The sequence below is a fragment of the Gossypium hirsutum genome, chromosome D06 (assembly GCF_007990345.1).
Source record: "Gossypium hirsutum isolate 1008001.06 chromosome D06, Gossypium_hirsutum_v2.1, whole genome shotgun sequence".
Taxonomy (NCBI): Eukaryota; Viridiplantae; Streptophyta; class Magnoliopsida; order Malvales; family Malvaceae; genus Gossypium; species Gossypium hirsutum.
Window position 1 is genome coordinate 64,445,100 of NC_053442.1, and position 248,413 is coordinate 64,693,512.

At 35.2% G+C, this 248,413-nt stretch overlaps 15 protein-coding genes, 3 long non-coding RNA genes, 1 other non-coding gene and 1 pseudogene across 33 annotated transcripts; 8 read left to right on the plus strand and 12 right to left on the minus strand.

Annotated features, from left to right (window-relative positions):
* Positions 1-19,057: 19,057 nt before the first annotated feature.
* Positions 19,058-82,892, minus strand: LOC107923512 (receptor like protein 21). Of its 10 annotated transcripts, none has more exons than XM_041096213.1 (12): positions 82,364-82,892; positions 81,985-82,143; positions 81,742-81,897; positions 81,272-81,352; positions 81,038-81,190; positions 24,704-24,778; positions 24,318-24,461; positions 24,144-24,194; positions 23,828-23,965; positions 23,089-23,154; positions 22,429-22,572; positions 19,058-21,751 (listed from the first exon to the last, which is right to left on the minus strand). In XM_041096213.1, the coding sequence occupies exons 1-12, from the start codon at positions 82,725-82,727 to the stop codon at positions 19,185-19,187; spliced, it is 4,098 nt and encodes a 1,365-aa protein (XP_040952147.1). In that variant the 5' UTR covers positions 82,728-82,892; the 3' UTR covers positions 19,058-19,184. The 10 variants fall into 10 exon arrangements, with proteins under 10 accessions (XP_040952147.1, XP_040952145.1, XP_040952146.1 ...); XM_041096211.1 differs by having other exon boundaries at positions 22,429-22,575; XM_041096212.1 differs by having other exon boundaries at positions 23,089-23,157.
* LOC107924627 (uncharacterized) lies at positions 29,099-35,196 on the plus strand. The gene is made up of 3 exons (XR_001691815.2): positions 29,099-29,227; positions 35,051-35,108; positions 35,175-35,196. It is a non-coding gene; the product is annotated as an uncharacterized lncRNA (long non-coding RNA).
* On the plus strand, positions 42,014-44,177 carry LOC107924628 (uncharacterized). Its single transcript, XR_005915165.1, has 3 exons — positions 42,014-42,081; positions 42,563-42,648; positions 43,943-44,177. It is a non-coding gene; the product is annotated as an uncharacterized lncRNA (long non-coding RNA).
* On the plus strand, positions 48,673-50,993 carry LOC121218656 (uncharacterized). Its single transcript, XR_005915164.1, has 3 exons — positions 48,673-48,967; positions 49,449-49,534; positions 50,839-50,993. It is a non-coding gene; the product is annotated as an uncharacterized lncRNA (long non-coding RNA).
* An 8,950-nt stretch (positions 82,893-91,842) lies between the features above and the next one.
* LOC121218447 (uncharacterized mitochondrial protein AtMg00810-like) lies at positions 91,843-93,254 on the minus strand. The gene is made up of 3 exons (XM_041095636.1): positions 92,986-93,254; positions 92,076-92,873; positions 91,843-92,032 (listed from the first exon to the last, which is right to left on the minus strand). Exons 1-3 carry the CDS (start codon positions 93,252-93,254, stop codon positions 91,843-91,845), a joined length of 1,257 nt encoding a protein of 418 aa, XP_040951570.1.
* Positions 93,255-107,997: 14,743 nt separating this feature from the next.
* LOC107923510 (receptor like protein 23-like) lies at positions 107,998-108,513 on the minus strand. The gene has a single exon (XM_016853707.1). The coding sequence runs from the start codon at positions 108,511-108,513 to the stop codon at positions 107,998-108,000; it is 516 nt and encodes a 171-aa protein (XP_016709196.1).
* A 27-nt stretch (positions 108,514-108,540) lies between these two features.
* LOC107923509 (receptor-like protein 56) lies at positions 108,541-113,467 on the minus strand. The gene is made up of 2 exons (XM_016853705.1): positions 113,326-113,467; positions 108,541-109,412 (listed from the first exon to the last, which is right to left on the minus strand). The coding sequence occupies exons 1-2, from the start codon at positions 113,465-113,467 to the stop codon at positions 108,541-108,543; spliced, it is 1,014 nt and encodes a 337-aa protein (XP_016709194.1).
* Positions 113,468-126,169: 12,702 nt separating this feature from the next.
* On the minus strand, positions 126,170-127,242 carry LOC107923744 (putative receptor-like protein 8). The gene is made up of 2 exons (XM_016853910.2): positions 126,804-127,242; positions 126,170-126,567 (listed from the first exon to the last, which is right to left on the minus strand). Exons 1-2 carry the CDS (start codon positions 127,225-127,227, stop codon positions 126,392-126,394), a joined length of 600 nt encoding a protein of 199 aa, XP_016709399.1. The 5' UTR covers positions 127,228-127,242; the 3' UTR covers positions 126,170-126,391.
* Positions 127,243-139,827: 12,585 nt separating this feature from the next.
* Positions 139,828-142,053, minus strand: LOC107923221 (uncharacterized). Its single transcript, XM_016853436.2, has 3 exons — positions 141,321-142,053; positions 140,978-141,050; positions 139,828-140,571 (listed from the first exon to the last, which is right to left on the minus strand). The coding sequence occupies exons 1-3, from the start codon at positions 141,924-141,926 to the stop codon at positions 140,534-140,536; spliced, it is 717 nt and encodes a 238-aa protein (XP_016708925.1). The 5' UTR covers positions 141,927-142,053; the 3' UTR covers positions 139,828-140,533.
* On the minus strand, positions 140,004-140,154 carry LOC121218760 (U4 spliceosomal RNA). The gene has a single exon (XR_005915237.1). It is a non-coding gene; the product is annotated as a U4 spliceosomal RNA (small nuclear RNA).
* Positions 142,054-145,129: 3,076 nt separating the features above from the next.
* LOC107922888 (probable disease resistance protein At1g52660) lies at positions 145,130-148,248 on the plus strand. Of its 2 annotated transcripts, none has more exons than XM_016853092.2 (2): positions 145,130-145,488; positions 145,845-148,248. In XM_016853092.2, exon 2 carries the CDS (start codon positions 145,852-145,854, stop codon positions 147,004-147,006), a length of 1,155 nt encoding a protein of 384 aa, XP_016708581.1. In that variant the 5' UTR covers positions 145,130-145,488; positions 145,845-145,851; the 3' UTR covers positions 147,007-148,248. The 2 variants fall into 2 exon arrangements, with proteins under 2 accessions (XP_016708581.1, XP_016708582.1); XM_016853093.2 differs by having other exon boundaries at positions 145,151-145,488; positions 145,848-148,248.
* Positions 147,009-148,313, plus strand: LOC107923508 (probable disease resistance protein At1g12290). The gene has a single exon (XM_016853704.1). It carries the CDS (start codon positions 147,009-147,011, stop codon positions 148,311-148,313), a length of 1,305 nt encoding a protein of 434 aa, XP_016709193.1.
* A 2,951-nt stretch (positions 148,314-151,264) lies between these two features.
* On the plus strand, positions 151,265-152,012 carry LOC107923507 (disease resistance protein SUMM2-like). The gene is made up of 2 exons (XM_016853703.1): positions 151,265-151,503; positions 151,634-152,012. The coding sequence occupies exons 1-2, from the start codon at positions 151,265-151,267 to the stop codon at positions 152,010-152,012; spliced, it is 618 nt and encodes a 205-aa protein (XP_016709192.1).
* A 3,562-nt stretch (positions 152,013-155,574) lies between these two features.
* On the minus strand, positions 155,575-156,558 carry LOC107923505 (uncharacterized). The gene has a single exon (XM_016853702.1). The coding sequence runs from the start codon at positions 156,556-156,558 to the stop codon at positions 155,575-155,577; it is 984 nt and encodes a 327-aa protein (XP_016709191.1).
* A 15,025-nt stretch (positions 156,559-171,583) lies between these two features.
* Positions 171,584-172,102, plus strand: LOC107923504 (putative disease resistance protein At4g10780). Its single transcript, XM_016853701.1, has one exon. The coding sequence runs from the start codon at positions 171,584-171,586 to the stop codon at positions 172,100-172,102; it is 519 nt and encodes a 172-aa protein (XP_016709190.1).
* Positions 172,103-190,852: 18,750 nt separating this feature from the next.
* LOC121218449 (uncharacterized) lies at positions 190,853-193,354 on the minus strand. Its single transcript, XM_041095638.1, has 2 exons — positions 192,949-193,354; positions 190,853-190,968 (listed from the first exon to the last, which is right to left on the minus strand). Exons 1-2 carry the CDS (start codon positions 193,352-193,354, stop codon positions 190,853-190,855), a joined length of 522 nt encoding a protein of 173 aa, XP_040951572.1.
* A 12,952-nt stretch (positions 193,355-206,306) lies between these two features.
* LOC107922868 (peroxisome biogenesis protein 2) lies at positions 206,307-210,548 on the minus strand. 2 transcript variants are annotated; one of them, XM_016853072.2, is made up of 8 exons: positions 210,249-210,548; positions 209,005-209,121; positions 208,747-208,900; positions 208,083-208,219; positions 207,872-207,972; positions 207,438-207,555; positions 206,797-206,963; positions 206,307-206,611 (listed from the first exon to the last, which is right to left on the minus strand). In XM_016853072.2, exons 1-8 carry the CDS (start codon positions 210,360-210,362, stop codon positions 206,482-206,484), a joined length of 1,038 nt encoding a protein of 345 aa, XP_016708561.1. In that variant the 5' UTR covers positions 210,363-210,548; the 3' UTR covers positions 206,307-206,481. The 2 variants fall into 2 exon arrangements, with proteins under 2 accessions (XP_016708561.1, XP_016708562.1); XM_016853073.2 differs by lacking the exon at positions 210,249-210,548 and adding an exon at positions 209,906-209,933.
* Positions 210,549-211,748: 1,200 nt separating this feature from the next.
* Positions 211,749-217,455, minus strand: LOC107924373 (regulator of nonsense transcripts UPF3). 4 transcript variants are annotated; one of them, XM_016854789.2, is made up of 13 exons: positions 217,202-217,455; positions 216,477-216,583; positions 216,170-216,265; positions 215,933-216,031; positions 215,750-215,829; positions 215,308-215,400; positions 214,584-214,698; positions 213,624-213,724; positions 213,207-213,441; positions 212,955-213,101; positions 212,548-212,662; positions 212,400-212,456; positions 211,749-212,310 (listed from the first exon to the last, which is right to left on the minus strand). In XM_016854789.2, the coding sequence occupies exons 1-13, from the start codon at positions 217,339-217,341 to the stop codon at positions 212,247-212,249; spliced, it is 1,449 nt and encodes a 482-aa protein (XP_016710278.1). In that variant the 5' UTR covers positions 217,342-217,455; the 3' UTR covers positions 211,749-212,246. The 4 variants fall into 4 exon arrangements, with proteins under 4 accessions (XP_016710278.1, XP_016710276.1, XP_040952156.1 ...); XM_041096222.1 differs by having other exon boundaries at positions 212,275-212,310; positions 212,548-212,654; positions 217,202-217,454; XM_016854787.2 differs by having other exon boundaries at positions 212,955-213,441; positions 217,202-217,454.
* Positions 217,456-222,120: 4,665 nt separating this feature from the next.
* LOC107922913 (protein MODIFIED TRANSPORT TO THE VACUOLE 1) lies at positions 222,121-227,368 on the plus strand. The gene is made up of 5 exons (XM_016853121.2): positions 222,121-222,633; positions 223,125-223,871; positions 224,130-224,282; positions 225,070-226,011; positions 226,734-227,368. Exons 1-5 carry the CDS (start codon positions 222,427-222,429, stop codon positions 226,773-226,775), a joined length of 2,091 nt encoding a protein of 696 aa, XP_016708610.1. The 5' UTR covers positions 222,121-222,426; the 3' UTR covers positions 226,776-227,368.
* Positions 227,369-230,978: 3,610 nt separating this feature from the next.
* LOC107923503 (probable disease resistance protein At5g63020) lies at positions 230,979-233,385 on the minus strand (annotated as a pseudogene).
* Positions 233,386-248,413: the final 15,028 nt, after the last annotated feature.

Below are 248,413 nucleotides of genomic sequence, written 5' to 3' on the forward strand. Positions count from 1 at the left end.
GTCAGAGTCGGACAGGGGCCGAGAATTAGCTTGGCTTCTTAGAAAGGTTAAGGCTTTGAGCGTGAGGGCAAAAGCCGTATATGTAGTCTATTTTATGTAAAGAAGCTCTTTATCTAGTAAAGTTTTCTAATGAAGTTGAATTAGAATCAGTGCCTCTTTTTCTTTGCATTCTTTTCATGCATTGCATCACATCATATGCATTAATGACCATTAAAAAAAACCCTAATTGAATAAAATCATTTCAGTTAACCTGGAAAACCAACAAAGTTACGGCACCCGAGCTAAGGCAAAAATTATGGACCAAAGGTTGGAGAAGCTAGAGCGACTTCAGAAAGAAATGCAAGACCAGTTGCAGGCGCAAATGAAAGAGTAGAAGATCCGTGACATGGTGCAAGATGGAGGAAGATCTGGTGGTAATGACGCTTATTGAGGGTATGGTAGTCTGTGTTGTTATGGAGAAACATGGTGAACCACTTTCCCTCCAGGTTTCACGCCTCCACATGCGCAAGTACGACCGAGCACATTCGCGGAGACCCTCTGTGTCGGTTAGACCCCAGCAGTTTCAAGGCGATGCTTCAATCCCAACGAATTTTCAACCCGGAGCGGGCTTTATCCTGGTAATAGCCCGAATAATATTGCAGTCCCAGATCTAGACGAGATGGTTGAAAAGGACAAGGCGAAGGAGGAATTTCCAAAACAATTTGAGGAGAAATGGAAATGGATAGAAGAGAAGTTTAGGGCAATAGAAAGCATCGAAAGCTATGGAACAGATGCAAAGGATCTGAGCTTGGTTCCGGACTTGGTGCTCCCTTACAAATTTAAGATGCCGGAATTCGAGAAATACAACGGGACTAGTTGCCCAGGATCCCATATTACTATGTTTGTAGAAGAATGACGGGGCATATTAATAATGATCAATTATTAATACATGCTTTCAGGAAAGTCTTACGGGAGCGGCGTCAAAGTGGTACAATCAGCTGAGCCGAGCTAAATTGCTACTTGGAGGGATTTAGCACAGGCTTTCTTGAGACAATACAATCATGTCTCAGAAATGATGCCTGATAGGATAACTCTGCAAAATTTAGAGAAAAAATCGAACGAAAGCTTCAGACAATATGCGCAGAGGTGGCGAGAGGTGCCGGTTCAGGTGCAACCACCGCTTTTGGAAAAGGAGATGACGACGCTTTTATTAATACTTTGAAAGCCCCGTTCATCACTCACATGTTAGGAAGCGCTTCAAGAAATTTCTCAGATATAATCATGAATGGTGAAATGATTGAGCATGCCATTAAAAGTGGAAAAATAGATGGAGGAGAAATAATAGGAGGGCACCTCGAGGAAAAGAGAAAATGAAGTGAATAATGTGAATACTTATGGTAGGTCAATTACCGTGAATCAGCCAAAGAAAGTGGTTGCTAATCAACAGGGATCATCAAGACAAGAGTCGGGAGCTAGGCAAACTACTGAAAAGCCCCAATTCACGCCAATCCCGATGTCATACAAGGAGTTGTATCAGACTTTATTCGATGCACATGTTGTCGCTCCTCGTTACTTGAGTCCTCTACAACCCCGTATCCAAAATGGTATGATACGAACGCGCAATGTGATTATCATGCTGGAATTTCTGGGCACTCGATAGAAAATTGTACTGCCTTCAAGAAGGTAGTAGAAGGACTTATCAATTTAGGTGTTGTCAAACTTGACGACTCACCTAACGCAAAGAATCCGTTACCTAATCACGCAGATAAGGGGGTGAATATGGTTAGCGAAGGTACGGGAGAAGAAGTCAAGACTGACATTGCTGAAGTAAAAACTCCATTGAAATGGGTCTGGAAAGAATGGCGAAAAGAGTTGGTTATTTCAGATTCTGAGAAGGGCAGAGATGGGAAATTATGTGAATTTCACCATAAAGCAGGGCACGAAATCCAAGAATGTGAAGGATTTAAGGCTTTGTTCAAAGCATGATGGATAACAAGAGATGAGGTTTTAGAAGATGTGAAAGAAATGAGGAGCATATGCGCGACAGAGTTGGGAACAAAGGCTCCAAAAATAAATCATCCTGTGGTCATTATCTCCTGCCCTAAGGGTAATGAGGTTAGGGCTCAGGTAACGCGAAATTGTAATCCAGAAACCATCAAATTTCTCTTATAGGGATAACAAAATGGTGCCGTGGAATTACGGGTGTAATGTGACCGTTTTGGGAAAAGAAGCAGAAAGAAATCAGGAAACAGTTTTTTACACGCGCAAGGGAAAAAGATATGACGCTCAAGCAGAGTCGTCCAGGGAAGAGAATTGGAAGAAAGAACAGAGGAAAGGGAAAGCAGTAGAAGTTGAGCCATTGGTAAATGAACCAATAAAGAAGAGGAGGCAAAGGAGTTTTTGAAGTTTTTGAAACACAGCGAATACAGTGTTGTGGAGCAACTGCACAAACAGCCAGCCCGCATTTCGGTATTAGCTTTACTCTTAAACTCAGAAGTACATCGGAATGCACTCTTAAAGGTGCTAAACGAAACATATGTGGCTGACGATATTTCGGTAAACAAGTTGGATCGGTTGATCAACAATATTGGTGCTGACAATTTTATCTTCTTCAATGATGATGAAATACCATCCGGAGGAAGAGGTTCTACTAAGGCCCTCCACGTTACTGTCCGATGCAAAGGGTACACACTCCCGGGGCCTTGGTTGATAATGGATCTGCACTAAATGTATTGCCTTTGTCCACTCTTAGTCGATTACCAATAGACAGTTCGCACATGAAAGCATGCCAGAGCATAGTAAGGGCATTTGATGGAACAAAAAAGGAGGTTATGGGGAGAATTGAGGTGCCATTAAGGATTGGCCCAGTCACTTATGAGGTGGATTTCTTGGTAATGGATATTAAACCCTCCTACAACTGTCTATTGGGGAGACCGTGGATACACTCAGCAGGGGCAGTACCTTCATCATTACATCAGAAGGTGAAGTTGGTATCGGAGGATCGGTTGGTAACGATAGATGCAGAGGAGGATATTATCGCAATGATGACTAGCGATGCACCTTATGTGGACATCAACGACGAGGCACTAGAATGTTCTTTTCGGTCGTTAGAATTCGTGAACGCGATGTTTATTGCGGAGGGAAATAGAATGCCAATACCGAAAATATCCAGGACCACTGAGATGGGATTGCGGTTGATGGTAGGAAGAGGAGCCTTACCCGGGAAAGGATTGGGAAAATATCTTCAGGGAAGGATTGAGGCACCAATGCCGAAGGAAAAGTTTGATAGATTTGGTTTAGGGTACAAGCCAGACATGAAGCAGAAGAAGAGAGAAATAGAGAAGAGACAAGAGAGAAGAAGGGCGCGTTTGAATGGACATGAAGCTAAGTGTGAGCCTTTAACCTTTCCCCACATATCTGCATCTTTTGTGTCGGGAGGATTTATCCATTCTGAATGTGGAGTGTCCGATAGCGGCATGGGAGGAATGTTGGAAAATGTTTATACCAACGCCATAGAAGCAACGGAAAGGAGGGCTTTGTTGGAAATCTGCCCTTATGAGCCTGGAAGCGAGCTAAACAATTGGACTGCTGAAGAAATCCCTGTAGTCTTTAGGGCTTATTCAGAGTAATGCTCAAAACATTCCTGTTGTTTGTTGGCCTAGAAACGATATGAAATCTTTTGTGAAATAGGCATTGGGCCTAAATATCATTATTTTAATGAAATACGTATCTACGTTCATCTCAACCAGTCATTTTTTTCTTTTATATTTTTCATTCGGTTGATTGTCTTACAAATAATTCTTTCATTTGCAATTCTTTTGCACAAACATATTCGTAAATTTATATTCCTGGTATATTCTTTGACATGCTCTCATAGGTCTTCAGATATCAATGACATGAGTGACGCTGCCTCAAACGCGGAGCCTATTTTTGAGCAAGAAGTGTGTTCAGAGGAATCCTGCGACTTTGAAAATGACAAGATTATGATGCATCTCCGGACTTGTTAAGAATGGTGGAACAAGAGGATAAGCATATCCTACCTCATAGGGAATCATTAGAAATAGTGAGCCTAGAGGATGGAAAGGAGGTGAAGATTGGAACTGAAATCACCGCAAAGACAAGGCAAGACCTCATTAATTTGCTCCTAGAATTCAAGGATGTTTTCGCGTGGTCGTACCAAGATATGCCTGGGCTAAGTACTAACATTGTGGTGCATCGTCTGCCCATAAAGGAGGATTGTAAACCCGTTCAACAGAAGCTCAGGAGAATGAGACCTGACATTGTGTTGAAAATAAGAGAAGAAGTCAAAAGACAATTCGACGCTGGTTTCTTACAAGAGGTCAAGTATTCGGATTGGGTAGCCAACATCGTCCCTGTTCCCAAAAAGATGGAAAGGTACGAATGTGTGTGGATTATAGGGATTTGAACAAGGCTAGTCCAAAGGACAACTTTCCACTGCCTCACATTGATACTTTGGTAGATAACACCGCAGGCTATTCATTGTTTTCTTTCATGGACGGTTTCTCTGGATACAATCAGATAAAGATGCATCCTGGAGACATGAGAAAAACCACATTCATTACCTTATGGGGAACATTCTGTTACAAGGTAATGCCCTTCGGATTGAAGAATGCGGGAGCAACGTATCAAAGAGCTATGGTGACTTTGTTTCACGACATGATGCACAAGGAGATCGAAGTCTATGTTGACGATATGATCGCGAAGTCTAGAACGGAAGAAGAGCATGTTCAGGTCTTGAAAAGGTTATTTTTGAGATTAAAGAAATTCCAGCTCAAGCTTAACCCGGCCAAATGCACGTTTGGAGCCAGATCAGGGAAGTTATTAGGCTTCATAGTTAGCAAAAAGGGGATCGAGGTTGACCCAGACAAAGTAAAAGCAATACGAGATTTACCTCCCCCGCGCACTCAGAAGGAGGTTCGAGGTTTCCTAGGGAGGCTGAATTACATTGCTCGGTTCATCTCACAACTGACAGAGAAATGTGATCCAGTATTCCGGCTCTTAAAGAAACATAATCCGGGTGAATGGGATGAAGAGTGTCAGAATGCTTTCGATAAGATAAAGCAGTACTTGGCTAATACCCCAGTCTTATCACCTCCAAGTCCAGATAGGCCATTGATATTGTATCTAACAGTGTTGGAGAATTCCATGGGATGCGTATTGGGCCAACATGATGAAACGGGAAAGAAAGAAAGGGCAATATACTACCTCAGTAAGAAATTTACCGATTGCGAAATGAGGTACTCATCAATTGAGAAGTTGTGTTGTGCTCTAATCTGGGCGACCCGAAGACTGAGGCAGTATATGTTGTATCACACGACTTGGCTGATTTCAAAGTTAGATCCTTTAAAGTATATGATGGAATCGACTGCTTTGAACGGGAGAATGGCTAGATGGCAGATCTTGCTCTCAGAATTTGATATAGTATATGTCAGTCAGAAGGCCATAAAAGGAAGTGCAATAGCCGATTTCCTAGCTAGTAGAGCCTTGGAGGACTATGAATCTTTGAACTTCGATTTTCCAAACGAGGACTTGATGTATGTGGCAAATACTGAAGAAAATCCTCAAATGGATCATGTATGGAAGCTAAATTTTGATGGAGCTTCAAATGCTACGGGTAATGGAGTTGGGGCGGTTTTGGTATCCCCAAGTGGAGATCATTATCCTGTTGCTAGCAAGTTGGACTTCGATTGTACAAATAACATGGCAGAATATGAAGCATGTATTATGGGCATTCGTGCAGCCATTGAACGGAACATCAAAGTATTGAGAGTATACGGGGATTCAGCGTTGGTGATATACCAACTCAAAGGGGAGTGGGAGACTAGAGATCCTAAGCTAATCGGTTATAGAAAACTAGTTCTTGAATTGGCTGAGGAGTTTGACGATATCACCTTCTATTACCTCCCACGGGAGGAAAACCAAATGGCTGATGCATTAGCTACTCTAGCTTCGATGATTCAGGTGAATAGACTTGAGGCAATGAGGCCTGTTCAGATGAGTATCTCTGAGACCCCGGCTAATTGCTGCAATATTGAGGAGGAAGGAAAAGATGATTGTCCTTGGTATCAGAGTATCCTACAATATGTGAAGAATCGGGAATACCCTGATCAAGCGACAGAGAATGACAAAAGGACTCTGAGAAAGATAGCCATTGAATATGTCTTAGATGGAGAAGTGTTATATAAAAGAAGGAAGGATCAAGTACTATTAAGATGTGTGGATGCTGTGGAAGCCAAGAAAATTTTGGAAGAAGTCCATGAGGGTATTTGTGGGACGCACGCCAGTGGTTTCACGATGGCCAGACAGATCATGAGATTTGGGTACTATTGGCCCACCATGGAAGGAGATTGTATTGATCATGCCAGGAAGTGCCACAAATGCCAGATTTACGGAGACAAAATACACGCGCCCCCTTCACCTCTTCACGTCATGACCTCTCCTTGGCCGTTTTCCATGTGGGGTATGGATGTTATTGGGCCAATATCACCAAAGGCTTCTAATGGGCATCGCTTCATCTTCGTAGTAATTGATTACTTTACCAAGTGGGTGGAGGCTGCTTCATATGCAAATGCCACGAAAGCAGTAGTTAGCAAATTCTTGAAGAAGGAGATTATTTGTCGATATGGAATGCCTGAGAGGATCATATCTGACAATGCGATGAACTTGAATAATAGCACAATAGCTGAAGTTTGTGGCAAATTTAAAATCAAGCATCATAACTCATCACCGTATCGTCCCAAAATGAATGGTGCAGTGGAGGCTGCCAATAAAAACATTAAAAGGATTGTGGGGAAAATGACTGAAACCTACAAGGATTGGCATGAGAAATTATCATTTGCTCTCCTTGCCTATCGAACATCTGTTAGAACTTCTACTGGGGCAACGCCTTTTTCTCTGGTTTATGGAATGGAAGCAGTATTACCCATTGAAGTTGAAATCCCTTCTCTACGGGTGTTATCTGAGCTACAGTTGGATGAAGCCGATTGGATCCAATCTCGGTACGATCAGTTGAACCTAATAGAGGAAAAGAGGCTAAGGGCTATTCACCATGGGCAAATGTACCAGAAACGAATGATGCGAGCCTATAATAAAAAGGTTCGCCCCCGAGAATTTCGTGAAGGGGACTTAGTACTAAAAAAGATTCTTCCTATGCAAAAGGATTTTAGAGGAAAATGGATGCCAAATTGGGAAGGCCCTTATGTTGTAAAGAAGGCATTTTCCGGTGGAGCTTTGATCCTCTGCGAGATGGATGGCAAAAGTTCACCAAATCCTGTAAACGCAGACTCCGTCAAGAAATACTTCACTTGAAAAAAAGGGGAACCAAAGTGAAACCCGAGAAGGGCGCTTTGCTTCCTAAAAAAAAAAAAAAAAAAAAAAGGGACTTTGGAGAGGCTAAGGTGAAAACCCGTAAAGGGCACTTTGAGACCAAGGAGGGCTTGAGTCGAAAACCCGAAAAGGGCGACTCAAGTATTGGGCAGGATTGGAACATCAGGACTTGAGCGGATCAAATTTTGATCGGGGGGGATATGATGATCTTCCTTTACTTGAACCAACAAGAAAGGATATGCAACGTCTTGAAGCATTGACAGAGTATTGCAGATCTCCTGAACACCTGACAAACTCAGAAGGGTCTTCGGAAAGTTTGTACAGAGAAACTCAATCTGCGATAACTGGGGCACCTAGTTCTTATGTGTATTCTTGAAAATACATTCTTTCTTCCCTTCTTTTTGTAAAAATACACATTCTCAATACACTTCTTTGTTACCTTTCTTCCGCCATCTTTGATGTTTTATTTGGGTTATGATCAGAACCAACTTTATTCTTTATCCATTGTTATGACCTTTTCGCAAACATGTTGCATTGGAATAATGATTAATGGACTAATAAAACGTTCACAAAGGAAGTTTTGCATATTACGCTGAAAAGTTCTAAATAATATAGGAACCTGAAACAGGACTATTGTTTAGAACACGCCAATTTTAAAGGTGGGAAATATCTAAAAAGGAAGAGTCTAAGTTAAAGACTACCTTTTCAGATTTTGTTGTCTAAACATTGATTGAACAAAATGACAAGATGTCGTGTCGGTGGCAAAGCTTCAATGAACCAAAAAACGATGTTTACCAGACAAGAAGAAAAGGTCTTCTAGGGGAAGAAAATTTTGCATTTGTGCATGAGCATTTGGTATGACACATTGGGGATGAGGTAAAGGACCAAAGAGTTTCGTTCAATGTCAGTGAATTGCGATAGGAGGAGATTGAGAAAAGCCATACCTTTCCACCCTTGGGTTACAATGGGAGATTGATGGTACAAATTTTATGTCCCAGTGGATTGAACTTTGACGTGCACAGTGGGGGGCAATCAGATTAAGTGTTTCTTCGGATATGCTAACCGAGCAAGAAGGCGGTGTAGCGCGTCAGTGATAAAGCCTTAATAAGCTTTTGTGTGATGATAACCTAAGCATTAAGGAATCGTTTTCATGACATTTTGCATGTCATTCAGCATTTGTTTCATTTTGATAATGTCATCTTAATCATTAAGCATAATTAGGGTCATTATAAAAGGTCTTATTCCCCTGAGATTACGGTGGAACAGACCAAAGAACTGCAGATCTTATCTCCCTGAGATTACAGCGGAGCAGATTGAATATAGTAATCCTATTTCCCTGAAGTTACAATGGAGCGGATTAAAGGATCTTATCTCTCTGAAGTTACAGTAGAGCAGATCGCACCAGGTCTTATTTCCCTGAGATTACAGTGGAACAGACTAAAATTTCAGATCTTATCTCCCTGAGGTTACAGTGGAGCAGATCGAGGCCAGAAATCCTATCTCCCTGAAGTTACAGTGGAGCGGATTAAAATAAAGGATCTTATCTCCCTGAGATTACAGCGGAGCAGATCGAAGACACTATCCTATTTCCCTGAAGTTACAGTGGAGCGGATTAAAATAAAGGATCTTATCTCTCTGAGGTTACAGCAGAGTAGATCGCATCAGGTCTTATTTCCCTGAAGATGCAGTGGAATAGAATAAAACCACAAATCTCGTCCCCATAAAGTTGCTGCAAAAGAAGATTGAAGCTACAAGTCAGATCTCCCTGAAGTGCAGTAGATCGAAGCAACAAGACACAGTGGACTAGAGTGAAGCTGCTAGAAGAAAAGCACCACGACGAGTCCAAAACAGGCGACCGGGCAAAATTGGCCTTTCTTGGTCTTTGCTCTATTCTCGTTACACGACAATGAGCAAAGAGGGGCAGCTGTTGCAGGCCCATTTACCCGGTGGCCCGCTACCCAAAACCAACCCGAATAAAACACCCAAGGCCCACCTAAACCTAACCCGGAGCCCAAAACAAAACCCAACTGGCCCAACCCCCTCAAAGCTAAGCTAGGGTTTCAGAAAAGAAACCCTAGCGCCGCATCTATGGTCTTTAGACCTTCGGCCTTCTGGCGCCATCGCCGTACCCCGCACCCTCGACCCTCTACGCCACCATCATTTGTCGCGTCCCATCCGCACCTACTAGCTTCATCAACACCTGCAACACAAAGCAACAGAGGACACAAAAACGCAAAAATAGAAAACAACAGCAGATAAAAAAATACATTTAGATTGTAATATTTTTTGTTTTATCTTGGGTATAAAAGGCCCTTTTCTGGAATCTAAAAAAGGAGAAAGAGGTGCATATTGTATCAAAAAACAGGAAATCAATAAAAAAGAAAGGTGATTTTCGAAAAGCTCACTGGTTTCTTCCGTTTTTCTTTTTCTTTTTTTGGGTTTTCTTTTCGGTTTTGATTTTGATTCATCTTAGAAAAAGAACAAAAAAAAAACAAAGTTTAAAAGGGAGGGAGATTACCTGGTGGTCGCGATCTTGGCCCTCCTCGTCGCCATCGGAGAACGGGCTAAGGTCGAGGGCCGTTTGAACGCCATCATTGTTTAAGAAACGGCGCCGATGAAGCCTTCTTCTCCTCCTGGTAAGTTGGAGTTGAATAGGCGAAGGCGAGGGGGGGGCTCTCGAGTGGCCTGTTGTCGGAACGGCGCAGAGGAGAGAGCATTTGGCTCTCTGTTTTCTTTGTTTCTTTTTTTGTTAAAGGACGAGTGTGGGCTACCAGATTAGGTTTTGGGGGGGGCTATTGTATGGTGTGAAACGACGCCGTTTGGAGTCTGATCAGTAACTCCAAAACGGCGCCGTATGGAGCTCTGACCCGCGCGTTTTTGACTCCTGGGATAATTCCTGCCTTGGTCCCTCAGCATTTCTTATCTTTTAATGCGGTCTTCTTTTTATATTTGCAATTTTGGCATCGATTTCTGCTTCTGTTTCAGTTCGGTCCCTGGACTATGCGCATTGACTTCGTTGGAACTGTGTCGTTTAATCGACAAGGGTTATTTCCCATCCAGTCCTCCGCTTTTTCTATGCGCATTCAGAATAGTCCCTCCGCTTTAATTTATTTATGTTTTGACCCCGAATTTCGTTTAGATCTTTAGTTTAGTCCTTTTATTTTTTTATATATTTTCTCAATAAATTTATTATTATTATTATTATTATCATTATTATTATTATTTCTTCCTATTTATTTTTATTTATTTTATTTAAACCCTTTGGGTGCGTATATATATATGCATATATTTGTATGACATACATGCATTATTCTTATAATATACATATACTTATATATTTTCATACATTTTATAACTTATGTACATATCTATAGATCTATATACATGTTTTCATTCTTATAAATATATACATACTTATATATAATCTTTATAGTTTAAAATATACTTTTTATATATTTTTAAAATCCACATACATACACCTTTTCAATATATTTTCAACATGTATATAAATTAACGTATTCATTTGTATACATATGTATATTTTCATATTTTAAAACTTTAATTTGTACATATATATTTTTTTTCTTTTACTTTACAATATGTATACACTTACTTTTTATATGTATTTCTTTATTTTCGTATTCCATTAGTTTTATACATCTACATATATGTACATGTTTTTATATATACGTATATTAATTTATTTTATTAAAATATACTTTATATATTTTATTAATTCATATATACACATATTTTAGCTCATGTCTATATATATCTTTTTATACCTAATTGTATTTGCTATTTATTTATTTCATTTTTGTCATTATTTTGAATGGATGATTTAAATTTATTCGTTTTTTTATATTGTGTTATTTTGTATGTTATAAATTTGATCGTTCAAATTAATTGCTATTGTTTGCATCGTTTTTATATTTTCATGTTCATTATGATCTTGCTATGCATAAATAATGTAATTTGCTTTCACTATGATTTTGTGCTTTATTTTTACTCGATATAACAAAATTTATTTTTTCAAAAATAGCATTTCGTGTTTGGAATTGAGAAAATCGTGCCCTAACTTACTGGGTTTCGTTTTTCTCGATAAATCTAAATGCACGAATCTTTTTAAGCTCAAATTTTAAATGATCCCGGGATCTTAAAAAGAGTCGCGTCCTAACTTACTGGTCGTGATCTCATTTTAAATCCGAGATGGCTAAAATATCTTTTAAATAAGCATTTTTTATTCGCGTATCGGGAATTTGAGACATTGTATTCTAACTTACTGGATATGATTCTCTTTCTCGATTAACGTGAAATATACTTCTTTTTCCAAAACTTTAATGCTAGGATCGCATTTTTTTTAATTCTTTCAAGTTCTCAATTTTCGACATCAAGACATTAGATAATCAACTAGGTACCAATTTCTGGGCGTTACGAGGGTGCTAACCCTTCCTCGCACGTAACCGACTCCCGAACCCGTTTCCTAAATTTCGTAGACCAAAACCGTTGTTTTAATAAGATCAAATTATTTATTAAAAACAACCTATTTCCAAGGTGACCCAATCACACCCCAAAAAGGATTGGTGGCGACTCCCGTTTTTTTCGTTTTCATCAAAACCCAAGTCGACCCCGTTTTCATCAAAAATGGTGTCAACAAAACTGATTAAATATTAATTAATTATTTAAACTCTTTTTTTAATATGTTATGTTTTTGTTCATTATAAAATTTGAATTTATGAAAATATATGAGAACCTTAAATTTATTCGCAAGTTATTTTATGGATAATTCATTTTAAATTAATTTTAAAAGTGAATATTCAAATCAACCCTTGTGTCGGTCAATAATGTTGAGTATGAGTTAGGTGGTTTACCCAGGCCAAGCAGGATTTATTGACCTCAAATCAATATGAAATCAAATTAAATAATAAAAAACTTAATTTAATTATAAAAATATTAATATTATATAAAAATAATATGTGAAGCATAAAATCAGATTATGAAATTAGGTGAGGCTGGCCCAACTTCACGATTAGACATGCAAACTTTGTGCTTTCTACGCTACAAGAAATAGGAAGAACCCCTCATGCTTAAATGGTTTACTTTTTGTGCTTTATATACTACTAGTAAAATAAAATGGGAACAAACGTTGAAGAATGAGAAAAATGGGCGACTCCAGAGTCCAGAGGCATGGGCATCAACTCATGCTGCTTGAATGGGAGAATAGAAATGGGAGCAACAAATGTTTGGGTTTTATTTATTAAGGTTTTGGACTTTGAGTTTGATCATGCTTGGGTTTGACTAAACAACTATATGACTATATGACTAAACAACTCAAGCCTTCTGCGAAATATTCCTCATGTTTCACTCCGTCTATGGATTTGAATAAGTTGAAGCGATCTAATGATCGAAGAAAAAGGCAATCTCAAAATCATGACGTTATAAGTTCAGAAACTTATGTGTGGAGAGTCTAGAGAAATTAAATTGAAACGACTTGTATGACATACATTAGTTCCCTCTTGAATTGTTGGAACTATCTTCCCTGTAATGAGTTCTGTTAATTTGTCTTTTGCTGCTTTCTCTTGAATGCAGGCTAACTCTTTTGGATTTTCACATTCCTAGCTCGTAGCATTAACTGATTCGGATTAGGGATTTTTCTGAAACCTTCTCTGCCTTCAGGTCAAATAGAAACTTAGTCCTGCAGCATACAAAGATTTTGTGGGTTATACGAAGGAAATAGTCCAAAGTGGTAAAAGATTGGTAATCCTCTGCAATGCATTGTGGAGTTATTTTCAGGACCTGAGAGGCTTCCTCTTCTTGAAAGGTATGCATCTACTCCAAAATAGTATTAAATTTGAAGACTGTGAGCAATTACGTTACTTTGTCAGTAAGGCATTGTGAAAAATAATTTAGTTGGCTTAACCATGTATACATTGAGCAGACACTTTCTGACACTCATCCAGTTAATGCCATATTGTGCGGTTTTAGGTTTCATTGGAAGCGTGGCAAAATTAATTTCCTATTCTCAGCTTGAGTTAATTATTTATAAAGCTAAGCCCAACATTGTCTCAAATATGTTAGAGCCTTAAAGGCTACAAGTGCCATCAGAGGTCTTATCTGCAACACTAGCAAAGAAACAAATTGCCACTATTCTTTAGCCTGTCATTCATTTCTGTTGGAAACGTGATGGGCCGAAAATTTACTTTTTATTACACACTCAATATATTACAATACGAAGATTACAAATATTTTCTCAATGACTAGATAGTCTAGCTGCTGCTAGATTTTAACTCACTCAAGGTTTGCTAACCTTCTCACTCTCACTCACGTTGCTTCTCTTATTTCTTTTTTCTTCTCATTTTTCTTCATTACAACACAAGTTCAAGCCTCTATTTATAGGCTGATAAAGTGACAACAAATGTGGCTATTAATCCACTTAATTTCCAGCCACAAAACATCTCAATAATGGAGCACTTTGTATGGCTAAAATTTCAGCACTTTGCATGGCACAAAATTGCTCCACGTCTCATGCTTCTAGATTATGCTTGGAGTGGGTTTGATTTCTAACACTCCCCCTCAAACCCAACTTTCATACCGAGCTTCTCTTTGAATTTGTTGAATGTCTCCACTTTCAACGGCTTTGTGAAAATATCTGCCAGTTGATCTTCTGTCCTGCAATGGACCAACTCCACGTTTTTGTTTTTCACTTGCTCTCGGATAAAATGATACTTCGTATCGATGTGCTTGCTTCGGCTGTGCGACACCGGATTCTTGGCAAGTGATATAGCGGATTTGTTGTCAACGTAGATGGTAATTGGACCTTCATTTGAAACACCTATTTCTCCCAAAATATTCTTCAACCACATTGCTTGGCATGTACAAGTTGCTGCGGCCATATACTCTGCTTCACATGTTGAGAGAGCAATTGTTTGTTGCTTCTTTGACGACCATGAAAAAACTGCGGAACTGATGTGGAATGCATATCCGGAAGTGCTTTTCCGATCATCCAAGTCTCCCCCATAATCGCTATCTGAGTAGCCAACTAATTTTGAATTTTGTGAGTGGGTATAGAATAAACCATGGTTCATCGTACCTTTGATATATCTCAAAATTCTTTTTGCGGCAATTAAGTGGTCTTGCTTCGGCTTCTCCATGAATCTGCTCACCAATCCTACTGCATATGTAATATCTGGTCGTGTGATTGTCAAATACCTTAAACTTCCAACGAGACTTTTAAACAACGTCGGATTTATCGACTCCCTTGTCGAATCAACACTTAGCTTCATCCCTGGATCAGCTGGCGTGACTACTGGCTTGCAATCCTTCATTTTGAACTTGTTCAAAATCTGCTCCGCATACTTCTTTTGAGAGACAAAAATTCCATCTTGCATTTGTTTCACCTCGACTCCAAGAAAGTATGACATCTCACCAATATCTGTCATTTCAAATTCTTTAGTCATAGCTTTCTTGAAATCATCAGACATACCTGGATTGTTTCCGGTGAAGATCATGTCATCCACATATAGGCATACGATCATGATATCTCCATATCCATTCTTCTTTGTGTACAGGGTGTGCTCGTGCGGGCTTTTGATGAATCCATTTCTTCGGAAGTACTCGTCGATCCTTGTGTTCCATGCTCTTGGGGCTTGCTTCAATCCATACAAAGCTTTCTTCAATCGGTAGACTTTGTCCTCCTTTCCTTGTATGCTATATCCAGGTGGTTGTTCTATGTAGACTTCCTCCTCCAAGTAGCCATTCAGGAATGCAGACTTGACGTCCATCTGATAGATTTTCCATTTGTATTGTGCTGCGACCGCTATGAGAAGCCTAATTGTGTCTATTCTTGCGACTGGAGCAAATATTTCATCATAGTCCACTCCTTGTCTTTGCTTGTAGCCTTTGGCGACTAGTCTTGCCTTGTATTTCTCTACTTTTCCTTCTTTGTTGGTCTTCGTCTTGTACACCCACTTGACACCAATCGGGCTATGTCCTTCTGGCAGACTTGTTAGCTCCCACGTGTCATTCCTTCTTATTGCAGCAATCTCCTCGTCCATGGCCTTCTTCCATTTATTGTCTTCAATTGCTTCTTCGTATGTCACTGGATCACATTCTGTCATTAGACAGAATAGTGAATAATCGAACTGCGTCTCTACAGGTTCCGTAGAATTGTAGATGTCGTTGAGACTCCGTGTTCTTGTGGGTGCTTCATCTGAGCTGCTGCTTCCGCTGCTGCTGGTTGGTGACGAAGGGGCTGTTGTACCAGGACTTTGATCATCGCCTTGTTCTTCTTGGTTGATGACATCATTGTTGTCTTCGTTGAAAAATAATCCTTCCACTTTCTTTTCTTCTTCACTCCATCTCCAGTAATCCGCTTCATCGAACTCGACATCTCTTGAGATAATCAATTTCTTAGTAAGAGGATTATAAAGTCTGTAGGCCTTACTTCTTTTGTCATAGCCTATAAAGATACACTTCTCTCCTCTATCGTCAAGCTTTTTCCTCTGTTGCTCAGGAACGTGTGCATATGCAATGCATCCAAAAATTTTGAGGTGTCCAACTCTTGGCTTGTGATCGCTCCATGCTTCTTCTGGTGTCTTGTGTCTTACACTTTTTGTTGGACATTGATTCAACAGATAAACTGCGCATTCAACGGCTTCAGCCCAGAAAGTTCTCGGAAGGTGTTTACCTTTTATCATGCTTCTTGCCATATCCAGAATTGTCCGATTCTTCCTTTCTGCAACTCCGTTTTGTTGTGGAGTGCGTCTGGCTGTTAACTGATGAATGATTCCATGATCCTTGCAGAAACTTTCATAAAGCTTTGCAGTATACTCGCCTCCTCTATCGGATCTGAGTATCTTCAAATATCGACCACTCTGTTTTTCCACCATTGCTTTGAACTCCTTGAATTTTTCTAGGGCTTCCGATTTTGCTTTGAGAAAATAAACCCAACATTTTCTGCTATAATCATCAATAAAAGTTAGGTAGTACCTGTTTCCACCGAGTGATTCAATGTCGTACGGACCAGATATGTCGGTGTGTACAATTTCCAATGGTCTTCTAGCTCTTCGAGATTTTCCTACTTCAAATTTCTGCCTATGCTGCTTTCCTTTGACACAGGCTTCACACAGTTGATCTGGATGATTAATACTTGGTAATCCATTCACCATATTTGTCTTCGACAACAGCTTCAAGCCAGAAAATCTGAGATGTCCGTACCTTAAGTGCCACAACCATGATTCATTCTTCAGATCCGTCTTCATGCATTTTACTTCTCCAGACTCGATGTCGAGGGTGAAAAGACGATTTCGCGTCATATCAACTCGAACAACTAATTCTCCACTTTTGTTCCTGATGGCGAGTGAGCGGTCTTTCATATGAACTTCATATCCTTTTTCTAGGAGTTGACCAAGACTGATCAGGTTGCTCTTCAAAGCTGGTACGTAGTAAACGTCTGAGATGTACTTCTTCTCTCCATTCCTTTGTGTTATAACAACCTTGCCCTTTCCTTTGATTTCTGCATGTGAGTTGTCTCCAAAAGTTATTTTTCCATGAACTGTTTCATCTAATTCTGTGAACAGCTCCTTTCTTCCACACATGTGGTTGCTTGCACCGTTGTCGAGATACCACACACTTCTCTTGCGATCTTCATTTTCTCCGTAAGTGAGAAAGACACTTGATTCCACTTTTTCGTTGCCTTCTGCTGCGACTGCTACATGGTTTCTTTCATCCACTTTGTGTGTTGATCTGCACTCGTAACTGAAATGTCCATACTTGTTACAGTTGTAGCATTGTACCTGAGATTTATTTTCTTGAAATCTGCCTCGGCCACGACCTCTAGATCCACGTCCACGGTTGGATGTTTGATAATCTTTATTTTCTTGATATCTCCCATATGATTGATTTCCACGTCCTCGTGATCCTCTTCCTCCTCTGTTTCCACCACGGTAGCCTCCACGGTATCCTCTGCGGTTTCCTCTTCCTTGGTTAAAGTTATTACTTGTTTCTCCGTCGTCAACGGACAACTTGCTATGCAAGGCTTGATCAAGATTTTCACTATCTTCATTTAGCTTCATCTTTTGCTCATGGGCTTGCAGAGAACCCACAAGTTCTTCGAGCGACATCTTTGACAAATCTTTTGATTCTTCGATGGCAACGACTACGTACTCGAATTTGCGTGTGAGTGACCGTAGAATTTTCTCCATCACTCTTACCTCGTCAAGAGTTTCTCCATTTCGTTTCATTTCATTTACCACCGATTTTACACGATTGGCATAGTCATCGATATTCTCGGAGCTCTTCATTTTTAACATTTCAAATTCAGCTCTAAGTGACTGAAGGCGTACCTTTTTAGCTTTTTCTACACCTTGAAATGATTTTTGCAAAATCTCCCATGCATTCTTCGCGTTCTTCACATCTAATATTTTCTCGAAGGTTGATTCATCCATACCTTGAAAGATACTATTCAAGGCCTTTTGATCCTTCTTTCGTGCTTCTCGTAACGCCTTCTTAGCGTCATTTGATAAAGCTACTTCTGTAGCGGCATCTCCGGGCTCGATGTATCCTTTTTCAATGATCTCCCAACAATCTTGTGAACCGAGCAAAGCCTTCATTCGAATGCTCCAATTTCCATAATTTGTCTTCGTCAATTGTGGAACTTGTAGCTAAATTACGTCGCCCATATCGACTTGTTAGATGAACACCAAAGGTACTCCGAACTGGACACGAACCGGACACGAACCGAACTCCGAACCAAGCTCCGAACAGTAGCTCTGATGCCACTTGTTGGAAACGTGATGGGCCGAAAATTTACTTTTTATTACACACTCAATATATTACAATACGAAGATTACAAATATTTTCTCAATGACTAGATAGTCTAGCTGCTGCTAGATTTTAACTCACTCAAGGTTTGCTAACCTTCTCACTCTCACTCACGTTGCTTCTCTTATTTCTTTTTTCTTCTCATTTTTCTTCATTACAACACAAGTTCAAGCCTCTATTTATAGGCTGATAAAGTGACAACAAATGTGGCTATTAATCCACTTAATTTCCAGCCACAAAACATCTCAATAATGGAGCACTTTGTATGGCTAAAATTTCAGCACTTTGCATGGCACAAAATTGCTCCACGTCTCATGCTTCTAGATTATGCTTGGAGTGGGTTTGATTTCTAACAATTTCCATCCCCCTTTTCAGCTTGCAAATATTATCGATTATTTTTACTGGATCTTACCCTCTGTTGTCATCTGTTACAGATTCAAGGGTCACGTGCCTGTGAGATATCGTTCTTTGTATGAGCAGTACCTCAAAACAAGTAAAAGAAATACTGAAAATCAGAGGAACTAAACTTATCTGGTCAAAACAGTAATTATACGCTGCTGTTTGCCAATGTGATCGGTTAGAAGTGAAAGATTGAGACTTGGGCAGCATTGTACTTTCTAATTCTAGATCAAACAATCTTTGAAGAAATATTATAGAAACATTATGGAAGGTTTGTATGTAGTATACTGCAACTTGGCACAGCGTTTGGAAGCTTTTGGATGTGTAACCAAGCAGCCAAGTTGCTCATTTGTGTGTGGAGGAAAGAAACTTATTCAACATGAAGGTGGTGTTACACATAGCAAACAATATTTCCATAATTATTTGTTGCTACTACTGAGATTATGAAGGACTAGACCTAGTGACAGCTAACATTTTGTACAAATTGAAATTAAACCAACTAAAATAGCAGTGAAACTAAGAATATAGCTTGTGGGAGTTTTTATTCAGTTCCAAAAGAGCACTTTAAATCTACGTCTTAAAACAGTTGCTACATATAAACATGGCATTGCAATCGACAAATTTCACAACAAAATTTTCTACATGTTTCCACTACAAAAATTTATGGGGAAATTATCTACCACAAAATAGTAGCAAGAATCAACGGCCATTTGTATATAGTAAAACCATGCTTGCCTCCAATAAGGATTTATGAACAGCACAGCTGTGATACACAATAGCACCACCACGTAACATGCGAAGAAGCTTGCATAGAAGGCATCCATATCAATGAAACCATGGTCTTCTTTGTTGCCAACCAAAGCCTTCGGTGTCAATGGTGTTGCGACCGGTGAACAATTCTTTCCCACCAATGACCCACAAAGAAAAGGATTCCCAACATAGCAGCTTTCATCAAATGTTCCCAATTGTCTTATCCTTTCAGGTGTTTTTCCAGATAAATTGTTGTATGACACATTGAAGTATTGCAAGAAATGTAACCCCCCAAACTCGACAGGAATGTTCCCTGTTAAATTGTTGTAGGAAAGATCTAGACTTTCTAGGTCCTTTAGGTTAGAAAACACTTGTGGGATCGGTCCGGTCAAGCTATTGTGAGAAAGGTTCAATGTAAAAAGCTTCATAATGTTTCTTGTTTCAAAACTAATCTCACCGGTAAGCTTGTTGCTGGAGAGATCAATTCCAGACATGTATTGAAGCATTCTTCTCTTGTAATTGTAGGATCTGCTCTTTACTGTGTATTCTATTGAAACTTCAATGGACATCGAGCTATTTATGTCGTCAAGAGAACTACGAAGCCAAATATTTTGCTCAATTGCATAGTTCAGCGCAGAAACTTTTAAACAATAAGGAATACCACCAGAGAGATTGTTTTGAGAAAGATCAATCAAGCTTAAACGATCCAACTTGCATAATTGAATTGGAATTTCACCCTCAAAGTGGTTTCTCCTTAAGAGAAGATAACTTAATTCAGAAAGATTGCTAACCCAATTTGGAATGTTACCCTTCAAGTGGTTGTAGCTAAGATCCAATGTTACCAACAAACAGCTATCATGAAAAGCATTTGGTAACGCCCCTTGTAGCTTATTTTTAAATAAATGGACTTCCCTCACCGATCCCGGCTTGAAGCAAGATGGTAGAGTCCCAGATAAACTGTTCATGGAAAGGTCCAAAAATTGAAGTTTGAGATTGAGACTACAAATTGCCCTTGGTATTAAACCTTCAAGTTGATTATCTGCCATGGCAACTTGTTTCAAATTCGAAGCAGATCCCCTCCATTGTGGCAACCTACCAAAGAGTTGGTTCCTGCTCACATCCAATGCTGCCAGCTCTGACATATTCCAAATCCAACTTGGGACTTCACCATAGATAGAGTTATTGCTAAGATCTAGTATATACAAGTAAGAGCAGTTAGCTAAGACATTTGGGATCATCCCAGTGAAGTTATTTCCATTTAATTCGAGCTCCAACAAGCTCGTTAGATTAAAATTTCCTGAGAAAATTGATCCTTGTAATTTGTTATTTGATAATCCAAGGAATTGTAATGAAGAGCAGCCCATAGCCATGTGCTCAGGTATCTCTCCAGATAATTGGTTGTTTGATAAGTCCAAAATTTGTAAGGAACTCGTATCACCAAATGAAGAGGGAATGCTGCCATTGAAATAATTCTTTGACATGTTCAAATAAACCAAAAATGGTAGGTGTGCTCCAATTCTTGCTGGGATGTTGCCACCGAAGGCATTGTTGGAGATATTCAAATATGATAAAGTAGAATGCACACGCGATGTCACTTGAAAAGGCCCTGATAGAGAGCAATTCACGAGATTCAGGGTCACTAGCATCGTGTTGTTTTCCAACAACCAAAATGGAAATCGATCCACCTTGAAATATATGTTTGAGAGGTCGACATGCTGCAACTCACTTTGATGGTACAAGAATTTTGGAAATGACCCAACACTTCCACAACAAGATAAGCTGATGGAACTCAATCGGAACCTTGGAGCCGAAGAATGCGACATCTCATGATCATCAGCATGTATGGTGTTGTTATCTGCATGGAAGTACTTGAGTTTTGAAAGGTTGAAAAAGGGTCTTAATGAGCTTGGGATGTGAAATTTATTGTTTGAAACATCCAACAATTGGAGGGATGTTAGACTTTCAAGGGCAGATATATTTCCAGATAACTGATTAAAAGAGAGGTCCAAAGATGCAAGCAATGTTAGGCTCTGAATGGCAGATATATTTCCAGAAAATTGATTAAAAGAGAGGTCCAAAGATGCAAGCAATGTTAGGCTCTGAATGGCAGATGTAGTTCCAGAGAACTTATTAGAAGAGAGGTCCAAAGATTCAAGCAATGTTAGGCTCTGAATGGCAAGTATATTTCCAGAGAACTGATTAGAAGAGAGGTCCAAAGATGCAAGCAATGTTAGGCTCTGAATGGCAGATATATTTCCAGAGAACTGATTAGAAGAGATGTCCAAAGATTCAAGCAATGTTAAGCTCTGAAGGGCAGATATATTTCCGGAAAACTGATTGTAAGAGAGAGATAACATTTTAAGGGAGGTGAGGTTGGAGAAACACATGGGTAAGCTACCCTTTAGATTACAGCCATTGATACCCAACTCTTGGAGATTTGTGGATTCACAGACATCTGCAAAAGTAGTAGTATATATGTATATATTTAAGGAGTTTACAAATAGGTACAAATCTAAATAATAAATAAAATATGTTGAATTAATTAGAATAATAATCAATTCAATATAAAATATTCAAGAGTGAAAATTAGAAAATCTACACGTGATGGGATTCGAATCTAGGCATTCAAGATGCTAAGCCTTAATTCTTTGCCTTTAGTGTGTTTAACCATTTTTTTTGGTCCATAAGGTTTGTAGAATTTAAAGTTTTAGCCTTTCTAGTTGTGAAATTATAAATTTAAAGACTAATTGGTGTATTGTTAATAAATTTCTATTAAATTTGAATATATGCATTTTAATATTCAAAAAAATAGTAGTTAAATTTTTTTATTTATATATAAAATCAAAATTATATAGTGGATTTGAATATCCTTCCTTTATGGCTTTATGTGAATAAGTAAAGCAAATTCACATGTATCTATCCACATCCATTTTGAATCTGAATATTATCTGAATTTATAGCATTCGAATATAAAAGAAGCATATCAAATTTATAGATATATGAATCTATAATCCGAATTACCACATCTAAGAAAAATTATATTTCAAAATTCAAAAAGCAGCATATTTATATGTATTAAATCTAGAAATATATAAAACTAAAATGATGAGTAACTGAAAATAGAATATCTACCATGCATAGGTGGACTGTTGTTACCATCAATATCAGAGGCGGTCAATTTTTTAAGAGAAATGAGTGGTCCAAAAACTTGAATAAAGTTTGAAGGTAAAGATGAATAAGACAACTCCAACTCTTCCAATCTTCTCAAATTTAGGCCTTCTGTTCAATAACATTAACTGCAAGTTATATTTTTTTAAAAAAATGTAAAACTATGAAGAAAATAAGGATTTGAAATTATGAGTTTCGTTCTGTTCTTTTATTTTACATAAATTGAGATGTTAGCTTTTTCTGTTTTAATTTGTCAAAATTTGGTTAACTGAATTTTGTAAATTAAGAAGCTAGTCTAGTTATTGGTAATAATATATATTCTCATCTTTACATCCTTTTATAATTGTTTTTTGAAAATAGATCCTGCAGAATGCATTAGTTTGACGGAAAATTACAACGTTGAAAAAACAATTTCCTAAAAAAACTTAAACGTCACCTTAGCATCCTTTCATAAATTAAAACTACTAAATTAATTAATCAAGATTTTTTCTTAAATCTAGAAAATGGATTTAAAACAAAAATTTGACCTTACCAGTGTATATTGTTAAGGACAAATTGAAATAAAAAATGACTTAAAATCAAATAAATATTATCATAAGAGGGAAATTGAAAGAATGAAATTACCTTGTCGAGTGAGGTTTTTGTTGACGTTACAGTACAACAACTTTAAACGCTTCAATGAAGTAAAGTCTGCTGTAACAGAGGCTTTCAATATCAAATATGTGTCAGAGAGAGAAAGGCAAATATGTTAGAGAAATATCCCAACAAAATATATACCATCAAATTATGTCTTGTACTCTTTGCACATTTAAAAATTAGTCTCTCTACTCTTAATCTCGAAAATTTAATCTCTCTCTTCATTTGATTTAATAATTGAAATCCAACTGATAACATCATCAAAGGATTTTCGTTAAATTGGATTACATGGCTTTTTTAATATGAAATATTTACTCACGTGGCTAATTGCATTTTGCAGATTATAACATTGTTTGCAAATGCTTAAAATGTGTAATAATTTGATCGAACAAAAAAAAATTTACATGAGTGGAAGGCCAAATAAACAAAAATAAATGTTGAATCTAGTATCGTAGATTTTCGATTTCGAATATAGAATTGTAAGGTTCTTAGCTTTGTTTCAAAGAAAGGAGAGTGAATACCGGTATTTTTTATTTTTCTGACATAATGTGCCCTTAAATTGGCAATATGAGCAAAATTTTCTGCTTTAAAAATATCACTCAATCCAAATTAATAGAATAAAAAATAGAGTAATTAAATTTAAAAAATGCGAAGAGTATAAGGACTGCATGCATAATTAGACCTACACGTATAAATTAATTGTTTGTAAGAAAACATCAAAACTTACTATTGCGGGAATAAGAAGCCATTGTGGTTTCATTAATATTAAATCCATCCAAAGAAAGAGTGTTCAAAGTGGGGAAGAAGCCCAATGATTGTAATGAGAAGCTACAACCTGCATCTGCATCTGCCTCTGTATATGCATCTGCATGTCAAACAATGCTTTATTTCATTAGAATATGTGTAATTAGCAAGTCAGGGCAAATAAAACAAATCTTTATTTCTGTTTCCTCTTCTTCATATCTATCCCCAAAGTAGAGTTTAACATTACATGATTTCTTTTCTTCTTCTTTTTTCTCTCAAATTTTTAATTTTTGCATTACCTATATAGCTGGCCATAGTCAGCTCTTCCAATTTGCCAAAACCATATAAATCTGAGGAGAATCAGAAATTGAAAAATAGTTTAGTTCAAATAAAGCTTATGAATTTATATTACTCATTCAATACTTCTTTTTTCTTCCTAAAAAGAAGAGGATGGGGAGAAGGGTGATTTTTACCTTTCATATCTATTAATCCATTGCATTGAGAGATACCTATGCTCAAAGTCTTTAGATTGGGAAGTGTAGCAAGAGATGCCAATATACTATTGTTGAAACCATTATTACTCAAATCAAGATGTTTCAAATTCATCAGCCTTAGTCCTGCACCATTATCAAGTAACAACATTTTTAGTTATTTTATTCCATATGATATTTAATTTTTAAAATTTTGACACGTGACTCTTTTTTAATATTTTATTATATCTCTATAGAACACTTGTTAACCCAATGGCTTTACTTATGGAGTCTAAAATCCCTAAGTTTATAATAAATTTAACAATACCAAAATTTTTAAAAAAATAGATTTAATGTTAAATTGAGAATTTTAAAAAAATCATAAATACCTTGAGATGGAATAAATCCATTCACTTCATTATAGTCTAAGATCAACTCCTCTAAATTGCTGAGAGCATTTAAATCTGAAGATAACGTTAGAAAGGAAACTAAAAATAAGTTTATTTTGTTTAGCATGTGAAAACTAATAGCATATTAATTTAAATATTTAAAGCATTCATAATGGGAACTATTCGTTTAGTCTACTATATTATTTGTGTTAGATTTTGAACAAAGTTATTTTCAATTCCCACTTAATCTCTTTTATTATGTTAATAATATATTATTCTTTTGTAAATGTGAAAGCGAGGTTTTCGATTAAGTTTTGGCCTAACTTGAATGAGTTTATTCAGTTCAACTTATGAAATATCTATTGTCAATGGTAAATATTTGGTTAAGTGTTCAAATAGAGATGAAACCTTTTATGAGTTGCATATGAATCAAAACTTTAAAAGTAGTTAAGTAAAAGTTAAGTCTGCGTCATACAAGAGAGAAACCTTACACAATGACCAAATAAGAGTTGAACCTTTTCAATTGTGCTCAAATAAGGATTTTTCAAATATCATATAATATATTTGAATTTTTTTTCTTTTCAAATAATATCTTATTAAACCATGTGTGTTTTATTCTAAACACGTTAGCATTCATCTAATAATTTTTACTTTCAAAAGGGCATGATTTTTTTACCGTTTTGAAAGGTAATTAGGTGCTTGCATATAAATATTAACAATTTATTTAATATATGTCTAATTAATTGGAAAATGGATGAAAAGCATTTAATTGTGAAAGGAAAATTACAAATAAAACTAATAACAAATCATATAAAATCAAAAGATATCATATTCTTACCTTTTGTATATATTGCCCCCTCCAATTGGTTACCAGATAAATCCAATGACTTTAAATTCGAGAGCTCAACAAGGGATGAGAATACACTATTGTTAAAGAGATTACCATTTAAACTAAGTACCTCAAGTTTGTTGAACTTCATTCCTTCTTTTTCTAAAAAGAAAAAAAAAGTTAATGTAATTTCATCTTAAAAAAGATAATATGTTGGAACAACGATTAATAAAGCCAAGTGATTTACCATGGAATAGTGACCCAAGGCTCTTAATTTCATTTCCCCCTAAATATAGCTCCTTCAAGTTCATCCAATTATTATTGCTTTCTGTTCATATCCAATGAAAATATATGTTAGTTAGTCAAGTTATTTAAAAAGGGATATATAACATTTAGTCACTGAATTTTGTAATTTTCTCCAACTTGGTCCTTGAACTGTTTTTTGTCCACATTAGTCTTGGAATTTAACATCTTTCCATAGCTTTGGTCCATGAGATGATGCTGCACTATGAGATTGTGTCATGTCATCACCTAAATTCTTGAAAAATTGCTAAATTCCAGGACTAATGTCTACCAAAAAAGTTTATAGACTAAGTTAGAAAAAATTACTAAATTCAAGGACTAAATGTAGCTTTACCCTTATAAAAACAACTAACTAATAAGATTTCTATTTTTTTTAATCAAATTAAGCATGATATCCAAAAAGGAAACATGCCTTGTATATCAAGGGTTCTTTTTAGTTCGCAATACTCCAAACGCAATGATTTTAAAGAGGCAAAACCATCTAGTTGTGATAGGATGTTATTTCCTAAACGGTTGAAAGATAAATCCAAAGTTTCCAAATTGTTCAACTTTGATAGCATCTCAATACCTGCCAACAATAATATTAAAAAAAGGGACAAAACTACTTTAAACTTGGATCAGCTCTGCATCATATATAATTAAATATTAACTTTACCATTGGTAGGATTTGATCTTGTGAATACATTTCCAGCTAGATTTAAAGACTTAAGCGAGGAAAGTTCACTTAAGGATGCTAAAATGCTATTGTTGAAATGATTGTTACTCAAGTCAAGATTCTCCAACTTGTCCAATTTCGATGACAGCCTTTCGAAACCTACAAGGAATAAGGAAATATAGTAAATTAGCAATATCGGGGGACAGGGTCTTGGCTCCAAAAAATATGGTAAATTTTCAGTTTAGTCCTTACCAAAACTGTAAATTGATGCAATAATAAAATTTCATTTCAACGATGAACAAGTAGTTGAAATGATTTTTTTGACATACAAAATAATAAAAAGAAATAAATGTTCGTAATAAAGTTGAAAGGTAATAAACCTTGATTGGCAACACAGCCGGTTATGAAATTCCCCCTTAAAAAAATACTCTGTAATTTCTCAAAAGGAAGAAACAAAGAGGCATTAAGATACCAATCTATCTCCATGTTACTGGAATAATTAAGGAAAAGATGGGTGACTCGTCTAGTTATTGGGTTGCATTCAACCCTTTCCCACTCACAACAATTTGATGAACTCTCTTTTTCATATATATTATTGATTAGATCTTGAAACTTATAATCAATGAACTCAAAGAAAGGTTTGAGTTGGAAGAGAGCAAATCTTTCTTCCTCTAAGCAACCATCACACAGCCCAGAACCTAACGATAACACTACAAGAACCATGGCTAACCATTTCGACTCCATCTCACCACTTTATGCTTTTGTAGCCAATGCAGCAACCCCTTTATATGCTAAAAGAAAAAGGAAGAAGGCTTCATGCTTCCAAGAAATTCATTCACAATCGCTTAAATTGTTTACTTTGTTTTTCAACTTTATCATTGATATTTTCATGGAACCCTCTCATTTCTCTCTTTTTTCCACATTAAAGATACACATGTTAATGCATATGGCTAATAAGGTGTACAGTCAGTCAATCCCGTGTGGACCACTATCTTTTCTTTGCTTTCTTTTCGTACACAGCACAGACTCCTCCAAATTCAGGTGCCATTGTTTCTCGTCTTTCATCATCCTAAATGCATTTGCTTTGCTGATTTATTGTGATAAAATAAGTTTTATTATCAGGAGAAAACCATTAAAAAATTAATGTATTATTAAAAAGATTAAATAAGACCAAATAGGAATTATAGTTAACAATCATTGTTTAATACAAACATAATAATTATTTTTTCATTTAGAATTCAACACCAAACAAAATAATATACCTTTGTTAAAACAATGAATGATGTTTTTAAATAGTAAATGTTAACTTTGTTTAAATTTGGCTTTATATAATTTTTCAATAATATAGCGACTAAATTAATCCATTTAATAGTAGAAGGATTAATTTGATTTGATCGCTATAACAGACAGAGGGACCTACCAAGTACATTCATCCTTTTCTATATATATGATTTGATTATAGTAGATGTCCCAAAACTATGATCCATGTTTTAAATTAGACTTCAAATTTCAAGATACTCTAATTAAGTCAATAGATTATCAATACTTCCATCAATCTGGGCATCATAAAGGGAAGTAAATACTAACTTAGATATGAGATGGATCATATTTAAAATATATGAATCAAATTTTAATGACAACTTTGATATAACATGTTAAAAAGAAAAAAAAGAAGAGCTCTCTTAAATTTTAATGACATTATTTTATATGGAAGACCTTATTCATACAACATTCAACATAATTGTTAAATATATACACAATGAAATATATACACAATGAAATATACTAATATTCAAGATTCAAATTGCATATATATTCAAAAGCAAATATTGAAAATTTCTTAATAGATGACGATACACGTACCCTTTTCCTTGGTAGTGTAGTTATAATACAAGAAGCATAGTCAACCATTTTGACTCCATCTTAGCACTTTATGCCCTCATGCTTCCAAGATACTCATTCCGTAAGGGGGTATTAGAATGAGGAATTTTATTTTTATCAAAGTTTTTAAAAATTTAAAAGGGAATTTACTTGTTTAGATAAAAAATTTAAAATTTATAACTAATTTCAAGAAAGGATTTTAATAGCTCAAATTTCCTTTTCAAATTTCATCTAAAGAAGTGGTTTTTCAAAATATATTATAATTTTATTTCATTTAATAAACATGGTTCCAGTATATGATAAATACTACAACTTCAAAAAATTAATAGATTTTTAACAATTTTATTTTATTAAAAATATTTATAAATTTTACAAATAGTTTTATATTAATAATGAATATTATTTATTTTTAGTGTAATTATTCTTTAATTCATAAAAAAAATCCAATAACTCATTTTTGTTAAAACAATTATTCATGTTATCAATAATTCTTTAATTCGTAAAAATCCTCAATTAAATTTAGTAATAACACAGTCTATTTTTTATTATGCAAAGAATAATTAGATTTCTAAATGTTATCCGACGTGAGTACCTGGACCTACAGGCACAATCACCCAGGGAAGGATGTAAGGTGATGACTGATGCAGATATTTCTCGGGTAAAGATGTTTTTGAAACTTAATTAAATGCTTTTCATTTTCAAGTAAACAGTTTCCATGCTAATTTCATCAGATGATTAAGTTGTTCTCTGGAGAAGAGTGGTACAATCAACAAGCATCAAGAGCTGTAAATCAGTCAGTCGGACGAGTTATCCGTCACCGTCATGATTATGGAGCAATTATCTTTTGTGATGAAAGGTATTTGCTTTCTATTGCCTTTCCTTGTGATCTTTCATCTGAGTATTCTCCAAGTAGTAAATGCTTGAAACTGTTATATTAACAGTTTCTGTTCGATGTGTTCCCTTCAACTCTCTTTCGGAGACATATTATATCTAGTATTGCTTTTCTCTTCCCCTACTGAGGGGTTAAAACTGTTACTCTGGTGCTTATTAATACATTGATTTAACTAATTAAAAGCCCCAGTTGTTAAATTTAGCATTTAGTGGTAAACTTGGATGTACTACCTTAGTTTACATTATCATCTGGACCTGACCAAGCATGAAGCGAAAAGTTTTCTCAGTTTGGAAGAATAAGACCTAAGCTGTAAACTTGGGAAGTTGAAGGCTCACAAGCGATTTTGTTGGTGTCAAGAGGCAACAGCAAGCTGATTTCTGCTTGCTTGGACAGCAAGTGTCGAGCCTTGCTGAAGAAACAAACTCGAAAAGAAACAGAAATAAAGCTTGCAAGTGGAAAAACAGAAAAACGAGAGAGAGTTTGAATAAAAAACAAGCTGAAAGTTTTTCATTAACTACAAAATAAGGCATTATACCATTACATATATTAGTTAACTTGTCAAATAAACAAGTAATCACCTAATCAATTACCTAACACCACTAATATGCATTGAAACTTACAAGATTAGCTTGCACACATAGCGTTGCTGATATTTCAGTCAATCAACATCAAAAATACACCAAAGCATTCACCTACTTAGTTCAATATGAACTAGATTACAAAATGATTAAAATATAACTAAAACAACAAGTAGTTCAGTAACTTGAAGCTTCAGCTGCTGCACACCATGGCTCGATTGCGTGCTGCCATTTCTTCTTGCATGGCCACCTTTGCATGTCGTGCATGGCCACCTTTGCATGGGAACTAAACTCAACACTCCTCTTTAGTTTCCATGCTAGTGACACCTAATTCCCTTCTCAACTTAACAAATTTGGACACATTGAGTGCCTTTGTAAAGATATAAGCTATTTGTTCTTCTGAATTGCAATGAATCAGCTCGATTTCATGAGCTTGCTCCATCTCCCTTATAACATGTAGCTTGATGTTAAAGTGTTTTCTTCTACCATGGAAGACAGGATTCTTTGCAATTGCAACAGCAGATTTGTTGTCACAGTAGATCTCTGTTGCTCCTTCTTGAATTTGGTTTAAATCGGCCAAGATTTTTCTAAGCCATATTGCTTGATTCACAGCAGATGCAGCAGCAACATATTCAGCTTCTGCTGTTGATTGTGCCACCAGACTCTGCTTCTTAGAGCTCCAGCAAAACATGCCTGAGCCAAGGCTAAATGCATATCCAGATGTGCTCTTCATGTCATCGCATGATCCAGCCCAATCACTATCGACATAGCCTATTAACTTCATGTCTTCAGCTCTCTTGAACATCACACCATGGTTAATGGTGCCTTTGATATACCTCAGCACTCGTTTAGCTGCTTGAAAGTGCTGATTGTTGCAGCAATTCATGTATCTGGACAGTACACAAACTGCAAACATAATATCGGGCCTTGTTGCAGTCAAATACAGTAGACTACCAATGAGACTCTTGTACATAGTCTCACAAACTGGTTCACCAGTATCCTGTCTCGATAGTTTCATTCCAACAGCCATTGGTGTGCTTGTTGGCTTGCAATTCTTTATAGAGAACTTGTTTAAGACTTTCATAGCAAAGGAACTCTGGCTAAGAAAGATTCCATTTGCTGTTTGCTTCACTTCCATTCCTAGGAAGTAGTTCATTCTGCCTAGATCAGACATCTCAAACATCTTCTTCATTTTCCTCTTGAAATCATCCTGCATGTACTTGTCTCCTCCAGTTACCAACAAATCATCAACATAGAGTGACAGAATAAGCTGAGTCTCAGCTTGATTTTTCTTCACATACAAAGTTGGTTCACTGGCACTTCTCTCGAACTCCAAACTGAGCAAGTAGGAATCAATTCGAGCATACCAGGCTCGAGGAGCCTGCTTCAGGCCATACAAGGCCTTCTTCAGCCTGTACACCATGTGTTCTTTGCCAGTGACCACAAACCCTTGAGGTTGCTCGATGTAGATCTCTTCTTCTAGGAAACCATTGAGAAATGCAGACTTTACATCAAGCTGATGAATCGTCCATTGATTTTGAGCAGCCAAGGCAACTATCATTCTGACTGTGTCAAGTCTGGCTACTGGTGCAAAGGTCTCCAAGTAGTCCAGACCATACCTTTGGCTAAAACCTTTAACAACAAGCCTGGCCTTCAGTTTGTTCAAACTACCATCTGTATTTTGTTTTGCACGATAGACCCATTTCACTCCAAAGGTCTTCTTTCCAGCTGGCTTATCAACCAGCTCCCATGTTTGATTCTTTTGAATCATATTGATTTCATCAAGCATAGCTTGTTTCCAGCTTTCATCTGCCTCAGCCTCTTCAAAACTGTTAGGTTCTGCTATAGCAACCTGTACCCTTTCATAAATCTCACCTAGGGGCCTTGTGCCTCTCACAGGCACATCATCAACATCCATTTCAGGACCAAGTTGCTCGAGTTCAGCTTGATCAAACACTAGGTCTTCTAAAGTAGTTTCTGGTTCACTCTTTTCCCAATTCCAGCAAGCTTTTTCATCAAAGATGACATCTCTTCTCACCTGGACTTTGCTTGTCAAGGGATCCAGAACCCTGTAGCCCTTCTTGACTGAGCTACAGCCTACTAGGATGCCAGGTTGAGCTCTCTTTGACAGCTTGTCCCTCTTTGCTGCTGGTATTTGTGCATAGCACAGGCAACTAAATACCTTCAGATGTGCCAATGAAGGTTTGAAGCCAAACCATGCCTCGAAAGGTGTTTTGGAAGTAAGAGCTTTGGTAGAAAGCCTATTCTAAAGGTAAACAGCAGTGTTTACTGCCTCAGCCCACATGGTCTTGGGCAGTTTCTTCTCAAACAGTAAGCATCTTGCCATATCCATTAGGCTTCTGTTCTTCCTTTCAGATACCCCATTCTGCTGAGGTGTGTACACATTTGTTAGCTGGTGTTTGATGCCAACATCATTGCAAATGGCTTGAAACTGAGCTGAAGTGTACTCAGTGCCATTGTCTAACCTTACTGACTTTAGCTTGCAACCTGTTTCAGTTTCAACTGCAGTCTTGAACTTCATAAACACTTGAGCTACCTCAGACTTATACTTCATGAAGAAAATTCAGCAATATCTTGAAAAATCATCAATAAAAATGATAAAGTACCTATTTTTGCTGAGTGACTCAGTCCTCATTGGACCACACACATCAGAGTGCGCCAGTTGCAACCTCTCAGTGGCTCTCCATGCTGAGTTTGTAGGAAATGGTAGTCTTGGCTGTTTCCCAATTTGGCAAACTTCACACACATCATCATGCTCTACTGAGTTGGTGAAATTTTCTACCAAGCCTTCTTTGGTCATTCGATCCATTGATCTGAAGTTGGCATGCCCGAGCCTTTGGTGCCAAAGCTTGGAATCATCAACAGAGGCAGTGTATGCTGACTTTGAGTCATTTGGCCAGTGGACCTCAAAGCATTTATCAGTCATTGTGACTGTCATAAGGCTTGATCCACTTGGATCAGCTATGTGGCACTGCTTGTCCTTGAACACAACAGAATAGCCTTTCTCAAGCAACTGAGCTATACTGAGAAGGTTTCTGTCAATTTCAGGTACCAGCAAGACATTTGAGATGACTTTGTTGCCTGTAGGAGTACATACCAGCACCTCTCCTCTTCCTTCAGCCCTTATGAACTGACCATTTCCAACATTGACCTTGGTTTTGCAACTTCTGTCCAAGGTTTTAAACAAGGAGGCATCTGGTGACATGTGGTTAGTACAACCACTATCCAATAACCAGCCTTTTGAACATTTCTTCTCAGCAGCTAAGCAAGAAACAGCAAAGACATGCTCTTCTTGGTCACTATTGTCCTCAGCTACTCGAGCTTCAACCTTTGGTTGTTGAAATTGATTCTGCCTCGGCTTGGTTTTGTTCTTGCAAACTCTTTCAACATGGCCTTTCTTCTTGCAGTGTTAACATACTGCATCTGGCCTGAACCAGCATCTGTCTTCTGGATGACCTGGCCTCTTGCAATGTCTGCAGGGCTGGTCATTGCTCCTTGCAGCATCAGGCTTAAGCTTACTTTTCCAAGGCTTTTTGCCTCTTTGAGCATTGGTGCTTGAGACTTCTCTTGCTTTGGCTTGAAATGCACCTTCCTGGTGATCTTTAGCTCTGCTAGCTCTCCTTTGTTCCTGAGCATAGAAAGTGTTAATTAGCTCAGTCAAAGAGATGCTAGCAAGATCTCTTGAGTCCTCTAAGGAGGATATCTTTGCCTCATATCTCTCAGGCAAAGTGGAGAGGACTTTCTCCACTATTCTTGCCTCATCAAAGTGCTCACCAAGGAGCCTTATACTGTTAACCACTGCCATGATTCTATCTGCATATTGCTTCACTGTTTCTTCTTCCTTCATCTTCAAATTCTCGAAATCCCTTCTCAAATTCAACAGCTGTTGTTGCCTCATCCTCTCAGTGCCTTGAAACTCCTCCTTGAGCTTGTCCCAGGCCTATTTTGGAGTCTCACAGGCCATAATCCTTGTGAAAATCACATCTGACACTGAGTTCTGGATGCAAGACATTGCCTTATGCCTCTTGGTTCTCTCATCAGCATGCTGCCTGATTTGAGCCACTGTTGGATTGGCTCTTAGTGGCTCTGGTTCAACATCTGAGTTGACCACCTCCCACAGATCAAAAGCCTGCATGTAGGTTTTCATTTTGACCACCTATATGTGGTAGCCTTCTCCATTGAAGACTTGAGGTGCAGCTGGTGAAAAGCTTGATGAAGCTATGGATTTGTGTAACAGATCCCTTAAAAAATAAGCTCTAGATACCAATTGTTGGTGTCAAGAGGCAACAGCAAGCTGGTTTCTGCTTGCTTGGACAGCAAGTGTCAAGCCTTGCTGAAGAAACAAACTCGAAAAGAAATAGAAATAAAGCTTGCAAGTGGAAAAATAGAAAAACGAGAGAGAGTTTGAATGAAAAACAAGCTGAAAGTTTTTCATTAACTACAAAATAAGGCATTATACCATTACATATATTAGTTAACTTGTCAAATAAACAAATAATCACCTAATCAATTACCTAACACCACTAATATGCATTGAAACTTACAAGATTAGCTTGCACACATAGCATTGCTGATATTTCAGTCAATCAACATAAAAAATACACCAAAGCATTCACCTACTTAGTTCAATATGAACTAGATTACAAAATGATTAAAATATAACTAAAACAACAAGTAGTTCAGTAACTTGAAGCTTCAGCTGCTGCACACCATGGCTTGATTGCATGCTGCCATTTCTTCTTGCATGGCCACCTTTGCATGGGAACTAAACTCAACAGATTTGTTTGTGTGAACCCATCCATCCATTTTTTTTTGTGAATTATTCATGGAGTTGTTGTATGTAATGTTGGTTACGCCTCATCTTCTTATCCCTTGTTTTCTGTAACATAATATGTATATCACTTCTAAGTTAACACCAGCAGCTTATGTATATTAACGTTTTATGTTTTTTTTTCACGTTCTTTTAACTAGTTTGCTATTTTTTATAATGTTGATTGATTGTTTGTTTGAGTTTGATGTGTGTGTTTACATATGTTGTTATAATCCATTCAACTAGGAACTGTATGGTTGAGGTTTTCAGAAAATTTCAACTGTAAAATGCATTTCCCTAAAACTTGTTCTCCTTAACTTGGTCAACTTATTGTGCAATTTCCTTCTATGGTTACTTTATCTTCTGAGATCTTTACAGGTTTGCTCAATCAAGTCGTCAGTCTCAAATATCAGTTTGGATACAGCCTCATATTAAGGTATACTTCTACAAAATGAAGCAACCCTTTATTAGAAGGACTGCTTATTCCTCTTTACTTTTGCAGTGTTATTCCAAATTTGGGGATGTTGTTTTTACACTGACTCGTTTCTTCCGAGATGGAGGCAGCCGTACTCCTGCAAAGCCAGAACTAGCAGACCAGAAAAGCCAGAACTAGCAGACTAGAAAACCCTTGGTTAAGTGTCCTTTAATGATGTTACTGTTGTCATGTTTCTTTGATTTGTATCTCTTGATCTTAAAATGTCCAAAACTATTGATGGAGCTGTTTTAAACCTAGTTTCTTTTTAGTTTTGAAGATCTGAAGTCTGAAGTTTTTGCTCTAGTTATCAACTGCAATTTTCTATTCAATTTTTATTGGTGGGGAAGTTGACCTTTGAATTGAATGCAATGCCTTGCTGTTATAAGTGCATGGCTCTTTACCCTCTTCTGATTACAACATTTTTGATCATTTTGTCACCAAGATTACCTTCATGAAATCATCCATGTTTCTTAATTTCATGCAGATCCAAGTCGAAGTTCTACAAAACCAGTTCCCGATGAGATAAAAACTGCTCAGGCTCTGGACGAATCTTACACGGAAAAGCTCCATGTTTTGGTATCTATTATTTTCTATGAATAACGTCATCATTTTTATAAACTTCTGTTTCATGTTTTTCCTTCATATGAGTTGTATCTTAATAACAAGTGTTTGCAGTCTACTTCAATGGATCTACCTCACTCCAAACTCAAACTATCTTACCTCACTCCAAACACAAACTATCTTCTCTTTTAGATGTTAAAAGCAGCAACAACTTGAGCCATCTCAGAGTATTCCTCCTGCCAATCTTTCATGTTTCACTCAGTGTATGGATTTGAAAAAATTGAAGCGATCAAGTGGTCCAATGAGCAAAGAAAAAAAGTTGTTAATTACTGGGAGGGGAAAAATGCAATATCAAAATCATGATGTTATTGGTTTGACTGGTCATCTTCCATAAGATAAACAACAAAGTAGAGAGCAACAACTATGTTCTATGAAGAAACGCAAAGCACTACTTATAGAGCATGATAAAAGTTCCAACGTTAATGCATCAGATGCCCAAAGATCAGTGCCAAGAGACCTTCCTTTCACAGTAAGTTCAGTAAAGTGCAACAATCTTTCTGGTACTACAAATATGTTGAATGCTGATGGTACTCAATTAGAACCTTGGAGCCGAAGAATGCGACATTTCATGATCATCAGCATGTATGGTGTTGTTATCTGCATAGAGGTACTTGAGTTTTGAAAGGTTGAACAAAGGTCTTAATGAGCTTGGGATGTGAAATTTATTGTTTGAAACAGCCAACACTTGGAGGGATGTTAAACTTTCAAGGGCAGATATATTTCCAGAGAACTGATTAGAGGATAGGTGCAAAGTTTCAAGCAATGTTAGGCTCTGAACGGCAGATATATTTCTAGAAAACTGATTAAAAGAGAGGTCCAAATATGCAAGCAATGTTAGGCTCTGAATGGCAGATATATTTCCAGAGAACTGATTAGAAGAGAGGTCCAAAGATTCAAGCAATTTTAGGCTCTTAAGGATAGATATATTTTCGGAAAACTGATTGTGAGAGAGAGAGAACTTTTTAAGGGAGGTGAGGTTGGAGAAACACATGGGTAAGCTACCCTTTAGATTACAGCCATGGATGTCCAACTGTTGGAGATTTGTGAATTCACAGACATCTGCAAAAGCAGTAGTATTATATGTATATATTTAAGGAGTTTAAAAATAGGTAAAAATCTAAATAATAAATAAAATATGTTGAATTAATTAGAATAATAATCAATTCAATATAAAATATTCAAGAGTGAAAATTAAAATATATTCAAATCTAAATCAAAATAAATTTAGATAAAACTCATACATAATGGGCTTTAAACTTACAATTATTTAGGAGAGAATCTACACGTGATGGGATTCGAATTTAGGCATTCAAGATGCTATGCCCTAATTCTTTGCCTTTAGCGTGTTTAACTTTTTTTCTCTGGTCCATATGGTTTGTAGAATTTAAAATTTTAGCCTTTCTACTTGTGAAATTTGAAATTTAAAGATTAATTGGTGTATTGTTAATAAATTTCTATTAAATTTGAATATATGCATTTTAATATTCAAAGTTCTGATTCAAAAATATAGAAGTAGTTAATTCTTTTTATTTATATATAAAATCAATTTTATAAAGTGGATTTGAATATCCTTCCTTTATGGCTTTATGTGAATAAGCAAAGCAAATTCACATGTATCTATCCACATTCATTTTGAATCTGAATATTATCTGAATTTATAGCATTCGAATATAAAAGAAGCATATCAAATTTATAGATATCTGAATCTATAATCCTAATTACCACATCTAAGAGAAATTCTATTTCAAAATTCAAAAAGTAACACATTTATATATATTAAATCTAGAGATGTATAAAACTAAAATGATGAGTAACTGAAAATAGAATATTTACCATGCATAGGTGGAGTGTTGGTACCACCAATACCAATGGTGATCAATTTTTTAAGAGAAGTGAGTGGTCAAAAAACTTGAATAAAGTTTGAGGGTAAAGATGAATCAAACAACTCCAACTCTTCCAAACTTTTCAAATTTAGGCCTTCTGTTCAATAACATTAATTACAAGTTATATTTTGAAAAAAAAATATGGGAAACAAAGTATATTTATAAAACTATGAAGAAAATAAGGATTTGAAATTATGAGTTTCATTCTTTTATTTTACATAAATTGAGATGTTAGCTTTGTTTCAAAGAAAGGAGAGTGAATGCAGATATATATTTTTTATTTTTCTGAAATAATATACCCTTAAATTGGCAATATGAGCAAAATTTTTTGCTTTAAAAATATCACATAATCCAAATTAATACAATTAAAAATAGAGTAATTAAATTTAAAAAATGTGAAGAGTATAAGGACTGTATGCATAATTAGACCTACATGTATAAATTAATTCATAATATTTAGTTTGTAAGAAAACATCAAAACTTACTATTGTGGGAATAAGATGATAGCATAGTAAGGACATGTTGTTTGATTGTGAAATTGTACTGCAAAACCATAGGTAGAAGGCATTTATAACCATTGATTTCAGACAAACCAACATCACAAAGAATGTGTGGTTGTATGTCTGGTGAATTGGTTGAAGAGTGATGTGGGTACTGTACAAGCCCATTTTGCCCGGGACCCATTAACCCTCAGCCCAAATTAAAACCCTAAGCCCAAATAACCAGCCCAAACTAAAAAAAACATTTCAGCAAAATAAACCCTAGCCCACAAAAAAAAAACTAAACACATTTCAGCCAAGAAAAAAAAAACCTAGGTGCGCCGCACCTAGGTCTTCAAGCCTCTACTCTTGGCCGCCTCCGCCGGCCTAGTCGCACGCCTCTACCGTCGCCTGCACCAACACGTCAGAACACCTGCAAAATAGCAATAAACATGCAACAACAAGTAGCCAAATAGCAAAACGACAAAAATAGAAGTTTAGGGGTTGTAAAAATCGGCTATATAGTCCGAACAAAAATATTGTAATGGTCGGCTTCTCTTCTCCGGGCAATTTCACGAACTAGAGAAATAAAAAGCAAGACTAAGGTTTTTTTCTTTTTTTTTTCAGATCCGTTGTTCTATTTATTTTATTTTATCTTATATTTAAAAAAACAAAAATAAAATAAAGAGGAAGGAGAATACCTGGGGTCGCCTGAAGAGCCCTTCGCCTGCCATTTCGGTCGTTGAAATCGGGACGTGGGGAAGGGACGCTGAGTTTTCTCCTTTCAACCTTGAAGCCTAAGGATTTCGGCCTTCAAGCGCTTCAAAAATGGCCCAAGAGGGCGACCCTTGCGCTGTTCCGATCACCAACGACGGTGGGGGGCACGGCGGCGCGGTGAAGGCCTAGAAGCCCAACGGCCGGATGGGGGTTCGAGAGAGGGGGAGAAAAAAAGAGAAATTAGTTTTTTTTAAGTTTTTAGCAAAAATGAAATTTCAGAAAACAATTAGTTTAAATAACATAAAGCAAAACGGCGCCGTTTTCCCCCTCCTACCCGCGCGTCGACCTGACCCGCAACCCAGGGTCCGCGTGTTTTTGTGCGGGTGGGTTATTTGCAACTCTGGCCCTTCCATGTTCGTGCCCTTTTCAATTTTCTCCCTTTTCTGTTTATTTTCACTTTTTTAATTCAGTCCCGCAATTTTGTTTGAATTCCAATCGGGTCCTTAACCCACTGGCGCACTGAAAAGGGACACGTGTTCAGATTTGGGTATTTTGAGCATTTGGTCCTTGGCCTTCCCGCGTCCTGCACTTTCAGTCCTTATTTATTTACTTATTTATAATTTTACTTTTAAATTTTCCTTTTATTACGATTTAATCCTTTTTTGCATTTTATATATTTTCTTTATATTTTAGTTCATCTTTATATATGTATGTCTATGACTAATATGTTATTATCATTATTAGTTATATTCCCATTTATACTCATTTATGAAGATTTTAAATATATTTGTCTTATTATTGTTATATTATTATTATAATTACTTATATATATACACGCATATATAGTTAAGATTTATACTCTTTTATTATTCTATTAGTAATATTAATAATATTATTATTGTCCTACTTTATACCTTTTTTTACTTCAAGTTTTGTTATATAAATATATATATATACACTCACATAGTCTTTGTATTTTTAATTTTTTTAAATATGTAATACATACATACATATTTTTTTATAACTTAAAACTATATACATATGTATATTCTTTTTTTTTATATTTTATAGTCTCAAAATATATGTATACATACATTTTAAAGTTATTATAAGTTGTCTCATTTCAATTTTATATACACTCATTTTATACATACATATACATTTATATATCTTTTATAATTGTATGATTTTGTTAATTTTGTTCACTCTTTTATTTACATGTCTATCATTGTTTTCTTACTTTAGTTTCTTGTTATTTTGCTCGTATAATTGTTTTTATTGTTTATTATTTTTGCTTGTATCATTTTATTTACATTGTTATCATTATTATTTTGCATCCATTTTTACTCGGATTTATCCAAAAACGTAAAATTTCAAAATAAAAATAACACTCGATACTTGAGATCTTCGAGAGAATCGAGCCCTAACGTATTAGGTTTCGATTTTCTTTGTTGAATTTAAATAATCAAGATTATTCTTTTAAAAATGAATAAAAGCTCAATATCGGGATTTCAATACGTTGTGTCCTAACGCATTGGATATGACATGTTGTTTTCTCGATACGAGGATTTTTTTAATAATAAATGCAATATTTCGTATTTAGAAATTCGAGAAGTCGTGCCCTAACTTACTGGGTTTCGATTTTTTCTCGCGTTAACCTAAATAACCGAATATCCTTTTAAAATTGAAATAAATGAGGTTTAAACCAAAAAATAAAAGGCAAGCTTACTCTCAAAATACGAGATGTTGGGTCCTAACTTATTGGATGTGACATCTTGTTACTTCGAGATAAGGAAGCATTTTCCATTTTTATTTATTCGAGTAATTTTAAAATAACGCAATATAAAGAGGGATCGTATTTTTAAATTCTTTTCGAGTCTTTAATTTTCGACACCAATACATTAAGTAATCAACTAGGTACCAATTTCTGGGCGTTACGAGGGTGCTAATCCTTCCTCGTACGTAACCGACTCCCAAACCCGTTTTCTGAAATTTGTAGACCAAACTCGTTGTTTTAATAAAATTAAATTGTTTATTAAAAACAACCGCTTTTAAAGGTGACCCGATCACACCTCATCAAAAAAAGATTGGTGGCGACTCCTACTTTCGTTTTCATTTTCAAACCCAAGTTGACCCCGTTTTCATCCAAAAAATGGTGTCAACAGCTTGGCGACTCCACTGGGGACAAACACGAGAGTCAAGCCACGAGTTGATTACTTTTTGTCTTTTTGTCAAAAATCAAAAACTTAGTTTAAATATACTATCCTTTTGTTGCATTTTTTTTCATCTTTATTACGATCTTCATCATTGTGATTCATAATCGATGTGTCAGTTTAAGTTCAGATTTATTTCTGCGCATTGCATTGCATGACCGTTGGTCACACCCTTTAAGTGGGAGCGAGAAGCTACGCCTTCATGAGGTTTTCACCTCCGCATGGGATAGTGAATCGCTTCCGGGATACATTTGTACCTATGTCTTCGTGAGATTTTCATCTCCGCATGGCCATAGGGAAATGTATCCCCTTGAACTGAACTAAACTCGGTTTATAATAGCCTATAATGGGTGAAGATCGAGGAATTTGCTGGTTTGGGTACCCTTACTTTAGAGCCAAACCTCATGTAGTGAACCTTAGGAGCCCACCCTAGGTAGAACCACTTCGAACCCCTAGTATTCACCCAGATAGGTATTCTATTTATTCTTGCTTGCTCTTGCTTTGTACTAACTTGTTTTCTTTTGTTTTGGTTATGATTGTAACAACCCAATTTTGACCCTAATCGGACAGAGTGGTTTCGGGACCACAAATCTGAGTCAAAAAAATATTTTAATAGTATTTAGAGAGTTTATTATGTGTGAATTTGATTGTGTGAAATTTCCATGTTTAAATTTTATCGTTTGAATGACCGATTAAAGAAAATGACTTAATCGTGTAAAATTAAAAATTTAAGGGGGTCAATTTTAAAAGCACCTAATTGTTTTTGTCTTTTAAAAATGGGGGATTTAAATGACAATTGGGCCATTTAGATGATAGTGGGTGGCAATGGTCAACATTGCCCTTGTATTATATGTTTTATAATTAAATTAAATAAGGTTAAAATAGTAAACTAAAAATATATGTTATTATATGTTAAATAAAACAAAAAGAAAATAAATTCATCATCATCTTCCTACTGCCGAATTTGAAACAAGAGAAAAAAAATCTAGTTAGGTTCGGCCATTAATGAGCTCAAATTAAGGTTAGTTCTTTGTTCGGTTTTTGATAATTTTTACGTTTTTGAGATCGTTGCTTTGAATACTACCCGACCCATGCTTGAATTTCTGATTTTGATGAATATTTTAAGTTATGCCATTGATGAATATTTGTGTTTTGTGATGTTTGATGATGAATAATGAAGGATATGTTTTAGATTAACACGTTTTGTCTTGGAATTTTTGATGAATTTGAGTATTTAAGGCTAAATTGTGAAAATAAATTTTTGAGGGACTAAAATACGAAATAAATGAAATGCATGGACTTGTATGAGTATAATAAAGATTAGGCCTAAGCATGGTATAGTCAAATTTTGAATGTTTTGTGTAATTTGTGTTTTATCCGATAGGGATTAAATTGTAAAAAGTGTAAATGTTAGGGGCAAAATGGTAATTTACCCATTTATGTGTTTTTGGATTAAATTGAATATAATTATATTTAAACTACCTTATTTTGAATATAATTAGATCAAGAACCGAAGAAATCAGAGTTGGATTGGGGAAAAACTAAAGTTGTCGAGTAATCGTTTGGTTTCGACTTTTCACCGTACGAGGTAAGTCTAATAGCAATTTAAATGTTATTAAATTGGAATTTATATATCTATCATACATTTAGTAAGCTGGAACTAAAAGTATATAAATTGAATAAAACTTGGTGATTTTTCTATGTGATAGCCGAACATAGAAATTGATTTTGGGAGGTTGATATTAATGGTATAAATTACATGTATATTAGCTAAAGTATGCTTTAAGTTCAATGATATGAAACTAATAGTAGAATTTACATGGATATGTAGTTCGAATGTAAGATTTAATTTCTTGAGTTGAATTTAAAGTTATGAATTATATATATAAAGTTTGAATGTATGATACAAGTTCTTTGATTCTTTGAGTTGAACTTAATATTATGAATTATATATATATGCACATATGGTTCGAATATATATATTTAAAGTTCTTGAGCTGTATTTAATGTATGAATTTTATATACATATGTGGTTCAAATATAGGTTACAAAGTTCTTGAGCTGAATTTAATGTATGAATTTTACTTACATATGTGGTTCGAATATAGGTTACAAATTCTTTGAGCTGAATTTTAATGTTGTAAATTATACATATGTGGTTCGAATGTTTGTTTGCTATGAAGAATTGAATATAATTCAATTCTTACGGAGATACGGTTATTGAGTAAGACTTATGTAAACATAAAGAATTATACGAAAGATCATCTTTGTATATGAGATTTTCAGGCTTAATGCCTAGCAGGCTTGATGCCGGTGAATTATTTTAGACTTTATGTCTAGCAAGCTTGATGCCGGTGAATTAATTCAGACTTTATGTCTAGCAGGCTTTGTGCCGGTGAAATGAATCGGGCTTTGTGCCTAGCAGGCTTTATGCCGGTGTTTTATATAGGGCTCTATGTTTTATAAATTTTATATGAGCAATAGTAAAAGCAAATAAATGTGTTAAGAAAGTTAAATTATTCAGGTATGTGTTAGCCATTTGCTTAATTGCTGATAAGGTAAGTTGATTATTTTAATTTGATAATAGTTTCAAATGAAATATAGAGTATGAGTTAACCATTTGAGTATAAGCATGTTTTAGCATAATGATTTATTGAATATTCGGCTTTGCTAAATATTTATGTGTATTTGGCCATATGGTTTGTTTATATGAAAATACAATGTGATTTTTATTAAAGTGTTATATGGTACAAAATATTATGATATTTGGTTTATTTTAACTTAATGATGGAATAAGTATTAATATATATAAATGAATTTTTGCTTATGACTTACTAAGCTTTAAATAGCTTACTGTGTGTATGTTGTTCTTCGTTTTATAGATTTTGGAAGTTGGTTACGAGCTCGGGGATCGTCAGAGAAGATTATCACACTATCGACTCCTCTCGGTATTTTGTAAATTTTGAATTCGATCTTATGGCATGTATAGCGTAGATGAAATACTTGAATTTAGATTATGTAATATTAAGCCATGCGAAAATGGCTTAATTTTCTTGTTTGTGTTCGGTTTTGGGCTGAATTATGGTTTAAGCATACTTTAATCATGGATTAGTATTTTATGGTTAGTATTTATATGGTAATATATATATGTGCATGGTGGTTTCATTCAAGTGTTTCGGTAATTATGTGGTTGAAGTAAGTAAGTTTGTTATATTCATTAAGATAAATAATGTTAAGTTAAGTGTCTAGGTTACGTATTATATATGAAATATATATGATTTGGTTGGATTTAGTAGTTAAGTGAATATAGGAGATGATTTATAAATTGAAGTATGCTTGTACATGTTGGTGATTAATTACGTTTGGCTTATTGATAGAGTAAACGAATGTATATATATTCAAATGTGTATTGATTAGGATTTATGGCTTAGTATATATATAATGGATTAATTTATTTATAAAAAAATTGAGTCGGGTTTTGATCGGTAATGCCTCGTAACACTAATCCGGCGACGGACACGAGTCGGGGTGTTACATTTGATTGGTATCAGAGCTACGGTTTAGTCGGTTCTAGGACTAACGTAGTGTGTGTGAGTTTAGCTATACATGCCATATTTAACCTGCGATAGTGTGATATCTCCCGACTCTGACGAAAATTGTTTTGATGAGACAGATATGTTTCCAACCGAGCTAATTTTGATAGTACAGAAGTAAATACTCAAATGTTTGAGTGAAAATGTGTTGATGATGAGTTGTGACTCATGAAGGTATGAATAAGGATATAAGATATTTTGTTGTTGATAAATGTTGTAATGATATGAGTATATGAGTTGTGATATGTGGCCTACGATTGCTATATGAATGCTTTGATTGTGAATTTGTGATTTGAGTTGGCATATGGACTATGTGTTGAGGAAAAATGTGATTATAAGCAAATGTTTATTAAATGTTTCGAGAATGTGAAATTATTAATAAATTGGCTATTTGTAATAGTATGTGTTATGTGCATTTATGTCCGAGTTAAATTTGAGGTTTTACTACCCTCACCCCTTATCAGTAAAATGTTACAATGAAATCTGTAAGATTTGGATCGAATAAGCTCACAAGTGTGGAGTTACAGAGGTTTGTGTTTGAAAGATTACTAATGTGGTCGAATAAAAGAATGGGTCAGCAAATTGAGATAGTGCTATAAGAGATATTGAATCGTTTTAATGGCCATTCGTATTATGCAAAGTCACTGTTAACTAAGAAGTTGAATTTGATGAAATAAAAGTATTCAGGTATGATATATATAGAAAGGTATTAATTGAAAGTTCTTTTGAATTGATTTTTGTTATTGATGGGATAATATGGACTTAATGATGATAAAATTAAACAGTTGAATAATGTTTGAATTGTATTGATGGCTGAGCGCAGTGGTTATAGTCGGACAGTTACTATGATTTCTTCTTAGCATTCTATGTGTACATTTATCCCCAGAAGTATATGTTACTGTTTAATTTAAGAAGGAATTCTTATCGTATAAGAACATTAGTTAAACATACTAATAGACGAAAGTATCGTAGGTTTGTTTGGGTTATGTTCGACATTGCTCTGTCTTTCTCTGGTATTTATTCCATTGTGTGGATATGAAAGTCGACGATAAAATCTGTATGAGGCTAATATTCTGTTTCTACTAGATAATGTTCTGTTGAATATACATGAAGATTATATTGCTTCTGATACTGTAGATCTCAGTACTTATGTGTGACATTGTTCTTTCTGGAAATTTTCTAGGATATCATCGGAATTGTTATCATTTTATATGGGTTGTAATTTTCAGATATCATGTGTAGCTTCATATGTTGAAATTCCGCTATCCCAGTTTTTTTTTATGAATCTATGTGATTATCTGTAAGAGATATCCATTTGATGAAAATGGTTATATCTATTATAATTATAATTTCTGTTTTGAAATATGGGAGTACTGCAGTACCATTATCAGAGTGATAGAAGTTGGGTTTCTGCATTGGTTACTGTTTAAACCATATTTGATTTTCTTCTGTGTTCAAATGCTTTATTAACAGCCGGGATAATATCTACTTATAGGGTTGAGACATCGTTTTCATTAAGGCCCAATGATTTCTATTTGATAAAGGTGACTTTTGTATAATTCAGAACTTCGATGATTAATATATGAGACAGCTTAAACTCTTTTCAAGTTCTCGTGAAAGGTTTGACATCGGCAAAAGTGAAAATGATAGAAGATCAAGATCAAATCTGTAAAATGATATGTTTGGGGCTATCCTTTTAACGAGAAGAAAAGATTTCTTTGAAAATTTTGATTCAGCGGTTTAATCTGATTTGAATTATTTGATTGAAAAGATAATTGGGTTATATGTGTTTGAATCTATCCACCGGACTAGAAATAAACTTTGAACGTATATATGTGAATTTAGGGATAGTCTGAAAGAAGAATTTGTATTCTTGAAGATTTGATACAAAATTATATCTATCAGAATGATTCTATCTGGGAAAATATTGTGGTAAATTAAAGTTAGTTCGATTGTTGAAGTTTTCCTTTTGCACAAAGATATTGTCAACCGAAACATCAATATTGGTTTAGCCTAGGTTGAATAAAAAGTTTACGATTCTCAGTCATATGTCAATGAATGGTTTGAAGTGTGTTCTAATAAAAGATTGTACAGAGATATCTTATGATTCCATATAGTTAAAGCTTCATGAAAAGAGTTATGTGACATATTTGATGACTTAGAAAGATCTGAATTTGAGACAACGTCGATGGTTAGAGTTGTTAAAAGACTACGACCTTGTAATTGACTATTATCCAGGAAAGGCTAATGTTGTTGCTGATACTTTAAGTCAAAAATCGTTGTTTGCTTTGCGAGAAATGAATGTGCCTATGACTATGTCCAATGATGGTTTAATAATAGCTGAATTAAAAGCTAGACCGTTATTTGTTCAACAAATTTGTGATGCTCAGAAAGTTGATAATGATTTGTTAGCAAAACGAGCTCAATATGAATTGAATGGTGTAACAGAGTTTCGAGTTGATACCAATGATTGTTTGAGGTTCAAAAACCGAATATGTGTTCCGAGGAATTCAAAGTTGATTCAGATGATTTTGAACGAAGCTCATAACAGTCGATTATCTGTTCACCCGGGTAGTACAAAAAAATGTATAATGATCTGAAACAGCTTTATTTGTGGCATGGTATGAAACAAGACATTTCTGACTTTGTTTTGAAATGTTTAGTTTGTCAGCAAGTAAAAGCCGAGCATCAGGTACCTTCTGGATTACTTCAGCCGATCATGATATTGGAATGGAAATGAGACGGAGTCACGATGGATTTTGTATTAGGTTTACCATTGACACCGAGCAAGAAAGATGCAATCTGGGTTATTGTGGATAGATTGACCAAATCGGCACACTTTATTCCAGTCTGTACTGATTATTCACTTGATAAACTTGCTAAATTGTATATTTCTCAGATTGTGAGATTGCACGGGGTACCTATTTCTATTGTTTCTGATAGAGATCTGAGGTTTACATCGCGATTTTGGAAGAAACTGCAAGATGCGCTAGGTATTAAATTGTATTTTAGCATAGCTTTCCATCCGCAAACAGATGGTTAATCTGAACGAATCATTCAGATACTTGAGGACATGTTGATATGTTGCATTCTCGAGTTTGAAGGTACGTGGGAATGATACTTACCTTTGATTGAATTTGTATATAATAATAGCTTCCAATCTAGTATCAAAACGGCACCTTACGAGGCTTTGTACGGTCGTAAATGTTGTACACCATTTTATTGGATTGAACTCAGTAAAAATAAGATACATGGGGTCGATTTGATTAAAGAAACTGAACAGAAAGTGAAAGTGATTCGGAATAGTCTGAAATCAGCATCAGACCGTCAGAAATCTTATGCGGACTTGAAAAGAAAGGATATAGAATTTCAGATCGAGGACAAAGTGTTTCTGAAAGTTTCACCGTGGAAGAAAATATTCAGATTCGGTCGTAAAGGCAAATTGAGTCCGAGATTCATTAGACCGTATGAGATTATAGAGCGTGTCGGACCAGTTGCTTATAGATTGATGTTATCACCTGAGCTAGAAAAGATTTACAATGTATTTCATGTTTCGATGCTTCGTAGATACTGATCTGATCCTACACATGTAATTAGTCCGTCAGAGATTGAGATTAGATCTGATATGTCATATAAAGAAGAACCGATTTACATTCTAGCTCGTGAGGTTAAAGAGTTACGAAATAAGAAAATTCCATTAGTCAAAGTACTGTGGCATAAACATGGAATTGAGGAAGCAACCTGGGAGCCAGAGGATACAATGAAAGAACGTTACCCATACCTATTCACCGGTAAGATTTTCGGGGACGAAAATCCCTAAAGGAGGGAGAGTTGTAACAACCCAATTTTGACCCTAATCGGACAGAGTGGTTTCGGGACCACAAATCTGAGTCAAAAAATATTTTAATAGTATTTGAGAGTTTATTATGTGTGAATTTGATTGTGTGAAATTTCCATGTTTAAATTTTATCGTTTGAATGACCGATTAAAGAAAATGACTTAATCGTGTAAAATTAAAAATTTAAGGGGGTCAATTTTAAAAGCACCTAATTGTTTTTGTCTTTTAAAAATGGGGGATTTAAATGACAATTGGGCCATTTAGATGATAGTGGGTGGCAATGGTCAATATTGCCCTTGTATTATATGTTTTATAATTAAATTAAATAAGGTTAAAATAGTAAACCAAAAATATATGTTATTATATGTTAAATAAAACAAAAAGAAAATAAATTCATCATCATCTTCCTACTGCCGAATTTGAAACAAGAGAAAAAAAATCTAGCTAGGTTCGGCCATTAATGAGCTCAAATTAAGGTTAGTTCTTTGTTCGGTTTTTGATAATTTTTACGTTTTTGAGATCGTTGCTTTGAATACTACCTGACCCATGCTTGAATTTCTGATTTTGATGAATATTTTAAGTTATGCCATTGATGAATATTTGTGTTTTGTGATGTTTGATGATGAATAATGAAGGATATGTTTTAGATTAACACGTTTTGTCTTGGAATTTTTGATGAATTTGAGTATTTAAGGCTAAATTGTGAAAATAAATTTTTGAGGGACTAAAATACGAAATAAATGAAATGCATGGACTTGTATGAGTATAATAAAGATTAGGCCTAAGCATGGTATAGTCAAATTTTGAATGTTTTGTGTAATTTGTGTTTTATCCAATAGGGATTAAATTGTAAAAAGTGTAAATGTTAGGGGCAAAATGGTAATTTACCCATTTATGTGTTTTTGGATTAAATTGAATATAATTATATTTAAACTACCTTATTTTGAATATAATTAGATCAAGAACCGAAGAAATCAGAGTTGGATTGGGGAAAAACTAAAGTTGTCGAGTAATCGTTTGGTTTCGACTTTTCACCGTACGAGGTAAGTCTAATAGCAATTTAAATGTTATTAAATTGGAATTTATATAAATATATCTATCATACATTTAGTAAGCTGGAACTAAAAGTATATAAATTAAATAAAACTTGGTGATTTTTCTATGTGATAGCCGAACATAGAAATTGATTTTGGGAGGTTGATATTAATGGTATAAATTACATGTATATTAGCTAAAGTATGCTTTAAGTTCAATGATATGAAACTAATAGTAGAATTTACATGGATATGTAGTTCGAATGTAAGATTTAATTTCTTGAGTTGAATTTAAAGTTATGAATTATATATATAAAGTTTGAATGTATGATACAAGTTCTTTGATTCTTTGAGTTGAACTTAATATTATGAATTATATATATATGCACATATGGTTCGAATATATATATTTAAAGTTCTTGAGCTGTATTTAATGTATGAATTTTATATACATATGTGGTTCAAATATAGGTTACAAAGTTCTTGAGCTGAATTTAATGTATGAATTTTACTTACATATGTGGTTCGAATATAGGTTACAAATTCTTTGAGCTGAATTTTAATGTTGTAAATTATACATATGTGGTTCGAATGTTTGTTTGCTATGAAGAATTGAATATAATTCAATTCTTACGGAGATACGGTTATTGAGTAAGACTTATGTAAACATAAAGAATTATACGAAAGATCATTTTCGTATATGAGATTTTCAGGCTTAATGCCTAGCAGGCTTGATGCCGGTGAATTATTTTAGACTTTATGTCTAGCAGGCTTGATGCCGGTGAATTAATTCAGACTTTATGTCTAGTAGGCTTTGTGCCGGTGAAATGAATCGGGCTTTGTGCCTAGCAGGCTTTATGCCGGTGTTTTATACAGGGCTCTATGTTTTATAAATTTTATATGAGCAATAGTAAAAGCAAATAAATGTGTTAAGAAAGTTAAATTATTCAGGTATGTGTTAGCCATTTTCTTAATTGCTGATAAGGTAAGTTGATTATTTTAATTTGATAATAGTTTCAAATGAAATATAGAGTATGAGTTAACCATTTGAGTATAAGCATGTTTTAGCATAATGATTTATTGAATATTCGGCTTTGCTAAATATTTATGTGTATTTGGCCATATGGTTTGTTTATATGAAAATACAATGTGATTTTTATTAAAGTGTTATATGGTACAAAATATTATGATATTTGGTTTATTTTAACTTAATGATGGAATAAGTATTAATATATATATATAAATGAATTTTTGCTTATGACTTACTAAGCTTTAAATAGCTTACTGTGTGTATGTTGTTCTTCGTTTTATAGATTTTGGAAGTTGGTTACGAGCTCGGGGATCGTCAGAGAAGATTATCACACTATCGACTCCTCTCGGTATTTTGTAAATTTTGAATTCGATCTTATGGCATGTATAGCGTAGATGAAATACTTGAATTTAGATTATGTAATATTAAGCCATGCGAAAATGGTTTAATTTTCTTGTTTGTGTTCGGTTTTGGGCTGAATTATGGTTTAAGCATACTTTAATCATGGATTAGTATTTTATGGTTAGTATTTATATGGTAATATATATATGTGCATGGTGATTTCATTCAAGTGTTTCGGTAATTATGTGTTGAAGTAAGTAAGTTTGTTATATTCATTAAGATAAATAATGTTAAGTTAAGTGTCTAGGTTACGTATTATATATGAAATATATATGATTTGGTTGGATTTAGTAGTTAAGTGAATAAAGGAGATGATTTAGAAATTGAAGTATGCTTGTAAATGTTGGTGATTAATTACGTTTGGCTTATTGATAGAGTAAACGAATGTATATATATTCAAATGTGTATTGATTAGGATTTATGGCTTAGTATATATATAATGGATTAATTTATTTATAAAAAAAATTGAGTCGGGTTTTGATCGGTAATGCCTCGTAACACTAATCCGGCGACGGACACGAGTCGGGGTTTTACAATGATTGCATTGCATTTTCATCGTAAAGAGGTGTTGATTCAGGTTCGATTGTTAAATAGAGAGCATGTCATAAGGAAATGGGTTTCTTGATAAAGTGGATAATAATACGGTTGTCCGAATATGGTCCAAGAAAATGTGATAAGAGAAGGTTTAATGGAGGACTACACGACCATTGCTCCGTTGCCCGAGAATTCAAGATGACAAGAATTATTTGAGAGCCACTGAACTTTCTTAAAGAGAAGCCAACGAGCATCATGAGGATAGGTGGTTAATGACTCGCGGCCCGGATCAAGGAAAAGGGAGATAGAAGACATCCCTTTTGAAGAGTTCATGAGATTTATCTTAATACGCGAATGAAGAAAAGGATTGTTCTCTTGGAACATAAGGGTAAAGCCGTATATATATCCGCTTTATGTAAAGAGATTTGTTTTCTAGTAAAGTTGTTCTAATATAATTGAACCAAGAATTAACGTCTCTTTTTGCATTCATTTCATGCATCTACATTACATTTCATTGCATGCATCAAATTTCACTGAAAGACCCTAATTAAACGAAGTCATTACAGAGTCAACGGAAACCAACCTACCAAACCAACACCCTTGCGCTACCCGAACAGGAACTAAAGGAATGGACCAAAGGTTGGAGAGATTAGAGCAAAGGCAAATACAGATGCAAAAGCAATTGACCAAATTTCAACAAGATATGAAGGATCAGATGCTAGAAGTCCAAAGAAATCTGATGAGCCAATTAACCCAATTATTGGATAAAGGGTTAGAAAAAGGAAAAAACCCAACGGTCCACTTTGGAAGTAATAATGAAAACCCTGCTCCTTTTCCAGGTTTTACCCCAACAAACATCCAAGCACAACCGAATACATATCCACAAAGGGTAACTGTTAACATCCGACCATAGTACCAGACCAGTACCTCGACATCGGTGAATTCCGCGACAGACTCAGGTTCCAACCTTAGGGGCAATCTAACTACTTCTGTTTTCCTTGATGATCTAGCGGGAACAAAACAGGTGAGAGTAGAGCTCTCAAAACCATTTGGAGATTGTTACAAACAGAAAGGGCAAGAGTGGAACCCTCAAATCAATACTTCGAAGTCCCCGAGGAAGAGAGAAAATGAGGTGAATGACGCAAGTAGGTATAACGAGGGTTATTCAAAGCCGTTTACCGCAAGTCAGCCAAAGATGGTTGCTTCTGGCCATCAGATCTCCCAGAAGCAAGAATCCGGCACAAAGCAAAACATTGATAAGTCCAAATTTGTATCAATCCCAATGTCATACCGGGAGCTGTATCAAAATTTATTTAACGCACACGTCATCTCCCCTTTCTACTTGAAGCCTCTACAACCTCCATACCCCAAATGGTACGACACAAATGCGCAATGTGAACGACACAAATGCGCAATGTGACTATCATGCAGGGATTACGGGGCATTCAATAGAAGATTGCGTCGCCTTTAAAAAGGGGGTTGAAAGGCTCATCAGTATAGGCATTGTCAAGTCCGATACAGAAAATCTGTTGCCCAATTATATTGATAATTGGGAGGAATGCAATGAATGAGGAAATATTAGGAAACGTTCACATCAACGCCGTACGAAGAAACAACTGAAGAAGGGACCTTGTTAGATATTTACTCTTACATACTTAGGGGTGTTTTGAGCAATGGGACTGTGGAAGAGATCCCTGTATTTTGTAGAGCTAATTCGGAGTAATGTCCAAAACACGCTTATTGCTCTGAGCCTAGGGGCAATAAGAATCCTTTTGTGAGATAGGCTTATGTCCAACATCTTTATTTCAATAAAATGCATCTTTGTTTCTCACTTCGAGCAAATATTCTTTTATTGTTTCCATTTCATTCATAATCATACTAAACAGATAAATATTATTAGATTCTTTTATTCCTTAGATCTACTTTCGTCCTATAACAGGTCTTCAGATATCAAGGACATGAGCGACACTGCTATTGACTCAGAACCTCCTTTTGAGCAAGATATGTGTCCGGATTAAACTTCAAGATTTTGGAGATAACTGAGACTGTAGCTTATCTCCTGATTTGTTAAGGACGGGAGAACAAGATCCTACCTTACACAGAATCAATAAAAGTCATGGCCTTTCTCTATGTGGGGCACAGATATCACAGGGCCGATCTCGCCTAGGGTTTTTTTTTACAGTTATCTTTATGGTCATCGATTACCTCACTAAGTGGGCAGAAGCTGCTTTATATGCCAATGTCGCAAAGCCGACAGTCTGTAAATTCTTGAAAAATCATATGTCAGTATGAAATGCCAAAAAGGAACACACTTGACAATGCACTAAAATTGAACAACGGCATGATGTCAGAAGTTTGCAGTCTATTCAAGGTTAATACATTTCACCCCAAAATGCACGGTGCAGTGGGAGCAAAAAAAAAAACAAAAAAACAAAAACAAAAAAAATAACAAAAAAGAGAGGAAAAACTGCTAATGGGGCAACGCATTGGCTTATTGTGGTTTTGTTTATTAAGGTCAAGATGTTTCTCTCCGAGTGTTGGATCAGATCTTGATTGAAAAAAAATGTTCAAAGTTATTGGTCTTGGTCAAAGGCAACAAAAACAAAAGACGCGAGCTCATTAAAGAAGGTTCACCCTAGAGAGTTCCATGAAGGAGACCTAACATCGAAGAAAATCCTCCCCATACAAAAAGGACTTTAGCAGAAAGAATATGTCAAACTAAAAAGAACCTTATGTAGAAGGCTTTATTTAGAGAAGCGTTGATTTTGACCAGAAAGGATAGCAAGGACTTACCTGATCCTATGAGTGCAAATTCGATCAAAGAATGTTCAAAAGAAACAAAAAGAAGAACAAAAAAGAAAATAAGAACGAAAAAAGAAAAAAAAGAAAAGAAAAAGGAGAGGCCAAGGTGAAAACCCACAAAGGGCACCTTGAGACCAAATGGGCTTTGAATTGAAAACCCAGGAAAAGGGCAATTCAAATTTTTTATCAAAGGTGGGGCATGCGGTGGCCTTGTCCTCTCTGAGTTAATAAGAAGGAGAGATGCTACATCTTGGGGCATTAACAAAGTCTTCTAGGACTTCTAAAACATATATCATGTTCAAAAAGGGTATTTAAGAAGCTCATACAGAGAAGCTCATACTGCGATATCTGGGGCACCTGTTTTCACCTTATTCATTTCGTATCTTAGTAAAATTTGCTATCTTGATTAATTTATTCATTTCGAGCTGTGCTCTGAATAAAATTTCATCTTATCCATTGTGATAATCTTTTTCATCTTATCTTAGCAAAATTTACTATCTTGATTAATTTATTCATTTCGAACTTTGTTCTCAATAAAATTTCATCTTATCCATTGTGATAATCTTTTTCATCTTATCTTAGCAAAATTTTCTATCTTGATTAATTTATTCATCTCGAGCTTTGTTCTCAACAAAATTTCATCTTGTCCATTGTAATAATCTTTTTCAAGCATTTTTCATTGAAATAATGATTAATGGACTGATGATATTCAAGCAAAAGGAGTTCTGCATATTACTCTGAAAGCTTCTAAATAATACAGGAACCTGAAACAGGACTATTGTTTAGAACACACCAAGTTTAAAGGTTGAAATGTCTAAGAAAGAAAAGTCGAACTTAAGACTATCCTTTCGGATTTTGTTGTCCAAGCATGGACTGAACGAAACGAAAAATGTCGTGTTGGTGAGAAAGCTTCAATGAACAAACGAGCAATGATCACCGAGTAATAAAAAGAGGTTTCTTGGAAGAGAAAGTTCTACAATTGTTAAATATTTGGAACGACACCCTGGGAATGGTGTTGGAGACCAAAGAAATTCAGATCCTGTATACCTGAATTACAGTAGGATAGAATTGAGAGAGAGTCAGGTCTTGTACTTAGTGGAAGGAAGATGGCTCGAATTTTATGTCCCAAAATTACCGTGGACTTAACCTTGAAGATTACAACGGATTGAACTTTGAAGATTACAATGGGGGCAACCCGTTTAAGTGAGAGATGAGTGTTACCAGTCGAACAAGATGGCATTCTGACGTGTTGGCAATAAAACCTCAGTGAATAATGAGTGATGACAGCCTAAGCATTAAAAATAAGATCATTCTCGAAAAATGACATTCTGCATTCATGCAAATATCATTCAATGGAAATATCATTCCTACACACCTAGTTAGGAGCATTTGATTCGTTCTGATCATAACATCCTAATCACTAGGCATAATAGGCCCATGAAATGGACTTTGCAGGTCATGTTCCCCAAAGAACATATCAATGAAGTTACCCATACCCCTGAAGTTGCAGTGGGATGAATTGAAGTCGTCATATCAAGTCTTATCTCTCAGAAATTACAGAAAAGTAGACTAGAAGCAGCAGATCTTGTCTTCCTGTATTTGGCAGCGGAGGAGATCGAAGATAGCAGATCTTGTCTTCCTGTATTTGGCAGCGGAGGGGATCAAAGATAGCAGATCTTGTCTTTCTGTATTTGGCAGCGGAGGGGATCGAAGATAGCAGATCTTGTCTTCCTGTATTTGGTAGCGGAGGGGATCAAAGATAGCAGATCTTGTCTTCCTATATTTGGCAGCAGAGGAGATCGAAGATAGTAGATCTTGTCTTCCTGTATTTGGCAGCGGAGGGGATCGAAGATAGCAGATCTTGTCTTCCTGTATTTGGTAGGAAGTGGATCGAAGATGCAGATCTTGTCTTCCCATATTGGTGGCGAAGTAGATCGAAGAAAACAGATCTTATCTCTCTGAATTTGTAGTAGAGAAGATCTTATCAAACCTTATCTCTCTGGTGATGCGGTGGAACAGATTAAAGCTACAACGATGAATCTTGCTTCCCCGACATTACAATTTAAAAGATTGAAGCCGCAACGACGAATCTTACTTTCTTGGCAATGCAGTGGATCAGATTGAAGCTACAACGGCAAATCTTGTTCCCCGACATTGCAATTAAAGAGATTGAAGCCACAACGGTGAATCTCACTTCTCTGGCATTACAGTAGGGCAGATTAAAGCTACGACGGCGAATCTTGCTTCCCTGACATTGTAATTTAAAAGATCGAAGATGGCAGGTTTTACCTCCCTAAGATTACAGTGAAGTACATTAAAGCCAGTAGTTCTACTTCCCTGGGCAATAGTAGAATAGATTGAAGATTACAGATCTTATCTTCCTAAGCAGTAGTGAAGCAGATCGAAGATGGCAGATTTTACCTCCCTGAGATTACAGTGGAGTAAATTGAAGCCAGTGGTTTTATCTCCCTAAGCAGCAACAGAGTAGGTCGAAAAAAACAGATCTTATCTCCCTAAGCAGTAGTAGAGCAGATCACATCAAGTCTTATCTCCCTAAGCAGTAGTGGAGCAGACGAAAGAAGCCAATCCTATCTCCCTAAAGTTGCAGTGAAGCGGATAAAACCACAAATCTCATCGCCATGGAGTTACGACAGAGTAGATTGAAGTCATATCTTTCTGAAGTATTGTAGAATAGATTAAAGCAACAAGGCACAGTGGACTTGAATAAAGTTACTTGAAGAGAAGCACCCAAAGAAGTCAAGCCTCAGCGAGACCGGAAAAAATTGGTCTTTCTTAGTCTTTGCTCTATTCTCGTTACACGACAACGAGCAAAGAGGGGCAGCTGTACAAGCCCATTTTGCCCGGGGCCCATTAACCCTCAGCCCAAATTAAAACCCTAAGCCCAAATAACCAGCCCAAACTAAAAAAAACATTTCAGCAAAATAAACCCTAGCCCACAAAAAAAAACTAAACACATTTCAGCCAAGAAAAAAAACCTAGGTGCGCCGCACCTAGGTCTTCAAGCCTCTGCTCCTGGCCGCCTCCGCCGGCCTAGTCGCATGCCTCTGCCGTCGCCTGCACCAACACGTCAGAACACCTGCAAAATAGCAATAAACACGCAACAACAAGTAGCCAAATAGCAAAACGACAAAAATAGAAGTTTAGGGGTTGTAAAAATCGGCTATATAGTCCGAACAAAAACATTGTAATGGTCGGCTTCTCTTCTCCTGGCAATTTCACGAACTAGAGAAATAAAAAGCAAGACTAAGGTTTTTTTTTCTTTTTTTTCAGATCTGTTGTTCTATTTATTTTATTTTATCTTATATTTAAAAAAACAAAAATAAAATAAAGAGGAAGGAGAATACCTGGGGTCGCCTGAAGAGCCCTTTGCCGACCATTTCGGTCGTTGAAATCGGGACGTGGGGAAGGGACACTGAGTTTTCTCCTTTCGACCTTGAAGCCTAAGGATTTCAGCCTTCAAGCGCTTCAAAAATGGCCCAAGAGGGCGACCCTTGCGCTGCTCCGATCACCGACAACGGTGGGGGGCACGACGGCGCGGTGAAGGCCTAGAAGCCCAACGGTTGGATGGGGGTTCGAGAGAGGGGGAGAAAAAAAGAGAAATTAGTTTTTTAAGTTTTTAGCAAAAATGAAATTTCAGAAAACAATTAGTTTAAATAACATAAAGCAAAACGGCGCCGTTTTCCCCCTCCTACCCGCGCGTCGACCCGACCCGCAACCCAGGGTCCGCGTGTTTTTGTGCGGGTGGGTTATTTGCAACTCTGGCCCTTCCACGTTCGCGCCCTTTTCATTTTTCTCCCTTTTCTGTTTATTTTCACTTTTTTAATTCGACCCCGCAATTTCGTTTGAATTCCAATCGGGCCCTTAACCCACTGGCGCACTGAAAAGGGACACGTGTTCAGATTTGGGTATTTTGTGCATTTGGTCCTTGGCCTTCCCGCGTCCTGCACTTTCAGTCCTTATTTATTTACTTATTTATAATTTTACTTTTAAATTTTCCTTTTATTACGATTTAATCCTTTTTTGCATTTTATATATTTTCTTTATATTTTCGTTCATATATATCTTTTATAATTGTATGATTTTGTTAATTTTGTTCACTCTTTTATTTACATGTCTATCATTGTTTTCTTACTTTAGTTTCTTGTTATTTTGCTCGTATAATTGTTTTTATTGTTTATTATTTTTGCTTGTATCATTTTATTTACATTGTTATCATTGTTATTTTGCATCCATTTTTACTCGGATTTGTCCAAAAACGCAAAATTTCAAAATAAAAATAACACTCGATACTTGAGATCTTCAAGAGAATCGAGCCCTAACGTATTAGGTTTCGATTTTCTTTGTTGAATTTAAATAATCGAGATTATTTTTTTAAAAATGAATAAAAGCTCAATATCGGGAATTCAATACGTTGTGTCCTAACGCATTGGATATGACACGTTGTTTTCTCGATACGAGGATTTTTTAATAATAAAGGCAATATTTCGTATTTAGAAATTCGAGAAGTCGTGTCCTAACTTACTGGGTTTCGATTTTTTCTCGCGTTAACCTAAATAACCGAATATCCTTTTAAAATTGAAATAAATGAGGTTTAAACCAAAAAATAAAAGGCAAGCTTAGTCTCAAAATACAAGATGTTGGGTCCTAACTTACTGGATGTGACATCTTGTTACTTCGAGATAAGGAAGTATTTTCCATTTTTATTTATTCGAGTAATTCTAAAATAACGCAATATAAAGAGGGATCGTATTTTTAAATTTTTTTCGAGTCTTTAATTTTCGACACCAATACATTAAGTAATCAACTAGGTACCAGTTTTTGGGCGCTACGAGGGTGCTAATCCTTCCTCGTACGTAACCGACTCCCGAATCCGTTTTTTGAAATTCTTAGACCAAACTCGTTGTTTTAATAAAATTAAATTGTTTATTAAAAACAACCGCTTTTAAAGGTGACCCGATCACACCTCATCAAAAAAAGATTGGTGGCGGCGACTCCTACTTTCGTTTTCATTTTCAAACCTAAGTTGACCCCGTTTTCATCCAAAAAATGGTGTCAACAGGTACCATTTGCATTCTATGAATAAGACGGAAAGTTCAAAGTAAACGCTGGATTCTCACGATTATGGAGCCCCCCAAATTGACAATGATGATTGTTTAAATTACAAACGTCCAAACTAAGTTAAGCTTCTGGGGTCTCTGCATTTCATTTTTCCGGAATTATAATTTATATTATTTAATTAATATTAAAAAATTATGATTTAATTCTTATTTAAAATTTATTAAATAATAATTAATTTTTATCATATAATTATAAATTAAATTCTATTAAAGGTAATTATTTGATACACCCGTCTCTGTAATTTTTTAGACTCCATAAGTGGGTTGAGTGTGTGGCAAGTGTTACATTTTTTTATATAATTAGTTTTTTTAATTTCTACCATACTCTATAATACACTTGTCAAACCTTTAATCCATTTGTGGACTTATTTAAACTTTTTATTTTTTATTTTACCAAATTATATTATATTTTGTTAGACGTAAAAATTAAATTTAATATCTTAAATGGACTCCTAAGTTATTTATTGATGAAATATTTAAAAAAAACTATTTAAAAGATTTACATTTCTCCAAGCTATTTCCCAATTCGTTGCTTAAATGATTTACATTTCTCTAAGCTTTATTATTTACATGTGATTTTACGTGTTTAATATTTAATTATTTTTAAATATTGTACTTTCAACCACAATAATTAATATAAAGTAATACTTTTTATTTGAATTATTAGATATAATTATTAGATATTAAATTATGAATTCAAATATTTTAATAGAATTTTTTTTGAGTCAATTTTAATAGAATTTTTTAAAAAAACAATTAACACATTTTGAACGTATAAAATATTACTTTATTTAATTAATGTAAAATAATATTATTCAAGATAATAACTAATTACATAATTACCTCTAATATTAATTAAGTGTGATTAATATGCATAAAATTTTATTAAGTAATAAGTATATTTTATAATCATCACAATTGTTAACTAATAATTGCAATCTAAATTCTTAGTATTTCTAAATATGTAATACATAAATAAAAAAACTTTTTAAAAATATACTAATATTTAACCTTTGAATTTCATATATTTGAAATGTTTGGATACTCTATTTTTTAAATTTCGTGTGGAAATGTTGACTTTTGCTTCAATAGATAGAATTATTATTGAAGAGATCTTGACTTAAGTGATGGCTTGTTGAATTATAAAATGGGTTTATTACTAAGTAGTGAATTTACTAAATATTTGTTCAGACACTTCATTTCTTTTTTAAAGTACGCGTTTAAGATATTCATATCGGCCACATATTCAGACATAAATACAGAAATATAATGTTACAAATAAGTGAAAAAAAGTTTAAAAGAATTAAATACTGAATAAATACCCATATTGAGAAAGTTGCAGAAATGAGTAACAATTTTGAGAAATAAGAAGTTGATTGGTTGTATTTATCACAATTTCACATTATATTTTTGTCTATTAAATAATCATAACAAACACAATTCACTTTCAAAAATTAGGTATAATGCAAAAGCAACAAAATTGTTTAAAGGCTAAATATGTCATAGGTTCTTATACTTTTCATAATTTCTAAATTTAGTTCCTTCTATTTTTATATTTCAAAATTTAGGTCAAATTGTTAACACTGTTAAAATTTTTTAATTAAATTTACTGATGTAACATTTTGAAATAAAAAAATATTCATTTAATAACAATGTAACTAAAAATATAATATAATGAATCTGAATTTATTTTAATGTAATATAACTAAAAAAAAAATCACTTGATGCTTGAATGGCAGAATAGAAATGGGAGCAAGAAATGTTTGATGGCAACAAAAGATATGGCAAGATAGTACTTTAGGTTTTGTAAAATATAGGTTTTAGAGTTAGTTTGGGCATTATTTATTAAGGATTAGATTTGGATTTTGAGTCTGATAATGCTTGAATTTGGGTTAGATTTAGATTACGTATTTAAATTTTTAAATATAAATATTATATTTAAATATAGTATAGATCGTGATGGTTGTCAATTCCACCAATATAAACCTATGCCTAATTTGCAAGTTTACTACAAATTATTTCTCTTTCTCGACCAGATTCTTGTCGGGGCAGTTGTCGTGCCCAAGAAATTTGGGGGAGGATAAAATTGAAAACCTGGAACCTGAAATAAACAAGGAAAAAATGCGTGAAAAGTAAAGGCTGAAAATAAAATAATAAAAATAGTTAAATAAATATGAAGAAAATTTAATTAAACTAAGCTTAGTTTTAGGCACGGATTTTTCCTCGTCTTTGAACCGATCCTCGAAATTAGATGAACTCTTCTTTTCCAATAAGCTAGTTATAGATACCAAGGACGCCTCGGACACCAACTCTTCCTTGTGTAAATTAGTTATGGAACGTCCTATAACTAACCCTTACCGATCGAACAACCAACAAAACGTTCGTGATTTAGAACTCCAGCAGCTTTGCGTTCTAGAAGAGCCTAGTTCGAACCAATGTCCTCAATCGCGTGAGACATTTAAATTCGGTTACTACTTCCCTTGACGGAACCAACCAGCAATCTCCACTTGGCACGCCAATGTGTTCACAGAAAACTGATTAGACAATCGATCCTTTCAGAATTCCAACTGCACGTCTAACCACACTAAATCAAACGACGTCTTTTTTGACTTAATGTTGATCTGACTTTGTGAGTTGACAAAATCATACTCTTAATCTGGAGAAATAATAAGTACTGGAATTTAGGAGTTAAATTGCTCGGGTTTGTAACTCACGATTTTTGACGAGGCTAATTCCAACCTAAAGCTGAAAATGGATTTAGTTAACTAAGGTTTGGGGCATATTGGAGTTGGATAAATTAAATAAGGTAAAATTGGGTGAAACGAATGGGTGGCGTGATTAAGTATGGGGGCTGGATTTTGGTAGTGTATTAAAGTGGGATGGTTAGCTACTGGAAATGAAAAGGAAGTTTGAAAATGAAATTGTGAATGGTTTAAGTGGTAACAAGCTGGAAATTAATGAACTGAAAGAAAAAGGAAACTAAAACAACAAATAATTTCATGAGTAGAAAGGAGGAATTGTATTCCAAAGATGAAAACTTGATTTATGACTTGATGAATAAATGAACAATGTAGCCTCCTATTTATACTAGTGGCTTTGTTAAATTAAGAGCCAACTAGCCATAGAAAATCAAGGAAATAAAATATTCCATGATATAAAAATCCCAACATAATCTCCCACTAAGTCAACAAAAATTTCAGCTAATTACATCTTGGAAAAATTTTGCTTTGGTCCTCCTTTGCTTCTTTCTTCAATCTAGACCAATTGTTTCCTTTTTCTTCTATTTAGCCCCAAATTGCATCCCTGCACAAAATTCAATATAAACATAGAAAAATCAGTGGTGCATTCTAATAAATTGACCAATTAAATTGCATGAAATATGTATTTTTTAGCATATAATCAGATCGGGTTAGGTTTAAATTTGAAAAATTCTGCTCGAAATTCAGTCTAAATAAAATATGAGTCTAAATTTTTGGTAGTGTCTCATTTTTGGGGTTTTATATTCTTCTTCAAGCTCACTCATATTTTAGGAGGGTCTTCGAGCTTGTGCAAGTAGTCCCCCCCTTTGGACGGCTCTATTCATTTCTATTATATATTTTTACTAAACCCTACATTCACTTGTCATTACCCCAACCATTTTTGTGATGTTTTTAAACTTCACCAACGGTATACCAAATTTTATTAAAAATTAAAAAGAAACGTTAAAGACATCTGACAATATCTTAAATCTATTTTGAATTAATAAGTTTTTTTCATCTGCTAAGAGTTTTAGCACGTCTCTTTTTTCTTTTTCGTCTGCTATAGGCACGTTTCCCTTATCGTAGGGTTTTGGGTTGGCAAATTTGCAGTGTGATTGTTTGGGATATTTGTTAGTAATGGAGGAAGAGCTTGCAAATCTAAATCTTGACTATGAAGAGGAGGAGTTGACTCTTTGTGAAAAAGATCTGAATGATTCAGAAGATGACTATCGATTTTGCTTAGTAGAAAAAGCTGTAACGGAGTGTGTGGTTCACTTTCTCTCTCCAAAAAGGATTTTGGTTGATCTTTGGCATCCGTTGGGGGAGTTACAATCACAAATATGGGGAAAAAAGGTATTTGTTCCATTTTTTCTATGAGATTGATATAAATAAGGTTTTGGATGGTATACCCCGGTGGGGAAGACCCAATGAAAGTGTCTATTTAAATTTTATTCAATATTATGATTTATCAAATGTTGTTTGAACTAAATCAGATTGATTGGACCAAGAACTAGTCAAAGGATTGGTTCGAAGAGTAATTTTGAACCAATTAGATCGAGAATCAGTACGAACAAGTTAAAAAACCAATTGAACTTGAATTTTTAAAAAAAAATTAATTTCTTTAAATTTTAATAATTTTTTAATTACACAGGCGAATCGATAACTTAATGATCGATTTGACCATCGATCTGATTTTACAAACATTAAATTTATCATCTACACTAAACAAATTTATTATATATATTTTTTGTTTTTACTTTTATCACATGTTTGATCATAACAGTTTGTGATTTTTTAGGCATTCACCCTATTATATATATATATTATATATATGGGTTGAATATACTAGCCATTCCAAAACTATGATCCATGTAATTAACGTCCTACATTAAGATAATAGAAAAACCTCATTGGTACAATACTCACTATAATTCTTAAGTATGTAAATAAAAAAAATTTAAAAAATTTACGTTGGATACTATTTATGATGTTGGACTTATTGTAACTTTCCTTATGAAGTTTCATTTGAAGGTAAGAAATGTAAACTTTTATTCTGATAGATTAAACTATTATTGAGGAAACCTTAAGTGCTGAGTGTTAACCATGAAATGAGTCTCTTTCTAAATTGGGAAAATTGTGGTTTTGATCTTCTTGCAACTTGTAAACAGCGTGTGGAAGTAACATGTTGTAAGTCCGGTGAATTGGTTGAAGAGTGATGTGGGTACCATTTGCAATGGGGCGCTGCTGCATATTTGATGTTTACTTCATTAAACATTGATTCCGTTCCAAGTATAAGAGGGAAAGTTCAAAGTAAACGCTGGATTTTCACAATTATGGAGCCCCCCTACTGACAATGATTGTTTGTATTACAAACGTCTAAACTAAGTTAGACTTTGGGGTCTCTGCATTTCATTTCTCCGGAGTTGCATAAATCAAAGCATGTCAAGCTTGTGAAATTTCTTACTTTTTAATTACAAGCATCTATTCTATTTGGGGTTGGGTTTATTTAATCTCAGATATATAGATATTGATTTCGAAACTTGCTTATCATTGAAGATGTAATACAATCCCAATAAAACAGCAATACCATAAGAGTAATAATAATAACATATAAAGTAAATATGAATTTAAAGACAATTCGGCAGCAGAATGATGATCCAATCAATAATCCAAGGATTTGTTTTGAAGAATTCCAATCCAAATCAATTACCAATATTCATTCATGATCTTCTATAATTACCTAGATTTCTCTAGATAATTAGCGTTGCCCAAATGAGTCTCTTTCTAAATAGGAAAATTGATGGCTTTTGTCTTCTTAGAACTTGTAAATAACGTGTTGAAGTTTCATGAGGAGATGTTGTTTGATTGTGAAATTGTAAAGCAAAACTACAGCTAGAAAGCATTTATAACCACTGATTTCAAACAAGGTAATGTCGTAAAGAGCAGGTTGAATGTGAGTGCTGTGGGGTCTGCATTGGGGTATCTGCATTTCATTTCTTGGGAATTACATAAATCAAAGAATGTTAAGCTTATGAAATTTCATTCTATTTCTTACTTTTTAATTACAATCATCTTATACTATTTGGGGATGGGTTTATTTAATTCAACAATCTATGGCACATTTTCTTACCCTACTTTATGCATTTTTACCCAATGCTGCTTTATATCTATATAACTCTATAGGCCATTCCTCATTACTCTCGTCCAATTTCTTTTTTTTTTTTTGACATTATAATTATAAGACTTTTAACATTATATAACTATTAACATTTGCATGTTTTGTCAAAATGGCTGTAATTGTATTTTTTAGTCTTTTTTAGCCATCAATCATTGTTTTTTTTTTCAATATGCTTTCTTTAACAGTTTTAATGAAAGTACAATTAAAAAAATTAACCCGGATGATGTGAAATTTCATATGTGAAATATTTTTAATGAGATGTAATTTATTACTTAGATAATCCAATAAGATAATTGCATGTGAAATATAATAAAATAAATAAATAATACATTAAATTTAAAAAATAAGTCTTAATTTAAAGAAAATAAACGTAATTATCTAAACAATTTAACCCAGTAGAAAAACTTTTAATAAACAAACGTATGAAAAATTGTAACCTTTTGAAACAAAAGAAAGATTGAAAGATTGAATCTATTCAGTAAATCTCTTAAATTTATTTATTAAATCTCTTAGAAAATGTAGTTTGAGTTTTTTTTTGTATAGTAAAGTTTCAGTTTTGGTCCCTCTATTATGATAACATTTGAGATTTAGTTTTTATATTTTAATTTTTTTCCATCATAATTACCATGGTAAAATTTCAGTTTTGGTCCCTCCATTATGATAACATTTGGGATTTTGTTTTTATATATTAATTTGACATAATTTGATTCTCAACTTTCACAATGATATTAGTTAGTCCAAATAATTAACATATTTAGCTATCTTGATTAATTTTTTTATGTTGATTTAAAAAAAATACTATTCTAATAAAAAAAATATTTTGACATAATTAATTAGAATAAGTGTTATTAAAAAGTTCACATAAGCTACCCACAATATCAAGTGAGATAAATATTTTGACTAACTAATAACAACTCTTTTTTTCAGTCATTATATTATAATGGTAAAATTGCAGTTTCGAACTTTCTATTATGCTCACATTTAGAATTTAGTCATTATATTTTAATTTGGCATAATTTGGTCATTTACTTTTATAATGGTATTAATTAATTTGAATAATTAGCATCCTTAACTAAACCGATTAAAATGATTACATGAATGTATCTTAAAAATGCCTTTTTAACGCATTATATATTTGCATGAAGTTTGAATTAGTATTTTTGAGAAAAAAAATTGAACTCAACATTTAGACTAAAATAATTAAGGGTATCAACTATTTCAACTAACTAATGACATTATGTAGAAGAATTAAATTACATCAAATTAAATAATAGGTACGAAATTCCAAATTTAAACATAGTACAAAGATTATAACCATTATTTGATCTAAAACAATCATTTGTCATTTGATTTAATAAAAAAATTTAGATATATTATTTATTTAAACTTTTTATTTTTTTATGGTACCAAATATATTATATTTTTGTTAATTATAAAAATTAAATTTAAAATCATAAATGGACTCCCAAATTATTTTATGGATGATTTGTTTTAAATATATCGAAAAGATAATTATTTGATATCTTCCCAAGAAATTAAGTCCACTCATTGCTTAAATGGTTACCATTTGCAACGGGGCTTTAACTTATTTGCATATTTGATGTTGACTTCATTAAACATTGATTCTTTTCCACGTATAAGAAAATGATATAAGAGAAGAGGGAAACTTCCAAGTCAAGCTTTGTTTATATTACAAACGTATAAACCAAGTTTAAAACAACTAAATATATTAATATTTATGATGGTAACTTTCCTATGAATTTTTATTTGAAGGTGAAAATATGAACTTTTGTTCCAATACGTAGAATTATTATTGAAGTGATGGCCACGAATTGGATCTATTACTAAATAAATTTCCATAAATAAATCTTTATACCCTTACTATATTAATTATCTATGTATTTTTCATTTACTTTATTTATAAGATTAAATATATTTGGCTTCTTTCAATAAAAATCATGTTTAACTTTGAATCCCATGTGATGGCCTGATGGTTGGGGTGTTCACTGCCTCAAGTGTGGCCTGAGTTTGAATCATATTAATCGTGTTGATTGTTTTGGCTTTACCTTATTATTGTAATTCAGCAAAAAAATTAATATTTAACTACAAAATATTTTAAAATTATATTTAAGTTAGTTATATATTGATGTTGACGTGAATTTATTAAATTATTTTATATAAAATTAATTAGTTACCATTATTAAAAAGATTATAATTGAAAAAATTGATTAAAATATAAATTTGAAAAAAAATTATTAAGCCCCTAGTGCTTCCAAGAAACTCATTCCACAAAGGGTCCATTCATCCCTTAAATGGATTACCTTTTTTCCCCCAACTTGATTATTGATAATTTCCATGGAAAAGCCTCTTTTCCAAGTCTTCCATTAATTTGGATGTGATAGAATACTAACATTTACATGACTGGTAATCACCCACCGCTTACGCCGGGGTTTAATGAAACAATTTTTATTATTTATTTAATATTAAATTTTGTTTAAAATTTATTAAATAACAATTAATTAATTAAAACTGATTAAATATTAATTAATTATTTAAACTCTTTTTTTTTATCAAATATGCTATGTTTTTGTTCATTATAAAATTTGAATTTATGAAAATATATGAGAACCTTATTTATTCGCAAGTTATTTTATGGATAATTCATTTTAAATTAATTTTAAAAGTGAATATTCAAATCAACCCTTGTGTCGGTAAATAATGTTGAGTATGAGTTGGGTGATTTACCCAGGCCAAGCAAGATTTATTGACCTCAAATCAATATGAAATCAAATTAAATAATAAAATATTTAATTTAATTATAAAAATATTAATATTCTATAAAAATAATATGTGAAGCATAAAATCAGATTATGAAATTAGGTGAAGCTGGCCCAACTTCACGATTAGACATGCAAACTTTGTGCATTCTACGCTACAAGAACTAGGAAGAACCCCTCATGCTTAAATGGTTTACTTTTTGTGCTTTATATAGTATTAGTCAAATAAAATGGGAACAAACGTTGAAGAATGAGAAAAATGGGCGACTCCAGAGTCCAGAGGCATGGGCATCAAATCATGCTGCTTGAATGGCAGAATAGAAATGGGAGCAACAAATGTTTGGGTTTTATTTATTAAGGTTTTGAACTTTGAGTTTGATCATGCTTGGGTTTGACTAAACAACTATATGACTATATGACTAAACAACTCGAGCCTTCTCAGAAATATTCCTCATGTTTCACTCCGTCTATGGATTTGAATAAGTTGAAGCGATCTAATGATCGAAGAAAAATGCAATCTCAAAATCATGACGTTATAAGTTCAGAAACTTATGTTTGGAGAGTCTAGAGAAATTAAATTGAAACGACTTGTATGACATACATTAGTTCCCTCTTTAATTGTTGGAACTATCTTCCCTGTAATGAGTTCTGTTAATTTGTCTTTTGCTGCTTTCTCTTGAATGCAGGCTAACTCTTTTGGATTTTCACTTTCCTAGCTCGTAGCATTAACTGATTCGGATTAGGGATTTTTATGAAACCTTCTCTGCCTTCAGGTCAAACAGAAACTTAGTCCTGCAGCATACAAAGATTTTGTGGGTTATAGGAAGGAAATAGTCCAAAGTGGTAAAAGATTGGTAATCCTCTGAAATGCATTGTGGAGTTATTTTCAGGACCTGAGAGGCTTCCTCTTCTTGAAAGGTATGCATCTACTCCAAAATAGTATTAAAATTGAAGACTGTGAGCAGTTACGTTACATTGTCAGTAAGGCATTGTGAAAAATAATTTAGTTGGCTTAACCATGTATACATTGAGCAGACACTTTCTGATACTCATCCAGTTAATGGCATATTGTGCGGTTTTAGGTTTCATTGGAAGCTTGGCAAAATTAATTTCCTATTCTCAGCATGAGTTAATGATTTATAAAGCTAAGCCCAACATTGTCTGAAATCATCAAATATGTTAGAGCCTTAAAGGCTGCAAGTGCCATCAGAGGTCTTATCTGCAACACTAGCAAAGAAACAAATTGCTAGTTTACACCATACCTAAACTACTGTCTACTGATATTCTTTAGCCTGTCATTCATTTCCATCCCCCTTGTTAGCTTGCAACTACTATCGATTACTTTTACTGGATCTTACCCTCTGTTGTCATCTGTTACAGATTCAAGGATTACGTGCCTGCCAGATATCGTTCTTTGTATGAGGAGTACCTCGAAAGAAGTAAAAGAAATGCCTGAAAATCAGAGGAACTAAACTTATCTGGTCGAAACAGTAATTAGACGATGCCATTTGCCAATGTGATCGATTAGAAGTGAAACTTTGAGACTTTAGCAGAATGATACTTTCTAGATCAACAATCTTTGAAGAAACATACAAACATTATGGAAGGTTTGTATGTAGTAAACTGCAACTTTGCACAGCGATTGGAAGCTTTTGGATGCATAAACGAGCAACCAAGTTGCTCATTTGTGTGTGGAGTAAAGAAACTTATTCAACATGAAGGTGGTGTTACACATAGCAAGCAATCTTTTCATAATTATTTGTTGCTACTACTGATTATGAAGGACTAGACCTGGTGACAGCTTACATTTTGTACAAATTGGTATCAAACCAACTGAAATAGAGTGAAACTAAGAATGTGGCTCGTGGGAGTTTTTGTTCAGTTCCAGAAAAGCACTTTAAATCCATGTCTTTACACAGTTATTCCATATAAACATGGCTTTGCAATAGACAATTTTATACCCTTGTAAACTCTTTCATCGGAAATCGCCATTGCTTTGCTACATGTTTCCAGTACAAAAATTTCTGGGGAAATTATCTACCACAAAATAGTAGCAGGAATCAGCGGCCATTTGAATATAGTAAAACCATGCTTGCCTCCAATAAGGATTTATGTACAGCACAGCTGCGATACACAATAGAACCATCATGTAACATGCAAAGAAGCTTGCATAGAAGGCATCCATATCAATGAAACCATGGTCTTCTGTGATGCCAGATGAAGCCTTCGGTGTCAATGGTGTTGTGACCGGTGAACAATTTTTTCCCACCAATGAGCCACAAAGAAAAGGATTCCCGACGTAGTTGCTTTCATCAAATGCTCCCAACTGTCCAATCCTTTCAGGTGTCTTTCCAGATAAATTGTTGTATGACACATTGAAGTATTCCAGGAAATGTAACACCGCAAATTCGGCAGGGATATTCCCTGTCAAATTGTTGTAGGAAAGATCTAGACTTTCCATGTCCTTGAGGTTAGAAAATGCTCGTGGCACTGGTCCGGTCAAGCTATTGTGAGAAAGGTTCAATGTGAAGAGTTTCATAATGTTTTTTGTCTCAAAACTAATTTCACCGGTAAGCTTGTTGCAGGAGAGATCAATTCCAGACATGTATTGAAGCATTCTTCTCTTGTAATTGTAGGATCTGCTCTTTACTGTGTATTCTATTGAAACTTCAATGGACGTCGAGCTACTTATGTCGTCAAGAGAACTTCGATGCAAAATATATTGCTCTGTTACATAGTTCAGCGCAGAAACTTTTAAACAATAAGGAATACCACCAGAGAGATTGTTTTGAGAAAGATCAATCAAGCTTAAACGATCCAACTTGCATAATTGAATTGGAATTTCACCCTCAAAGTGGTTTCTCCTTAAGAGAAGATAACTTAATTCAGAAAGATTGCTAACCCAATTTGGAATGTTACCCTTCAAGTGGTTGTAGCTGAGATCCAATGTCACCAACCAAGAGCTATCATGAAAAGCATTTGGTAACGCTCCTTGTAGCTTATTTTTAAATAAATGAACTTCCCTCACCAATACCGGCTTGAAGCAAGATGGTAGAGTCCCAGATAAACTGTTCATGGAAAGGTCCAAAAATTGAAGTTTGAGATTGAGACTACAAATTGCCCTTGGTATTGAACCTTCAAGTTGATTATCTGCCATGGCAACTAGTTCCAAATTCGAAGCAGATCCCCTCCATTGTGGCAACCTACCAAAGAGTTGGTTCCTGCTCACATCCAATGCTGCCAGCTCTGACATATTCCAAATCCAACTTGGGACTTCACCATAGATATAGTTATTGCTAAGATCTAGTATATACAAGCGAGAGCAATTAGCTAAGACATTTGGGATCATCCCAGTGAAGTTATTTCCATTTAATTCGAGCTCCAACAAGCTTGTTAGATTAAAATTTCCTGAGAAAATTGATCCTTGTAATTTGTTATTTGATAATGCAAGGAATTGTAATGAAGAGCAGCCCATAGCCATGTGCTGAGGTATCTCTCCAGACAATTGGTTGTTTGATAAGTCCAAAATTTGTAGGTAACTCATATCACCAAATGAAGAGGGAATGCTGCCATTGAAACAATTCTTTGACATGTTCAAATAAACCAAAAATGGTAGGTGTGCTCCAATTCTTACTGGGATGTTGCCACCGAAGGCATTGTTGGAGATATCCAAACGTGATAAACCAGAATGCACACGCGATGGCACTTGAAAAGGCCCTGACAGAGAGCAATTGTCGAGATGCAGGATCGTTAGCATCGTGTTGTTGTCCAACAACCAAACCGGAAATCGATCCACCTTGAAATATGTGTTTGAGAGATCGACTTGCTGCAACTCACTTTGATGGTACAAGAATTGTGGAAATGACACACCACTTCCCCAACAAGATAAGCTGATGGAATTCAATTGGAACTTTGAAGTCGAAGAATGCGACATCTCATTGTTGTTCCAATAGGGTCGGAAGCGTGTAAATTATTGTACTAAAAAATCACACAAAGTTCAATTCCCAGGGAAGAGAGGTGGATCACATGGATCTCTTAAATACCAAGTCTTTCCTTAGACAGAATATCCCTTCTATAGTAATTTAATAGCACAATTAAATACTACTATTATACCCTCAAATATTGAAAGAAAAATAGGACAAGAAAGAACACAAGAGATTTAACGAGGTTCGGTAAATTATACCTACGTCCTCGGGCACTAACACCAGATGATAACTTTACTATCTCCAAAATATTACAAACAAATAGAATTCCTTAAGAATTCTCAAATGGGAGAAGAGAGAAAACTAAGAGAGAAAGATTGGTTGGGATGGTTGAAATGAGAAATGGTTAGGCCTATTTATAGTTGAAGTTCAGGGACTAACTTGCGAATGGCCTAAAAAATTAGGGACCAAAATTGCAATTATCCCTTTCAACTTTAAACAACTTGCCAACTATTTTTTTTCTTTCGGTGCCAATTGCACCTCCCACCATTTTTGACTTTTCAACCCCTTTTTAATTTAACTTATCAACAATCTCCACCTTGAAGATTTGATTAGGATAATCACATCTTCACACACTTCCTTCAACTCCCCAAATTCGATAAAGCTATCTTTTGTAGTGCCTCCAAATGCGCTCTCGAGCGCCATACACCTAAAGGTGCTCAAATTCTCAGGATGTTAATCAAGTTCAAACAATGATTAAACTTGATTGTTGTTACCACCTTGGTCATCATATCTGCGGGATTATCTGTTGTCGGAATCTTCTCAAGTAGAATTTTTCCTTTTTCAAAGACTTCCCGCACAAAGTGATATCTTACGTCGATATGCTTGGTTCTTGAATGATAGACTTGATTTTTCGCTAAATGAATAGCGCTTTGACTGTCACAATATAGACTAATGTGACTTTGAACAACTCCCAAGTCTTTCAATAATCCATTAAGCCAAATAGCCTCCTTAACAGCTTCTGTAACTGCCATATATTCTGCCTCTGTAGTAGACACAGCTACTGTAGACTGTAAGGTAGACTTCCAACTCACTGGGGCTTTCGCAAGAGTAAACAGATACCCCGTAGTTGAACGACGTTTATCTAAATCACCAGCAAAGTCGGAATCAACATATCCAACTACAAACTGACCAAGTGCTTCATCCTGTTCAAAAATTAAACCAACATCTACGGTTTTTCGAAGATACCGTAGAATCCATTTTACAGCTTGCCAATGTCCTTTTCCAGGATCATGCATATACCTGCTCACAACTCCAACAGCTTGTGAAATGTCAGGCCTCGTACACACCATCGCATACATCAAACTCCCAACTGCATTAGCATATGGGACTTTTGCCATATATTCTCTTTCTTCTTCAGTTTTCGGAGATAATTGAGCACTAAGTTTCAAATGAGAAGCAAGTGGGGTACTTACATGTTTTGTGTTTTCATTTACACCAAAACATTGTAATACCTTTTTCAAATATTGCTTCTGATTCAAACAAAGCTTGCCTCTCTGTCTATCTCTACTTATCTCCATGCCGAGAATCTTCTTGGCCTCACCTAGATCTTTCATCTCGAACTCTTGATTCAACTGAGCCTTCAGCTTATCTATCTCATTTTGGCTCTTCGAAGCGATTAACATATCATCAACATACAAGAGTAGATAAATGAAAGATCCGTCATGCAGCTTCTGCAAATACACACAATTGTCATATTTGCTTCTTGTGTACTTCTGCCTTCTCATAAAGCTATCAAATCGCTTGTACCACTGCCTCGGGGATTGCTTCAATCCATATAGCGATTTGTTAAGCTTACAAACCCAATTTCTACCACCAGCATCTGTGTATCCTTCTGGCTGAGTCATATAGATCTCCTCTTCTAGCTCACCATGCAAGAAAGCCGTCTTAACATCAAGTTGAGCTAGCTCCAAATTCAACTGTGCTACCAAGGCCAACAAAATTCTAATGGAGGAATGCTTCACAACAGGGGAAAATACATCATTGTAGTCAATTCCCTCCTTCTGAGTGTAGCCTTTAGCTACCAATCTTGCCTTGTAGCGAATATCCTTCTTGCTAGGAGATCCATCTTTCTTTGCGAATACCCACTTGCATCCGATTGCCCTTTTACCTTTCGGTAATTGCGCCAACTCCCAAGTATTGTTCTTCAGGAGAGACTGCATTTCTTCATCCATGGCGCTTTTCCATTTATCACTTTCTAAGCTTTGCATTGCTTCTTGATAAGTGATAGGAATATCATCAACAACGGGAAGGGCGTAGGCCACCATATCAGTAAATCGAGCAGGTTTACGAATTTCTCTCCGTGGCCTTGCAACTGCAACTGGTTCTGGTGTACTTAGTGGTTCTTGGGTCAGAACCTCTTCAACCTCTAATTCCTCCATTGTGGCTGGAGAATTAGACTTATTAACTGGGCAAATCCCCATCTGCTCAAACTCCACCTGTTTTGGAGTACACTCCACCTGCTGTGGAGTATTGCTCGTCTGAATATCTTTATCTGCTACCTTTTTCAATGTGGCAGATTCATCAAAGGTAACATCTCTGCTACAGATCATTTTCTTTGTGCTTAAGCACCAAAGACGAAATCCCTTCACTCCAGAAGTGATTCCCATAAAGAGAGCTTTCTTTGCCCTCGGATCTAACTTTGACTCCTTCACATGGTAATATGCAGTGGATCCAAACACATGTAAGGAATCATAATCTGTAGCCGGTTTTCCAGACCATACCTCCATAGGAGTTTTTCTTTCTAATGCAGATGATGGCAAACGATTAACAAGATGGCCAGCGTATGTCACAGCCTCAGCCCAAAATTGCTTGCCCAACCCAGCATTGGACAACATACATCGAACTTTCTCCAGCAATGTTCGATTCATACGCTCTGCCACTCCATTCTGTTGTGGTGTATCCCTAACTGTGAAGTGTCGAACAATACCATACTCTTGGCACACATTGAAGAACGGATCACTTTTATATTCCCCTCCATTGTCCGTCCTAAGCCGCTTGATTTTCTTGCCAGTCTGGTTTTCGATCATAGTTTTCCATTTAAGAAAAACTCCAAGCACTTCATCTTTAGTTTTCATGGTATACACCCAAACTCTTCTGGAAAAGTCATCAACAAAAGTAACAAAGTAGTGTTTTCCTCCCAACGAAGGTGTTTTAGAAGGCCCCCACACATCTGAGTGAATGTATTCCAAAATACCTTTTGTATTATGGATAGCAGTGCCGAATTTCACTCTCTTTTGCTTTCCCAGAACACAGTGCTCACAAAATTTTAATTTGCAAGCCTTTGCACCTTTCAACAATCCTTGCTTTGCCAGAATTTGCAAGGATTTTTTGCTGGCATGTCCCAACTTCATATGCCACAACTGCATTGAGTCCAAGTCTTTGTTACCGGAAGCTGCAGCGACTGCTCCAATAATTGTACTACCTTGGTAGTAATACAAGTTATTTTTCCTGATGCCCTTCAATATCACAAGTGCGCCAGATGTCACTTTCAAAATCCTATCTCTCATAGTAACAACTGAACCATTGGATTCCAAGGCTCCCAATGAGATAAGATTTTTCTTCAAACTGGGCACGTACCGAACATCAGTCAGAACTCTGGTTGATCCATCTTGATTCTTTAATTGGATTGAACCTATCCCAACAGTTTTACAGGCATTGTCATTGCCCATATAAACAACTCCTCCATTTAGTTCTACTAAATCAGAGAACCACTCCCGGTTAGGGGACATATGATAGGTACAACCCGAATCCAATATCCACTCATCTGAATGGAACGACGATGATGATGCAACCAGTGATAGTTCAGAGTCACTAGTATCATGCTTAGCAACACAAGCATCTACAGCAGCTTTTCCCTTATTCTTCAGCTTTGGACAATTTTTCTTCCAGTGGCCTTTCTCATGACAAAAAGCACATTCATCTTTCCCGAGTCTGGACTTTGACTTTGATCTCTCCTTTTGAGTTTTCTTCCGAGTGTATGAACGACCTCGGACTACTAAAGCTTCTGTATCTCTGATTGAGTTTTTCTGTTTGTCCTTCTTTCTCTGTTCATAACTGTATAAGGCCGCACAGACTTCGCTCAGAGATATATCACTCCTGCCATGAAGTAGAGTAGTTTCTAGGAACTCAAACTCCTCAGGAAGTGACCCCAACAGCATCAAAGCCAAATCTTCATTTTTGAATGTCTCATCCATATTCAGCAAATCAGTGACTAACTGATTAAATTTGGTGATGTGATCATTCATTGTGGTACTTGGGACGTATGTGAAGCGAAACAGTCTTTTCTTCAAGTGGAGCTTATTTTGACTGTTTTTCTTCAAAAAATTTTCTTCAAGTGCCACCCACAACTTATTTGCAGAAGTCTCCTTTGAAAAAGCATACCTCTGCTCTCGAGAAAGGCATGATCGAATTGTGCCACATGCCAACCGATTGATCGCCTTCCAATCTTTCTCTTGTACATCATCTGGTTTCTCTTCATCAATGGCAATGTCTAGACCCTGCTGAAAAAGGGCATCTAGAACCTCACTTTGCCACATACCAAAATGGCCCGTGCCATCAAAGATCTCCACGGCCAATCTTGCATTTGCAATTGTCGGTCTTGTCCACATGGACGATGTTGAAGCTCCTACACCGACCGTTTTCTCCATAATCTTTCAATATACCTAAGGAAATCTTTTCTGATGTGGAAGATCAGTTTAAACTGCAACCACAGAGCATACTACGATTAACCTTCGGCTCTTGATACCACTTGTTGTTCCAATAGGGTCGGAAGCGTGTAAATTATTGTACTAAAAAATCACACAAAGTTCAATTCCCAGGGAAGAGAGGTGGATCACATGGATCTCTTAAATACCAAGTCTTTCCTTAGACAGAATATCCCTTCTATAGTAATTTAATAGCACAATTAAATACTACTATTATACCCTCAAATATTGAAAGAAAAATAGGACAAGAAAGAACACAAGAGATTTAACGAGGTTCGGTAAATTATACCTACGTCCTCGGGCACTAACACCAGATGATAACTTTACTATCTCCAAAATATTACAAACAAATAGAATTCCTTAAGAATTCTCAAATGGGAGAAGAGAGAAAACTAAGAGAGAAAGATTGGTTGGGATGGTTGAAATGAGAAATGGTTAGGCCTATTTATAGTTGAAGTTCAGGGACTAACTTGCGAATGGCCTAAAAAATTAGGGACCAAAATTGCAATTATCCCTTTCAACTTTAAACAACTTGCCAACTATTTTTTTTTCTTTCGGTGCCAATTGCACCTCCCACCATTTTTGACTTTTCAACCCCTTTTTAATTTAACTTATCAACACTCATGATCATCAGCATGTATGGTGTTGTTATCTGCATAGAGGTACTTGAGTTTTGAAAGGTTGAACAAGGGTCTTAATGAGCTTGGGATGTGAAATTTATTGTTTGAAACATCCAACGATTGGAGGGATGTTAGAGTTTCAAGGGCAGATATATTTCCAGAGAACTGATTAGAAGAGAGGTCCAAAGATTCAAGCAATTTTAGGCTCTTAAGGATAGATATATTTCCGGAAAACTGATTGGAAGAGAGAGATAACATTTTAAGGGAAGTGAGGTTGGAGAAACACATGGGTAAGCTACCCTTTAGATTACAGCCATTGATACCCAACTCTTGGAGATTTGTGAATTCACAGACACCTGCAAAAGTAGTAGTATATATGTATATATTTAAGGAGTTTACAAATAGGTACAAATCTAAATAATAAATAAAATATTTTCAATTAATTAGAATAATAATCAATTCAATATAAAATATTCAAGAGTGAAAATTAGAATATATTATTTGGGAGAGAATCTACACGTGATGAGATTCAAATCTAGGCATTCAAGATGCTAAGCCCTAATTCTTTGCCTTTAGTGTGTTTAACCTTTTTTCTTTGGCCCATAAGGTTTATAGAATTTAAAGTTTTAGCTTTTCTACTTGTGAAATTTGAAATTTAAAGACTAATTGGTGTATTGTTAGTAAATTTCTATTAAATTTGAATATATGCATTTTAATATTCAAAGAAATAGGAGTAGTTAATTTTATTTATTTATATATATAAAATCAAAATTATAAAGTGGATTTGAATATCCTTCCTTTATGGCTTTATGTGAATAAGCAAAGCAAATTCACATGTATCTATCCATATCCATTTTGAATCCGAGTATTATCTGAATTTATAGCATTCGAATATAAAAGAAGCATATCAGATTTATAGATATCTGAATCTATAATCTGAATTACCACATCTAAGAGAAATTATATTTCAAAATTCAAAAAGCAATAGATTTATATATATTAAATCTAGAGATTTATAAAACTAAAATGATGATGAGTAACTGAAAATAGAATATTTACCATGCATAGGTGGAGTGTTGTTACCATTGATACGATAGGCGGTCAATTTTTTAAGAGAAATGAGTGGTCCAAAAACTTGAATAATGTTTGAAGGTAAAGATGAGTAAAACAACTCCAACTCTTCCAAACTTCTCAAATTTAGGCTTTCTGTTCAACAACATTAACTGCAAGTTATATTTTGAAAAAAAATATGGGAAACAAAGTATATTTATAAAACTATGAAGAAAATAAGGATTTGAAATTATGAGTTTCGTTCTTTTATTTTACATAAATTGAGATGTTAGTTTTTCTGTTTTAATTTGTCAAAATTTGGTTAATGTAGTTTGTGTAAATTAAGAAGCTAGTCTAGTTATTGGTAATAATATATATTCTCATCTTTACATCCTTTTATAATTTTTTTTTTGAAAATAAGTCCTGCAGAATGCATTAGTTTGACGGAAAATTACAACGTTGAAAAACCAATTTCTTAGAAAAACTTAAACGGCACCTTAGCATCATTTCATAAATTAAAACTACTAAATTAATTAATCAAAATTTGGTTAATGTAGTTTGTGTAAATTAAGAAGCTAGTCTAGTTATTGGTAATAATATATATTCTCATCTTTACATCCTTTTATAATTTTGTTTTGAAAATAGATCCTACAGAATGTATTAATTAGTCTCTCTACTCTTAATCTCGAAAATTTAATCTCTCTATTCATTTAATTTAATAATTGAAATTCAACTGATAACATCATCAAAGGATTTCCGTTAAATTGGATTACATGGCTTTTTTAATATGAAATATTTACTCACGTGGCTAACTGCATTTTCTAGATTATAACATTGTTTGCAAATAATTAAAATGTGTAATAATTTGATCGAATTTTTTTTTTACATGAGTGGAAGGCCAAATAAACAAAATAAATAAAATGTTGAATCTAATATGGTAAGATTTTCGATTTCAAATATGCCGGTATTTTATTTGTCTGACATAATGAGCAAAATTTTCTGCTTTAAAAACATCACGCAATCGAAATGAATAGAATAAAAATAGAGTAATTAAATTTAAAAAATGCGAAGAGCATAAGGACTGCATGCATAATTAGACCTACATGTATAAATTAATTCATAATATTTAGTTTGTAAGAAAACATCAAAACTTACTATTGTGGGAATAAGAAGCCATTGTGGTTTCATTAATATTAAATCCTCCTAAAGAAAGAGTCTTCAAAGTGGGGAATAAGCCCAATGATTGTAATGAGAAGCCACAATCATTACCTGCAACTGCATGTCAAACAATGCTTTATTTCTTTAGAACATGTGTAGTTAACAAGTCAGGGCAAATGATTTATACATTTGCTTCAAATGTCTAATTACCTGAATTGCTGGCCATATACAGCTCCTCCAAATTACTCAACCCATATAAATCTATTAATCCATTGCATTGAGAGATATCTATCCTCAAAGTCTTTAGATTCGGAAGTGTAGCAACAGATGACAATATACTAGAGTTGAAACCATTACCACTCAAACCATTACCACTCAAATCAAGATGTTTCAAATTCATCAGCCTTAGTCCTGCACCATTATCAAGTAACAACATTTATAGTTATTTTATTCCTTAAAATATTTATTTTTTTAAAATTTGACACGTGCCTTTTTTTTAATATTTTATTATATCTCTATAGGACACTTGTCAACCCAATGACTTTACTTATGGAGTCTAAAATCTCCACCAGTAATATACCAAATATGTTCCCTAAGTTTATAATAAATTTAACAATAACAAAATTTTTAAAAAATAGATTTAATGTTAAATTGAGAATTTTAAAAAATCATAAATACCTTGAGATGGAATAAATCCATTCACTTCATTACCGGATAAAATCAACTCCTCTAAATTGCTGAGAACATTTAAATCTGAAGATAACGTTAGAAAGGAAACTAAAAATAAGTATATTTTGTTTAGCATCTGAAAACTAATAGTATATTAATTTAAATATTTAAAGCATTCATAATGGGAACTATTCATTAAGCCTACTACATTATTTGAGTTAGATTTTGAGCATTCCCACTTAATCTCTTTTATTATGTTAATAATATATATATATTTCAAAATAATATTTATTCTTTTGTAAATATGAAAGCGAGCTTTTCGATTAAGTAGTGAAATTTTTATTGTCGATGGAAATATTAGGTTAAGTGTTCAAATGGAGATGAAACTTTTTATGAGTTGCACATGAATCAAAACTTTAAAAATAGTTAAGTAAAAGTTAAGTCTGCCTCGTACAAGAGAAACCTTACACAATGACCAAATAATAGTTGAACCTTTTCAATTATGCTCAAATAAGAATTTTTCAAATACCATATAATATATTTGAAATTATTCTAAACACGTTAGCATTCATCAAAATATTTTTACTTTCTGCAAATAAATATTAACAATTTATTTAAATATGTCTAATTAATTGGAAAATGGATGAAAAACATTTAATTGTGAAAGGAAAATTACAAATAAAACTAATAACAAATCATATAAAATCAAAAGATACCATATTCTTACCTTTTGTATATATTGCCCCCTCCAATTTGTTAAAGAATAAATCCAATGACTTCAAATTCGAGAGCTCAACAAGGGATGAGAATACGCTATTGTTCAAGAAATTCAGTCTTAAACTAAGTACCTCAAGTTTGTTCAACTTCATTCCTTCTTTTCCTGAAAAGAAAAAAAAGTTAATGTAATTTCATCTTAAAAAAGATATGTTGGAACAACAATTAATAAAGCCAAGTGGTTTACCATGGAATAGTGACCCAAGGCTCTCAATTTCATTTCCCTCTAAATACAGCTCCTTCAACTTCATCCAATTATTATTGCTTTCTGTTCATATCCAATGAAAATATATATTAGTTAATCAAGTTATTTAAAAAGGGATAATATAACATTTAGTCCCTGAATTTTGTAATTTTCTCCAACTTGGTTCTTGAACTGTTTTTTGTCCACATTAGTCTTGGAATTTAACATCTTTCCATAGCTTTGGTCCATGAGATGATGTGGCACTATGAGATTGTGTCCTGTCATCACCTAAATTATTGAAAATTTGCTAAATTTTAGGACTCATGTCGACCAAAAAAGTTTATGGGCTAAGTTAGAAAAAATTACTAAATTCAAAGACTAAATGTTGCTTTACCCTTATAAAAACAACTAACTAATAAGCTTTCTATTTTTTTTCAATCAAATTAAGCATGATATTCAAAAAGGAAACATGCCTTGTATATCAAGGGTTCCTTCTAGTCCACAATACTCCAAACGCAATGATTTTAAAGAGGCAAAACCATCTAGTTGTGATAGGATGTTATTTCCTAAACGGTTGCCAGATAAATCCAAAGTTTCCAAATTGTTCAACTTTGATAACATCTCAATACCTGCCAACAACAATATTAAAAAAAGGGACAAAACTACTTTAAACTTGGATAAGCTCTGCATCATATATAATTAAATATTAACTTTACCATTGGTAGGATTTGATCTTGTGAATACATTTCCAGCTAGATTTAAAGACTTAAGCGAGGAAAGTTCACTTAAGGATGCTAAAATGCTATTGTTGAAATGATTGTTACTCAAGTCAAGATTCTCCAACTTGTCCAATTTCGATGACAGCCTTTCGAAACCTACAAGGAATAAGGAAATATAGTAAATTAGCAATATCGGGGGACAGGGTCTTGGCTCCAAAAATATGGTAAATTTTCAGTTTAGTCCTTACCAAAACTGTAAATTGATGCAATAATAAAATTTCATTTCAACCATGAACAAGTAGTTGAAATGATTTTTTTGACATACAAAATAATAAAAAGAAATAAATGTTCGTAATAAAGTTGAAAGGTAATAAACCTTGATTGGAAACACAGCCGGTTATGAAATTCCCCCTTAAAAAAATACTCTGTAATTTCTCAAAAGGAAGAAACAAAGAGGCATTAAGATACCAATCTATCTCCATGTTACTGCAATAATTAAGGAAAAGATGGGTGACTCGTCTAGTTATTGGGTTGCATTCAACCCTTTCCCACTCACAACAATTTGATGAACTCTCTTTTTCATATATATTATTGATTAGATCTTGAAACTTATAATCAATGAACTCAAAGAAAGGTTTGAGTTGGAAGAGAGCAAATCTTTCTTCCTCTAAGCAACCATCACACAGCCCAGAACCTAACGATAACACTACAAGAACCATGGCTAACCATTTCGACTCCATCTCACCACTTTATGCTTTTGTAGCCAATGCAGCAACCCCTTTATATGCTAAAAGAAAAAGGAAGAAGGCTTCATGCTTCCAAGAAATTCATTCACAATCGCTTAAATTGTTTACTTTGTTTTTCAACTTTATCATTGATATTTTCATGGAACCCTCTCATTTCTCTCTTTTTTCCACATTAAAGATACACATGTTAATGCATATGGCTAATAAGGTGTACAGTCAGTCAATCCCGTGTGGACCACTATCTTTTCTTTGCTTTCTTTTCGTACACAGCACAGACTCCTCCAAATTCAGGTGCCATTGTTTCTCGTCTTTCATCATCCTAAATGCATTTGCTTTGCTGATTTATTGTGATAAAATAAGTTTTATTATCAGGAGAAAACCATTAAAAAATTAATGTATTATTAAAAAGATTAAATAAGACCAAATAGGAATTATAGTTAACAATCATTGTTTAATACAAACATAATAATTATTTTTTCATTTAGAATTCAACACCAAACAAAATAATATACCTTTGTTAAAACAATGAATGATGTTTTTAAATAGTAAATGTTAACTTTGTTTAAATTTGGCTTTATATAATTTTTCAATAATATAGCGACTAAATTAATCCATTTAATAGTAGAAGGATTAATTTGATTTGATCGCTATAACAGACAGAGAGACCTACCAAGTACATTCATCCTTTTCTATATATATGATTTGATTATAGTAGATGTCCCAAAACTATGATCCATGTTTTAAATTAGACTTCAAATTTCAAGATACTCTAATTAAGTCAATAGATTATCAATATTTCCATCAATCTGGGCATCATAAAGGGAAGTAAATACTAACTTAGATATGAGATGGATCATATTTAAAATATATGAATCAAATTTTAATGACAACTTTGATATAACATGTTAAAAAGAAAAAAAAGAAGAGCTCTCTTAAATTTTAATGACATTATTTTATATGGAAGACCTTATTCATACAACATTCAACATAATTGTTAAATATATACACAATGAAATATACTAATATTCAACATTCAAATAGCATATATATTCAAAAGCAAATATTGAAAATTTCTTAATAGATGAGGATACAATTCCTTTTCCTTGGTAGTGTAGTTATAATACAAGAAGCATAGCCAACCATTTTGACTCCATCTTAGCACTTTATGCCCTCATGCTTCCAAGATACTCATTCCGAGAGGGTGTATTAGAATGAGGAATTTTATTTTTATCAAAGTTTTTAAAAATTTAAAAGAGAATTTACTTGTTTAGATAAAAAATTTGGATAAAAAATTTAAAATTTGTAATTAATTTCAAGAAAGGATTTAATAGCTCAAATTTTCAGAGGTGGTTTTTTAAAATACATTATAATTTTATTTCATTTAATAAACATGGTTCCAGTATATGATAAATACTACAACTTCAAAAAATTAATATATTTTTAACAATTTTATTTTATTAAAAATATTTATAAATTTTACAAATATTTTTATATTAATAATGACTATTGTTTATTTTTAATGTAATTATTCTTTAGTTCATAAAAAAAAAATCCAATAACTCAATTTTTGTTAAAACAATTATTTATGTTATCAAATAATTCTTTAATTCGTAAAAATCCTCAATTAAATTTAGTAATAACCCCAGCTCTCAACTTAACTTCCTTCCAATAACACAATCTATTTTTTATTATGCAAAGAATAATTAGATTTCTAAAGGTTATCCGATGTGGGAATGTCCCAATTTCCAACCATAAATAATTTAAAGGTATAATTAAGAAAGTCAATTTTAAACTTTGTTATATCAAATTACATTCTCTTTTAATTTTGCTAATTAACAATTTAATATTTATGGGTTTTTTAAATTTACAACCCTTAAATAGGATATGTTTAAACTCACGTTTTCCTATGCTAACAATGTTGTCAATGCTAATCGAGCTAAAATTTAATCAGCTTGTGATTTTTTTAAAATTTTTTTACTGAAGATGTTTAATAATAATCTTTAGAAATTCATTTTTTAAAACTTATAATAATCTTTAATAATAAACGTGCAAACAAAATTCTTTCCTTTTTTTTGGCCTTTTATCTTTTACTTTTCCCATCATTTCATTTTTTTTTTCATCTTGAAAGCACTAAAAACAATCGTTGGATACATAGGTTAGGCTAAGCTACAGTGCCTCACATGTGTATCTTGTTTTTATAATTTTTAAGGGATAATTAATTTATTAATTTTTGGTCCTTTAACTTAGTAATTTTGTTTACTTTGTAACTTATACTTTCTTTTTGTCCATTTTAACATTTAAACTTAACAATTAAATTCATTTTGGTCCTTGAACTTACAAATATAAAAGTTTGATGTTATCACACATTAAGATTATGCTGCATGTAACAGCTCGATTTTCAGTGGCATCGGAAATAATAGTTCGAGGCCACTAAATCCGGAAAATAAGTTTGTAAATATTATTATGTAATATTTATGGGTCAAATATGATTTTAGAAAGATTTTTTTTGAATTAAAAATTAGTGTTTTATGAAGATTTATTTGGTTAAGTGGTTTTAGAAAATGAGCTGTTCTATAAGCCAAGCCGTAAATATTTTTATAAATATTTACGGAGTGTCATTAAGGTGGTATTAAAGTTTTATTAAGGTGGTATTAAAGTTTTGATAGTTAATTAATTAAAAAAGACTAAATTGCATAAAGAGTAAAAATCGAATTATGGATTAAGGAAAAATTAAAGGGATCAAAGAAGAATTATGCCATTACTTAAAGTTGAGGAGGCATAAGTAGATATTTATTTAAAAATCTAAAGTTATAATATAATATAATATAATATAATAATATTACTTAAAAGTTTAAGTGTATATATATTATATTATATTATATTATATTATATTATATTATATTATATTATATTATATTATATTATATTATATTATAAAAACAAACAAATAGAAAATAAGGAAAGAAACAGAATTGAAAAACGAAACAGAGAAAGATAAAGGAGAAAAAAAAAGAAAAAAAAGGAGAATTGAGATTTTTGAGGTTCTAGTTTAATTTGGTAAGTCAAATTAGTCATTTTTCTTATAATTTTGATGTTTTTGGAATCCTAGAATAAAATACTACTTGTTTTAAGTTGAAAATTTGAAAGTTAGTAAATTTTTAGATGTTGTTCATGTTGAATAAATTGAAGAATTATGGATTAAACTGATTGAATTTCCAGTTAGGAGTTAGTAAAGGATTAATTTGTAAAATAAAACATAAGTTTTGAATTAATAGGGACTAATTTGAGAGAATTTCAAAATTAGGGATTTATGGTGAAAATAGAGAGTTAAATTAGTTTAAAGTGGGAATGGAATGAAAATATGAAATTAGTTTTGAGAATAAAAGTTAGTCTCGATTCAGGGACTAAATTGGAATTTAGGAAAATATTGAGTAAAAATTAAAATATTTAATGTGAGATTGAATGGTGTTGTATTGATGATTTTTTAATTGTTTTAATTCTGTAGCCAGCATCGTATCGGAATTCTCGACTAAAAAGGGGAAAAATATAGTTGACAAGGAATGGCCCGGAATTCCTGGTTTGTATTTCTATAATCCGAATCTAATTATTAATTGTTGTATTTTGATTAAATGTTATGGTAAGTGATTGAGGTGAGAATTATTGTGTTTTACAATTGAAATGGATTGTTTTGGTATGTGATGAAATTATATTGGTTGAATTGAATAGGAATATATATATTATGAATATATATGTGTAAATGTGAAATTGTGCAAATATGATAATTGGATTATTTTCTATATGTATAAAATTCAGTTTTAATGCCCAAGTAGATGAAATTTAGAACTACTGGGATATTAGTGGCATGCCATTAAGGAACTTTAGTGCACTCTCTGATTATTAGCACGTTGGTGCTCTTTAATTACTAGCACGACAGTGCTCTCCGTTTAGCACATCTGTGCTTTCTGTTTAGCACTTTAGTGCTCTCTGTTCATTAGTGCATAATAATGCACCTCTGTATTTGTTCCGTATATCCGGTGTGTTCTATAAAATCTACTTTGGGCTAAGAATATCAGATAGTAAACTGAAAATAGAATGTGAAATATGTTGTAAATACATGGAATACACGAGTTATATATTTATAAATTGAATGTGGAATGGATAGTGCCATTGTTTAAATGATACGTGAATAAATTATGGAAATGTATTATATATTTAGCAAGTGATGAAAATTGAGTATTGTGTGATTTTAAATGTTCAATTGTGCTTAACATTTTATTATACATATTTTATTTTTTATTTTTAAATATTCGGATTATAGAAATACCACTGAGTTTTTACTCAACGTACGATTTTGTTTTCCTTGCGCAGGTTAGTACTTAAGTTTGATCACCGATTCAGCATCCAACAACGATCCCGAACTCAAATATGGTGATGTTTATTTCATTGTGTCGGCATGTACCTAGAGTGTCTAAATAATAGTTATTTGGTGATTTGATTGTAAATGAAGTTATAAGATTAATTTTGGAGAGTTTATAATTTGGATTAAAATGATGCTTTGAAGTCTTGTTTTGATGATATAAAATGTTTGAGATTTCTGTCTGTTTGATCTGTAATCTTCGGTAATGCTTCGTAACCCGATTCCAGCGAAGGATACGGGTTGGGGGTGTTACGCTGCATCATTACTTGAAATTTTAAAAAAAAAAAGTATATATAAATTTTCAGGTGATAATGCGGTATAATCTTAGAGTATCACATTTAGTATTTTAATAATCAAATCGATTGTTGAATAGGTCAAACTACTAGTTCTCGATTCAACCAATTCAATCAGTTCGATTATCGAACCAACAATAATTAAATAAATAATTAAAATTCATAAAAATCTTAAAAAGTTTTAAAAAATTATTAAATCGGTTCAACTATCTATTTTGTCTTGGTTTTTATTTTTACTAATTTCTAGCCATTTTCGAGTCAATCAATTCAACCCTTTTGTTTAGTCTGCTATATCGATCAGTTTTTGGGTTGTCCAATTTAATCTTGTTCTAGTAACACTGATCATTTAGAGTAACATGATATAATTTAAGTATTATTTATGACAAAAAAATTAGATAACAATTTAAGAAAAAAGTATAATTTTGGTACCACTTTTATGGTTTAACTAAAAAAAGTTTATAAAAACAAGATACACATGTTAGGCACTGTAGCTGACCATAACGTATGTGTCAAATAATTTCTTTTTAATGCTTTAAAGGAATAAGTCAAAAAGCAAAAGAAACACAAAGGAAAGAGACTTTTCTTCTTTTCCTTTTGCACTGAAAATATTTTTATTAAAAAATTATAAAAATTTTAAATTGATTCACAAGTTACTTTATGCATAATTCATTTTAAATTGACCTTAAAGTGAATATTCAAATCAATCTTTAGTGTTGAGTATGAGTTGGGGTGATTTACTCAGACCAAGCAAGATTTATTGACCTATATTGTGTTTACGGTTGATTGAATTGAGGTATTTGGTTTATTAACAAGAGGAGCTTGCTTGTTAGCATTTAATATTTGGTTTACCAACAAGTAAGTTCTTCATCTTATTGTGGATTCAGTTAGGAGTTTAACAATAGTATATAGATATACAACTAATAAAATAATAAAGTGTAAATAATAAATATAAAATGTATAAAAATTGTTGAAATTTTGACACTAAAAATAAAAGAATTACAGAGAAGAAACAAGAAAATATATTATATTAATAAGTATTAAATCTTCTAGAAAGAAAATATATTTTGTAAACTTAACTTGCAAGCAAGCTCTTTTAATCCAGTTCGTAATTTTAGTTTGCCAAAGCAATGAGCTTGCCACTTTTTGTGAGTCCGCCAATATTAAAGGATTCGCCAACTTTGCATATTGTATGAACAGTTATCTTGCAACACTCCTCCTAGGCCTTCATGCTGCGAACACCAATTTTATCCCTTAACTCTTTAAGCATCATCTTTTCAAGTGGTTTGGCTAGAATGTCTAGAATGTCTTCAAGTTTGCACCTTGCCTTGTTCACAAGCTTGTACTCTGACGAGCTCGCATTCTGGTGTTCTTGCACTTTTGCAGCACGTATTTCATTTTGTTTGCAAGTTGTACTTTCATAGCTCACACATTTTTCAACTCATGGTTTTTTTTCGAGTTCGCAACTTGCATATTGGTGAGCTCGCAAGCTCACACTTCATCTTGCTGCTTGCTATTGCATGAGTGACCAATTTGCAACACTCTTTCTTAACCATCTTGCAGTAAACTCCAATGTTGTTTTCTCATACAAATTCTTCAAAAATTGTAGGCTCTAATACTGTTAAGTCACATTCGTGATAAGTTTCAACAATAGGCCTGATGCTTTTAACAACAAGATAATTAAAGCCTTCATTTTCATCTTTATCTCAAACTTTACTTATCTTCTCAGCCGATTTTGACTTGCACACTTGACTAAGGGAATTATAGTTCACATGTCTCTTTATTTTGTGTCAACTATATGATTCATCCATTGAATTGGTGTAGGCTCTTGAAGCCATTGAGTTCCAATCCAGCACAAAACTTTTATTATTCATTGAGACCGTGACCACTTCCTATCCTAAGAATCAAATATAGTGCAACATTTATCTTTGAAAACAACAATGTATTTTTTCTCCATCAATTGATCAATGCTAAGGAGATTATGATCTATTTCAAGAATTAAAAGCACATCTCTAATTACTTTAGTACCTGTTGGAGTGTTGATCAGCATATCCCTTTTTCCCTTAGCTTTAATAAACTGTCCATTTCTAATTCTAACTTTTGAAATGCAACTTCTGTCAATCCTCTTGAAGATGCTTTCATCTAAAGTCATGTGATTTGTGCATCCACTATTAACAAGCCAGTTCTTTCTATTTTTGCTAAAGGATTCACATGGGGTAGCAAGTTGGGCTTTGTAGGAGGGTTCGCAGGATTTTGCAAACTGTGCTTCGCATGATGCTGCGAACATGAATTCTTCTTGACTTTATTTAGTATTCTGAGCCTGAGTGTTTTGTTGTTGTACGTGCCCCTTATTCTTGCACACCCTCTTCATATGACCAAATTTTTTATAGCTTATATATTGAATATATGGCTTAAACAAGCAATACCTTTTCGAATGGTTTGTCTTTTTGTAGTGAGAGCATAGTGGGTTTTCTTCCTTGCCACCATCTCTCCATCTATCCTCTTTCTTCTCTGTCCAACTTTTCTTACCCTTATGTTTCTGGCGGTTAACATAATCAATACTCATGGCTCGCAGTGCTTCTTTTTCTGCGTGCTCCCAAAGCCTTGATTTCTCTTTTTTGCTCTTGAGCATACATGAAATTTATTAATTCTAAAAGAGAGATACCTCTCAGGGAGTGTTGTTATGACCTTCTCAACGACCTTACTATCTACAAAATCTTCCCTAAGTAACCTTATGTTATTTGCAATCGACATAATTATGTTTGCATATTGCTTCACTGTCTCAACATTCTTCACCTTCAAATTCTCAAAATCGCTCTTGAGATTAATGATTTGTTGTTGTTTGGTCTTATTCGAACCATGCAACTCCTCATTTAGCTTATCCCAAGCTTATTTTGGAATCTCATAGGCCATAATGCGTGTGAATATGACATTTGAAATGCCATTCTAAATACAAGACATCGCCTTGTATCTTTTAGCTCTCACGTCACTATGGTGTTCAATCTGAGCGACTATAGTGTTGTCTCTCAAATGTGTGAGCTCAATGTCAATATTCACAACCTCCCACAAGTTATAAGCCTGTAGGTAGGTCTTCATCTTAACAACCCTTATATGACAGTCTTCACCATTGAAAACAAACAGTGAAGGTGGTGAGAAGCTAACAGAAACCACGTATAACTCAAAAAGAACAACAATGACCCTTAAGAAGGTAACTTTGATACCACTCTTGGAATTTCGACACAAAAGAAGAAAGAATTACAGAGAAGAAACGAAAATTATAGCAACAAAACTGTCTGCTAATGTTTTTTATATTTCACTCTGTTTTTGAACAATGAAACAGAGATATTTATAAGAAGAAAAATTTCTAAATAAGGAAAAAAACTAAAATTTTATGCTAATAAATGTTAAATATATTATATTAATAAGTACTAAATTTTCTAGAACAAAAATATATTTTGTAAACTTAACTTGCGAGCAAGCTCTTTAGATCCAATTCGTATTTTTAGTTCACCAAAATAATAAGCTTGCCACTTTCTGCGAGTCCACCAATATTAAAGGATTCACTAGCTTTGCATGCTGCGTGAACGGTCATCTTGCAACCAAAATATTATAATAAAATTTTAGTTGAATGATACAAATTAAAATGCAATTACAAATTACAATAATTCAAAAAGAGTATTTATTGATAAACCACCATTTTAATCATAGATAAAAGAAAGATATTAACATAAATTTTTTTTTGTTCATACTTGCACAATTGCAGTCAAAATAAAATGAGAACAAAAGTTTAACAAAGAACAATTAATGAGATTCAAGGTCTAAGGTAGCTGTCACCTAAATAATAACATTAAACTTGAAGATTGAATTCATGATGCTTTTGCTTTCCATGTTTCTTCCATAATGTGAGCAATGGCACTACATTGTCAGTTAAGCAAAAGTGTTGGTGCAAGAGGCAGCAACAAGCTGATTTCAGCTTGCTTAAACAGCAAGTCTCGAGGCTTGCAGCAGAAACAATCAAAAGCTTACAATGGAAAACAGAAAAGAAAGAGAGAGATTTGAATGAAAATGAGCTGAATTTTCATTAACATATTAAGAAGACATGATGCCAATACATATAAGGGATTACATTAGCAAAACGAACAAATTACCACCTAATAACTTACCTAACACCACTAATTTGCCTAGTAACTTGGTAAACTTGTTTGAATACATAAACAGCTACCTAAACTTGTCATTCATCACTTAGTTACATCAAAATGCAGCTACCAACTAAGTTTGATCCTAACTAAATACAAAACATTCATTTAAAGAAACTAAATGAATAGCTTCAGCTTGCTGCACCAATTTGCTGTTGAAGCACGTTCCCTGCATGGCCACCTTTGCTGCTACATGGGAGCTGACTTCAACACTCCTCCTCAACTTCTATGCAGCAGACTCCTAGTTCCCTCTTTAGGCTTAGAAATCTTGATACACCAAGAGACTTTGTGAAGATATCAGCAATCTGATTTTCAGAGCTGCAATGAATCAGCTCAATTTCTCGAGCTTGTTCCATCTCCCTTATCACATACAGTTTAATATCGAAGTGTTTTGTCCTACCATGGAAGACAGGATTTTTTTGCAATAACAACTGCTGACTTGTTGTCACAATGTATCACCGTTGCTTCATTCTGCTGTAGGTTTAAATCACTCAAAATTTTTCTCAGCCACACAGCTTGATTAACAGCATTAGCAGCTGCTACATACTCAGCTTCAGCTGTTGACTGAGCCACCATTGTTTGTTTTCTTGAGCTCCAACAAATCATTGCAGAGCCAGGTGTAAAAGCATAACCAGAGGTGCTCTTCATGTCATCTTTTGAACCAGCCCAATCGCTGTCTGTATAGCCAATCAATTTCAACTCCTTGACCCTTTTGAAACATATACCATGGTTCAAGGTACCTTTGATATACCTCAGAACCCTTTTTCCTGCTTTATAATGCTGCTGATTACAGCAATGCATGAATCGTGACAGCATGCTCACAGCAAATAGAATATCAGGTCTTGTTGCTGTCAAATACAACAAACAGCCAATAAGGCTTCTATAATCTGTTTCACAGACAGATTCATGTTCCTCTTGGCTCGATAGCTTCATGCCAATAGCCATTGGTGTGCTCATTGGTTTACAATTCTCCATTGAGAATTTAGCCAGCACTTTCAAGGCAAATGTCTTTTGTTTCAAGAGGATTCCTCCTTCTACTTGATTGACTTCCATTCTTAGGAAATATGTTATCAATCCCAGGTCTGACATCTCAAACATTTCCTTCATTTTTGTTTTGAAATCAGCCAACATAAACTTGTCTCCTCCAGTCACTAGAAGATCATCAACATACAGTGATACAATAAGCTGTGTTTCAGCTCCATTCCTCTTAACATAGAGTGTTGGCTCACTAGCACTCCTTTCAAATCCCAAACTGACCAGGTATGAGTCAATTCGAGCATACCAGGCTCGAGGGGCCTGTTTTAGGCCATACAAGGCCTTTCTTAGCCTATACACCAAATGTTCCTTACCAGGCATTATAAAACCTGGGGGTTGCTCGATGTATATCTCCTCTTCTAAGAATCCATTGAGGAATGAAGACTTGACATCCATTTGGTGGATTGTCCACTGGTTCTAAGCAGCAACAGCAATCAGCAATCTGATTGTATCGAGTCTGGCTACTGGAGCAAATGTTTCCAAGTAGTCCAGACCATACCTTTGACTGAAGCCCTTCACAACTAGCCTGGCCTTTAGCTTGTTTAGACTTCCATCCGCATTGTGCTTCACTCGATAGACCCATTTTACACCAATGGTCTTTCTGTTGGCAGGCTTTTTAACCAACTCCTATGTCTGGTTCTTCACAATCATGTTGATTTCATCAACCATAGCCTGTTTCCAACCTTCATCTGCTTCAGCTTCTTCAAAACTACTAGGTTCTGCTATAGCAGCTTGTGCTCTTTCATAAATCTCATCTAGGGGCCTTGTGCCTCTCACAGGTGCATCATCAACATCCATTTCAGGACCAAGGTGCTCGAGTTCAGCTTGATTAGGCACCAGGTCTTCTGAAGCAGCTTCTGGTTTACTATTTTCCCAATTCCAGCAAGCCTTCTCATCGAAGATGACATCTCTGCTCACTTGGAATTTGTTTGTCAAAGGATCCAGCACCCTGTAGCCCTTCTTAACTGAGCTATAGCCTATAAGAACACCTGATTGAGCCCTTTCAGAGAGCTTGTCTCTGTTTGCTGCTGGTTTTTGTGCATAACACAGACAACCAAACACTTTCAGATGTGCCAATGAAGGCTTGAAACCGAACCAAGCCTCGAAAGGTGTCTTGAATGCAAGAGCTTTGGTAGGAAGCCTATTTTGAAGGTAGACAGCAGTGTTTACTGCCTCAGCCCACAAGGTCTTGGGCAGTTTCTTCTCAAACAACAGGCACCTGGCCATATCTATCAAGCTTCTGTTCTTTCTTTCTGATACCCCATTCTGCTGAGGTGTGTAGACATTTGTAAGCTGGTGTTTGATACCAGCATCATTGCAAATGGCTTGAAACTGAGCTGAAGTGTACTCAGTGCCATTGTCTGACCTTATCGATTTCAGCTTGCAACCTGTTTCTGTTTTTGCTGCAGTTTTAAACTTCACAAACACTTGAGCTACCTCAGACTTGTGTTTTAAGAAGAAAATCCAGCAAAACCTTGTAAAATCATCAATGAAGAGGATGAAATACCTGTTCTTGCTGAGTGATTCAGTCCTCATCGGGCCACATACATCAGAGTGCACCAGCTGAGTCTTTCAAAAGCTCTCCAAGCTGAGTTTGTAGGAAATGGCAGTCTTGCCTGTTTCCCTATTTGGCAAACTTCACACACATCATCATGCTTTATTGAGCTGGTAAAGTTTTCTGCCAAGCCCTCTTTGGCCATTCGAGCCAGTGATCTGAAGTTGGCATGTCCGAGCCTTTGATGCCAAAGCTTGGAATCATCAACAGAAGCTGTGTATGCTGACTTTGAGTCATTTGGCCAGTGCACCTCAAAGCATTTGTCAGTCATTTTGACTTTCATAAGGCTTGATCCACTTGGATCAGCAATCTGGCACTGTTTGTCCTTGAACACAACAGAATAGCCTTTCTCGAGTAATTGAGCTATGCTGAGAAGGTTTCTGTCAATCTCAGGCACCAAAAGCACATTTGGAATAATCTTGTTGCCTGTAGGAGTACTTATCAGCACCTCTCCTCTTCCTTCAGCCCTTATGAACTGACCATTTCCAACCTTGACCTTGGTTTTGCAACTTCTATCCAAGGTTTTAAACAAGGAGGCATCTGGTGACATGTGGTTAGTGCAACCACTGTCCAATAACCAGCCTTTTGAGCATTTCTTCTCAGCAGCTAAGCAAGACACAGCAAAGACCTGCTCTTCTTGGTCACTACTGTCCTCAGCTACCTGAGCTTCAACCTTTGGTTGTTGAAATTGGCTCTGCCTTGGCTTGGTTCTATTTTTGCAAACCCTTTCAACATGGCCTTTCTTCTTGCAGTATTGGCATACTGCATCTGGCCTGAACCAGCATCTGCCTTCTGGATGACCTGGCCTTTTGCAATGTCTGCAGGGCTGGTCATTGCTCCTTGCAGCATCAGGCTTAGGTCTGCTTTTCCAAGGCTTTTTACCTCTAGGAGCATTGATGCTCGAGGCTTCTCTGGCCTTGACATTGAATGCACCTTCCTGGTTGTCTTCAGTTCTGCTAGCTCTTCTTTGTTCCTGAGCATAGAAGGTGTTGATTAGCTCAGTCAAAGAGATGGTAGCAAGATCTCTTGAGTCCTCTAGAGAGGATATCTTGGCCTCATATCTCTCAGGCAAAGTGGAGAGGACTTTCTCCACTATCCTTGCCTCATCAAAGTGCTCACCTAGGAGCCTTATACTGTTAACCACTGCCATGATTTTGTCTGCATACTGCTTCACTATTTATTCTTCCTTCATTTTCAGGTTCTCGAAATCCCTTCTCAAATTCAACAGCTGCTGTTGCCTTGTTCTCTCAGTGCCTTGAAACTTCTCCTTAAGCTTATCTCAGGCCTGTTTTGGAGTCTCACAGGCCATGATTCTGGTGAAGATGACATCTGACACACAGTTCTGGATGCAGGACATGGCTTTGTGCCTTTTGGTCCTCTCATCAGCATGTTGCCTGATCTGAGCTACTGTGGGATTAGCCCTCAGTGGTGCTGGCTCAGCATCTGTGTTGACAACTTCCCACAGATCGAAGGCCTGTAGGTAAGTCTTCATCTTGACCAGCCATATGTGAAAGCCTTCTCCATTAAAGACTGGTGGGGCTGCTGGTGAAAATCCTGAAGAAGCCATCAGGTTCCTTGGTTTGAAGCAACAAGTCCACTAAGACAAGGGCTCTAGATACCAATTGTTGGTGCAAGAGGCAGCAACAAGCTGATTTCAGCTTGCTTAAACAGCAAGTCTCGAGGCTTGCAGCAGAAACAATCAAAAACTTACAATGGAAAACAGAAAAGAAAGAGAGAGATTTGAATGAAAATGAGCTGAATTTTCATTAACATATGAAGAAGACATGATGCCAATACATATAAGGGATTACATTAGCAAAACAAACAAGTTACCACCTAATAACTTACCTAACACCACTAATTTGCCTAGTAACTTGGTAAACTTGTTTGAATACATAAACAGCTACCTAAACTTGTCATTCATCACTTAGTTACATCAAAATGCAGCTACCAACTAAGTTTGATCCTAACTAAATACAAAACATTCATTTAAAGAAACTAAATGAATAGCTTCAGCTTGCTGCACCAATTTGCTGTTGAAGCACGTTCCCTGCATGGCCACCTTTGCTGCTACATGGGAGCTGACTTCAACAAAAAGTATACTGATGTTCTTTAGCAAATATGTTAGAGCCTTAAAGGCTTCAAGTGCCATCGGAGGTCTTACTAACTTATGAGGGATACTTATTACCAAAGAAACAAATTGCTAGTTTATACCGTACCCACACTACTGATATTCTTTAGCCTATCATTTATTTTCATCCCCCTCGTTAGCTTGCAACTCTTATTGATTATTTTTACCGGATCTTACCCTTTTTTGTTATCTGTTACAGATTCAAGGATTACGTGCCTGCGAGGTATCCTTATTTGTATGAGCAATACCTCAAAAGAAGTAAAAGAAATGCCTAAAAATTAGAGGAACTAAACTTATCCGGTGAAAGCAGCAATTCAAGGATGCCATTTGCCAATGTGATCGGTTAGAAGTGAAAGTTTGAGACTTTGGCATGATATTTTTTAGATCCTAATCTTTGAAGAAACGTACAAACATTATAGAAGTATGTAGTAAACTGCAACTTTGCACATCGATTGGAAGCTTTTGGATGCATAACAAAGTTGCTAATTTGTGTGTGGAGGAAAGAAGCTTCTTCAACATGAAGGTGATGTTACACATAGCAATCAATCTTTCCATAATTATTTGTGCTACTACACTGAGATTACGAAGGACTAGACTTGGTGACTGTTGAGATCACGTGTTTAAGATTGCTGCCATTTAGTTTTTCTGTTGCTAAGTTTGAATAATTCTTCTTTACTTTAGGAGCTTAGTTTTTCGATTTGTTTGGTATATTGTTACCAGATTTTTAGTAGATTTTTAGAACCTCTTTTTCTATTTTTAGTCTTAAACTTTTGTATTTAAATCGTTGAGTTGCAAATTAATTATCATTCCAGTCTTTCTCTTCTTTCTCCTTCAAATCTCTCGATCAACCAACAAAGTTCGAGTTTTAATCACTAAAAAATTGGTATCAGACTTATTTTCTTGAGGGATCTGTGAGGTTATTTGCGTGTTAAAATAGAAGGAGGTTCCAATTTTTCAGTTGCTGCACCACCAGTCTACGATAGAGACAATTACCAGATGTGGGCAATTCGCATGGAGACTTACCTGGAGGCTTTAGATCTTTGGGAAGTTGTAAAAGAGGATTACAAAGTCCCACCACTTCTAGCAAATCCTACTATTGCACAGATTAAAGCACAAAAAGAAATCAAAGGTAAAAGCATACTTATTTGCAGCTGTGTCTCAAATGATTTTCACACAAATAATGTCTCTGAAATCAGCAAAGGAAATTTGGGATTACCTCAAGGCTGAATACGCAGGAGATGAGAGGATTCATAGAATGAAAGTCCTGAATTTAATCAAGGACTTCGAGTTACAGAAGATGAAAGAGTATGAGTCAGTGAAAGAATATTCTGACAGACTTCTCAGCATTGCCAACAAGGTGAGATTGCTTGGTTCTGAGTTGGAAGACTCTAAAATCATAGACAAGCTGTTGGTCACTATTCTAGAGAAGTTTGAAGCCACCATTACTACTCTGGAAAACACCAAGGACCTGTCAAAGATCTCTCTTGCAGAGCTCTTGAATGCTTTACAAGCACAAGAGCAAAGAAGATTTATGAGGCAAGAGGAAGTGATAGAAGGTGCCTTACCTGTCAAGTATCAAGACAACAACATCTATAAAAAGAAGAAAAATTTTAAGAACCAGTCAACGAGTGGAGAAAATTCATCAGGCAATTATCAAAAGAGCAAAAAAGGAGGTGTCAAGAAATCCTACCCACCTTGTCACCATTGTGAGAAGAAAGGTCATCCACCATTCAAATTTTGGAAAAGACCTGACACCAAATGCTCTAAATGCAATCAGCTTGAACATGAAGCAGTGGTTTGCAAGGTCAAAGGCCAGGTGCAAGAAGTAGATGCACAGGTAGCTGATCAAGAAGAAGAAGATCGATTGTTCGTGGTTACCTATTTTTTAGGCAGAGAATCAAGTGAGAGCTGGTTGATTGATAGTAAATGCACAAATTACATGACGTATGATAAGGAGCTCTTCGAGGAATTGAGAAACACTGAAGTCAAAAGAGTGAGGATTGGAAATGGTGAGTACTTAGAAGTCAAGAGAATAGGCATAGTAGCTATTACAGGCTATGAAGGTACAAAATTCATTTCAGATGTTTTGTTTGTACCTAAAATTGATCAAAATCTCTTAAGTGTTGGTCAATTACTAGATAAAGGCTATAAAGTGCTATTTGAGAATAAGCAGTGCTTGATTAGAGATTCTAATGGCAGGGACTTGTTCAATGTCAAAATGAAGGGAAAATGTTTTGCTCTTAATCCAATGGAAAAGGAGCAAATGGCTTTTAAATCCAGAGTTAGTGCTTCTGAGACTTGGCACAAGAGACTTGGGCACTTTCACCATCGAGGATTACTTCAAATGCAGTCGAAGAAGCTGGTGGAAGGACTTACAGACATTGATGATGATCTACCTCATTTTCAAGCTTGCGAATTTGGGAAACAACATAGACAACCCTTTCCTAAACAAGCCTGAAGAGCCTCGAAGAAGTTACAGCTTGTTCATACTGATCTTTGTGGTCCTCAGAGAACGCCATCGTTAAATAGTAACCTTTATTACATAGCCTTTATCGATAATTTAACAAGAATGTGTTGGATTTTCTTGTTGAAACAAAAATCAGAAGTTACCGGTGTGTTCTGGAAATTCAAAGCTAGAGTTGAGAATGAAAGTGGATGCATGATTCAGATTTTAAGATTTGATAATGGCAAGGAGTACACTTCAGAAACCTTTAATAGGTTTTATGAAGAGGCTGGAATTGAGCATCAGTTGACGGTGCCATACACTCCACAACAAAATGGAGTCAGCGAAAGAAGGAACAAATTCATAATGGAGATGACTCGATGTATGCTTCATGAGAAGAATCTTCCAAAAAGCTTTTGGGTAGAAGCTGCAAACACTGCTGTGTTCTTGCAAAATCAGATTTCAACAAAAACTGTGAAGGATCAGACGCCATTTGAAGCTTGGTATGGTTACAAACCTTCTTTAAAGTTCCTTAGATTGTTTGGCTGTCTGTGTTTCACTTACATTCCACAGGTTAAGCGTGATAAGCTTGAAAAAAAGGCAGAAGCTGGCATTTTTGTTGGGTATAGCACTGTATCTAAAACTTACAGAGTCTTTCAACCACACACTGGACGTGCTATTGTGAGCAGAGATGTTTATTTTGTTGAAAATGAGAAATAGAATTGGGAAGACTCGACCAAGACGAACTAAACTTCTAGTGCACCAAATCATTTTACCATTGGCAGCACGTTAGAGGAGCTTGAAGATGAAGGGCAAGATGATTTGGCTGATGATACACCTGTCAGAGGTACAGGACTGCTCTCCGACATTTACCAAAGATGTAACGTGGCTATTTATGAGCCTGCAGGGTATCATGATGCAAAAAGCAGTCAATATTGGATGGCTGCAATGAAGGAGGAGCTTTCGATGATCGAGAAAAACAAAACTTAGAAGCTGGTTGATCGACCTCTGGATAGAAAGATAATTGGAGTAAGATGGGTGTTCAAAATGAAACTAAATCCCGATGGTGCAGTTAACAAATTCAAAGCAAGACTTGTGCTTGTTGTGAAGGGATATGCACAAGTCTTTGGAGTCGATTATTCAGAAAGAGTGGTGATATGTCTCTTTGTTACTGCAAATTTGAAGATCAAATTGCAGATATCTTCACCAAACCATTGCCACTTAGCAAGTTTCAAAGCTTCAGGAAGAAACTTGGAGTTTGCAGCATCTAAACAAGGAGGAGTGTTTAGATCACATGTTTAAGATTGCTGCCATTTAGTTTTTCTGTTGCTAAGTTTGAATAATTCTCCTTTACTTTAGGAAGCTTAGTTTTTCAATTTGTTTGGTATATTGGTACTAGATTTTTAGCGGATTTTTAGAACCTCTTTTTCTATTTTTAGTCTTGAACTTTTGTATTTAAATTGTTGAGGTACAAATCAATCATCATTCCAGTCTTCAATTATTTTCTATCTTAAAACTTCCTTTCTCTTCTTTCTACTTCAAATCTCTCGATCAACCATCAAAATTCGAGTTCTAATCACCAACAGTGACAGCTAACATTTTGTACAAATTGAAATCAAACCAACTGAAATAACAGTGAGAGTAAGAATATGGCTTGTGGGAGTTTTTATTCAATTCCAAAAAAGCACTTTAAATCCATGTCTTAACACAGTTACTCCATATAAACATGACTTTGCAATCGATAGTTTTATACCCCTTCTAAACTTTTTTTAATAGGAAATTGCGATTGCTTTCCTACATGTTTCCAATACAAAATTTTCTAGGGAAATTATCTACCACAAAATAGTAGTAGGAATGAACGATCATTTGTATATAGTTAAACCATGCTTGCCTCCAATAAGGATTTATGTAAAGCACAACAGCAATACATAATAACACCATCACGTAACATGCGAAGAAGCTTGAAGGCATCCATATCAATAAAAAAACTTTAAAAAGATTTATGTTGGATATTATTTATGATTTTCCACTTAAAAAAACTTTAAAATTATGGTTTTGATCTTTTTTTTCTAACTTGTAAACAGCGTGTTAAACTATCGTATGGACATGTTTGATTGTGAAACCGTAATGCAAAACCGAAGGTAGAAAGCATTTATAACCATTGCTATCAGACAAAGCAACATCGTAAAGAGTGTGTGTTGTTTGTCCCGTGAATTGGTTGAAGAGTGACGTGCTTTTTAACTTATTTGCTTATTTGATGTGTACTTGATTAGACATTGATTCCATTCCATGTATAAGAAAATGATATAAGAGGGAAACTTCAACTGGATTCTCACAATTATGGACCCCCTCCCCTATTGGCAATGATTTGTTTGTATTACAAACGTCTAAACTAAGTTAAACTTTGGGGTCTCTGCATTTCATTTCTCCGGAATTACATAAATCAAAGCATGTTAAGTTTGTAAAATTTCATTGTATTTCTTACCTTTTAATTACAATCTATAGCACATGTCCTTACCATACTTTATGCATTTGTACCCAACGCTGCTTTATGTCTATATACTTTATATAGCGCATTCCTCACGACACGCGTCAAATCACTTTTGCCTTTTTCTCCATTTTAAAAGATATATAAGTTGATGTGTATATATGGCTTACAATGTGTATAGTGAGTCAATCCCGTGTGGACCCTAATTGAATACCATTTCTTTTCTTTGCTAACCATTCATACACAGCATTGTTGTTTCTTGTCTTTCATCATCCTCAATACATCCACTGTTGTTTCTGCAGTTTCCAATTGTTGTTGCTTTGCTGATTTTATTTTCATAAAATAATTCTATCCTTTAATAGGTTTACAAAATGTTATTGGCTTCGCTCCACTAGAATTTGGGAAACAAAAATATATATAATTTCTTTTTTCAAAATATAACTCTGTTAAACAATAAATGTCATTTTTTAAATTGTGAATGTTAACTCTACTTAACATTTTAATAGTATAGAGACTAAATTTATCCATTTATATAGGGATTAATTTGATCAGGCCACTATAACAGAAGGACTTGTCAGATTTATTCACCTTACTCTCTATATATTTGGTTTGATTATACTATACTTCCCAAAACTATGATCCATGTATTAGACTTCAAATTTCAAGGTAGTCCAATTTAGTCATTAAAATATCAATATTATACAAATCAAGTCATTCCATAAGTCTAGCCATAATAATGAACAGTAAATGTTAGCTTAGACATTACGTGGATCATATTTAAAACATGTGGATCACATTTTAAATACATATGTATTTATTATATTGACAACTTAAATCTTACAAGTTAAAAAGAAAAAGAAAAACATAATTCTCCTCAATTTTAATGACACTATTATTTTTTTCACTTCATATCCAAATTTTCAATAAAATAAATATGGACGTGGTAGATTTTGGTCCTAATATTTTAAATAAGTTTCCTATAACATAATTCTTAAATATATATATAAATAAAAACACAAAAAAATGTATATGGTAGAATAAAAAGGAAAAGCTTCCAAGAAACTCATTCCATAAAGGGTCCACTTATCGCTTAATTGGTTTCCAATCTTATTATCAAAATATTTGTCTCCCTGATAGAATGAAAATTATATGTAGTAAACCCACCACTTACGTCGGGGTTTAATAAAACAATTTACATTATTTAACTAATTGTTTGCATTAATATCTATTTACAATTTATTACATATCAATTAATTAAAAATAATTAAATATTAATTTATTAGAATCGGTGCATCCTGTTATTAACAAACACAACAAAAGAATGATTACAAAGAAGGAAAGAGAGGATCCCCGGAAAGGATAGAATTTGCACAATATACATGTATCAAAATACTACTAATAGGCAAAAAAGTGGTGACGCCGATGCCTGTGGGTGGCCTATTAAAAAAATGTTCTTTTTCTTATTCTTCTCTTATAATATATGTTGTTTTGGACATGTACAAATATTAGTGATGCCAAAAATATTAGCGTGACTCAAAAAAAATATTTTTTATATACTGTAACTAATGATTGAGTGAAAGTGATAAGGTGGGATGTTAATGACAATGGTGTCACTTATCTTTACGGTAATGACATCCTATATTTACCATTCAAAATACGTCATTTACATACATAATTTAAAAGTGAGTTATTTTCGTAAATAATGTGAAATTTTGAATAATTTTTTTATAAAAAAAGCCATGGACTCCTCTCCAAATTTATTATGATTTGGTCCAAATATATTCATGTTATTAGTTAAACTATGCATTGTAATAATTAATTAGAATAATTAATCGTGTTAATATTTGGATTAATTATTGATATTATAAAAATAAAAAATTTAAATATGTCAAATTAAAGTATAGGGACCAAATATGATATCTTTTTTGTGTCATTTTAATTGAGACTTAAGGATCTAAGAAACCTTTGAATTTTTTCGAAAAATAAAATAAAATTAAGCCCGTAAAAATACAAACTTAGTGAAGCCCTCGCATGCTAAAAACATAAAGCCCTTTGACTAATTGAGTCATTAGAGTATCAATTCTACATCAATCAGGTCTTGCATTTGTGTAACAATCATCTTGGGCATTAAATGTTAGCTCGGACATAATGTGGAGCATATTTAAAATATGGTGATCAAATTTTAAACATGTACTTATCGGATGGACAACTTAAATATCTAATACATTGAAAAAAGGGAAAAGAAAAAAGAAAACAATTCTCTTAAATTTTAATCACACTGTTTTATTAGTAAAAAGCAACAACTATGTTCTGTGAAGAAACGCAAAGCACTACTTATAGAGCATGATAAAAGTTCCAATGTTAATGCATCATATGCCCAAAGATCAGTGCCAAGAGACCTTCCTTTCACAGTAAGTTGAGTGAAGCACAACAATCTTTCTAATACTACGTTTGTTGAATCTTAATGTTCATTTACTACTAGGCCTGGTGACAGCTAACATTTTCTACAAATCGAAATCAAACAAATTGAAATAGCAGTGAGACTAAGATGGATTGTGGGAGTTTTTATTCGTTACAAAAAAGCACTTTAAATCCATGTCTTAACACAGTTACTCCATGGCTTTTCAATCGACAGTTTTATACCCCTTGTAAACTCTTTTTTATCGAAAATTGCAATTGCTTTACTACATGTTTCCACTACAAAATTTTCTGGGGAAATTATCTACCACAAAATAGTAGCAGGAATCAACGGCCATTTGTATATAGTAAAACCATGCTTGCCTCCAATAAGGATTTATGTACAGCACAGCTGCGATACACAATAGCACCATCACATAACATGCGAAGAAGCTTGCATAGAAAGCATCCATATCAATGAAACCATGGTCTTCTGTGTCGCCAGCTGAAGCCTTTGGTGTCAATGGTGTTGCGACCAGTGAACAATTCTGTTGCGCCGAAGAGTGTGAAAGAGTAAAATTATTGTACTGAAAAATCACACTAAGTTCAATTCCCAGGAAAGAGAGGTGGATCACGAGGATCGCTTACATACCAGATCTTTCCTAGCTAGAATATCCCTCTATCGTAATTTAATAGCACAATAAATCACTACAATGACACTTGCAAAATATGCAGAACAAAAATAAAGAACACTAGAATTTTAACGAGGTTCAGCAAATTTTGCCTACGTCCTCGGGCACTACCAAATATATTTCACTCCAAAAATACAAGTGAAAGTTTACAAATAGGGAGAGAGAACAATTGCCTTAAGTAGAGAATGGCAAGTGTGGGATGAAGAAAGTAAGCAATGGTTAGGCCTATTTATAGTTGAGGTTCAAGGATCAACTTGCAATGTCCCTATACAATTAGGGACCAAAATTGCAATTATCCCATGCCAACTTTTAACCCAACTTGCCAACCAATTTTACTTTCTACTTTCGGTGCCCACCCTTTTTGACTTTTCAAACAATGGGTGGGTTCCAATAATCTCCACCTTGAAGATTTGATTAGGATAATCTTATCTTCACACAATTCTTTCTGCCTTTGACAACAATACTTGATAGTGCCTTCTTCAACTGTTAAACTTGCAGGATATTAATCAAGTTCAAACAATGTTCGAACTTGGTTGATGTTACCACCTTAGTCATCATATCTGCGGGATTATCTATAGTCTTGATCTTCTGAAGACAAATTTTCCCCTCTTCAATAATTTCCCGCACAAAATGGAATCGTACGTCGATATGTTTTGTACGTGCATGATAGACTTGATTCTTTGCTAAATGAATAGCACTTTGACTATCACAATACACGTTAATATGATCCTGAACCAACCCCAAGGTTTTAGCCATACCTTGTAACCAAATAGCCTCCTTTACAGTCTCTGTTACAGCCATGTACTCGGCTTCTGTGGTTGACAATGCAACTGTAGACTGTAGTGTAGACTTCAAACTTATTGGTCCTCCGGCAAGTGTAAACACATAACCGGTGGTTGATCTTCGCTTGTCCAAATCACCGGCATAGTCAGAATCAACGTACCCAATAACACCTTTACCAAGTGTATCATCCTGCTTGAACAGTAATCCAACATCCACGGTCTTCTGAATATACCGTAGAATCCATTTCACAGCTTGCCAATGTCCTTTTCCAGGATTATGCATATACCTGCTCACTATACTAACTGCCTGTGAAATGTCGGGTCTTGTACACACCATTGCATACATCAAGCTACCCACTGCATTGGAATACGGAACTTGCAACATGTATTCTCGTTCCGTATTCGTCGAAGGAGATAGTTGTGCAGAAAGCTTGAAATGAGAAGCCAACGGGGTACTTACAGGTTTTGTCTGCTCGTTCATGCCAAACTGCTGTAGTACCTTTTTCAAATACTACTTCTGAGATAAGCTAACTCTATCATGAGCTCTATCTCTCCATATTTCCATGCCGAGAATCTTTTTAGCTTCTCCTAGATCTTTCATCTCAAACTCGAGATTGAGTTGAGTCTTCAATCTTTCAATCTCAACTTTGCTCTTAGATGCTATTAGCATATCATCAACATATAAGAGCAAGTATATGAAAGTTCCTTCTTGTAGCTTCTGAAAATACACGCAATGATCAAATTTACTTCTTGTGTACCTTTGCCCTTTCATGAACTGATCAAATCGCTTGTACCACTGCCTCGGAGATTGCTTCAATCCATAAAGCGACTTTGTCAGTTTGCAAACCCAATTTTCTTTTCCAACAACCTTGAATCCATCTGGCTGAGTCATATAGATTTCCTCTTCCAAATCACCGTGTAAAAATGCGGTCTTCACATCAAGCTGAACTAGTTCAAGATCATATTGCGCAACCAAGGCTAGCAAAATCCGAATAGACGAATGCTTCACAACTGGAGAAAACACTTCATTGTAGTCTATTCCTTCTTTCTGAGCGTAACCCTTTGCTACTAATCTAGCCTTGTATCAAATTTCATTTTTATCAGGAAATCCTTCCTTCTTTGCATATACCCATTTGCATCCAATTGCCTTCTTTCCCTTGGGTAGTGTCACCAACTCCCAGGTCTTATTTTTATGAAGAGACTGCATTTCTTCATTCATTGCTTGCTTCCACTTTACACCATCAGGGTTACTTATTACTTCTGTGTAAGTAGAAGGAACATCATCATCTCTAATTGGAAGTGCATAGGCCACTATATCATCAAAGCGAGCAGGCTTACGAATCTCTCTTCTTGGCCTTCTATATGCAATTGAATCTTGTTGCTGTAGAGGTTCTTGGGTAGGAACCTCTTCATCATTTGTCCCTTCAACATTAGCTGGATCATCGTTAACCTTTTCAAGCTCCACCTACTGCAAAGTACTACTGGTTTTGTCATCCTTTTGTGAATCCTTGTACTTCAACATGGTTGATTCATCAAAAGTCACATCTCTAATGAAAACAATCTTCCTTGTATTAGGACACCAGAGATGATATCCTTTTACTCCATCAGTTATACCCAAGAATAATGCTTTCTTTGCTCTTGGGTCTAACTTAGATTCTTTTACATGATAATATGCAGTGGAACCAAATACATGGAAAGAATCATAATCAGTAGCAGATTTACCAGTCCATATCTCCATAGGAGTTTTTCCATTTATTGCAGCTGATGGCAAACGGTTAATTAGATGGCACGCATATGTAACTGCCTTAGCCCAAAATTCTTTGCCCAATCCAGCATTGGACAACATACATCGAACTTTCTCCAGTATAGTTCGATTCATTCGTTCTGCCACCCCATTTTGCTGTGGTGTATCCCGAACAGTGAAGTGTCGCACAATGCCCTCATCTTGGCATACTTGTAGAAATGGATCGTTTTTGTACTCAGTACCATTATCTGATCGAAGTCGTTTGACCTTTCGATCAGTCTGAGTCTCCACCATCTTCTTCCATTTTAGAAATGCATCCAAAACTTCACTTTTTCTTTTCATTAGATACACCCATACTTTTCTTGAATAATCATCAACAAAAGTAACAAAATAGTGCATACCTCCCAAAGAAGCTACTTTGGTAGGTCCCCACACATCACTGTGAACGTAGTCCAGAATTCCTTTCGTATTGTGAATTGCTGGACCAAATTTTACCCTCTTCTGCTTGCCCAGAACACAATGTTCACAGAATTCCATTTTGCAAGAATTTGCACCTTTCAATAAGCCTTGCTTCACCAATGTCTGCAAAGCTTTTTCACCAGCATGTCCCAATCGCATATGCCATAATCTGGTAACCTCTGAATCTACATCTTTTGTAGAAACTGTTGATGTTGATCCAATAACTGTACTTCCATTTAAAAAATACAAGTTATTTCTTCTTGTGCCTTTCATCACCGTCAGTTGCCCAGCTACTACTTTTAGTAATCCATCTCTTAAAGTGATTGTGAGCCCTTTAGATTCTAGGGCACCTAATGAGATGAGATTTTTCTTCAGGCTAGGTACGTAGCGAACATCTGTCAAGACTTGGATTGAGCCGTCGTGATTCTTCAATTGGACTGTACCCACTCCCATTGTCTTACAAGCACTATCATTGCCCATAAGAACAATTCCACCTTCTAGCTCTTTAAGACTAGAAAACCAGTCCTTATTAGGACACATATGGTAAGTACATCCTGAATCCAAAATCCACTCATCCGTTTGACATGCCATTGCCATGCCAACCAAGCTAAAGTCTGACTCCTCATCATGCTCCGCTACACATGCATTAGAGCTATCACAAAAAGTGGAATGTTACCCTTAAAGTGGTTATAGCTGAGATCCAATGTCACCAACGAAGAGCTATCACAAAAAGCATTCGGTAATGGTCCTTGTAGCATATTTCTAGATAAATGAACTTCCCTTAGCGATACAGGCTTGAAGCAAGATGGTAGAGTCCCAGAGAAATTGTTCATGGAAAGGTCCAAAAATATAAGTCCTTCATTGAGATTGCAAATCGCCCTTGGTATTGAACCTTCAAGTTGATTATCTGCCATGGCAAGTTGTTCCAAAGGTAAAGCATTTCCCCTCCATTGTGGAAACCTACCAAAGAGTATGTTTCTGCTCACATCCAATGCTATCAACCTTGACATATTCCCAATCCAACTTGGTATCTCACCGAAGAGATAGTTATTGCTAAGATCAAGTAAATACAAATCAGAGCAGTTAGCCAATACATTAGGGATCACCCCAGTGAAGTTATTTCCATCTAATCGTACCTCAGAGAGGCTCATTAGGCTAAAATTTCCAGAGAAAATAACTCATTGCAATGTGTTATTTGATAATGCAAGGAACTCTAATAAGGAGCAGCCCGTAGCCATGTGCTCAGGTATCCCTCCAGACAAATGGTTGTTTGATAAGTCCAAACCTTGCAGTGAACTCATATCACCAAATGAAGAGAGAATGCGACCACTGAAATAATTTTGTGACATGTTCAGAGTCTTCAACAATGGTAGATGTGCTCCAATTCTTTTTGGAATGTTGCCACCAAAGGCATTGTTGGAGATATCCAAATTCGATAAAGCCAAATGCGTACGCGATGGCAGTTGAAAAAGCCCTAATAGAGAGCAATTCACGAGATGCAGTAACTCTAGCTTCGTGTTGTTTTCCAACAACCAAAAAGGGAATTGATCCACCTTTAAGAAATGTATTTCTGAGAGAGTAACACCCTGTAAGTTACTTTGATGGTAAAAGAAATATGGAAATGACCCACCACTTCCACAACAAGAAAAACTGATGTAACTCAACTGGAACCTTGGGGCCAAAGAATTGAGCATCTCATGATCATCGGCATGTATGTTGTTGTTGTCTCCTCTGATAAACTTGAGTCTTGAAAGGTTGAACAAGGGTCCTAATGAGCTTGGGATGTGAAATTCATTGTTTGAAATGTCCAACCATCGGAGGGATGTTAGACTTTCAAGGGCAGATATATTTCCAGAAAATTGATTAGAAGAGAGGTCCAAAGATTCAAGTAATGTTAGGTTCTTAAGGGAATATATATTTCCCAAAAACTGATTGGAAGAGAGAGATAAACTTTTAAGGGACGTGAGGTTGTAGAAACACATGGGTAAGCTACCCCTTAGATTATTGCCAGTGATGTCCAATTCTGGGAGATTTTTCATTTCACATAAATCTGCAAAAGTAGTATTATGTGTATAAATCATAACTAATACATGATGGATAAATTAGAAATACAATAAACTTAATAAATAGCACTTTTAATTGTATTATAAAAATAATAATCAAAATATATTCAAACTTAAATAAAAATAAATTTAGATAGATTTATAGATGATGCGTCTAAATCTTATAATAAGATAGGAGAGATTTCATATTATTTGCACAAAGGAAATTTTAATTTAAGTACTAAAATTCAGAGACCTCAACCTCTGGCATCAAAGCCTTATTAGCATTCTATTAAAATTTAGGGAGATCAAAAGAAAAGGGAATATGGATATATGAAGGTTTAACTTTTGTTTGATATTTAATTTTTTAATCAAATACACCAACTAAATTTCAAAATTAAAAATATGTTTCGCATGCATATATATATATATATATGAGAAAGGATTATATGAAATTAAGATATCATGTCAATAAGAGGATGTCATTTCAGTATTTTCATCCTATATTTCAACAGATCATGTTGAATTTGATTTTTTTTCATAATGAAAATGTTAAAGTGACATGCTCTTATTGAAAAGGGATACAAATGACATTCTATCCTAGTTTCATACAATCCTTTTTCTATAATCTACAAGCTAATAACATGCATACAAATTGCTGGGTTTTTTTTTTACTAATTTATTTGGTATAAATTACGAAAACTTTTCAATTTTCGTAAAGTACGAGAATTAAATGCGTACAAAGTAAAATACGAAAGTTAATTTTTTAATTTTCATAAAGTAAAAGGATGGAATTTATAAATTAGACCAAATATTACCACACGAGGAAATTGAAAGAATCAAATTACCTTGTGAGGTGAGTTTTTGATTGAACGCACAATAACTCAACACCAAACGCTTCAAAGAAGTAAATTCCACTCTAACAGAGCCTTTCATACCAAATATGCGTGAGAGACAAGGCAAAGATATTAGAGAAATATCCCAACAAAATATATACCATCTAATTGTGCTTTCAGTCCCTGTACTTTTTGCACATTTAAAATTTAATCTCTCTTGTTTTAATCCTAGAAATTTAGTCCCTCTACTCAATTGGTTTTAATAATTCAAATCCAATTCATAACATCATCAAAGGGCTTCCATTAAATTGGATAATTACATTTTCAAAAAAAAAATACATGAGTGCAAGGCTAAATAAGCAAATAAAGCAGTTGAATTTGGGGTTGTAAAGTTTTTTTTATTCTAAACTTGAAGTTGTAAGGTTCTTAGTACTATTTCCGGGAAGCCGAGTAAAAGCAGGGGCATAGCCAAAAAGGGACAGGAAGGGGACTTGGCCCTTGTTGGCTCAATGAGGAAACTGCTCTCTAGCCCTTCCCCAAAATTATATTCAATTTTGTTCTTTTTAACTTTTAATTAAATGAAAAACATATAATTTTAACCCTTTTGAAAAAAATAATAATTTAATTTAAACATTTTTAATACAATTTTTTTAATTCCCCCAAAATTATAATATTATCTCGGTTCTTTAAAAAAATTCAGGCTTCGCCTTAAAGTAAAAATCAATTTTTAAAATTTTAACGTAATGCATCCTTAAATGAGCCATGTGAGCAATATTTTTTTCTATTTTAAAAATATCACATAATCCAAATAAACAAAATTAATAATAAAGTGAAAAAATTTCAAATGTGCAATAAGTATAAAGACGGTAGATAAGATTAGAGCTATATGTATAAATTAATCCACATATTTAATTTGTAACATACTATTAATGTGGGAATGAGAAGCCGCTGTAGTTTCATTAAAACTAAATCCAGATAGAGAAAGAATCTTCAATGTCGGAAATAGACCCAATGACTGTAGTGAAAGGCTACAATTATTATCTGCATGTCAAACAAGGCTTTATTTCTTTAGAATATGTCTAAAATACTAACAAAATATGAAAATTAATTCATAAACCCAAAGGGTGGTACTTAATTTATTAATTTTGTCTCAATTCACCTCAAAAGTTTAAGCTAAGTGTGTAGTTGCTAACATGATTTGTTTGTAAAACCTTTAATTTTAGCAATAACTATATCACAGGCCAGATACAGCTCCTCCAAATTGCTCAAATCATATAATTCTGAAGAGGATCAGAAATTGAAAATTAGTTAGATTTAAATAAATAGCTTATAAATGTAAGTCTATATATGCATTCAATGATTTCCTTTTTATTTTTTTGTTAAGAAAAAAAATTAGGGGATGGGGAGAGAAGTCATTTTTTACCTTTAACATCTAGTAATCCTTTGAAGTTGGAGTTTTCTATCCTCAAAGTCTTTAAATTTGAAAGTGTGGCAAGAGATGACAATATACTATTGTTGAAAAAATTACCACTCAAATCAACAGCTTTCAATTTTATCAGCCTTAGTCCTGCCATTATCAAGTAATAATATTTATAGTTATTTATTTTTATGCTCAATGATAATTTTTTTTAAAGAAGTTTACAAGTTTCATATAAATTACAAATATTATATATATAATTAATTAGAACTAATGTTAACTCAATACAAAGCGCAACAATTTGAAGACTTAAATATATTTGAATAAAACCTATACATGATAAGAATTAAACTCATAATAACGTGGGAAAACGCATGGTGCCGACACTGTCAAGACTTCATTGGTATATTAAAATTTTTTGAAATTTTTTTTATGAATCATTCGTAGAACTATAAGTTTGTAAGCAATTTAACAATAATAAAATTAGAAAATAAATTTAATGTTAAATTGATCATTTAAAAAAAATCATAAATACCTTGCAATGGAGTAAATTCATTCACTTCATTTCTGGATAAGGTCAACTCCTCTAAATTGCTGAGAGCAATTAAATTTGAAGAGAGAAATACAAATTAAACTAATATTCTTTTTTTCTTTGGCAAGTGAAACTAATAATAAGTTAAGTAGATTTGTTTTAGAGTAGAGCTATTCATTTGACCTAATAAATTTGGTTCAATTTTGTCAGATTTTGAATAAGGTTACTTCAAATTCTAAGGATTAATATGTTTTATTATGTTAATAACATATATTTTTTTAAAAATAAGTATTCTTTTGAAAATACGAAAATTAATTTGTCGAGCGCGTTTGAGCTCAACTTGAATGGACTTAGATAAGGAATTTCTAAAAGTTTTGGGCCACCAGCTTAGCTTATGAAAATTTCTATTCATGACTTGCTAACATAAGAACTAAAGCATTCAAAATGATTAAGTAAGTTATTAAAAATTTCTTTTCAAATAATATCTAATTCAATTACCATGTGTTCTATCTAAACACGTCAACTTTCACTTAATTTTGTATTTGCAACTCAGGTAAAATATGTGAAAGTCTTTATTTGAACAATTTCAAAAGGGTATGGACTTATTATACCATTTTGAAATGTTTGTCTATTATGTGAGCGACTTAAAAGATTTTGCCCCTATTTGAGATTTGACACAAACTCTTTTTTCCGTAAGTGATAAGGGTAGAGGTTATCTAGGGATCGAACCTAACACTGGTATTGACAAAAGACTTGAACACAAGTCCTTTACTACTCTATATGTGGCTCAATCAATGAGTGACACATACTTTTTAGGATATAGTAAAATAAATAAATAAATAAATGTCTAAAAGATGGGACAAGTAACCTTATATGAATTTTTCTTGTAAATATGAATAAATGAAACATTAGTGCTCACAAGTTATTTAAGTTTGATTTAAAAAAAAATCGAATTTAGTTTAATAATATTGAGTCGAGCTTGAGCTTGAGCTTGAGCAACTTGGGTTATCGATGAAGTTAAATTCGAACATTAATTGTAATACCTAATTCAAAAGATTGTGGCTTAATCCAACTTTTCATTGTAATATATAATATTATGAAATACCTCAAAAAGATAGATTTTATAGGCTATTTACCTTTTGCATATATTGGACCCTTCAAATTGTTAGCGGATAAATCCAAAGACTTCAAATTTGAGAACGCAGTAAGGGATGGAAATATGTTGTTGCTAAAGTCATTACTACTTAAATCAAGCACCTCGAGTTTGTTCAACTTCATTTGTACTTTTTCTGAAAAAAAAAAGTTAATGTAATTTCATCTTAAAAGAATGATATAATATGTTTGAACAACAATGAATTAAGCCAAGTGATTTACCATGGAATAAAGACACAAGGCTCTTAATTTCATTTCCCCCTAAATGCAACTGCTTCAAGTTCATCAAATTATTGATTTCTATTCATGTCCAAAGAAAATATATGTTAGTTAATCAATATTATTAAAAAAAAAGATAAGGCAACATTTAGATATTAAATTTATATTTTTTTTCAATTTGATTTCTATATTTTTTTGGTCTTTCAACTTTTCCCAACTTGGAATTGAGCAACTTTATTATTTTTATTAAAAAAAATTATTTTTAATTTATGATGTGACATAGTATTAAAGTGTTTTATTATTACATGGACCAAAATTAAAAAAAGTTGTTGAATTCCAAAACTAGAGTTTTTTACCTAATTAGGATAGAAAAAAAATTACTGAAATAGTATGTTAGAAAAAAATTACCAAAATGGGTTACTTTTTCATTGGAGCCTATTTGGTAGGCGCCAATGAATAAAATAATAATAAAATTTTTTTGATTAAAATATAAATTATACTTTTCCGGGTTAGTATATAACCCGTATAATACATAGTATTGGTGCCTATCTGGAAGGCGCCAATGGTGGTGCCTATCTGGGAGGCGCCAATGGTGGTGCCTATTTTGGAGGCGCCAATGGTGGTGCCTATTTGGGAGGCGCCAATGGTGGTGCCTATCTAGGAGGCGCCAATGGTGGTGCCATATTAGAAGGCGCCAATACTGTGATTTTTCTCTATAAATACCCCCAACACAGACATAAATTTGACTACAAAAACGGAAGAAAGAAGAAGGAAGGAAGCAGAAGAAAAGAATGAAGGAAAAGAAGAAAAAAATTAGGTATTTTGGTTTTTTTTAAATAGAATGTAGAGTTTTGTTAGTAATTTTATTATTCGAAAGTTATTTTGCCATGTTATTAACTTTGTTAGTTTCTGAATGAAAAATTTTGCATTAAAATTTTTATGTATTTTGTTTACATTTTGAAACTGTTTTAAGAAATTTGAAATTCTTTTTTTACAGATCTAGTATTGAAAATGGAGAATCAGTTTTTTGTATGCGTTTATTTTGATGGAGAAATTTTAACAACAACTATGGGATGTATATTTGAATGTCGCAAACAAGTAGCAATGAGATTTGATAGAAATATCTTGTTTGATGATATGAAGGAAAAAAATTAGTGAAAAAATTTATAGACGTTGTGGGAGAAGGATATCAAAAGTTTTCTACAAGTTTCCAGTATCAAAAGATCCAATAAAATTTACCGAAATGGAACTTGTAGACGATGAAGACGTGGAAACAATGGTCGCTCTTTATTGTGGGACTTCGAGTAACAAAAATGCACCGATTCAGTTATTTGCTGAGTTAGCCAGTGTGGAGGCAACTAAAGATCCCACTCCATTAGGTGAAGAAGATGGAGTTGAAGCGCCGTGTATGGTGGTTCCGGTATCGTATGTTGATAGTCAATCACCTATACATGGGATAAATATTGATCTTAATGCTGCAGCCGAGACTGATGTGTTTGGTGATGATGTACACTATAGTAGTGATCCTGTTGATTACGAAGTGGATAGTGAGAGTGATCCCGACGCAGACGAGGTCCCGGATGATATTGACGACGAAGGGGTGAATGAGGATGGAAATGTTAATGCGTCTTCAGTCGGAAACCAGATTCATCGTATTGCGATACACAATAATCCTGGGGCACACATGTCTCGGATAGACCCCGATGCGGCACGGGCAGCTGAGTTTCTGGAGTACCCTAAAATACCACATGGTTACCGAATGGGCGTATATTCTGATCCAGATGAGTTGCGCGTGGGCCAGAGATTTGAAAGTAAGGAAGAATGTATGTTTGCAATTAAGCGGTATAGCATGAATATATCAGTAGATTACAAAGTCATCGAGTCTAAACCAACATTATATATTGGAGAGTGTTGGAGGTCGGCAGAAGGCTGCAATTGGCGGGTACGAGCTGCATTTATGCAGAAGTCGCAGATGTGGGAAATACGAACATTTGTGGAGCCCCACACATGCACTTCAACACGTATGACAGAAGATCATCGAAAACTTGACTCCAAAACTATCTGTACATGCATCATGCCAATGGTGAAAGACATGCCGACCATTAAAGTTTCGGTACTGATTGCTGAAATACAAGCACGATTCCAGTATCGAGTATCATACCGGAAGGCATGGATAGCTAAACAGATGGCAATGGAGCAATTGTACGGAGATTTCGATGCATCGTACAATGAATTACAGGGATGGATAGCCGCCATGAGGGAACACGTGCCGGGGACTGTAATTGAGTTGCAGGCACGATCTTATGACGGTCCAAATGACCAACTACAATCGAGAAAAAGAATTTTCCATCGGATGTTCTGGACTTTTGATCAATGTGTGCACGCATTTCCCCACTGCAAACCATTTGTGCAAGTAGATGGAACCTGGCTATATGGAAAATACACACAGATCTTACTTCTTGCGGTTGCTCAAGACGGCAACAGGAACGTACTCTCGATAGCATTTGCCATCGTCGATAAGGAGAACATGGAATCGTGGGAGTTCTTTCTTACCAACCTGCGGAGGTATGTGATTAGCAATGATAATATTTGCATCATTTCCGATAGAGGAAAAGGATTAATTGCAGCTATTAGGCGTTCTGGTGTACCATGGCGATCTGTTTACTGCATCCGGCACATCGCGGCTAACTTCCAGTGAGATTATAAGAATGCAGACTGGAAGAGACAAGTTGTGAGAATGGGTAAAGAATTACCTTATCTTTTAAATATAAGTTTTAATGTTTTAGAGCAATACTGTAACTTAAATTTTTTTAATACATATGCAGCGTACGAGCTAGAGCCACATATTTTTCGCCAAAAAATGGCCCGGCTTGAGAGTGACATGGAGGGTCAAACCAACACATCTTTTCGGCAGTGGCTGGGTACCATGGAGCCGTGGCAATGGGCTCAAAGTTTTGACGAGGGCTTTCGTTATGGTCAAATGACTACAAACTTAGTGGATGGGATCAACGCTGTGTTATTAAAAACACGGCATCTTCCAATTTCATTTGTCTTCTCGGCAACGTTCTTCAGGTTGGCTACCTTGATGCCAAGAATGGGTCACCAACAAGTGAACCAGATGGAGGCGGGCCATGTCTTTGTCGAAGGCATTAGGGATGCAATGATTGTAAACCGTCGAATGGCGAGGTCAATGACAGTAGAAGTATATTCACGACATAATGAAACGTTTCGAGTTACAGAGACCATCGGTCATCGACCCAGTATACCACCTAGCTCCTACGGAGTTGATCTCCGAAATAGACGGTGCGATTGCAGAAGGTTTCAAACACTTCATTTTCCATGTGCACACGTCGTGGCAGCTTGTGCTAAAGTTGGGCTCAATGTAGAACAATTTATCGATGAAGTGTACACCATCGAACGCACGTTGCGTGTATGGGAAAACGAGTTCCCCGTGCTTCCTGACCTATCTACTTGGGAGGTACCTCCAGCGACCTTCGAGCTAGTCCCAGACATAAGGTTGCGTAGAAACCTGAAAGGTCGTCCGCAATCATCCAGAATCCATAACGAAATGGACATTAGGGAGAAATCTGACGGCAATTTGTGTGGCGTATGCAGATTACCCGGTCATAATCAGAGTAAATGCCCTCTTCGAAACTACCATGTTGGACAATCGTCTCAATCGAGTAGAAATTGATATGTACTTCATTACATAAACATGGTTTGAATCACAAAATTGTCTACAATTTGTTGCAGTTATGGAGACATTTTTAAACCATTTTAATTTTATTTAGATAAGAACTATCATTACATAAATATGCGGTTGTTTATTACAAAAACCCCTAAAATTGATGGTTTGATGGTGTGGTTCTAGGGGTATATTTTTGTGGAGCTCGACGCTCACGTTGTGGGCGATTACGATTATCAACATTCTCCTCGACAGTATGTCGGGGTGTGTGAAACATAGATGAATAATCATATGTCTGAAATGCCATCGATGAACTTGATCCGGGAGGAGAGGAGTACGACGGTGGATATTGGCCGGAAGGAGCGGAGTACTGAGGTGGATACGAGGCCACGAAATAGTCATCGCCCCCTAATTCTGGATGATAAGAACTATCCCTAGAATGTGGTTCTGGATCTGGCTTTGGCTCCGGCTCTGGCTCTGGCTCTGGCTCCGGTGCATGATGCAGATCTCGAAGGGGTTGCGTAATTCGTGTCGTATACAAAGGGACTACAATCGACCGCCCACCAAACAGAAATGGTTTCCCTGTCTCACAGTACCACTGCATATACTCTAACGAGGGCTGCAAATTCGGAGCACGATCCATCTGAGGTACCCTCCCGAACCGGTTGTTCCATATCGTAATGTATTCTTCGTGCACTTCTTCCCAATTATCTCCATACCTACCCTTCTTGTTCATCCCATGGATCTCCCCCAATTGTACTGGCAGTGTTGGGATATACTGTATGCAACCGAACTGCCGGAGTACTCGATTGCCATGATACCACTCCACTACGTTAAAATTGATAATGGGTGCGCTAATGCACCATAGGTTTTAGTGGACATGGGCAGATGATGGGATAACTGCCATAATTTCTGGAGTAGAATACGGCATCCAAATGAACTGCACAGTTAATAACGTTGTTATATTAACGCGGGTTGAGTGAGATAAAATAATAAAATTAAGTTTATATTCGAAAAATTTACCCCTCTCCAGCATGATTCTCAATCATTAGACGATATATCGGAACCGTCTATGACTTTCCGATACTCGGATTACTACTCCACCTACGAAAACAAAAATGTTAGAATAATATAATATAGAAAAAGTCAACTAATTATTATAATGAGTAAAAATTCATCACCTATTAACGAGTGGAAATACATATGATTGATGACTAATGGATGCCAAGAATGGCATCCGGTAAAGTGCCCATGACTGCAGCAGTATGAGGCATCCGCCCATGTCAACCGCAGAAGGAGCTGTTGTCCGACAAAGTTCGCGATACAGCATGGCTAAAACTGCAGACCCCCAACTGTTTGAACGAGTGTTATGCAAATTGGATAATAAGGGTAAGTATATCAAGTGGACCTTACTGCCGTTTGCATCCGGCATGAGTACACCCCCTATAAGGTGCATAACGTAAGCTCGAACAGCCTGCATCACCTTCCATTCATTAGCAGTACTTGGCAAATGCTCAAAATTGGCATGTAGCCATGAAAATCTCAAACTGGTAAATTTCCCCTGACTTGGCGAGCGTCCAAGTAATTCATTGCAAAGGGTAGCCAGCCTAGAGATTGAACTTACGCCCGTGACTGCATTCCCGTCTATGGGAAGCCCGAGCTGTACTGCAACATCCTCTAGAGTGACGGTACACTCTCCGCACGGCAGATGAAATGTGTGGGTCTCCGGATGCCATCGCTCGACTAAAGCGGAAATCAAGTCGTATCGCAGTTCAAAAGTCCGAATCAATACCGCTGATCCGAACCCGGCTAACTCTAAGTATGGTATTAGGCGTTCATCTGGCTGAAACCCTACACTATTAACATGGCCCCTCAATGCGCGGTACGGACCCTGACATTATTAAATTAGCAAAATAGTTAATACAATATAATTTAATTCAACAAATAACATGAATATCAAAAACAAATTTTATTACCATCTCATTAATAGTACTTGATATGTGATTATTATTATTAATTAGAGAACCCATTTCCTGCAAATCTGCAATAAAAAAATTGAATCCAGCTAATTTGTTTCAAAAAATCAATAATTACTGTTAAATAAATACAAAATCAAATAAAATTTATTTATATAAAAGTTACATTATATAAAAATTAAATGAGTTAACAACAACTATATGATTAAAAAAGTCAGTTATAATTAAACTTTTAATAAAATGATTTTTAATTTTTTTTATAATTAAACTTTTAATGAAATGATTTTTAATTTTATTATAAACTTTATATGTTAAACTCACCAAATACTAAACTAAACACAACAACTTATAGCTTAATCCTAAATTACTAATAAATTACATTTTAAATAATTACAAACACAAAATATTGTGAATTTTTCCCAAATTACTAACAAATTAATTATAAAATAATTACAATATTCATACAAAAAATTACAATATTACAATATATCCCCACATTACAATATTCATACAAAATTACAATATTACAATATTCATACAAAAAAATTGCAATATTCATACAAAATTATAATATTCCAATATTCATACAACATTACAATATTCATAAAAAAATTGTAATATTCATACAAAATTACAATATTACAATATTCATACAAAAAAAATGCAATATTCATACAAAATTATAATATTACAATATTCATACAAAATTATAATATTACAATATTCATACAAAAAAATATAATATTCATACAAAATTACAAAATTACAATATTCGTACAAAAAAATTGCAATATTCATACAAAACTATAATATTACAGTATTCATACAAAAAATTTATAATATTCATACAAAATTACAATATTCATACAAAAAATTACTAATCCAAAACTATAAATACAAATTTAATTATAAAATAATTACAATATTCATACAACATTACAATATTCATAAAAAAATTATAATATTCATACAAAAAATTTAAAATATTCATACAAAATTCTAATCTAAACTATAAACACTAAATATAGATAATTTATAATTAATAATTAATAAAAAATTCACAATATTTTCTAAAATATATCCTAAAAATTTCACAAACTATAAACCTTTTAAATTATAAACAAAATTATTTATTAAAAAAATACATTACCTTTTTTCTTTCTTTCTTCTTCTTCTTCTCCTTCTCTTCTTCTCCTTTCTCTCTTTTTTTTCTCTACCGTGTGGACTGATTTTGGGACCATTTGCTATTACTTATAGCAAAAATAAAAGCTTATGAAGGGACAATTCACTAGCAGCAGCAGCAGCATGCAGGGGGGGCTGACACCCATTGGCGCCTACTTGAGAGGCGCCACCCGACCCGACCCGTATTTTTGACCCGTATTTTTTTCAAAAAAATATTAAAAAATATAAAATTATATTTTATTAAAATTTTATTATTATTATTTTATTCATTGGCGCCTACCAAATAGGCTCCAATGAAAAAGTAACCCATTTTGGTAATTTTTTTTCTGACATACTATTTTAGTAAATTTTTTTTTCTATCCTAATTAGGTAAAAAACCCCCAAAACTAAGTGGACCAAAAAAAAAATCAAGGACCAAAACAAAATTTCCAAGTTAAAAGACTAAATGCTACTTTACCCCTATAAAAAAATAACTAACTAATAAGCATTGTATATATATTTTAATCAAATTAAGCATGGTATTCAAAAAGAAAACTTACCTCGCATATTGTTGCGCGGAAGCGTGTGAAAGAGTAAAATTATTGTACTGAAAAATCACACTAAGTTCAATTCCCAGGAAAGAGAGGTAGATCACGAAGATCACTTGAATACCAAGTCTTTCCTAGCCAGAATATCCCTCTATCGTAATTTAATAGCACAATAAATCACTACAATCACATTCACAAAATATGAAAAACAAATAATAAAGAACACCTGAATTTTAACGAGGTTCAGCAAATTTTGCCTACGTCCTCGGGCACTACCAAATATATTTCACTCCAAAAATTACAAGTGAAATTTACAAATAGAGAGAGAGAATAATGCCTTAAGTAGAGAATGGCAATTATGGGATGAAGAAAGTAAGCAATGGTTAGGCCTATTTATAGTTGAGGTTCAAGGATCAACTTGCAATGTCCCTATACAATTAGGGACCAAAATTGCAATTATCCCATGCCAACTTTTAACCCAACTTGCCAACCAATATTACTTTCTACTTTCGGTGCCCACCCCATTTGACTTTTCAAACAATGGTGGGTTCCAATAATCTCCACCTTGAAGATTTGATTACGATAATCTTATCTTCACACAATTCTTTCTGCTTTTGACAACAATAGTTGATAGTGCCTTCTTCAACTGTTAAACTTCCAGGATATTAATCAAGTTCAAACAATGTTCGAACGTGGTTGCTGTTACCACCTTGGTCATCATATCTGCGGGATTATCTGCAGTCTTGATCTTCTGAAGACAAATTTTCCCCTCTTCAATAATTTCCCGCACAAAATGGAATCGTACGTCGATATGTTTTGTACGTGCATGATAGACTTGATTCTTTGCTAAATGAATAGCACTTTGACTATCACAATACACGTTAATATGCTCCTGAACCAACCCCAAGGTTTTAGCCATACCTTATAACCAAATAGCCTCCTTTACAGCCTCTGTTACAGCCATGTACTCGGCTTCTGTGGTTGACAATGCAACTGTAGACTGTAGTGTAGACTTTCAACTTATTGGTCCTCCAGCAAGTGTAAACACATAACCGGTGGTTGATCTTCGCTTGTCCAAATCACCGGCATAATCAGAATCAACGTACCCAATAACACCTTTACCAAGTGTATTATCCTGCTTGAACAGTAATCCAACATCCACGGTCTTCTGAATATACCGTAGAATCCATTTCACAGCTTGCCAATGTCCTTTTCCAGGATTATGCATATACCTGCTCACTATACTAACTGCCTGTGAAATGTCGGGTCTTGTACACACCATTGCATACATCAAGCTACCCACTGCATTAGAATACGGAACTTGCAACATGTATTCTCGTTTCGTATTCGTCGAAGGAGATAGTTGTGCAGAAAGCTTGAAATGAGAAGCCAACGGGGTACTTACAGGTTTTGTCTGCTCGTTCATGCCAAACTGCTGTAGTACCTTTTTCAAATACTGCTTCTGAGACAAGCTAACTCTATCATGAGCTCTATCTCTTCATATTTCCATGCCGAGAATCTTTTTAGCTTCTCCTAGATCTTTCATCTCAAACTCGAGATTGAGTTGAGTCTTCAATCTTTCAATCTCAACTTTGCTCTTAGATGCTATTAGCATATCATCAACATATAAGAGCAAGTATATGAAAGTTCCTTCTTGTAGCTTCTGAAAATACACGCAATGATCAAATTTACTTCTTGTGTACCTTTGCCCTTTCATGAACTGATCAAATCGCTTGTACCACTGCCTCGGAGATTGCTTCAATCCATAAAGCGACTTTGTCAGTTTGCAAACCCAATTTTCTTTTCCAGCAACCTTGAATCCATCTGGCTGAGTCATATAGATTTCCTCTTCCAAATCACCGTGTAAAAACGCGGTCTTCTCATCAAGCTGAACTAGTTCAAGATCATATTGCGCAACCAAGGCTAGCAAAATCCGAATAGACGAATGCTTCACAACTGGAGAAAACACTTCATTGTAGTCTATTCCTTCTTTCTAAGCGTAACCCTTTGCTACTAATCTAGCTTTGTATCGAATTTCATTTTTATCAGGAAATCCTTCCTTCTTTGCATATACCCATTTGCATCCAATTGCCTTCTTTCCCTTGGGTAGTGTCACCAACTCCCATGTCTTATTTTTATGAAGAGACTGCATTTCTTCATTCATTGCTTGCTTCCACTTTACACCATCAGGGTTACTTATTACTTCTGTGTAAGTAGAAGGAACATCATCATCTGTAATTGGAAGTGCATAGGCCACTATATCATCAAAGCGAGCAGGCTTACGAATCTCTCTTCTTGGCCTTCTATATGCAATTGAATCTTGTTGCCGTAGAGGTTCTTGGGTAGGAACCTCTTCATCATTTGTCCCTTCAATATTAGCTGGATCATCGTTAACCTTTTCAAGCTCCACCTGCTGCAAAGTACTACTGGTTTTGTCATCCTTTTGTGAATCATTGTACTTCAACATGGTTGATTCATCAAAAGTCACATCTCTACTGAAAACAATCTTCCTTGTATCAGGACACCAGAGACGATATCCTTTTACTCCATCAGTTATACCCAAGAATAATGCTTTTTTTGCTCTTGGGTCTAACTTAGATTCTTTTACATGATAATATGCAGTGGAACCAAATACATGCAAAGAATCATAATCAGTAGCAGATTTACCAGTCCACATCTCCATAGGAGTTTTTCCATTTATTGCAGCTGATGGCAAACGGTTAATTAGATGGCACGCATATGTAACTGCCTCAGCCCAAAATTCTTTGCCCAATCCAGCATTGGACAACATACATCGAACTTTCTCCAGTATAGTTCGATTCATTCGTTCTGCCACCCCATTTTGCTGTGGTGTATCCCGAACAGTGAAGTGTCGCACAATGCCCTCATCTTGGCATACTTGTAGAAATGGATCATTTTTGTACTCAGTACCATTATCTGATCGAAGTCTTTTGACCTTTCGACCAGTCTGAGTCTCCACCATCTTCTTCCATTTCAGAAATGCATCCAAAACTTCACTTTTTCTTTTCATTAGATACACCCATACTTTTCTTGAATAATCATCAACAAAAGTAACAAAATAGTGCATACCTCCCAAAGAAGCTACTTTGGTAGGTCCCCACACATCACTGTGAACGTAGTCCAGAATTCCTTTCGTATTGTGAATTGCTGGACCAAATTTTACCCTCTTCTGCTTGCCCAGAACACAATGTTCACAGAATTCCATTTTGCAAGAATTTGCACCTTTCAATAAGCCTTGCTTCACCAATGTCTGCAAAGCTTTTTCACCAGCATGTCCTAATCGCATATGCCATAATCTGGTAACCTCTGAATCTACATCTTTTGTAGAAACTGTTGATGTTGATCCAATAACTGTACTTCCATTTAAAAAATACAAGTTATTTCTTCTTGTGCCTTTCATCACCGTCAGTTGCCCAGCTACTACTTTTAGTAATCCATCTCTCAAAGTGATTGTGAGCCCTTTAGATTCTAGGGCACCTAATGAGATGAGATTTTTCTTCAGGCTAGGTACGTAGCGAACATCTGTCAAGACTTGGATTGAGCCGTCGTGATTCTTCAATTGGACTGTACCCACTCCCATTGTCTTACAAGCACTATCATTGCCCATAAGAACAATTCCACCTTCTTGCTCTTTAAGACTAGAAAACCAGTCCTTATTAGGACACATATGGTAAGTACATCCTGAATCCAAAATCCACTCATCCGTTTGACATGCCATTGCCATGCCAACCAAGCTAAAGTCTGACTCCTCATCATGCTCCGCTACACATGCATTAGAAATAGCCTTGCCCTTTTGTAGCTTAGGACAATTCTTTTTCCAATGCCCTTTTTCACGGCAAAAGGCACATTCATCTTTGGCGGGTCTCCCTTTGGACTTTCCCCTTCTACCAGATTTGCTGCTGTGTGAACGACCTCTTACTATTAAGACTTCTGCGGTTGTATCTCTGTGATCTCTTTTATCTTTCTTTCGAGTCTCAGATCTATACAACGCACTACAGACTGCATCAAATGTGATCGTGTCCTTCCCATGAAGCAATGTGGTGGTAAGATGATCATATTCATCAGGAAGGGAATTCAACAACAATAATGCCTTGTCTTCATCTTCAAATTTCTCATCCAAATTTAGCAAGTCTGCTAAAATTTTATTGAATGAGTTCACATGGTCATTCATCGACATACCGGGTGCATACGTGAATCGATAAAGTTTCTTTTTCATATAAAGCCTATTTTCAAGACTTTTCGTTAGAAACTTTTCTTCCAGTGTATCCCATAACTTCTTCGCTGATGTCTCCCTCATGACAGAGTACTTCTGCTCTTTGGCCAAACATAGGCGGATTGTACCACACGTCTGTCTATTGATCTTGGCCCAGTCCTTGTCATCCATCTTGTCAGGTTTTTCTTCAAGGGCTATATCTAGCTCTTGCTGACATAAGACATCCAGGATCTCACATTACCACATACCAAAATTATTGGTACCGTCAAATTTCTCTACTTCAAATTTTGCATTTGTCACAGTAGTCCTTGCTGATGACGATGCTGCTGCCATTTTTCTCCTCAATCCCAACTACTGTATACGTGAACAGTACCGTATACGTGAATAGTGCCGTATACGTGAATAGTTCTATATACGTGAATAGTACCGTAAACGGTCGTATTCCCTAAGTACGAACCTGACTCTGGTACCAATTGTTGCGCGGAAGCGTGTGAAAGAGTAAAATTATTGTACTGAAAAATCACACTAAGTTCAATTCCCAGGAAAGAGAGGTAGATCACGAAGATCACTTAAATACCAAGTCTTTCCTAGCTAGAATATCCCTCTATCGTAATTTAATAGCACAATAAATCACTACAATCACATTCACAATATATGCAAAACAAATAATAAAGAACACCAGAATTTTAACGAGGTTCAGCAAATTTTGCCTACGTCCTCGGGCACTACCAAATATATTTCACTCCAAAAATTACAAGTGAAATTTACAAATAGAGAGAGAGAATAATGCCTTAAGTAGAGAATGGCTATTATGGAATGAAGAAAGTAAGCAATGGTTAGGCCTATTTATAGTTGAGGTTCAAGGATCAACTTGCAATGTCCCTATACAATTAGGGACCAAAATTGCAATTACCCCATGCCAACTTTTAACCCAACTTGCCAACCAATATTACTTTCTACTTTCGGTGCCCACCCCATTTGACTTTTCAAACAATGGTGGGTTCCAATACATATCAACAATTCCTTTTAATCCACAATTCTGCAAACGCAATGATTTTAAAGAGGTAAAACTATTTAATTGTTGTAGAATGTTATTTCCTAAATTGTTGAAAGATAAATCCAAACTCTCCAAATTGTTCAGCTTTGATAATATCTTAATACCTGCCAACAATATTACCAAAACTTGATGGAGCTTCTTTAAATTTGGAATGGCTGCTTCATATATAATTAAAGGTTAGCCTTACCGTAAGTAGAATTTGATCCTGTGAATTTATTGTTTGCTAGGTTTAACGAATTGAGTGATGAAAGTCCACTTAAGGATGTCAAAATGCTATTGTTGAAATAGTTTTCACTTAAGTCAAGAATCTCCAACTTGTTCAATCTTGATGAGAACCTTTCAAAACCTACAAAAAATAAGAAAATACAATAACTTAAGATCAGGGGCGATATCAGGGAGACAAGGTCTTGGCTCTTAAAAATGTTAATTTTTCAATTTAATTCTTATAAAAATTATAAATTAATATAATAATAAACTTTATTTTGACTGTGAATACGTAGTCGAGTTTTTTTTTATGGAATACAATATAATGAAAATAAATCAATAATTAAATCTTCATAATAAAGGTGGAAGGTAATAAACCTTGATTGACAATGCAACCGGCTACGGAATTTCCACGTAAAGAAAGATTTTGTAATTCCTCAAAAGGAAGAAACAAAGAGGCGTTGAGATACCAATAGTTCTCCTCCTGACTCCCCATGTAGTTGTACTCAACAATATCAACTAAATCATAGGAGGTTTCTACATATGGAACATCAAGAGAAAGATGAGTGATTCGTCCACTAGTCGGATTGCACACAACCCTTTCCCACTCACAACAATCTGATGAACTTTCTTTTTCCTCCACCGAGTCATCATAATTTAGATATTGAACCCTGTGATCAATGAAATGGAAGAAAGGTTTGAGTTGGAAGAGAGCCAATCTTTCGTCCTCTAAGCAACCATCACACAACCCAGCTCCCAATGATAACACTATAAGCACCATCGTCAACCCTTTCGACTCCATCTCAGCACTTTATGCATTTGTAGCCAATGCTGCAACCCCTTGTGCTTTATATGCTAAAAGAAAAAGGAAGAACTCTTCATGCTTCCAAGAAATTCACTCACAAGGGTCCACTCATCACTTAAATAGGATACTTTTTGTTTTGGGTCCACTCAACTTTATTATTGATATTTTCAATGGAAGCCTCTTATTTCTAACCTGTGATAGAATATTAATATAACTAGTAATAATCTCACTTACGCCGGGGTTTAATAAAATTATTTAATTAATATTAAAAATTGTATAAATAAATTTCTATTTTAAAATTTGTTAAAAATTGTATTGAGTAATATTTTCCTGAATAAATCTGGATTTCTTGCTGCCTTCATTAGACTACATTTTTTACTTAAAAAGTCAATTTACCCGGAAAGAAAAAAGTTTGATTTGGAAAAATGTGTGTAAACATGAAATATAATTCTTAAAATACATAGATACAAAGAAATTGAAATAATTAAATATACTACTATTTGACATATCAAATTATTATTTATTATGCCAGCTGATTGTAGTTTTCCTGTGAATGTTTCGTTTGCAGGTGGGAAATGTAGACTTTTATTCTGATAGATAAAATTATTATTCACAATTGTCAACTAGGAAATGTTGAAATTTAGAATTTAATCTTGATAATTTAATTTAACATAATTTGATCTTTCTAATTTTGTAATGTTATTATTTCAAATAACATTTTGGGAAAAATGTTAAGTCCATTTAGGAAAAATGAATTTAATTCTCAAATTAAGTTATTTGACTAAATTTTTTTATCGTTGACAATTATTTTGAAGACATGGTTGTCAGCTGCTCTTAAGATAAGCATTGTGATGCTGGAAATCCACTTTAACAATGGTTGCTACCATGTTAACAAAAAAAAAATCAAAAACAAACGGGACAAATTCAAGGATAGAATGCATTTGAATTTTGAAATTCAGGTTATATTGATAAAGACAGTACACCCAAATTAAAACTAGATTAAACGACAGCAATGCTGATGTTCTGTTCTATAGGTTCCAGCTTTAGCAAGTCTGTCCCATTTCCGCTTCTCGGCAAGTGCTTAATCTCCCATCTCTATTAGCTGAACCAGACACATGATACCACAAAATCTTTTACGTTCATGGGAGCTTTCGTCGGATCCTTTAGCCAATCAATTATCACCAAACTACAGTCACATTCAACAATTAGTTTAAAATCTTGATACCATCTAGATGCAAAAATACGACTAAGGCTTCTTTGTCTGCGAGGACCACAGCCAAAACCGGGTCAAGAATCTCTCCACAGACTTGGTGGGTGGCCTAGTTTCATGGAAGAAACCCCTCCTACTTCCAAGAAACTCGTTCATAAGGGTTCACTCATTGCTTACATGGTTTACTTTTTTCCGACTTTGTTATTGATATTTTCCATGGAAGCTTCTTATTTCGCTTTAAAAACAATCTAATAGTAATTATTATTAATTAATTAGTTTTAAATTAATTTTTATTAAGATGACAAATGTATATAGAATATAGTGATATATATATAATAAAATAAGATATACTTATGAAATTAAATAATTTCAGCAGTAATTGCATTCATTTCAATATACACAGCATCACCAATTCTTTGGTTCAGTTTATGCCATATTCAACGATGGTACCTTCGAAAACGATAACTCCCCCGTAGACTTGGACCAGCACAAGAGAATCTTAAAAACAGTGAAACTTCTAAAGAGCAAAACGAGATTCAAATCAACCCTTGTCTATGGATTGGATGACTAACTCGGGTCAAGCACCATTTTATTGACCTTAGGTCAGTATGAATTCAAATTAAATAATAAATTATTTAAATATTAATATAAAAGTAATTTTTATTATATTATAATATGTGAGTGATAAAATAAGGTCATCAAGTCACGTAAGGCTGCCCCAACTTTAGGATTAGGATTACGCATCAATTTTCATCCATATTCTATAAATAAATATACTTGTAAGTACATTATTTGAAAAAATATTTAAATTATTCTTAAAAAAATACGTAAATGTAGAAATCATTTTAAATTTGAATAAAAAATTCATAATTTGTAAAAAAAAATCATAAAAGCTTATAATATTTTTTTCCCCTTCATTCGAACTGATCTTTTGTAAATACAACAAGAACAACATTCAACAGTTCAAATTTACAATGTCCTATAATGTAACATTTTCTATAATTGATAACCGACATTTGATATCAAATCTAATGCTCACCACTAAGCTTTAAACATGTTTCCACGATTTATACCTGCTATCGCCAAGGTTGAAGCCATTTCATTTCCTTTCTTTTCTTCCATCGAAAATACAACACTACCTACCTTCTCAATTTTCCTCTCAATATCTACAAATGTTGATTGTAGTGACCATGGTCTCATCAACTTGTTTACACACTAGTTGAACACCACTTTAGAACCAATTTCTACAAACAGTGAGTCATTTATCTTCCATTCTAAAGATATAAATACTTCCAATGCTAAAAGCACCACTCCTACCTCTGTCGAATCAACATCATTTGCTGCAATAGGACTTGAAAATAGAGCTCTTGCAACACCCTCTGTATCTCTCAAAATACCTCCACAACCTGCACTATCCTCATTTGCTATCCCACATATACATCCTACTCACCATAGCTATACTATTGTTTGATAGGTGCATTTGCTTTTGTCGTATTTATAATTAGTTTAGTGACCATCATCACCTGTTCAGACAAATCCACCAGGAGCTCTCCTGCATCAATAAATCATCGTAGACAAACCTTATCCACAACAATGCCCTCATCTTTGATTGAAAAATCAAATTTTCCATGGTCATAATCTTTCTTTCAAAGAGAAGTCCATTTCTTGCTAACCATCCAGCAGGCTTCCGAACTGATATCAACCATAAGCTTTTCCAAATTCCAACCAATTTCATATTATAACACAATGAATAGAATTCAGCAAATCCTTCTACCGTCTCCCATTCAGCCTCCCACCAATTGAAAATTTTATACCAGAATCCTTCAATAAATTTGCATTTGAAGAAAAAATGGTCTGCTCTCTCCGGAACCCTTTCACACCATGGGCAACCGACCGAGATGTTTTGAAGTTTCACCCCTCTTTTGAGAAGAAATTCCTTTGTAGGAATTCTATCAATAGTGAGCATCCAAAGAAAGCTTTGCACTCTCGGTGGTACCTTTAATTTCCATATTTTGTCAAAAGCAAAATTTATATCATCCCCTCCATCTGTTATCAATAATTCAAAACACTTCCTTACATTAAATTCCCCATTACTATCGTGTACCCAACAAAGTTGATCCTCCACCCCAGGAACTAACTTCGTGCTACTCACTCTATCCTCCAATCTACGAAGCATCTCCTCCTCTCTTTCTAGTAAGGACCTTGTAAAGAGTTCGCTCCATTTTATTCTGCTAAATCCATTATTTCTCGAGTAATCTGCTACAGTATCTCCCTTTTGGTCTTATGTCAGTATGAATTCATATTAAATAATAAATTATTTAAATATTAATATAAAAGTAATTTTTATTATATTATAAAATGAGAATGATAAAATAAGGTCATCAAGTTAGGTAAGGCTGCCCCAACTTCAGGATTAGGATTAAGCATCAATTTTCATCTACATTTCAACTTAACCTATAATTAAATATACTTGTAAGTACATCATTTGAAAAAATACGTAGATTATTCTTTAAAAAGAAAAAGAAAAAAAAACGTAAATGTAGACATAATTTTAAATTTGAATGAAAAAATCATAATTTGTAAAAAATCATATGTTAGGATCGTCCCGAATAAGCAACGAACAAGTAAAAATAGTAGAAGAAATTGAGAAGATGAACACACAAATTTAACGTGGAAAAACCCCTCAAAAGAATATAAAAAACCACGGGCAAAGATAATTTTACTATAATGGCAAAAGAATGAAGAGTACAAAAAGATGGAGATAAAAACTAAACCCCGAAAACCCGAAAAACAAAGAACCCTCAAACGTAAACACAAAATTCTCTGAATGTGTTATGAGTTCTAATCTAATGGGTGTCTCTTAATTCTAAGATTGTAAAGGAGCCTATTTATAGGCTAAATTAGTAAGTCAAATAAACTATACTAATAAATGCTAAATATATTATACTAATAAATACTAAATCTTCTAGAAAGAAAATATATTTTTGTTTAACTTGACTTGCAAGCAATCTCTTAGAATTTGGGTCACACAATTCTAACAATCTCCACCTTGACACGAATTCTTTCAATGCCATCTTTGCCAAAACCCGCCACGGGCCTATCTTGAACTATGCAGGGAATTAACTGAGTCGAATCTATGCTTAGAAGCTGGAAGACTTCTAGCCTTCGACTTGTGCACTGCCAAATCAAAACTAACCCGGGTCTGATTTTCACGAATACAGTGCCCTAACTTTTCAAAACCTGCATCCAAAAGAGAACCTCTCTTCAACGAAACGGTCATACCTTTTTCCCTCCTATGACCAAGTTGCCTCCGCTTCAAATGAGTTGACTTTGACTCCGTAATGGACGAGGGACGTCTGATTTCACCGGTCACTGTAGAACCTTCCAGAATATAAAGACTGCTGGTTCTTTTACCTTTTAACAAAACGAGAGCTCCACGAGATACTTTAATGTCGCTCGACTCGATGTTGATTCTGCATCCTTTCAAGTCTAAAATACTCAAGGAGATGAGATTCTTTCGTAAATCAGGTACATACCTGACATCTGAGAGTGTCCTAATCGTCCCATCGTGTATCCTAATTTTAACAGTACCAATACCGATTATTTTACTATATGAATCGTTTCCCATGTGCACAACTCCACCTTCAACTGAACTGTATGTGGAGAACCATTCTCTATTAGGACACATGTGGAAAGAACATTCTGAATGTAGGATCCACTCAGACGTAAGCTTGGAATTATCGCTCGTTGACACTAACAAGAAATCATCATCGCCTTCATCGACCAAATTAGCACCAGCTACATCTTCCTCGTTACTCTCAGCAGCTTTTTTATTTCGCAGTTTATAACAATCTGCTTTGACGTGACCTAACTTTTTACAATAGCGACACCTTTTGTCTCGTTTCTTTGATGCTACCAAAACGGAAGCTTGCCTATCTGCTTTGCTATTCAAACCAAACTCATTGTCGAGTTTGTCTCTACTCAACAAATGACCCTTCACATCTTCGAACAAGAGTTTGTCTCTGCCATAAATCAGGGTCTCCCTGAAAGACTTGTATGAAGAGGGTAAAGAGCACAATAATAATATAGCTTGATCTTCATTGTCAATATGAACCTCAACGTTCTTTAAATCATTTAAAAGAGTAATGAATTGACTGATGTGATCTTTAAGAAGCTCACCTTCGTTCATGCGAAACGTAAATAGACGTTGTTTCAACACTAAACGGTTAGCCAGAGACTTAGTCGCATAAAGAGTTTCTAACCTTTTCCACAAGGCGAATGAGGTCTTCTCCATCAATACCTCCTGCAATACTCTATTCGCGAGGCACAACTGGATTGCAGACAAGGCCTTTTCATCAAGCTCTTCCCATTCTGTTTGATTTAGATTCTCAGGCTTTTTCCCTGTAACAACCTTTTTCAAGCCATTTTGAGCTAGAATTGCCATCATCTGAACTTGCCACAGATTGAAATTTGTCTCACCATCGAACTTCTCAATTTCAAACCTTGTTGCTGCCATCTCTGACCGGGCTGATCTATGAAAGTTAAACTAGCTCTGATACCACTTGTTAGGATCGTCCCGAATAAGCAACGAACAAGTAAAAATAGTAGAAGAAATTGAGAAGATGAACACACAAATTTAACGTAGAAAAACCCCTCAAAAGAGGATAAAAAACCACGGGCAAAGATAATTTTACTATAATGGCAAAAGAATGAAGAGTACAAAAAGATGGAGATAAAAACTAAACCCCGAAAACCCAAAAAACAAAGAACCCTCAAACGTAAACACAAAATTCTCTGAATGTGTTATGAGTTCTAATCTAATGGGTGTCTCTTAATTCTAAGATTGTAAAGGAGCCTATTTATAGGCTAAATTAGTAAGTCAAATAAACTATACTAATAAATGCTAAATATATTATACTAATACATACTAAATTTTCTAGAAAGAAAATATATTTTTGTTTAACTTGACTTGCAAGCAATCTCTTAGAATTTGGGTCACACAATTCTAACATCATAAAAGCTTATAATAATCTTTAGTACTAAAAACACGAAAATCTCGACAAAAACACACACACACAAAAAGGAAAAACATCTTCTTTTCTTTTTCTTTTTCGTTTTCCTTCATTTATGTTATTTCCATCCTCAAAACACTAAATAAAACTTGATGAATACATAGGTTAGGATGTATGTTGTGGTTTAATTACACTAGATTTTTCAAAACTGTGACGAAATTTTTGAATTAATGTTCAATTCTTAAAATATTTTAATTGAGTCAATAGAACATTAATATCATATGAATAAGATCTTTTGGTTAATTTAATCTTGGACTTTAAATGTTAGATCGGATATGATGTAGAACATATTTAAAATATGTTAATCAAATTTTAAACACATATGTACTTATTGTATAAACAATTTGGATTTAACGTATTGGAAAAGGAAAAAAAAAGATTTCTCTTAATTTTTAATGACATTGTTTTAACAGTACGTTTGATCCAACTTGTCCATACTATAGGCGTACATGCAATGGCGTATCTCGACCCCCATAAAATGTAAAATTGACCATTTTCCCTTTAAAAAGTTTAAAATTTTAAATTAGTAAAGGTAAAATTACACTTTGACCTTCCTAAAAATGATAAAAATTTGATTTAAACCTTTAAAAATTATAAAAACATAAATTATTAAAATTTTAATTTTAATTTCCCCCCCCCAAAAAAATATTTTTTTGGCTTCACTCTTGTATACATGCGCTAATTTTTGATCAAGTTGTTTTAAAGATGCTCCATGTCAAATTCGATTTGACATTTAACACCCCACTAAGCTAATAAAATGACCTTATCGATATAATATTGATATTTTAAATATTTAATTGAAATATTTTGAAATTTTAAGATTAATTTAAAATCTAAATCATAATTTAAAGATACTTGATGTATTTAACCATATATATACACACATATAGAATAAAACAAAATTATATTTTCCAGAATAAATTTAGAATTCTTGCTTCTCCATTAGACTAAAATGTTAACTTAAATTTAATCAATATACTTAAAATACGTAAATAAAAAACTTAAAAAAAAGAGTAATATTTAACATTCAAATTCCAGATTTGAAATGTTGGATAGTATTTATGATGTTAAATTTTTTTTAGCTTAATTTCCTATGAAGTTTGATTTCAATTTTGAAGGTGGAAATGTATACTTTTTTTTTTGATAGATTGAAAACCAATAATATCATATTTGCCTTGAAGTCTCATGCATGATTATAAATCAAAATCAATACCAATCAATTAAACATATTCGGATGTCACATGTTATTAAGCAACAAAGTAACGTAAAGACGTATCAACAAACTTAACAGAATACAAATCATACATGGATCATTAGCATACATTAGACAAGAGCACATTACGTTTTGACATATCTTACTTACTTAGGTTCGGTATAGTAGACATACGTACAAATCACAAGTTGTTCATCATCAGACCATATGATATCAAGTTATATAGTCTAATTCTGATCATATGGACCCTACAGTAGGTCTACGTTCGTTTCGAATGACGCTTATAGCCCAAGGGAAATATTCCAATTATTGGTCCACACGCCCGTGTGGTTTCACACGGCCTGGAAAGCTGACCTGTGTGACTCCACACGACCTGACACACGCTTGTGTCACTTGCCTGTATGGTCCTAATTCGCAAACAGTGAGTTACATGGCCTAGACACACACGCCCATGTCATTGTCCTGTGTGAACCCTGTACGACACACAACCACACACGGTTTGTGCACACACCCGTGTGCCTACAATTTTGTGAACAGTGAGTTACACGGCCTATCACATAATCTGACTCACGGTTGTAGGGCCCACACGGCCTAGCACACAGCCGTGTGGCTTCGACAGTCTCATTTTCTGATGACTAAAATTCAAAGAAAAAGAGGATTTTGATACCCACCTGATACAGATTTGATGCAAAAGTGACAAGGGTGAATTCCTGTCCCTAAAACTGTAACGACCCAAAATCCGTGGGCACTAGAAAAGTGTGTGTTATCGGGCCTCCGTCTTAGTAAACTGAGTCATAAATAATTATTAGAAGTAATTATGAGTTTAGTTGAGTGATTAATTAGGTATTAATTAGGTGAATTTAGTCTAATTAAGAATAATTAGGAAAAAGGATCAAATCAAATAAAGAGTGAAAGTCTAATTATAAATTAAAAGAAAGTAAAAAGGATTAAAATGTCAATTAAGCCATTTACATGGAAAGAGGCGGCATATATGCATTAAATCCAAGATTTTATTTAAGTTATATATAAATATTATATGTATATAATTATAATAATAATAATTATTATTATTTATTTAAATTGTAATTTATATTAATTGTACTATTATATTATGGAATAAATTAGAATTAAGACAAATGTATGGTGATAAGATGGTACAAGTGTAATAATATATATATACACTTGTATTATAATTATTATTTACTTAAAATTTAAGTAAAAGATATTAATAAATAAAATAATTATATTATGAGATTTTTATTGATAAACAAATCAAATTGTGACAATTGTATGGTATTGATGGTGTACAAATGTGAATATATAATTAAATATTTAATAGATATTTAGAATAAAAAAATAATATAATATAATAATAAAATGAATTAAGCTAACAAATAAAAATAAAGTAAATGAATTATAAAGAAACAAAAGAAGAACAGAAAAAGAAACAGAGAAAGAGACGAAACAGGGGAGAAAGAAAGAAAGAAAAAGAAAAAGGGAAAATAGGGTTTTTAAAGCTTAGAGTTTAATTTGGTAAGTCAATCAAGTCCTTTTCTTTTAATTTAGATGTTTTAGAAGTTTTAAAACAAAGTTTTGTTAAAAATAAGTTGAGGTTTTGGAAGTTTATAGATTATTAATCATGGTTCATGTTGAATAAATGTTAAATTAGGGATGAATTTGATAGAAATTTTGATTAGAATTGAATAAAGGATTGAATTGTAAACTAAACTATAAGTTTTGAGTTTTTGGGATTAAATTGAAATAAATTCGAAATTATGAAAATATGAACAAAATTAGATAGTTAAAAATGAGTTTGGCAAGAAATTGAGTAGCAAGAAGGTATGAATTGAGAAAGAAAAATATATAGGTTTAGTTAGGATTAAATTGAAATTAAAGAAAAAGTTAGATAAAAAATTCAGCTATTAAATTGTGTTGTGCTAATAATTATGAAAATTATCTTAATTTTTTTCGTAGCTAATATCGCACCCGAGGCATCTACGAGTTAAGGAAAAGAAAAAGTGGACGAGGAATAGACACGAGAATCACGGTTTGTATCACTATAATTCAAACTTTATTATTATTAAGTGTTTAATTTGCTAATTATGTGTGGTAAGTATTTTAAGGTAAGTGTTTAATAAATGATGAATTTATAATGTAGTATTGAAATTGAAACTGATACTGAACTGAATTATGGAATGCTGGATATTGTTTTGATTACTGAGTGAATTGTGAAAATACTGAATATTGTTATGTATATTGCATTGAATTGTGAAATTACTGGAGTAATAAATTACTGTAATACTGTGAAGCTGATTGAAATAAGGAATTTATAATTGATACTGAACTAAGATGAAAAAAATTGTACTGAAAAGTGAATTAAATACCCTATTAACTAGTCGGGCTAGTCGGATATAGTTGGCATGCTGTAGGATATGGAAGAGTATGGGGTATTTTCCGGCTTACTGATCAGGCACTTATGTGCCGACTACTATTACTGTTACCGATTCGGCACTTTGTGTGTTGAATACTGTTACTGTTACTGTTATAGATTTAGCACTTTGTGTGTTGAATACTGTCATTGTTACTGTTACTGCTACCGTTACTGATTACTGTTTACTGGTGTGTTTGGTTGAAATCCGTGTATCCGCCGAGTCTGAGTCAAGTTAATAGGGATAAATGAAATAAATTTACTGATAAAACTAATTTCGAATGATATAGTATATGTGAAAAGTGAAATTTGAAATAAAGAAATAAGAATGGTATATATATATAATTGATAATATTAAAAGATTGAATTGTTTATTTGTAGTGATAATTGTAATGAAAAGTATGTGTGTGATTTAATGTATTTAATTATAAATTGAATTATAGTGATATCACTGAGTATATGCATACTCAGCGTACGGTTGTTTCCGTGCGCAGGTTGTAGAAGTCAAGTACTGAACCAGCATCTAAAGCCAGACCCGACTTCAGCAAACTTTTGGTGATGTATATTTTCTTTTGGTAATGTGGCATGTACATAGGATGTGTATAAAGGTTATTACGTTTTAATATAAATGGTTAAAAATGTTAGTATTATAAGTTTATGAATTATAATGAAAGAAGTTTATCTATTTTTATTTAATTTAGTATAATGTTAAATTTGAATTGATATTATGTTGATTAAGTCGATTAGAAGGTATTTAGAATAGGAATTGAGAATGTGAAATGAATTGGTTGAATTGGTTGTGATTGGAAATGATATGGTTTTAATTGCAGGGGGTTTTATGTAAAAACAAGCAGAAATGCTGCCGAAATTAAAAAAAAAATTTTGAAGTACTCGAACGAGTTTCATTTCCCTTTTAATTCATGTTTGAAACTTCGAAAGTTTATTATAGGGACTTAGTTATACAATTATATTACGACTGATATTTTATTATGAATTATCCATGAATTGTTGATATGTCTAGTAATGCCTCGTAACCCTGTTCCGGCAATGGTTTAGGGTTAGGGGGTGTTACAAAAACGACATTACAACGACAAATTAGACAACATATTCACCCTCAAAATACTAAGATTAACGTCCGAGATTGAAGTTACGTTGAAGAACGTTCGACACAAACTTTAAATCGAACTTATCGGTAATAAATTAAACTAGAAAGGAGAAGTCCGACCTCGTACTGAATCAATTTGGCATAACAGAGCAAAAAAGGAAGGTAGTTTGAAGAGAAGAATCAAAACGAAGAAAAATAAAGAAATAACGGAGGAATGGTAGAAACAGAAAATGGAAATTTAAAAACAAAACAAAACAATGCCACCAACCTAGAAGGTTTCTAGGAAGTTTAATTAACCAACTAAAACTAACTCACAAAGAAATTCAAAAATAAAACATTCCTTATTATTTTCACTGTAATTCAAACACAAGATCAAAAAAATACATAGAAACTTAACCATTGAACCAATTGGCTCATCCTTATAGTTAATTAACTGAATTTAACTTATAATCCACATGTCCAAAGATAAGGGTTTAACCAAAAGTAGCAAAATTTCAAGAGATAAAATTCGAACCCAAAACCTCACATATATAACAAGAACACTTAATAACTGAACTAAATCAATTTACTTATCAAAATTCTCCAAAAATCTAAACTCAAAATCAAGGGATAACCATTCTTGGTTTCTAAACTTGAATTTTGAAATTTGAAAAGTAGATAGACTAAAATTGTAAAAATGAAAATATAATGACTAAATTCCAAATTTACGAAGTACATAGAAACTTATAGCATATTTTAACTTTAATTAAAATATGTAACTGAAGTAGAGGTGTTTGTGTGTTAAATCGAATACTTTTTATTGCTGGAAAACCGATTACTAAAACATAAGTCGAATTGTTTTTGTTTCAGCTAGGCTCCTTCGTTGGCTTCAATCAAATGACATCAAGACTTTCTATTCTGTTGTAGGATGCACCCTCTGAATTATCTGGAAGGCTAGAAATGAACTCATTTTCGGGAAAATTGACCCCAATCCTTTGAACGTGATCAATAGGATCAAGGATTTGCATTCTTCTATTCAAACACTCCTACAGCCTCTCAACCAAGACTCCTTAGAGCACCAATTTTGGGAATGCAGACCCCCCACTGGACTCTTTGCCTTCGCATCATCTCAGGAGCTAATAATAGCCTGATAAGTGGAGCTGCGATTGTACAAAAGCATAACAGCTCACAATTGCTCTCTGTTAAAAGTTACAAATAGGCAAGCAAACTACAAGCCAAGATCTTACTAATACGGTCTATTCTTTTGATTCTTAAGACTCACAATGTCACCTCTTACAGTTTTCTCAAGATGGATTCAAAATGGGGCATCATCGTTGAACGCACCACTGTAGGATGAAAGCTTTTTCCTGCTATCGAGAGCCCGCTGACAATCCCCAACTTAGAAAGGTGCGTTATTCTTCTACAACTTTTATTAGACGTTTCTTCTTTGACAATGCACCAAAAAGAACTGAACAACCAAACCGAAAAAACAAGTATCGATCGATTGAATTACGAAGTATTAGACTCGATGACAGCTGACATTTAGTAGAAATCGAAATCTAAGCAACAGAGCAGAACTAGGAATTGTGCTTGGTTTAAGTCCAGATATGAAAGCTTTCTATTGCTAAATGATTCCCACATCGCCTAAGAACCTACAAAGACAAGCATCTAAGAAAATCGCCATATAATCTCGTGCGGCAAGAAACATTTATTCATGATTCATATACTTGAAGAAAATAAGAAACCTCTGAAACTAGAAATTGTAGGGCTTTACCCCGAAGGGAGCCCTTCCAGAAATTCTCGAAGGCCAAGGCTGAACCCAGGTCTAAGAGGGGGTTTGGAAATAGTTTTCAACCAGCAATAGACGCGCCTCGGTTAGAACCTCATTAGCTGCGTCATTGCCCCAAGCGCAAAGATGCCTTCACCTTGCGCATTCTCTCTCCTTTTATAACATGTGCAAGGGTTCTCATCTTATTCACCAGCCTATGTGGGACTGACTCAACATAATTACTTAGAAGAATTCAATCCATTTGGCATTTGTGATTGAAATGGTAATAATCCTTTGATTGAACTATGTAACTTTTGGTATAAATGGGATTCATTTTACTATTAAATACCCATAAAATTATAGGAAAAATCCAATTTATAAACATTCATCATTGCATCAAAATCATTTATATATGTATATGTATGTATTCAAACACGCTTTCAATATTTACAGCTCTGCAACACTGATGAACCTTTCAGCTTCCACAGCACTGTTCCAATGCAAATCCAATCCGGTCCACATTCGAGTTCATTTCGGATATCCACCTACTGTTTCCAAGTCCATTTCTGAATATATAAAACCCTCAAGTTAGCAAAATCAGGTGGTAGAACACTATTTCTGGATATGTTTCTCCGATTTGGTCATGAGTTTTGGGCATGGTTATATGCCGAATCATAAATATTTTCAATTTAAAGAGTCCTTTAAAAATTACATTTAACATCCTTATCTATATGTATCAAATATGAATACTTCATAAAGATCAAACAGTAAGAGTAACATAGATTTTTGGGCATGAAGCTCTGTAAACAACTACACATATTGTGTTTTAATAGATGCTCCAACTCATCACTTTTTCTTTTGAAAAAATTGTATTTATGACATTTATGTTTGATACATATTCAGATACGATGAATATAAAAAGACTACGATCTAATAAAATAAAATAAACTTTATGTCGAAATACATCCTTACCTGGATGGTAACAATTTTGACGGATGATAGCTTGATTGGTTCTATTTATCACAATTTCACATAATATTTTTGCCTGTCAAACATTCACAACAAATTGAATTCACCTTAAAAAATTAGGTAGAATGCAAAAATATAGTTAATCAGAAGATCAAAATAATATAGTTGGCTTCGCTTAATCGAGCCAAAATAGGCCAATAATAAGAATTCTTATAAAAGTTCTTCCATTAACTTAATAATTTTTTCTATAGTTATTCCATCTATTAATTCGAATAAAATCAAATTAAGGGTCCTAAGAAAGAAAATATACCAAATTAAAAAGATAAAGCATTTTATCGTTATTTACCTTCAAAGGGAATTTAACGAATGAAAAGCCAAGCCAGCCCACAACTTGCGTAACAGTATCAAAGGGAACAGTCCCTCTAGCCAAATCTTCCAGCATATAAACGACGTCGGAAAACACCTCAACCCCGTTAAGCTCAAGCACTGCCTCCACGTACGACGAACCCCTCGCCCTCACGTGACCGTGCTCCGATGTCACGTGCCCCAGTGTCTTCCCTCTGTACCCTACCGCCACCTCGAACCTGGTGATATCCATTGAATACACATCCCAATTCCTCACTTTCAAAGTCATCACCAAAGATATATCCACTGCTACGATCGGAGCTGTGTGAACTTGCATGTGGTTTACGTGCAACCGTGCGATCTTAACTTCGGGATCGGAAGGCCAGAAGATGAACAACAAGGCGGCTAATAACAACAAGGAGGCCGTGTATAGTACCCGACGGTCACGCCAGTGGAGTCCACTCAGGTGGTGGTAGTATGGCGAAACAACGCAGTTTTGAATCGGCAGTTTGGGTGGCAAAACGGCTGCATGGTAGTGGGACGGCGATGGGGATTCGTTTTCTGCCGATGATCGTCCGATTCTGAAATTGAAGAGAGCCATTAACATTGTGACTGAAGAAAAAAAGTTACTTGGGACTTAGAAGGCTGTGTTTGTAAAGTGTAAGGAAGGTGGGTTCCTTGTTTGCTTCCTCTGTATGATGTTTTTGTCTTTGATTGGAACCACCAATTCTGCTATTCAAATTCCTATTTTCGTGTAGTATTCATTTAAGTACGTTAAAAATTTTTCCCTTTGCTGTTTTATTAAAAAAAAATAGGTGAATTAGTATTTATATATTAAATTAAAGAGTAAATTTGTCCTTTTTATTATAAAATTTTATCTATTTTCACTGTTAAAAATTGGTCTATGTATGTCAGTATGAGGTATACATGACACGTCACATGTAGATGATCATGGGCCGGTCAGGCCTCAAAATAATTTTAGGCCTATTTTTTAGGCTGACTCGGCTCAACTCGAAAAATGAGCTTAAAATTTTGCCCAAACCCAATCCAGATAAAAACACTAAAATTAGAGCCCGGCCCGCTCGTATTGTTTTTTATAATATTATTTTTATATATAAAATATTTTAAAATATAATACATCAGATACACTAAAAACATTAAAATAAATGTTTCTCAAAATAAATATAATTTAACAAGCAACTGCCTCTAAAATAATAGCAAAGTTAATAGTAAAATAATAATTATATAATATCTAAATAACGACGACAAAATAATAACACTATAATAGTAAAATGACAGCAAAATAACAACAAATTATTTTTAAAAAAATTCAAGCAGGGCCCCAACCAACCAAAAGAAGTTTATATGATGCCCAACCCGTTTAGAAAATGGACTTTCTTTTTTGCCCAAGCTCATTTATCTAGTTTATATTTTTGTTCAAACCCTCCTACTTTTCGGGTTAAGTAGGTGGCCCGGCCTATGATCAGGTCTAGTCACATGTCATTATTATTTAATTATTTTATCAGTCACATACCAATTTTTAATATAAAAAGGACTAATTTACTCATCCTTTAAATAAATAGAGTAAAATACAATTTAACACGTAATATAAAGATCTTTATTATTCTTTCATCCGTATAATATAAATTTCACATGATAATTTATTCTTTATATATAACTTTCACGAGACTATCAAATTCTTTAAAACATTATCAAAATTCATATTCACGACAATCACAATCACGTAATACACACGATATCCACAACCACCACATTAAAATAACCCGCGACGAAATCCACAGTTGTAGGGATTGTAGTCCAGCTCGATCATTTTGATGGATCAAGCATTGGTTTGGCACCATTCTTCATGTCAATGATATTGGCTGGTTTCACAAAATTAATTTTATGTCTATGTATTATTAGTTTGAATGCCAATTTTGCTAGAAGAAATGTTCTTATTATTCAGCCCTTAGGTCCAGAGATGTTGAATCGGTTAATCGACCTAAATTATCATTAACTGAATTAGTCGATCTTTTTAAATATTTAATCGTTAACCGAACCGAAATTGTTTCAAAAAAAATTAACCAAACCTAACTTTTTTAGTTAATTCGGTCGATTAACCGAATTAACTGAATTTTATATATTTTTTATTTTTGGTTAAAACAAGTAAAACATATAAAAAAATTTAATTGAATTAACTGACCGATAAATTCATACTTCCAAAAAATTAACCAAACCCAGCGACCCTAGATTGAATACTTATATATTATAAAATTATTTATTAAGTTCGATTAATTTAGTTAACCAACCGATTTTAAACCGAATTAACCGTTAACTAAACTTTCAAAAACCAACTCCCGACCAAATTAATTAGGTTAACCAATCAATTAACTGAGTTCGGTTGATTAACTAAATTAATTCGATTTTACCCGAAATTTGCACACCCCTACTTGGATCTAAATAAGAACTTTTAATAATGGGGATTATTTAAAATTTTTATTTAATTAATAGTAAATTTTTAAAAATTAATTTTAAGTTAAATTTTATCAAACAATAGATATTTATTTGAATTTTTTAATGAAAATTAAAAATTTTATAGTTATTTATTATTAAATATCATTTTATTCATGACTCAACTTATAGATTAATTAATTTAAATGAATCATTTAAAAATAAATAAAATTAAATAGTAAAATAAATTTTCTCTAAATCAGGTCACCATAAAAATTTATTTAAATAACCTAAATAATTTGATATCTTAAATATATATATATTGAGACATCACAAAAAAATAATATAACACAATAAAATTTTATACAAACATAATAAAAATTATAAAATACATTATTAATATGTAAAAGTGTACAAATAAAAAAACTCACAAATTTTTTTTCTCTCCCATTTTTCTCTTTTTCATTTATTTCTCTCTTTCTCACCCCCCAAAAAACAGTAGTTAGCACCTACATATAAATTTATTATTTTGAATTATGTAAATGAGATAACCTGTAATGTTAAAGAGTTAGTTTTTTTTTAATATGATTAAATTGATTCAATAAGAAAAAATTAAAGGTTAAATTTATTATTACATTAATTTTGAACAGTCACCGCACTTTCCCCTCAAACACTTTAATGGAAAAATAAATAAGTTCTATTAGTTCGATGATCATATTGAAAATTTTAAAAGTTGAGTAATTAAAAAGAAAATTTAAGCATAATTTAACAACTTGAAATATAGTTTTTTTATGTTGATTATTATTTATTATTAATATTTTTTAAAACGGTAAATCAAAGTATAGCTTTAGCCAAAAAATGTAATGAGTAAACTACACTTAATGTCACTAAATTATTAGTAAGTCTATGATTTGGTCACCTAATTGTAAAAAGTTAAAAAATGATTACATAACTATTCGAAAGTTTTTATTTAAGTTACTAAACTATTCAAAAAAAATTATTTAAGTCACCGAACTGTTAAGTTTTTATTTATTTATTTTAAAGTCGAGCTTTTAGTGATGATTCAGCAAATGGTATAGTGGATCAATACCCATTGATGAGTAAAATAACATACTTTAAATCTAAGTAAATTTGATAGTAAAAAAAAACTGAACTAAAAAAGAGAAAAATAAGAAAAGCTTTCAATTAGTACAAGTAGCGCAAACGGAAAAAATCATATAATAACGATTTTAATAACTTAATGACTTAAATAAAAACTTTCTAATTATTTAATCATCATTTGTAATTTTTTAAAGTTAAATTATCATTTAATCAGTTGACTGATACATAATTGGTGAGGCGTGGGCACCCCATAGGATCATCACATACGTAGCCATCGACTCTAGACTCTAGAGTCAAAATATATTAAAAAAGAATAAGGGGAAGGGATAAGAAAAGCTGTTCCGAGAACTTTTCAGACGACACCAAAATAAGGAAGGTGGGGGAAGAACCCGCTGAAGTTCGAGGATCGAGAGTTTTAAGGTTACTGCCAAAATCTTAACTCTTAGCATTTTGGAACATTTTTTGCTAAAGCGGAGGTCAGTCAACGACGCCGGAAAATAAAAAGGAGATTGTGGAGATGATCAGCAGTGTAAGAAAAGAAAGGAAGGCGCGAATTCAGTTGGTGAAAAAGAAGAAAGGATCGTTGAACTTGGTCCACGCCTTCAAATCCTCCTAAGGTAAACTCACTTCTCTTTTATTTTTTACTCCAATTTAGTAATTTTTTTTGCTCTTATTTGTATGTTTGATCTATTTTATCACTGATAGTATGTTAATTTTTTAGAAAATAAGGTTGTTATTCATTTGCTTTTCTCCCGTAATAATAGAACTATAGAAATGGTGTGCAGGTCTCACTCTGGCTCCTCTTTGTTATTCTTTGGGTTTTCCATATTGTAGACCTTTATTTGTATTCTCTTGGCAAATATATATTATGCATTATATATTTCTAGTTGTTCTTTAAGATCTTAAACTATTCAATTCAATCTTCATTCATCCACAACCTCATTTGTTTCCCCTGTTTTTATATTTTATTTAGTAGAATCATGGGCAATTGCTGCTCAATACAAATTGATTTCGAGAATTTCCTCCTTCGTGGCTGGGTTTGCATTGTTGGCCATGCCAATTACGTGTGCAAGCTTAAACAAACTCTTCCAACTTTATCTGCTGCTCTTCAAGAACTGAGGGCACAAAGAAACGACATGCAACGGGAGGTTGATGTGGCTGAACAACGACTATTGGAGCCATTTGAGCAAGTTCAACTATGGCTTTCAAAAGCGGAAACTATGATAACAAAGGCGGAAAAGTTGATTGAAGATAGCCCTCGACAAATGAACTACTTGTGTCTTGGCAGCTGTGCTTCCAAGAATTTCCTATCTAGCTACAAGTTTGGGAAAAATGTAACCAAAATGCTTCAAGAAATAAATGATCACGTGAGTAAAGGAGCTTTCAAGAAGGTAGCAGAGAGTAAGCCCTCAGCTTCAGTGGTGGTAAGACCCGAAGAACAGCCAATTGGTCTAGAATCCACAATTGAAAAGGTATGGAGCTGCATCGTGGACAAAGATGTGGGGATCATTGGCCTGTATGGCTTAGGGGGTGTTGGCAAGACAACACTCTTGACCCAAATCAACAACAAGTTCAGCACCACGCCAGACAAGTTTGATGTTGTAATTTGGGCCCTTGTGTCTAAAGATTACAATGTCGCAAAGATTCAAGATAAGATTGGTGGGAATATTGGTTTTTGGGATACATCCTGGAAAAGTAAAAGTGTTGACGAGAAAGCTGTAGATATCTACGGGGTCCTGCGAAACAAGAGATTTGTTATATTATTGGATGATTTATGGGAGAGGGTGGATTTGAACAAAGTTGGGATACCAAAGCCAAGCCAAGAAAATGGTTCCAAACTTATTTTCACTGCTCGATCTTTGGAGGTATGTGGTGAAATGGAAGCTAGAAAAAGAATCAAAGTGGAGTGCCTAGAACCTGAAAAGGCCTGGGAATTATTCCAAGCCAAGGTCGGAGATGAAACACTTAACAGCCATCCAAATATTTGGAAACTAGCTGAACAAGTAGTAGAAAGGTGTGGTGGGCTGCCTCTTGCATTAATTACAATTGGTCATGCCATGGCATGCAAGGTGACCACATTATCAACTCTCTTCTTAATGCATGCCTATTGGAAAGAGTTGGAGAAGATTATGTGAAGATGCATGATGTGATCCGTGAGATGGCTTTATGGATAGCATGTGAGCTTGAAGTAAAAGAGAATAATTTTTTTGTAAAAGCAGGGGCTCAATTGCTTGAAGAACCAGATGCTAAGACATGGGAAGGTGCAAAAAGAATGTCAATAATGAGCAATCAGATGAAAGTTCTCAGAGAAACACCTAAATGCCCTAACCTTCGAACTTTGTTTCTTAGAGAAAATAATCTACAAGTGATCAGCGATGGCTTCTTCCAATTTATGCCGCATCTAACTGTTCTAAACTTGTCAAGAAACTATGGTTTAGAAGAATTGCCTAAGGGAATTTCACAATTGATTTCACTAGAATGTCTTGATCTATCCTCAACTGGCATAAGAGAGTTGCCAATAGAGTTGAAATCCTTGACAAAACTGAAAATGTTGGACTTGAGCAACATGCTATTTATCGGGAAGATGAAAATCCCACGACAACTGATATCTAGTTTTTCCAAGTTGCAAGTATTCAAATTGCGGCCGCTGATAAATAGAGATTATCCAGATGAAGAGGAAGACAATGTTCTAAATGGGGTTAATGAAAATCTTATAAAGGAACTGAAATGTTTGCAACATTTGAACGTACTAAGTATACCACCAATCAAAAGCGTGTTTGCTTTAGAAAGATTTCTGAGCTTCAACTTGTTTCGATGCAGCATCGAAACACTAGAGCTGCTGGAGTTTAGAGACTCAAATGTGTTTAATGTTTTATGCTTAGAAAACATGGCACGTCTAGAGAAATTATGCTTCAAGGATTGTGCAAGTATGGAGGAGATAAAAATTGAAAAGCTACTGAGCTCAGTTTCTTCGAATATTAATTATATTTCACAGTTTCACACATTGAGCCACGTTATAATTGATGGTTGTGGCAAATTGACAGACACCACTTGGCTGATTTTTGTTCCAAATCTAAGGTTTCTTTCTATAAGTTGGTGCTTTAAAATGGAAGAAATATTGAGCAAGGGAAAACTTGGTGAAGTTGCAGATAAGGTTGGAATTCCATATCCTAAACCGTTTCTGAAGCTTGAAATGCTCAAGTTATGTGTTCTACCAGAATTGAAGAGCATATACTGGGATGTCCTACCCTTCCCATTTCTGAAACATTTTTGCGTATGGGGTGATTGCTCAAAATTGAAGAAACTTCCTCTCAATTCTGACAGTGCAAAAGGGAATCATATCACCATCGAAGGAAGAAAAGATTGGTGGGAAGAGGTAGAATGGGAGAATGAAACCACTCGAGACATTTTTTTACCTTCTTTAAGATTTCCTCCTTACTGAAATGCACAAAATCCTAAAGACTGCAGAGTGTTTGATGCTTGCGTCCTTTGACATTGTGAGTTGCTATCCTTGTCTATCTTTTTTTTTCAATTGGTTGCTTCTATTTATGTTTATCTATCATTGCATTTTTCCTAAATTATATCAAATCTACTAGGCTTCGAAGTAATAGATTTGTAATTTATTTAAACCTCTCTTTCGAGTCAACACCATTTGAAGTCGATGTTCCTCGAGTTTAAGTATAGCCATGGCTATCCTATGGAACACAGTATAATTACAATCTTTGCTAAGCTACTATTTACATATATTACTCAGAAGGGGAAAAGAATATTATAACATACCCGTATAATTCTCCTACATTTCGGAAGCAGAAGTTTTTGGTGCTTTTGTGCTTCTAAATTTTGAGTAAATAAAGCCCCCTGCTGCAATGCTCTGAAGCGTCTGTCCATGTCTCAAGACAGGAGTCTCATTATCTCAAGATGTCTACATTGAAGCAAAAATAAGAAGACATGCTTCCGAGACTAAACAGTTCATACATGAAATTTTTATGTTCATGTCACATATACTAGTTGAAACTTGATGAATGTATGAAATTAATTTGAGTTACTCCGTCAACGTAATGTGAAATGAAGTATTCGAATTCAATATTTGGGTTGAGTGTCACATGCTGACTCCAACATGGTTAAAATGAACTACTACAATTGGCTCAAAAGAAAACTGTTAATGGAGTTACTTTTTTAGGCATACAAATTAAGAAATTCTTTGCAGGGTTCAAATACAGAATAAACAAACTTCTTCTATACCTTTACACCAAAAAAATTTCTTTTACACTCTCACCTAGATACCATCCTCTCAAAACCCACACACAATTCAAAGAAAATATATTGAGAAAGTACCTCAAAAGCACTTGTCAATCTATCACATGGAGCATCCCATCCGATAAACTTATAGTTGGTCCTTCCAAATCAAGCCCAACAACACCTTAAACTAACATTTATCACCTTATAGTGATGCTAGGCTCGGGGGATAGAGGCTTATCTTCCCCCTATAAATACCTCGAAAGAAAGGGAAAGGCAGACAAAAATACTTGGACCTTATTCTGCCCCAATTTCCGTTTAGTGTGAACCAAACCAACCAACTACCCTCTCTGTGTTGTAGCAAACTAAAAACTTTTTTAAAAAGTAAATATATTTGTATTCAAATGTGTGTAATATATGTATTGCTAAGCTAAAAATAAAACAACCCCATTATAAATGTGACAGTTCGACAAAAGAATGATTAATTTCCCCCAATCAAGTGAGGGTTCAAATTGATGCTTAAAAACAAAAGGCGTTTGTTTTCTCAAACTATATTGTAACCCCCACAGCTGCCATTTTCGTTCATATTCAAAGTGTACAATGCTCTTATCCAACTAAGTTACAGACTATGAGTTTTATATATGCTCAACAATGCTGGTGTCCGTTTCATTGCCACAACGGGTTCACTACACCAGGAACACCGGAATGATGGAGCCGCCACACATCATGTTCGTAGGCAGTAGTAGGAATACCGGAATTATGCTATCTTATTATCTTTACATTTACAAGTGCAGGAGTAAAATTAGATGCTTGCTACATATCTCTAACCAAATAGGTTTAACTTAATAATAGTTTATTAGGATCGTAAAAAGATATTTTCCGAAGTGAACAAATGCCACACACTAAATTTTAATAGCTGATGAATATGTTTAGTAAATTCTCCATTATATGTACCTCGGCACTGTCTTTTATTCTGTTCGAGACTAGCCTACAAACAACGTACATTTCGAGAAGTAAAATGTAATATATTCATTAAAAATATTAAATAAACGACAAAATGGTGTGCTGGTCTCACACTCCGCTTTGCTCATCATCTTTGGGTTTTCTGTATTATGTAACTTTGTTTGTTGTCTATTGGCAACAATGATATATACCATATGTTTTTAATAATTTGTAGTTGTTCCTAAACATCTTAAAGATTTTCACTTTTCATCTATTCACAATATTTGTTCCCTCTGTTTTATTAACAGAAGAAGAATCATGGGCAATTGCTGCTCAATACAAATTGGTTTAGAGAATTTCCTCATTCGTGGAGGGGATTCCATTGTTGGCCATGCCAATTACGTGTGCAAGCTTAAACAAACTCTTCCAACTTTATCTGCTGCTCTTCAAGAATTGAGGGCACAAAGGAACGACGTGAGAAGACAGGTTGATGTGGCTGAACAGCAACTATTGAAGCCATTTGAGCAAGTTCAGCTGTGGCTTTCAAAAGCTGAAACTATGATAACAGAGGCAGAAAAGTTTATTGAAGATGGCCCTCAAGAATTACAGAACTTGTGTCTATGCGGCTGTGCTTCCAAGAAATGCTTGTCTAGCTACAAATTTGTAAAAAGGTGGCCAAAATGCTTCAAGAAATAAATGATCACATGAGTAAAGGAGCTTTTGAGAAAGTAGCGGAGAACCAACCCACAGCTTCGGTTGTGTTAAGACCTGAAGAGCGGCCAATTGCTTTAGAATCCTCAATTGAACAGGTATGGAGCTGCATCGTGGACAAAGATGTGATGGGGATCATTGGCATCTATGGCTTGGGGGCGTTGGCAAGACAACACTCTTGACACAAATCAACAAGAAGTTCAGTACCACACCGAATATTTTTTATGTCGTAATTTGGGCGTTGGTGTCTAAAGATTACGATGTTGTAAATATTCAAGATAGTATTGGTGAAAACATTGGATTTTCTAATAACTCCTGGAAGAATAAAAGTGTTGACCAAAAAGCTACAGATATCTATAGAGTGTTGTGCAACAAGAAATTTGTTGTATTATTGGATGATTTATGGAGAGGGTGGATTTGTATCAAGTTGGGATACCAAAACCAAGTCAAGATAATGGTTCTAAACTTAATTTTACTACTCGATCTTTAGAGTTATGCGGCGAAATGGAAGCTCGAAAGAAAATCAAAGTGGCGTGTCTAGATACGGAGAAGGCTTGGGAATTGTTCCAAGACAATGTTGGAAATGAAACTCTCAACAGCCATCCAAATATTCAAAACCTAGCTAAACAAGTAGCGGAAAGGTGCGGTGGGCTGCCTCTTGCACTAATTACAATCGGTCGTGCCATGGCTTGCAAGACAATAGTTGGGGAATGGAAATATGCAATTAAGATGTTGGAAGTGATGTGCATTGTCAAAAATGGAAAATAAAGTATTTCTGCTTTTAAAATTCAGTTATGATAATTTGCCTAATGCCGCAATGAAATGTTGCTTCCTATATTGTTGTCTATGTCCCGAAGATTATTGTCTTCCCAGAAAGAGATTAATGGAGTATTGGTTTTGTGAAGGGCTATTGAATGAATTTGATAGAATTAGTGAAGCTCAAATGCAAGGTAACGACATTATTAGCTCTCTTTTGAATGCTTGTTTATTGGAAAATTGCGGTGTAATAGGTGGAGAAAATTGTGTGAAGATGCATGATGTGATCCATGACATGGCTTTATGGATTACACGCAAGTTCGAAGCAACAGAGAGTAATTTTTTCGTAAAAGCAGGTGCTCAATTATTTAAAGAACCAGATGTTAAGGCATGGGAAAGTGGAAAAAGAATATCACTAATGAAAAATAAGATTGCAGTTCTCAAAGAAACACCCAAATGCCCTAACCTTCGAACCTTGTTCCTTAGCCAAAATTGAAAGCTTGTATGCTTCGAGGTCGGGCAATAACAAGTTATTTTTGCTGAAGAAAATGATGGCGCTGAAATATAAAGAAGGAATGTCTATAGCTGACCATGTGCTCGAACCAAGAAGTATCCGAGCTATTGGTTCGAAGGCACCGTTGGGATGTCCAGAGCTAGAGTTCGAACCAAGAAAAATGAGTTGCAAATGATCAGCAATGGTTTCTTCCAATTTATAATTCATTTAATTGTATAGGATTTGTCAAGAAACATTGGGTTACGAGGGAATTTCACAATTGGTTTCACTAGAATGTTTTGATCTATCTTGGACTTATATAGAAGAGTTGCCAATAGAGTTGAAAGCATTGACAAAATAAAAAATGTTTGATTAAATGCTAAATTACATATTTTATGTAATTAAATTGGTTAATTTATGAGAGTGCACCACTGATTTTTCAACTTTCTATTGAATTTTATGGGGGGATGCAATTTTCTTGAGATAGAGTTGAGATTGTGAATTATATATAAATGTTATGAATGTATGTTGCTATTAAGAAATATACGAGAAATCATCCTTGTATCTGTGAAATTGAGATTTTCAGGCTAAGCGCCTAGCAGGTTATGTGCCGGTGATTTGAATCGGGTTATAAACCTAGCAGGCTACGTGCCGGTGATTTGAATCGGGTTATAAACCTAGCAGGCTACGTGCCGGTGATCTGAATCAAGCTATAAGTCTAGCAGTCTATGTGCCGTTGAATCTGTTTTAATTAAGTGATTGTATACATTGAATATATATATGTATATGATTTGGTTATTTATATTGGATTAATATATGAACATCTGTTGCTATGTTTTTGAAGAGCATTTAAAAGCTCGAATCTTTGTGTCTGGTAAGTATATATATATCTATGCGTTCGGCATATGTGAACTAAAGTATATATACATATATGTGTGCATTCGGCAAGTGTGGCCGATAAGTATATTTGGAATATATATATGCAATTAATGATGATGTATATAACTTAATTTTTATGTATATAATGATAATACAAGTGATCGTTAATATGTATTTTGGATATGCTATAAACTTACTGAGTTTTAGAAGCTTACTTTGATTGTTTTTGTTTATTTATTTATAGATTTTGGAGACGCGTTACGAGTTCGGGGATCGTCAGCTTAGTCTATCACACTATCGACCGTTCTTGGTATTTTGTATATTTTGAACTCGAACCTATGGCATGTATAGTCTAGTTAATATGTTTAAATTATTTTTTTTATATGTAAATATGAGCCATGCGAAAATGGCTTGTCTCTTTTCGTTTTGAATTTGGTATTAAAGAATATGTTTTAATGGTCTATTTCTTATGCTTAATTTCGGTTTAGTTAAAAATGGCTTGATCATTAGGTTTAAATTTAGTTTTATATATATTCTAGGTTGAATGTTCAATGTGATTGATTTAAATGATTCGACTATGGCATAGGTCTATTTGTATAAATGATAATTAGTATGATTGATAGCTTGATTATATTTCTTGATTGGCTGTGTTTGTTCGGTAATGCCTTGTAATCCTAATACGGCAACGTATACGGGTTAGGGGTGTTACATGTCCCACGCGGATTGAGGGCATTAGTTCGAGCTAGGCTTTTCTAGAACGCAAAGCTACCGGAGTTCTAAATCACGAACGTTTCATTGGTTGTTCGATCGGTAAGGGTTAGTTATTGGACGTTCCATAACTAATTTACACAAGGAAGAGTTGGTGTCTGAGGCATCCTTGGTAGCTATAACTAGCTTATTGGAAAAGAGGAGTTCATCTAATTTCAAGGATCGATTCAAAGACGAAGAAATACCAGTGTCTGAAGCTGGGCTAAGTTTAATTAATTTTCCTTCAAATTTATTTAACTGTTTTTATTATTTTGTCTTTAGCTTTTACTTTTTACGCATTTCATTTATTTATTTCAGGTTTCAAATTTTATCCCCCCGAACCTCTTGGGTACGACAACTGCCCCAACATAAATCTGGTCAAGAGAGTAACAATTTGCAGTAAACTCAGTCTCTGAGAGATCGACCTTACTCCCTATACTGCTTAAATTTGCAAATTAGGCATAGAATTATATTGGTGGAATCGACACCCACCAATGTTGGACTTGAGTTATATGCGCAATCTCAGAAAAATCCCACAGCATTTGATATCTAGTTTTTCCAAGTTGTAGGTATTCAGATTGTGGTTGCCTGGAATTCAACTTTATCCTAATGAAAAAAATGCTTTGAATAGGGGTAATGAGAAACTTATAGAGGAGTTGCAAGATTTGCGATGTTTGAATATACTAACGATAATGATACACAACATATTTTCTCTAGAAAGATTCCTGAGCTTTAACTTGTTACAATGTGGGCTACTTTGTAATTTTAAAGAATCAAAAGTGTTTAATGTTTTATGCTTAGAAAAGTTGGAGAGTCTAGAGACTCTCCGCTTCGACTTTGGTGGAAGCATGGAGGAGATAAAAATGGAAAAGTTTCATACTTGGGTTTCTTCAAGTATTAAACATACATCATGCATTCACACATTGAGCAAAGTTACAATTGCAGGAGGTAACAAATTGAGAGACATGACTTGGCTGATTCTTGCTCCAAATTTAAGAACCCTTTCTATATTTGAGTGTGCAAAAATGGAAGAAATATTGAGTGAAGGAAAACTTGGTGAAGTTGTAGTGTGCTTGGAATTCCATAACCTTAACCATTTCTGAAACTTGAATCACTGCGCCCTCATTTGAGCTAGTCCCCATTTTAACCCGTAACACCAATTCAGCTAGAGTTTTAAAAATAGTATAGATTAATTTTGATATTAACATAATTTTTTTGATGTGAGTTCAAGCGTGGTGAAACATATTTATCTTCTTATTTAAAGGTTGAAGAAGACTTACAATAGATCTAAGTATTATATAAAAAAATTACAAATAAAGAAAGTAAAGGTTTTTTATTATTATTTTTTCTAATTTTAACACAGACTAGCAAGTGATTCATAATGTTGTAACTTGATTGGGAGGTTCCATACCTTTTTATAGAATAATATTCTAGTTTAACACATACAGACAATATTGTTAGACTTTTTCAATAGTCCTGGTCTACAGGCAGTAGTTGTTTTGAATAAGTTGTTAAACCTTCCATTATTTTAGGAGTTAGTTTTGCTTGTTACGTTAATTGTATAGCCTATTTAAAGAGGCTATTTGTTCCCTAAATTATGAGTAAAAATATATTCTTCCCAAAATTATTTTCTTTGATCTGCTGCTCACACAACAAATATTCTGTATGCTGTAAATTATTGATTTATTGAGTAGAAGTACTATTGTTCTTATTCGAGGCCTGCTATTTAATTAATTGTTTGTTATTGTTATCGCAAAAGAATGTTGATATTGTTGTGTCATCCCCTCGTCAGGCCAAAAATCCAAGAAAATAGTTTCTCTTCATCACTCAACCAATGAAAATTTATTGTAAAAGATTATTAGGTTCACAAATGAGGTAATAGAAACATTTATCGATCACAGACAAGACAATTACAACATTATGTTACAATGAAAGTCAATCAAACACGAAAAAGTTGAACATCCTTAGCCTTCAAAGGAGCATAGTCTCCCAGCATATAAACTTCCAGGTGATCCGACAAGGCAGATTTGTCGATGTTTTCGTGGTGGTACGATTTGCAGACAAAGTAAACCACTGTCTGGATGACTAATTGGAAGAGAATCCCCGTGGAAAGCAACAAGAAACAAATGATTGCATACACAACCCTGTTAGCCATGCCCATGTCGGTTCCTTCCACAACCAGCCTCTTGAATGCCATATGGTTTAACCCCATCGCCGGTTGCAGGATAAAAAACACGGCTATCGCCAACCCTAGCTTTCCTTTGATGAGGTTTTTGCTCTTCACCATGGCTGCAAACCCATATGTCTCTTCTAAAACGGATACAGTGGTGGCCAAGTGCCAGATTGTGGCCAAATAGAAGAGCCCCGAGGTGAACAAAACCACTAAAACGGCTAACACTGCAACACCCATAACGTGCATTTGTCCCACTGAAACTGCCCAAATAATCAAGACAAGGGCAGCTACAACGAGATAGAGAAAAATGACAAAAAAAATACTCAAGAAAGTAACAAGCAGCCTCTTCCAGACCTTGGGAACAACGCTTATGATTGTCTTGAACGTGAGTTCCCGGGCTGCATGTATGCAGGCGATGGTGTAAACAACTGCAGCAGTTGAAAGAAGCGAAAAGATGAAAAACAAAGTGAAGTAGACAAAGTTGAAAAGCAAAAAGTAAAGGGCTTCATGGGAGATAAGGTTAGATGAATTCTCGAATTCGGTAGCGTCTGATCGAATACGATCAAGTTGTAATTTGCTTGAGAATAGACTTGAAACTTGCACGTGAACAAGGTAAATGAAGGATAGAGGAAGGATGAAAGCTAAAGTGATATTAGTGAAGAGCTTTCTCCATGATGAGATGATTTTGTAGGATTCCTTGAATATGCCAAAGAACCCTAGAAATTGCATCTCTTCTTGCCCTCTATCCATGCTCTTCTGTTTTTCTACAGTTACTTCTTTCAATGGATTTTGAGTTGGACAGGGGGGGATATTTAAGAAGGGGGGAGATGAGATGGGAAGATTATAGGAAGCTGGGTTCCGATTCCTTTCCATAATAAACTAGTAACGGGTCTCCACATTTTGACTTTTCCACATACTATTATTTAAAGGGAGAATTGAGTTATGGCCACGTGTAACTGACTATTGCACTTGTCTAATGATTCAACTCACTATTGACTATACCAGCTTTATCGTTTCATCAAAATACCATTTCGTGAGAAATATGATATTATAACAGTGTTTTTATCTTTTTTATATAAATTCTAAAAGAATACATAAATATAAGATTTAAATTTAACTCACTAAAGCCTCACTTTTTAGTTTTTATATTAACATTTTTGTTATATAAATTTCCCACTTGATAATGGAAGCTTCCTTGTGTGTGTGTGTGAATAAATGTTTTAATTAATATAATAATTGATTAAACAGAGGAGAGAGTTTCCCATTAGAAAATCCACAAAAGATTCTTTTCCGATACCTTTACTACAGCCCCGCTTTTGTATTAGTTTTATAATATGCTTAAATTCTACTGGAATTAGTGCTCGTATCTTATTGGGCATCCCAATTAAAAGGGCAAACACGCTTTGCTCTCTTTCCGACAAGTTTTCTCATTTCTTCAACTTACCAAATTAACAAGAAAAAAAGAAGAAGCGAAAATTCAAAGTTGGTCACCCAACTTTCACAACTTCTTCATTTACAGCATTGAAAAGTAAAAAATTTGCAAAAAGGGCACTACTGTTACTAACCATTTTCATTTACCGACCTACCTACCATCATCCCCTTCTTCCTTGATCTTCAAAAATGTTTCCAAAAACCACTATTCCAACTATTTATTCATCCGATTCATCAAAAATTTAGGGTCTCTTCAACCCAAATACACTCACTAGTCACCACCACTCTTCGAAAATTTTTATTCATATCATGGGTGTAACATAATTTAGTAAATTGAGTCCTAACTACAATATCGGAGTAGGCATCATTAAAATTTTATAGGATTCAGAGTGTATTCCATTCAGCATTGTTCTGAAATAGTTATGAAGTTGTTTAGTAATTAGTAACAATTTTATACTAAGGACTCAAATAAAATAACACCCTTTAGTGTGATCATATTTCAAATCTATAAATTAGAGAAAAACAAGAAACTGATTAGTTCTTGTAAAAATCAATTTGTGAAATCAAAATGGAGAGAGAGTAGTTTTTGTTGAACTATCTTGAAGAAATGAGGGTGATGAAGAGAAACTATTTTCTTGAAGTGATGTGCATTGTCAAAAATGGAAAATGAGGTATTTCTGCTTTTAAAATTCAGTTATGATAATTTGCCTAATGCCACAATGAAATGTTGCTTCCTATATTGTTGTCTATATCCCGAAGATTATTGTATTCCCAGAAAGAGATTAATGGAGTATTGGTTTTGTGAAGGGCCATTGAATGATTTTGATAGAATCAGTGAAGCTCAAATGCAAGGTAACGACATTATTAGCTCTCTTTTGATTTGTTTATTGGAAAATTGTGGTGTAATAGATGGAGAAGATAGTGTGAAGATGCATGATGTGATCCATGACATGGCTTTATGGATTACACGCGAGTTCGAAGCAACAGAGAGTAATTTTTTTGTAAAAGCGGGGGGTCAATTATTTAAAGAACCAGATGTTAAGGCATGGGAAAGTGGAAAAAGAATATCACTAATGAAAAATAAGATTGCAGTTCTCAAACAAACACCCAAATGCCCTAACCTTCGAACCTTGTTCCTTAGCCAAAATGAGTTGCAAATGATCAGCAATGGTTTCTTCCAATTTATACCTCGTCTAATTGTATTGGATTTGTCAAGAAACACTGGGTTACTAGCGCTGCCTGAGGGAATTTCACAATTGGTTTCACTAGAATGGTTTGATCTATCTTGGACTGGTATAGAAGAGTTGCCATTAGAGTTGAAAGCATTGACAAAATTAAAAATGTTGGACTTGAGTTATATGCGCAATCTCAGAAAACTCCCACAACATTTGATATCTAGTTTTTCCAAGTTGCAAATATTCAAAATGTGGTTGCCGGGAATTCAACTTTATCCTAATGAAGACAATGTTTTGAATAGGGGTAATGAAAAACTTATAGAGGAGTTGAAAGGTTTGCAATGTTTGAATATACTAACGATAACGATACACAACATGTTTTCTCTAGAAAGATTCTTGAGCTTTAACTTGTTTCAATGTGAGACCTGAGAACTGCTACTTTGTAATTTTAAAGAATCAAAAGTGTTTAATGTTTTATGCTTAGAAAAGTTAGAGCGTCTAGAGACTCTACGCTTCGACTTTGGTGGAAGCATGGAGGAGATAAAAATGGAAATACTTCATACCTGGATTTCTTCAAGTACTAAAATATACTTCATGCTTTCACACATTGAGCAAAGTTACAATTGCAGGAGGTAACAAATTGAGAGACGTGACTCGGCTGATTCTTGCTCCAAATTTAAGTATCCTTTCTATATTTGAGTGTGCAAAAATGGAAGAAATATTGAGTGAAGGAAAACTTGGTGAAGTTGTAGGTGTGCTTGGAATTCCATACCCTAAACCATTTCTGAAACTTGAATCACTTCACCTAATTTGTCTATCAAAATTGAAGAGCATATATTGGGATGCCTTACCTTCCCATGTTTGAAACATATTTTTATAAGTTACTGCGGAGAATTGAGGAAGCCTCCTCTCAATTCAGATAGTGCAAAATGGAATCTACTCACCATTGAAGGAAGGGAATATTGGTGGGCAAGATTAGAATGGGAAAATAAAGCCACTCGAGATGCTTTTCTCCCTTCTTTCAAGTCTTGTAATCATTTATTTTAATTAGCTGCTTCTATTTCTGTTTTGCAATCAATATTCCATTTTTCCTAAAGGATAATGTAATATATTAGCACTTGAGTTGGTCATGATCAAATATTTCATTTTAGTCTAACAAGGTTTCAAATGGTCCCAGACACACCCATTAAATCTTCAACTTATGATGAATGGCTCATGGAATCAATTCACAAAGTTTTAAAGCTTTGAACCTAAACTCTAAATTGAAGAACCAAATGTTTTTCATTCCTTTTTGTTGAAAATTAGCAAATTCCATCTTAGACTTATAAAAAAATTGAGATCTTCAACAATTTTAGATGATTGCAAGAGGCCCCATCACCCGGAGTTAATCAATAGACAATGCCCTTGGCTAACAACTTTAAGATAAGTGTGTGAACCTGTAATCTTGACATGTATATGGATGTTGCTTATTGTCAATTGCTTGTTTGTAAGTTATTTGAATTCAATTAATAAAAATTTAAACTCAATTTGTTTTAATGTGTAATGTGATATATGGGCTTTAGTGATGTGCAATTTGATTTAATTTTCAAAAATCACTAAAAGTGTTCAATAAGTGCTAAAAGTAACATGTTTTAACTTCATTCTTACTATGTTTTTGGATAATTATTCGATGTTAATTGTGAATTTCATGCTCCTAATTCTTTCAATTCATGTTTTTTTGCTTAAGAGAGCATTTTGGAGCAAAAAGAGTGAAAACCGAATCGAAACAAGCTACAGGAGCCACACAGGTTGACTCATTCCACATGGGCTACCACACGACCATGTGGTAGACCGTGTTGATTTCGTGGATTTAAATTCTGAATTGTGAAAAATCACGATTTTTAGGTTTTTCGAATATTCTAAGACATATATATGACAAAAATAAAAAGATAAGAGAGAGTCGTTATAGAATACTCAAGAAAACAACTCGAGAAACATCATTGAAGTCGATTCTGAAGTAGATTTCCGTCAAGATTGAATATTCTCAATTGATTTCTTAGTATATTGTCATGAGTTTCTTTATTTCTTACTATTTTACTATATTTTGGATTTTTTTTCAAGCATGAACTAATTTTCTATATACCTAATGGAGATGGACCTATGGTAGACTCTATGATTTAATTTTTATTTTACGCAATAAATACTTAATTTCTTATTCTCAATTATGTGTGCTTAATTCTTAATTTAATATTTCTAGATTATTAATCCATGTTTGATGTGCTTAAATCGAAAGTTGAATAGACCTTGTTTAATAGTAGATCTTGCGTAATTGAATGGAGTTGCATACAATCCTAGACATAGGACAACATAAATCTACTAGATTAGGGTCAAATCTAATAAGAAAATCCATAACATGAGTTAATGCAAGAATAGAGATTTTAATTAGAAAGAAATTTTAATTAATCAACCTAGAGTCAGTTGCTCTTATTCTCGAAAGAGATATTAGCAAAATTTAGGGATTTCTACGGATCAAGATACTAAGTAAATAAATTGCGTAATTTAGATTGATAGTGACAGATGAAATCTAGGTGAATTCTTTCCTGATTATTGTTTCGCTTCTTGATTGTCATTCGATTGCTTGCATGTTTTGTTCTTTGTCATGTTCATTAGTTAATTAATTTAGTTAATTTTAGTTTTTAATCCATCACTCAAATTCTTTGGTTAAATAACAGAAAGACGATAATTCCTAGTATTTTTTTTAGTTTTCATGGGAATGATATCTTTACTCATCGTAACTATACTATTAACTGATAAGTGCACTTGCCTCAGTCAAATTTTTAGTTAATCCCGACGCATCAGTATTATCGATATAACGCTATTTTACATTTACATATTATATATAAACAAAAATGTTTAATTTAATATATTTATTTTTTAAATGTGTACTATTAAATAAAAATAAAAAAATTTATGTATATAATTGAACCAAAATTAAAGTTTCGTGTAATATAATTACTTTAAATCAAAGTTTAAATATCACATTACATATGTATAAATTTAAAATTTATTCCTTTTAACGCAAAACCAATTTTTTGTTAATTATTAAGTAATCTAATATTTATTTAATATCAAATATAGTATATTAATATAAATAATACAATTTATAGTTTTAATCAATTTAGCAAATTAAATTAAATTGATATGATATGATTTTTATACATTGAATATAAACTCTAAACAAACAGAACACACTAGCAAAAAAAAAAATCTTTATACATTGCTAATGCTATGGTTAAATTCCAAGAAAATCAAATTATTGGTAACACCCAAAATATCATTTTGGGTCTGTAATTTTATCAACTATCATATTTTGCTGCCTTTTTAATTTGTTAGTGGGCAGTTTCATGGTTTGCATTTTCGCTAGACATCAAGGTTGGTTATTACTTTTACAAGAAGTTAGTTGGAATTGGCTTGGATTCATCGGTTGGTATATCGGTCTAAAGAAAGAAGTTAAATCAGTTGGTTCGTAAACTAGTTCCGATCGAATGAATTAGGCTAAAAATATATAAATTAAATCTGATTTATAATAATTTATTTAATCAAATTAGAGCAACCAATCGAACAGGCAATCAGTGGCTTAATTGATGTCACCACTAATCTGTTTACAAAAACATTGGTTTACAACATATAAGTGAAGAGAGATTTGATACTAAACTTTCTAGCAACTTCGATGATGTAGGAAATAAAAGTAGAGGATGCCGCCATGCTGTTGCATTGCCACAACAGGCTCACCGCACCGGGAACACCGGAACGATGGAGCTACCGCACATCGTGTTCATAGGCAGTAGTAGCAATACCTGTCAATACGAAATTTTAACCATTTATATGCAAGCAATCCTTGAAGATTAATCTTCAACACCGTGCAAATGCATACGGTAGCAATCGACATGATGAAAACATATTCATATATGTTTCGAGCTAATCGTTCATCGCTTAAGGCAAGTACGGTGAACAAAGACTAGAAGCAGATTATGAGTTAACTTACCTGTGAAGGGAGAGCCAGATTATGAGTTCTATATATACTCAACGATGCTGCTATGCCGTTTCATTGCCACAAGGTTGAAACTGCACCGGGAACACAGGAATGATGGAGCCGCTGCATATAGTGTTCATAGGCAGTAGTAGCAATACTGGAATTATACTATCTTATTATCTTTACATTTACACGTGCAGGAGTAAAATTATATACTAGCTACATATCCCTAACGAAATAGGTTTAATTTGGTAATCGGGTTGAGTTGATTTTCACAGTTAAACGGATATATGGCCCTACTGCCGGTATATTTTTTTTCAAGTTTTTGGTTTTTTTTTGGTATATTTTGGTAAATAAAAAAAATTTATAATATTTTGGTAAATAAAAAAAAGGATAACATTTTGGTTATTTTTTATTTTTTTATAATAATTTTGTAAAAAACCCCAAGGGAGCTTATAGCTGATAGCTCATTTTGCTCATTCATTCAACTAGAAAAAATAATATATTTATAGCCAAATACATCACCAAATACTACCTACTACCACTAATCATACTTTGAAACAAGTAAAACTTAACTTGCTCACAAGCTGCACCTAAAAACATCAAAAGAACACCAATTTAATTAGTTCATTTTCAACTAAGTAGTTTAACAAAGTAACTAAACAACCTTGCTATTACAGCAAGTATACGTGTTGAAGCATGTTTACAAGCTGCATGCACTTAACCAAAAATATAATAGCAGCATGGTAGAAATTTCTTCTTTCCTGCATCCCTCTTTGGCTTCTCCCTTTTATTAAGCCATGGTTTCTTCCATTTGTAGCTCGAACTTGAGCTTTCTTTGGCTCCTGCTTGGAAAGCTCCTTCTAGATGCTCCTCTAGCCTGGTGGTCCTTCTTTGCTCGAGTGCATATAGAGAGTTTATCAACTCAGACAATGAAATGGTTGATAAGTCTCTTGAGTCCTCCAATGAGGAGATCTTTGGCTCAAATATCTCTGGGAGAGTTGTGATGACCTTCTCAACAACTCTGTTCTCACTAAAATCATCTTCGAGGAGCCTAATATTGTTGACTATGGCCATTATCCTATTAGAGTACTGTTTGATTGTTTCAGACTCCCTCATCTTCAAGTTCTCAAAATCTCTTCTGAGGTTGATCAGTTACAGCCGCCTTGTCTTGTCTGATCCCATAAACTCTTCCTTCAGCTTCTCCCATGCTTGCTTTGGTGTTTCACAAGCCATTATCCGAGTGAAAATCACATCAGATACACCATTTTGTAAGCATGCCATTGCCTTGTGCTTCTTGGTACACTCTTCACTATGCTGTCTGATTTGAGCAATGGTGGGACTGGACCTCAATGGAGCTAGTTCAGTTTCATTCTCGACCACATTCCGTAGGTCATGTGCTTGCAAGTAAGTTTTCATCTTCACTGCCCAAATGTGGTAGTTCTCACCAGCAAACATAGGTGGTGGTGTGAAACTCATTTTGCAGCAACAAAAAACGACAGCTTTAGTTTCTTTCTCTTTAAGATTTCCTCACAAAAAAAAAACTTCCAACAACAGAGGCCCTGACAGGCTCTAATTACCATTTGTTGATGTTTTTAACAAAAAAACAAAAGAGCTTTAAAGCAAAGAACAAATGTAAAGGAAATTTCAACAGGAAGATGACTGAAAAAATTACTTGAACATTTCATTAAGATTATAAATATATATGTGATACAAGTTTAGCTTTGTTTTATACAAGTTATTAGATCAAATGTAAATCAACAACTAATCCTACTAACTTTAAAGAGAAATTACAAAGAAACCAAGGAGAAATTACAAAGAAACTAAGGCTAGTTACATAGAAAAAAACTGAACAACTAACCCTACCAACTTTGAAGATGTTTTATACAAGTTTTATACAAGTTTTATACAAGTTATTACATCAAATGTAAATCAACAACTAATCCTACTAACTTTAAAGAGAAATTACAAAGAAACCAAAGAGAAATTACAAAGAAACTAAGGCTAGTTACATAGAAAAAAACTGAACAACTAACCCTACCAACTTTGAAGATGTTTTATACAAGTTTTATACAAGTTTTATACAAGTCATTACATCAAATGTAAATCAACAACTAATCCTACTAACTTTGAAGACAAATTACAAAGAAACTAAGGCTAGTTACATAGAAACAAAATGAACAAAATGAATCTGCTGCACTTGGTTTAGCTCCAATGCTGGTCTACTGCTGGTCTTCTATTGCATTGCAGGCCAAAGTTCAACAAAATGCTTCAAGAAATAAATGATCACATCAGTAAAGGAGCTTTTGAGAAAGTAGTGGAGAATCCGCCCATACCTTCAGTTGTGGTAAGACCTGACGAGCGGCCAATTGCTCTAGAATCCTCAATCGAACAGGTATGGAGCTGCATCGTGGACAAAGATGTGATGGGGATCATTGGCATCTATGGCTTGGGGGGCATTGGCAAGACAACACTCTTGACCCAAATCAACAACAAGTTCAGCACCACACCGAATGGTTTCAATGTTGTAATTTGGGCAGTGGTGTCTAAAGATTACGATGTTGGAAAGGTTTGTTGAAAGCTGGACTGCAATGCAACATGGAGCCAGAAGTATGCTACTGTCGAGACCAGCAGCTATCGAGCTCAGCTCATTTTGCTTGGCGCGCACGAATGGTTTTTGGACCAAATGAAGTAACTGACATTGCTGTTTTGTTTTGATGTAATTTAGTTCAGTTCAATTGTAACTAGCTTTAATAGTTAGCAAGATTAAGTTAGTGATTAGATAGCTGATGTAAAAGCTGATATGGCAACTCATTTTGTATTTGACTTAAACTTACATTGGTTGTAAATTAGTGGAGGCAGTTAGATTAGTAGGCAACTGTCAAATGAACAAATTGTAACTCCTTTTATTTCAAATTTTGAATGAAAAAAATGTAATGTTCAGTTACAATTCTTGCTGTACATTCAAGTTTCTTTCTTGCTGCTCTGCTTGTTTTCTCTTTTCTGCTTCGATTACTTTTGCTTCTGCTTGCAAATCTCTTTGTTGCATACTGCCATTGTTCCAACAAATGGTATCATGAGCCCGAGTCTTTGAAGGGCCTTTGCTTACATTCTGTTGATTTCAATTTAAAATCTACAACAAAGCTTAAAACTAAAAAGGATCGAAGCACTTAAACTCAGTCTAGCAAGATGAGTTTCACTCCACCACCTCCACCAGTGTTCATTGGAGAAAACTATCACATTTGGATAGTTAAAATGAAGACTTATCTTCAGGCACACGATCTTTGGAGTGTGATTGAGAATGATGCTGAACCACCTCCATTGAGAGCCAATCCCACCATTGCACAGATGAGGCAGCATGCTGAGGAGCGAGCCAAGAAGCATAAGGCTATGGCCTGCTTGAAAAATGAAGTCTCTGATGTGATATTCACTCGTATCATGGCCTGTGACTCACCAAAATAGGCCTGGGAGAAGCTGAAGGAGGAGTTCATGGGGACTGACAAGACAAGGCAACAGCAAGTGATCAACCTCAGGAGAGATTTTGAAATTTGAGGATGAAGGAGTCTGAGACCATCAAGCAGTACTCAGACAGGATAATGGCCATTGTCAACAGCATTAGGCTCCTGGGTGTGGACTTCACAGAGAGCAGAGTTGTTGAAAAGGTCATTACAACTCTCCCTGAGAAATTTGAGTCTAAAATCTCTTCACTTGAGGACTCGAGGGACTTATCAGCCATTTCATTGTCTGAGCTGATAAACTCCTTGTATGCACTTGAGCAAAGGAGGGCAAATAGGCAGGAGGAGAATCCTGAAGCTGCTTTCCAAGCTAAAGCCAGTGAAGGCTCAAGTATGAGTGCAAAAGGCAAGAAGCCTTGGCATAATAGAAAGGCCAAGTCAGGAAGAGATGAAGCAAAAAGGGTGTTTCCACCATGTGTTCACTGCAAGAAGACAACACATTTAGAAAAATATTGCTGGTTTAGGCCAGATATTCAGTGCAGAAAGTGCAAGCCGTTTGGTCATGTAGAGAAGGTGTGCAAGGGAAAACCAAGGGAGGCTGCTCTACAACAAGCTAGACCAGCTGAGGACATGCAAGCTCAGGAGGAGCATGTGTTTACAGCAACCTGTTTTGTTCGCACAACAAAAACCAGCAATGATTGGCTACTAGACAGTGGTTGCTCACACCATATGGCAGCAGATGAGAAGTTGTTCAAGGGCTTAGACAGAAGCTTCCACTCTAGGATCCGAATTGGAGATGGCAAGCTGATTGAGGCTAAGGGCAAGGGCAGTGTGCTGGTTAGCACTGGTTCAGGTAACAAGCTGATCTCAGATGTGCTTTTTGTACCTGACTTAGACCAGGATTTGCTTAGTGTAGGCCAATTAGTTGAAAAGGGCTATACATTGGTTTTTAAGGATGGTTGTTGTACTGTTCAAGACATGAATGGTCTGGAGTTAATCTCAGTCTCCATGACCGATAGATGCTTCATGCTGGATGTTAGCCAAGTAGAAAGAAAGGCATACACCAGCCTTGCTGACAGCACTGACTTGTGGCATAGGAGACTAGGCCATGCCAATTTCAGATCACTTGATCTGCTACATAGGCTGAATTTAGTTGATTACATTTCAAAAGTTGAGGTTAGTGGGAATGTTTGTGAGGTTTGTCAGCTTGGTAAGCAGGCTAGACTGCCTTTTCCTGCTGACAGTGCTTGGAGAGCTCAAAACAAGCTCGAATTGGTGCACTCTGATGTTTTTGGTCCTATGAGAACACCATCAATCAGTGAGAACAGGTACTTTGCCCTGTTTATATATGATTTAACAAGGTTGTGCTGGGTCTACTTCTTGAGGCAAAAGTCAGAAGTGTTTGAAGCCTTCTGTAAATTCAAGGCTTATGCTGAAAATCAGTCAGGCTGTAAAATTAGAGCTTTGAGGACTGATAATGGCTCTGAATATGTGTCTGAGAGATTTCAGAAGCTTTGTGACAGTGCTGGGATTCATCATCAGCTCACAACAGTCTATACTCCTCAACAGAATGGAGTCTGTGAGAGGAAAATAGGACTGTGCTGAACATGGCCAGGTGCCTCTTGTTTCAAGGCAAGCTTCCAAGTCAGTTTTGGGCTGAGGCAGTTAACACCTCAGTGTATCTGCTCAATAGATTGCCAACTAGAGCAGTCAAGGATAAGACTCCTTATGAGGCTTGGCATAGAGTTAAACCTGTAGTAACACACTTGAAAGTGTTTGGTTGTGTGTGTTATGCTCTTGTTCCAGTGGAAAAGAGAACCAAGCTCGAGAGCAGGGCCACTCCAGGAATCTTTGTTGGCTATAGCAGCAACAAGAAGGGCTATAGAGTTTATGATCCTATAGCAAAGAAAGTCTTAGTCAGCAGGGATGTAAAATTTGATGAAGAAAAGGTGTGGAATTGGAATGGTGCTGAAGCTAACATATTTGAAATGGACCAGTTGGACTTGGTTGCTGAGCCTACAGAAGAGGGACCAAATGATGATGCTGTTGATGATGCACCAATGAGGGGCACTAGAACTTTGGCTGATGTCTATCAGAGGTGCAGTGTTGCTGTGATTGAGCCTACAGACTTTGAAGAAGCTGCCAGAGATAGGAACTGGCTGAAAGCCATGGAGGTTGAGTTAGAAATGATTAACAAGAATCAGACATGGGAGTTAGTGAGCAGACCAGAACACAGGAATGTCATAGGGGTCAAATGGGTGTACAGGGCCAAGTACAATGCTGATGGCTCACTGAACAAACACAAGGACAGGCTTGTGGTGAAGGGTTACAGTCAGCAGTATGGTGTGGACTTCTTGGAGACTTTTGCTCCAGTGGCAAGACTGGACACAATCAAGCTACTGTTTGCTTTAGCAGCTCAGAAGCAGTGGAAAGTTCACCAATTGGATGTCAAATCAGCATTCCTGAATGGTTTTCTCAAGGAGGAGATCTTCATCGAGCAACCTGAAGGTTTTGAAGTTGTTGGACATGAAGACAAAGTGTACAAGTTGAAAAAGGCTCTCTATGGTCTAAAACAGGCACCAAGGGCCTGGTATGACAGAGTTGATGCTTACCTGACCAAACTTGGATTTGTGAAGAGTATTAGTGAGCCTACTCTGTATGTTAAAAGGTCAGAACATGAAACCTTGCTGATTGTCTCCTTGTATGTGGATGATTTGCTTGTGACAGGGAGTAAAGTTGAGCTCATTGATGAGTTCAAGGTCCAAATGCAGCAAGTGTTTAAAATGACAAATTGGGAATCATGACTTACTTTCTTGGCATGGAAGTTCACCAGTCTGATCGAGGTATCTTCATCAGCCAACACTCATTTGCTTTGAAGATCCTAGATAAATTTTGCATGCATAACTGCAAAGCAGTCAGCACACCTGTGGCTCAAGGAGAAAAGCTGACTAGCAGTGGTGATCAGCAGAGGGTTGATGAGAGGCACTATCGAAGCCTAGTTGGTTGTCTGTTGTATCTAACAGCAACCAGGCCAGACATCATGTTTGGTGTTAGCCTGTTATCGAGATTCATGCATTGTTGCAATGAGGCACATTTGAAGGCTACAAAAAGGGTCCTTAGATACATCAAGGGCACTGTTAGCTTTGGTGTAATGTTTAAAAGTGGGAACCAACTGAAACTAGAAGGCTACTCTGACAGTGACTGGGCAGGATCCCTCGATGACATGAAGAGTACCTCAGGATACTTCTTCACACTTGGATCGGGGATGTTTTGCTGGAGTTCAAAAAAGCAGCAAACTGTTGCTCAATCCACAGCTGAAGCAGAGTACATTGCTGCAGCAGGAACAGTTAATCAGGCCATTTGGCTAAGGAAGCTGCTTCATGACCTTAATGAAACTCAAGATGAAGCAACTGAAATTTGGGTGGATAATCAGTCTGCAGTTGCGATAGCCAAGAACCCTGTGTTCCATGGTAAGACTAAGCATTTTAAAATCAAACTGCATTTTGTTAGAGAGGCTGAACAAGCAAAGGAAGTCAGCCTTGTGCATTGCAGCTCAAGGGCACAATTGGCTGACATAATGACCAAGCCTTTAGGGGCTGCTCTATTTGAATCTTTGAGAAGTGCAATTGGAATGTGTTGCATACCGTCCAAGGAGGAGTGTTGAAAGCTGGACTGCAATGCAACATGGAGCCAGAAGCATGCTACTGTCGAGACCAGCAGCTATCGAGCTCAGCTCATTTTGCTTGGCGCGCACGAATGGTTTTTGGACCAAATGAAGCAACTGACATTGCTGTTTTGTTTTGATGTAATTTAGTTCAGTTCAATTGTAACTAGCTTTAATAGTTAGCAAGATTAAGTTAGTGATTAGATAGCTGATGTAAAAGTTGATATGGCAGCTCATTTTGTATTTGACTTAAACTTACATTGGTTGTAAATTAGTGGAGGCAGTTAGATTAGTAGGTAACTGTCAAATGAACAAATTGTAACTCCTTTTATTTCAAATTTTGAATGAAAAAAATGTAATGTTCAGTTACAATTCTTACTGTACATTCAAGTTTCTTTCTTGCTGCTCTGCTTGTTTTCTCTTTTCTGCTTCGATTACTTTTGCTTTTGCTTGCAAATCTCTTTGTTGCATACTGCCATTGTTCCAACAAGGTTCAAGAGAGGATTGGTGGAAATCTTGGGTTTTCAGACGACCCATGAAGAATAAAAGTGTTGACCAGAAAGCTACAGATATATATATAGAGTGTTGTGCTACAAGAAGTTTGTTGTATTATTGGATGATTTATGGGAGAGGGTGGATTTGAACCAAGTTGGGATACCCAAACCAAGCCAAGAAAATGGTTCCAAACTTATTTTCACTTCTAGGTCTTTGGAGGTATGTGGCGAAATGGAAACTAAAACCAGAAAATAAAACCAGAAGAGGCTTGGAAACTGTTTCAAGACGAGGTTGGAGATGAAAACCTCAACAGCCATCCAGATATTTGGGAACTTGCTAAACAAGTAGCCGAAAGGTGTGGTGGGCTGCCTCTTGCAGTAATTACAATGGGTTGTGCCATGGCTTGTAAGACAACACCTGTGGAATGGAAATATGCAATTGAAAAGTTGAAGCGATCTTCATTAACGAAAATGAAAAATGAGGTATTTTCACTTTTAAAATTCAGTTTTGATAATCTTCCTTGTGAAAATGCATGATGTGATCCGTGACATGGCTTTATGGATAACATGTGAGCTTAAAGCAGAAAGGGAATTTCTTTTTCGTAAAAGGAGGGTGTCAATTATTTGAAGAACCAAATGTTAAGGCATGGGAACATGTAAAAAGAATGTCAGTAATGAAAAATCAGATTGAGATTCTAGAGAACCACCTTGTTACTGCCATAACCTTCGAACTTTGTTTCTTAGTAAAAACAAGTTGGAGGCGATCAGATATAACTACTTCCAGTATGCACGTTATCTAACTGTTCTAAACTTGTCAGAAAATAGAGGTTTACGAACATTGCCTTTGGGAATTTCAGATTTGATTTCACTAGAATGTCTTGATCTGTCCTATACGGGTATAAGAGAGTTGTCAATAATTCTGAAAGCCTTGAAAAAACTGAAAATGTTGGAGTTGAGTTACATGGAAGATCTCAGAAGAATTGCACGACATCTGATATCTTGTTTTTCCAAGTTGCAACCAATAGAAAGTGTCTCTGTCCTAGAAAGATTTTCGAGCTTGCACCGTGATGAACTTTGGCCTGCAATGCAACAGGAAACCAGCAGCAGAAGCAGCAGACCAGCATTGGAGCTGAAGCAAGTGCAGCAGTTTCTTTTGTCCATTTTGTTCCTATGAAACTAGCCATATTTTCCTTGTAATTTGTCCTTAAAGTTAGTAGGTTTAGTTGTTGATTTACATTTGATGTAATGGCTGATATGTCAGCTTCTTTTGTATGTAAATTTAGCTTTGTTTTAGTCACGTATTAGTGGGAGCAGTTAAGCCATTAGGTGACTGACTCTGAAATTTGTAATGCACATATATATTCATCAACTTAATGAAGTGATCAAGTAATTTTTCAGTCAAGTTCTTGTTCAATTTCTCCTTGCATTTTGTTCTTTGCTTCGGTTTCTTCTTTGTTTCATAAACAAAACCCCAACACACGGAAACATTAGAGTTGAGACATTTTAGTGAGTCAGATGTGTTTAATGTTTTATGTTTAGCAAATATGGAGCGTTTAGAGGAAATATTCTTTTGTGATTGTGCAATCATGGAGATGAAAATGGAAAAGCTGCATATCGAGGTTCCTCTAAGTCCCTTTCTCGCATTGAGCCAAGTTACAATTGGTCGTTGTAATGAATTGAAGGACGCGACCTGGCTGGTTCTTGTTCCAAATCTAAGGTTTCTTTGGACAAATAAGTGTAGAAAAATGGAAGAAATATTGAGTGAAGTTGCAGATGTGGTTGGAATTCCATACTCTCAACCATTTCTCAAGTTGGAATCACTTCATTTAGCAGAACTACAAATATTGAAGAGCATATATCGGGATGCACTACCCTTCCCATGTCTAAACAATATTTTTATAGATACATGCCCAGAACTGAAGAAGCTTCCTCTCAACTCTGACAGTGCAAAAGGGATTCAGATCACCATTTGGGGAGAGAGTGATTGGTGGGAAACAATAGAACGGGAGAATGAAACTACTCGAGATGTCTTTTTCCCCTCTTTCAGACCTGTTTCTTTCTGAAATGCACAAAATCTTGAACCAGTGCTTCACTGTTGTGTGATGTTTGGTTCCATGGAGAGAGTTGCTATGTTTTATCATTGCTTTTTCCTTTTTCTGTTTTCAATTTGCTGCTTCCATTAATGTTTCTCTATCCTTCCATTTCCAGAGTGGATGGATCATGTTTATTTCAGTCTACTAAGGTTTCAAATTGTAAAATACATTGCTACTTTTCTTTTTCTTTTTTGTAATTCCATTATGTTTCTTCAATGGTATGACTTATGATCCCAATACTAGTTTTTTTGTAACGCCTTTTCCATTTGTTTATTATATATATATAATAGTTTACAAAGACTGCACAAATTTCGCAAATTTAGATTTAAATTAATAGAGATATATCTCAACAACAATCTATACACTATATAAATAACTAGTGTCGAAAGCATTCTTCTTCTCTAAACACGTCCAAAAACAAACAAAGTTCTTTCTTTTTTCTTTTTAGATTTTAAATTGTTAAACTTTGGCCTGCAATGCAACAGGAAACCACTATGCAGACCAGCATCCAAGTTGAACCAGAGGAGCAGCAGCATTTTGTTTATTTTGTTCATTTGTAACTTGATTTAGTTCTTTTGCAATTTGTACTTCAAGTTAGTAGGAGTTATTGTTGATTTATGTTTGATGTAATAGCTAGTATGTCAGCTATGTTTTGTGTGTAATTTTAGCTAAGCTTTAGTCAAGCATTAATGGGAGCAGTTACACATTAGGTGGCTACCTTGTATAACATATATGTTACTTTTGCTGAATGAAATGGACAAGGAAGTAAAATTCATTTCTTCTTCAATTTTTGTTTTTGCTTCTGTTATTGTTGGTTGATTCTCCTGCAAGTCTCAAGTCTTTAAAGCGCAATCTTCTTTCATTCTTCATCCGGATTTGTTGCTTTGTTGCTCTAGCTTCAGACAGAGCTTCATACTTCATCCGGATAAACTGCTACTAAACCCCAACATAAATCAATGGTATAAATAATATTCAACACTGTGCGAATGCATATGGTAGCAATCGACTTGATGAAAACATCTCCGTATATGTTACGAGCTAATCGTTCATCGCTTAAGGCTAGTACGGTGAACAAAGACTAGAAGCATATCCAGAGAATCGGACAAAAATCAGTTAACTTACCTGTGCTGACAAGGGAGAGCCAGATTATGAGTTTTATATATGCTCAACGATGCTGCTGTGCCGTTTAATTGCCACAAGGTCTCACTGCACCGGGAACACCGGAATGATGGAGCCGCTGCACATAGTGTTCATAGGCAGTAGTAGCAATACCGGAATTATACAATCTTATTATCTTTACATTTACAAGTGCAGGAGTAAATTTATATACTAGCTACATATCGCTAACCAAATAGGTTTAATTTAGTAATCGAGTTGAGTTGATTTTCACAGTTAAACGGAAACATGGCCCTACTGCCGGTATCTAGATTAGGATCGTAAAAGATATTTTCCTCAATGAACGAGTGCCACACACTAAATTTTAACAGCTGATGAATATGTTTAGTAAAATCTCCATGATATGTACCTCCGGCACTGTCTTTTATTCTGTTAGAGACTAGCCTACAAACAACGTACATTTCTAGAAGTAAAATGTAATATATTCGTTAAAATTATTTAAAAAGACAAAATGGTGTGCAGGCCTCGCACTTCGCATTGTTCATCATCTTTGAATTTTCCCTATTATGTAAGTTTATTTGTAGTCTATTGGCAACAATGATATATACATATGTTTTTAATAATATGTAGCTGTTCCTAAAAATATTCAAATTATTCACTTTTCATCTATTCACAATATTTGTTCCCTCTGTTTTATTACCAGAAGAAGAATCATGGGCAACCGAGTGCAACAGCTTCTTTAGTTCATTTTGTTCATTTCGTTCCTATGTAACTAGTCTTAGTTTCTTTGTAACTTGTTATCAAAGTTAGTAGGATTAGTTGTTGATTTACACTTGATGTAATAGCTGATAAGTCAGCTTCCTTTTGTGTGTAATTTAAGTATTGTTTTAGTCTTGTATTAGTGGGAGCAGTTAAGTCATTAGGTAACTGTCCAATAAGCTTGTATCACATGTATATGTTTTGCAATCTTAAGAAAGTAGCATTAATTTTTCAGTCATCTTTCAGTTCAAATTCTCTTTGTGTTCCTTTGCTTCGGTTTCTTTTCTATCTTTTAGCAAATTCAAGCTCTTTTTCTTGTTTTATTGCTGCCAAAATCCCAACAAGCAACTATTTAAGCCATTTGAGCAAGTTCAGCTATGGCTTTCAAAAGCTGAAACTATGATAACAGAGGCAGAAAAGTTTATTGAAGATGGCCCTCAAGAATTACAGAACTTGTGTCTATGCGGCTGTGCTTCCAAGAAATGCTTGTCTAGCCACAAATTTGGTAAAAAGGTGGCCAAAATGCTTCAAGAAATAAATAATCACATGAGTAAAGGAGCTTTTGAGAAAGTAGCGTAGAATCAACCCACAGCTTCAGTTGTGGTAAGACCTGAAGAGCGACCAATTGCACTAGAATCCTCAATTGAACAGGTATGGAGCTGCATCGTGGACAAAGATGTGATGGGGATCATTGGCATCTATGGCTTGGGGGCGTTGGCAAAACAACACTCTTGACCCAAATCAACAAGAAGTTCAGTACCACACCGAATAGTTTTCATGTCGTAATTTGGATGTTGGGTGTCTAAAGATTACAATGTTGGAAAGATTCAAGATAGAATCGGTGAAAACATTGGATTTTCTAATGATTCCTGGAAGAATAAAAGTGTTGACCAGAAAGCTACAGATATCTATAGTGTGTTGTGCAACAAGAAATTTGTTGTATTATTGGATGATTTATGGGAGAGAGTGGATTTGAGCCGAGTTGGGATTCCAAAACCAAGCTAAGATAATGGTTCCAAACTTATTTTTACTACTCGATCTTTGGAGGTATGCGGCGAAATGGGAGCTCGAAAGAAAATCAAAGCGGAGTGCCTAGATACGGAGAAGGCTTGGGAATTGTTCCAAGACAATGTTGGAAATGAAACTCTCAATAGCCATCCAAATATTGAAACTGTCAATAGCCATCCAAATATTCAAAAGCTAGCTAAACAAGTAGCGGAAAGGTGTGGTGGGCTGCCTCTTGCACTAATTACAATCGGTCGTGCCATGGCTTGCGAGACAACAGTTGGGGAATGGAAATATGCAATTGAAATGTTGAAGCGATGTGCAGTGCCAAAAATGGAAAATGAGGTATTTCCGCTTTTAAAATTCAGTTATGATAATTTGCCTAATGCCACAATGAAATGTTGCCTCTTATATTGTTGTCTATATCCTGAAGATTATTGTATTCCGAGAAAGAGATTAGTGGAGTATTGTTGGATAAATTTGGCAGCAACTAAATCAAAAAGGAAGTTTCACTAAGCAACAGCAAAACAAAACAATGAAAACAAAAGAAAGACTAAGAGCAGCATGTAACCGATGAAGCAAAATCCATCAGCTTTCATTTTCATTTCAAAATATAAAGGAGTTACAAAAAAAAATAATAATAAGTCAGTTACCTAAACTGTAACTGCTCCTACCAAATTTGGCAAGTTGCCAACTAAAATATTACAAAAGAAAAGCTGAAAAATTCAGCTGTTACATCCATCAATTTCAAATCTAAAAATACTAGCTTTAGATATCAAGCTACTTGCCAACTTGTTAACATCACAAAAATACAAAATTTAAACAAAAGAAAGTAGCTTCTGGTTCAATCTTCAAATAGACATGCTGCTGCTGGAAGTTTGTTGCATTGCAGGCCAATGCTCAACACTCCTCCTTGGACTGTAGGCAACAAACACCGATTGAATCCCTTAGAAATTCAAACCTGATTGTGCCAAGAGGCTTTGTCAAAATGTCAGCCAATTGATCTTGTGAGCTGCAATGTGTTAGACACACTTCTTTGGATTGAACAACTTCTTGAACAAAGTAAAACTTGAGCTTAAAATGTTTGGTTTTGCCATGAAAAATAGGATTTTTGGAGATGGTAACTACTGACTGGTTATCCACCATAATTTTAGTAGGCTCAAGCTGTTCTTCATTCAAATCACATAGCAACTTCCTAAGCCAAATGGCTTGATTCACTGCTGCAGCTGCTGCTATGTATTTGGCTTCAGCAGTAGACTGAGCAACAGTTTGTTGCTTCTTTGAACTCCAACTGAAAACTCCCGAACCAAGTGTAAAGAAATAGCCTGAAGTACTTCTCATATCATCAACTGATCCACCCCAGTCACTATCTGAGTAGCCAGTTAATTTCAGCTCACTTCCTTTCTTGAACATTACACCAAACTTCAAAGTACCTTTGACATACCTGAGTATTCTCTTTGCTGCTTTCAAATGAGTTGTATTGCAACTGTGCATGAATCTGGACAGTAGACTAACTGAATGCATAAGGTCAGGTCTGGTTGCTGTCAAGTAAAGTAAACAACCAATCAGGCTTCTATACTCCTTTTTATCTACCTTTTCTTCATTTCCAAAGCTACTTAGTTTCTCTCCCACAGCTAATGGTGTGCTCACTGGTTTGCTGTTTTCCATATGAAACTTAGTGAGAATTTTCAAGGCAAATACATGCTGGCTGATAAAAATGCCTTGATCAGACTGGTCTACTTCCATACCAAGGAAGTAAGTCATGATTCCCAAGTCTGTCATGTCAAACATGTCTTGCATATTCTTCTTGAACTCCTGAATCAAATCGACCCTACTTCTAGTCACTAATAGATCATCCACATATATTGAGACAATCAGCAAAGTCTCATCTTTGGACTTCTTTATAAACAAAGTTGGCTCACTCAAACTTTTCTTGAAATTGAGCATAGACAGGTAAGCATCTATCCTGTCATACCAGGCTCGAGGAGCCTGTTTTAGTCCATAGAGTGTCTTCTTCAGCTTGTAAACCTTGTCCTCCTTTCCTTGGACTTTAAATCCTTCAGGCTGTTCAACATAAATTTCTTCTTTAAGAAAACCATTCAGGAAAGCTGACTTGACATCAAGCTGATGGACCTTCCACTGTTTCTGTGCAGCGAAGGCAAATAGAAGCTTTATGGTATCCAGCCTTACCACTGGAGCAAATGTCTCCTCAAAATCAATGCCAAACTGTTGATTATACCCTTTCACCACAAGCCTTGCCTTGTGTTTGTTCAGAGAGCCATCTGCATTGAACTTGGCCCTGAAAACCCACTTGACACCTATGACCTTCTTTTGATCAGGTCTGTCTACCAGATCCCAAGTGTCATTCTTGTGGATCATGTCCATTTCAGCCTCCATAGCCTTCTTCCAGCTCTTGCTTCTTGCAGCTTCTTCATAGCTTGAAGGCTCAACAATGGCCACATTGCATCTTTGGTAGATATCAGCAATAGACCTGGTCCCTCTTACAGGAGCATCATCTATATTGGTATTACTGACTTCATTTTCTGCCAATTCCAAATTGCTGTCAATCTGCTCTTCTTCAAACTGACTTGTGTTAGAGCCATCTAGACTCCAAAACCTTCCTTCATCGAATTTGACATCCCTGCTTACCAAAATCTTCTTGGTTGAGGGATCAAATACTCTGTAGCTTCTTGCAGCTACTGTAGCCAACAATTATACCAGGAACTGACCTCTTCTCGAGCTTGGTTCTTCTTTCTGCAGGGACAAGTACAAAACACATGCAACCAAATACTTTTAAATGGGAAACAGTTGGTTTAAGATCATACCATGCTTCAAAAGGAGTTTTATCATTCACAGCATGTGTTGGCAGCCTATTGAGCAGGTACACTGAGGTGTTGACACCTTCAGCCCAAAAAATGCTTGGAAGCTTGCTTTGAAACAACAAACATCTGGTCATGTTCATCACTGTCCTGTTCTTCCTCTCAGATACTCCATTTTGCTGAGGAGTATACACTGTGGTCAATTGATGATGAATCCCAGCCTGCTCACATAGCTTCTGAAATCTTTCAGACAAGTATTCAGAACCATTGTCTATCCTCAAGGCCTTAATCCTGCAGTCTGTTTGATTTTCTGCCAATGCCTTGAACTTTCCAAAAACTTCAAACACTTCTGAGTTCTGTTTCATGAAATAAACCCAGCAAAATCTGGTCAGATCATCAATAAACAGTATAAAATACTCACTGCCATTCAGTGAAGGCGTCTTCATTGGTCCACAGACATCTGAGTGCACCAACTCAAGTCTTTCTTGAGCCCTCCATGCTTGGTTTACTGGAAAAGGCAACCTGGCCTGCTTACCAAGCTGGCACACTTCACAGACACCTTCACTTGCACTAACCTTAACCATGTCCTCTGTCATGTTCATTTTGTGCAGCAAATCAAGTGATTTGAGGTTAACATGGCCAAACCTCTTGTGCCAAAGATCAGTATTGTCAACTGAGCTTGTATAGGCATTTTTCTCAAGCTGACTCACATCCAGCATAAAACATTTGTCTCCCATAGGTGCTGAGACAATCTCTCTACCATGAGCATCACTTATAACACAAGAATCATTCTTGAAAACTAGTGAAAAGCCTTTCTTGACTAGCTGGCCTACACTGAGTAAATTTTGGTCTATTTCTGGCACATAGAGCACATCAGAAATGATTTTGTTACCTGAACCAGTGTGAATCACCACATCACCTCTGCCTTTTGCTTCAATCAAGTTGCCATTGCCTATCCTGACCTTCGAGACATAGCTCCTGTCAATGTTCTTGAAAAGGCTCTCATCTGCAGCCATATGGTGTGAGCAGCCACTATCCACAAGCCAACTCCTCTTGCTGTTAGCTCCAAAACATGAAGCTGTAAATACATGCTCCTCTTGAGCTTGGACATCCTCGGTAGACTTGGCTTGTACTGGCTGTGCTTGTGCCTTCTCATGACTTCTACAGATTTTCTCATGATGGCCATACTTCTTACAGCTTTTGCACTGTATGTCTGGTCTGGTCCAGCAATACTTCTCCAAATGATTAGTCTTCTTACAGTGAACGCATGGTGGAAACCTCCTTCTACCGGCATCTTTCTTTGATCTTTCCCTCTTTTCAAACCAAGGCTTCTTAGCTTTCTGACTTGAGCTGGAGCCTTCTCTGACCTTTGCTTGAAAAGCACCTTCAGGACTCTCCTCCTACCTACTTGCTCTTCTCTGCTCAAGTGCATAGAGTGAGTTAACCAACTCAGACAAAGAAATGGTTGTGAGATCTCTCGAGTCCTCCAATGAGGAGATTTTTGACTCAAACCTTTCAGGTAAGGTGGTAATAACCTTCTCAACAACCCTGCTGTCACTGAAATCTTCTCCAAGGAGTCTAATATTATTGACAGTAGCCATAATCCTATCAGAATATTGCTTGATAGTTTCTGACTCCTTCATCTTCAAATTTTCAAACTCCCTTCTAAGGTTGATGACTTGTTGCTGCCTAGTCTTGTCTGATCCCATGAACTCCTCTTTTAGCTTGTCCCAAGCTTGTTTGGGTGAGTCACAGGCCATGATGCGAGTAAAAATCACATCAGACACTCCATTCTGTAAGCAGGCCATGGCTTTATGCTTCTTGGCTCGCTCCTCACCATGTTGCCTGATCTGAGCAATGGTTGGATTTGCTCTCAGTGGTGCTGGCTCGACATCATTTTCAACTGCACTCCACAGATCAAGTGCCTGGAGGTAAGTTTTCATTTTAACTACCCAAATGTGGTAGTTTTCTCCAGCAAAAACTGGTGGTGGAGGAGGTGCAAAGCTCATGTTGCTGAAACTAGTTTGACAAACACGATTTTTGAGTTTATTTTGAAACAAAAAACTTAAACAACAGAGGTCCTCAAAGACAAGAGGCTCTGATTACCATTTGTTGGATAACTTTGGCAGCAACTAAATCAAAAAGGAAGTTTCACTAAGCAACAGCAAAACAAAACAATGAAAACAAAAGAAAGACTACGAGCAGCATGTAACCGATGAAGCAAAATCCATCCGCTTTCATTTTCATTTCAAAATATAAAGGAGTTACAAAAAAAATAATAATAATAAGTTAGTTACCTAAACTGTAACTGCTCCTACCAAATTTGGCAAGTTGCCAACTAAAATATTACAAAAGAAAAGCTGAAAAATTCAGCTGTTACATCCATCAATTTCAAATCTAAAAATACTAGCTTTAGATATCAAGCTACTTGCCAACTTGTTAACATCACAAAAATACAAAATTTAAACAAAAGAAAGTAGCTTCTGGTTCAATCTTCAAACAGACATGCTGCTGCTGGAAATTTGTTGCATTGCAGGCCAATGCTCAACAAGTATTGGTTTTGTGAAGGGCTATTGAATGAATATGATAGAATTAATGAAGCTCAAATGCAAGGTAACGACATTATCAGCTATCTTCTGAATGCTTGTTTATTGGAAAATGGTGGTGTAATAGATGGAAAAGATTGTGTGAAGATGCATGATGTGATCCGGGACATGGCTTTATGGATTACACGCGAGTTCGAAGCAATAGAGAACAAGTTTTTTGTAAAAGCAAGGGCTCAATTATTTGAAGAACAAGATGTTAAAGCATGGGAAAGTGTAAAAAGAATGTCAGTGATGAAAAATAAGATTGAAGTTCTCAAAGGAACACCCAAATGCCCTAAACTTCGAACCTTGTTTCTTAGCCAAAATTGGTTGGAAATGATCAGGGATGGTATATCAAAGTTTCCAATAGTTGAAATCGTTGACAAAACTAAAAATGTTGGACTTGAGTTGTATGTACAATCTCATTAAAATCCCACAACATTTGATATCTAGTTATTCCAAGTTGCAAATATTCAGAATGTGGTTGCTGGGAATTCAAGTTTATCATAATGAAGACAATGTCTTGAATAGGGGTAATGAAAAGCTTATAGATGAGTTGATGTTAGAACAATGGCAGCAGCAACTATGAACATAAGCACAAAACAGCAAGCAAAAATGAAAAACCAAGAACAAAACAAGTAACCGAATGAGAAAGTCATCATGCTTTCATTTTCATTTCAAAATATAAAGGAGTTACAAAAAATAATAACAGGTCAGTTACCTAAACATGTAATTGCTCATACCAAATTTGGCAAGTTGCCAACTAAAATAATACAAAAGAAAAGTTGAAAAATTCAGCTGCTACATCCATCAATTTCAAATCTAAAAGTACTAGCATTAGATATCAAGCTACATGCCAACTTGTTAACATCACAAAAATACAAAATTTAAACAAAAGAAAGTTGCTTCTGGTTCAGTCTTCAAACAGACATGTAAGTATTACTGCTGCTGCTCTCGATGCTGCTAGTTTGTTGCATTGCAGGCCAATGCTCAACACTCCTCCTTAGACTGTAGGCAACAAACACCGATTGAATCCCTTAGAAATTCAAACCTGATTGTGCCAAGAGGCTTTGTCAAAATGTCAGCCAATTGATCTTGTGAGCTGCAATGTGTTAGACACACTTCTTTGGATTGAACAACTTCTTGAACAAAGTAAAACTTGAGCTTAAAATGTTTGGTTTTGCCATGAAAAACAGGATTTTTGGAGATGATAACTGCTGACTGGTTATCCACCATAATTTTAGTAGGCTCAAGCTGTTCTTCATTCAAATCACATAGCAACTTCCTAAGCCAAATGGCTTGATTCACTGCTGCAGCTGCTGCTATGTATTCGGCTTCAGCAGTAGCCTGAGCAACAGTTTGTTGCTTCTTTGAACTCCAACTGAAAACTCCCGAACCAAGTGTAAAGAAGTAGCCTGAAGTACTTCTCATATCATCAACTGATCCACCCCAGTCACTATCTGAGTAGCCAGTTAATTTCAGCTCACTTCCTTTCTTGAACATTAACACCAAACTTCAAAGTACCTTTGACATACTTGAGTATTCTCTTTGCTGCTTTCAAATGAGTTGTATTGTAGCTGTGCATGAATCTAGACAGTAGACTAACTGAACGCATAAGGTCAGGTCTGGTTGCCGTCAAGTAAAGTAAACAACCAAGCAGGCTTCTATACTCATTTTCATCTACCTTTTCTTCATTTCCAAAGCTGCTTAGTTTCTCTCCCACAGCTAATGGTGTGCTCACTGGTTTGATGTTTTCCATATGAAACTTAGTGAGAATTTTCAAGGCAAATGCATGTTGGCTGATAAAAATGCCTTGATCAGACTGGTCTACTTCCATACCAAGGAAGTAAGTCATGATTCCCAAGTCTGTCATGTCAAACATGTCTTGCATATTCTTCTTAAACTCCTGAATCAAATCGACCCTGCTTCCAGTCACTAATAGATCATCCACATATATTGAGACAATCAGCAAAGTCTCATATTTGGACTTCTTTATAAACAAAGTTGGCTCACTCAAACTTTTCTCAAAATTGAGCCTAGACAGGTAAGCATCTATCTTGTCATGCCAGGCTCGAGGAGCCTATTTTAGTCTATAGAGTGCCTTCTTCAGCTTGTAAACATTGTCCTCCTTTCCTTGGACTTTCAATCCATCAGGCTGTTCAACATAAATTTCTTCTTTAAAATAACCATTCAGGAAAGCTGACTTGACATCAAGTTGATGGACTCTCCACTGCTTCTGTGCTGCGAAAGCAAACAGAAGCTTTATGGTATCTAGCCTTGCTACTAGAGCAAATGTCTCTTCAAAGTCAATCCCAAACTGTTGGTTGTACCCTTTCACCACAAGCCTTGCCTTGTGTTTGTTCAAAGAGCCATCAGCATTGAATTTGGCCCTGAAAACCCACTTGACACTTATGACCTTCTTCTGGTCAGGTCTGTCCACCAAGTCCCAAGTGTCATTTTTGTGGATCATGTCACTTTCAGTCTCCATGGCCTTCTTCCAGCTATTGTTTCTTGCAGCTTCTTCATAGCTTGAAGGCTCAACAATGGCCACATTGCATCTTTGGTAGATATAAGCAATAGACCTGGTCCCTCTCACAGGAGCATCACCAACATTGTCATTACTGACTTCGTTTTCTGCCAATTCCAGATTGCTGTCAATTTGCTCTTCTTCAAACTAACTTGTGTTAGAGCCATCTAGACTCCAAAACCTTCCTTCATCGAATTTGGCATCCCTACTTACCAAAATCTTCTTGGTTGAGGGATCAAATACTCTGTAGCCCTTCTTGCTGTTACTGTAACCAACAAATATGCCTGGAACTGACCTCTTCTCAAGCTTGGTTCTTCTTTCTGCAAGGACAAGTACAAAACACATGCAACCAAACACTTTTAAATGGGAAACAGTTGGTTTAAGATCATACCATGCTTCAAAAGGAGTTTTATCCTTCACAGCATGTGTTGGCGGCCTATTGAGCAGGTACATTGAGGTGTTGACACCTTCAACCCAAAAAATGCTTGGAAGCTTGCTTTGAAACAACAAACACCTGGTCATGTTCATCACTGTTCTGTTCTTCCTCTCACACACTCCATTTTGCTGAGGAGTGTACACTGTGGTTAACTGATGATGAATCCCAGCTTGCTCACATAGCTTCTGAAATCTTTCAGACAAATATTCAGAACATTGTCTGTCCTCAGGGCCTTAATCCTGCAGCCTATTTGATTTTCTGCCAATGCCTTGAACTTTCCAAAAACTTCAAACACTTCTGACTTCTGTTTCATGAAATAAACCCAGCAAAATATGGTCAGATCATCAATAAACAGTATAAAATACTTACTACCATTCAGTAAAGGGGTCTTCATTGGTCCACAGACATCTGAGTGCACCAACTCAAGTCTTTCTCGAGCCCTCCATGCTTGGTTTATTGGAAAAGGCAACCTGGCCTGCTTACCAAGCTGGCACACTTCACAAACAGACTCATTTGCATCAACCTTAATCATGTCCTTTGTCAAACTCATCTTGTGCAACAAATTGAATGACATGAAATTGACATGGCCAAATCTTCTATGCCACAGACCAATATTGTCAACTGAACTTGTATAGGCTCTTCTCTCAAGTTGGCTCACATCCAGCATGAAACACCTATCTGCCATGGGTGCTGAAACAACTTCTCTACTAAGAATATCATTAATAACACAAGAATCATTTTTGAAAACTAGATAGTAGCCTTTCTTAACCAGCTGACCTACATTAAGTAGATTTTGATCTATTTCAGGTACATAGAGCACATCTGAAATAACCTTGTTACTTGAACCAGTATTGATCACAACATCACCTCTGCCTTTAGCTTCAATCAGATTCCCATTGCCTATCCTGACCTTTGAAGTAAAACTCCTGTCAAGGTCCTTGAACAGGCTCTCATCTGATGCCATGTGATGTGAGCAGCCACTGTCTACAAGCCAACTACATTTCACTTTACTTGTAGTTGCAAAACATGAGGCAGTAAAGACATACTCCTCCTGAGCTTGAAGATCCTCAGCAGTCTTGGCTTGTACTGGCAGAGTTTGTGCCTTTTCTTGATTTCTACAAATCTTTTCATGGTGACCATACTGCTTGCAACTCTTGCATTGGATGTCTAGTCTATTCCAACAATACTTCTCCAAATGATTAGTCTTCTTGCAGTGAATGCATGGTGGAAACCTCCTTCTACCAGCATCTTTCTTTGATCTTTCCCTCTTTTCAAACCAAGGCTTCTTAGCTTTCTGACTTGAGCTAGAGTCTTTTTTGACCTTTGCTTGAAAAGCACCTTCAGGACTCTCCTCCTGCCTACTTGCTATTCTCTGCTCAAGTGCATAGAGTGAGTTAACCAACTCAAACAAAGAAATGGTTGTGAGATCTCTCGAGTCCTCCAATGAGGAGATTTTTTACTCAAACCTTTCAGGTAAGGTGGTAATAACCTTCTCAACCCTGTTGTCACTGAAATCTTCTCCAAGGAGTCTGATATTATTGACAGTAGCCATAATCCTATCAGAATATTGCTTGATAGTTTCTGACTCCTTCATCTTAATATTTTCAAATTCCCTTCTAAGGTTGATGACTTGTTGCTGCCTAGTCTTGTCTGATCCCATGAACTCCTCTTTCAGCCTATCCCAAGCTTGTTTGGGTGAGTCACAAGCCATGATGCGAGTAAAAATCACATCAGACACTCCATTCTGTAGGCAGGCCATGGCTTTATACTTCTTGGCTCGCTCCTCACCATGCTGCCTTATCTGAGCAATGGTTGGATTTGCTCTCAATGGTGGTGGCTCGACATCATTTTCAACTGCACTCCACAGATAAAGTGCTTGGAGGTAAGTTTTCATTTTAACTACCCAATTGTGGTAGTTTTCTCCAGCAAAAACTGGTGGTGGAAGGGGTGCAAAGCTCATGTTGCTGAAACTGGTTTGACAAACACGATTTTTGAGTTTATTTTGAAACAAAAAAACTTAAACAACAGAGGTCCTCAAAGACAAGAGGCTCTGATACCATTTGTTAGAACAATGGCAGCATCAACTATGAACATAAGCACAAAACAACAAGCAAAAATGAAAAGCCAAGAACAAAACAAGTAATCGAATGAGAAAGTCATCATGCTTTCATTTTCATTTCAAAATATAAAGGAGTTACAAAAAAATAATAACAAGTCAGTTACCTAAACATGTAACTGCTCCTACCGAATTTGGCAAGTTGCCAACTAAAATAATACAAAAGAAAAGCTGAAAAATTCAGCTGTTACATCCATCAATTTCAAATCTAAAAGTACTAGCTTTAGATATCAAGCTACATGCCAATTTGTTAACATCACAAAAATACAAAATTTAAATAAAAGAAAGTTGCTTATGGTTCAATCTTCAAACAGACATGAAAGTATCTCGATGCTGGTAGTTTGTTGCATTGCAGGCCAATGCTCAACAGTTGAAAGGTTTGCAATGTTTGAATATACTAACGATAACGATACACAACATGTTTTCTCTAGAAAGATTCCTGAGCTTTAACTTGTTTCGATGCGGGACCCGACCATTGAAGTTCTCATAAAGTCAATACATATACCAGACATAGGCTAGTCAAAATGAACAAATTTCACCTAAACAACTACCTACTACCACTAAGCAACATTGAAACTTGTTAAACATTGCTTGTACACTTTGAAAAAGCTTATTTACCAGCTCAATACTACCTAATTATATCAAATACATCACCAACTAGGTTTAAATCAAACTAAGATACAAAAGGTCAGCTTGAAGTAACCAAAACATAATTGAAAGTGAATAGCAGCATGGTTCTTTAGCAGGTGCATGAATGGCTCGACTTAAATGGGATACCCTACCCTTTTCATGTCTGAAACATATTTCTGTAAGTTACTGTGGAGAACTGAAGAAGCTTCCTCTCAACTTAAATAGTGCAAAAGGGAATCTGCTCACCATTGAGGGAAGAGAATATTGGTGGCAAGAATAGAATGAGAAAATGAAACCACTTGAGATACTTTTCTCTGTTCTTTCAAGTCTTACATTCATTTATTTTAATTAACTGTTTCTATTTCGGTTTTGCTATCAATATTACGTTTGTCATAAAAGATAATGAATGTATTAGCACTTGAGTTGATCATGATGAAATATTTTTCATTTAAGTCTAACAAAGTTTCAAATGGTTCCACACACACCCATCAAAATCATCAACTTACGAAGAAAGGCTCATTGAATCAATTGACATAGTTTTAAAGCCTTGAACTTAAACTCTAAATTGAAGAACACCTAAGTTTAGTGCTGCCAAATGTTTGTCATTCCTTTTTGTTGATCCAATAGTAATCTTGCACTGGGTTTCCCAATCTAAGTTCAGATTCCTTCCAAAATTTATTGCATATTATCAAGTTTCGAGTTCAAGTCGAGTTAAATTTTATAATTCAATTAATTTGAATAATTAGAATAACATATTGGTGTAAATATCCTCATTGGTCCATGTCAGTTTTGAAAATGAATAAATTGACCTCTCCAACAAAAACTACTTAATAATTCAAAATAATTTTTAAAATTCAAAATAATTATAAAAATTTCTAATTTTATATTTTTTAAAAATTTTAAAAAATTAAATAATATATAAATAAATTTTAATTTTTTTCTAAAATAATAATTTTTGGGATCTAAATAAGTTAATCAACCATTTAAGTTTTTTTGCTTTGAATTTTTTTTTAAATATATATGGTTTGAAATTTATGTGCTCTAAAATAGAATGTGTTGACACCATTTTTTCGAAGAAAACGGGGTCGACTTGGGTTTTGAAAACGAAAAAGGGAGTCGCCACCAATCCTTTTTGAGGTGTGATTGGGTCACCTTGGAAAGAGGTTGTTTTTAATAAATAATTTGATTTTATTAAAACAACGATTTTGGTCTACAGAATCTAGAAAACGGGTTCAGGAGTCGGTTACGTACGAGGAAGGGTTAGCACCCTCGTAACGCCCAGAAATTGGTACCTAGTTAATTATCTAACGTCTTGATATTGAAAATTGAGAACTTGAAAGAATTAAAAATACGATCCTTGTATTAAAATGAAAATTTTTGGAAAAAGAAGTATATTTCACGTTAATCGAGAAAGAGAATCACATCCAGTAAGTTAGAATACAATGTCTCAAATTCTCGACATGAATAAAAAGGAGCTTATTTAAAAGATATTTTAGCCATCTCAGATTTAAAATGAGATCACGACCAGTAAGTTAGGACGCGATTTTTTTAACCCCGAGATCATTTTTTAAAAAAAATGAGTTTAAAAAGATTCGTGTATTTAGATTTATCGTGAAAATCGAAACCCAGTAAGTTAGGGTACGATCATCTCGAATCCAATACATGGAGTGCTATTTATTAAAATAAATAAATTTTGTTATATATATCGAATAGAACACAAAATCATAGTGAAAGCAAATTACATTTTTTATGCATGGCAAAATCATAATGAATATGAAAATATAAAAACGATGCAAGAAATAGCAATCAATATAAACGATCAAACTTACAACATATAAAATAACAAAATATAAAAAACGAATAAAACTAAAACATTCATTCAAAATAATAACAAAAATGAAATAAATAAATAGCAAATACAATTAAGTATAAAAAGATATATATAGACATGATCTAAAATATGTGTATACAAGAATTAACAAAATATATAAAGTATATTTTGATATATATATATATAAATAAATATGCATATATATAAAAATATGTACATGTATCTAGGTGTATAAAACTATGGAATACGAAAATAAAGAAATACATATAAAAAGTAAGTGTATATATATTGTAAAATAAAAGAATATATATATATGTACAAATTAAAGTTTTTTTAAAATAATGAAAATATACATATGTATACAAATAAATACGTTAATTTATATACATGTTAAAAATATATAAAAAATGTGTATGTATATGCGGATTCAAAAAATATAAAAAAGGTGTATTTTAGATTATAAAGATTATATATAAACATGTATGTATTTATGAAAATGAAAATATGTACATAGATATATAAATAGGTGCATAAGTTGTAAAATATATAAAAATATATATACGAAATTTAAATAAAATCAATATAAATAAATAGGTAATAATAATAATAATAATAATAGGACTAATTCAAAACAGAAATGAAATCTTAGGGCTGAAATAAAAAATAAAATAGAATAAAGGATCAAAATGTAACGCGCGCGAAAAGGGGGGACCAAAATGGTAAATACCCCGAAACCCCAAAACACTGCGCAGCAAAGGGTCAAATTAGAACAAAAATAAAATTCTGGGGCTAAATTAAAAAATAAAAGGAAATAGCGAAATAGGACCAAATTGCAAAGCGCTTCAAAGTCGGAGGGACTGCGCGCGAAAATATCCCATTTAAAGAAAACACGCGGATCCTTCCCCTGGGTCGGGTCACCGCGCGGGTCAGAGCTCAATACGACGTCGTTTTGGAGCCACTGATCAGACTCCAAACGGCGTCGTTTCACACATCACAAAAAGGCCAAAAAGAACCCTAATCTGGCAACCACCCTTTCATTATTAAACGAGAAAGAAAAAAAGAAAAAAAATAAAAATAAAAATAAAAAAGAAACACAAAAAAGAAAAGCAGAGAGCTCGAACCCTCCTCTCTGTGCCTCTCTCGGCCCTTAAGCTCAGGCCACCATGCCACCCCATGGCCAGTGGCCGGGGTTGCACGAGAACGGCCCCTAGGCCTCCCTCCTTTGCGGCGTCCCCGAAGGCTAAGCCTTCTCAACCGCGAGATCAAAAGGAAAAGGGATGAAACGCCCCTTTTGGCTCGACTCCGACGACGGCAAGGGTGGGGTTCCGACACCAGCCCGTCGAAGCGGTAAGGTATTTACTCCTTTCCCTTTCAGTTCTTTTTTCTTTTTGATCGATTGCAGAAAAAAAATTAACAATAAATAAAGAGTAAAGTAAATAAGAAACAAGAACAGAGAAGAATAAACTGGAGTCAACCTTTTTTGATCTGTTTTTTCTTTTTAATTCAAAACGCCGTCCCCTTTGTACAGAGATATTGTTTGGCTTTTATAGCCTTTTACATTGTATTTTTATTGTATTTTGCTGTCTTGCACTATCTGTTGCGTGCTCTTGCTTTTTTTCTATCATTTTTTGCAGGCGTTGATGAAGCTAGTAGCGGCGGGTGGCGATGGGACAAAACGAATGATGATGGCAGAGGGATGGGCGCGGCGCTAGGCTTGGCTAGGGTTTCCGTTTTCTAAAACCCTTGACGGGGTTCTGGGCCTGTTGGGCTTATTGGGCCGCTTGGGCTCTGTCAATTGGGCCCGAGCAATAATTGGGTTGTACAGCTGCCTCTCTTTGCTCGTTGTCGTGTAACGATAACAGAGCAAGGACTAAGAAAGACCAATTTTTGCCCAGTCTTGCCGAGGAAAAGATTCGCCGTTGCGGCTTCAATCTGTTCCACTGCGTCACCTGGAAGTAAGATTCGCCGTTGTGGCTTCGATCTTTTAAATTGCAATGTCGGGGAAGTGAGATTCGCCGTTGTAGCTTCAATCTGTTCCACTGCATCGCCAGAAGTAAGATTCACCGTTGTGGCTTCGATTTTTTAAATTTCAATGTCGGGGAAGTGAGATTCGCTGTTGTAGCTTCAATCTGCTCCGCTGCATCGCCAGAAGTAAGATTCACCGTTGTGGCTTCGATCTTTTAAATTGCAATGTCGGGGAAGTGAGATTCGCTGTTGTAGCTTCAATCTGCTCCGCTGCATCGCCAGAAGTAAGATTCACCGTTGTGGCTTCGATCTTTTAAATTGCAATGTCGGGGAAGTGAGATTCGCTGTTGTAACTTCAATCTGCTCCACTGCATCGCCAGAAGTAAGATTCGCCGCTGTGGCTTCAATCCTTTAAATTGCAATGTCGGGGAAGTGAGATTCGCTGTTGCAGCTTCAATCTGCTCCGCTGCATCGCCAGAAGTAAGATTCGTCGCTGTGGCTTCGATCCTTTAAATTGCAATATCGGGGAAGTGAGATTCGCTGTTGTAGCTTCAATCTGCTCCGTTGCATCGCCAGAAGTAAGATTCGCCGCTGTGGCTTCGATCTTTTAAATTGCAAACTATGGTTTCTTCGATCTGCTTCGTTGTCAATACAGGAAGGCAAGATCTGCTATCTTCATTGATCTGTTCTCTGGGGAACATGACCTGTATAATCCATTTGATGGACCTATTTATCCTAATGTTTAGGATGTCATGATTAAAATGAATCAAAATTTCTTAACTAGCTGTGTATGAATGATATTTACATGAATGCAGAATGTCACGAGAATGATTCCTTAATGCTTAGGTTATCATCACGCAAAAGCTTATTAAGGATTATCGCTGACGTGCTACAACGCCTTCTTGCTCGACTGGCAAATCTAAAGAAACACTTAATCAGATTGCCCCCACTGTAAACCTCCAAGTTCAATCCACTGGATGCAAAATTTGAACCATCTTTCTCCCGCTGTAACCCAAAGGTAGAAAGATCTGGCCTTTTCTCGATCCTCTGCTATCACAATTCAATGATACAGAATGTGAAACTCTTTGGTCCTTTACCCCATTCCCAAGGTGTTATACCAAATGTTTATGCTCAACGAAGAATTTTCTTCTCCCAGAAGACCTTTCCTTATTGCTTGGTGAACATCGCTCGTTTGTTCATTGAAGCTTTATCACCAACACGACATCTTGTCATTTTGTTCAATGTTTGGACAACAAAATTTGAAAGGATAGTCCTGACTTAGACTTTTCCCTTTTAGACACTTTGAGTTTGGTGTGCTCTAAACAACAGTCCTGTTTCAGGTTCCTTCATTATTTAGAAATTCCTAGAGTAATATGCAAAACTCCATTTGCTTGAACATTCAGTTCATTAATAGTTATTCTAAATGTTTTTTCGAAAAAGATTATCACAATGAACAAACAAATGTTATTGAGAACAAATCTCGAAATGAATGAGTTAATCAAGATAGCAAATTTTGCTAAGATAAAAATGAAATAAGACAATAGACAAAATGAATTTTTATTGGGGAGTGAAGCTTGAAATGAATACATTAATCAAGACAACAAATTTTGCCAAGATTCAAAATATAAGATGACAACAGGTGCCCCAGATATCGCAGCACGAGCTTCCCTGGATAAGTTTTCTAAAGACCATTTAATATGTGTTTAGGGAATCTACAGTATTTTGTCGATACCCCAAGATGTCACCTACTCCTTCTTGTGATTCAGGTATAGTAAGACCACCACATGCCTCAGATCCTGATCAAAATTGGAGCTGTTCTGTTCACCTCACGTTACTTCAAAATTTGAGCCGCCTTTTTCAGGTTTTCAACTCAAATCCCCTTTGGTCTCAAAGCGCCATTTACGGATTTTCACATTGGCCTCTCCCTCTCCTTTTTTGTTTTTGTTTTTTTTTAGTGCCCCTTTTTTGAATGCCCCTTTTTTCAAGTGAAATATTTCTTGACTGAGTCTGAATTTACAGGGTTTGGCAGGCTTTTGCCATCCATCTCGCTCAGGATTAAAGCTCCTCCTGAAAAGGCCTTTTTTACCACATAAGGACCTTCCCAATTTGGCATCCATTTTCCTCTAAAATCCTTTTGTACAGGAAGAATCTTTTTCAAAACCAGGTCCCCCTCGTAAAATTCTCTGGGACGAACTTTTTTGTTATAGGCTCGCATCATTCGTTTCTGATACATCTGACCATGACAAATAGCTTTTAACCTTTTTTCTTCTACCAAGTTTAGCTGGTCATATCGAGATTGAATCCATTCAGCCTCATCCAACTTTAGTTCAGCTAATACTCGGAGGGAAGGAATTTCAACTTCTATGGGTAAAACTGCTTCCATCCCATAGACTAAAGAAAATGGTGTTGCCCGAGTAGAGGTCCTAACAGAAGTATGATATGCCAGGAGAGAAAAAGGTAATTTCTCGTGCCAGTCTTTGTAGGTTTCAGTCATTTTTCCTACAATTTTCTTGATGTTTTTGTTAGCTGCTTCCACGGCACCATTCATTTTTGGACGGTACGGTGACGACTTGTGGTGTCTGATCTTGAACTGACTACAAACTTCCGCTATTAAGTTGTTGTTTAAGTTCATCGCATTATCGGATATGATCCTTTCAGGCATCCCATATCGACATATGATCTCTTTTTTCAGAAACTTGCTAACTGCCGACTTCGTGACATTTGCATATGAAGCATCCTTCACCCATTTAGTGAAGTAATCAATAACCACAAAGATAAAACGATGCCCATTAGAAGCTTTTAGAGATATTGGCCCGATAACATCCATTCCCCACATGGAGAAAGGCCATGGAGAAACCATAACATGAAGGGGTGAAGGTGGTGCATGCATTTTGTCACTATAAATTTGGCATTTATGGCACCTTTTGGCATAATTAATGCAATCCCCTTCCATGGTGGACCAATAGTACCCAAATCTCATAATTTGTCTGGCCATCGTGAAGCCGTTGGCATGCGTTCCGCAGATACCTTCAGGCACTTCTTCCATAATTTCTTTTGCCTCGACAACATCCACACACCTCAACAATACTTGATCTTTTCCCTTTTTATACAAAATTTCCCCATCTAGGATATAGTCAATGGCTAATCTCCTTAATGTCTTCTTATCATTTTCTGTCGCATGGTCAGGGTACTCACGACTCTTCACATATCGTAATATGTCATGGTACCAAGGGTGATCATCCTTTCCCTCTTCATTGTCAATGTTGCAACAATGGGTTGAAGCCTCATAGATGCTGATCTGGATAGGCTTCATATCTTCTAATTTGTTCACTTTAAACATGGAGGCTAAAGTGGTCAAAGCATCTACCATCTGGTTTTCATCTCGCGGGAGGTAACTAAAGGTGCCACTATCAAATTCCTTAATCAATTCCATAACCAATTTTCGATAGCGGACCAACTTCGGGTCTCTTGTTTCTCATTCCCCTTTGAGCTGATAAATTACTAATGCAGAGTCCCTATATACCTCTAGCACCTTAATTTTTCACTCTATGGCTGCTCGGATGCCCATAATGCAAGCTTCATACTCAGCCATATTATTTGTGCAGTTAAAGTCCAATTTGCTAGTGAAAGGATAATAATCTCCACTAGGAGACACGAGTACTGCCCCAATTCCGTTGCCTATAGCATTTGAAGCTCCGTCAAAACTCAACTTCCAAGGACCACCTTCTTGGAAATCTTTCTCTACAGTTGCGATATACATCAAATCTTCATTTGGGAAATCGAAGTTCAATGGCTCATAATCATCCAGAGCCCTACTTGTTAAGAATTCCGCTATTGCACTCCCTTTGACCGCCTTCTGGTTTACATGGACTATGTCACATTCAGATAGAAGAATTTGCCATCGGGCCATTCTTCCATTCAGAGCGGTTGACTCCATTAAGTATTTTAGAGGGTCCAATTTGGAGATTAACCAGGTCGTATGGTACAACATGTACTGTCTCAGTCTCCGAGTTGTCCAGATTAGGGCACAACATAATTTCTCGATTGGCGAATATCTTGTTTCGCATTCAGTGAACTTCTTACTGAGATAGTAGATTGCTCTTTCCTTTCGTCCTGATTCATCATGTTGACCAAGCACGCATCCCATGGAATTTTTAAATACTGCCAAATACAGTATGAGCGGTTTGTCTGGGCAGGGTGGCATCAGCACTGGGGCGTTGGATAAGTAATGTTTGACTTTTTCAAAAGTTTTTTGACATTCCTCATCCCATACACCAGGATTATGTTTCTTGAGGAGGCGAAATATGGGGTCGCATTTCTCAGTTAGCTGTGAGATGAACCGAGCAATATATTTCTGCCTTCCTAGAAAACCTCGAACCTCCTTTTGAGTACGCGGCGGGGGTAATTCTTGTATTGCTCTTACTTTGTCAGGATCAATTTCAATTCCTCTCTTACTGACCACGAACCCAAGCAATTTTCCTGATCTGACCCCAAACGTGCATTTTGCTGGATTTAGCTTTAGCTAAAATTTTCTCAACCTCATAAATAATTTCTTAAGGACCTGCACATGTTCCTCTTGTGTTTTAGATTTTGCAATCATGTCATCAACATAGACCTCTAACTCCTTATGCATCATATCATGGAACAGTGTTACCATGGCCCTCTGATACGTTGCCCCTGCATTTTTCAACCCAAATGGCATCACCTTATAACAAAAGGTTCCCCATAGGGTTATGAATGTAGTTTTCTTCATATCCTCAGGGTGCATCTTAATTTGGATATATCCAGAGAAGCCATCAATGAAAGAAAACAGCGAATGTCCTGCTGTGTTGTCCACCAAGGTGTCGATGTGCGGCAAGGGAAAGTTATCTTTGGGGCTAGCCTTATTTAAATCTCTATAATCTACACACATTCGTACCTTCCCATCTTTTTTAGGGACAAGAACGATATTGGCTACCCTCTCGGAGTATTTGACCACCTGTAGGAATCCAGCATCGAATTGTTTTTGCACCTCCTCTTTTATTTTTAACACAACATCAGGCATCATTCTTCGGAGTTTTTGCTGAACTGGTTTGAAATCTTCCTTTATAGGAAGTCGGTGAACTACGATGTCAGTACTTAACCCCGGCATATCTTGGTATGACCATGCGAAGACATTTTTGAACTCTCGAAGCAATTTAACGAGGTCTTGTTTCACTTTTTCAGCTATGCACATGCCAATCTTTACCACCTTTCCCTCTTCCAGGATCACTGTCTCTATCGTCTCCTCGTGAGGTAGAATCTGTTTCTCTTCCTGCTCTACCATCCTCAACAAGTCCAGAGATAGGTTGCAATCTGTGTTATCTTCAAAATCTTGAGATTCCTCTAAACACATATCTCGTTCAAAAGGATTTTCTAAGTCCATAGTAGAGTCACTCATATCATTGATATCTTGGGACCTGTTATAGGTATCAAAGAATGTACAGGGAATGTATGAATTTAAGGATTCTTATTTAGTATGACCATGAATAAAAGAATGATTTGGAATAAAAGCATTCAAGATGACTATTCGTATGAAAGAATGAAAAGAATTTTAAAAGAATATATACTCAAAATGCGAAGATATATTTCATTGAAATCACAATGTCCACATATAAGCCCATTTCAGTTCACAAAAGTTTTCATTTTCTCTAGGCTTAGAACAATTAATATGTTTTGAATATTACTCTAGAAATGCTCTAAAAACTTCAGGCATTTCTTCTGCAGTCCAATTGTTTAAAACACTCCCAGGTTCAACGGGATAGATGCCTGATGTACTTCCTTCTTCAGATTCTTCTTCACATATGGCATTGATGCTCAAGTTTCCTAACATTTCCTCTGCGGTCTTTTTTCTTGGAGCCCTCAGTCCAGAATACATGGTTCCTCCTGATATGAATGTCCTAGATATGTGGGGGAAAGCCATAGGTTCCCAATCAACTTCTTTTCCATTCAAACGCGCCTTCCTTTTATCTTGTCTTTTCTCTAACTCTTTCCTTCTCTGCTTGGCATTTGGTTTAAATCCTAAACCAAAACGGTCTTGTTTGTCTTTCACCACTGGTACCTCTATCCTTCCTTGAAGGTATCTTCCCAGTCCTCTTCCATGCACAGCTCCTTTCCCAACTGTCATTTGTAGTCCCATCCTTGTGGCTCTAGATATGCTGGGCATTGGGATTTTTTTTCCCTCAGTGACAAAAGTTACATTTACGAACTCTAAGGATCGAAAAGAACATTCAACCGCATCATCATCCACTCCCAAATATGGTGTGTCATTGGTTACTGATGCAATGATGTCTTCCTCAGCGTCAACCGTAATTAACCAGCCTTTTGACACTAATTTCAACTTCTGGTGCAATGATGAAGGCACCGCTCCTGCTGAATGAATCCATGGTCTCCCGAGCAAGCAATTATACGAAGGCTTAATATCCATCACTAAGAAATCAACTTCGTACGTATTTGGGCCAATCAAGAGAGGTACTTCTATTCTTCCCATCACCTTTCTTTCGGTACCATCAAATGCTCTCACTATGTTCCGGTATAATTTCATGTGTGAGCTGTCCACAAGTAACCTATTTAAGGTGGATTAGGGTAAAACATTCAAGGCTGATCCATTATCAATAAGCACTCTTGATAACATATATTTCCCACAGTAAGTAGAAATATGTAAGGCTTTGGTGGCTCCTCTTCCCCCGGGCGGTATTTCATCATCATTAAAGAAAATAAAATTGTCGGCACTGATATTATTAACCAAACGGTCTAACTTATTCACTGAGATATCATCAGTGACGTAAGTTTCATTTAGCACCTTAATTAGCGCATTACGATGTATCTCTGAACTTAGAAGCAATTCAAGCATCGAGATACGAGCCGGTTGCTTATGTAATTGCTCTACCACGCTGTACTCGCTACGTTTTAAGAATTTTAGAAATTCATTAGCCTCATTTTCAGTTACCGGCTGATTGATACGCGGCTCAATTTTGTCTGTCTTTGCTTTTCCCAATTCAACCGCTAAGGCTTTTCCTTTTCTAGACTCCACTCTTGCGTTTGTCGGATCATAGCGTTTTCCACTTCGTGTATAGAATCCTTCATCCTCTCCTGAAGCATTTACCAAGCTCTCTTCCCCTGGGATTGTTACATTGCAGTTGTAATTCCAAGGAACCTTTTTTGCTATCCTTGTAGGGAAAGGATACAGGTTTTTGGATTATGACCTTTGGTGCTATTTTTATTCCAGATTCTCTGCTCATTGCTTTTGAAATAATTACCACCGGGTAATTAGCCTTTTGGGCTTTCCCCGTAGATCCTTCTTCTGTAGCATAGACCTCTCCTTCTGCTAGTTCATTAATCTCTTCATAAAACTCTAACTCTTTACTATCCATTAAGCTTTACACCATGGTTCTGAACTCGGTACACTTTTGGATGTCATGGCCTTCTTCTACGTGGAACTCACAAAACTTCCTTGCTCGTTCAGACCTTTTTATTGAATTTTGCCTGATGAGACCTCTTTTCACCATTTGTTTCCAAACCCATTCAAGGGGGGTCCTTATCTCGGCTACGTTGGCTTTGACTCTCTTTCTTCCGTTCTCAATTATCGCGTTCACCCATTTATTGTCATGATTGGGCAACGGATTCTCTGCTACATTTGGTCCTGATGAGTCACCAATCTTTACGATCCCCAAATTGATAAGTTTTTCAACTAACTTCTTGAATGCAGTGCAGTTTTCAATCGAATGCCCCTTGGTCCCCGCGTGATACTCGCATTGGGCGTTTGCGTCATACCACTTAGGGTATGGGGGATGCATTGGTTTCAGGTAATATAGAGATACCACATGTGCATCGAAGAAGTTCTGGTACAATTCCCTATGCGTCACTGGGATGTGTGTGAATTGAAGTCTCTCTACGTTTGGCCTTGGATTAGATTCCTGTTTCGAAGAACCTTGCCGATTAGCGGTTACTGCTCTGGCTTGTCCGACCGTGATTGTTTTAGAATGGTCCTTGTTAAACATGCTTGTATTGTTTATCTCGTGCTCCTTCTTTCTTGGAGCCGACCTTTTAGTACTTTCTCATGTTTCTGTCTTGCCACATCTTATGGCGTTCTCTATCATTTCTCCAGACATCACTATGTCTGAAAAGCTTTTAGTGGCACTGCCCAACATGTGATTGAGAAATGGAGCTTTCAAGGTATTGACAAAAAGCATGGTTATCTCCTTCTCTAAAAGTGGTGGTTGAACTTGTGCTGCTACCTCCCTCCATCTCCGAGCATACTAGCGAAAGCTCTCATTAGTTTTCTTTTCCATGTTTTTCAATACAATTCGATCAGGTGCTATATCCATCACATGTCTGTACTGCTTTATAAAGGCCTGCGCCAAATCTTTCCAGGAGTGGATTTCGGTTCGACTCAATTGATTGTACTATCTAGCCGCTGACCCAATCAAACTGTCCTGAAAATAGTGAACCAACAGTTGCTCATTATTGATGTACCCAGTCATCCTTCGGCAAAACATAGTGATATGAGCTTCGGGACAACTTGTCCCGTCATATTTTTCAAACTCCGGCATCTTAAATTTGGGAGGGAGGACCAAATCGGGTACCAAGCTTAGATCTTTAGCGTCCATCCCATTATAATTCTCGCTACTTTCCATGGCTTTGAATTTCTCTTCGAGCTATTTACATCTTTCCTCCAATCGGCTCGGCAGTTCTTCCTTTGTTTTCTCTTTTCCCATCATTTCGTCAAAATCGGGTACTATGGGATTGGTAGGGGCTTCTCCGAGATGAGAACCTATTCTAGTTTGGAAATTTACTGACAGTGAGGCACCAGTTTGAAACTGCTGAGGCCTGATAGTAACAGATGATCTGTGTGGTTGCACCTCAGCTTGGGTTTGCGCATGAGGAGGATGAAACCTGGGGGATAGAGAGGGCTATCATTATTTTCTTCTTCTGTATTAACCACGGGGTCTTTTCCTTTGTCGCTTCCCCCTTTGAACAACTGCATTAATTCAGCTATCATGCTTTTTTGAGACTCTATCATTTCGTTCTTCATATCTTGTTGAATCTTCTCTAACCGCTCTTGCATTTGTTCTTGCATCTCCTTTTGGAGTTGTTCGAGTCTTTCGAGTCTTTGATCCATGGCTTTTGTTTTGCGACGGGTACCGTAGTGATAAACGGTTGGCGAAATTTTGTTAGTTTCTAGGGTAGTTCTGTCATAATTTTAAATTAATTAGGCTCTCTTTTTAAAACTTGATGCATATGATGATATGTAGATGCATGAATGCAAAAAGAGGCACTGATTCTAATTCAACTTTATTAGAAAACTTTACTAGAGAAGAAATTTCTTTACATAAAATAGATTACATATACGGCTTTGCCCTTATACCCAAAGCCTTAACCTTTTTAAGAAGCCAAGCTAATTCTCGGCCCCGGTCCGATTCTGACTCATACTTCAAACTTAATAGATCAGCTTGAACCGCTAGAGTTTGCAGGTGATCAGCTACCTCGCGTACTTAAACCACTGCCTCACCCATAACATAATCTCTGTCTCTAATCTGATCTTGAGACCGCTAGAATTGCCCTTGCCACTGCTCACTACTTCTTTCCAGAAGCTCTATTCGGAATTCGCTGTTTTGCAATGCGTCCTCGAGCTCTCTTACTTGTCCCTTTAATTCTTCAATTTTGTCCAAGCTTGCCTTTAATTCAACCGCAGAATTACGACTACGGTATTGGTGAAGTAGCCTTTCCAGTTCAGTTACTCGGGCATTCAACTTCGTCTTCTCGTTTTGGCAGACTAGTAGACTCTCTCCCAAAGTAACTTCTCGAGTTTGAGTATCCTGAAATTTCTTTTCCCACTGATTAGCTTTCGTTTTTTCCTCCTGAATTTCCTGTCGCCATTGTTCTGGCGTTTTACCCAAGCCAGCAGTTCTTATCGACCTACGCAACTTCTTATAATCCGTCTTCAGGTTGTCTAAATCTTCTTCTGCCTTGTTCTTTCCTTTTCTTAATTTGTCGGCCTCTAATATTTGAATGTCCAAATCCAGCCCTAACTGCATTTTCTCTTCCTCTAACTGCTCTACTTTCTTCCCTATCTCCAAACTCCTCTTTTCAAATTCTTCCTTGATAATTTCTATCTCAGAGGGCAATACTTGTAGGTGTTTCTCTAAAGATCGAGCAGTTTCTGGATTTGACGCCAGGATATTATCGTTGACCCTTTGATCACGCCACTGGCTATACTCGGGGGTCATTGTCGGACCCACGGCTAAAATCTTCATTCGGCGAGTTTGGTTCCAGGCATTAGACACTTCTCAAACCTTTTTCTTATAATTGTCCTCCCTATAGGAAAAATCACAATAGGCCAACCCCTGCGTTGCTGGCATGAATTGTCGTGATCTATACTGTCTAGATACGAGTAGGGGAGCATATCCGATAGCTCCCTATATCCCGAGTAGAGGAACCCAGTCGAAATCTCCACATCGGTACAATATCTCATCAGGAATTAACCAAGGAGCCCTCCATTCAATATCTTCATCCTGGAGATTCTGGAGTATCTCCATCCATCTTTCTTCTGAAATATCATCCCGTCTTGGCGTGGCCACCAATTCCTCTAGAGGAGAGTAGCTGTTAGAGAATACTCGATAAGAGACATTTTCCACTTTTCAGAAATGGCTATGAAACCATGCCAATAAAAGCTGTGCGCATCCAATAAACCTTCCCTCACCTGTTTTCTGACATGCACTCAAGGATCTGAAAGTTTCAGCCAGTATTGCCGGAACCGGTGTAACCCCTTTACTAAGCCGATCAAACAAATCAGATACAGCCTCGTCTATGTGCCCTAAAGCTTTGGGGGAAGACCACTAGCCCGTAGATACCTAAAGCGAAGACATCGGCCCTTTTCTTTACGTCAGGATGTACAAGCACCAAATCTCGTAAGCTTTTCCAAGGGACACATTTACTGTCGCTCTTCTGTTGGATTCGGGCAGCGACCCACTGCTCACTCATCCCAGTGATGTTCATTAATTTCCTTAACAACGGAGGGACACATGCAGCTCTAGAATAAACCCTGTCGACTTGAAACTTTGGGCACCGAAGCAAGGTCGTATACTCCTCCACAGTAGGCGTCAAATCTACTTTCCCAAAAGTGAAACAACTGTAGGCAGGATTCCAAAACTGAGTAAAGGCTCGGAATAAATACTTGTCCACTTTGACACTGAGCAGATAAGGTAGGTCACCGTAGTTACAATAGAACAGCTGCTTGGTCTCGACATCCCACTGATCCCAGACTTCTTTCATTTCTCGAAGGTCATTCTGGATTACACTGATACGGGTGAAATCCCACAATTCTGACGCGTGCCCTTCGGTAAGACTATCGCCTTTCTCCCGTTGTGTCGTCTCAGCCCATACTCGCACAGCCGCATTATCTTCTACTTTATCAGGAAATCCCTTTTCCATGATAAGCTGTCGTTTTAGACACTGAACATGAATCGACACCTCTTTTAGAATGACAATGCCATATAATCACAAATAAAGCAAAAATAGTATTACGCAGAACAAGATTTGACGTAAATGACGGTAAGCATAGCATCCATTTAGGTAAGCACTAAGGTTTGGCGTAGCTCTACCTAGGTCGGTTCTTATGGCTCATTACATGTGGTTTGGTTCTAAGTAGGGTACCTGAACCAGCAGATTCCTCAATCCTCACCCATTATAGGCTCATACGGACTTAGTTCAGTTCAGGGGAATACATTTCCCTATGGCCATGCGGAGATGAAAATCTCACGAAGACATAGGTACGAATGTATCCCGGAAGCGATTCACTATCCCATGCGGAGGTGAAAACCTCACGAAAGCGTAGCTTCTCACTCCCACTTAAGAGGTGTGACCAACGGTCATGCAATGCAATGTGCAGATGTATATAAAAAATTTAAAATACAAAACATGATAAAAACTATAACTCAAAATAAAATGTAATGAGAGGATCGTATATTTAAATCAAATTTTCAACTTTCGACAAAAAGACAAGAGATAATCAACTCGTGGCTTGACTCTCTTATTTATGTTCCCCAGTGGAGTCGCCAAGCTGTTGACACCATTTTTTTCGATGAAAACGGGGTCGACTTGGGTTTTGAAAATGAAAAAGGGAGTCGCCACCAATCTTTTTTGAGGTGTGATTAGGTCACCTTGGAAAGAGGTTGTTTTTAATAAATAATTTGATTTTATTAAAACAACGATTTTGGTCTACAGAATCTAGAAAACGGGTTCAGAAGTCGGTTACGTACGAGGAAGGGTTAGCACCCTCGTAACGCCCAGAAATTGGTACCTAGTTAATTATCTAACGTCTTGATATTGAAAATTGAAAACTTGAAAGAATTAAAAATACGATCCTTGTATTAAAATGAAAATTTTTGGAAAAAGAAGTATATTTCACGTTAATCGAGAAAGAGAATCACATCCAGTAAGTTAGAATACAATGTCTCAAATTCTCGACATGAATAAAAAGGAGCTTATTTAAAAGATATTTTAGCCATCTCGGATTTAAAATGAGATCACGACCAGTAAGTTAGGACGCGATTTTTTTAACCCCGAGATCATTTTTTTTTTAAAATGAGTTTAAAAAGATTCGTGTATTTAGATTTATCGTGAAAATCGAAACCCAATAAGTTAGGGTACGATCATCTCGAATCCAATACATGGAGTGCTATTTATTAAAATAAATAAATTTTGTTATATATATCGAATAGAACACAAAATCATAGTGAAAGCAAATTACATTTTTTATGCATGGCAAAATCATAATGAATATGAAAATATAAAAACGATGCAAGCAATAGCAATCAATATAAACGATCAAACTTACAACATATAAAATAACAAAATATAAAAAACGAATAAAACTAAAATATTCATTCAAAATAATAACAAAAATGAAATAAATAAATAGCAAATACAATTAAGTATAAAAAGATATATATAGACATGATCTAAAATATGTGTATACATGAATTAACAAAATATATAAAGTATATTTTGATATATATATATAAATAAATATGCATATATATAAAAATATGTACATGTATCTAGGTGTATAAAACTATGGAATACGAAAATAAAGAAATACATATAAAAAGTAAGTGTATATATATATTGTAAAATAAAAGAAAATATATATATATGTACAAATTAAAGTTTTTTTTTAAAATAATGAAAATATACATATGTATACAAATAAATACGTTAATTTATATACATGCTAAAAATATATAAAAAAATGTGTATGTATATGCGGATTCAAAAAATATAAAAAAGGTGTATTTTAGATTATAAAGATTATATATAAACATGTATGTATTTATGAAAATGAAAATATGTACATAGATATATAAATAGGTGCATAAGTTGTAAAATATATAAAAATATATATACGAAATTTAAATAAAATCAATATAAATAAATAGGTAATAATAATAATAATAATAATAGGACTAATTCAAAACAGAAATGAAATCTTAGGGCTGAAATAAAAAATAAAATAGAATAAAGGATCAAAATGTAACGCGCGCGAAAAGGGGGGACCAAAATGGTAAATACCCTGAAACCCCAAAACACTGTGCAGCAAAGGGTCAAATTAGAACAAAAATAAAATTCTGGGGCTAAATTAAAAAATAAAAGGAAATAGCGAAATAGGACCAAATTGCAACGCGCTTCAAAGTCAGAGGGACTGCGCGCGAAAATATCCCATTTAAAGAAAACATGCGGATCCTTCCCCTGGGTCGGGTCACCGCGCGGGTCAGAGCTCAATACGACGTCGTTTTGGAGCCACTGATCAGACTCCAAACGGCATCGTTTCACACATCACAAAAGGGCCAAAAGAACCCTAATCTGGCAACCACCCTTTCATTATTAAACGAGAAAGAAAAAAAGAAAAAAATAAAAATAAAAATAAAAAAGAAACACAAAAAAGAAAAGCAGAGAGCTCGAACCCTCCTCTCTGTGCCTCTCTCGGCCCTTAAGCTCAGGCCACCATGCCGCCCCATGGCCAGTGGCCGGGGTTGCACGAGAACGGCCCCTAGGCCTCCCTCCTTTGCGGCGTCCCCGAAGGCTAAGCCTTCTCAACCGCGAGATCAAGGAAAAGGGATGAAACGCCCCTTTTGGCTCGACTCCGACGACGGCAAGGTGAAGCGGTAAGGTATTTACTCCTTTCCCTTTCAGTTCTTTTTTCTTTTTGATCGATTGCAGAAAAAAAATTAACAATAAATAAAGAGTAAAGTAAATAAGAAACAAGAACAGAGAAGAATAAACTGGAGTCAACCTTTTTTGATCTGTTTTTTCTTTTTTAATTCAAAACGCCGTCCCCTTTGTACAGAGATATTGTTTGGCTTTTATAGCCTTTTACATTGTATTTTTATTGTATTTTGCGGTCTTGCACTATCTGTTGCGTGCTCTTGCTTTTTTTCTATCATTTTTTGCAGGCGTTGATGAAGCTAGTAGCGGCGGGTGGCGATGGGACAAAACGAATGATGATGGCAGAGGGATGGGCGCGGCGCTAGGCTTGGCTAGGGTTTCCGTTTTCTGAAACCCCTGACGGGGTTCTGGGCCTGTTGGGCTTATTGGGCCGCTTGGGCTCTGTCAATTGGGCCCGGGCAATAATTGGGCTGTACAGAATGAATTATACTATAATAAGATTTTAATTTTATATGCTTAATTTTTAATTTAATTCAAACAATTTCACTCGGTTTGACTCAACTCAACTCGGTTTGAAAAAGCTTCAAATCAAGTTAGAATGATAAAATAAAACTCAACTCAATTAACTCAATTTTTTTTACTTAATTCGACTCGATTCAATCGAAATGTTGATCCCTACTTTTATATATGTGCCCAAGAATTTGAATTTCTACTGCCCTCGTTTGGTTTTCCACAATTGAACATTTCAGTTTTTTTTTTCCTTAAATATATCTAACTTAAAATTTAAACATTAAGCATAAAACATGGTGATGGAGCCCCCCATCAAGTTTAGACCCATTCTTCTATCACATACTGATTTAATGATCATGTCTACGATTTTATTTTCTTCTCGAGAAATATGCTCAATGTTCCGGTGACTTATGAATTTCAATAATGAATGAATTCTTCATACTAATCTTTATAGTTATCATATTTATTAAAATTTCATCAAATATGATTATTTACCATAATTGGAAAAAAATCAACTAAATTGAAAATACCAAAAGTCATTACAGATGAATAAAAATCTATAGTTGAAATAATAAGATAAAAATCTCATTAGCCTGATGAACCACATAAAAAGAAAGAAAATCTTAAAAATAAAAATGGAAAACAATATATAGTTTAAGAAGATAAAAAATATTTAACAACGATAAGAATTAAATAAAAAATTTAATTAAATAGAAATGAACCAAAATGATGAAAAAAAAACAACTAAAACATGCACCGACTTGTCAAAAATGTTTTTTTACATATCATAATATTGTAACTACGAACTAATTTAACACAAAAAAAATATGTAACATTTTAAAACAATTAATATTTTATTGTAACCTCCAAAACAATTTATGACGCAATTTTAAGATTATAATATGTAAATCTATTGAGTATTAGCTCGATAGAGGAGAACATAGTTTCCAGTGTATTGAAACGCATTATCCTTCCATTTATGGATTGGGAAGAAGCTATGAATAGTTCTAAGCATTGTATCAAAAATAAATAATGAGATTGTTTAAATATATATATATAACATTTAAAATGATTTAACAAAAACTAACAATCTCTTGACCCGATGACAAGAGCATTATATGGTAGACATAAGAACTTAGATTCGATGCTATACTATCTCATTTCCCTCCCCCACTTATCAAAAATAAAAATGATTTAGCAAAAAAAATTGTAACCTCTTAAAATAATTTAATGCATATGGATTTAATTCAAAAAAATATAAAATATTGAAAACGATTCATTCATTTAAATAAAAATTCCCACTTTAACTCAATTTATTTTTTTTTATTTCTTAGATTATAAATTCTTTTTAAAATGTGTAATTTAAAAGTTTTCACAAAACTATTATAAACAATATATATATATAAGGAAAGGATTAAGTTTTTTTTTTAGAGATTAGAATTTTAAAAAATTGAGAAAAAAATTATAGAAAACAGAAGCAAAAGAAAAGAAGAGATGAAAAGAGATTGGGGTTAAAATATATATATTAAAGAAAATGGAGCAATTATCAATTATGCCCTTACAAATTTTTATAAATAAAAAATTAAAATGACAATTATAATGGCTCTCAAAAGAGCTGGTTATATATATAGATAGATAGATATATCTGTATCCACCGAATATCTTAAAAATGTCAAAAAAAAATTCCAAGCTAAAAAAAATGACCACATTATGAATGTGACAATTTGACAAAAGAATGATTAATTTCCCCCACAGTCAAGTGGGGGGTCAAAACAGAAGGCAATTGTTTTCTCAAACTATATTGTATTCCCACATCAGGCAATTTTGTTCCATATTCCAAGTGTACAATGCTCTTATCCAACTAAATTACTGATTATGAGTTTTATGTTCAACTATGCTGCCATGCCGTTGCATTGCCACAACAGGCTCACTGCACCGGGAACACCGGAACGATGGAGCTGCCGCACATCGTGTTCGTAGGCAGTAGTAGCAATACCTGTCAATACAAAAATTTAACCATTTACAGGCAAGCAATACTTGAAAATTAATCTCCAACACTGCAAATGCATATACTTAGTGAAAACCGGTGTACACGGTAGCAATCGTCCTTGCACAAGGCAAGTACGGTGAACAAAGACTAGAAGGATATCTGGAGAATAGGATAGGAATCAGTTAACTTACCTGTGCTGACATGGGAGAGCAAGATACGGAGTTGTCGGACTTGCCCGGCAAATGGGACAAGTCGAATCGTCCTCTGTAGAACTTGAAGATTTGTTCTTCGAGAACGGGTGAAGAACGCTTTTAACCGTTGAAGAGTTTAGAAGAGGGAGAAGCAGCAACAGCATTTCCTGCTTAATAGCAAAGCAAATGTAAGTACAAAAATACATTCATCACAACAGCAACTCCCAGCAGCCAGCCCTGCCTATTCATTCTAGGTGAGGTTTTCAAGTCATGGTTGTTTGAACCAGACTGAACCGGGCAGTCAGACTGGGAACCGGGCGGTCGGACCGGGAACCAGCCAGGGCATCGGTCAGGAAAAAGGCATTAGACTAATTGAACCGGATTTTTTAAAATATTTTTTAAAAATTTTTAATGATTTATTTAATCAAACCACACGGACCAATCGAACTAGTGGCTTGACCGGTTTGACCACCAGTCTAGTTCTAAAAACCTTGTTTCAAGTATCAGAAATAAATAATGCCAAACACTAAATTTTAACAGCTGATAAATAGGTTTTCCGTAAATTCCCCATTGATATGCACCTCAAGTACTGTCTTTTATTCATATCAACATACATTTCGACAAGTAAAAGGAAACATTACCGAGAACTCATTCCACACTAACTGGCGATTCATGTACTCAAAGCTAACTGCTCGATTCATGTTAGGGCTTTCATAGACAAGCCTAGCTCTTAACGCTCTTTCAATGAGGTTCCTATACCTGCATTAGAAACAACAGATGAAATCAGATCAATGTCAACTGCTGAGAGGTGGTTATAGAAAAACAGGTTTTTCAGAACCACCTAAAAAGTTCCCTAATCATCAAGCATTCGTGTTTGTAGAATATGGTAATCCATATCAATCCAATAACCATACAAACCAATCAATTTCTAACAATAAAGATGAAAAAAACGAAAACTTGGTACAAAATCTAGTAAGTTAAATCACTATGCTTGTTATCGGTGCTTGTGTCCTTTTGCATTATTTATTTTCCTAATGAGATTCAAGAATACACGTTTTCAATAATTAAAACCTACCTTCCTGTGTAAAGAAATAAGAGTAGGTTGCCAAATGACGCAGCCTTATAAAGCCCTTCAATACGTTGCATCAAACCCCAAACTCGCCGTGCCAATGGCCTCTGAAGACAGGAAATCAGTATCGACTTCAGACCATGTCCAAACTCTTCCCAAGGAAGAACACGAAGAAGAGGAAAACAGAAAAGAAAGGATACAAACAATGAATCAGCACCTGTTCAGAATCACCCCATCGACGAAAAGCAGAGAATGACTGTAAACGAGCCCAAATGTACTGACCACCAACTGCGGCAATGCAATACCACATCTTCTGAGCAACAGTTAGCCCAGGCCCTTCCAAACCCGTTCTTACTGCAGAAAAAGAGTAGCACAATGTAAGGTCCTTGATAAGGCTACACGAGACTAAAGAAGGGAACAAGTAAAGAAAAGACAATGTTAAATAGCATAAAGGGAGTAAACACAATTCAAAACTGAAAACATTAACTAAGAGGTAAACTGCTCCATCTAAAATATGCTCAAAAAGATTGTTCCAATAAGGAGTAGATGTAATTTTCATATAATAACACTGATAGTTGCAGTCATAAGTAAAGTCGAGTAACAATGATCATAAATAAGTCTAAATAACACTGATACCAGAGCATGATTTGGTCAGCAAACTAAGATGCCATTTTACTCAGACTCAAGTGTGTTGGATATGCATCTAACACAGACATGTTTAGTTTTTTCCTCGAGGTTTTGCATGTATTTGAAGGGTTCACAGAGGGTTATATCCTCATATCCATGTCCAAAAATGTTACGAACATGGACATTTCATGAAAAATGAAGAACCGGAGCAACATATGTAGCACAATAATAAAAAGAAGTCCAGACCTTCTTACCATTTTCTCTTATTTCCACGGCACGTTCATCTCGGTACCTCAAATTCATAAGAGCAATTCCTGGAGTCGGTTTATCTACCCAAATTGAGAACCTCCAAATGAGAAACTCAAGGAAAGCATCGAGTTCGGGTTCATATTGAAATAACATTCCTGGCTAACCCCAATAAAACAAAGAAACAAACTCAGACAATCGGTTTGCGCAACGTAATTTATAATTAAACCATTAATGGATGCAATAAAAAAAAAAAAGAACATTACCTTCATCAAGGAGAAAACTTTAACCAACTGTTCTTTCAACATAGCTGACATCTCAATATCCAATCTGGCAGCATCAAACTGATTAACCCTAGATATTGATATCGGTAGCGTCGAATGCTGCAACAATTGACCAAGAACAGTTAATAAAAGAGTTTACTAAAGTTAAATAACAGCAAAATAGAAAAGAATCTCATCTAGAAATTGTGTATAATTCTAACCTATTCACCAAAAGATCAAAACCTTTCTATAAAAGTCTTCCATATCTATAACTAGAGAACTAAGGGAGTGCTTGGTTGAGGGGAAAATGGAAGGATGAAAGGAGAGTGTGGAAAAGTAAAAAGAAATAAATTGTAAATGTGTTTGGCAGGAAAAAAAATTGAGAGGAAAGAAAACAGATGCCTATTTTCCATCCTAATGCATAAAAACAAATCATTCCAAATTAGAATGAAACGAGGAGAGAAAATAAGGGATGCAAGCATGGAAATTCAAAATTGTGCATCTTTCAAAAGTTCTATTTTATTTTTCTTATTTTTCAACACTATCAAACAATGAATCAAAACAAAATTATTTTTTTTCATTCAATTTTTCCATCTTTCCTACCAAGCACACCAATGAAAATTTATATTTTCCATCTTTCCATTTTTCTACTTTTCCAAATTTCTATCTACTCTACCAAGCAAACCTAAAACTTCATTTCTTTTTCCCATTACATAATGCAATTCCATTCAACATTAGCAAAATTATACCTTGATACCCAAAAATTCATAATCAAACAAGTTCCCATGCATCCTCAGGGCCAGTAATCATTAATCAAACAGTTAAAAGGAAAATCAACAAAGGGTAATGTCTTTTATTATTCAACTTCAACCAAATTTTCACCAAAAAGATTTAAAAAATAAACCTGATGAGAAAGAGAAACAGAGTGCCAGTAAGGAAGTTACCCAAAAATTCTCCAGATAGATTAAAAGTTCTCATTCTTTTCCCAATTTTAATAATGCAATTCCATTCAACATTAGCAAATTAATACCCAAAAATTCAAAATCCTCATATAAAAATGAAAAGAAAAAGTTACCCAGAAATTTCCCAGATAGATTTCAATAAATAAAAACACCCCATGAATTCTTAAGGCCAGTAATCAATAATTGAACAGATAAAAAGAAAATCAACAAAGGGTAACCTCTTTTATTGCTTAATTTCAACAAAATAATATTCATAGCAAAAAAAAAAATTAAAAGAGTGTGAACCTGATGAGAAAGAGAAACAGAGTGCCAGTGAGGAAGTAGCTTTTGATAAGAAGTAATCCATGCATCTTCTCGTGGCGGTGGTGCTGTTGATGGATTGCTTCTAAAACTAATCATTTGATGAAAATTAAATTATGATTTTCTTTCTTCTTCTTTTTTGGCGCAAATTTTATATGATTGAGATTTGTTTGTTGTCGAAATCTTGAAGATGGGGTTATTTAATTTATTTATTTATTCTGGACTCGGCTGCTCTGTTTCTGAAAATGATGCTAAAAGCTTCGAGAGGTAGACTTGAGTTAACTCGCAACTTGCAACTCATTTATTGCATTTATAAATAAATAATAGGGAAAATTGCACCTAATGTCATTAGATTATTAGTAAATTTATCTTTTGATCACTCAACTTTAATAACTTACACAATGGTCATTGAACTATTCTACAATTCTCATTTAAGTCATTGGTGAACTATTTCATTAGGCTATTAAGGTTTTCTTTGAAGTCTGATTGTGAGTTTCAAGTGATAATTCGACAATCAATACGGTGGATCAGTATTCATCGACGAGTAGAATAACGTACGTTAGAGCCAAGTCGATCTGACAGTCAATGTTGAATATTAGAGAAAAAAAATGGTTTGAATTTTAGTGTGCAAATTCATGATATTCAAAATTGTTTCATGAAAAAAAATGAATTATAGAAGAAAAGAAAAGGAAAACTTTTGATTGGTGCAAGTAGTATGAACAAAGAAAGTAATATAACAATGATTTTAATAGCCAAATTACTTAAACGAAAATTTTCGAATAATTAAATTATCATTTTATAACTTTTTAAAATTGAGTGGTCAAAACGTAAATTTATTAATAGCCGGTAACCTAAACAATAAAAACCTAAATTTGGGATTGGACGGTAATTTTGTCTATTTTGTAAGACTTTAGGCACACCCACAAAACAATAAAAGAATAAATAATTGTATAATATAATTGTTTAAGATGGGAAAAAAATAAAAAAAAGGGGGGTAATATTAAAGTTTTGAGCAAAAGAATGCATGTGAAACTTACTTTTGAAGTTTTAATTTGGGAATTTTCGAATAATAAAGATAATCATATAACAATTATAATTAAACTATTTTGTATTTGTACAAATTATTAATATTTTTAGGTCTTATCGTTTGGCAATTAAAAAAAACATAAATTATAAGTAGATAAAATCTATTTATCATTTTAATGTGAAAATTTTTTAATTCTTTTATTTTAATATTACCTTTTAATTATATTAGAAATATATTAAACAAATTTTATAAATTCAATTCAATTAATCAAATATCACCTACCGTCTATGCATAATACAGATACTCAATCATAATGTATATCATAATTTTTAAATATCCATATTATCCTTGTATTATTTTTATATTAGTGTCTATGTATATAACCCATATTCAATCTTGCTTGAGTATTCAAATATATCAAATCCATATGACCTTACTTTAATTTTATGATCCTTTTCTAACTTCCAAAGTACAACCTTCATATTAAAAAGATATTCATGTAAACTTACAAACGCTTTGCACTACATCTTTCAATACCAAGTTCAGAGTTCGTGTTCAGAGTACCATTTTTTTCTTAGTTCCCAGGCTACAACCTTCTTTTTCATAAATATATAGAGCGAGACCAAATATGATTCAAGCAAACTTCAAAAAACTTTGCACTGCATCATTCAACAAAACACTAAAGAAAAAGAAACCCACAAGACCATCCAGTAAAATCTCCCCCTTCCAGCAACACCACTGATTTATCACCAATATTCTTGATCCAGTCAGTCATATCTTTCGGACCACACCAAATTTCGGACGATCCGATTCTTCGCCAATGCTTGCTCTTGACAGTCATCTAATAAGAGGATTAATATAGTACCAGGTAAAGGACTAATCAAGAACATATTCTGTGGAGAATACAACTATTGCAAACCCAACAAGGCAAATAGGTTGTGTTGCATATGCAAAAGTCATTGCAGCATGGCGGAAGATAAGAACCTCGAAATTGGGTCAAAAGGGTCACAATGCAAAACCCTGTAGATCGAATGAAATTAGTTTTCACAAACCCAGAAAGAAGACTAAGGTATAGAATCTTAATGGGATTGGATACAAAACCGGCTTACCGGTTTAAGATAGATTCTCTAAGAACCAGAGGATGATTTCTGAACCCAAACTTGTTTCTGCAAGTAGATAAGAGGAAATGAACATGAGAACCAAAGGTGAACAAAAGATGACAGATTCTGCAGTTGATTCTTCATGGGATTTACTGACCTCATGGGCTCCGGAGCTAGTAGCACCTCCTCTTTTTGAAGGCTTGACCTCACTTGATACGACAGATCCATCGGCTGCAGGGCCCCGGCCAAATTGTCGATTGGAACCTGCATGACTGTATCAATCAATATGACATTCTAGTACTACTGTACAAGACAACGATGCTGAATTGATCAAATTATAGATATGGACTATAACAGATTTCTGATGCAATATTACATCAATAGCTATGTCTCATTTCATTTCTCATTGGGTAATAACCGGAGGATCATAGGCAGAAAATGAGGTAAATTAGCTTCCCTCATTTCTAGCAAATTCAAATAGGATGACAACTTGATACAAGAACTATATACCAAATTCATCCACACTAGCAAAAACCAGATATTCATGTGCAGAAGCATTAATACCTTCCATGGATCGAGAGGCCTGCACTGATTGTATCAAACGCTCCTCGCTGGATTGTGAAACATCAGAACGATGAAGAGGGGCCCATACACCACGATCAGGTCTATCCTTATTTCTTGTACGTTTTTCATGCTTCTCACTTCCAGAACCTGAACCATGCAGTCCCTTTTTGATGAACTTATCATCTGAAACTCTTTTTGTATCACCATCAGATTTCAATGCAGGCATTTCATTAGGGACATGACCATTCATACCCGATCGTGTATTAGTTGGCTGGGGAGGTCTTTTGACAGTGTCCGGACTTTGAGTTTTCTGCTGAGGCTGGACTGCCGCTGAAGATTGATTTTGGCCCGCTTCATTTCTCAAAAGTATGCTCCTTATTAACTTTCCACCAGCCTTGCGTCTTTGACCCTGTCTTGAAGCAGATGAACCAGGTGAATTTACTACAGGAGATGATGCACCCTGCTGTTCAGATGCACCCTCTGGCACCTAGGAATCCAAAAGGAGATCATCATTATATGCATCCATAAAATTGAAAGAACCAATTCAAAAGTCAACTCCATAAGCAAATATAAAACGATTCTCAGCCCAGTATATATCAAACTTAAATATAGCTTAAAACGGACACCGTGAGGAATAAAAATGAGACAAATAAAATGAAAATATCTTACATTAGGTGCCTCTCGATCTTTTGGTTTTAGGAGAAGGATCTTTTTCTTCCCAGAATCAGCAGAAAAAGTAATTCCAGTTACAGGACCATCAATGCCACAGACTGCAATGCAATTATTAAGCAAAAATACAAGAGAAGGAAATACAATGAAAAAGAAAAATTAAGAACCAAATGAAAAGGAGATAATTCAAACAAGTCCAGAGACAACAAAGCATAAACTTAAACATATATATGCAGCGACAATCAAAATTAACTGCAAATAGAATGGCAAGCGGCTCTTGCACTTGTTCCGGTATAATAAATGATAACAGGAAAAAAAAAGAAAAGAAAAAAAGTCAGCATTATTTCACAACTTCACCCAGCCATTGAAATACAGAGATAATTTGTATTCTAAAGTATGAACTCAAGTTGACCTAAAGATCCATCATGGAGGCTCCATTAAGCAAAACTTCAATGTATTCCCTTTTAAGGCACTATAAGAAAATAGCAGCAGCAGCATATCAGTGTTACATGGGTCAGCTATATCTATAAAATGTATATAATCTCTCTGGTCTCCAAGTTATAAGGGAAGGGTCATCACAGGTAAAATTAAATGCAGAATAACAGGTGGCATTGGCATTGATAGCAGGTAAAGCGTACAAAAGTCCTTTTTCAGAAACATATAGAATTAGCTTCGCAATAAAACACATTCATAGAACATGCTAAGCCTTCTGGTTAGCCATTTAATGAGATGTGTTAGCAGACAACTTTGAGCACTCACAGATTTATATTAATTTAACCCAGTAACAAACACGAGAACAGCATGAGCCATTTTTATGTGCAAAAATAAACAATAACTTAGTTTCTTTCACTAGACCTGCATCTTGCAAACATTCATGGTTATAACACTAACAAGTTGGTATAAATGCTAACACAGATCTATGTGGATCATAACCTCTGCTAAGACTGTTTAAACCCTTACCAGTTCCATTCTCTCTCATTTCTTTCGCGACAGAAGTCACTAATTGATCCTCTTGCTTGGATGCTACAAAATAATTGGATTTTTTACCACCTTTTGCACTGTCTTTTTGAATATACTGCCAATCAAACAAGTTTCATCAAATGAGAAAATAACAAGCAATCCATCTTCAAAAATCAAATGCGCACACAAAGTAACACATGATCATTGGAAAGGATCATTTAGAATAACTTCATATGAAAGAGAGTCGATGAATACAATATTTTAGGATATCAAAACTTCATGCAAAATTTGCTCCAATGATTTGTAAAATATTAAAAGCATCCTACAAGCATTCACCTAAGGATTCCATCCTACAAGCATTTCCGAAGGACTTTCAAGGTGCTTCAAATTTTAGAAACCAGCCAATTTTGACATCTTATTCAACCGCAAGTGCCTCAATAAGTTGCTTCCTAATAATCTTTACAAGCAAGGAGAAAGCAAGAATAAATATAAACTAAGAACAGAGTCACAATTATAAAGCAGATGATCCAGATAAGCAAAAGCTATGCTCTTGTACAAATAAAAGGCCCCTGATTCACCAGTAGAACGACTTTATAAGAGAAATCCACAAAAATGCAAATATACTAATTTTCGGAAGTACTGAAAGGTTTACATTCATGTAGCAAAAGAACCATATGCTCAAGTATCCAGCAATGAAATAAATAATAAAGCTATTAACACAGACCTTTTTCTTCTCAGAGCCCTTGCCACTTGATCCAGGCTTGCCTGTAGACACAGCGGATATTTTTCTGCCAACCTTTCTTATAGTGATTGACCCCTATCATCAAAACAAACCAAAATGTGGACGGCTTATTAATTCATTTCTGTTTCCATTTCCTTTTCCAGGGACAATTTTAAACACAAGGATCTCAAGAAAATAGTGACCCAATGAGACATTAGTAAATATTAGACTGCAGCATGTGTGACAGACATCTCATGGAAACTTTCTGGTCAAATTGGATTCTAATAATTCAAGTGGAAATTTAAGAGGAAAAGAAACCATGCAAACACCTTCTGTCAATGATACGCCCATCATGTTTTAATAAAGTTGGATCACACAGATGCAAGCGCAATGAACTAAAAATAACAAAATGATATAAACTTGCAACTCTTCCAAGGTAAAATACCTGAGTTCCACTCTTGGCAGCTCGTTTCTGACGCACAAATTCCATTAGTGGTGTAACAACAGGAGCTTCTTTTGGAGCACCTAGAAAAGAATAAAGTACAGCCAAGGAAATCACACTCATATTAGGGTGGCAAAAACTCAGAACTAGATTTAACAATTTTTTATTCCTTCTACCATAACTAACCAGATAGTTCTGCTTCTTTTCTCTCCAACTGAATCTCAGCACTGGGAAGATTCTCAACAGGTTTTGCAATCAATTTGAGAAATTCCAGATAATCAGGATCTAGTTTCATAAAAGAAAAAGAAGATTTAGTACAAGATAAAAAGCTATAACTATCATTTCAATGTTAGTTAGAAAAGCTTCTGTTAAATATATGTGCCTAACAATAAACTCCTTTTCTTTTTATTAAAAAAAATGCACCTTTGAAAATGGTCCCTTCACGACCATCCTTTTTAGAGCTGGACTTTGGTACACGCTGTGAAGGAGCATATTCAACAACGGCCTTAAATTGAGTACCTGAAATAAGGGGCATCAAAATGATAAATTAGAATAGAAGGATCAATGGGTATATTAAACTCAGAGACAAAGAAATTAACAAATTGCGATCAAATTGAACAAATGCAAACAACAGTTGTATTTCACATTTTTAGAAAGAATTCCATAAGCTGTCCTCTAAACCAAAAGTTCATAAGCGTCATAAAGGATCAACCATTTAACCATAACGTACCCTTCTCATTAACAAATATATGCCCATCAAAGAACTCAGCAAACTCAAAGACATCTTCAGGCCTATTGAAGTTGATGTAGGCTCGGGAGTAACTCTGTTGCTTATGGCTGCAAGTGTTTCAAGAACCAACCAAAAAAAATCCATAAGGATCAAAAAATGGAGTAAAGGAAAATAACTAAATAAAAGCATGTTCAAATTAAAATTTCAAAAGTTTCTTAATCTTCCATAATGTTCAATCATATCTTAGTTAAATTCATCTTCTTCCCAAGCCTTCTAGTATGACCGACATTTAGTTGGCCAAAATATATATATGACTAGCATTTACAGGATTGAAATTTATGATAATTTCTTTTAATTCCATGCAGTTCTCCAAGAAGCAAAGAAAGGAAACATAGTAAAGAAAACCATATTCCTAGCTTAAAAAATACATAAAAGAATAACCTTAGCTCTGAAATTAGTTTCAAATTTTAACTTTCAATTATTCCAACCTACCCCCCCCCGGCTTCTTCCCAGCTGCTAAAGAACAAGAAATTACTGTCTTAATCCAAACAACAAAACTTAATCTTATCAAATACCAATCCCTAAAGGCATAAACAAGAAATTCAACAGTGCAATCACAAATTGTGCCTAATTGGATACCCTAGGAACTAAACTAGAAAACAAAATACAAATAACCCCCCCCAAAAAAAACGAAATAAGGAAAATTAAAAGTTGGAAACCCTAACCTGGACTTGCCGAGACGGAAAGAGAACCAATTATAACGATCGGAGAAACGATCGTCGATTTGAGAAATAATAAAGGGTTCGGTGACGGACGGTGGTAGATGCCTTATCACCACTTTCGTTTTACGCAATGGCTCCTTCATCTCGATTTCTCTTCCTCAAAATTCCTTCGGGTTTTTTAGGGATTCAATTTCCAGTTTCTTTTATTTCTAAAGTCTTAACGCAAAAGTTTTTCGTACGAGAGTCTCTTTTTGCACAGGGATTTTTATTTTCATTTTCCCTTTTTTATAATTATTTATTATTTTTATTTTATGATTAAAATACTAAAATTTATAATTAAATTGTAGATAATCTCTACTAATACTTAATTAAATAATTAACTATAAAATCAAATTTATTTATTTAAATTTATAGCGGTAATTTAGGTATAATTTTTTAATTTCAATCCTTCTCCTATTTAAACATTTAGATTAGTCTCTTTACTTTAATTTATTAAGATTTGCTCCTTATACTCTACAAAAAATTACGAAGAATCTAATTGGGCAGCACTACTAAACCTTCATGTTAAATCGGTAGTCTAGAAATTCGTTGTTCGATAATTTATATTAGGAAAAATGATCGGTTCATCGAATTATATGCAACAAAATAGAAAAATAGTAGTGTAAGTTCAAGTGTTTACCAACAATTAGATTGATTTTATAGTTTTTGTATATGACAATGATCAGGGGTGGAGCCAGGGAGCTGGCAGGGGTCCCGGTCACCCTAAAATGAAAATTATTTCATTTAAGTCTTTTTATAATTAATAATGATAAAATTACTCTTTGACCCTTTAAATACGATAAAAATTTTATCTAATCATTTAAAAATTATAAAGATATAGACTATTAAAATGGTGAAATTACATTTTTACTATCATAAAAAATATACAATTTAATTTCGCCCCAAAAAAATTCATAATTAAGTCAAGTTAATTTCACCAAATGTCATCGACTTATAATTCAGAATCTAAATTGGTTCCCAACTTAAAATTGTTTTAATTGTGTGATCAATATTTTAATATCATATCAATTAAGTCCTTCTGTTAGCTTAGCCATTAGCTTGGGCATTAAATATCAATTTTAAATTTGACATGAAACATATTTAAAATACATAGACCAAATTATAAACACATGTATACTTATTGCATGGGCATCTTTAATCTATCCAGTAAAAAGAAGGCTTACATTTTATTGACATTCTTTTTTATGGTACAATTTATATTCTTTTTTTTAATGTCAAAATCAAGTTGTTCGTGCAATAAATACACACAAGTTTACAATTTAATCAATGTATTTTAATACGATTCACGTTAGATCCAAACTAGCAATTAAGATCTAAATTGACAACTATACCAATAAAAGGGCTAATTGAGAATACTAATACTTTAAGGATTCAAGTATAATATTTTGATGTTTAGGGATTAATTTAGAATATAAATAATAATTTGAGGATGCTTGGTTAATTAACCCAAATTTATTTTAATAAAAACAATACTTTCATAATTTAAATATAAAAAAACCATGTTTTTTTTGTATTTCCATTCAAGTTCAAGTTGTATAGCAGTAAGTATATTCATGTTTATAATTTAATTCACATATTTTACATATATTTCGTCTTAGATTGAGTTGTCATTTAGCATTCAAACTCAAAGACAAAAGCAAAGGAGTAGGCAGTAGCCTTGGTCCCCCTAAAAATGATAGATTTGTGATTTAATCACTTACAATTTTAAGAAATTACATATTAGTATAATGGTAAAATTATATTTTAGCCCCTGATAATTTATGGTTCATCTATGGCCCTCATAAAGTAATTTTCTAGGTTCGTCCCTACTTAAACAAATAAGTAGACTAACATAAAGACTTATTAATAGAACATGAATATTTTGAGAACTCAATTAATAATATCTTGAAGTTCGAAACCAATTTAAAATTTGAACCAAGTGCTTAATAAAATTATCCTAAAAAGTAATTTTGAAACATTTAAAAAAAGTTTAATTTTGAATTTCACCATATACTTTTATAAAAATTAAAAATTTAATCTATATATTTTAATTCGTCATAACTTGGTCCTCATACCTTACAAAAACCAATAAATTAGTATAGTTGTTGGAAAACGCATGAACTTATACAGTTAATTTTGCTAATCTATTGTATACAAATTGAGGAACACTTAATTTTTGTTAATACTTTGCATATAAATTATTAAACAGTTAACTTTCAAGGCATCGAATTTAAGGTGAAGGTTTAATATAATACAAAATAATTAAATTAATTTCTTAACTTTCGTAAAATATAAAAATTAAATCATGGTAAATTAAAATAAACGTATCAATTTTTATAAAAGAAAAAGGTAAATTTGGAAGTTAAAAAAACAATAAAAAGGACAAAACAACAAAATATTGTCTTTGCTGTCACCTTTTCCGAAGTGAAGAAATCAAATAAGAAAAAAAAGGACGAAACCCTAATTGGATTGCATTCAATCAAAATTCAACAATTGTCTCAATCCTTTTTCAACCAAGCAAGTAGATCGATTTTGATATCTTCAATTCAATCAATTTATTTTAAATAATATTTATATATATATATTAGGATTTTTCCCAATTCTATCATTAAATTATACTCAATATCATTAAATTATTGATGTTTTGGTCATTCAATTTTAAAATGTTGCAACATAGTTATTGAATTATTCGAATTTTTTTATTTAAGTCATTGAATTATTTGAAATTTTTCATTTAAGTCATTGGACTGTTAAGTTATTTATTTAAAAAGTCCGGTTAGCGAACTCTGATTGACAATTCAATGATCAGTATAGTGGATCAATACCACTGACGAGTAAAATAACATACTTTAGATCAAAATCAATTTGACAGTTCATGTCAGAGATCAGAGAGAAAGTTATTTGGATTTTGATTCGCAAATTTGTGACGTTTAAAGCTATTCCTTAAAAAAAAAAACTTAACTATAGAAGAGATTGATAATGAGAGCTTTCGATTGGTACAGGTTGTGCAAACAGGAAAGGCCATACAATAATGATTTTATAGTCTAGTGACTTAAATGAAAATTTTTTAATAGTTTAGTGACCATTTTTTAAATTTTTTAAGTTGAATGACCAAACCAAAAACTTACTGATAATTTAGTGACATTCGATATACTTTACCTCTAAAATAATATTAATAGATTTTTGAAATTGAAGAATCAATTTAAAATTTAGTCCATGATTTAAGAAGGTGCAATGAAATTAACCCAACAATATAATAAGAATTTTAATTTTTGACAATAGCTAAATTATCATATTGGTATCTCAAAATTCTTATTTATTGTATTTTTGATATAAGGTTTAGAACAAACTATAGTTCCTTTCGAACCCTTAAATAAGAGGGTAATATTTTTCAATACTATTGAACCCATATCCTTTTATATTGGTAACAATGTCGATACTAACTGAGTTAAGACTCAATCTATTTTTTTTAAACTTGTCATTTTCTCCCAAGTGTATATTGCGTTTTAATTTTTTTAGATTTTTTTTTTATTTTTCATTCATCTCTATTATTCTTCATTTTGCCATTTCTCTCTTTACGGAGAACAGAATAAAACAGAGTTAAAACAAAACTTTACCTTCTTTTTTCCATTCATTTTTACAATTCGGCTCCTCTAACCTCCTTCGCTGCAACTCTTCGGTGTTTTTCAAAATTAGATTAAGAATTACCTGAGATATTAATTCGAAGAAAAATAAAAAGAATTAATCAATTTACAAACCGGTTGAATCACAATTTATAAATTTTTAATTTTTTATAATTTTTATAATAATTTATTTAATTTATGTCAAAGCACATTTGATCACTTATCCAATTTCTTGAAATATAATTTATTTATTTAAAAAAATTATAAAATATTAGTATTCAAATTTAAGTATCTATAATTTAAAATTTTAATAAATGAAAAAAATATAACTATAAAAAAATGTATATATAAACACGAAATATTAAATGAGGGATAAAAATTAAATTAATAAAATAATACCAATGAACTTAAATAGACTTAACTCTTAATCATTTTAAATATGGAAGAGTTAGTGTAAAATTTGAAGAAGAAAAAAACTTTTGAGTTAAATTTATATATAGACTTAACTATGTGTGGTTGGATTCAAATAAGAAGTGTTATGGATCAAGTCGACTAAATATGATATTAATATACTTTATATTTGTTTAAGCTTAACCTAACTCAAAATATAAGTATAAAATTTTATTCAAATTCGTTCATATTTACAAAAAAACTAATCTAAACTCATTTTAAGCCCGTCCATATTAATTTTTAAATTTTTTTAAAATATTTATATTATATTATTTAATAATTATTTATATTTTTATTTATTGAAAGTTTTTATATAGTTATCTTAACATTATTTTAATGTTTATATTAGAGTAGTATTATATATTTAGTATAAGTTTAATTTTTTTAATGTGTTCTAAATTACATAATACAAAGCATTATAAACTTAAAAACGAGCCAGATCAGGATCAGTCTTTTAATGTTCAAGTTTGAGCCGACTCGTATTTTAAACAGGTATAATTTTTTTCTCAAACCCATTTTTCGAACCTAATAATTTTTACCAAAATCCTTCGAAATTTCGAGTGGACCTTCGAGTCTAGACAGATAACTCAACCCATCAACAGGTCTAATCCAAATCTCACATAGTCTCGCACAGAAACGACTCAAGCTGGGTGAAATGGAATTACATGCATCAAATTGACACAAAAATAAAATATAAAGCATCAAACTGAGAATTTATCTATTGTACAGGGGCTAAATTAACTATTAAGCCAAAAATAATTGAAACGTTTAAGAAAGCTATAAAATCCAAAACAACCAAATCATGTCTTCGGCTCTTCGCTCTGTTCCTTTTCCCTCTGTTTACGTTTTGAAGTTTTCAGATTATGGTTTTTAGTTTTTACCTATTTTTCCATTTCTTAAAGGCGAAGAAATCAAATAACAAACGGACGGTACCCTAATTGGATCGCATTCAAATTCCGCTATTAATTGCAATCAAATCGAAAATTCAACAACATTTTTTCATCATTTTCAATCAAAACGATCAAAGCGAATAGATCAAATATTGAACTCTTCGAATTCAATCAAAATTTGAATTTAAGAATTTTTTTTGTTTTTTTTCTTTCTTCAATTTTCGGAATGGATTCCAGCAGGCGAGCGGTGGAATCGTATTGGAGATCGCGGATGATCGATGCGGCAACCTCTAATGAAGACAAAGTAACACCCGTTTATAAGTTAGATGAGATCGCCGAACTCTTGAGATCTTCGCATGTTAGTATCGTGAAAGAGGTCGCCGAGTTTATCTCGAAACGACTCGATCACAAAAGTCCGATCGTTAAACAAAAGGTGATTTCATTCAATTCGCTTCGAATTTGTTTCATTTTGCTTCAATGTAGTGCATTATGAGAAAATTTTCGTCTAGTAGTTAAGTAATGGTCGTCTAATCTAACCAAAGTTCAATGTGGTTCTAAAATGAAAAGGCAACTGGTTAAAAAGCAAGGAAAGGAGCAGGGGCGAACGGAGAAATTTTTTTTTGGCGGGAATTAAATTATATATTTTTACAATTTTAATAAACTATATATTTTTGAAGGATTAAATCAAATATTTATCATGTTTGAGCAAAGTACAATTTTATCATTATTAATCTAAAATTTTATAAACTATAAAGGCTTTTATGAGAAATTTTCCACTGGAGAGGAGTCTAATTATTCAAAAGCGAAGAAGTTTTGTCATGTGAATGTTGTGAGTTACTGCATGGTTACGTGCGGGCGAATTGTATCCTAAGATTAGAAATTATCAAAACATGTTGATACTTGGTTGCTAGTGATATTTTGCAGGCTTTGAGGTTGATAAAATATGTTGTGGGAAGGTGTGGTGTGGAGTTTAGGAGAGAGATGCAGAGGAACTCAATCGCCGTGCGTCAGTTACTTCATTACAAGGGGGAGCCTGATCCTTTGAAGGGGGATGCACTCAATAAGGCTGTAAGGGACAATGCTCAAGAGACTATTTCTGCTATATTTGCAGAGGACACTAATAGCAGCAAGCCTTCGCCTGCTGATGATCTGAATAAACGAATACAAGGATTTGGAAATACAAACTTTGAAACGCCTGTAGATGATAAGAAATCAATTCTCAGTGAGTTTGTTGGTATTGGATGTGCATCTATCAAGCAGGGAATTAGTAGTTTCACTCAGGTTCATTCGTTTAGAAAGAATGACAACGGGAAGAACAAGGGTCCTACGCTTCGAAGGTCATTGACTACAGAAATTGACAATTCTGATAGGTATGAACCAGTTGTATTGCCCAATGACACTCAAGGAGTTTCCATGAATACTGCCAGTGGACCTTGGGGGCTGGACTTGGGAGAACTCAAGACAGAAACAAAAAATGGGGAATCCAGCTCAAATCATTCAGGGACTAAAACTCGTGAAGAGAGATTATTGGAAACCATAGTGACATCTGGTGGTGTTCGTCTACAGCCTAATCGGGATGCCATTCAATCTTTTCTAGTGGAGGCTGCAAAGCTTGATGCATTAGCTTTAAGTCATGCGCTTGAATCTAAGCTTCTATCGGCAATATGGCAGGTAACTCTTTGCTCCTATGTACTGAATCATGAGATGACATGGCCACTGGCAGTGATAGTGGGGGAGGGAGGTGCTTAGCTGAAACGTTGGCTATCTACCCTAACGCATAACACCTATTCATGCAGGCACCCTGTTCTGATTAGATGATCATGTGTCATATTTCTGATAATTTTATATCGATTTTTCCTCCTCCACCCCCCGCCCCCAAAATAGTGAAGTATTTATCTTTTAATTTTAACTAGAATTATTGATGATCAGGTTCGCATGAAAGCTGTGTGCCTGCTTGAGTCCATTCTGAGGAAAAAAGATGAGCATTTCCTAATTGTGGCTTCTTATTTTACCGAGAACAAAGATGCTGTTTTGAGATGTTCTGAGTCTCCCCAAACTTCTCTCAGAGAAAAGGCTAACAAGGTAAATGTACAACCCGTTGCTTTACGTTTAAACCGAAAGATAATATATCTTCTTTCTTATGATTTAAGATCCAGCATAGAGCACTATTTTTGGTGGCATGCTTTTTGAGGGGTTTTCCCCCTGTTGTTTACTAAACAGCTATATTAAGCTCTAATTCAGTAATCTGATGTCATTGGAATATAGGAAAATTCATCCAGCTCATTCTTGAGAACTTCCTTTCAGGGACAGGAAATTTTCTTTTGGTTTCATGATAAAGTGTAGGAAGACTAATTGAACTTTCCCTCTTGTTGAGTTCATTAAAGTCTTGCATTGAATTGGTGGCATATTTATGCATATCCAAGTTGATTAGTGTACTAGTTTCTTCTTATAAAATAATATATATTTATCTAGGAAATTTTTGCTATCGTCCAGAAATGGAAATAGACCCTTCAGGTTGATTTGTTTGTGGTTTTGCTTTTTTTATTATTGTGGAAAACTTTCTCGTTACTTTTTGTTCTAACTTACAAATTCAGACATTCTAATGGTTGATTCTTGACAGTTGTCAGATTTCGTTTCAGTTCCTTTCTTTTGGTTACTCTTCTGCATAAATGAATATATTCATGATCTTTGTACGATCATTGGGTTTTATCTTTAATGCTTTGGTTCTTAATGTTAGACGACTTTGAGTAGTTATTATGTGCACTAAATGCTAATTTAGAGCTGGTAGGGATACTTGTTTTCTGAGTTAAGGAAGTACATGTTACAGTCGAGTGGTTGAGTTTGACATATATATGGTATTGGTAAACAGGTATTGATCCTTTTGAATGGGGAACAGATAGGAGGTTTGGCAAGTCATTCAGAAAAGTCTTTGAACGCGGAGACAACACCTGTTCAAATGCCTGACCTGATAGACACTGGTGACCAGGATGATTGTAATGAACTAGATAATTCCACAAAAAACCAACATGATCAAAAGACTCCGAATCTGACTGTAAACCCACTTATGGCTGAGTTATTAGTAGATGACCTGGGTGCTGGTCTCAGCACCAGGGAACAGAAAAATGATGATGATCCCTTTGCAGATGTCTCATTTCACACTGGTGAGGGTAGAGAAAATGTGGGTGATCTCGTCTCTGGGATAACTATAAATGACAAGTCAGTTGTCGATGGTAATTCTATGGCTGCAAATAGAAAATCTGAAGTAATTGATATCTTTGGAACCAATTCTGAAGCTCTGCCAGAGACTCAAAAAAATTCTGTTAGTGGTATAATGACTGGCTTGTCAATGAATGAGAATTCATCTAATTTGAAACAGAAAGGAATCTCTTATGAGACACGCCCTGAAAATATATTTTCCAATTTCAGCAATCAAGCTTCTAGTGATGCTTTGAGTTGTTTCCATGGTTCCCAAGCCGCTGGGATGAATGCAAATATGATGCTTCCTTTAGGGACCATGCCATATGCCGTTCCTCCTGGAATAATAGTGAACCCAGCCTTTTCTTCTCAACCCATGAATTACGGTGCTATGGGTAGTTTCATTGCTCAGCAGCAATTACTTGCAACAATGTCTAACTTACAACACTTTGGTAATTGTAATGCAAAAAAAGCTGGCATCAATAATGTTTCCAGTGGATCTAATGGAGGACCACCTCTGCCTGACATATTCCAGTCAAATTTTACAACTCAAATGCCTAGTTCAATGATAAATAGTTCAAAGAACGAGGACACAAGAGCATTTGATTTCATTTCGGTAAGTTTAAGTTCTAGCATATGCTATTTAAGGTAGTCTTACATGAATTTCCTCCTCTCGTAATAAGTTATACGTTTGAAGCAATTGTTCCATGATGAGTCGAAATTTTATGAGATCCCACCCCAGAATGTCTTGTATTGGATATGCCTGCTCTGTAGGAATTTGCCTTATCGGCAGCTGGAAAATTGAAGAAGCAAAATTTTAGAACCTTTAGCTTCCTATCAATCCTATCTTTGTTTTGAATGACTTCGTTGTTTGTCTTGTGATTCGTAGTGATAACTTGCTATTAAACTTGTGCAATCTAACATGGAAAAATTGCAGCTTAGTTATATATATATTATGGTTCTCTGTTGTGTTTTCTCTGGAGCTCAGTTACTTGTACATACGTTAAAAGGTTCTAATACCACCCGGTTGAGTAACTCGTCCAGGTTCATGGGTCAAACCAGTTTGAACCTGGGGATGCGTTCCCTTTCTTTATGCTATATGCCAAATCATGCCATAACCTTCTGCAAATAAGTCATACAACACGAGTCTCTTATTGCAGCAGTTTTCTGTCTGCGAAGTTCCTTTGTCAGGCAAATCATTTTCTCCATGGTGCCATAATTTAAGTAATCTTTTTGCATCTCATATGCTGGTTATACACGCCAAAACTAGCTTGGCAACATGCCTCTGCTTCGCTTTCTTTGTTTTCTCTTATCTTATATTTGGTTTCTGTTTCGCAGGATCATCTCGCGGCAGCCCGTGATCCAAAAAGGACGGTGTAAGGTTTGTGCTTGCACCCTACATACCGTCTTATAGAATATTACAACACTTAAATAATAGTACTGTTCTTTTGGAACAATGAAGCTTTGACATTACATGCATCGTTGACCATTGCTTTGCATGTAGTAGGGGGGGGGTGTAACATCCTTATAATTAAAATGTATAGGCTATGAATCTTTTAGGCTTTGTATTCGAGATGAAAGAAAATTGGAAAAATCTTTGTGCAGTTAATTGTTCCAAACAAAAAAAGAGTAGAATGAAAAACATGTTTAAATAAATGAGACCTAAGAAACGGTGTAAGGACAGAAGATGCTGAGATTCGAATTCCAAATTTGCTGAATACCATTTTTTTCATCATGGTTACATGAATCAACTAAGATGAGTTATGTATTTAATTGTTTTTTAATTTAATAATTAAGATTCATAATCGTATTTGTTATTTCTAGCTCAACTTTTGGAATTTTTCTCTCCCCCCCCTTTTTTTTGTATCTTTGTTAGTGTAAAATAGGATCACTTAATAGTTCTGAATGTACTATATTTACTTTTACAATTTTCATATTTAATATATATTTGAAGTATAATTAATGTTTGGTTTAAACCATTCTAGTTGAATCAAAACTGAAATTCAATTAGTTTAGTTGGTTTAATTTCTTAATTGATTACTAAAATAATGGAGTAATCAATTAACTAAATTAGCATTACTTTAATTTCATATGAAAGTAAGTATGTATTTTTTTGTTTTGAATGAATGTTGCTAGTTTAATTGAAAAAAGAAATATTTAAAATAATTATAAAGAGATTACTAAGCTTTAATCAAATATAAGAAAAATACCACTAATTGAAATTTAAATATCACACAACAACAAAACACTTTGCAAATTTTAGAATTTTCTACATTCCATTCAAAATAAGGAGGCTTCAAAGAAGGAAGAATAGACGTGAAAGAAGGGAGAAGAGACGTGAACGAAGGGACATAATTGAATTATGGGGTTTGATTAGTCCCTTTTACTTTTTTCCAATTTCCTTATTGGGACAGGCAAAAGCAAAACAAAACAGCTATAATTGAAGTTCTATATTAAAGATCACACCGATTTGTATTGATTGATGCTGTGTGGGTGATGGGGCCTCTCTATTCTCTTGGCTAAATTATTGGGTTTATACCCCCTTTTACTTTTCCCATTTCCCTACCTTCCATTTTTTTACTTTACTATTACCGATTCGATATATTTAATTAATTATAATATAGAATTAAATCATTATAAATCGTAACGGATAAAAAATAGGCTAAATAGAAAAGAATTAAACAAAAGTTACATATGGTGGAAAATTAAAATTCATCTATTATAGTTGTACATAATAAAATTTGAACCTAAATACTTAAAGACTCGATACATCATTCTTTATATATATTTTTTTTGTTTTGGATGGGGTGGTTTATATCAATTTTCAATCTTAAACAACCTAACAAGCACTACAATAAGCTCTTCCTTCTGGCTCAATTCTTCACTTCAATCATATGCTTAGCTCCCATAAAATTATAGATAAATTGCATACCAAGTAGGCCCTTGTTTAATTATGGAATTATGAAGTAGTTGATTAATTTGAAACGCGAACTATGTCATTTAAAATTAAAATAAAAAATTCTTGTAGTAAACTATCGGTTTTAGATCAATTTTCGATAAAACTGGGAGCAAGGTCTAAATTGAACTTATAAAATTACAAATAAACATAAGAGATAAATCTCAAAATTATATATGAACTTTATTTGAATGTGGAATTGTATACATGAACTTTAGTTTGGTGCAATTATACACGTGAAACTCTAATTGTGGTTCAAATGTATCCTTGAAATTTTAATTTTGATTTAATCATACACAATTAAAGAAATAAATACACCAATTTATTTTTATATTGTGATTCAAATGTATGCAATATACACCATTTTATCTCTTTTTTATTTTCCATTTTTAGAATTAATTTTAGTTTTTCTATAAGAGAGAAAAACTTGGATTTTATAAGAAGTTTCTTGGGTTTTTATACAAAAAGCTTGTGTTTTTATAGGAAAAACCATTTCATCTTTTTAGTTTCTTTTAGTTTTTAGAATTAGTATCTGTTTTTTAGCAAAAGAGAAAAATTTGGAGTTTTATAGGGAATTACTTAAGTTTTTACATAAAATTGAGTTACATATGAAAAGCTTAGGTTTTATCTTAGCAACTAAATAACTCAATTTTTTTTTATAAAAACTCATGTTTTTTTTAAGAAAAGTAAAATTAATTCAAAAAAAAAGAGAGACCAAAATGAAAATTTATTAGAGTTGGGTGATTAAAATGAGTATATGTAATGACAAATTAACTACTAATGACCAAAATGATAAAAATATATAACGATAGTAACAAAAATTTTAAAAGTATGTAGCAACAATGTCTATATTGCAAATTTTTTATTTTTGATGTCCAATATGAAAATTTATGAAAATTGGGTGACCTACTATTATGTAAGTTATGTTTGATTTATAATTTTTAATAATTAATTTGCTTGTAGTGAATCAAGAAACCCTCTAATATATTTTATTGTTTATAAAGACAAACTTTTTGAAATTCATAATTGTCTCTCTTTAAAATGAGATATCCAAGATTTAAACATAAGTCTCTTTAATAGTACGTGTGCCTTGCCACTTCAACACTTGTTTGTTTTGTTTTTGCTCTTTGATCCTCTACTTTTATTCCGTACATCAGTGAGGTTGTTAGAAAGTTTAGTATCAGGTCTCTCTTCACTTTTACGTTAGTAAACTAATATTTTTGTAATCGGATCGATGGTCAGATTAATTAGGTCACTGTTTATCAATTTGACTGGTTGATTCGGTTTGATTAAATATATTATTAAAAAATTAAAAAAATCCGATTCAATTGATTTTTAGCTCGGTTCATTCGATCCATACTAGTTTATAGATCAATCAATTTAACTTCTTTTTCTGAATTGGTGTGCTGACCGGTCCAATGTAATCCAGTTCCAATAACCTTGTTGTAAATGTACCACCAACCTTGATGTGTAGCCAAAATGCAAACCATGAAACTGCCCACCACCAACAAAAAAAAAGGCAGCAAAATATGATAGTTGATGAAATTACAGAGAGAAAATGACATTTTGGGTGTTACCAATAATTTGATTTTCTTGGAATTTAACCATAATTAGCAACGTATAAAGTATAAGAGTTCAAATTCAAACATCACAGGACAATGAACCACTTTACAATTTTTACCATTTTCTACATTTCATGCACAAACAGATTTGAAAGAAGGGAGAAAAGCATTTCGAGTGGCTTCATTTTCCCATTCTATTGCTGCCCACCAATCTTTGCTTCCCTCAATGCTGAGCCGGTTCCCTTTGGCACTGTCTGAGTTGAGAGGAAGCTTCTTCAATTCTCGGCAGCCATGTAGATGAAGAAGTTTCAGACATGGGAAGGGTAGCGCATCCCAGTACATGCTCTTCAATTTCGCTAGATCAAATAAGTGAAGTGTTTCAAGCTTCAGAAATGGTTTAGAGTATGGAATTCCAATCACACCAGCAACTTCACTAAGTTTTCCCTCACTTAATATTTCTTCCATTTTTGCACACCCAGTTATCCAAAGAGTCCTTAGATTTGGAGCAAGCATCAGCCAAGTCACGTCTTTCAATTTCTTACATCCCATAATTATAACTTCGCTCAATGTGTGAAAGCATGAAGTTTCTTTAGAAACCAACGTATGCAACTTTTCCATTTTTATCTCCTCCATAATTTCACAATCGCAGAATTGTAGTTTCTTTAGACGTTCCAAATTTTCTAAGCATAAAACATTGAACACATTGGATTCTCTAAAATCACTAAGTTCTAGTGCTTCGGTGCAACATCGGAACAAGTTAAAGCTTAGGAATCTTTCTAGACAAACCATGTTGTGTATCGATATCCTTAATATATTCAAATGTTGCAAACCTTTCAACTCCTCTATATAAGCTTTTCATTACCCCCTTTCAAAACATTGTCTTCATTAGGATAATCTATCAGATACATTCTGAACCACATTCTGAATATTTGCAACTTGGAAAAACTACATATCAAATGTTGTGGGATTTTTCTGAGATTGTCCATACAACTCAAGTCCAACATTTTTAGCTTTGTCCAGGATTTCAACTCTATTGGCAACTCTTCTATACCAGTAAATGATAGATCAAAACATTCTAGAGAAACCAATTTGTGAAATTCCCTCGGGCAACGCTCTTAATTCTTTATTTCTTGACAAATCCAAAACAGTTAGATGAGGTATAAATTGGAAGAAACCATCGCTGATCACTTGAAACTCATTTTCACTAAGAAACAAGATTCGAAGGTTAGGGCATTTGGGTGTTTCTTTGAGAACTTTAATCTTATTTTTCATCACCGACATTCGTTTTGCACTTTCCCATTCTTTAGCATCTGGTTCTTCAAATAATTGAGCCCCTGCTTTTACAAAAAAATTATATTCTGTTGCTTCGAACTCGCGTGTAATCCATAAACCCATGTCACAAATCACATCAAGCACCTTCACACAATCTTCTCCATCCCTTTCCAATAAACAAGCATTCAGAAAAGAGCTGATAATGTCGCCACCTTGCATTTGAGCTTCACTAATTCTGTCAAATTTATTCAATAGCCCTTCACAAAACCAATACTCCACTAATCTCTTTTTAGGAATACAATAATCTCTCTTTTTAGGAATACAATAATCTTCAGGATGTAGATAACAATATAGGAGACAACATTTCATTGTGGCATCAGGCAAATTATCATAACTGAATTTTAAAAGCGGAAATACCTCATTTTCCAATTTTGGCAATGCAAATCTCTTCAACATCTCAATTGCATATTTCCAATCCTCAAGTGTTGTCTTGCAAGCCATGGCATGACCGATTGTAATTAGTGCAAGAGGCAGCCCACCACACCTTTCAGCTACTTGTTTAGCTAGGTTCGGAATATCTGGATGGCTATTGAGAGCTGCATCTCCAACCTTGTCTTGGAACAATTCCCAAGCCTTCTCCGGTTACAGGCACTCCACTTTGATTTTTTTCTGAGCTTCCATTTCGCCACATACCCCCAAAGATCGAGTTGTGAAAATAAGCTTGGAACCCTTTGTTTGGCTTGGTTGTGGTATCCCAACTTGTTTCAAATCTACCCTCTTCCATAAATCGTCCAGTAATACAACAAATTTCTTGTTCAGCAACACCCCATAGATATCTACAGCTTTCTCTTCAACATTTTTATTCTTCCATGAGTCATCTGAAAACCCAAGATTTCCACCAATCCTATCTTGAATCTTTCCAACATCGTAATCTTTAGACACCAACGCCTAGATAACTTTAAAATCATTCTGTGTGGTGCTGAACTTGTTGTTGAGTTTGGTCAAGAGTGTTGTCTTGCCAACACCCCCTAAGCCATAGAGGCCAATGATTCCCACATCTTCGTCCTCGATGCAGCTCCATACCTTTTGGATTGTGGATTCTAGAGCAACCGGCTGCTCTACGGGCATTACTACCACTGAAGCTGCGGGCTGATTCTCCGCTACTTTCCCAAAAGCTCCTTTACTCTTATGATCACTTATTTCTTGAAGCATTTTGGCCACTTTTTTACCAAACTTGTAGCTAGACAGGCAACTCTTGGAAGCACAGCCGCCGAGACACAAGTTATTCAATTGTTGAGGGCCATCTGCAATCAACTTTTCCGCCTCTGTTATCACAGTTTCTGCTTTTGAAAGCCATAGCTGAACTTGCTCAAATGGCTTCGATAGTCGTTGTTCTGCAAGATCAACCTGCCTTAGCAGGTCGTTCCTTTGTGCACTCAGTTCTTGAAGAGCAGCAGATATAGTTGGAAGGGTGTGTTGAAACCTGCAGACATAATTAGCATGGCCAACAATGAAATCCCAGCCACGAAGAAGGAAATTCTCGAAACTACATTGTACGGAGCAGCAATTGCCCATGATTCTGGTAAATGAAAGATAAAATAAAGGAAACAGCAGAGATGTGGACGCAAAGTGAATTGTTTGTGAATGAGTTAAAAATAAAGTTAGGTAATGTGGAAAAGTGGAAGAAAAATAAAGTTAAAGAATATGGGGTTTGAACAGACTGAGGTGGAAGGCGATTGTGGCACAGTTATGAAGAGGATGCTCATCAAATAAAGTTAAAGAAGATGGGGTTTCAACCATTAGAGCTTTCATTATGGATAGTATAGATAAAACAAGCAGATTCACAGAGTGTATACCCACGGAAGGAAATCCAAGTGGCTAACTTTTTTAGCCAAAGATGGAGCAAGATACGAAGAAGACAGGTACTGGTCTCGACTCTTTTGTTTAGTTGTAGGCTTGTAGCAGATATAGTAGCAAAATTCTGGTAGTTTCCTGGTGAACAATAGTTGAAATTTGAGTGGATCAGGCTTGCTGTGATTATCTAAGCCTTGTGCTTGGAAATCAGGAAATTTTTGTTATTTGCTTCAGCTCTACTATAGCTTAGGTATGCTGTGATTCTCTCTAGATTTGCTTCTTCCTCTGCTACTATCTTTTCTCTCTATGATTGCCGTAACCGTGGTCTAATCAATTCAACCGCCATTCCAGCTTGGAAAACCTTGTTCAACCACAAAATTGTTAAAAACAATTGAAGTATGAAATTGAGATTTAGTGTTTTGAGACAAAATATTTTTTATTAGTTTTATCTGTAAAAAAATCTAAATCAATTTTAAAAGAACGTTGAATAAAATTAAAAAATTAACGGAAAAATTAAGTAGTGTGTATGACAAATATCAATTAAATAAACTATATTTTAAAAAATAAAATGGTGGTTATCAATTCTAAACTAATTTTCAAAATCAATAATTTTAAAATTGAGAATCAAATTAATTAGATTAGTTTAAAAATTAGATTATTTGGATTTGAATTTGGATTTAGATTTTAAAAAATATATTTAAAAAAATTAATGTTTAAATTTTCCGTTGACAGTCGAAAATGGCATATTTCAATTGAAAGTGTTGACACCATTTTTTGAATGAAAACGGGGTCGACTTGGATTTAAAAAAAGAATGAAAACGGGAGTCGCCACCGATCCTTTTGATGAGGTGTAATCGGGTCACCTTGAAAAGTGGTTGTTTTTAATAAACGATTTAATTTTTATTAAAACAAAGATTTTGGTCTATGAAAATTAAAAAAAAACGGGTTCGGGAGTCGGTTACGCACGAGGAAGGATTAGCACCCTCGATACGCCCAAAAATTGGTACCTAGTTGATTAATTAGTGTCTTAGTGTCGAAAATTGAAAATTTGAAGGATTTTAAAAATACGATCCTTAAAAGAAAACTCTGGTAACGTGAATTGAAATATAAGATTCTCTTGTCCGAAGGAATATCACATCCAGCACATTAGGACACGATACCCTAAACCATCGAAACCAAGATCACCTTATAGTTTAATGAAACCATATTTTGAAGCTTTAAGAGGATATTTGGCTGTTTAGTCGAACGAGAAATCGAAACCCAGCACGTTAGGGCACGTTTTCTCGATTTTCCAAACGCGAAATATTGCCTTATTTAGAAAAATTTTCCTTTTGATGTTTGGTGCTAAGCTTGACGAAACAATAACGAATACGACAAGGTAAGCAAAGTAAAGTGAGTAACAACAATACAATAGGCAAAATGAAATGACGAGGCGATTACATAAACAAAGCATACAAATAAATGAATAGAACCAACGTTTTAGAAAAAGCACAAGTGTACATGGATAAATAAACAAACACCAAATAACAATGATGACAATGAATACAATTATGTAAAATACATATGCATGTATAATTTTAAGCCATAAAATAAGAAATGCGTATAAATTATAGAATATGAAAACATAGGTAAACATATACATATAAAAAAATCGGTAAGTATTATAAAAATAAAAATGTGAATATGTGTTTATATATACTTACAAATTGTGATAACATAAAGTATATGTATGTGAATCATAAAATATGTGAAATATACAAAAAGCATTTTTAAGAATATAAAGATATATAAGTATGTATATGATGTAAAACATGCATAAACATATGTAAGTATATAAGAATCATGAAATGTGAAAAAATATATTTAAGTATGTATAAGTACGTATATATACATAATAATTTAGAGTATAAAGATACATATAAAAATTTAAAATGAATATTACGTATGATGATTCAGAAGAAATAACATATATGCAAAAATTTTTAAAATTGGTAATGATTTAGAATATGTGATATATTCAAAATAATGCCAATAATAATAGTAATAATAATGTAGATAAGAAACAAGAAGATAAAATCATATAATATGACAAATTTAATATAAAATTGATTGATTTGATGACATAGTGGTGATACTAATGATAACACAATAATAATGACATAGAAAACAATGATATCAATAAAACAATAAGGACAAAAATAGCTCCAATATTAGCAACAATGACAATAATAGAATAACAACAATAACAAATAAAGAATAATAATGATTATAACTATTATGTAAAACAGTGATATAAATAGTAACATCAATAATGATAAAATATAAGAAATAATAGAATAATGGCAATAATAATAAGTAGCAATAATAGAATTAATAATAAAAATAAATTTGATTAATTAATAACAAAATGGTTGAATAATTAAAAAGGAACTATATTGAATTTTGGAACACAAATTTGGGGCGAATTCGAAATAAAAAGGAGGACCACATTGGAACGCGCCAAGAAAGTAGAAGGATCCCATGCACAAATAGACCATCCGGACAAAATGCGCGGATCCTCCGTGGGCGCGGGTCGGGTCACATTCGGGCCAAATGAAACGGTGCCGTTTCAGCACTTAGACCACCCACCCAAAACGCTGTCGTTTTGTGAGTGTAATAAGGCCCAATTTTTGTTACAAAAATCATTTTAGCCTTCAAATAATAAAAAAAAACTGAAACAATCCTTTAAACTCTCTCTCCCTCCTCCATTTTCTCATTTCGGCTAGGGCTTTAACACCCATCATCGCCGCCATCGTCGTGGCTTTTTGTGGCCGCCGTATTCCCACCGCAGACGGTGGTTAAGGGTATGCGAAAAGGGGCTTTCCGCCTCTGTTCAAGGCATCCAAGAGTTTATGAGGATAGACCCCTTTTTATTTCCCTTTTGAATCGGTCTCAATCACGGAGCAGAGGCTCCGGCGACGTGATTCCAGGCTTCGGTGCCCGGCGACGCGCGGCCGTGGGTATTTAAACCCCGCTTGGAGCCCTTCGAAGGCCAAGCACCTCGACGTCCTTTGGGAGCCAAGAGAAAACCCGTGGCCCTCTCCTTCGAACCCGATCGCCACGATGGAGAAGGTTCTCCGGCGACGCGTCCGTGGTTTCAGGTGAGTTTTACTTATTTCTTTCTTTTACTTTTTGTCTATTTTCGTATATAAAAAAAAATAGAAAATAAATGAACTCAGATCTTAGAACGAAAGTGAAAATCAACCTTTTTTGATTTCTTGCTACCCTTTTGTTTATGTTTGTTTCCGATTTTCCCCCCGTGTTTACAAAAATCCCCCCCTTTTATAATCGATTCCAAAAAATGCCCTATTCCTCTGTTGTGGCTGCCTTTTTGTCGTTTGTGTGTTTGCAGGGTATGGCCGGTATGGGCATCATGGTGGCAGATGCTTGGGCGGTGGCAGCCGGTGTCAGACGCGTAGGGGTAAGGGTTGCTGAAAAATCTTAAGCAAATGGGCTTATTATTTGGGCTAGGGTTTGATGTAAATTGGGCTTGGGTAATTTAGTTTGGGCCAGGCATAATTGGGCTTGTACAGCTGCCCCTCTTTGCTCATTGTCGTGTAACGAGAATGGAGCAAAGACATAATGCAAGGCCAATTTTGCCTGGTCTTGCTGGGTCTTGACTTCATTGGTGTTCTTCTGGTTCAGATAATCTTCTTCCAATCCACTGCATCTTGTAGCTTTAGATTCAATCTACTACATTTTCTGACATATGCCTTGTAGCTTCGATCTACTCCAATGTAACTTCATAAAGATAAGATCTAAGCTTCAATCTGCTCTGTTACGACTCTATGGGGATGAGATTTGTGTTTTTAGTCTGCTCCACTACTGCTTAGGGAGATAAGACTTGTGCTCTTCACTCTATTCCACTGTTGAATGCAGGGAGATAGAGTTATTGGCTTCAATGTACTCCACTGTAGTCAGGGAGGTAAAATCTGCCATCTTTGATCTGCTTCGCTGCCAAATACAGGAAGGCAAGATCTGCAATCCTCGATCTACTTCACGCCAATACACGAAGATAAGATCTGTGTTTTTTTGATCTACTTCACCACCGTATGGGAAGCAAGATTTGCATCTTCGATCCACTTCACGCCAATACATGAAGACAAGATCTGCTCTCTTCGATCTACTTCACCCAATATGGAGACAAGATCGCATCGATCTACTCACCAATCTGAAAAATCTTTCTGATCTTCACCAATATGGAAGACAAATCTGCATCGTCATACAATAAAAAAATAATAAAAAAAAGAAAGATCTTCGATACAAAATAAAAAGATCGCATCTTCGATCTACTTCACGCTAATGCCTGAAGACAAGATCTGCTTTCTTGATCTACTTCGCCACCAATATGGAAGACAAGATCTGCTTTCTTGGATCTACTTCGCCACCAATATGGGAAGACAAGATCTGCATCTTCGATCCACTTCCTACCAATATAGGAAGATAGGATCTGATATCTTCGATCTACTTCACGCCAATACATGAAGACAAGATCTGCTTCTTCGATCTACTTCACACCAATATGGGAAGACAAGATCGGCATCTTCGATCTACTTCACGCTAATGCTGAAGACAAGATCTGCTTTCTTGATCTACTTCGCCACCAATATGGGAAGACAAGATCTGCTTTCTTGGATCTACTTCGCCACCAATATGGGAAGACAAGATCTGCATCTTCGATCCACTTCCTACCAATATAGGAAGATAGGATCTGATATCTTCGATCTACTTCACGCCAATACATGAAGACAAGATCTGCTTTCTTCGATCTACTTCACCACCAATATGGGAAGACAAGATCGGCATCTTCGATCCACTTCCTACCAATATAGGAAGATAGGATCTGATATCTTCGATCTACTTCACGCCAATACATGAAGACAAGATCTGCTTTCTTCTTCAATCTATCCCACTGTAACTTCAGGGGTATAGGATTTGTTTCTTTGATCTGTTCTCTGGGGAACATGACCTGCAAAATCCATTTCATGGACCTATTTATGCCTAGTGTTTAGGATGACATGATCAGAATGAATCAAATGCTCCTAACTAGATGTGTATGTATTATATTTGTAGAATGTCATGAGAATGATCCATTTTTAATGCTTAGGTTGTCATTCGTCATTGTTCATCAAGGTTCTATCACTGATGTCTTCTTGTTCAGCCAGTTTGACAGAAAACCCAAAGAAATAGACGCTATTTAGACTATCATTTCTCAAATGTTTCCAACCCTTAGGTTTGGTTAGTTCTAAACAATAGTCCTGTTTCAGGTCCTTGTATTATTTAGAAACTTTCAGAGTAATATGCAGAACTCCTTCTGCATGTGTATTGTCAATCCATTAATCGTTATTTCAAGGAAAATGCTTGAAAGATTATCAAAATGGACAAAATAAAATTTTGCTGAGAGCAAAGCTCGAAATGAATAAATCATCAAGATAGCAAACTTTGCTGAGATATGAGAAAAAGATTATCACAATGAATAAGATGAATTTTATTGAGAGCAGAGCTCTAAATGAACAAATAGCAAATTTTGCTAAGATAAGATAAAAAAACAGGTGCTCCAGATATCGCAGCATGAGCTCCTCTGCACAAACTCTGTGTTTAGAATCCTAAAAGACTTTGTTGATGCCCAAGATGTAGCATCTCTCCTTCTTGTTAATTCGGAGAAGACAAAACTACTCTATGCCTCATCTTTGATCGAAAATTTGAATTGCCCATTCTGGGTTTTCAATCAAAGCCCCTTTGGTCTCAAGGTGCCCTTTGCGGGTTTTCGCCTTGGCCTCTCCTTTTTTTTTTTTTTTTTAGGCAAAGTACCTCTTCACTGAATCCGAATTCACAGGATTGGGCAAGCTTTTGCCATCCATCCCAGTTAAAATTAATGCCCCTCCTGAAAAGGCCTTTTTTACTACATAAGGTCCCTCCCAGTTTGGCATCCACTTTCCTCTGAAGTCCTTTTGTATGGGAAGATCTTTTCAGTACCAAGTCCCCTTCATGGAAGTTTCTAGGACGAACTTTCTTATTGTAAGCTCGCATCATTCGTTTCTGGTACATTTGACCATGACGGATAGCTCTTAACCTCCTTTCTCAATCAAGTTCAGCTGATCATATCGGGCTTGGACCCATTCTGCTTCGTCTAACTTTAGTTCTGAAAAAACTCGGAGAGAGGGAATTTCAACCTCAATTGGTAGCACTGCCTCCATTCCATAAACCAAAGAGAATGGTGTTGCCCCGGTAGAAGTCCTGACGGATGTTCGATAGCATAGAGGGCGAATGGCAACTTCTCGTGCCAATCTCTATAGGTCTCAGTCATTTTCCCCACAATCTTTTTGATATTTTTATTGGCTGCCTCCACCGCACCATTCATCTTCGGACGATATGGCGATGAGTTGTGGTGCTTGATCTTGAATTGATTACAAACCTCTGCTATCGTGCTATTATTCAAATTTAATGCGTTGTCTGATATGATCCTTTCAGGCATTCCATACCGACATATGATTTCCTTCTTTAAAACTTGCTGACAGCTGTCTTTGTGACGTTGGCGTAAGAAGTAGCCTCTACCCACTTAGTAAAGTAGTCAATCACTACAAAAATGAAACGATGTCCGTTTGAAGCCTTTGGCGATATCGGCCCAATGACGTCCATGCCCCACATGGAGAAAGGCCATGGGGAAGTCATGACGTGAAGAGGTGATGGAGGCACATGAATTTTGTCTCCGTAAATCTGGCATTTATGGCACTTCTTAGCATACTTGATGCAGTCTCCTTCCATGGTAGACCAATAATATCCAAATCTCATGATCTGTCTGGCCATTGTGAAACCGTTAGCGTGTGTTCCACAAATACCATCATGGACTTCTTCCAAGATCTGCTTGGCCTCCACAGCGTCTAACATCTACCTGATCTTTTCCTCTTTTGTACAGGATTTCCCCATCTAAGACGTAACCACTGGCCAGCCTCCTCAACATTCTCTTGTCATTCTCAGTTGCTTGGTTCGGGTATTCACAATTTTTCACGTATCGCAATATGTCCTGATACCAAGGGTTGTCGTCCTTTTCTTCTTCCTCGTCAATATTACAACAGTGGGCTGGAGCATCATAAATGCTCATTTGGATAGGCTTCACATCCTCTGGTCTATTTACTTTGATCATGGAAGCCAATGTAGCTAAAGCGTCGGCCATCTGATTCTCGTCTCGTGGGAGATAACAAAAAGTGATGTCGTCAAACTCCTCAATCAATTCTAGGACTATCCTTCGGTAACTAATCAATTTAGGGTCTCTTGTTTCCCATTCGCCTTTGAGCTGATAAATTACCAATGCCGAATCCCCATATACCTCAAGTACCTTGATTTTGCGTTCCATAGCCGCGCGGATTCCCATGATACATGCTTCATATTCGCCATGTTATTTGTGCAATCAAAATCTAGTTTACTGGTGAAAGGATAATGATCACCGTTTGGAGATACCAAGACTGCCCCAATCCCGTTGCCCATGGCATTTGAGGCTCCGTCAAAATTTAATTTCCAAGTATTGCCTTCTTGTGTGCCCGTTTCAGTAGTTGCCACATACATCAGATCCTCATTTGGGAAGTCAAAGTTCAAAGGCTCATAATCGTCCAGGGCTCTACTTGCTAGAAATCTGCTATCGCGCTCCCTTTTACAGCCTTTTGATTCACATAGGTTATGTCGAATTCAGATAGTAGAATTTGCCATCGGGCCATCCTTCCGTTTAGAGCAGTTGACTCCATCATGTATTTCAGAGGGTCTAACTTTGAGATTAACCAAGTCGTATGGTACAACATGTATTGTCTCAATCTCCGAGTAGTCCAAACCAATGCGCAACATAATTTTTCAATTGGCGAATATCTCGTTTCGCATTCAGTGAACTTCTTACTGAGATAATAGATCGCTCTTTCTTTTCGTCCTGACTCATCATGTTGGCCGAGCACGCACCCCATGGAATTCTCAAATACTGCCAAGTATAGTATTAGTGGTTTGTCAGGGCAAGGTGGCATCAGTACTGGGGCGTTGGACAAGTAATGTTTAACTCTTTCGAAAGTTTCCTGGCACTCCTCATCCCATACACCTGGATTGTGTTTCCTAAGAAGGCGGAATATGGGGTCACATTTCTCAGTTAATTGTGAAATGAATCGAGCGATGTAATTCAGTCTTCCTAGGAAACCCCGAACTTCTTTTTGAGTACTTGGCGGAGGTAATTCTTGTATGGCCTTAACTTTGTCTGGGTCAATTTCAATTCCCTTTTCGCTGACTAAGAATCCTAGCAGTTTTCCTGATCTAGCCCCGAAAGTACACTTGGCTGGGTTAAGTTTTAGCTGGAACTTCCTTAACCTCAGAAACAGTTTCTCAGAACTTGCACGTGTTCCTTTCTGTTCTGGATTTTGCGATCATGTCATCACATAAACTTCTATCTCTTTATGCATCATATCATGGAATAATGCTACCATGGCTCTCTGATACGTTGCTCCCGCATTTTTCAATCCAAAAGGCATCACTTTATAACAAAACGTCCCCCACATCGTTATGAATGTGGTCTTTTCCTTGTCTTCAGAAAGCATCTTAATTTGGTTGTACCCGGAGAAACCATCCATGAAAGAGAACAGTGAGTATCCGGCCGTGTTGTCTACCAAGGTATCGATATGAGGCAGTGGGAAATTATCTTTTGGGCTGGCTTTGTTCAAGTCTCTGTAGTCCACACACATTCGCACCTTCCCATCTTTCTTAGGAACAGGGACTATATTGGCTACCCATTCTGAGTACTTGACCACCTGTAAGAAACCAGCATCGAATTGCTTCTTGACTTCTTCCTTTATTTTTAGCAAGACATCAGGCCTCATCCTTCGAAGCTTTTGTTGGACTGGTTTGCATTCTTCCTTTATAGGCAATCGGTGCACCACATATCAGTACTTAAACCTGGCATATCTTGGTAGGACCATGCGAAGACATCTTTAAACTCTTGAAGCAACTCAACAAGGTCTCGCCTTGTTTCCTTGGCAATGCAAGCGCCAACTTTTACCTCTCTGCCCTCTTCTAAGATCACGACTTCTACTGACTCCTTATAGGGTAGAATTTGTTTTTCTTCTTCTTCCATCATTCTTAACAAATCCGGAGATAAAACGCTGTCTTGGTCACCTTCAAAATCTTGAGGATTATCTATACTCATGTCTTGCTCAAATAGAGACTCTAATTAGTAACAGAGTCGCTCATCTCGTTGATATCTGAAGACCTGTTATTGGAACAAATGGAGGCCCAAATAAAAGAATCTAAGAATACTTGTATGCATACTATGATTATAAAGGGAATGAAAAGAATGAAAGAATATTTGCTCAAGATGAAACTGAATGATAAGTTTTCACTGAAATTAGATTTTGGACATGTGCCTTTTACAAAAGATTCTTATCACCCCCAGGCTTAGGGCAACAAGTGTTCTGAATATTACTCTGAATTAGTTCTAAATGTTACAGGGATCTCTTCTGCAGTCCAGTTATTCAAAACACTTCCAGGTTCGTAAGGACGAATGCCGATAAATTCCTTTCCACCCTTTCTCCGCGGATATGGCATTGATGTCCAACCTCTCAATCCTTCCTTCTGTAACCTCTCCTTCTCTTCAGGGTGACAATTCCCCTTGAAACAAAAGTCTTAGATATATGGGGAAAGGTCATCGGTCCCCACTTGACTTCTATCCCGCCCAAATGTGCTCTTCTCTTTTCTGCTTTTCTCCATCTCTTTCCTCCTTTCCCTCGCATTAGGTTATATCCCAAACCATAACGGTCCTGTTTGTTAATAGGATCGGTACTCCGACCCTTCCCTGGAGGTATTTTCCCAATCCTCTTCCAGGCAATGCTCCCTTTCCCATCGTTAGCTGTAAGCTCATTGACGTAGCTTTGGATATCTTAGGCTCTGGGATTTTGCTCATCTCGATGACAAATGTGGCATTTACGAATTCCAATGATCGGAATGAACATTCTATCGCTTCACTATCGCCTCTATGTATGGCATATCATCGGTGACTGATGCAATGATGTCTTCTTCTGCACTATAGTCACCAATCGACCCTCCATCACCAATTTTAACTTTTGGTGAAGTGACGATGGTACAGCTCCTGCAGAATGGATCCAAGGCCTCCCCAATAGGCAATTGTAAGATGGTTTAATATCCATTACCAAAAAGTCCACCTCGTATGTATTTGGACCAATCAATAGAGGTATCTCGATTCTCCCATCACTTTCTCTCAGTGCCATCAAATGCTCTCACTATATTTTGCATGATTTCATGTGAGAACTATCCACAGGTACCTGTTTAATGTGGACAGGGGTAAACATTCAGGGCCGATCCATTGTCACAGTACGCCGGTAGTATACACCCTTGCAACGGGCAGTGATGTGCAAGGCCTGGTAGATCCCATACCACCTGGCGGGATCTCATCATCGTTGAAGAAGATGAATTATCGGCATTTATATTGTTAACCAGGCGATCCAATTTGTTCACTGAGATATCTTTAGCGACATAGTCTCATTTAGCACTTTTACCAACGCATTACGATGTATCTCTGAACTTAGAAGTAACTCGAGCACTGAGATGCGAGCGGGTTGCTTATGCAATTGTTCCACCACGCTATACTCGCTATGCTTCAAGAATTTTAGGAATTCTCTAGCCTCATTTTCAGTCACCGGTGTGTTAATTTGCGGTTCAATTCCGGTCGTCTTCGTTTTATTTTGTTCAACCGCCAAGGCTTTTCCTTTTATAGTTCCCTTTTTGTATTTCCAGGTCGTAACGTTTTCCACTACGCGTATAAAACCTGCGTCATTACCCTCTTCTGAAGCATTTATCGGGTTCTCCTCTCCCGTGATCATCACATTGCAGTCGTAATTCCAAGGAACCTTTTTGCTATCCTTGTAAGGAAAGGCTACAGGTTTTTGGATTATGACCCTTGGCGCCAATTGTATTCCAGATCCTGTACTCGTTGGCCTTGAAATAATCACCACTGGGTGATTTGGGGCCTTTCCCGTAGCCCCTCCTCCGAGGCATAAACTTCTCCATTTTCAAGTCCTTTGATCTCTTCATAAAATTCTAGCTCTTTGTTGTCCATCAGATTTTGCACCAAGGCCTTGAATTCAGTGCAGTTTCGAATGTCATGGTCTTCTTCAGCATGAAACTCGCAGTACGTCTTCGTTCCTTCGGGCCTTTCTTTTGAATCTTGTTTGATGAGACCTCCTTCTATCATTTGTCTCCAGACCAACTCAATGGGGTTTTTATCTCTGCAATGTCGGTTTTGATCTCTTTTTCTCACCTTCGATTATTGCGTTTACCCCTTTATCAGCATGGTTGGGTAACGGATTCGCTGCTACGTTGGGTCCTAATGGGTCGTCAAACTTCACAATCCCCATCTTAATGAACCTTTCCACCGCCTTTTTAAACCCAGTACAGTTCTCAATTGAGTGTCCTGGTATCCCTGCATGGTATTCACATTGGGCTTCGTGTCATACCATTTGGGATATGGAGGTTGCATGGGCTCGAGATAAAATGGAGATACTATGTGTGCATCAAATAACTTCTGATACAGTTCCCCGTATGTTATTGGAATGGGCGTGAACTGAAGTCTCTCTGTGTTAGTCCTTGTGTTGGGCCTTGTGTTGGGTTCCTGCCTCGAGGGGGCTTGGTGACTAGTGGTTATCATTTTTGGAGGGCCAACAGTAATCGGTTTTGAATGGCTCTTGCTATATGTGCTTACGTTGTTTACTTCCCCTCCTTTTTCCTTGGGGCTGGTCTTTTGAAGTTTCCCCGTGTCATTTTACCGCTCCTTACCGCGTTCTCAATCATTTCACCGGACATTACCATGTCCGAGAAGCTCTTGGTAGCACTCCCCAACATGTGGTTGATGAACGGGCTTTCAAAGTGTTGATAAACAACATGGTGACCTCTTTTTCCAAAAGGGGTGGCTGGACTTGTGTTGCCACTTCTCTCCATCGTTGGGCGTACTGCCTGAAATTCTCGCTAGGCTTTTTCTCCATGTTTTGTAACGTAATTCGATCGGGTGTTATATCCGTTACATGACTGTATTGCTTCATAAAAGCTTGCGCCAAGTCTCTCCATGAACTAACTTTAGCACGACTCAGTTGGTTGTACCATTTGGCTGCAGATCCGATCAAACTGTCCTGGAAGCAGTGGATTAACAGCTGATCGTTGTTGACGTATCCTGTCATTCTTCGACAGAACATAGTTATATGAGCTTCAGGACAACTAGTCCATTATATTTTCGAATTCCGGCATTTTGAACTTAGGTGGGAGTACTAAATCAGGGACCAAACTCAGATCCTTGGCGTCAACCCCGCGATGATAGTCGATGTTCTCCATGACTCTAAATTTTTCCTCTAACCATCTACATCGGTCCTCCAGCTGTTTTGGCAGGTTCATTCTTGTTTTTTGTTTCTACCACGTCATCGAGGTCGGGACCACAGGATTAGTGGGATTATCCCCGGGATTAGAACCCGAGCCCATTTGAAAATGCACTGGTACCGAGGCACTAGCCAGACATTGAGGTCTAATGGTAACCGGTATCCTTGTGGGTACACCTCTGGTTGTGCTTGGATGTTAGTTGGGGTAAAACCTGGAGGATAAACAGGGTCATCGTGACCTCCCCAGCATCAACTACGGGGTCTTTTCCTTTGTTATTCCCTCCAGCCAATAACTGCTTTAATTGGTTCATCACAGTGTTCTGGGATTCTAACATGTCCTGCTGGATTTTTTCCAGTCGTTCATGCATCTGATCTTGCATCTCTCGTTGCAACTGTTCCAATCTTTCCATCCTTTGATCCATTACTTTTGTTTGGCGACGAGTACCGTAGTGATATTTGATTAGATTTTTGTTGGTTTCCAGGGTAACTGTCATAATTTAATTTTATTAGGGTCATTTTATGAAACTTACTGCATATGATGTAATGCAAATGTATGAAATGAATGCAAAAAGAGGCATTGATTCGAATTCAATTTCATTAGAAAACTCAACTAGAAAGCAAATTTCTTTACATAAAATAAATTACATATACGACTTCGCCTTTATACCCAAGGCCTTAACCTTCCTAAGAAGCCAAGCTAAATCTCGACCTCGGCTTGATTCTGACTCATATTTTAAACTCAATACATCGGCCTGAACTGCTAATGTTTGCAGATGATCAGCCACTTCCCGCACTTGAGTCACAGCTTCGCCCATAACGTAATCTCTGTCTCTAATCTGCCTTTGAGAATGATGGAATTGCTCTTGCCATTGATCATTACTCCTCTCAAGAAGCTCCATTCGTAGCTCAGAATTGTGTAATGCGTCCTCAAGCTCCTCTACCTTTTCCTTCAGTTCTTCGATCTTATTTAAGCTTGCTCTTAATTCGATCATGGAGTTGCGACTACGGTACGAGTGAAGTGACTTTTCTAGCTCTGTCACCTTGGCCTTTAATCCTGCCTTCTCATTTCGGCACTCTAACAAACTCCTTTCCAAAGCGTTTTCTCGAGCTCGAGCATCTTGAAATTTCTTTTCCCACTGATCGGCCCTATTCTTTTCCTCATTGATCTCTTGTCGCCACTGCTCTGACGTTTTGCCCAGACCGACAGTTCTCATCGACAATCGCAGCTTCTTGTAATCTGTTTTTAGACTATCCAAATCCTCTTCAGCTTTGTTCTTTCCCTTCCTTAATTTCTCGGCTTCTAGCTTGTGGATATCGATGTCTAATCCCAAATGCACTCTTTCTTCTTCTAACTGTTCTATCCTCTTTCCCAACTCAGAATTTCTTTTCTCAAAGTCTCGTTTGATGATCTCTAATTCTGACGGAACTACTTGTAGATGCTCTTCTATAGACTGAACGCAATCTTCCCTCGGCTTAGGGATGTTGTCATTGACTCTTTTACTCCACCACCCATAATATTCTGAAGTTGCCATCGCTCCTATGGTAAATCTTTTCATTCGGTGAACCTGTTTCCAAGCGTTAGATATTTCTCGAGTTTTTCTCTTGTAGTTTTCATCCTTATAAGAAAACTCACATTGAGCCAACCCTTGTGTTGCTGGTATGAACTGTCTCGATCTATATTGTCTTAATACGAGTAAAGGGGCATAACGATAGCTCCCCAAATTCCGAGTAAAGGGACCCAGTCGAAATCACCACATCGATACAGGATCTCGTCGGGTACCATCCAAGGAGCTTTCCATTCAACGTCATCCTCCTGAAGATTTTGGAGAATCGTCATCCACTTCTCTTCCGTGATGTCGTCTCGTCTTGGTGTAGCAACTTGTTCCTTCAACGGGGAATAACCTTCTGAGAAGACTCGATAAGAGACATTTTCCACCTTCCAAAAGTGACTATGGAACCACACCAATAGTACTGTGCGCATCCGATGAACCTTCCCTCCCCTGCTCTTCGACATGCGCTTAGAGATCTGAAGGTTTCTGCTAAGATTGCCGGGATGGGCGTGACTCCCTTACTAAGCCGATCGAACAAATCAGAGACGGCCTCATCTACGTGCCCTAAAGCTCTAGGGAAAATTACCAAACCATAGATACCTAGAGCGAAGACATCCACTCTTTTCTTCACATCAGGGTGTGCTAATACTAATCTCGCAAGCTTTTCCAAGGAACGCATTTACTGTCTCCTTTCTGTTGGATCGGGCAGCGACCCACTGTTCGCTCATCCCTGTAATGCTCATCAATTTTTTTAATAATGTTGGGACACTAGCAGCTCTAGATAGGCTTGTCAATTTGAATCTTTGGACACCGAAGCAAGGTCGTATATTCTTCCACGGTGGGCACCAAGTCCACTTTTCCAAAAGTGAAACAACTGTAAGCAGGATTCCAAAACTGGGCTAGGGCTCGGAATAAATGTTGTCCACTTTGACACCAAGTAAGTAGGCAAGTCCCCGTAGTCACGGTAAAACATCTGCTTGGTCCCGTCGTCCCATTGATCCCATATTTCCTTCATTTCTCGAGATCATTTTGGATACGCTGATACGGGTGAAGTCCCATAACTCTGATACGTACCCTTCTGCAAGACTATCGCCTTTCTCTCTCCACATCGTCTCAGCCCATAATCGTACAGCTGCATTGTCTTCTACTTTATCAAGAAACCTCTTTTCCATGATAAGCTTTCTATCTATACTGAACGTGAATCGACACCTCTTTTGAAATGAAAATGCATGCAATCACAAACAAAGCAAATTAGATCTAGGATTAAATAAACAATAAAAATAAGCATCATTCGGTAAGCACTAGGGTCTAGAATAGCTCTATCTCGGTGGTTCTTATGGTCGCTATGTGTTGTTCTATAGGTACTAAAGTTTCGATCTAT

Bases quoted from the DNA above. Each gene is read 5' to 3' on its own strand.
- LOC107923221 (XM_016853436.2), bottom strand. From the start codon at position 141,926: ATGTTAATGGCTCTCTTCAATTTCAGAATCGGACGATCATCGGCAGAA. The intron at 141,051-141,320 runs GTAAATAACGAT...AATGTTTGACAG, and splicing joins TCGTTAAATTCCCTTTGAAG to GCAAAAATATTATGTGAAAT. The intron at 140,572-140,977 runs GTAAGGATGTAT...TTATATATTCAG, and splicing joins TCAAAATTGTTACCATCCAG to AAATGGACTTGGAAACAGTA.
- LOC107923512 (XM_041096207.1), bottom strand. From the start codon at position 82,727: ATGGAGTCGAAATGGTTAGCCATGGTTCTTGTAGTGTTATCGTTAGGT. The intron at 81,191-81,271 runs GTAAACCACTTG...TTTTCTTTTCAG, and splicing joins CCTTGGGTCACTATTCCATG to GAAAAGAAGGAATGAAGTTG. The intron at 24,195-24,317 runs GTAAAAATCACC...GATTCTCCTCAG, and splicing joins TGGATTAATAGATATGAAAG to ATTTATATGGTTTTGGCAAA.
- LOC107923509 (XM_016853705.1), bottom strand. From the start codon at position 113,467: ATGAAGTTGAACAAACTCGAGGTGCTTGATTTAAGTAGTAATGACTTT. The intron at 109,413-113,325 runs GTAAATAGCCTA...CTACTTTTGCAG, and splicing joins GGGTCCAATATATGCAAAAG to ATTTATGTGAAATGAAAAAT.
- LOC107923504 (XM_016853701.1), top strand. From the start codon at position 171,584: ATGGAGCGTTTAGAGGAAATATTCTTTTGTGATTGTGCAATCATGGAG.
- LOC107922868 (XM_016853072.2), bottom strand. From the start codon at position 210,362: ATGATTAGTTTTAGAAGCAATCCATCAACAGCACCACCGCCACGAGAA. The intron at 207,973-208,082 runs GTGCTGATTCAT...TCCTGTCTTCAG, and splicing joins GATGGGGTGATTCTGAACAG to AGGCCATTGGCACGGCGAGT. The intron at 206,964-207,437 runs GTAATGTTTCCT...GCTATTAAGCAG, and splicing joins TAGTGTGGAATGAGTTCTCG to GAAATGCTGTTGCTGCTTCT.
- LOC107923744 (XM_016853910.2), bottom strand. From the start codon at position 127,227: ATGGAGTCGAAAGGGTTGACGATGGTGCTTATAGTGTTATCATTGGGA. The intron at 126,568-126,803 runs GTTTATTACCTT...TATTTTTTGTAG, and splicing joins CGGTTGCATTGTCAATCAAG to GTTTTGAAAGGTTCTCATCA.
- LOC107924373 (XM_016854787.2), bottom strand. From the start codon at position 217,341: ATGAAGGAGCCATTGCGTAAAACGAAAGTGGTGATAAGGCATCTACCA. The intron at 216,266-216,476 runs GTACGTTATGGT...CCCTTATTTCAG, and splicing joins TATATTTGTTAATGAGAAGG to GTACTCAATTTAAGGCCGTT. The intron at 216,032-216,169 runs GTGCATTTTTTT...TTATGAAACTAG, and splicing joins TGAAGGGACCATTTTCAAAG to ATCCTGATTATCTGGAATTT.
- LOC107923505 (XM_016853702.1), bottom strand. From the start codon at position 156,558: ATGGATAGAGGGCAAGAAGAGATGCAATTTCTAGGGTTCTTTGGCATA.
- LOC107922913 (XM_016853121.2), top strand. From the start codon at position 222,427: ATGGATTCCAGCAGGCGAGCGGTGGAATCGTATTGGAGATCGCGGATG. The intron at 224,283-225,069 runs GTAAATGTACAA...ATTGGTAAACAG, and splicing joins TCAGAGAAAAGGCTAACAAG to GTATTGATCCTTTTGAATGG. The intron at 226,012-226,733 runs GTAAGTTTAAGT...TCTGTTTCGCAG, and splicing joins GAGCATTTGATTTCATTTCG to GATCATCTCGCGGCAGCCCG.
- LOC121218447 (XM_041095636.1), bottom strand. From the start codon at position 93,254: ATGGGTCTATCGAGTGAAGCACAATGCGGATGGAAGTCTAAACAAGCT. The intron at 92,874-92,985 runs GTAAGGAACATT...GGGATTTGAAAG, and splicing joins CCCAGGTTTTATAATGCCTG to GAGTGCTAGTGAGCCAACAC. The intron at 92,033-92,075 runs GTCAGCAGTTGT...CTTCCATGGTAG, and splicing joins GTGATACATTGTGACAACAA to GACAAAACACTTCGATATTA.
- LOC107923510 (XM_016853707.1), bottom strand. From the start codon at position 108,513: ATGAGCCTCTCTGAGGTACGATTAGATGGAAATAACTTCACTGGGGTG.
- LOC107922888 (XM_016853092.2), top strand. From the start codon at position 145,852: ATGGGCAATTGCTGCTCAATACAAATTGATTTCGAGAATTTCCTCCTT.
- LOC107923507 (XM_016853703.1), top strand. From the start codon at position 151,265: ATGGAAGCTCGAAAGAAAATCAAAGTGGCGTGTCTAGATACGGAGAAG. The intron at 151,504-151,633 runs GTGCATTGTCAA...TTGTCTTCCCAG, and splicing joins ATTAAGATGTTGGAAGTGAT to AAAGAGATTAATGGAGTATT.
- LOC107923508 (XM_016853704.1), top strand. From the start codon at position 147,009: ATGCATGATGTGATCCGTGAGATGGCTTTATGGATAGCATGTGAGCTT.
- LOC121218449 (XM_041095638.1), bottom strand. From the start codon at position 193,354: ATGGAATTGATTAAGGAATTTGATAGTGGCACCTTTAGTTACCTCCCG. The intron at 190,969-192,948 runs GTATCTGCGGAA...TTGTGATAGCAG, and splicing joins TATGGAAGAAGTGCCTGAAG to AGGATCGAGAAAAGGCCAGA.